The 288,358-nt window shown below is 41.6% G+C and overlaps 1 protein-coding gene across 1 annotated transcript; it reads left to right on the forward strand.

Moving 5' to 3' along the window:
• The first annotated feature begins 70,246 nt into the window (after positions 1–70,246).
• LOC135326554 (gamma-2-syntrophin-like) lies at positions 70,247–189,291 on the forward strand. Its single transcript, XM_064504368.1, has 12 exons — positions 70,247–70,324; positions 76,929–77,066; positions 97,307–97,363; positions 97,463–97,520; positions 115,988–116,031; positions 116,149–116,190; positions 131,845–131,972; positions 145,652–145,781; positions 153,369–153,407; positions 166,911–167,027; positions 182,773–182,844; positions 188,749–189,291. The coding sequence occupies exons 1-12, from the start codon at positions 70,247–70,249 to the stop codon at positions 189,004–189,006; spliced, it is 1,161 nt and encodes a 386-aa protein (XP_064360438.1). The 3' UTR covers positions 189,007–189,291.
• The last annotated feature ends 99,067 nt before the right edge of the window (positions 189,292–288,358 follow it).

A 288,358-nucleotide genomic window follows, 5' to 3' on the forward strand; every position in this document is an offset into this window, starting at 1 on the left:
AAACAAGGGAAGTCACAGGATCACAACTCTGGACTTCAGAACAGACTTCAGCCTGTTCAGGGATTTGCTTTGTAGAAAGGACCTAGATAGCTAGATGATAATCAGGATCTTGTCCTCCATGTTCACAAATGGTCCATCCCAACAAGCAGGAAATCAGGCAAAGGTGACAGGAGGCCTGTGCGGATAAAGAAAGAGATCCTGAAAAATCTCAAACATAAAAAGGAAGCGTGCAAGAAGTGGAAGGAGGCACAGGTGACCCAGAAGGAATATAGAGACATTGTCTGAGTGCACACAGATAGGATTAAGAAAGCCAAAGCCCATTTGGCATTGAATCCAGCAAGGGATGTGAAGGGCAACAAGGGCTGCTATAGGTGTACCAACAGCACTAGGGAAAAACGTGGCCCACTGCTGAACGGAGCAAGGGACCTGGTAAAAAGGACAAATAGAAGGCTGAGGTACAATGCCTTATTCGCCTTATTCTTCATTGGTGGACTTGCCTTCAGGAGTCCCAGACCATGGCATCTGTGGGAGAGCCTGGAGCAAGGAAGACCCTTGGTAGAGAAGGATCAGGTTAGGGAGCATTTAAACAAACAGGATGTACACAAGTCCATGGGACCTGACAGAATGCACCCATGAGTGCTGAGGGAGCTGGTCAATGTCACTGCAAGGGCACTTTCAGTTCTCTTTGAAAGGTCTTAGCTATCAGTAGAGGCTCCTGATGGCTGGAAGAAAACTAATGTCATCCCTATCTTCAAGAAGGGGAAGAAGGCAGACTGCCCCAGGGAATTACAGGCCACTCAGCCTCACCTCAATCCTTGGAAGGTGATAGAGCAAATAATCATTGAAACCACTACCAAACATATGAAGGACAAGAAGGTGATTGGGAGAAAACAACATGAAAATACGAATGAGCAATCATGCTTGACCAATTCAATAGCCTTCTACGATGAAATGATTAGCTCAGTGGGCAAGGGAAGAGCAGTGGTTATTGTTTATCTTGACTTCAGCATGGCTTTTGACACTGTCTCCCATCACATCATGTGAAGTATGGACTAGATAAGTGAGCTGCACTGAAAACTTGTGGAACTGCCGGGCTCAGAGAGCTGCGATCAGCAGCACGAAGTCCAGCTGGAGGCAAGCAACTAGTGGTGTACCCCCAGAGTCAATGATGGGGCCAATAGTGTTTAACATCTTCATTAATGTCCTGGACGATGGGACAGAGTGCACCCTCAGCAAGTTTGCAGATGATACAAAACTGGGAGAAGTGGCTGATACACCAGAGGGCTGCAGGGAGGCAAATGGTGCCTAGGACAAGGGCGGAGAGAGGCTTCATGCTGGAGGAGCTCCCAGCTTCAGCAGCTGGCTCTGTATTGGTGAAAAGCCCCCAGTGCACAGGCCTCCCCACACAGCTGCAACATCGCCTGTTGTTGCTAGCACAGGAGGACTCGAGCTCTGGAGGGGGCAAGCAGCAGGCCCTGTGCACGCTTGAGAACCAGGGCTCAGACGATGCCCCAAATCCCAAGTTTCACGCTTCCTCTGCAGGCAGTCAGCCTAGTGGTCAGCCCCACCTAAGTGACCCCCCTCCACTCCAGGTGTCTAAAGGTGGCATCAACATGTGAAGTGGGAATCTCAGCTACAATCCCAGTCTGAGAATGGATTTCAGTTGCCTAAACACTAGCACCAGCATGTTGGAAACTTGCACGGGAGGAGCCGACGGAGGGAAGACCCAGACGCTCAATATGAGTGATCAGTGTACTTCAACTTTATTAGGTGTGGTCTTTCTTTATATAGTATAGGACTAATCAGGCTCATACATATTGCAAAAGCTGAGCTCCTTATTGGTAACAGCAATTTGGTTTACCCAGCAACTTCTGCATTACATCACCCGCAAGTTCCCAGGACTAATCATTGATAACACCTTGGAGCCAAGGACACATTGTCCTTGGCTCTAGCTGTTTTTACTCTCATACGGGACTTGGCTCACATCAACTGTGTGCGATATGCACTTAGTTCTGCTTCCTTTAGTTGTTCAATCTTCACATGACCTCTGCCCTCAAGCCAGTCCTCCACAATTCCCCCGTTTTTATTTTGTGCGAGAAAGACCTTTTTAGTTAATTGTTCAAGCTTTTGTGTTAAGCAGCCAAAAATCACTCTTACAGCAATTAAAATTAATACAATTATGAATAGAATACGTAGCCCTTCTTTGATCAAGCCCAAAATCCAGGTACTCACATTACCAAACATCTTTCTAAACAGATCATCAAACCAATTATACTGTACGGTGATTCTCTGGGTGTGGTCCTTTAGCCATTTCAATTGCTCATGGATTGACTGTCCATGATCAGAAAGATTAAAACAACACATTCCTTCAAAATCCTCACACCCGCGTCCCTGTGCTAAAAGCAGAAAGTCTATAGCTGCTCTATTTTGCAACACTGCATGTCTCAGGCTATCCATATCCTGTGACATTTCAGAGAGAATTTGTGTAGTAACATTTGATTGCCTAACAGCCCAACAAGCAAGTTTATTTAGATTAGACATGGCATGCGCAACTGCAACGTTAGGAGCTAAAGCTGCGGCGAGAAACCTTTCCGCAGGCCCCCATAATTCTACATCATCAGCACAATCTGAACCTAGTTTTTTCAATTCACGCTTGCCTCGACGATTCTCACTTCTTCTATGTTTGATTGCTGCAGTCAGATTTGACCAACGCTGATCATGTAAGTCAGGGGCGAAGAGTGTCCTAATGAGTTCGGCCAGCGTTGAAATTTTTTCTTGAATAGTTCGTTTTGGTTGTAACGGTGGTGCTATCCATTCTAGTACAATGGGTTCCGCCAACCCTCTTTTTTCCCCCGTTTTTATTTTGTGTTGTGTAATGGCTCCCATTAGGTATTGTGGGCCACATAAAATAGTAAGATCAAGTGGCTGATTTTCCAGGCATCGGTGCGTAGCACGCGTAGTAATTAGTGATGCAATTTCCTGGAGTACCCGTTGCTGTTCCTCTGTGAGCGTGACGGCAGCCGCTGGGTCTGTTCCCTTCAGCAAGGGACGTAGCAGATTTAAAAGTTCATTAGGAATGCCGACAACCGGACGGATCCATTGGAGGTCTCCTAATAGCTTTTGAGCATCATTGAGTGTTCTTATGTCAGTCCTGATTGTCAATTTCTGTGGTCTGATGGTGGCATTCGAAATATGCCAACCTAGATACTGCCAGGGGCTGGATTCCTGTACCTTTTCCGGGGCCACCACAAGTTCCTTTTTCTTTAATTGTGTGATTAGATCAAATTTTTGTTCAGGAGAAAAAGGGGTTTTTTGTGCCAACAATATGTCGTCCATGTAGTGATATATCATGGTCTCTGGCCGCTGTTGACGTAACGGTTGAAGTGCCGCATCGACATAGAGTTGACAGAGGGTTGGTGAGTTTCGCATACCCTGCGGTAGTACTGTCCATTCAAATCTTTGGTCTGGCCCCTCTCTATTGATAGCAGGGAGTGTAAATGCAAATCGCTGTTTATCATCTTCATGAAGGGCTATAGTAAAGAAACAGTCCTTTAAATCTACGATTAGCAGGTGCCAGCCTTCTGGGATCATTGCTGGGTTGGGTAACCCCGGTTGTAAAGCACCCATGTCATGCATCTGTCTGTTTACAGCACGTAGATCGTGTAAAAGTCTGTATTTGCCGGATTTTTTCTTGATCACAAATATTGGGGTATTCCAAGGGCTGGTAGATAGTCTTAGATGACCTTGTTTGTACTGTTCCTTTACTAGTTCATGTGCTTGAATGAGACTTTCCCGTTTAAGCGGCCATTGCTCTACCCACACAGGCTGATCAGTCCTCCAGCTGAGTGGGATTGGGAAAGTCCAGGCAATGGCCGGTGCTATAAAGGGTGTTCCAAGGTAAGCACCATACCCATCTGGGCAAGGATATCGCGCCCTATTAATGCTTGCACTCCTTCAGGTAGGGGTAAAATGGAAACGGAGCAATTAACCACCTTGTTCCCTATAGTCCATTGTAGCGTCGATGATTTCCGGGCGAGGGTGACCCCGCCTACTCCAGCTACCGTAGAGCTGGTCTCTCGGGTTGGCCAATGTTGGGGCCAAATCTTAGTGCTAATTATTGATACATCCGCTCCAGTGTCCAATAAGGCATTAGTGCGTATAGATTCTTCTTTATACTTTACAGTCACGGTTTGTCGGGGCCTTTGATGCATTCCGACAGTCAGTAATACTACACTTCCAGTGGAACCAAAAGCACCATAGCCTTGTGGTTGCTCTTTCGCTGGTGCCACCCCTACGGTCAGGTGGGGAAGCGGAATAAGTTGGGCTATTCTCGATCCTTGTGGTATGTGCATAGGTGGAAACATTGCTGAAACCACAATTTGTATTTCCCCGAAATAGTCCTTGTCGATCAATCCTGTCAAAACTTGTAATCCTTTCATTGTAGCGGACGATCTTCCAATCAGTAAGGCACCTACTGGCTCATGATTAATAATTACTGGTCCGTAGACATTCGTCCGGATTCTTGTTGGCTTTGTATCCAATAAAGTGGCGTCTACTGCTGTTGCCAAGTCCAGTCCGAGACTCCCTCTGGTGGCTGGTCGAAGACAAAGGGGTTCATGGCGTTCGGAGTGGAGCTGGGCGCCGGCTGAGGTGGTTGTGTTAACTGCGGGGGTTGCTGAGTTGTTGTGGTGAAGGTCGCCTTTTGTGTCGTCGCGGGGCGGCTCGTCCCGCTTCTCCGGGCGTTTCCCGAGCCAGCCTTCCAACAAGCCGCTCCATCATGTTTGTTGGTTTTGCAGTTGGGACACCATACTCTACTAGCTTGGCATTCTCATGCCGATCGTCGATCGGGGGGGTATTTCCGCCGGGATTTTGCAAAGGAGCAAGGGCAGCGAATACCTGTCTTTGATTCTGTTGCATATTATCCCGCAACGCCTGTGCTTGCTCTCTCATGCTCTCTCCTAATTGTTTCACCGCCTCTACTAGCATAGCTTGCGGTCCTACAGGTACCTGCGCCATTCTTTCTAGCCCCTCCTCAATAGTCCATGTTCCCAGGAGCGTGGCTAAAATACTACGCGTTGAAGGGCTACTATTCTGTATTGCACATTTTTTCAAGATAGTCCCTTTCAGGTAATCTGGTACCCCTGCTGCTTGTATAGCATTGGCTACTCTGTCAATAAACAAGCCGAAAGGCTCTTCCCGGCCCTGCTTTATTCCCATATAAGATGGGACACCCCCTGGCTCCTTTAATTGATCAAGCGCCCGCCTTGCTAGTTTCATTGATTCTTTAGCTTTATCTGGTCCCAGCAGGGCCTGCGCTTCTAAGCGGAAATACGCGCCTATCCCCATCAACTCATCTAACGTTACTCCATACAACGGGTCCCCTGGAGCCCTTATAACAGCTACCGCTTCCTGGCATACTGCGTGCCAATGCGCGTTAAACAGCAGCTGCTGATGCTGTGTTAGTATTAACTTCATTATGCTGCGTATGTTCCCCGGCAACAATATATTTGTCCCCCAAATATAATCCAACATCTGTCGGGTTGGTTCCCCCTTTATTCCCGATTTTTTTTTTTTCAAACTGCTTTTATTAGTGGTTTCTGACCATTAATATCATAGAGAAAAACTTATTTCACATTGATAGCCTGAGATGGGTGTCCTCAGATAACTGTGGCCAAAGGAAGAGGAGAAGGAGGAGAGGAGAAAAAGGGGGGGGGGAAGAGAGAGGGGGGGAGAGAGAGAGAGGGGGGGAGAGAGGGGGGGGGAGAGAGGGGGGGAGAGGGGGGGGAGGGGGGGGAGAGGGGGGGGAGGGAGGGGGGGAGAGGGGGGGGAGGGAGGGGGGGAGGGAGAGAGGGGGGAGAGAGAGAGGGGGGGGGGGAGGGAGAGAGGGGGGAGGCGCTGAGGGAGGAGGGGGGATCTGCCGCATGGTCAATGTTGCTCCTTTTGGCAGGCCTGTGTTCCCAGACCCTCCCTGGGCAATAGTAAAGGTTCGAGGGGGGTGATGGGTATGGGGACACAGGGGACACCTCTGCATGCGGGGGTTCCTTGAACCCATCGGGGCTTCCCAAACGCTCCGCGGCGGCGGCAGCTACCTTTTTTTTTTTTTTTTTTTTTTTTTGAGGTGCGAGAGCATTAGTAACTGCCCTCCACGGCTTCATCAGCTTTTCTGCTGTCTTGTTGTCACTTATTACTTCATCAAACAACTTGTCCCCAAATTTTTTCCATTCAGTTTGTTCGAACATGGTATCTGGGTTAACAAAACACCCCTTAGCCACTCCGTAAGCTAATAGCCCTGGGAGTTCCTTATGACATTCTATTCCTTGAGTACCTCGCTTTTCTAAAAAGCATCTTAATAAATAATAAGCCGCTTGTCGCTCCATGGTTACTCACTTACCGTTGCAACCTTTGCAAGACCTGCGGCGAGACTTTCTGGCAGGACCCCGTCTCGTCCTGGGCACGGACCCCCTTTGTTTGTGTCCTCTCCACCTCCTCTGTAACTCTGGCACGTAGACCCCCTTTTGTGTCTCGTCGCCTTTAGCACAGCAGGACCAGCTGTCTCTAGCACTCTGTCGACTCCTGAGTTTTTAATCACCGAGTCCCTGACTGGCAGGGTCCCTGTTCGGGCGCCATTCATTTGTTGGAAACTTGCACGGGAGGAGCCGACGGAGGGAAGACCCAGACGCTCAATATGAGTGATCAGTGTACTTCAACTTTATTAGGTGTGGTCTTTCTTTATATAGTATAGGACTAATCAGGCTCATACATATTGCAAAAGCTGAGCTCCTTATTGGTAACAGCAATTTGGTTTACCCAGCAACTTCTGCATTACATCACCCGCAAGTTCCCAGGACTAATCATTGATAACACCTTGGAGCCAAGGACACATTGTCCTTGGCTCTAGCTGTTTTTACTCTCATACGGGACTTGGCTCACATCAACTGTGTGCGATATGCACTTAGTTCTGCTTCCTTTAGTTGTTCAATCTTCACATGACCTCTGCCCTCAAGCCAGTCCTCCACACCAGCATCCACTTGTGATGCCTTCGAAAATTCCTTGCGGTGCCCTGGGATACCCTAATGCCTGTAGACACCCACTTCCAGGCAGCTGAATCCCAGCTTGACTCAGGTCCATCCCAGGAGTCTGCAGAAAGACTCAAAAGACTATGCAGAAGGATTAGGTAGGCTCATGAAAATGCTTGCACACAGGTACTGAAATGTAAGTTCCTACATGTGCAGTCTGCATCTGAGTGCCAGTCCAAACGTTTGTGAAACCTGCCGGGATGGTCTTTCTCAGCCTGCACTGATGCTTGGCTCTTGAGTGGATGCCAAAGTGCTTTGGCTGCAAGTTGCTCTCCTAAATCAAGTGGCTGAGATGTGTGTGGCAGAACAAGAGCTCGCACCTGGCTGGTGCATGAGGCTGTGTTGCTCTATGAGGAAACGTGCCATGGCATAGGGCCCGAGAAGGGGAGAGGGATGCAAGAAAGCTGGTTGATATTCAAGGATCCCCTCTACCAAGCTCCAGGACCGTCCATCCCAGTGAGCAGGATTTTACTGGTAAGATCATCCCTCAGCAGTCCCAGGCCCCAGAGACCAGAGGGAAAGTTTGCAGAAAGTAAGACTTTCCCTTGGTGCAGGAGGAACGGCTTAGGGATTACTGAAGCAAACGGCACATCCACAAGTCCACGGGCCCTGCTTGCATGCACCCACGAGTGCTGAGGAAGCTGACCAATGTCATTGCAAGGTCAGTCTCAAGCCTCTTGGAAAGGTCATGGTGATCAGGAGAGGTGCCTGAGGCCTGAAAGAAAGCCAGTATCAGTCCAATCTTCCAAAAGATGTTTACAGATGTTTACTTCCAAAATGTTTACAGCTTTGCAATTTTTGACATATACTGAATGTACCTTGCATAAGTGCTTAGAATTTGGTTGTCATTTAAACTACATAGTAGTAGTAATTGATAATTAAAATGTGAATGTGTAATTCACAAGTTTAAGAGCGTCTATATTGCTTTCTATATCTAGAGATCAAACCTTAACTAACTTGCTCTGTTGGTCTGAGCCATTTACTCAAGCTATACTATCACAGCTTTGGACAGCTAGGGATATGCAATAGACAAACACCGGAAAGTGACAGCCACACATAATTAGAGGATCATCAATAGGTGGAGATGCTGGCTTTCTAGCTGTTGGCTGTCTTCTCTGTAGCTGAACTACTCCCCTGTTTTTCCATCCTTCATTCTTGATTCATTACAGGAAGATGATGAACAAGAAACAGCAGATATCATCACAGTACCTCACAGTACCAGAAAACACAATGCAGACATCAAGTTCTGGGACCAAAAGAGATCAAGCCATGAAGGTTGCCTTGCAGTACTACAGCTATGTTGCAACCTAAAAGCTGTGAAGTATGTGCCAGGCACAATGCAATCACTCATTGAAGAAATTTAAAGATACTCAATTTCCATACCATCCTGTGTCATGACACAAGATGGCACTTCTGAGATGAAAAGCAATCAATGCAGCAGTTCTCAGAGAAGAAAACTTCAGAGGAAATCAAACATTTACAGTGAACAGTGAAGAGCAGGACCTAACACGGTCAAGGCTGCTCTTTGCCTTCAGCTAAATTTGGCCTCTTCCAATCTGGACAAGGACCCCAAGAGAAGTAGAAAATGGTTGTTTTGCCAGAACACAGCAGGGCTTTGACAGAATGCTGAAGAGATATCTGGTGGGTTTAGTGGAATAATTTAATAGGCAGGCATGTTGGTAGGTAGGGAACAAAAAGACATTTGCATTTGAGAGTGTCTGTAAGGTCTGGGAATAGTGAAGGCCTGTAGAGGCCTGAAGCTCTTTTGCATTGAGGAAAATGCCCTGACAGAAACTGGATGAAAGAGAGGAATTTAATCACAAACCTGAGTTAAGGAAATAAGATTCTGGAAAAAAAAAAAAACCCATACATTCATTTCATTTTCAGACTAATGCAATATTGTTTCACACAACTAAGAAGCTGATCTTCCTCTATTGTGAAATCATGGAATCAAAATAATTCAGGTTGGAAGTGATGTAAGGAGTTATTTCTAACCTCCTGCTCAAAGCAACATCAGTTGTGAGGGCAGACCAGGTTGCTCTAGGCTTTATCCAACTGAGTCTTGAAAACCTCCAAGGATGGAAGCTGCACAACCTCTCTGGGCAACCTGTTCTACTGCCTGAGTGTCCTCATGGTGAACAAGCTTTTCCTTTTATCCAGCCTGAACCTCTCATTCAATTTATGCCCATTACCTCTCATCCTCCAACCATGCACCACTGTGAAGAGCCTGGCTTCATCTCCTTGGTAACCTCCATGTAGGCATTGGGGGTCTCCTGTTAGTTCCCTCTGAAGCCATTTATTCTCTAGGCTGAACAAGCCCAGCTCCCTCAGCCTTTCCCCATAGGGCAAGTGTTTCAACTCTTAAACACATTGGTGGCCCTCTGCTGAACATGTTCTAGGTTATTATTATCTTCCTTGTATTGGAGGCACCCGAAGCTGGATGCACTATTCCAGATGTGGTCTCATGATTTCTGAATAAAGGTGAAAAATCACCCCCCCTAACCTGCTGGGTATTCTGTTAATACAGTTCAGGAGACTGCTGGCATTCTTCGCTGTCAGGGCACATTGATCGTTATGTTGACCAGGCCCCCCGGGGCTGTCCACAAGTGCTGCTCTGCAGCCAGTCAGTCCCAGTCTGGATCACTGCAAAATTAGAATTATAGAATAATGTAGGTCAGACTGACAGCAACCTGAGACCAAAGCAAGGTGATGAGTTGTCATCCTGGGAAGTCCAGTCAATGACTCAGGACCAGCAGGGGACCATGCTGGGCATAGGCCCACCTATAATATGGTTGGGACCAGGACTGGGGGCCAAGTCTAGAGATTAGGTGGAGCTTCCAGGCCCATGGGCATAGGGTGTGTGGGTAGAGGTCCCAGATAAGGCTAGTCTGGACAAGAACGGCCTATGGTACTCTCGGGGCCATACCATATATGGATGACACTTTGGTACAAGGACAAACTGAAGTCGAAGTACAACAGTACACTGGAGAAGTAATCAGCGTTATGCAAAACACAGGTTTTAAATTAATCATGATAAAGCCCCATTAGTAAAATCTGATGCTTAAAAAGGGTCAAGATGAATGGCGCTCAGCTCATCAATGGGTAGAGCTAATTATAAGACTCCCCATTCCCACAGAAGAAGCTGAGTTGCATTCAATTTCGGAATGAACTTTTTGCAAGACTTTATCCGTCTACTTTCAAAAATTGGAAAACCACTAATCAAACTGTTAACTACTTTCTACGCATGTATAGCAGACTACTCGGAGGAAGAGCAGGCCTTGGAGCAGTTGCAGAGAGGAGCAGCCCTTTTCTCCAGAGCAGAACTCTGGAGCAGGCTCCCTGCAAAGCAGGGGATACCAAGAAGTTGGGTATATGTGTCCCTCCTGCCATACATGCTCATCTCCCATCTCTGCCTTGACTGAGACTCTGGTGGAGGGATGCCCCTCTTGCTAGCTTGCTGTCTTTTGACAGCTTTCTTCCTCCCTAAGGAAGAAACAGAAGATCACTATTAATCCTTCCTTTCCCCCCGCCACCCATGCTACCTGCCACATGCACCTGGAGAGTCTCAGTTCTACTCACATGCTTAGCATGGCAGAGAGCAGGGTCCAGTGCATTGCCAGACACCTGGACATGTTCATGATTATATCAAGAGACCGCAGAAGAGAAAGGAGATTGGAGGCACAAAAGGAGGTGAAAGTGACTTGGAGAAATCAAGGGGGAAATCACAAGGCCTAAAATCTAAGGATCAGTGCCACTGCTGAGGGGTTGACCCTCCAGGAACACGTAAAGGGCGCACCACTGAGTATGTCTTTCTCAGACACACTCTAACAATTAACCTTGTCCAGGGATGGTTTAAATTAGTGGTAGCTGGCTTGGCCCAAACTGCAGAGGCCACAGCTGATAGGGTCTCAGTGGGGGCACTCTGGCCTTGGAGCAGCAATGCAGCCTGCCCTCTCCTTGGGAAAAGCATGGAGAGCCCCTGGGAGAAAAGGCAACAGTGGGTCTAAGTCTCCCATTCCTCCCTGCTATCCCGCTCACCATCCCTTTGGTACCCCAGTTCCTTCTCAGCGTGAGAAACAAGATTATCTTCACTGGGGTCTGTCTGCTCCATGCTGGAGCCCCTGCCTTATGCTGCTGAAGAAGACTCAGCTCATGCCCTCAGAACCAACCCCTCCCCAAGCATTCCACAACTGCTGTAGGGAGAAGCCACAGGAAGCAGCAGTTCACCTGCCCTGCCTGGTAAAGGAGGCCACCTACTACTTCAAACAGAAGCATCTCAAGAGCAAGAAAAGGGCACCCAACCCTGTCACTAAGTGCAACTAAGCCAGAAGCACCACCTGCACAAGATCTTGACTACATCTGTCAAGATCCAGCTAATGAGATTAATCTGGTCTGAGGTAGATAATAATAATAATGACAAAAAAGGAAGACAAACTTTGCTACCCAACTCCTACTAACATTTTTTATAACTGTAATGTACTTTGCTTTTTTGTCAAGGTTATTGTTGTTGATGAACTTCTGCACTGGGTGGCTTCACCTGGTCCTAATTCACCAAAGACTGCTTTGTCTGGCAAGGCTGGGGTCACACTTTCTGAGTGAGTCAGTCAGAATGCAATAAGCCAAACAAAAATGGGCCAAGGCACGTTGATATGGTGCAATCAGCCACTCAGTACTCTTGAAAACAACATGTTTAAGAAATCATGGTTCCATGTTCAAAGGTTGTTGGAAATGCCTGGGGACCAACTTCAGGGTTTCTTTCAAAGAATGAAGTAACAACTTGAATCTCACCAACTCCAAGCAGACCCTCAAAGACGCTAAGCCATAAATCAATGTGCATGTTAAGGACAAGAATAGCAGAATAACCGCAAGCTGTGACCTGACTTTCTTGATGTGTGAACAACTCATGATCAGAGGACGTGCCTGTTGTTGGACTGATCTTGTCACATTAGGGAAGTCATGAGCTATTTCTATTTTGTATTCCGTGTATTTTTCATTGATGTTTAAGAACAAGAAAGTTCCTAATAACATTTCCCCAAGAAATTGCCTTTTTAAACTGAGACTATTATAAATTCTGTTTCGCCCAGCTTGGAAAGCTTGGATAGCTCACACCACCACCATCACTCCTAAACAAACTCCAGTTCATAATGGAACATACCCTGCAGAGACAGAACAATATCAAAGGCAAAGAAGAAAAGAGTGTAGGACATGGCTGGCTTGGTACAAGGACAACAGATATTGGTATGATATTTCATTTTTCAAAGATATTCTAAGTGCAGCTCTTGAGCAGCAACAGGTGAGCTTGGAGAAGGAAGCACTGGGAGAACAGCCTGCCATCTTGCCTATGCAATTATCCGATGGTGCTCCACTCCAAACATCCTCCAGACGCTCCCTGCAGAGCTCCTGTCCTGCTTTCCATGTCTCCTCCATAAGCCCCCTGGGATCTGCTGCCATTCCCTCTTCCTGCTTCTGTGCTTGTAGTGCTTGTAGTCTGAACAACTGGACAGGCTGAGGTGAAAGACTCAGGAGCTTCTGACTTGTTTGTATGAGCCAAGATGACATAAAACCTGCAAGGAAACATTCTGGATTCTTGTTTTAAACAGCTAAACCTGCCCCCCATTTGGGCAAAACAGGGGGAAAAAAAGGAAAGAAAAAGGGGAGGAAAAGAGGAAAGAAAAGAGGAACAATCAAGGAAGGAAAAAGAAACAAGGAAAGAAAAAGGAAAGAAGAGGGGAAGAAAAAGGGAAGAAAAAGCAAACAGGGAAGGAAAATGGAAGAAAAAACAGGGAAGGAAAAGGGGAAGGAAAAAACAGGGAAGGAGAAGGGGAAGGAAGAGAGGAAAAATCAAGGAAGGGGAAGGAAAAGGGGAAAGGAAAAAGTAAAACTAGGGTGTGGACTCGAAAGACAGACACACCCAAATAAATGGTATATGTATCTTCCCACCTTCCCCCTCAAAGATGGGCTCATCTCACGACATGCACTGCCAAATGGTAGGTCACAGAGCAAAAGATAATAAGGTAGATTGTATTTATGGGATGCAGATTGTATTCTGGAAAGACATGATTCTGAGAAGGTTTTAGGATTGATAGTAGATAATCCACAATGCACGACCTTCCAAAAAATTGATGAGAAAAAGAAACTGTCCTTTAATAACTGATAACAAGGAGGACAGGAAACAGTACCTTTCCTGCCTGTGACATGAGTTAGACCACTCCTCAATGTTTGAATACTAAATTCAATTTCAGTGTCTACATTATAGAAAAGTTAGATAAAGGACATAGCAACATGGGTAAAAAAAAATATTACCTTCTTTTAAGAAACAAATGTTTTCAGCATTAGAAAACTATTCCTCTAATATCTTCCCAATATTCTTATTAAATGTTGACAATGATCACAAAAATGTCAAAATTCTTACATGATATCTACTATGTACTTAGTGGTATCGTAAAGGCAATTTTTTATCTCTTATATGAATGTATTTCTCCTGACTTCAGTGGAATTGCAGAATTAAGAAAATTTGGCTCACTAACATCACAAGATATCTCTGAGAAAAAGTAAAAAGATATGAAAATCCCCATGCCCAGGAGCCGATGCCAAAACCAAGCCCGAGATCATTCTAACAGACTGACAGAGCAGACGGCTGAATTCACTGACCAGAAATATTGCCTAGGCTGGTTTACTTCACTACAACAGATGTAGTCAATGAGGCAAAAAAAATTACATGCTGTGAGAATCTGCACAGTATTTAAGCAGTTTGGTTGACAGTTATTTGTGTTTATTGTTGCCATTATTTTTCTTTACTACAGTGTTATTTTACTTTCTGTTTGTCAATCCATATGCCTTTATAACATATAATCCCATGTGCAACTCCTGATGGAGGGGATTTTCAAAATAAACCAAGTTTGGTTTGTACATGTCCTACTAAAATTGTACATTGATCTTACTACAATAATAAAGATAAGGGTTGATGAGTATTTTTTCCCTCTCTGCAAAAATTCTTCACAAAGTAAAATTTATGATAAAATTCTCTTAGATAAAAAAGCTAGGAAATTTGGATTTTTAGCCTTTCCCCAACACAGAATATTTTTTCTGCTTTTCTCTTTTTTGTTCTGCTCTTTTAAAAAAAACTTTAAAACCTTTAAAAACTCTTTAAAACCATAACGTTTTAATAACCATAGAGATTTTAATTTCATTTACAGTGTTTTTTTCCCCTTAAAAAGCATATCAGATATCAAACTATAAGAAGTTACTGGAATTTAAATATTTGCTTACATTTACGAAATACATCTTCCTAAAGGCCCTCAATAAACGCTTTATAAAAATACAGACTCCTTGTAAAGGCAGATTCAATAAACTTCAAAGCATTAAAACTGAAGAGAAGAGGGCAAATTAATAAAGACATGAATTTTCTAATGCATATATTTATGTTCCCACTTGAATTCAGCAAGTGCAATCACAAAAATATACTGGTATGTAGTTAAAAAAGGGACATGTGAACAGACAGGTCAATAATCATGCATTCTTATACGAAATCACATGATACAGAAAACATCAGCTGAGAATTTATAAATCAAATTTGGAAAAAAGCCAGGCCTGTCTAATACTGTTCTTCCTTTCATCTTCTCCTGTCCTCTTCACCTTTTACTTCATCTGGAAGCAAAAAAAAAAAAAAAAAAAAAAAAAAAAAAAAAATTGATACCAGTCTATCTTTTGAACTCTTAGTGCAAGATCTTTTTTCCCCTTGCATGTCCACCTATCATTAGCAAAACATCGCTCCTCTTAGAAAATGAGTTTATTCAAAACTAAAAAGCAAATATACTTCTATTTTTCCTTGTTTGGTTCTTTTTTTTTCTTTTTTTTTTTTTTTTACTTGGAAATATTAAGAGGCATTTTTTCTCTCCACAGTTACAATCTAACTGAAATAGACTTTGGCATCACACGCTTGCTGGGAAAAGATCAAAGCAAATACTGAGTCTAGGGCTATGCCTTAATTAAACAGAAATTCTCCCAGACTTTCACTTTCCCCATTACATGCAAAAACCTCTCCCCTTGCCAACAGAAGTCCCAAGTGTTATTCCAAGCCAGCAGCCTACAAGCAAGTGCCATTCCCTGCAAAAACATCGCATAGAAAATCACCTCATTCATTACTGGTGTTTGACTTCAGTGAAAGAAATGAAACAAACCTAGTCACACAGATTCAATCTTTTCACACTGCTTAGTTGCTTTTCCAGTTCTCCCACAGGATTGCTCCTACTAAACCCAAGCACAGGAACAGGTTGCCCAGAGAGGTGGTAGAGTCTCTATTTTTGGAGATCCTCAAAACCTGACTTGACACAGTTTTGAGCAACCTGCTCTAGTTGACTCTGCTTTGAGCAGGGGGCTGGACTAGGCAATTTTCAGATGTCCCTTCCAAACTCACTACTTTGTGAAAAATTTCTTAAATTTGGTATCCATCTAGAGGAAAGCTGTTTAGAAAACATGCAGTGTGTCAGAAAAGTTTACCTCTATTTCCAAGATAGTTTAAGTTGTTTTCTTCTTTTCATAAAAGAATGTGTATGAGTACCAAAACATTACGATAAACATTGAAATCTTTAAAAAAAATGACTGCCAGAAATTTGTCTCCTCAGAGAAATGATCTAGGGTTTTCTAAAGCAGATTACAACATCTGCTTTTGCAGAAGCACGCATTTTGAAAGTATGTTTGAGTTATGTGAAGATTTTATGAAGGCATACAGATATGTTCATCTGACTTTGGAATGAGCATGGTCATTGCCTCAGCTTCTTCAGAGTTCTTAAAACACAAATCAGGTGATGCCAGGTATCAGCATACACTGGATAAGCTACTTTTGACAGTATTGGGAAGTGCAAAAAATTGAGATAATCCATATAATCCACTACCTACTAAAAATGCTCCCACAGAGATCAATTTTTGGATAGAGCTTTATAACCTTTACAAGAATTCTTTAGAATTAATTTTTGAATTCTATATATTTTCATTATCTTTTAAAACTCAACTAAATTCTAAGATATAAGGCCCAAACTGATTTGGTCAGGGGCAATGGAGGAAAGAATTTGCTGTGCAGAATTACAAGCAATGATATTAACTTGAAAGAACAGAGTCTGACATGCAAACCCTAAGTCCACAGAGCTTGTAGTAAGAAAGAATCATTTTACCAGTAACCCAACATTAATGTGGTACAACCTGACAGTAAGCAAGAAACTACAGTGTCATTTTTATTTATATTCTTTGCTTACAAAGTGTAACTCTAACAAGAGTTAAAAAAATACTTAGTTCCATATAACAGGAGTTTAGAAATACTTACTTCCATATTATAAAACCTATTAGATCATGTTCATTACTTGAGATACTTTTGATAAAGTGGCAGTAATGAGTTTTTGGGGCACTTTCTTTGAAAGGAACAAATATAGATTAACATTACTTTCATGCATGTTCCTCAATTTATTGTCTGTCAAATCTCAAAGAACAAGTGAAGCCCTAGATGGTTGGCTTCATAATTTTACTAAAGAGACATCCAACAGAATATGTTTCTATCATTCTGTATGCCCCTAACTAGCTCTGGTTTTAAGGGATACACTCCTAGTTACTGATAGAACTACCTCTTGACAAGCTAGTTTGATGCTTTCCATTGTAAGTCTGTCTTATTTTCTTAAAATTTGCAAATTATAATGATTTGAACTGAAATTTCCATGCTGGTCAGGTTTATTTACCCTGGTCTGACATATAATTTTTAAATGACCAATCATTTCTCAAGTATCTTTAAGGAAATGGCATTTGCTTTTCATTATTTTTAAACAATAAAAATGTAGCAACCAATTCATTAACAAAAATCTTAGTTTTCTGTGTTTTGAAGGATGGGCTTGAAATTTGAAAGGGGTACTTGTTCTGTGTTCAGAACTGGAAGTATGCTTTTTGTATTGCTGTGAAAATGTACCCACCTACACCAGATCTTAAGTCTGAAAATCCATGTACACGTTTGTTTAAATTATCGATTTCATACAAATAAAGTTCCATCTCTAAGGAAATATTCATATTTCAAAGTATTTTGTTTCCTAAAAATGCATTAAAATTAAAATACCTAATAATAGTATATTTCTGTAGTTAATAAATGCCCACTTTTATCTTGACCCATTTGGACTAAACATCTTAGAAAGCTGATATTCAGGAGCAGGGCCACTGTGACTATTTTAGTATAATTCATGTACAAAAAATCTGGTCTCTCAAAACAAACCCCTAAACTTTGAAAATGAGAAGGCTGCTTTCTAGTGAAAAAAGTGAACTAGCTTCAATACTAATTAGTTCTTAGCTTCAATACTAATACTGATCAGTTAGCACCAATGTGAATTTAGCTTTTAGTATGGCCCAAGTCCTGGGACTTTTGAATCTTGCTGGAAAGTAAATTCTACTCTTACCAATTAAAAATGAAAAATTAGAAAAAAGATCTTATTGCAGGCCATTGTTGTCTTGTGATTTAAACTCTATTTTAAAACTAAGCAGAATTCAATGTTTGGAGCACATTTAATTTGCTTTTCATTTATGTAGTGGTACTGTTGTAGCCTTTCCAATGTTTTTTTGGTGCCTCTTGAGGAAATACGCATTTCTATACGTGCCTTCTCTGGCAAGGAGGAAAGAACATATAAAAGTGTACTGCCTTCTCTGGTTATGCCTGATGCATCCTGGAGAGTAAAAAAAGTACTTTCAGTGTTTTAGTTATCATTTTGTGATTGGATACTGAGACTTGTTACCAGCATTAGAAACACAGATATGCAGAGGCCATTTAATAGAGTTGGTTGAAGGTCATGTAAGAGATGCACCAAGGCTACAGGCATTCAATGAAATACATTACATTTTATGCTCAAGGAAAGAACTTAATCCTTCGCAAATTGTGTGGTTTTAACAGATAACAAATTACTTAAACACTTTATTCTCATTTTGAAAACTTGCTGTATTAAGAGCAGCCTTTAAAAATGATTTTCTTGAACAGTATTTTCACATGGGAATATGATCCATTTAGCAGCTGCGCATGCGTGATTACCGACTTAGTAATTGATCACTCATGCATGTTTATAAACTTGCAGTTTATGTTTACTTTCATAAATGTGTTAGCTGACTTTTTTGAATAGTTTTTAAAAAGTATGTGGAGTTAGATATGTTCATGACTTTGTTTTGTACTTTTCTTTGAAGATCAAAAAAAAATGTAGCTGCTTTAAAAATGGAAAGAGTGTGGGTATTTAAATGATCCAGAACTGTAATCTCTTTTGAGGCAGATGACTTTCCATTCCTTGCATTCCAACTTCTCAGTGAATTAATAAGATTTTTGGACATTTGCTATGTGTAGAACCAGGATTCTGTTGAATCTTGTCTCTAGTTAAAATGAAAACTCATTAAAAAAATCATTGGTCCTTTAACTGAATGATTAAAAACAAAACAAAACTGCACAGCAAACAGTACTGGTATTCAGCAGAGACAGTGTGGGGGATTTTTTTTCAGTTCTAGGTACTTTGGGATTTAGAGGAATGCGTAGGTGTCCATCTTGACTTGAGATTTGTCATTCGTCTTGTCTACCATTGGCTGTGAATTATATATTTCTTAACTTTCCCCACGTAAGTGGTTGAAGGCAAAAAAGCTGTTCTTCCATTACTTTATCATTTTCTTTCTGAGAAATAATGGAGATGTGCATGTCCTGTAACTGATTTTTTTTCCCCCCCAGAGGTCTCTTCTATTGTCAGTCTTCTCCAGTAAAAATATGGAATGAATTAGTACCATTAATTAGGAAAGGTGATGTCTCTGCTTGTTTGACGCTTGTTTTATCTCCATCTTTTCACATTTGATGTGGTTAGTTTGTTCATAGTCCAATAGATATATGCAAAAAGTGAATGAATCCAGAAGGCAGAGGTGGCACAAATAACGTAAGAAAGGACCTTTGATTGTGGAAGTATTCTTTTTTTAAACATAAACACAAAGAGTGTTTCTGATCTGTAATTCCTAACTCAAGCTGCTATTGGAGATTCAATTTGGAGATAGTTGCTAAGAGTGCTTTAGTTTTTATGTATTGTCTTGGGCTTGCCTGGAGGTCTGTTACACCTTTTTTAACTGTGATAGCAACTGTATAATGACCAAGTAATTATTACCCAATCTGTGTAAGCTTTAGCTTACTTTCGTAGGATTGTGTAGTAAGAAGCCAATTTTTATCAAATTTTGTTATGTTTCTGTGATTAATAGCACCGTAAGAACAAGTTGTTATTCTGTGTAAAATGAACTATGACCCTGGAAGAAAGAAGTAGCACGGAGGAGCACAGGCGAGGAATGACAATAGGGGAATTAAAAGGGTGAGCACACAGGATGATACCGCAGACCCCAGGGCTATAAACAATTCACCAGTGTTCAATTATTGATCATTAAAGGAATGCACCCTTTGGAAGAAAGTAAAATCAGTTTTAGGATCACAAAGGGAAAAAAGAACAAGCATTCAACATATATAAACCTTAGTAAAACCTACTGTGTAGAACAGATTTAAATGGTGTGTGGAACTGCAGATCAAAGGAAAAAAGTTTTAAAGCATTATTAGAAAATGGATAAAAATAACGCTAAGTGCATCCTAAAGTGAGGAGGAAAAAAGTTCCGCTATCAGCATCATGCAGGAACTCAAGAGTCTGAAAACTTGCTGTAACTCTCCACCACCACCCAGGCTAAAGTCATTGGCTTTGAACTCAGAGAAGCAGTGCAAGGACAGGTCTAACACTGCAGCAAGAAAGGATAGGCTACTAGGAAGTGTGTGAATAAGGATTTTAACTTTTTTATTATGAAGCTTCTTCTGTAATGATATTGTTTATTTTCTGTCTTTTTCTGTAATAATTTCATCTTAGCTAAGATATTAATTTGGATAACAAATTCTTGGCTTTGCATACATAATATGTTTCTTTGGTCCATATAAACTGCTCAGATTTCAGTGCAACAAACTGGTGTAGAATGGAGGCAATTTAGGCTGTAATTTGGAAGTGACATAATTTACCACATTGCTCTGCATGTCCCACAGAATTCACCTAATCTAATGAATTTGGTGATGCTCGAATCAGCTGCTCTTGAGAACTGATTACATGGAATCTGAGGATTCTGGTTTCTCACCTGCATATCATATACTATATCATATACTATTTCATTTATTAGAATTGGTTGTTCTGAAGGGGAAGAGGGAAGGTTTTCTTTGCCTGTGGAGAAAGAGAAAGTAGGAAACATGGTTATACGATGAGATACTTGAGTGGAGTGGGCTCAGTCTGGGCTTGCTTTCTGCTGGACTGCGTAGGTACAGGCCCAGCCATAAAACCTGGAGAAACTGAGCATGAGAGCATAGCCTTTCATTCTGTTTTCTTTGACAACAAGGCCAAAGTTAGGCGTTCTTGCTGACCAGGTCTTTTCATGAATCAAATTTATAGCCTGGCCCCATAAAGATTTGTATTGATATAACTGAAGAGAATGCAAATCAGGGAATGGGAGAATTGGTTTGGATTATTAAATTTCCTTTGCCACCAAACAAATTACAGCTAAATCTTGAAGTCCTGTTTGCCTAGGAATATCTGAAAGAAAATTGCTTAGAAAAGATGAGCTTTTAAAAGGAAGTATGTTCTTAGTTTTTCACCATCTTGCAGTTGCATAGAGATGACAATACCATGTTTTTCCAAGTTTTTTGTTGTTGTTGTTAATAATTTACCTGTTTTGCCTTCATCTGCATCCATGTGGTAACCTTAAGAATATTTAATGAATTTATGAATGGCATAATCATAATTTCAGTAAGTTAGTCCTAAAATGTAATTATGTTTTGCCTATTAGCTAAAGCTTATTGCAAGCTTTGTTAACAAATCTCCTATAATAGTGTCTCCAGTGTCCCCTTTTTTATAGCTTCCTTTGAGCATCTTAGTCAAAGACTGAGGAATGAAATCCGCTCAACAAATGAGGAGGCACTTATGAAGAAAGAAATTTGTTGGGAAAATGTTTTAGTTGTTTTGGAGAAATGATTTACCTAGTTTTTCCTTGTAAAAGTGCAATATAATAGCAAATTCTAAATCATTTATGTAGCAGTTTATATATAGTTACCATTGCCACTGAGATGGGGATTGCAAGCAGTGGCATGGCAGGAACCAATGTGACTTTTCAGCCAACCTTCCCAGGCCAGCAGCAACATCCCTGCCAGGGAGGGAAGTCGAGGACTAGTGAACGCAGCCTTGGGGTGGGGGAGCAAACGTGGGGGTGTGAAATAGTCACATAGGGTAAAAGCTCTAATCTCACTGTTTGTTAAGAAACCCCACTATACAGATCCACCGCGGGTTTTCATTTAATCTGTCTTGCCTGTGAAAAAAATCTAAAGTGAGAATGTGTGGGTGAACAAGGATGTATTAAGGCTGTTTTAAACTACACTTCCAAAAGCATCAGTAAGATACCATGTCTTAAAAGACTGTATCTGTGTTTGAAGAAGAATATAACCTGGAGGATAGTCCACAGGTGAGCAGATTCTGTGATAAAATACATGGTTCTCAAGATGAAAAAGTTATCTGAAGAAAAAAAAAAACTTGGATATAATGGATATATTATCACTTGTTTTTTTAAAAAAGGAAAATTATTTTGGAAAGGCAATTAACCTTGTTCAGGGATCATGTAATTTAACAATGTGAAGAATCATCAAAGTTTTCCATGACTAATAGCATAGGTGCGGTTGCCTCTAGATTCATTTATATAAGGCTGCAGCAAACCACGCCGAGTGGCACAGGTGCCCCTTTTCTTCAAAATCAAGTATGCAGAATTGATCCCTCTGATATTATGTTCTGTACTGTACTGCTATTTATGTAGGACAGTAAGTTTTTAAGACACTGTCTTGTTTGCTACTTCAGGAAATTGTAGCTTGATATTTGGTCTATTCTTTTGTGGATTGTGAGTGATTGGACTAGTTACCTGCCCCTGAAGATTAGCTGTTAAATGTAGATGGCACAGCAGCCATACGTCAAGGTCTCTCAAGATTTGGGAGAGAAGGGAGAGAAGAATGTTTGCAAAAGCTAGATTGCTTTTCAGTTTAGGTAATCAGAATGGGGAAAGCAGGAGGAAAATATGCAAGTTCAACTTCTATTAATAATTCTTCATGTCAAGAAAACTGTACTGGATATATGTAACAATTCCATTTCCTGATTTCTATTTCTATTCATTGTAAATCTGAATGGGGATTCTTTTTGTTTGTTTGTTTTGTTTGGAGTGTCTTGTTTTTACTGTAGTTTTGTGGCTGGTGTATGCTCTGCAAAGCTTTGGGCTCTATACAGTTAATTAATGAAAATAACATAGAATGAATAGACACATAAATGTGGAAAATCTTGATGCGAAAGCTTTACCTGCTTCAGAGTCTTTGCCTTTTGCACACACATGGATGTGGTCTTAATTTGCCTGTATTTTCTATCTTGCTACCTAAAGATAGTATAAATAATGATAATTTGTGATAATTCCACTGAAAAACAGACACTGGAGCAGAACATAGTACTGGGTTGTTCAAACTCTGATCTTTTCTGTGACTTCTGCCCTCGTGGCAGGGCGGTCGGTCTGCAGGGGTGAAACAAGCTGTTTCAGTTCTGGAGCAAGCTGCCTCAGAGCTAACCAAGGGCTCTGCAGGTGAGCCTGAACAAAGGAAGTGACTGTAGTATTAAAACAACTAGTAGATAGAGGGGTGAATCCGTACTGGATTGTCCAGGAGGACTCTGCAGGGGGACGACATGTAACTGGTAGTCGAAGATGTAAGAAAGCATGCAGTGGAGTGGACAAGAACTTGGCAGGACGTGGAAGTGGAAATGGAAGATATAGTAAGGAGGGAGGGAATTTGAACAAGAAAAGAGGGAAGATGCTAATCAGATTTTTTTTTAAAAAAAGAGGGGGAGGAGATAGAGAATGAGTGGGAGAGTTCACCTAAAGCCGCTGGTTTAACAAAGAGGTCATACTCACAAAATTGTAACCCGAAGTGGTTTCCTTGTTTTGTCATATCTCTTAGTAGGATCACAGCTTTCTATTCAATAAAGGCGATAAATGCCTGCATTGAAGAGTAGATATCCCAACTATTGTTGAGATGTTAGTGACTGTGGATATTTGACACCATAAATAAGACATAGGGTTTTTGTAATCTGTTAGTAATTTTCCTCATTTCTTTGGCTGATTATAAGTGGCAACATAAGGACTAGAAAGGAGAGACGATCACATACATTCAAGTGAAGATAGATCATGTGGCAATGGTTTGCTTGCTAATAGTTCACTTGCAAGGAGAGATGGAAATCCTTGCAGGTAATTTCTGCGTGGCACGATTAGTGTCTCTTTAATGAAGTCAAGTGTAGTGAAAATGCTTATTATACACTGTAATCTTCCTTATGGGCATCCCAGTGTGCTCTTCTGTATGCTCATAACGAAATTCTCATATTGGGCCAGGATGGGTGCTGCTACTGGATACTGAGAAGCTTCTTTATTACCCTTACAGCTTTGCATTAATAACAACAGAGTGGAGCTTGGCAATCACTTCTGTGCTAACCTTTCTCTGATTCATCTTTAGGTTTAGTCTGTGCCTAATTCTTACTGGCCTTTACTACAGTAGTTAGCTCAGTGGGGGAAGACAATATCACTCCTTGCTAATACAGGTTGAATGCTAGTGTGAGTAAAAACTGCTTGTACCATATGTATTTTATAGCTACTTTTATACATGTTGTACATAGTGTGCTTTTCAGTAATCAGAAAAGAAGTATTATGTGTGTTATTCTGAGTTAATGATATCATAAATATTTTTTAGGAGGGTAACATACATAATATGCAGCACACATAGTATGCAACTTGTCAGTTGAAACTTCAGGGAGAATATAATGACTGCCTAACATCTTTATCTTTTGAATGGAATAACTGGGGATGTTAACAATATCTTCCAGGGCTGGAACATTCACTGGAGGAGGAGAGTAATTTGTGCTTTGAACATTTAAAAAAAATCTAAATTGCTCTTTGATTTTAGAAAAGGAAGAATATTTTGATCGCATACTAATTACTAATCACATAATTACCACAACCTGCAGTTCCTGTAGAGACATTCTGAACTGGACTACAAATAGGAATAAAAATCTAAGTAATCATATTACCTCAAGCTGAAAAATGATTGATAGTTTGTCATTACAATGTGTCTCCTAAGCACAAACCCAAACAGTAAAAATGAATTTTAAGGAAGGAATGGACCACAGATAGATAGCAATTTTTTATTCATTGTCTCTGTCGTGCAGTGGTGCTGAAATAATAATGCATTAGCATAAACTGTCTTTAATGAGCGTCTTCACTGCTGAATCTGTTCATTCCTAACGGTATCATGCAAAAAGTTCAGCAATCTTTTTCCTGTTTAAAGTCATCTTCAGTCTAGAGAGATATTTATTTCTCAAAGTGACTACTGCAGAAAACTATATACCTTACACATTTTATCTCACATAGTAATGATGACTTGAAAAATGATATTCTTCACCACTGATGATAATATTGGTCTTGCATTGTTGCTTATTTTCAACGGCATCTGTGGATTGTTTTTAGGTTAGTCAGCTCTCATAGATTTTTACTTGGCTTTTCCAGAAAAACCGTCAATATGAAGTCTCATGTTTTTAATGGAGCTATTTCCCTTACCAAACACTTTGGAGCACAGGAAGAACTTTTTCATTTCTTCCAAATATTTTGCTTTCTTTGCCTTTTATGTGTTATATTGATCCCATCAACTTTGAATTTTTCTCAACCCACAGCAAAGAAACTGCCACCTTTGCTATTTTCCACTGTCAGGAAGCTTTTGAATGTCGTAAAATTAGATTTTGAAGCAATTCAAGATGTAGTGACTACATAAGCTTTCTCAAGCCTTCCTCTTTGCAGAGATTGGACAAGAAGCAGACTCTCCTTGTGTCTCCTGTTTCAGTAATGCCCTAGGATAAAGCCCTAGACAGAATATTTCCCTGAGACTAAAAGGTAATCAGATAGGATAGTATGGAGAATATACTGAGATCAGGATGCCATATGTAGATTTCTGTGTGAGGTGGCCTAGCTATCCCATAGATAATGGGATTGCACATACAGAGTGTTTCCTACTTCTTCTTACTTTACCCATAAGTGTACAAAGTTGGTTGAATGACCCTTGTGAAAATCCTTTGGGGGGGAAGAAGGTTTTGTATTCACTGCCTTCATGATCTTGTAAACCTTGCTCATATTCTCCCAAGCTTTCCGCTTTTCAAGAGTTCCAAATTCTTCAATATGTTTTGAAAGGCAGCTGCTCTATTCCCTAGGCTGTTTTAGCTCTATACCTTCTTTAACGCCACTGTGCCTTCCCTGAGATTCGGAGGCTAGAATTACACATGTGACTGAAGATGTGGATGCACTGGTTTTTTTATATATGTGTATGTGTGTGTGTATACACATTATATATGTGTATACATATATACATACATATATGTATGTCTATATTTGTGCACACACACGCGCACACACACACATATATATAATCAGAAGTTCAAGAAAGCTTCCAAAATGAGGCTGGTGTGGTTTATCTTATATGGCTTATGGTATAGAAGATGCTCAGAAAATAGGGGCCAGAGAGTGATCTGAAGTTTTGCGTCCAGTGGTATTGTTAAGAGAAAGTGATATAACGCTTCAGATAATGCAGTCAAAAACATTTCACATACATTAATTTCAATATAAGCATAAAATTGGAGGATATGGCACATCAGTTCTTTTCCAGCTTAATATATATATATAACCTCAAGAAAGAGCAAATATAGAAACTAATACCAGCCACTTTTTGGCAAAACTGCTTTTATTCATTTCTGTTCAAAATGGATCCAGGGGCTTTTTATAAGGCAATCATTTGTTTAATTGTTGTGTCTTTATCACTTCCATATTTTTGGCAGAGAAAATCAACATAAAGTTGAATTTGCACCATCTCCAACACCTTTTCAGTATAATGTTGGGAGATTATTGTACTGTAAAGTAAATGATCGTTTCAATTATGAATTAGCTGGTAAAGATTTTGAGCTGGTGTCTATGTCAGGTTTAATTAAAGTATTTTGGAGTGAAGTGTAATTAAATAAGTTTTCTAAAAAAATTATGTTTGAGAAAGAGGACCATACGCAAGTCATATAAGCACTTTATGGATTGTCTAACTAATTGAATTAATTGAATTTACCTGAATAATTAATTTTTTTCCAATTGTTTTATGTTTAGTTTCATAGCCAGGCAAAAACATTTATATTATAAATACTGTATTTTATATATATTATACATCTTTAATTATTGTAATTTGTTTATATTTACTATATTTTAGTTTTTACTATCTTTTATTCTTTGAGTTCTTTTATCTTTTTAGGGTTTTTTTTTCTGTACCTTACAAGAAATTAAGTTGAGTTTATGTAGGCCACGATTTTAAGTTTCTGGCTATTTCCCCCTTTTCTCCTCAAAGGAACTTATCAAGGGAAGGCTTTAATGGTTCAGCGTGCATCTGTGTTTATTAACTTCAGGACCTGAAGCTTTTTTCCTCTTGTAGAAATAAATACTATAGGCTCAGTAGACAGCATTTGCTAATGGAAGCATAGCACTTTCAGTATATTTATACCTCTATATACGATCTCCTTCCATAATCTTTCAGCCTCCTATTTCTTTACACATTTCTCTACCTGCATCCCTGTCATTTGAATATGAATATTCATATGTCATAAACAGAGAGTATTTAAAATGTCTTTATGTGAGCACAAATATATATACCTATGGCTAAACAGGGAAAGAAAATTTTATCCTTCTTTTCACATATTGAAGTGATAGTCTGTTAAGTAGCTGTAGTAATTGTAGAAGTTATTACACATTTATTTATAACCTAATTTGATAATCAATCTGACCAAAGTACTTGTCAAATTACTCTCATCTTTCATCTTGTTAAATAATAATATGAGTTATCTTTCAAGTTGGCCAAGATTTTTACACCTGAAATGTCTTTTAATATTATATTGGATATTTTATCAGACAGAAGTGATACAGAAATTTCTTATGTTCAAGTTATGCAACATGTCTTTTTATTTCATAGTTCTTTTCTGTAGCTTTTCAATAGAGAGAAAGTTTGTTAATGGAGATTTTGACTTGTAAATTAACAATTATCAGTAATATAATAATATGATAACATGATAGTATCATAATATATTCATATCAGTGAATGAATATGGACTTTACCAGAAAAAAAAGATGGGAGTTCACATTTGAAATATTTGAATTACTGCGAAATGAAATTTCAAATGAGAATTAAATTCAAAAAGGCAAAATAAGTCTGTTACCATCTCTGAACAAGGTAAAACTCTGATGCTATAGGAAATTTCTCCTCTCTAAGAAATTTTCTTAGATGATTTTTGTTCTTTGATTTCTCTGGACAACTCTTTGCCACAGTTTCTCAGAAGTTTCTACTCCAAATCTTTTTGCATAAAAATTATTGTGGCAATCTGTAAATATCAGTCATGATACCACTCTGAGAACAGTAGATATCCAGAAAATTAAAGATCTTTTTCTTTGCATAGATGATGGCTTTGACTTTGTTGACACAGAAAAGGAGTAACTCCAATACACAAGCAAATAGGTCCCATTTGCCCTGTTTTCTGGAGGCAGAGGAGGTAGTTTGTGTCAGCTCTTCTGCTGACATTCATTTAGCATATGATTATAGGCATTGCTTCCAATATTGCCCCAAATCCTTAAATGATAAAGGAGAAAATAAGCATAGTTTACAAGTAAGGAAGCCAGATTTGTGGTGATGCTGTCTCTCCTACTCCTTACTCCTACTCCTTACTCCGCTCCACCTGCTCTTCCACTGTCTGCCACTTCTTCCTGCTCTGCCCAAAGGCTTCTGGAAATCAGTGTCCAGTTAAACACAAATTTGAAGAAGGTAGAGGTCTGAAAGAGGGTAAAGTTCTCATCGGGTAAGTGAAGATTGGTGACTGCCAAAGGAGGGAGAATCAAGTTAATTGCTGCTAGAAAGGCAGGAAGAGCTTGAGAATTTTTTTCATGTTGCTTGAGAACACCTGGCAGAACAACCCACACGCATTTTTCCAAACCATCTCTTATTCTGAGTGAAATGGCAGAAGATGATGAAGTTAAGGAGAGAAATAATGAGGTATTGAAGAAGGATCTGGGATTACAATAAGAAGGTAATGAACATGTAAGGTAATGAAGAAGGAGCAGACTTTCGCCTCTTTAGGCGTGTGCTTGAAAGAATCCCATGCATTATGGCTCTGGAGAGAAGAGGGGTCCAGGAGAAATGGTTGATTTTCAAGAATCACCTCCTCCAAGCTCAAGAAGTGTCCACTCTCACATTCAGGGGGTCAAGCAAAGGCAGCAGGATGCCTGCATGGACAAACAAAGAGCTCCTGACAAAATTTAAACAAAAAAAGGAAGCATACCGGAGCATTTTAGCATTTTAGCTTTTTAGCATTCTCAGTGGTTTCAGGCTCTCAGTCCTGTTATCTCCACTGTGAGAACCACAATAAGAATAAAATAAAATTGATCAAAAATAACTTTATTTTTTGTTTTTTATAGTTTCATATCAATTCAGTAGTATGTCCCCAAGCAAAAGAGAAATGTAAAACAATTTTTGTAGAACAAAGAGCTTTAGTCTTTCTATTTGCTAGTAGTGAATCTGTCAGTTGCCCAGATCTAATTTAATGGGATTACTTTTATACACTTTTTATATATATTTTTTTATTATAGAAAAAATCAATTAAGAAATTTTAATGATGTTGCTCTATAGGCCTTGCTAAAGTTTGAACAAAATCCTTGTTCTCTTGAGGTCAAGTGGGGTTTTGTTTTTCATGTCTTTGACTTTACTGTAATTTTCTAAATTTTTTAGGTTGAGTGTGGACGTGAAATATTTTGCTGTTTGTAGTATGCATGAATAAGAATCAGTGATAAGATGCCTCTGTCCTATATAAGATCATACATACAAGTCAATTAGCAAGCAAGAGAGGCATGGTACACTGTAGAAGGTCTATGTTATCTCCAAGACTAGCCTTTGAAAAGTATGTATATAAGATCAGATGTTTTAAAGTGCTACAATATATAAAAAAGAAATAATTGAAGTAATACTTAAAGTAATTTGTGATATTTTATTAATTAGAAATTTAAATATTGATGATTGGGAAATACCTTAAATATCCATGAATGAAGCATGGAGTATATTTGCTTTATTTCAGTTCTAGCTTCTATAAATATGAATTCAAACTTTTTCTCTATTTTTCTTATTTTAAGTTCATAATAAAGGCTAATAAATTATACTTGTTTATAAATCTCTAGTAAATAGTTCTCAACTATTCCATAAAATCTTTAATTCTTTTTAAAATTAGTGTTGCTTACTGTTATGCCTAATCTTTGCCTCTATATAATATTCCATTAACATTTCATTATCAAAAAATTGTGTCAAAAATGAAACTTCTGTCTATTAACAGATGTTCTTTCTTTATGTTAAATAGTGATTTCTTAAGAATGTTGTATTGTGATTGCATTTCCATCAGAAAAGCTGATGAAAGTAGGAATATATATTCCTATATTTTCCCTCTGAAATCAATTCTCACTACTCATATGAGAAAATAATGCTGAAACTGAAGAACTCAGCAAACAAGTTTTGGTAGGATAAATACTTAAGCTAATCCACTGAAGTCCATAGTCTTATGCTGTTCTGCCCAGCTGACTCCTGTCCTCTCAGGCAGATAGTGGAATTGGTGAGATATTTCTGCGCACTAGAGGCAGAACAATTCTCTACTGGGGCTTATAAAGCCTTTTTTTAATGGAAGTTGACAATAATTACAAAAACATTTACATTCTAATAGGTAGGAACATAGAACAGAAAAAAACTTCCTGATTACTGAGTCCTCTTCTATTGCTGCTACTTATGTTATATAAACTTCTAAATAAACATATCAAACACTATTTTAAAAGCATTTTTTTTATTTCCCCCAGTGATTCCCCCCCAAAAAAACCCTGCTATTAAATTTCACTTCTCTGATTATCATATTTTATAATACAGTTATGCTATTTTGTATAATCTGTTTGTTCCGCTGAGATTGCTGCCTTCAACTTGACTAGCTTTCCAACTTCTTGGATGTTCCCTCAACCTGAGAAGTGTTTGACAGCAATCATATTCTCTTCCTCTCCCTTGTCGTGCTGTGCTGAACAAATTGGTTTTTTTAGCCTCTAAAAATATTCTCTTTCCTTATAACTTCATATCTTTAATTTACTCTTCTAGAACACAAATGACTGGAACTGTATGTAGTATTTCAGTTTGAAATTCCCTTGGTGTGCTCCATATCACTGATGCAACTCTACCTCTATGGAAAATAACTAACTTGTCATTTGCCTATCCTCTGGTTGTGTTATGCTGATGGCTCAGAGCAACTCTGTGCAGCATTCCTTCTTTTCCGGCTAAGAAAACCTGATTCATAATGTTTCTAGTCTTGGCATTTGTAGTCTTGAATATATTAACAATTTTTAACTATTTTCTTAAGGAAATGTAGTCATTGCTGTTTGTATTTGAAGCCTTTCTTGTACTGGCAGTACCTCCCACCTTTGTGCTGTATCAGTTCTTACTTAAAGATATTATTATATCTTTATATGAATACTCCCACATTTATAAATGATAAATTCAGTGTTAGATAGGTTTGGCCAAAAAACTCTCCTCTGGGGAATTCTACAAGTAACCTTCCTCTAGTTTGATACCTTCTCTATGCAGTGCAGTATGTCATTATATTCTCTGTTTGCTTGTCTCCTACTTTATATATATATATATACATATATATATATGTATATATAGTTTTACTGATGTCTAGGCAGACTGGATATGCCAAATACTTCTCACCTAGAATGATATGGTAGATATCAAGTTAGCTTGGTATAAGGTACTTTTGCTATAATGTATTTTATCATATTTTCTGTTTACCCTGGCCTTTAATTAGTGCCTTTAAAAATTGTCCTGAACCTATGCATTGTCAGTGGGGCCAGAATAAGGTGCCATCCTTGCCTAGATCATTTCCTCTGTACTTCCCAGTTGTAATATAGTCACTTTGTTTATTATGAAATTTTTCTTTCCAAATCTTTATAAAGGAAATAAACTTATTTGGTCACCTGCAAAATCTAAGCTCTAGCTGGACAAGGAAAAAGAGTGCAAAAGATTATTGATAGGATTACATCATTGTAACCTATGTGTTAGTCATAATTGCATTTATCATAACTAAAAAAATCCCATAATAATGCAAGCTAGCACATCCAAAATAGTGTTCATTAGGAGTTTTCTAGCCTTGGATAAGTATAGATGAAGACAGCTATAAGAGTCAGATATTCTAGATAGATTTCTTGACACGGTATTTAGATTACATTACATTATCCTGACTCAGAAAATGTAGTTGAAAAACTCATCCCTTTTGCTTATTGACACTGCCGTATACATGTATGTTGTATCTATGCTTGGGTTAGAAATGATCTGAAATTAATTCCCTCCTTTCCCCCACCGAGGGTGGTATCTCCACCACCCTGGAGAAGAGGATTCTCAAGAATTATTCCCTCAGTAAATTAAAGGGATACATAAAGGTTCATGATACAATTTACAAAGCAAGACTCTGCTCCCCTAAACAGAAATAGAAACCCTGTACATCAGAATTGCCCTACTATTCTATCAGCTACCCAGTTCTTCATCTTTAGAGCTCATAGGCTCATTGGAATAAATGACAGAAAGGTGAAGCACGTGAATGCAGAGAACTCCATCAACTTTATAGGAAATAAGCTTTTCCTTACAGGAGTACACAAAAGGAAGCATTGGAATAAAAGCAATCAAATTTATCCATAAAGTGTATTTTACTTGTTGTTCTTATTGGCTCTGGGTGTCTTAACAGATGAATCGGTACTGTGAGAGTAAGTGGACAGAACTGAAAAAGCTGTTGCAGTGATTTTTTTTGTTGTTGTTGCGTATGTCTTGCTAGCTCAGCAGGTTGCAGTATAGAACGTAGATGTGTTTTGTTTACCTTCTGATCAATAGCTGATTCTTTTTTTCTCCTTCCTTCATAATATTGTTATCAAACACAAAGTCTAGGAGAAAACTTGCATATTGGTCTCCATGAGGGAATGCAGTGTTAAGAAGAAAAATAAATAAAATTGAAAGGTGACACATAAGTTAAAATCCAAGCTCTCCAAGCCACTTGCTTTGTGAACACAGGGCAATGATTTTCTTTGTTAGGAAGCTACATTTAGCAGATGGGTATAGATGTATGCTCCTATTATCTGCAGTCTGTGCCAGCAAGAGACAGACTATCTTCAGTATGGAAGCAGTCACTTCATTAGCAAAGAATAGTTTCCAGTTTGCTGAAAGGTTGTGTGAGTACAGCACTTTAGTAAAGCAGGCAAATGTCACCTGAACTGGAGTTGGCTGCTGTCTAGCCAGCTTGGAAAATGAGCAGAAAAATTAACACTTGCACTTGTAAAAATATCCTAATTGTCTTATGTGTAATTAGAGGAAACACTATGCCTGGAACAGAAAACACCTCATAAATTATGACGATGTTCTGCTAATAAAGACCATTTCTTTTATCACTAGCAATAGAATAGTCATTTATGTTGCTTCAGAAAGAAGCACAAGCAATGACTACTTAATACGAAATACCAACTTCCTTTAACAGAAGTTTGATTTCCATTCGCAAGTATAAAAATATACCTGATACTCTGCCTAACTGCTAGCCATTAAAGTTCTTGTGCTATGGATGTGTTATTAGTAGTGTGTCATGTATTGATTTACCCTCCAAATTCTGCCTAGTAACATAATGGATGATGCATAATGGAAATTTTTAGTGGTGAAATGATGGCAGATGCACATTCTTGTACTCAAAGATTATGCTGTAGATTTTTATGATAATGTGAGTGAAAACTGAGTTTGATAACTTGCATAAGACACTCCTTCAGATGGAGTAGAAATGTTAAGTGAGGAAAGTGGAAATAGGTAAGAGTATTTAGAAATAGAATAACTCAGGATATTTTGTATTCAAAGTACTGTAAATTAAAAAGCAAAGGTCATAAACAGATTCAGGAGGTAGGTTGTAGTCATACATTTCTATTTCTTACTGGTCATTTGTAATTCAGCTTCACTGAGAAGTATTGAATAAAATCATTTTGAGCATTGAAATACCTAAGGCCTCTTAAGCGAAGAATTTAGTGAAGAATTATTCTTCCTTCAATGTATATTTGTGTACAGGTCTATCCATATGGTGTTTTAAGAGTACATAGGCTTTGATTCTGTACTGATTTTGGGATTGTAAAAGTGGGTTCTCCTCTTTTTAAGTATAATTTGCATATTCAGAGGTATGTGTGTTTTGATATAGATTTGTATTGAGTTATATCCACAGGTGTTTGTATATAGCACAAATTTATATGTATAATTGCTAGACAAGAGTTAAATGCTAAATCAGTGTGTATACTATGTTGTACCTTTTGTCTACTTACATTACTGTGTTGGTATACTTAGGCTGAAAGCTTTTAGGGTAGAGTGCATGTACTTTTAAAATAAATTATTTACAGTACACCATTCCTGCTTCAAGTGTGTATCTAGTGAGGAAATGTTTCATGTCTGATAGTATGTAATCATGAGGATTGCTTCCAATCCTTCATTATGCTGAAAAACTATTTCCATGAGTTTTATAAAACTCGTGGATTTTTTTGTTTGTATCAATTATATACTTACGCAGCACATCAGAGATAAATAATCAACATTAGAAATGTTTCTGACACTGAGTAATTTAATTTTAAAAATAGGGAAAGACAACTGTTGCCTTTTTGTCCTTCTCCCACATAAAAAAAGAACAAAATCTTCATTTTTAAGTCTCAAAAGGTTTAAAGATGAATTCAAGATAAAATTCATTTAAACAACTGATCACGAACAACACAGGAAAATAATCTATTGAAAAACAGTTCTCAGTGTTGTGAGAACTTCTTCTGTTTCATTTGAAGATGATGGTACCTCTGGCACTGAAAATCCCTCAGATCTGTGTGTTTTATTTGCCTCGCTACTGGTTGAACCTGCAAACGGGAGAGCCCTGCTGCACCCATCGGTCTGGGACGGAGAGACCCCCGCCCCAGGTCCCGGGCACACCAGGCTGGGCTCCAGCGCCTGGGCAGGAGGGATTCCCCAGTCCCAGAGCCCACTGGAGGTGGCGACTGCTGTGACTCCCTTATTGATTTCAACTTCTAAAGCAAGTGACCAGGGCAGAGGAAAGGCAGGGCATGGTCTGCTGCCTGAACTGCGGGCTTCTGCTGGTGGAAGGAAACTAGCTTCTTAGCCGATTGTCGACTGGGATGTTCTTGCCTGTGCTGTGCCTGATATTGGTAAAGTGAAGAACCTAATTTATAAAACTTGTTTAGCATACCTCACAGTGAAGATTTTCATGCGTTCATTGGCACTTTGTTTCTTGTGTCTGCCTCAAAAGCTGTAGAAAACTGCCTGAGTCTTTAGTATTAATGGAAACTACAGGAAAACATATATTGTGTGAAGTTACATGATTTTATGATTTATATATTTGGAAGTAAAAGTATAAGCTGCATACAATTTGAGTATTTAAAATTCATGCTCTTACCTGTTTTGCTGTAGTTGAGCAGTTGTCATGGTTCCTATTGTACTGTCTGCATTAGAGGCAAACTTCATAAACAGAGACATTAAATGGAACTGGGCTTCTTAAATGTCCTGCTAAATTCATAGTACACTCAACTGTGTTTTGAAGTGATCTGTATTTTCCAGAGATTGGATTACCTTGCTTTACATTGGTCTTGCTCATTTTCTTTCAAAAGGGATATGAATGGGGATATAGAGTCAACATAGTTCCGCTTTGCAAGGATGGGTAAACTGTGGCAATATGTAACACATCAGCTTCAGGGAGAGGGTCAAACCTTGGAAAAGGAACAGTTTATATGCCCTGTTGTTGTATTTACATCTTGTGCAGATATAAATATGTGGAGGTATCTACATCCAACCAGCTTCACATGGAGAAAGGCATGCCTTTATTCCCAGAAACTCCTAAACCAGTGCATACCTCAGGACTAGGCTGTGACTTGAGTTAAAATTAGCCCTTTAGTGAAACGGACACATTCAGTTTGTGATCAGAGAGCAGAATCTTTCAGTATAGTTTCTCAGTGTTGTAGAGGACCGGTCCTCTACATGCGGTTTTGTCTCGACATTGCTGCTGCTGCTGCTGCAAAGCTGCTGCTGCCAAGGCACGTCGGGCAATGCCGCGCTGGCGCCCCCGGGAGCCGTCTGCAAAGTAAACAACCTCGTGCACCTGCACGGGGTAAAAAGGGTGCGAAAAGGGCAGAAGGGCGTCTCTAGGGCACGAACCGCACGTACTCATTTGCCATCTGCGCATGAGCAGGAGACCCCCAGATACCCCAGCCCATTTCTGGAAGGTTCCGAGAGGGCGGACTGCGCATGACGGTTAATCTGCATGGGAAGCGAGGAAGCACCTCCCAGAGGCCGGGCAAGAACCTATAAAAACTGCAGACTGTGGGGGGGGGAAGAATAATTGTTTGTGATGACTGAGGAACTCGAGCGGAGTCAGCGGAACCCGATGGGTGTTTCCTGCCGCTGCCGCCCCCCCCCCCCCCCCCCCCCCCGCCACCGAGACTCCCAGGAGAAGAGGACCAACGGGGGACGCCGCTGGATCCACGGGTGGCGATATCTATGTTTCTCTCTCTCTTCCCCCTTTCCTCTCTTTTTCCTAAACGTGTGATGTGGGATGTGTCTAGTTAGTTGATTCCATTTTGCCTTAATAAATCTTAAACTGGTTGGCTGGTGTCGTTTTCACCTTAATTGAGTGCAAGGGCATCACGAACTTGGTCGTTTGGCCCCAAGGGGAGGGAGGTCGTCCTGATCGACACTCTTCGGGCTGCGACAAGTGTCTAGTGTAACAATTAAGTTTTTAGTGATTTGCTCTGTGTTGCCCAGAGAGGTGGTGGAGTTTTCTTCTGTGGAGATATTCAAAACCCAGCTGGATGCGATCCTTTGCAACGTGCTCTAGGTGACCCTGCTCGAGCGGGGGGGTTGGACCAGATGATCTCCAGAGGTCCCTTGCAACCTCAACCCTTATGTGATACTGTGATTTTATGTGTTAATTACAGTGGTTTTTCTTTTCTGTTCCACTGCTATTCTCTCTTAATAAGTGGAAACTATTGACTCCAAACAAGTTAATCAGCTGTAAGTTTCTGAAAATGTTACAGAAAATATTATTATATATAAAATAACTGTTTAAATAATGACACCTGTTAGTGAAATACAGTTGATTTTCTCCTCTGTTAGGCACTGGGATTAGAAAAGAATAATAAGCATTTTGTTCCATGAATTTTAGTTCTCACTGGCCCATTAATTTTTGTGTTGGAACAAAGCTTTCCAAGCAGGTATAACTAAAAAAATGTTCAGAATGGGAGAAAACCTCTAAAATCATTTGTCTTCACTTGGATGAACAAAATGAAATACTAGAAACTGGACAGCAAAATCCTGATAATTTATGGCTTTTGACCTGGTGATGATAAGTGTTCATAAGTTAATGTGGTTAGGTACATTTTAGTCCATAATTAGCAAATAAACTTCTGATCTGGCAAGTTCTGTGCATTTGGGTAGTTCTACTGAATCAGCATTATAGACACCTTATAAAAGTCTCAGATACATCAGTAAGTTACTTCGTCAGATTCAACCATGTTAGCTGATTAACATGCTTTATTTAACTGTTTTGGCTAATGCACAGTGGTAAATTGTATGGATATCTGAGCTCAAAGCAAAAAACATTCTAACTTATTTGAGACAATGAGAAAATACATGTCGCTATACAATTACTGACTTTTTATCAGTCAGTGCCAATATATGTAGGATTATTGGGAAAAATAAAAAAAAGCTACAGCAGTATTAGGAATGCTGAACATATTAATCTTTTTATCATAAGACACTCCAGTATCAACAAACTGAGTATCTTATTGTTTGCTAATGTAATGGACCTTGCAAAGAATAATTGACTGTCTTCATCTTTTTTTTTTTTTTTTAAGTTCTTCATGTTTCATCATAGTAAGTCTGAAAGATTTGTTCTTATTTTACCATAGTTTATATCAATGGACTAAGAAGATTAGACTTAAGTGAGACATAGCACACATTTAAGGGAGTGACAGATTGTCATTACAAAATTGTCAGTGGCTTCATATATGTATATACTTAGATATATAAAAATGAAATCCACCCCCTCATAATCCATCACAGGCCCTTTTATAGTATGTGCTTTTATCACCCTTTCCACAAGGGTTATTTCCAAGGAACTTTTGAGTAGTTAGATTCTGAGTCTTATAGTCTGACTGAGATATCCCTCACAACATTGTAACAACATTATATCCCTTCTTCTGTATAAATGTACAATTTGTGGATTGTTCTAGTCTAAAAGCTTTGTTTGGTATGTTACCTGCCTGACAAAGACAGTGCACTCAGTCAGAGCAGGCTGAGAAGAAGTCTGGTTATAAATGGATTCCCAGTCAGTGGAATACAAAGAGATTCACCAAAGAATTTCTTTGGCTTTTGTTTCAGTGGCTGTATAAATTGTGAGGCCAAGACCCCAAAGCTGGAATGGTTAATTAGAGGCAAGTGATGAATTTAAAACTGATAGTTTCAAATGGTTGAAAATTCAGCTTGAGGCAGTTCAGAGATGTATGTAGGAAAGAAAACAATCTAAATGGCAAAGATGAGTTAAGAGGTTAAAAGGAGAAGTTACAAAATTTTGATGGGCTTGGATTCTGTTTTGCTTCAGTACACTTGCTCTGAATAAGCATTTACATTAAAGCCACCCATTTTGTTTGCTAAATGTAGCAAGTTAAAGTTATTTTCCAGCTTAAGAGTGTTTTCAGCTTGCTATAAATTTAATTTTCAGACTTTAATTCTGTATTTTTGTACTTGTCAGTATTTTTCTGACCTACCCAGAAAACAATAGTTCAGAGGGATTTTTAAAAAACAGAAATGTAAATTTATTATAAAATTTATAATATTTTATATTATAAAATTCATTATAAAATGTCAAATCCCATTTAAAATATATATGTATGTACATCTATGTACATATATACACACACACATATATATACTGCCAAATGCCTTGCCAAAGAAGTAGGCTTTAGGCACTGTGGCTCACCAGTCTGGTATCTGCTCAAATGGGAGATCAGTTCAATTGCTTCTGTACATTTTAGTCAGGTATAGGAATTAATATAGGCGTAGGAATAACTATATTAACTGCTCTTGTTTAGAAGCATACACAATAGAATAAGCCTGTTTGCATATACATGCTACAGATTTATGTATAAGAGGTTTGGATTATGTAGGTTAATGTATTGGTACCCACTTTCTGTCAAAGCACTTGTATTGATAGACTTATGGAGCTTGTGTGTTGGCCCTCAAAGAGTACTTTTGGTAATATGCCATATGGAAAAATGAAAAAATGTGGAAAAGTTTGTAACTGGATTTGCAATTTAAAAGAATTGTAAGAATGCTAAGACACTAGATGTGCAGAAGACATGAGTGGGCTGAAAGGTTAAGTACTCTGCTGATGCAGTGTATTTTTAATATTGATCTTAAAACTACTGCATTCCTTAATGAATTAGGGAGGAGAACTTTGGAATCTGCCAATGAAATCAACAAAGTTACTGATGATTGACAGTTAAATGGTAATAAATCTATACCCGCAAGGATAAGAATATCATAAACAGCCTTGATAAGTCATGGAATGTAATAGGATGAAATTTAATAGTTCAGTCATTCATGATTTTAAATGCGCACGCACACACGCGCACGCACACACGCGCACACACACACTTCTGCTATAAGATTGGAACTCAGACATTGCAAAGGCAGGGGTGGAGAAAGATTTAGTTACATTAACAGTTGTAAGATGATTGAGAGACAGTAGTAGAATTTGTCCAGGAAAAGGCAAATACAGCTTTTGACTGTATCAGATGAATTATGTGCAGTAGAGATTGGAGAGCATAAATGCCATTGTACAAACTACATACCAGGAATACTGTGCTATTTTAACCATATATTTTGGAAAGAAGAATTCAAAATAAAATAGGTACAGGATAAGCCACTGTAATTCTTATGGTAAAGAAGAGCTTGTCTCATGAGAGACAGCTAAGTACTATGTGGCTTTTTTGCTCAGCAGAAGGTTTGATGTGGGAAGTAATAGTTCTCTATAATTAGATGTTGGGCTTGGATAAAAAATGAGGACATAATGGCTCTTCAGAAACTAAAAGCTGTTGTAGTAGCTGGGGTGAGCTGATAATATCACTATATTAGAGTGAGCACATCCAGTGGTGAATCTGTGTAGTTTGGTTTTAAGCAGAGTGGGTTGTAGATGGGTAATTACTGCTGAATAGAGCCTTGTGCTTGCTTCCTACAGGAATTACAGAAAACTGCATGCTAGAACTTAGTGAAATATGTCTTTCAAAAGGGGAAAAATAATTGTAAAAGTGTGTGTACTGATTCAGTATTTGTAAAGGCCCTGAAAAATGATGTAGACCAGCTTTTTGTCTGCGAAGTGAACCGTGCTTCTCTGTAGTGCTGTAGTACAAAGGAAAACAGTTATTAGCAGATGCAGTCCTTAGGCAGCTGCCTGTTTCTGTTGCCTGCCATAGATCCAGTAAGGCCATTGTCACTTGAGTTAAAGAAGAAAATGAAACCTGTGGTTTGAACCTCACTCTTTAGAGGCAACAGGAAGGGGAAGACTTACCAGTGATGCTCACAGCAGGATTAAGGGCTGCTTACACACAGTGTGACAGAGGACAGTGAAGCAGTGCTTTTGCTTTACTAGTGCTTTCAGCTCTGGGAATTCTGCATGTTCACAAATCTGGAATAGTGCTTTCTTAAAATTTTCATAGGTTAATAGGATAATTCAGGTTGGAAGAGACCTCAGCAGGTCTCTAGTCTAACCTCCTGCTCAAAGCAGGGTCAGCTAATAGATCAGACCAGGCGGCTCAGGACTTTACCCATTGGTTCTTGAAAACCTCCAAGCATGGAGACTGCACAAGCTCCCTGGGCAACCTACTCCACTGCTTGGTTGTCCTCATGCAGAAAGAATTTTGCTTTATGTCCAGTCTTGTTCCAATTTCTACCTGTTTTTTCTCGTTCTCCTGCCATGCAACACTGCGAAGAGCCTAAGTCCATTTTCTTGATACCACCCCTGTAGGCACTGGGTGGGGGTGGGAGGGCTGCCCAAAACCACCTCTCCTCCAGGGTGCACAAGCCCAACTCTTCCAACCTCGGCATCCTGGTGGCCTCTGCTGAACCTGTGTGTGAACCTGATCTCCTCCAATACAATTAAGTGCAAAGTCATTTCCACAAAGGAAAAGACGGTCTGTTCTTTAAATGGTATTTTAAAATACAAACCAGTTACAGAAAGTATTTGGGGAAAAAATATGTTCTGTATATTTAAAAAAAGATGAAATTCCTTGCAGATCTTTGGAACACGACTTGAATCACTGCTTAGTGCCACTCTCTCCTGTGTAAATTAGTCAGACATTACAGAAAAACCCTGTCAAAACAGCTCTTTCCTCTCTTCTAAATGAGAATTTTCTGACAGCTTTTGTGTGTGTGTGTGTGAATGTGCAATTTTGTAGAAAGTACTAGCTATATATATTATTGTTAAGAGCCGCATTTCCTTCAGGAAACAATAATCTACTGAGTTCACTGGGATACCCAACACCTACCTCTAAATTAAAAACCAAATAGTGTCCTACCTAATTACCTCCTTATCCTTGCTCCTTTAAGAAGCAGCACTGCTTTTTTAGAGTTCCTATGTTCTCTACTGAGAGTATCTGAATATAGAAATATAATCCTTCATATTTCGTATTGTTTGCCAAGTCTTTAGATAAACACTTTGTGAACACTTAGCAGTGCCTGTAATTGTACAAATGAAATCATTAGCTGTTTACTCTCCAGCTACTACCTAAATCTCAGTTAGCTTCACTAAGTTAAACGTCCCAAGACAGAAATAGAGATCTGGGCCTAATAATCTTTTTATACAGAGAAATTATTATGGACTAAAGTAGGACAGAATTTTCTTTGTAACAGATTACTGGCCATGTGACTGTGTGTATACTGTGCTGAACTGGGAAAGGATGCTGCTATTTCAAAAAGCGGCTATTTTCTATGTTTTAAGTTCTACTTTTTAATTTTTATTTGCTGAATTCTTTTTTAATGGTTTCACTTTAGATAGCCTCATATTATCCTATTCACTTGGTAATTTCTTTTTGTTTGTTTTATATGGTTGGTTTTCCCCGGTTGGACAGAATGTGATGATTGACAAATGACATCATTGTAAAAAAAAAAAAAAAAAAAAGATGTTACTGTCTAGAAGGAGCAGCTATACTGTATATAAATGAGGCCGGTCATGAACAGCTTTTCCAAAAGAACTCCAGGTACAGATGACTCTTAATACTCTTAATACAGTCCCTTGAAGGTGTCATCTGTACTGCAGTTCCAGTATTTCTCCCTTGAATTTTGTTTGTTTCTTCCTCTCAAACACACCAGAATTTTTTCTTTAGTAAAGAAATACAATTAGATGAAAAATATTTTAAGTTATCTGGGAAAGAGATTAATAACTCTTCCTCTTGCCTGATCAAGAATGGTATAAGATCATAAATACAATGACAGGTGTGCTAGAATACAGACTTGGAGATATACTGACACCAAAGCAGTTTTCTTTTATTCAGTTGTCAGTGCAGAAATAAATAGTGCACTGGAAACGAAGTCATGTTCAGCTAAGAAAATGAGGAAGGGTTGTGGCATGGACTTTTTCAAAGATATTCTTCAGATTTGATCTTTTACTATGACTCTCCTCAAAAATCCCTTCCAACGGTCCCCCCCCCCCCCCGATTTCTGTTCCACACTTCTTAACAAAAAGGAAAAGTCAGGATTTTATTGACTGCAGTTTGCAGATAAGGCTAATGACTAATAATTTTAACGGAATGTGTTATTTTGTGTGAAATAGCGAAAGCAAACAAGAAAAAAGATCAAGTCAAAAGATAGCAGAAATGACATATTGGACCAAAAAAGGTTGTGAATCTGAGAGAGATTCTGAGAGAAAGTAGGGGTCATACAATATAAGAGTATGAAAACTGAGAAATAGTAGAAATACAGAAAACTAGGAGTGAAAGACAAGAAAAACAAAAAGATTGCATGAAATAGAATGGATGATATTCATCTCTAGAAGTATGTCAGTCATATTGTGTCTGACAGGGACAAAACCAGCAAGCAAACAAAAGTGTAAAATGAGAACAGAATAGGACTATGTAAAGTTGAAAGAGGGCAATTATGAAGGAAGACAGGAAAACAGAGAAGGAAATAGAAGATAATAGGAGAAAGAGAAATAGCTTCTTGATTCAATGCTTTTGGCATACCAACTATTCACAACTTTCACAAGATTTCTTTTTGTATATACATTCCACCACAACTCCTATTTAACTTCTCTGTTGCATCTTTATTCAAAATTGAAGAAGTTCTGAACTTCAAAAGGCTGACATCTGCTACAGATAGACAGGTAGAAAGATCACCCTCCAGTGGAAAGTTTTTCACTAATTCACTTCAATGTCTTCAGAAAAGGTATTCTATTGAGGAAGTATATGCATACACACATAAATATGTACATAAATAATACATAAATAAAAAGATCGATATGTGTATTAACTCTGGGTAGTCTTGTAAAATATCCGGCCCTTACTAGTTCTTTTAGAAATGCCAAAACAGACACCCATCATGTCTAAGGATTCCACCTATAAGTAAAATACAAAAATATTTTTTAAATTAGGTATTACCCAGGCATATGCAAGCCTTTATAAGTTTACTTTTCCAGTATCTTTAATTTTGATTCTTACTGTATGTTAAGAATGGTTTGGGACTTTCCTAACACTATAACCTCATTGTAATAGGAAAAAAGAAAACCTGTTAAGTGCACACAGATTGTCAGAATCCTTATAAAAACAGGCAGCAACACAATCTATATCACGTAAGAACAGTAATAATGAAAAAGCCAACAAAGTAAGCACTAAATGCAAAATTCCTAGCTTAATGAGAGTTTTGCCATTGACAATAGCAGTGCTAGGATTTCACACTGAAAGTGGAAGGTAACAGAGTTAAAAAAAAAAAATAGTAATTTCTTAACAGCCAAATGACTTGCTGCATACAGAGCCCTTAGCGCACTCTGTGCAGGCAAAAAAATTCTACACATTATTTGCTTTGAGGATTGGTAAGAAGTATTTAGTGAAATGCAAAGAAATTTTAAGATAAAGTTATAAAGTGAAATTTTGTTTTTATATTGTATTTTTTTTAATGAAGGTTTGCAATAGGCAGTTACCAAAAGAAAAGTCAAAGCTATTTTTTGGGCAGCTTTCTTATGGATAGGGAGCATAGGGTTATTTATCATGCGTATTCAGAAAAACCTCACATTCTGTATTGTTGGATTGTACAACTAGAAGTAATTCTTATAAAAGCTTTACAGTTATATAAATGTTTTTATATAAATTGGTGGTGCAGAACCTCTACCTGTTTTCACCTCCAGTCTGACGTGTGCTGATTTCCTGCCTGTTAGGGAGCTCCCTGGCTGCTCTCAGTCTCGTCCGTCAGGCAGATCATTGCTGCTTCTCTCTTGGTGCTAATTAGGGGGATAGAGCCCTGCATTATTAGGTCCAAACCAGGGAATTTGCTGGCAGATCCAGCCAGTGTGGAATAACACACTCCTGCCTTGGCTAGGTACCCTTTTGGAGGCCATATGAACATACACTTCAGGAGAGGGGCTTTAGAGTGCGTACACCTGCATTCACACCTGTATGACAAAAGTAGGTCTTTCAATTATCATTTGCAGAGATGTACATTCTAAGCAAAAAGCTGTCTTGTTCATCGGTTATCTTTAAATTTTGCTGTAGGTACTTCAACAGAGTAGTTACAGCTGGGATCATAAGAGCTTGAAATAAAATTAAGTGAAATCAGCATCTGTGATTCTCATACTAAATAACTGTTAACTGAGAAATGCTGTCGGTTTTCAATATTATTTCCTACTGAAGTAATAACTGTTATTCAACCAGGTGTTTACAATGGAATATGCCTTTTTTTTATCTTGAAGGTGCAAACCCTATTTGTTCTTAGAAGGGATGAATTATTCAACAGTAACTCGTCCTCTTCATCCTTTTACATCATGATGAATGGACAGATGAATGGGCCTCTTTTCATAACATATTGTATTTATACGTATAAATATATTATATTTACTTGGGGATAATAGTATATCAGTGAGCAAACTACTATGGAGGAGCTGCTAAACTGTAGAGTCTTATCTAGCCTTTTTGTGTGTTTTCACATTCTGAGAATAGCAGCTCTCAGATCATGACTGGAAAGGAAGAATTGTAAAGTAATAAAAAGAAATTCTTTTTTTTTCTGTTCAGGTATGAAGCAGTTGAGATAGACGGGTTATCTAATGTCGTAGTGGTAGAGTGAGACTTTACAATTTATAATTTGCAAGTTATAATTTTTAATACTTCAGTCCAGAAGTCTTGTTTCTCAGAAGATTCTGACTGGTTTTCATTTGGCTATATGGATGAATAAATTAAAGACTTCTCATGTCCTTGTTCCAGTGTGAGATTGGAGATGTGGTTGGAAGAGGTAGCATAATTTAAGAGATGTACTTGAAGCTTTTGACAGAAAATTAATAATTTGTTAATTAGTCCTGGTTTGTGTTTTTTCTTTCAGCTTTACTGCTGTTGCAGCAGCATGTTTTCCAGGGCAGAAATAATTATCTATGCATTTATGTGGACTCTGTCACAGTAACATTTGGAACTGTAATTTCAGGCATTACTGTAAAACACACAATCACAGAGGATAAAAATAATCTTTTTTTCAGTAGAGTATACAGTGATCACATTAGATCAACTTTTCTGTATGTGCAGCCTTATATTACTGCATTTGTGTATTATTAGTGCTAATGATAGCTTGTTTTAAGTTTAGGTGATACTACATTTTGCAAATGCAAACCTTGCGGTACAATCTAATATAATTAAAGATTCTCACCTTATTCTGAAGCTTGCAGCATTACCTACACTTAAAAAAATATATTGGACCTTAGAACTCATTAGTCTCATCAGTTCCTGAAAAATTTATAATATAAAGAGTCTGCTGGTACCAGGTTTGCAGTCTTTTTGTTCCTAGCATCATAAAAACACACAGATCTATATTGCAAATTGAAGAGGTTTTTTCATTATTGGCTTATATCAAATATTTAATATGGTCTTTTAGATCCTTTGCAATATATTTGAGTAAGGGTGTTTTGGCCAGATTTAGTGCGCTTTACAGAGAAGTACATTATTCTCCTTTCAGTGTTTATCTAAGTTTTTATTATATTTCCTATTTATATTATTAATAAAATACCTTATTTCTATGAAAATTATTTTCTTAATGCTTTTGAATCTATTTGATAGTTTAGTAATGGAGGTATACTCAAGATCAGTGTACAAGAGTAATAGAGGCAAGCTTTTCCATATGTATACTTTTGTGACTTAAAAGGATAATTCATTTTCAATCTAGAAGTCTGTTTTTAAACAATCATACAGATAATACCATCTATTCATGCACTTGAGTATCGTGTGAGCTCAGTCTTATCACACATCATACTGAGTCACGTCTATCCAGTACTATGAAAAGGCAGTATGCTGAATTTTTTGTACACTGGTACAGTGGATAATTACTTTTAAAAATGTTATGAAGGCCTGTGTTTCAGCACTGCCAGGATGCCCTTGTGAAGAATTGAGTCCCACTGTAATGCAGTACTAAAGAAGAGGAAGCTTCGAGCCTAATTCTTACAGTAGTAGTTTCCAAACTTTGGTCTGGCCAGATGAAGGATTATGGGAGCATCCAGACTAAATTTCTTCAGTGCCGCAAACTCTTAATGTTGCTTTTGGTAACAGGTAACTCTGTCTGACCTGTCTCTTCTGAAGTTGTTCATAATATCGTAGTCGGTTGAACCAGCATACACCATGTGAAAGCAACTACTAGTTACGTAGCTGTAATAACAGAATAGACTGAATAAAGTACAACATCCAAACTACATAGCTCTTTTTTTCTGAGCAGTGATAGATCTGAGATTATGCTTAACTACACATGAAGTTGGTCAGTGAAGAAAGCCTTTTTTTTTAACTAAAAATTTCCAGAGTTTGAGGTGCCATGAAGCCAATGGATGCGATCTAGGAACATCTGAAAATGAACTGTGCTTGACATTAGCTTTCCAAGGGTGTAACTCATATTTTTGTCTTTTGTTGTCCTGCCCAGATGCAAGTTTCCTTAGTCCCTATTCACTGTAATGCATCCGTCAGGATAAACGTAACTTCTATAAATACATTGGAGTATTTAATGTGATCTGGGGGGACTTGTGGCATATTTTGGTCGTGCTGTAGAAGCATAGTATTCTGAATATATATTTTTGCATATCCTCTTTATACTTTATAAAAGTGTATATATAAAAATCATAGTAATGCTCAATTCAGTGACAAATTGGGAAGTGTGTGTCGGTCTGTCACTTGCTACTTTTCTTCATTCTCTGAATATGCATTTTTGGCCACAGTACTGCACTTTAGCTATCATTTAAAAATTCAAACTTTATTTCCGTTTTAGTTTCTAAAAATGCAGCTTGCGTTTTCAATACCTGGTACAAGTAATATACATTTTAAATACCCCTTATTGAAAATGACAGTTGTCAACCTCGTCGAAGTTTGACATATATTATAACTGACATTCACTGGTGAGGACTTTCCTTCAAATTCTAGATGTATTCAGTTTGAAAACTTGCGCACAAGTTTATTCTTCATTACAGAGCTGGACAGAAAGGAATAAATAAAAGTTAGTAGATAGTTTGAAAAATATTATCTTATTTTCTCATTACTATTATAGAAACAATATAGGTATATTGAAGAAAAAGGAACAGATAGAAAATAAGGAAAAGTGGAATTTATGCTGAAAACGATATATCTGATGTTTGCGTAAGCAATTCACAAAATGTAAAATGTAGCAATGGTAAAGCACTCCGTAGGGTTATTTATTGAAATATTGCTGGAATATTGACAGTCTAAGACAACACTTTTTCAGTCATAAATGCATAAATATCCTATTCCTGAGCTTTCAATTTTTTTTAACTCTGCGTTCTTTTTCATATAGCATTAGACAGCGTAGTATCCCAGATCTGTATCATTGCATATCTAGAGTCATCTAAAGAAAGTGCAAGCATAAAGTCTTCATTAAAAAAACAATTAGACCACCTGTGTTACAGGAAGAGAGTTCAAATTTCCCAAGGGAGACCACTGTTTCCTCATCTCACTTGAGGTGGTTTCTTCTATTCCTTTCTAGTGTTCACTGTTGTTTAGATCTTAAAAGACGGCAGTCACTTTCCCAGTGCTTATCAGATAGGACATGCCTACATTATAGAAGAGTATCTATTTTAAGTCTCTAATCCAGTTAAAGTAGCAGGTGTTTCTGAAAGTTCAGAGCCTGTGTTTGCAGTCGCCAAAATGCAAGCCCAAAGTGAGAGCAGACAAATCTTTTGAAATAAGACTGGGTTTGACTCCCAAGAGCAAAATAATGGTTCTGCTTTATCAGTATTATGTGTAGGTAGAGCTGAGCACATGGAATCAAACTGAGTTAATCCTTGCTAGATATCTTTGTACAGTTTTAAATAGTGCTAAGCAAGGAAGTGAAGCTGTATACTTCTTAACTGACTCGATTTATGATGTTCTCAGACTTTATATCAGAGTGAATCTTAAAACATGATGAAAATATTTGGTCCAATTAAGAAACAATTTGTCTTTTCTAGCCTTTCCTCTTACCGTATTATTTTGGAAAGAGATAATTTGAGGCAATATGAAAAAAATCCTCTCTGATTCTAGCTGGTGGATTAATTAAGCTTGGGGAAGTTAGACATACCATCAAAATGTTTGTTTGGACAATCCATAAAGTCTATTCATTACTCATTTCAAAGCATGCATTTTTTTTCTACTACTTAGACTATATTTTTAATATGAGCCATGCTGTATCAACCAGAATCTTCATGCAATGGATACTGCGGACCTCATAGAGCATTCAGTCTTTCCTAGTATTTTTAATCTTGTGCACAAGATTTTTATAATATGCTCGCTGATGCAATGTTACAATCCATAGGCTTATTGTCTATCATAATTAAGTTTCCTCTTTTTAACATTCTTTTGTTGCTGTTTATTGTTCCTGTTTATGCCTGGTGCTTTCACTTTTACTCAGTGATCACTTTATAAATGTGGTGTTTTTTGCATTCATGGTGAAATCACCTTTATCATGCACAGATTTCTGAAATTTTGTATTTTTTCTTTCTTGATGAAACCATCTTTTTTAGCTGCACCTTTCATTCCTTGAGTCAGTTTTGAATAGCTAGATAAAGAGAGCAAATCTGCAGAGCTTTGCAAAGTAAAAGGTAAAAACAGTAACAAAATCAAATTAGCAGGTTTCTGGAAAATTTCTGGGCATCAAATCAGAAGTTTGTAATTTTTGAAGTGAGCATTGGGAGTGGAGGAAGGACCAACAGAAATACAGAAAAAATAAGGGACATCTATTTTAGAAGTCCTGGCTATTTATCACATCCTCTTAATATGAATATGTTATACTGGGACTTTGAACTGGAATTCCAGGAACTTTGATCTCCCAGGAATTTTACAAGAGATAAAAGCCTTTACATATTAGGTCAGAGAAAAAGTAGAACTATATGCTGAATCTTTGCCTGAACACCATCTCTCAAGTATATTAAATCAAAGCTTTTAGTGGTAACGAATTATTGAGTGTTGAATGGTGTTGGAGTATTTATTTAAGATACGTATTAGGGTAGCTCATGAGCTTCTGTTTTACATATTTCATATAACCAGTGTGAGGTTACAAAGAATTAATAATGTTCCTGGAGCAACACAACTTTGCTGATGTTTTCGCTCTATAAAGAAATCAGCAAGATGCTTTAGAACGAAGTACAACTGAAAGATGATGAGTTACACTTGAGAGAGTATGGCTTTTAAATAAAGTCACTGTAGTGACTTAAGCAGAAATAGCATGTTATTTAAGCATATTATTAGAATACCATAATGGTATCAAGGTGAAATAGTCTGCATTAAATTCTGCCTATGAGGAGCCATCATAAATCTGGATTGCAGTACATTATAGTGATCTAGTTCATGTACTCCCATGAATGATCTATATAACCAATATATCTATCATCTTGTCTGTCTGAACCACAGCCTTGCTGGTGTATTAAAATAGTATTTTATAAATAACTTAAATGAACTGAAACAAACTCACTTGGTGTTTGCATGTTTGAGCTCTTATGTTGTTGTTAAATGTTCTTTATCTTCCTTGCCTTTGACTTCCAGCCATTTTTTTTGCTATTCCTCTCACCCCTGAAGATACTTAGGCAAAATAGTCAAGAGATCGCTAAACTTATTTTGATTAATCAATTAAACTCCAGAAATCTCTCATAAAATGTTTCTCCCATTCTTAAGTTCTTGAAGGAATGCCATTTGTATGACTTTTTCCTGCTTTTTCTAGTTTTTTTAATATCCTTTTTTCATACCACAAATTAATGGAGTATTTTAGGCTTTGCAAGTGCTGCTCATGGATATTATATACTTTACTGCTGTTGCTCATTATATCAAAGATTACTTTTAGGAGTGTTGCATTGGATATTGCATATGCATTGTAATTTGCTTCTTCCAAAGTACTTTCTCCATTATACAATACGTTTTCTTGGATATATAACTGTATCTCCTCAAAACTCTTTAAAAATCACACCATTCAATTATAATTCCCCAATAATGACTTTTACTTATTAATCATTTAACTAATTATGTTCTCCATTTCTTACAAGCTCTTTTGGCAGTGTTTACTTTTAATCTAAATATGAGGTGTATGTAAACTTGCCAGTTTTCAGTACAGTCTGCCCATTCATCTTCCTTTCCTCTCCCCTTTGGTTTTCCTTTATGATTTTTTAATCTAATAGTTAATTTTGAACAACTACAGCCAAAAGAAGAGAGCTCTACAAAGTAATAAATTCTAAGAAAGTATGTGAAGATTTAACTTGTTAGAGGAGAGAAACCAAATTAGTGCCTTACTAGGGGAAGTAAAGTGCCTTTATGTTCAGCCTGACGGTCCGACTGGTTGGTACTTATTTTGGCAGATGCACTGTTGCATTGACTGGTGGGTTCAGCCACTTCTTCAGCCCAAATTTAGTAGTGTGAGTGGGACGTAAGGAGGGCCGGGAGTTACTGCGAAGGGAGAAAACTGTGAGCTGAGAATGTGAGAAAAGGACTATTTAGGAGGTTGTTGGATGCAAGTCTCTATAAAACCAGCAGCGGCAGCTTTGCTGTGCTTTGAATCACTGATTTTATCAGGCCACTACAGAGTTTAAGTGAACTGTCATATGCAGTGTAAGTAAATGCCATTGACTACTATTTTTTCAAGCTAATATGTAATTCCTCTAAGAATGACAGGGTTCTTTCGAGAAGTCTATTTTCCTTTAACCTTGGCAACTGTCATTTTTTCTTTTCCAATGTGTTAGTATCAGATTACAATAATTATTTTAACTGTATATAACATTTTGCTAATCAGTTTAGAGTTACCTAGGGTATCCCCCTTGCCTCTCTAAGGGTGGCAATGATGTGCTTTGTTTAAAGTCTTTTGGAATTTTCCTGCTATTGCACGATTTGTTAAAAGTTGACATCAGTGGCCTTGAGGTGTCTTACCTTATGTTATAATGCTATCTGACTGGGTGTTGTCGTAATTTTTAAAGCCTGTCTTCATTATAGTTTCTTATTTTTAAACAAATTTTGGTACTTAATAAAGTCTGTTTTCTGATAATTCCTGTATAGCTTTTTCTATTTGTTAGAAATCTTTTTTTTGTTATATATTCAATACTTAGTCAGACAAGATGGCCTTTAATCTTATGTTCTTCCTTATGTTAGTCATCTTTTTCATTTTTTTGTGCTCTCAACCTCTCTTGCCTGTGCCCTCATTCATTTCTGATCTTATTATAAAGTTTTGTAAAGGCAGTTCTTTAGGCTTGCTTCGGACATTAGTGATACTGCCATAGCCCCTGAGTATGCCTAATTCACCAGTGAAACAGTGCTATTGCCCCTCCTCTCATTTTCATAAATACTCTCCTCTTTGGGGTTAAAGAAAATCTTGGCTGAGTAGCAATTAAATGTAAAAGAAAGCATTTTCTAACAACTAAGAAAAAATTTATAGTAGTCAACAGAAATCCTTTTCTTTTTTTTACATGATCATCTACCTAGAGAATATTGCTGTTGTAAGAATTTTCCTTTGTATAATTGAATTTCCGTTAAACCATATAAACTCAGTTACAGTAATGTCTAAATGTAAAATATGCATTATAAGAAGCAGCTAGAATGATAAATTGATGTATTTCTGTAAAAACAAATAACTAATGTTAGGAAGTGAAACATTATTGTGGTAACGATCTGCTATTTTTTCCACATTTTCTCATTGGTCATCCTTTCACAGTCTTTCCCCTCTCCTATTCAATTATTTTTTTTTCTCTGTTAGATTGCAGCTTTATGGACAACCCCTGGAGTTACATGCAGATTTATGGAACATTTGCTCTAAACACCCTTACATAGTTTGCTGTCAATTAACTTGTTCATGTGCTTTTACAGGGTTTGTTGTGTAGTATAAATCCTGTTCATTCCTAGGCATAGTTTGCTTCTGCGTGTTTGAGCAAAGAGACAAGGGGAACTCATTTTTGGCCAATTTACCCTTTCAGTATCAGCATGTCTGTGCTGGAAGAGACTGAGCTTTATTTCTTCCACTCCTAGGAGAGTTGTTGCAGAGAAAAACTGCTTGCACACATCATTAAAATCAAACCAGGATTGAAACTGTTTTTTATTTTTAGCAATATGTAATTAACTTGCAATGAGTAAACTGTCTGTTCAGGATCAATATCAGCAATATGACAGATAAACCACGCTGGTAGACACGTACCAAAACGTTAGTAGATACCTACGGATTTCCAAACACCCGCGATGTGCTGCCACACGCATGTGCCTGCGGTGGGAGCAGTGGGCGCCCGGCTCTGCGGTGCCCATGGCTCCTGTGCACTGCTTGGCCGACCGGCCCCTATGGTGCGGGTCCTGCCGCGGCCTCTGTGGGTGCTCCCCAGTGGGCACCGCACGGAGGCTGCCGTGCCACGGGGCAGCCCACAGCGGCATCAGCCCGCATTGCGCCTCGCGCGCTGCTCCTGCCGCGTCTTGCCTGGAAAGTTGCAGTGCCTACATGGATGAGTAGTCCAATGATGTCTGTCGGGCTATGCTTCGGATGAGTAGTCCAATGATGTCTGTCAGGCTATGCTTCGGCGGTACTCTTGTTAAATCCCGGTGTGCACTGAAGTACTTTCTGAATCCAGTCTTGATCCATGCTTGAGTAGCTGACAAGTCACTTTTTTCTCTTTTAATTTTTCTGTAAAAATAAGGCCTTATTTTCCCACCCACTGTAAACACATTTGAATTGTATTTTTCAGGATAGTGGCAGCTCTGCATTTTGTTCATTATGTATCTGCAGAGTCTCATTAGGTCCAAAATAATTACTGTGATTAGAATTTGACAAATTTGCCTATGTGTGGTGAATCTGGAAGGATTTGTATTTGATCGTGAAACCCGACCTTATTGAGGTTAGTGTAACATGAAGTTTGCAACATTGACTTTGTTTTTAAATTAAAACCCTAAAATGATTAAAAGAGCATCTGTCAACACATTCTCAATCTGACTTCCAGTCTCACCCACTCCACTGACTCACTCTTATGTTATAGTTAACACTACTGAAATAAATCCATGACACTGCTGTGAAATAGTCAGGTGTCCAGGCAGCACGTACACTGAGTCTTTACTATCTTTTTGCACATCAGAGCTGGGCTTTGGTTCAGTCCCTCATGAAAACCTATAAAGTTTTGTCAGAGGAATGAAGCATATGTATGGGACAGCAACTACACTGATACGCTGCTGAGAAGTGGTTATATAGGGGCAGAGACAGAGGATGAAATAGCTCTTGAGCGATACATCATGTTGGTGATTTGAGGTGGCTTTCTGCTTCCATTCTGCAACCATTCATTTCTGTTTGTGAATTTATGTGCAGAGTCTATCTTGTCTTCCCTGCTTTGCCACAAAGAGTTGCAGTGTGTGAACAACTCATTTTTAGGTTGTTGCTACTAGCTATCTTCTTGGCTACTTGAGTGCTGTGTAAAAGTAGTTACAGTGGTGTTGACAGACAGTGGGACTAAATATAGAAATGCCTTCATACATGGAGGAATTGCATATTGGAGTATAATTTAAATGCCCTGTATGTCACTCAAAGTTGACACCAAAACGAAGGATATACTGAAAGGTTAGAAGCTACCCTTAGTTTGAGCTGTATTTTCTGTATTTCTATCCATGTGGTCTATTCTCTGGGTCATACAGAAGGAATTGCGTATAGGATAATCTCTCTGTTCTTTAATTGTTGTTATATGCCTCCATGAAACCTGTGCTATCAGTACTTTGTGCTTCTGAAGACAAAGAGGAAGTACTTGAAAGGTACCTCACTTTTATCTAGGTGGGTAGGATTTGCCTATGCAGGGGAGTTTTGACCACATTTACATTATTCTGATAATGATTTTTTTAAGTACTGTAGTTTTGGAACATTGAGAAGAGAAATTCAGTAAACTAATATCTAATTGGTATTTTGTACAAGAACAAGTCATAACTTCTCTTTTTTTTCCATAAATAGTTTAGCATCCCACATTGGATTCTGATGTTTTCAGAAAGGAACAAAATATAATTGCAGAGCCTGTAATATTAAATTATTCATTAATAATTAATTTTTACAATAATTTTGAATTAATAAAGTGACTTTTTAGTTGGTAACCAGACACATTTTAGAAAAATCAGGCAGTTTGCTGACCTAAATTTTTGTTTTGTTTACAGACTTTCAACTATAGCAAAGGTACAAAAGTGTTCATTATATGTGTAATGATAAACTTCTTATAAGTTACACAGATGAATGTTAAATAATGAATATTTACATTTTATTATACGAACAAGAGCCAGTTGTTTGTTACAGAATAACAGTTCATAGTTGGTTCTTTACTGCTATGGGTTTCTGTCATAAACACACATAAAACTAGCGTAACTAGCCAAGTGGATCCAGACAGAACAGATAAAATAGAAGATTAATGAAATTAGCAGAGATTTGTTAATTTCACTGTCATAAATTTTGACTGTACTGCTTGCAGATATTAGTGTTACGTGTGTCTCAGCTGTTGTTGGCCTTTCTACCAGATAGCAGGGAGGTGTCATGCATAATAATACATCAGACAAGTAATGAAGCTAACCTGTCCAGTAATGAACCTGTCCATTTGTTTCATCAAATATACTGTTACTCATGTCTCATTTTGGAAAGCAGTAATAATGTTATCCTAAAACAGAAAATGTGAAGAAAATACAAATGCAAAGGCCTAATCCTACTGCTGGTCTTTCACAACCTCTTTAAAAATCTGCAAGCAGAGTATAGAACACCAAGGAATATATTTTTTCAGTTTTCTAAATTTGTAGTCTTTCAAATGTCAGATTTAAGAAGTGTTTTGGCACTAATGAAATGCAGATTCCAAATCATGTCGTTCAAGAGGATACAATTCATGTCTATGTATATGTTACTCATTACAATCATTTATTTTTTTCTCATGCAAGTGTCTTTGAAATAATCAGCTTAAAATGACTGATTCCAAGCAGATAGGCTCGATACTTCTCTGTGCTGTGAGGGTGGATTTGGCAACTTGCATGAGTTACTCTTTCTCGGAGTGGGCACCCCATCGCTGTACCATTAATACTTTCCGAACAGGTTGTCAGTTCTGGAGCGAGGGCAGCTGCATGCCCTAATCCAGCAGAGCTCCGACACACAAGCATAGGGTAAGAATAAGTACAGTTAACTCCACTGGGAATACGTGTGTACACACAGTTCACTTTATGCAGTGTTTGAATAAAAATGTGTTAGCTAATACCCAAATGGTGTTTAATGCACATCAGTATGAATCAGTATTTTTAGCCCATTACTTTCTTTCTACCCACCTTGTACTGAACTACAGTTAGACAAATGCAAATGTTAGCTGTAAGTACTAAGAAAATGTCTCCCATGTTACTTTTAAGGACTTTTCTTATGATAGACTTGCACATTTTCTATCTTTACATAGAACAGAAATAAAAATTAATAAATTGGGGTGTTAGTCCCATACAGACTGTTTCTTCCAACCTCTTTGACTGTCAGGAAATGAGTATGCACTGGTTGTAGGCTGTGGTGTTGTTTTAATAGGGACTTAGGTGTCTTTTTCTTTTTTTTTCCCCCCCTCTCTCTCACAGGTTACTTTATTCCTTGCCAGATTACTCCCCATCTCAAAATTTATGAGAACAAGACTATAGAAAGGGTCTAAGGAAAAGGAAGAATCCAGATATCAAAAAATAACCCAAAAGAATATTCTCTCCCCCAGAAAAAACAAAGAAAAAAAAAAGCAGTAAGAAAGTATCCAACTTTAGGCGGTATGAGTACTGCAGGGGAAATGGTGCTAGAAAATCAGCATTACAGTGAATATATATTTTTTAAATTAGGAGTGTGTCTGCTTATACTCTACTTTGGCACTCTAATTTTGGAATTCAGTGCCAATTATATGAATAACTGAAGCAATTTAAACTATAATCAGAATGCTTTTATTTTGGAATTATTCATGCACAGATGTAAATATTCAGAAGAATGTCAAACTTTTATTTCTTTCCATTTATTTTTACATGTTTTTCAGGTGTAGACAAGACACAATTTCCAAAACTAATGTCCTAATAAAAAAACTTTACTTTTTGCACTTCTGAAATATGAGTTATCTCTAGTTTAACGTGAAGTAGACTAAGTTATAGATATGGAAATGTTGAAAGGCCAATAACTATATCCTTTCTTAGACAACATGCTGTATAGACACTGTGCAAAGAAGATTGTCTAAAAAGCAAAGTCCCTCGACATAATATCACAGTGATATTTTGTGATTAAAAAAAAGAAACTGAGGTAACTTAGGTTGGAGAATATGCAAGTAGCTGTGCAGAAGCCTCTTTTCAAAGGAAAGAAAGGCTTTGGTAAAGAGATGTTAGTGAAAGCAGGAAAGGATGAATTATGGGAGTTTGTCAAGCCAGAAACTTGCTGCTTTTCTGAGTATCGAATCAAAGCAAATTCCATCTAAGAAAAAATTTCTCTCTCAGTGAATATCCATTTTTATTTCGAACAGCTTATAGCATTTACCCGTATCATTTCTCCATCTTTGGATGTTATTAAGTTTGTTGGAAGTCACATAAGTAAATTCAATACCAAAATTAGTATTGTGTAGTGTTTTATAAAGATCTTGTTTCTTTCAAACAATAGAAACAGGTGCTAACAGTAGAGCTGAGAGCATCAAGAGGTATGTAAAGCTATAGTTCATAAATTAACATCTGATTGTCAGGCTTTTAGATAAACTAATTCTTTTCTAAGCGTATTTGATTATTCTGATTGTTTCTCTCTAATGTTAATCAGATTAAGAAAAAAAAAACTCTATAAACAAGTGTGGTGAAGGGCCAACAAAAATTTCCATGAGCGAGAATTTCTGAATTAAGTTTATCCACCAAAGACAGAGTATCACAGAACTAAACACCCAGTTTACTAACCTAATCTAGCTCTCAAAGGAGCATTCTGATATACAAGTTTATAAGTAGTAGTATTTTTTTAAGTAAGTATTGAAACTACATTCTGAGTTACGTGAACAAGAGTGGCTTGAAGAGAGTATGTGTTGTATATATTTCTACAGAAGTGTAAAGGTGCTACACTAGACAACCTCTGATACCTGCCCTCACTAATTCATAGCTAGGTTTTGAGAAGCTCTACAGATGTCCACATTTCAAGTGTAGATAAACCTTTATTGCTAAAAATTTAAGCAACATATGTGGTAGCCAGTAGATAGTGGTATGTATATGAAACTTACTGAATGTTTATAATCTCATCATTAACTTTTATAATTAAAAATTTGGATGCTGTATGAGGTAAGAATGTAGGTTTGTCATTCTAGTGATAGCATGGATGTCACAGCTGGGACAGGGTTGTATCTTCAAGTCTTCACTTGCATTTCACCTATTCCAGCTTCCAGCTAAAGTTCTTCAGGGATATTTTCCTGAATGAGAGGGTTATCACTGAATAAATATGATTGAATAAAATGTGCTGCTGGCAGAACTAGCATAGTTATATTGGTTTAACTGAAGTTTTGATAGGGCCAGCAACTCCTGATTTAACCCATAAAGATTTGGCTACATAGTGTATATCACATTGTTAAGTGTCCTCTTCTCGATGCCCTCATTATTCCTTCTCATAAGAGATCTTAAACAAAATTAAGGTGTGATTTAAAAATATCAGAAGGAAGTGAAAAGCATTTGTTGCTTTATTTACCTGATCTTGACTATTAGAAATATTCGACCTTGACAGAGCCAAGTTAGATGGATGAGAGTGAAAAGGACAAAATGATATTATTGGATGAGCTAAGGGGGCTTGTGATTGATGAACAGGCTGCAAGATTTTGTTGCTGTCTTCTTTCTTTTTGCCATCTTTGCTGTTTCTTCCTTTTTGTATTATGTCAAACACAGACCACTTTTCTCTCTGTTCAGTGCCTGTTCTGTCTTGCCAGTTTCCTCTTGCTTCATAATGAGGTTGGCTCTTGCCTTTCATCAGATCATATCAGCTTCTGTTTACCTCAAATAGTATATTTTCAAGCTATATTTTTCAAGTTTTTATATTTGAACAGGCGTGTTAAAAGAAAATAAAGTCACCTTAATAGAAATACGAACTTTCCTGAAATTCAACCCCTTTATATTTGGAATGTATTTCACCAAAATTTCCATTAAAACATTTTGCTGTTGGATTACTGGCTTGGGCTCTGTCTTTAGCTGAATGAGAGTCACCTTCTGAGGGTAATTAATCTCTAAGACCCCTTTGGAACTGAAATCTCAGGGAGTTTACTATAACTATGTCCTTAACTGAGGTGTTTCAGCAAAGTGTCTAAAATTTGATGGGATGAATTTGGTCTATGTTGTCTTTGTGCCTTGTGTACAGAAAGAATATAAAGAGCTTTTGGTCTATAATTAAGGTTACAGTTATTACGGTGCAACATACAATAACTAAATCCACTTGGCAGGATGATTATTAATCCCTTTTTTACTTGCTGGACTTTGAAAGATTCTGTTCGTATTACTTTTGACTGTAAGGGCACTGAAGCTGTTCAGAAACCATTAATCATTCCAGTTCTAAGATATGTGGAACGCATTTAATGGAAAATGAAAAACTAATCTTGTAATTACAATTTCAATAATGTTTTGTTTAACTAAGGGCTGTATTTTATAGGACATATACTAATGAAAATGTGCTCTGATTTTTTAAAATAATTTCTAGCTCTTTCTTATCATTGTTCCCACCTTCAGTCAAATGTACTCATAGGTGCTGAAAGACCTTCTTAAAAAATGTAAATAAATTTCTGTTAGATGGGCAGATAGTTCACCAGGTAAATGCCACTGACATTATGAATGCTATTTTGGTGCAGCTTGGGTTCTCTTTGTAGTCTTGGAACCTACAATTTTATTAGTCAGCTGTTTTGAAGCTGCTGCCTAACTGTAAATAAGCTGTTCTAGGTTCTCCCTCAAGCCAGTTTCTAAAACCTGAATTTTAGCGAGTGAGAGAATACTCTCCACAGGGAGACCCAGCACCAAAAATCAAAATGTCTATTCTTAGTTTGTCAGTCATGTGGGTCAGAGCAACTGCTTGGGAATCTGAGTCCCCTTCATCTTCCACATAGGCTGTTTTTCTTTGCACCCCTCAGAATTTTATTCAATTTTAACTTGAACAGATTTCTATTACATACCTGTCTCCTTAAATTGTTTTTCAATCAGTTAATTGCATACACTCTATGAAAAATCTGGAGGTAGTCTAGAGCATTCTTTTCCTGCTGATGGGGTAGGGGAATGGAGTTAGGCTGCTCAGAACAGACCCAGAGTCCTCAGGATCTTCAGGGATGGACTACTGGGTTCAATCTACTCTGAAGTTCAGTAATACCTGGTTGTCAACTGCTGTTTCCATTATCTTACCTGACAATCTTAACTATTACTTACTGTAAAAGACTCTTTAGGCAGCTGTTTTGCAGGTTGGTTAATTCTTCAGCTCCGAGGAGAATAGATGGAGCCAATCAGAGCATGCCGATTATCCATCATATCCATTATCTTCTGTCTGATGGAAGCCAATTTTATGACTCTTGGAAGAAAGCAAGATTTCTGTGCAGTTGTTTAGTAGTATAACATGGAGGAAAAATGCCTTTCACTTACAGACTGGCAGTCAATTTATGAATTTAGAAGTAACTTTTAGAAATAAAATAAGAACAAAAACATCTTTACAGCTGTATTATTTCTGGTGGGTTTTGCAGTAATTTCAAAAGAATTAAAAACATTTCTCTAAAGCGTGTATTGTCTTCAAATTAAGAATGTGGAAACTGAAATTTAAAGCATAGCAGGACTGTTTTCAAACATGGGAATTCTTGTCTTGCATAATACAATTGGACAGCTGTCCATACACAAAGGACTAAAGTGACTGATATAGTGTAATGGTAGCAGCATGGTGCTTTTGGTAAAAAAGAAAAAAAATCAGCAGGGTAAACTAGCCTGTGTAGCTTACCATCTTGCAATAGCTAATCTTTAAGTTATACATTAAATAAAGGATCAGACCTCACAACGTTATACTCTATTCCCCACTTTGTTGCCCGTATATTTACATGATATCTATACCAATGTTATTTTGTAGATTATTGTTTAAACTAGAGCAGAAAACATCTAAGAGAATAAATACATTTTTCACAGCCTTTCATGTGGCTGTTCCAATTTAATACATCACGTTCTGGATTTATTAATTCGACTGCGTCATTTTACTTGATTTACCTTTCAGCCATAGCAGTGAATAACTCAACAGTTCTGTGATTCTGTGTGAGAGGTTTCCTGTAAGTGTTTTCCATTAAGTTAACAGTCTCAGAAAAATAGGTGCTTGTGATAGCAGGAAGGTGAACATGATTATCAATTCCATGTTTCCTGTAATCAGATCTCAAAAAAGTGCATTGCATTCATTTTATTAATTGGTCATTCCCCCAAAATAACAGAACTAGAAAAATAGATAATGAAGAGGGTTGCCGACATTGTCTGCATATTTTAAAGTAGATTATTCAGTATGTTTAAAGTCTTTTCTTTCTTGTTTCTCTGTCAAAACTTTGCTTTGAACATCTCAATTGAATCTCAATTGAAATTGAAGTTGAAATTTATTCCATTTATCATGTTATTTTTAAAAATATTTCTGTACTGTCTGATACAGTCTTATGTTTACAGTTCACCTTTTTTACACAGTTACAGCAGGTGCTTTTTTTGCTTGTTTCTTTGTTCTTTTTTCAACAATTGTTTTAATACTTCTAACCTGAAGTACTTAATATTTATTTTTAGGTCCTTGATATTCTGAGATTGACTTGAAAATAGTCAAATTTAAAATAATACAACTTGGATTCTTTATATTATTATTTTCAATTCTAAATGATGAGATCGCACTTGCATTTTTTCATTCATAGGTTTCATGTAGGTTAAAATTTTGCTATTTACTGTATATAATGTCTCTTCAACTAGCCAGAAATTAGTATCTATCTTTTTCTTTCTTTGGATTCAGGAATTGATACTAGATGTTCTGAGCCACTTGATGAAATCATCTTTATAGTTTGGTAATATACCCATTACTTGTTCAGGAACATGAAAGAATTGTTAATGAAGTATGAAAACCAGCATAAGTTAGAGTCTTAATATCAGTTGAGTAAGTGGTTCAGATTGATTTCAGTTAAGAAAATTGATATAATCCTGAAAGATGTCCTTCTGCATGAATTTTTATAGTTATTGCAATAACTGTGCTATAAATATGACAATTTGAAAGCTGGCATTTGTGATACAATTTAAATTATTTTTACAATGAAAGCCTGACTTGACTGAGAATTTTTCGTTGACTTCATTGGGAATAAAATTACATCCCTAGGATTTTGTGGAACATGCATTCATTTGTGCCAGAATGCTATTTCTTTTTTGTAAGAGGAAAATGATAGATTGGTTTTAGGTATAAGTAAAGGAGAGAGTTTATTTAAGATTATTCCTGGGATTTTTAATGGCCCATTAAAATCAGTAAGAATTGTCTGAATTAGGGAAAAAAAAAAAAAAAAAAAGTGTCCCTAGAGCATGAAAAGCAAAAGAAGATAATGAAGCCAAAAGTAGGCCTTTGACATTTATGAAATGCAGAAAATCTAAGCAGGAGCATGGGAGGTGCCCTGCACTGACCTCCCTAATCAGAAAATCTTCAGTGCCTTATGTGCTAAGGCAAAAATCAGCAAAAAGAAAAGCACAGAAATTTTTCAGGTGTAATAGTACTTAGATCTGCAACTAACAAGTCAAAACAGAAATAAATGTTTACGGAAAGGCTGAGGGAGTAATATTCTCACTGTGTCAATTCTTAATATGTGTATAGAAAAGTATTACTTTTCTATGGTATAGAATAGTGGTAATTGAAAGTACGGCTTAGTGTGTAAAAGGGGTGTAAAAAGCACATACTTAATAATGTAATCATGTCAGAGATAAATGGGGTTAAATAATCAATGATAAACTATAGCAGTGATCCTTAGGATAGCTTTTGTGCATGTGTGTCTCGGCACATGTTGAAAAGGAAGTTGTAGAAAGTGGTGGCACGATTTACATTAATGGTCATCCAAATGAACTTTCTGACACTGGAAGAAGCAATGATATACCTTGGGCAGGATCCGGTGTGCTTAATAGGTGTGTTTTGTGGCCTTATTTTTTATCTATCCTTACAATTGTTTTGGATAGTATTATCACTAAGTGCAACTTTTGTAAATTCTCAGTTTCCATTTTTTCACATAGATTTTTATATCAACTCTGTGCATAGTTGTTACATCAAGTTCTCATGGTTAGTATCTCTGTGCTGCAAGAGAAGGACATGTTTGTTGATGGGCAACTACTCTTTCTTTAAGCATATGTTTTTTAAATTTATCTTTTTTTTTCATTTTTCTCTCCCTATTCCTTTTCTTTGCTTTTTTCTTTTTCACTGCTGTTACTGTTAATTCCTCTTGTTATTTCTTCTGTTCTTATTTTAAAGTCTATATTCTCCTCTTTTTGCTCTTCTCAAAATGCTATGTTATGCCAAGAAAATAGCCCTCTCTCCGCATCCATACCTCTACTCTCCCGGTTTCCTTCACGAAGAACACACTCTTGTCTTTTGCCCTGCAAATCTGACTCTTATACTTGCATAAATATATGAAACTGTCAATATTTTAATCAAGAGTATATAGCTTTTTCCAGCAAAGGCCTTTCATAAATGTGCTTCAAATATATATGCACAACAGAGGCTTTTGTATTCAGGCCCCCATCATCAAAATATTTGTACATACATAGACATTATCACCTTTGACATCTCCACTGTGAAATGTCATTAGGAGAATCTGGCAGTAGTTCTGCTACAGTACTCATATGATTTTATTGTACTGCTGATGCTGTTATCAAAACCCTGTAAAACACTTTAATTAAGGTAACTGGGAAAACTTTCAGTAACTTAAGTGTGACTGTGATATGACTGTGTTCAGGAAACAGCTGAAATAACTGTTACTTCCAACTGCATAGTGCTTTAAAAGAGTGATAACTTAAAGCAAACTGCTGACTAAATGAATGTTCAATTCCAAGTTTTTTCATGTTTTGGGAGGCAGTGGAAAGTAGAACATATAGGCAGCATTGGTTGTCTGTAGTGGTCTGCCAAGGTTGTTAGGAGGAAAAAAGGCCCAAAGGCCAACAACAAACCCTCAGTTTATTCTGTGGGCCCTTTTCTTGCCTGTGCACCATTGGCAAGAGTCGTACATGATAAGCTTGATTCAGGGAATGCTTAAGGAAAGTGCATTTTGGAAATTAATTCTCAGAGGTTTTTATAGCACATGCACACTACTCTTCAATGAAATATGTCATCTACATAGGTGGACTGTCTTCATGCTGAATAATGCTGAGTATTTTTGCAGTGACATGCTGTAATATCTTATCCATCATGTTTTTGCTTTGCCAGCTTTCTTAGGACTGACTGGAAGCCTGACTTTTCTATAATCTTCCAAAAGTATTCTTGTAAACATGACACTTTCTGGTGACTTTGTTTAAAAAAAAAAAAAAAAAAAAAAAAGAGAGAAAAAAGAAAAAAAAGGTGTTGATGCATTTAGTTACCCTAGGATTTTTAAGGCACCTAAAGATTGAAAACACTTCCTGCAGTTGATACGATTCAACTCTTAAAAATATGACAAAATAACAAAGATAGTTTGACTTGCTCAAGAGTAACAAAAATTTTAAAAAAATCATATTCTCAGAGCTTTAATATTTTCCTTTCTTGTGTCTTTTTTTCCCTCCCAAAACTGAATCCCAGAATTCCTGTCCACAAGGTATACAGCTTAGGCTAGATCTGCCATTTGAAGAGAAGTCTGTTTATAAATACAATTCTAAACACAATTCTGAATCAACTTATGTGAGTTTTTGCAGTTGTTTTTACAAAATTGTGTTTGAACGTGGGTTGTTATTTGTTCTCTTCCCTGATACATGTGTTGAACTGCAGTATGTGATGTAGCTATACTCCCTTACTCACAGAATCCTGGAGTGAAGGTTTTCCATGAAGTATCAATGGAAAATTGTGCTAGTCCAGTGTCCTATGGCTAATAATTGTAAGTATAAGATGATATCGGAGGGACATTTATGAATAAAAAGCAACTTCCACTGTAAATTTATTATACTCTGAAGCATATCTGTTAGGAAGGGCTTTGTCAAAACCCTTGAAAGGTCAAAATCTTTTGTCAATCAGTTTACCTTCAAATACTTTTGTATCTAATACTGCTTGCAGATTTATTTGATCGGTTCCTAACAGTTTTATTTTTGTCAGTTGGTACATGTGTATATATGTATAAATGTGTCTGAATAAGCATAAGCCAAATGGTTACACTAGCTGTGTATCAGAATCAGTTGACTGGACTGGCTATAGATCAGCCAGTTCTTGAAGTTGAGAAAGAGATGTGAAATAATTTTTATATTCAACTGCCAGAATCAGACTTAGCACCATTCCTGGAATATTTTTTTAGGATTAGTCTTCTTGCTCAGTCATCTTGATACTAATGAGACAGTGTACGCTTTAAAAATATAAGAAGTCCCTTCGAGTTCTGTACAAATACTTATTCACCCCAGATTATTTATTGCTTTTAAAAGTACATATACTTGCCACCTCTGACTACGTTTTTGTTGCCCATATAAAGTCACTTAGAACAGATTTTCTTCATCTTTTCTGAAGAAATATGATTCAAATAAATAACTTAGTTTTCAAAACTCACATTATCTGCATTTTTTATCTATTCCCGGGTGTTCCAGAAAACCTTTAGTTTCCCTTAGATTTCCAACTTGTTTTGTTTGATTTTATTTGGGTAAGCTTCCAGTTCCTGAAGGATGCTTGTTTAGCTTGAACATGGTAATTTATTCATTTTTCTGTTTATTTATAGTTTCTGTCCCCAAAGGTAAGCTCCAGTACTCTTTTTTTCTAGTCTGCGCTGAGAATTTTTGTTTTCCCATCTCTGATATTTTCAAATATTTTACCAGCTTCTTCATTTTATGAACACACTTTTTTTTACAAAGCTTATTCTCAATGCTATTTTTTGGTTCAAGCTTAATTGCTAAAGAATATGGAAATGACTTACATTAAACCACTGTTAAATCAGTTACAATAGTTGCTTGTTTAAAGACTTCTTTGTTGCAAAAGACTCAGTTGGGACTAGTCCATCTTTATCTGTGCTTACCATTAACTCATACAATGATTTAATACTTAAATACTGTGTAGCAGTCCCAGCAAGTTCAGAAACTCATCGGTTCAAACTACACATTTCTGAAAAAGGCCATTCTTTGTGAAGCTTACAACATAGTAATCAACTATTTACAAATTCTATATGCAAATACACATTTTGGAATTTTTTATATTTACATTATTCCTAAGAAAACTCTTAAGAACAGAATGAAACTATGAAACTCTTGTTACAGGAAATTTTGTTTTTCTATATATTTTAGGCATAAACAAACTGCTTCTCTTATCTTTTTCCTAGCATGACCTAGCATGATCAGTTTTTAAATTACTCTTCTCCACTATTTAATATTGGCTGTCTAGGCACTGCTGTCATCTCTGCTCTTGAATATGAGATTGCTAAGAGGTATAACTTCTTAGAAACTTCTCAGCTTTTTCCTGGCTCCTATCCTACTTAGCCATTTACTGCCAATTCCACTGTGTTTCCTAGAGAGGCCCATAATTTCAAAATAGAGTTTTTTTTTCTTTCTTTTTAAGTAGTTTATGCCTTTATCCTCTTTAATGACTCTAATCCTGTTTTTTCTTAATTTCAGGACTTAAAATGTTTGCTTTCATACTGATAAGTCTTCATACATCCCCTCCCAGATTTATCTGGAGTACTCTCAGTATTTCAACCCATTTGACACATTTAATTAGTATTCTGTCTGTCAGATATAGAAAGTATTAAAAAGTTACTGATCATCACACTTATATTTGAAATTTGCAACCAAGTCTAAAAGAAGAAGAAAGTGTAACAGAGGATCAGCTTAAATATGCCATTAAGCTTTGGATGAAACATGTAGCTGCACTGTCTCCTTACTTTCCAGGCTAGTAGCCAAATGCATGGCTTAAAAGGATTTTAATTTCTGACATCTGGATTTATCTGAGGAAGTGGCCTGTAAAAACAATAACTACAGATGAAAATAGAAGTTTTTTTCCTGGACTTGGTTTAATGCTCAGGAGCTGTTTTTTAACTCCCATTGTATTTGTGTTATTGATCTTTACCTAAATCTTACTGTGAAAGTCCAATAGTAGTAGAAGACAACATAGTATGGGAAATTCTTACTGTAGTAATGATATGAATATCTTTGCCATAGCAGTATTCACAGGAGGATGATGAAACTATAGAATGTAATTTTGTCATTTTAAACTTAGAAAGAAGCCAGAAATATTTGCATGCACCTTATTTAGAAATTAAGCAGTTAAATATAGCTTTGCTTCGCTGGTTCTGGCAGAACAACTCAACACAGTTTAGAAGAATGGAGAAAAACTTGATGGGAAGGCTAGAAAAAGAATGAATGTGGTACAGTTGTATCAGAGTAAAGGGGAAGGATAGCAGGAGTGGGAAGATTTGACAAATGAAACAAGGCCAGCTATTTCATTACAAAAACATGATACCTTTATGTATAGTCATACTTGGTTATTCCAAATTAAGAAAATACAGCGAGTCTCTCTGGATGAATTGTACTCCCAGTTGTACATATTAAGGGAATATGTTCTTTGTTTACATGTTGATATATCAAAAGGAACAGCCTACCTATCAGGGTAGGCTGAACGGTACCAATAGTAGAAATGATCAAATCAATTTTCAAGCAATCTCTTAGCTGTTTCTTAAATAATCTCCAAAGAGAAAGTTCTTGAGGACCTTTTGGTCTATTGCTAAGTATTTCAAGTTCCGAGTGTGAAATTTTTTCCTTCTTGTTTAACTGGTAACTGCCTGCTGTAAGCGTAGGAGTGTCTTTATATTCTTAGGCTAGTTAGTTCTGTCCTACTGATCAGTTCCCTGAAAAAATGAGGTATAGCAATAAACAGTCAATTTACTTAAAGATATCTTTTAAATCAAAATAAAAGTAGGCATGTTTTTTCTAAAAGTTTATGCCTTGACTATTTTCTGGAATAGGGACTGTGTTCTAATATATTCAACTGTGTGGCATTATTATTTAGCACTGATTAGAATTTGTATTTTTAACAGGCAATTTTTATCCAAATTGATGTTCTGAAAGTTCACTTTCTAAACACGCATTACAGGATTCAGATATTTCTGATCTTTTGAGAGGTGCATGAGGATGACAGTAATCAATCATATCTAATTAGCTGCTGACACACTGTGCTTGCAATAATTAAACAAGACATTACTGCTTACTTTGTAATGTTTAAGATCACACAGATTGAAAGCCAGCTGTTAATCACTTCTCTTGCAGGACTAATGTCATTAACAGAAAATCCCAACTTCCACCCCTAAGGCTATTTTGAGGAGAGCTTTTGGTGGACAGGCTGTGATGTAAGCAGTAAAATAGATTTTAAAATTACGGTTTTTGAGCATCTTTTCAAACAGCTGTTGGCTTGAGCTTTTAGTCTTTTTTGTAGATTTCTCTGTGCTAGTTAAATATTTAGAAAAAATCTTGTGTCCTGAAGTGCTGGAAAATAATATCACAATGCTGCAATTAAAATATTCTAAAAACTTTTAACATTAATATGCGTTTTAACTGGATGTAGTGAAATGTTAATCCACAATAAGCACTGATAAATGCAGATATGCAAAAATAAGAAAAATCTTTATGAAAAATAGTAATTTTTAAGATGCATATTTCATATATTATAATTCATATATTCATATATTATAATCTGTACTTGGGGGAAAAACAGAATGAATTTTTTATTAAATATCTGTTCTTGAACATTTTTGTTTCTAATTCTGATTCTTATAATAATCATATATCTACCTATTAAATATCTTGCATTGAAAATTTACAATATATTGTGACTGAGTACCTTTAGTCTTAATTGACTTACCCTGGAATCATTAATGCCCATCAGACAAATTCCACTGGCTTTAGCATGAATATGAATCACCCGTTTAAAAACAGGCTGTCAGGAATTTCTGTTCTTCGCCACTGACTGACAGTGGTGATTGTGAACTCTATGAAACGGCGTAACAGTCTATAATCAAAATACATAATCTAGTCTCATACTTTAACTGCTCAAGAGGATTAAAAAAAGGAAATAAGTGAAGAATAAATACTCTTATTAGCTACTTACTGATTAGGCTACCAAGCGTTTTTCTCCTTTTGATTAATTTTTGGTGGGTTTGGCTTGAGGTTTTGTTTGTTTTAAATAGAGGCTGAAAGAAGATACATTCCAAATACATCTTAGATAGAAGTAAGGCAGCTGTTAAGTCAGTTTGGTTGTATATTATTCTAGATTAAAACTTACTGTTGACTTTGTGATAATAAAAATAATCTGCTATCAAAGATTAACATTGGCAGTTGCTTTCAGACTGGAATAAAATTCACAGTTTATTTTATGTTGGTTAGTTTTTCAGAAGTGAAAATAATACTACCCTTCAGTCTACTTCATGATAATGACAAAGTAGACTCTTGCTTCACTGTAGTTTGGGGGAAGGAGGGAATTAGTAGAATTAGGTAATACAAATATGATTTCAGATTTTTGCTTTTGCTGACAGGATGCATTCTAAAGTCCTCTCCAGTTCAAGTTTAAGGCTAGTTCAAAATATTTAATTTTCTTTCTAGGTTGTATAGATCTATTCTTCCAGTAATTTTATTAGGAAATTGTAAAGCAAAATAAAAACAAGCAATGTGTTTAAAACATCATCTACACTATTTTTTCTGTCATTCTATTTGCTTGCACTTAGAGCTGCTACGTTTGATATGTTCTGCTAAGTTTAAGTAAAGTTTCTAATTGAAGAAAGCAAGAATACTTATATTGCAAATATTATTTATAGTGTTTGTTCTGCTTGCGTTTACAGTGCAAGTAATGTTTAACCAGTCAAACCTTCTCATTACCCATTTTAATAATTAAATTCAGTTTCACAACTGCGTGTGTGTGTGAAGAACACTGTACTTAAAAGGTAAAATTAAAATCAATGATTAAGTGAAGCAAAGCCTCTCCTGAATTCCTGTGCAGCATTGCCTAGTTTAGTGATTAAAGCTTATCAGTGACAATATTTGCCAGATTAATGTATTAATAAACGCTGTATGCTCTGTGGCTGGCCACATGTGTCATATGAATGACATACGAATGATGCATTTGTTACTTATTTTCCTAGATGATTATCAGGGACTCAACATTTTCTGTGGCTCAGGCAAGTAGGTGCTTAGTGCTCACATCACCCTTGTTCTAACAAAACATTTCAACATATGCAGAACTCAGTTATGCTGAAGTTTACATAAATGTGGTGCTCTTGTAAAAGTCACTGACAGAATTAGCATTTTAAATTCCTCATCTTTTTATGCTATTAAATGCTTTTATCTGTGCAAAACAGTTATAATTCTGAGTTTTGCATCATCACATAGAGGAAAATACATTTTCTATTACAAATGTGTTGTTCTTTCAAACACCATATTGCTGTATTTTTCTCTCAGGATTTATTCCAGTAGAATGTCATTCTACTTTTCAGAATATTTATTATCCTAATGGGTGCAGTTTCTAAGCTATAGCTCACAGTGCACACCCACACACTGTATCATTGAGCTACATGGGAGTTTGCATTTCTATATAGGTTGCAGTTTTGGGGCAAGGCTGTGCTGTGGGCAGTTCCACCTTATTCAGTCAAAGAAGTTCTTACATCACGGCTGCCTGTTACAACTCACTTTCGGTGTACCCTCTTCTGGAAGTTGCATTGACGGTGCTCTTCCTCTGTCTATGCAGCAGGCTGTAAACCCATGGGCTTTCAGTGCTACCTTGCTGTTCTTCATGGATGTAAAGGCAAAGTAAAGGGGGCTGGCTGGGAAAAGGGGCAGCTTCTGCATGGAGGGTGGAAGGGGTACATAGATTCAAACTGAGAGCAGCTCTAGGGGAAGGGAGTAGTCTTGCCTCAGCCACAGGCGAAGGCCAAAGGACTGAACTGCTGGGGCAGGCAGCCACCTCTTGTGCAAGGGGTAGCGCAAGACGCTGGTGCTGCGGTCACCACTGCAGTTGCTGTGCTCACTTAGAGCGGAAGCAGAAGCAGCTGGCAGTGAGCTATGTGTGTGTGCGGGGAGAGGCCCTGGGCATGGTCCTCAGACCAAAGCACAAGGTAGAGTGTGTAAGAGTGTCCAGCACAGCCCTGGCCTTTGGACTCTGCGGTTGGGTAAGCAGTAAGGGCCCCTGGTGATATCCTTGGGCCTAGCATGTAAAGGCACTGCTGTGCTCCTCTGTACATGGAAACTGGACAGTTGTGGCACTGGTGATGGTGAGCAATAGGAATTTAGAGCAGAACGGTGTCTGGAAATTTGAGCTCCCTCCTGTTTTCCCTGTCTTCAGTATTTCCTGTTAAAAGCACAGCCTGATTAAGTCGTTGACTGGGAGGGGATAGGAGCTCAGAAAAAAACCTCGATCAGAACCCACTGGTACTCTCTGACAGAGCACCTGTGTTTTGGAACAACTTTGAATTTTAATCTCATGTCTGGTTCAGACTGTAGAAGAGATGGCTTCAAGGCAGCTAATAGCAGCCCCCCCCGTACCTATGAGAGAGTATCAAGAAGACAGAGCCAGGCTCTTCACAGTTGTGCATGATGGGAGTATGAGAGACAACACGCAAAAATTGAAAAGAGAGGTTCAGACCTGATACAAGGGGAAGCTTTTTCCCCAGGAGGACAGCCAAGCAGTGGAGTGGGTTGCCCAGAGAGGTTGTGTAGTTTCCATCCTTAGAGAAGTTTTCAGCCTGGTCTGATCTCAGAGCTGACTCTGATCTGAACAGGAGATTGAGCTTCAAACCTCCCAAGTTCCCTTTCAACCTGAATGATTCTGTGATTGTAAAACAGCATTTTACCTCCTGATCTACAGCAGTTTTGAGTTACTCTTTGAGATATGGGAAAAGTCCATACCGTTTGGGCATCCAATGGTTAGCATTTTTACAGATGGTTTTGTAACTTGTTCTCAGAAACCCCTAGTATTAGGGAACCATAATCTATCCAAACAATCTGTTTAAGGACTTCATTATCATTATAATCCCTACATATCTGCTGTCCTTATCCTTTTATTCCATGTTGGTCCATCAAAAAGCCTGTATTTATGTTCTCACTCAAAGCCTCTTAAACCTGGAATTATCTTCTAGTCATGAAAGAAAAAGTTACAGTTCTCTTTAGGGTACAGTCTTCCTTCAGATTAATTGGTGTGAAAATTATTAATATTAACCTATTCTATTTTGAATGCCACAAATCCATTTTTAGGTCCTTAAATGAAAAACTTCTTTAGGTCTTCTAGTTATTTTTCATGTCTCTCCTGTAACAGCAACAAGTTTTTCAATGTAGATACCCTTTTAAAGCCAGAGTTCTTCAAGAATGCACGATTCCAGTCATATGCAAGAAGTCATAACTCTAAACATTAGTTTCATAGACAAACAGATCTGAAAGAAATCATTCTGTCCAGGGTTTTTGCCATGTAAGAGGATTAGTACCTCTACAATTCAGACAGATGTTCAATTTTTTCTCAGAATCCCTCAGAGATGAAAATCCATAATCTGTCCCAGCAATCTGAGGACTTCAGTTTATTTGCAGTAGGAGTATGCTAAAGAGAGGAGGTTTTTTTTTTCCTTATTGGATTGTTCCGTTTGTCTTTGTAATATGACTTTAAAACTGTCATCATCTCCCCTGTTGTTCTGTCTTTAAGGTAAACAACCCTAATTCATGCAGAATTACAGATCTCTGGTAATTTTTAATTTTTTGTTCTTGACTCTTTTCAGTTCATTATCTCTTTTCTCTAGTGCGGCCATGAATCAGCACTGTCATAATGTATAAAAAGAAAATTTACTGGGATGCATTAAGTGCAACCTGTGGTAATGGATTACTTCACGGACATGAAATAATCTTCCCTTGTATTCAGCACTGTGAGGGAACATTTTGTACTACAAAGCCAGAGTGCTATGTTCACTTTTGGGCACTGTTTTTTGTTGCGGGGAGGGAAGCAAATCAGTTGGAGAGAACCAAAAGTAGAGCCACAGAAATGATCTGTGTTTGCCTTTATTGCAACAAGATAGTACACTAATATTGCCTGTTTCCTTTCTTGAAGGAGTGGTACAAGTTTTCCCAATTACATGCAATTGATTATTATTCCTAGAGTGTAGTACCTTCCACTTTCTTCTGTGGTGCTTCATCCCATTTTTTTAAATCTCTTTTGTATTAGTCAAGGTCAATTCAAATTTGAATTCTCTCCTGTTCCAAGAAAATGCCTTCCTTTGTCTTTTGATCGCAATAGTGGAAGTTGTGTATAAAATATATCAGAACAGTTATGAGAGAGTAAATTTAAGTCTTCCTTAACTTAGTGGTGAGAGCACTGTGGGGCAGACAGCGAACCTAAAGTTCTATCTCTGCTTAATTTAAAGTGACATAGGATAAAAATTAGTGACCTCACTTCTCACATGTCCTCCCAAACATCAGTAAACCCCAGATATGAAATTTCAACAGAGTTAAGTTTTCAGGAAAACCTTCATAATTGGATTAAAGAATTTAATCACTGTTTCTGAGATATAAGGATTATTGATAAAATATTTTTATTTATTTCATTTTAAAAAGTTAAATTTAAGTTCAAATGTGATGCTAAAAGAATTTTTTTTACAAATGAGGAAAGCTTATTTAGAAATGTATTTTTAGCAGTTGAAAATCAAACTGCTGTGCTATTGAAGCTATAAATATATTTATTAAGCCTAAGAACTAGCAAATGGTAATTTCTGCTGGAGGATCAGTGTGACTCAGTGGACTAGAGCAGAGTATTTTTTAGATACAGCAAGGGAAACTCCTTAGAATAAATTTTCATGCAGGTCTAAAGACACTGACGCCTCTATTCAGTTGGCCAAAATAGTGACGACAAATGATAAAAGCCATTTAGGCGGAGGGAAGGAAGAGAGAGAAGTTTTGAGTTACTGAGAACTTCTGCAATCTAAATCTCTGTAAAAGAGTTTTAAACTTTTTTTTTATGTCAAATATTCACTAGCATAAAAAGCCTGAAAACTATTGCTCTAATTCAGTATTACATTTGAAAAACAACTATATGTAAACAAGTAAACAGTTTCTGTAAAAGAAGACGGAATACACCTCAATAACACTTTTACATTTATGTCTGCCTTATTTTTTGCAAGCTTTTTCAACATTAAAGTAATGAAGACAAATGCTTATGCCATTAAGACCAAAGTTTGGCCCATGGATGTCTACTCTGAAACAGAATTCAAAGCTGTGACGTTTAGGCTGCAGATACAGTGCACTGAAAGAATTATGATAGTTTGAGTAGGGTCCCAAAATACTACACTGAACAGGGAGCACTCTAAAGCAGGTACACTGACAGAAAGGACCTGCCCTGAGTAGTGAACAATAGAAGTTTGATAAAAGGATGTATCTACAATTCTAGCTCCATCTAGAAAGTGCTGTTTTCTTCTGTGTGGTATTGACAGTTTTTGAGCTTGCTCAAGAAAGTAAGCCTCAGTGTTTCTTCTTTCAAAGACAGAATAGTGACTAAGCTTTCTTAAATGTCACGACTAATGTGATGTGTATGCTACTGTGCTCTGTTTTCTTTTCCTCTCTCTGCACACACATACATACACGTACCCCTTTTCTTTTCCTGAGGCCAATGTCTAGAAAACTTATCAGTACGGTATGTATTGGTATGGCAACCAACATTTAATTTCCTTATCTGCCCAAATGAATTTAAACACATATTCCTTTACTTCTCACTATAAGCACCTAAGTCCTATTGAGATGCAACTCTCTAGACACTTTGTGCATTCTTTTATTACAAAGCACATACAAATTTGGTGTATGGTCTCTAACATTATTATGTCATTTTTAGGAGATACTTCTACTCTTCAAATCTCACTTTCTGATACCAGTTACTGGAACAGTTACTTTATAAAGAAACTTTTTAAAAAAGAAATCAAGACAAATCCAGCATAGATTAAATGTTGTATATACAAGTACATGCAAAAACTAAATTGCCATTAAAATAGTCTTGTTTGAAGAAGCACTTTGTCCATACTGGAATTTGCCTAATGAATGTGGAGTTACTTGTAACACCTCTTTAATACAAAGAAGGAACAGGTGAATGTTCTGAATTCTAATTCACAGCCATTTATAATGATCTAAAAAGGCATAATTGAAAGGCTGAGAGAAATCTAGATTTATTTTATTGATTCTGAAAGCAAATATGGTATTGCTGTTTGTCATCTTAGATCACACTGAAAGTTAGATGGTGTGAAGTAGGTATTCATTTTAATAGGAATAGATGAATTTCAGTGAGACTTAGTTTAAATAGCATGATAGAAAGCACTACAATATTTAATCACTCTACATGTTTCATTCATTATTTGATGGGCTGTTACAGGTAAAAGTTCTGTTGTTGTTTTTTTTTTTTTATTGTGTTACTTCTAAACATGTGCAACAATTGCTGGCCGGTAGAATGTTCTGATTTTAGATTATATAAAGTGTTCTGTTCTCTCAAGATGTTTCTGTAAAGCATAATCTGGCATATCAGCAAAAGTAACAATGATTGCCGGGCTGGGTGAAGTAGTGATGCAGAACCTTTGAATGGGAGCAAAATTTGGGTAAGCTGATTTTGCAAGGGAATTCTACTGTTTGAAAATATTTGCTCTTCTGTACCGTAGCTGTTAAGGAGATGGTGTTGACACAGTTTTCATATCCTGTCATTTATAAAATTGTATTGATAAATCATCCGATCATACTAGAAATTTTAAAATGTTGAAAGTTTGTGAATATAAAGTAATGTCAGTTTACAAACAAACGAGAATAATTAAAGTTTACACATGACACTGAACATTTTTTTTCCTTTAGGCATTCCTAGCAGACACTAGGGACAAGATTCATCTGTCCAGAATTAGACACCTGTGTCTGGGTTGTCATTTATATTTATTTTCTAAGTTGAAATAGAGAGCTGTGATGCAATTTGTTTCATTCTAGATGGGTCTGTAGAAGAGATCAGATAAATCATGCTCCGGAAGTGTTTATTTCTCACCACTGGCTTTACAGAATCCAAATGGCTGGCCTAGATGGGAAATTCTACATTGTAAACCTTTGTGGCGAGATTAATTTCAAGCTTAAAATATCTACAGGTAGATATCTACTAGTATGATAGGTGTCTGCATGTCATTATAATCATGGAGATCTGGCCAAGCCTCCAGCTAGAAGCACCTGGGTTTCCCATAGGGCCACATACATGTTTAGATTGTCTTGGATATCCTAAGTGTGTTAAATGGCAGCAGTGGCCTACGTGGGGCACTAATGAGAACCTTATGAGCAATTCAACTGAGCAACTGCTATGTAAGGGTATATTGAATTGCTGTCTAGGCGGTTTTCCATTTCCGTGGACTATAATGGATGCTTTGGCACTTTCTTTCTGCATAGAGCTACATGACATCAAAATATAAGTGCCCTAAGCTTGAACTGATCCCGCCTTTAAAGACCAAAAGGTTTTACTAACAATCACCAAAGAGCTCTCTGCTTAATCTTTATAGTAATGAAAATATTGTTTTAAGGTTATGTGCCATTTTTTTTATTTTACTTTTAAATCAGTTGAGGAGCATCCATCCAGTGCACAGGGCATGTTTCTTCTTTAATTCCATTACTCTGTTCTTTACTCAGTCTGCTATTTAACAAAATAAAAACAAAATATGAAGGTGAATGACTTGATTTAAAACAGTCTTAAGAAAAAAACAACACTGTAGCTATAAACCTTAAGTTGTGCTTGATTTCTTCACTTGCACAGAGAAAGTGCACAGTGGTCTGATGTTACAGATACAAATTAATAAACAAATATTACTCTCAAATATGATCATCTGTTTTCAGAACAGGTGCTATAATCTTTCTCTTCTGTGCAACAGTTGTAAAGTTCTGAAATTATACTAGCCTGCTTATTTTAACAACTAACTATAGCATTCTGAATTCCAGTTTAGTAGGAAATCTGTGCATATGTAAGAAAACCAAAAGTCAAAACAGATTTTCTTTTCTATTAGTCATGTAGAGAACTTTGAGGATAATCATTTCTTCTGGCTACAAGCTATCTTTTAGATTTTACCTTTTTTTAATACAAACATACTTGACTACCGATAGACTTTAGTATGTAATATTCTGGTGATGATGTAACTTCAGAAATACATGTCCATTTGACTTAAACAAATTGAAACCTTTAACACCTATATGTTTGCAGTGTGTATATGTGTGGTTTACTGTATGAAAACAGTTTTGTACCACAATAGAACTCTATCTTAAAGGTGGCATTTATGAAGGATACAGATTTTTTTCCTGAGACAGTGGAAGGAACATCTTTGAGTCAGTAACAATATTACACTTCTCCACCTCTTGTTGAAACTGAAAAGTGCATACATACATGTATATATATGTATGTACATACATTTTGCTTCTAATACAAATTAATAGTAAGTTGTATGACTAAAAATAAACAGAATTTTCTACAGCAAAAAAATCCTTTGTTGAACAGTACAATGGGGAATATTTTTTTATATATTAATACCTACTTCAAAGACCATTTAGCTGTCTTTTTACAGTACAGAAGAGGCTTTTTATGTTTAATCCATTTGAAGCCTAAAAAGCAAACCAGTTTTCCACTTTTTATAAAGAATGCTTATTTATATGCATTTTGTGTATTGAATCGGATAGAGGTTATTTTTTATCATTATGAAGTGTTCACATAATTAAAATCTTTGTTTCTATTTCTGTGCCTTGTTTTCACAGACTAAAACTGGTATTGCATTGTTGTATGATGAAGTATCTGAAAATGCCTATGACATCCGACTGAAGCTTACAAAAGAGGTATTAACAATTCAAAAACAAGATGTCGTCTGTGTTAGTGGAAGTGATCACAGTGCAAATGTAAGTGCTTCTAGATTTCTATGTTTTTGACTGTATATTTTAATGTCTTCTACAGAGATCAGAATATGCTATTGGAGTGCGAGATATGTTATTCGGTAATAGAAAATATGTAATGATCAATATTTCTTTTGTGCATATTTGGATTCTTGTAGGTAAGAACTTATTTTTTTATCTACAAGATGGTATGTGTCCTTTATTCTGACATGACATTACAAGAAATTAAAAATCTATAAATATTGAGAGTACAGTATTCTTCCACCAAATACCGTTAGCTTATTAAATGAAAAAAAATAAAAGCAAGAAAAAGCTGTATTTCCAACTGAAAGCATTTTAAGAGTAAACTAATACAAGGACTTTTCTTCATTGATGCATCAAGTATCAACAATTGTCTGTTCAAGGGCATAGAGCTGGCTGGGAGAACACTTGACAGATACTTACTTGCTTCATTTTAATTCTTCTTCAGGCACAGATGGAGCTTACTCAGTGCCAGCATATATATGGTGTTTTTTTTTTTTTTTTTTTTTTTTTTTTTTTTAACCCAAATTCAGTTACAAAGTTTTTCTAAAGCATGTGGTGTCCTTAAGCTATAGAAAAGTCTTCTGTATCACCATTTAATATTGTTGCTAGAAAATCTAGAGACATTTTGTATAATTAGTACAACAATGGCATCTGTGTTTTGGACATCTTCAAATAGCATCTTTTATTTCCTCATATGAAAGTGTTCCTCTTAAATCTAAGTGTAGATATCCCAAATTTACTGAGTAAAATAAATTTCATGAACCATGCTGGTATTCGCTAGAACAATGCATGGCAGCCTCCTCAGAGGGAGGGCAAAAAGGGAGTCTTTTGTCTATTTGTTATATGGCACATTTCATCTGAACATAAAATCTAGCACTAGGAGTTATCATGTAAGTTTATGATATCCTGTTGAGGATTAAGAGCCTAAAAGTATATAGGGGTATCTGTATATGCATACACACACGCACGCACGCATGCACGTATACATGTGTGTGCATATGAGAGCGAGAGTGAGAGCCTGCTTATGTAACACATACATACATAAATTTCTGCTACAGTAAATATCTGTATTTTTTGTTTAATATCACACAAAAACAAACAGCTTTTAGAAGTTAGAAACTATATACTGGTTTCAAACCTTGTCTGTGTAATTCAATGGAACATGACTTGCTTTTAAAAATGTGCAAAAAGACTGCATCAGTGGGCAGCTAGTGGAAGAACACTTAGTGAAGTGAAAGGCATGTCACATTCCGGTTGGTTTGCTGAAATAAATATAAGCCTGAGCCAAAAATTGTCAGCTTGTGTATACTTTCCACTTCACTGAGAAACATGAAAAGGTGCAGACTTTAACTACAGACATTATTGGTAGCACTGAGAAGTTGTATGCAAACTGTGGTTACAAAAGTCATAGTAAAATGTTTTATGGCTGCAATTCATGGTGTCTGTACATATAAGCATACATGATGGCTCTGGTCTTGGTGGCATCTAGATGCCTTTTGTATAAATTTTCTTTCATTGAAAAAGAATAGAAATTCATCCTATTCTGAGATAGTTCTTGACTGAATTAGCACAGGCTAGTTGCATCTGAGAAAAAAAAGAAGTATCAAATCTGTATCTGTATTGATCATCTTTCATTGAGCAAAAAAGCAAGCCTGATGCACTTTACTGCTACATTTTATGTGTCCCCTAAGTAGCATTTCCTGGAAGAAGACAGGACAGGAAAACAGGCTCTGATAATACTTGGAGTTTTAAGATAAGAAGTAGGATTTTGAAAAAAGTTCTGGAAAGTAAGAGTCAATGTAGTGTACCAGAGCTCTGACATGTAGCCACTGTGTACGAAATGAGCTGAAGATCCTAGGTTGTATTTCATGACGAGTAACAATTAGGTAGGTAAGTTAGTAGGTAAGCCTAGAGATAAGGGCATAGCCTGGGACTACGTCAGAAAGTAAACAGCTTTTCCAGTATATAGAAGTAGCATTAATGTGTAGAAGTGAGGGAGTTTCATATACAGTTCAGATGGCAATCTAGGTTTGAGTTGCAAAGTACTATGTGGCTCTAGATATGAAGTTCATTAAGAAGGAATTCTTCCTCATTGCACTGTTTGTAGGCAACATGGTAATTCTGCCAAGCTGACCTTTCCAGGAAAACACTGAAACATCAGGTGATCATACACAAACAACTGGGTCTTCCTCAACCTGTCCAGTTGCCTATACTGTGGTAGAGCCTATAGCTTTGTACTTTTCTAAATTCATTTAATTCTCATCTTCACATGTTATTTTGATGTTACGGCTGAACTTTTTCCTTGTTTTCTTTAATGGACAGGATAATATTTTTCTCACTATTTTTCTCCATATTGCTATAATTGGTGGGGGGTTTTTTTAAACAAATGCATTGAATTTATATAATAGAAATTATAAATTGAAAAACTGAATTGTTTTGAAAATCTTAATCTTTATCATTTGTTTATGATAATATTACAATATTATTACTATTACAATATTTATTGATTGTTTACATTAATCCTAAGTTATCCTTAAGTTTTCCTCAAGTTTTTTGTAGGTTTTGTTGCTGAAGACTCTAAAATGTAAATTACAAAGCTCTTACCTGTTGCTTTTCTATGGGCCTTTCAAGATCTTCTCAAGTTGTCCCTTCTTGAAAGTGTTATCTTCAATCTGCATGAGTTTCTGTTGTCAAACTCAAATGAGAAAAATGGATTAAATCAAGGCTTCGTGGCAATATTTGCTTTGGTTTACTTTGGACCAAATAGAAACTTTTGGAGCATTAGTTTTTAAAATAAATGCCAATGGAGTGTAATGTAAAGATGAGCATTTTAGTTTTTACAGAATATAAATTTCCAGTATATAGGAACTCAAAGGCAGAATTTGAAATCAGGGTGAAATAGCTGGAAGTCCTCTAGCACTCTCTTTGCTAACTCTCAAATTTTGAAGAAAAATTCAGAAGAGCTAAATGTTTGAAGTGTTTCAAGAAAATAATTTTGCTTGTCCTCTATATGACTATGTATAATTCAATATATTAATAGAAAATTGTAACCTGAAAGGCATTTCTATAGCAGTTACAGACAATCACATTGTCTTACTGATTTATTCTCCTCCTTTCTATACTTTGCCTTTATTATTTATTATTCATAGTTAATCTGTATTTTGCACACAGCCATTCATCACACTATTTCCTTTATAACAAAAACAGAAATAACTCATTTGCTTTCTTTATGTAATCATCTCAGATATGTAGAAGGAAAAAAACTTCTGCTTTTAGAGTTGCTTTTCGTAGGTGGAATATGTGAATGGGAAAATATTGAAAGTTCTGTATCTACTTGTGACAGTACTTAATTCTCTAGCCAGTTTTGTGGAAAGCATTCCATGTTACCTGTTCTGCTCCGCTATCAGTTCTTTCTCATATACTTCCAGCCTCCATGGGGCCGACCAGTTCATTGAGCTTGTGCAATACAGAGGACTGCACAAGCCACTGGGGTGGGTTGGACTTTCAGCAACACAGATTGCTCCATAAGCATCTCACATTGATTGTACAGATAAAAGGCAGGTCCTCTCACTGTAAAATACTACCAAGAGTAAATTACTTCTACTAGCATCATCTTGACCTTTACTTGTTTCGTATTTTGTCTCTGCCATACATTTTTAAACACTGAGAAAGCTGTTCACCTGTTCATGAGAAAATGTAGAGCTGGTATTCTGTAATTTGATGGCAGTTCATCCCATTTCACTAGCCCATTTCACTAGACATTTGACTTGGATGTAAAATAATAAGGGAGAGGAATGTGGTTTGTGGAATTCAAGGTATGTATAGAAGAAATAGGTAAAGAAAGAGTTGTCTTTGCATTTCGATACCAGATTCTACACAATAGAAAAGATGGCTTTTAAATATGTAAAAAAATCCTTCCAGAAGTGGAACCACTGTGGGAAATAATATGTTCTCAGTGTTTGATTATATATTATTTGATTATCTCTCTATATATGTTATTAAATATGTGTTCCTTCCAACAAAATGTTTCAGTCATTCAGACTTGGAAAGTCCAAGCACTCCAAACAAGTCTTTGTGACTTACTTCACAGGGTTCTCATTGGTAGGAAAAAGGAGAATGTATGGGAGAATCATTCATAGAAGCAAAATTTGAAAATACTGACAGAAAAACAGGTAATTTTTTTTCAGGATGAATAGTTTAACAATACCCACAGAAGCAAATTGGTTGTATGGTAGCTAGGGAAAGAATCCATTATCAGTTAAAGGAGAAACAGGACGGCATTTGTTTCTATGCTTTCATAATATGATGTGCTTTACTAAGATGTGATATTTCTGTAATTTTTTGCTTGTCCACTTGTTAAAATTAGTTTCCCATATATTGCTAGTGCCTCACTATCTTACTATCTAGTAAGTGCTATCTTACTTCTCCTGCTGTCAGCCCAGTTTTATGCCTCTCCACTTTTCATAAACATTTTTTCTTTTCCTTTCTATTACCTTTCTGTGTCTATTCCCTGCGAAGTCCACTTGCAAAGTAAGAAAAAAAAAGGCATTTAGCTTTTTATCACTATTAATCAGTCCCTCCCACAGAGCTGAATTGTCTCTGACTTGATCAGTGGTAGAACAAATAGGTTTCTGATGCAGGCTCTTGGCTTGTTAATTGGAAGAAGACTCTTCAGAGGCTTTTGGGAGACTAATATAATTAGAATAACAAAAGCTTCACATTCTGGGCACACAATCCAGTTTCACAGGTCTTGTCTTAGCTGGAGTTTGCCACATCGAGATAAGGTAGGTGAATAGGGACAAAAAATAGCAAGACTGGTTGTTTTGTTGATCCAAAAAAAAAAAAAAAAAAAAAAAAGAAAGAAACAAGCATCTGAATGTACTGTTTAAATCTCTGATGAGACTGCTATGACTTTTTTTCTTTATAACTCAGATGCTAATAAGGACAGAAAAGAACGTTCTTTTAGCACACCTCTAGAGAATAGGTCTGCATTAAAAGTTTCTTTATACCCCAAGTACATTTCTGTCTAGGTAACTACTAATATTACTGTTTGCCCAGTGCCCATTCTGCCATAAGAGCTAATAACTAACATTTCTGTTTATCTGGAAATATCAAGCTGGTGATTAAAGAAAGACTTTTCTTTTTGAAAATTAGATTTTTTTGTATGGAGGAAATACATTATTTAGCCTTTTGTTATTTATTTTCCATACTCTGGGAAGCTGGCCTAGATATTTAGAAGACAGATATCAAATAATGCTTTAGGATATATTATTAAAGATCATAAGCTCCTGTTGCTGTCGCTTTGAGAACAGTTAGAAGTTTATATCACAAAATAAATAATAAATATGAGTATTCATCAGCATGACAAACAGAAAATAACTTTGGTTTATTATTAAAGGCAAAAAAGTAACTAGCATTGACAAAAATAGTAATAAATGTACAGAGGAGAATAATAAAAGGGACACTGTAGATATCCCTGAAATAAAAAATCTCCCTGAGATATGGTCAGAATCTAGCTGAGGTTAAGTGCCCTTACCAACAAGGTAGAAAAGAGAGCAATACAGTGTCAGTATTTCTGTGTTGCTAACCAGGCAAACAGGCAGACAGATATATGCATCCTTTATTAAAATTTAAATTAATCTGTTGTTGTACATGGGGCCATGACAAACTGTCAGGATTGGTAAATTGCTACTGTATATATTGCAAAAGATTGTGCAACAGTTAAAAATCTTCGATAGCTAGATGCAGAATATCTGACTGTGTGGAAACATAAGCATCTTTAGTGATAGAACAGGACACCGGTGGATACAGCCTCTATTGTTCATCTTTGCCTTCACACCTGCCAACATGTAACAGCGAATGCCATTGAAATTATTCAGCTAAAGAACAGCTGTGTTCTGGAAGGATTTAGCTGTAACTCTTGTTATAGCATGTCTTTTTACTTGAAAGAAATCAGCTTATTCTTAATGGAAAAAGAAAGAAATATAACTGTATATTGCCACTGGGGCCATATATGTAATAACAATTAGCAACTCTGAAAATCCAGATTTGTAGATGATCTGCACAGCCTTTATCTATATTGTTGCTCTCACAGTCTGGGATCAGTCCAAGTCTCAAATCTTCTCTTATCACCAAAGATAGCTCCTGTCCCAAATTAATCTTACAACTCAGTGAGGGAGTTCCTGGAGATTCTTGTGAACTTTTACCAATATTTATACCAATATTGTCACTGAGAAATCTGTAATATGATCACCACACCCTGGAGAATGAACTACACTGTGGTTTCTCAGACTCATCCTTATTAGAATAGATCACAAGATAATTCAGATTGAAAGGGATCTGTGGAGTCATCCAGTTCAACCTCCCACTGAGATAGGGGTGGAGTCATCTAGTGCAACCTCCCACTGGAAGCAAGGATAGCTTCCAAGTTTGTTCAGGTTGCTTGGGGCCTTGTCCACTCAAGTTTATAATATCTCCAAGGATGGAGATTCCACCATCTCTCACCAGGGCAGCCTGTTCTAGTACTTAACCACTTTCACTGTGAAATTATTTCCCATTATACTCAACTGGAATTTCCTTTGCTGCCAGTGGTGACTGTTGCCTCTCCTCTTTTTATTGTGCACCTCTGAGAACAGTCTGGTTCAGTTTTCTTTATAATCTTCCTTTAGGTTGGCAGGCTTTAAAAATAGAATGAGTGACTTCGTTTTACTCTATCAAAAATGAACTAAGACTTTGATCTGCAGTAATGGAAATAGTTATAACAACATAAACTGATAAAAACACCTTATTACACTTAGCAAGGATCATCTACAGCTGTCCCAGATCTCAGCTTGCATGTGAAAAGATCTGCTTTGCCTCTGTACAAACCTCTACTGGTCCTGGCATGCCTCAGTCAATTTTTATAGCTGCATTTTTTTTCCTGTTGCTTTGGGGTAAAGATGACATCCTGTACAAAAAAACAAACAAACAAACAAAAAACCTGTGTTAAAAGTTCCAACTATCTCTTATATTCACAGTACTCTCTTGCTTTCTGTTTACCTGTCTTTTATTACAGCTTACCTCCTTTTCATGGCACTGGAGAATGAAGCATCACATGTTGCCATAGAGGATTACTGCATGCTTTTCTCTCTATTGAGGTTTCTTGACCTGTATTTCCATTTTCTGCTTAATTTATTCCACTTCCTGACAAGTTACAGTGTCTTTTTAAGACTATAAAACTATTTCTAAGACTATAAAACAGTATTTTAAAAATCACATGGATTTAGGGCTAAAATTTATACAGACAGCCTTTGAGCAAAAAGCTTCTGCTGAAGGCTAAACATGTTACAACCAACAGTATAACACATTCTGTTGTAAAACCGGTCTTTGATTTCCACCCTCCTCCAATACATGGAAGAGCCTTTACATTATTTTTCATTGCATTATATAACAGTTTACCTAGTTAAGGGTAAGGTGCTGGTGGTTACAGTTCCCGAGAGAGCCGTATTAACAACCCTTAGAAATACATGAATATGGCAGATTCAGTCTTAAGTGGCTGTGAAATTTAGGTGAAACCTTCACTGTTTTCTTAAAATTTGTGATACTCATGGTCTTTCATAAAGGCTGTGGGACATATGTAAGTAGTAACAGGAGTCAGTAAGGAAGCAATCAAAATTCAGTGTTTTTTGGCATTTAATTAATTAATTAAATTTAATAATTTGTTTTTTGATCCCAGACTACAAAGTACTGCAACAAGGAACCTCTCTAATCCAGTCCTAGATACTGGCATTGCAATTCTTCTGAAATGCTGAATGATATGTGAAGTCTACTAGCCTTATCATGGGTGCCTATACTAGTCAGTGATAAATCATAATCCCGTACCATCTCTAGTTACAGCTGTCATGTACACTCTTTCTCCCAGGCATAGTTTTTCTTCTGACTTCCACCTTGATAGAATTTTGGCAAATGCAGTCCCTTCTGTAGTTTAAAATCCTTATTTCTAGCAAGAGTGTTGGGCAAAGGGCAGACTGCATCCAGTAGGAAGTGGAAGTGTGCTGCTCATCAGCGAGCAGTGAGGGTTATGTGAGTGTAGGTGGAAATCTCAATACATGGCAGAATATTAAATATATGCAGAGCAATATGCTGAGGAAGCTCTGGGATTGAACAGGTGGAGGGGTGTAGCTGAGAAAATCCTTGTCTGCAGTGATCTCCCCACCAAAGGATTTTACATATTCTTGTTCTGCCCTGGATGTCTGCATTTGGTGATACATTTTACGTTTACATTTTACATTCTCACAGCATCTGTCTCTTCAATCATTTTTTATCTTATAACTTCCTGTGGCAGCTTCAGCAATAAGAAAAGATAAGATTTGGCTGATATCTTAAGTATCTTCATCTTCTTATCCCTTTTTGTATCATGCTATTTCTTTCCTTGCACCCATGTGGGACAGGTTACAGACTTGTTTTAGCTCTTCTTATTGTACCTTTTTGTTCCACTTCTTCCTGTCCCCTGAATATTTCCCAAGGGATTGGCTGGTAAATTCTGCATTATAGTTCAAGGCTGGCTTTTGTTTTGTATCGTCACCCTGCCATGTCACTTGGAGAAAATTTGGTGCCTTCTTTCCAACATCTAAGATGGCCTTTTGAGGTTATTCTTTCCAGTAGAGGAGATTACAACCACAGAACTGGGAATAAAGTTTCTTTATCTAATAAAAACAACAAAGACTTTGAACTACTATGAACAATGCAGCAGTGAATGATTTCCTTGCTTGCATTTTCCTGGCTTGCTGTTTAGCCACTTACCTTGCTTAAGTTAATAGTGTGTTATGGTTTGAGATGGAGCTGGCAATGTGGAGGCTAGATGGTCTCAGGTACCAAAGCACGTTTAATCACAGATCTGTGGACAAGTGACACAGCAGCCTTACAATGGAGGAGGTGGCAGGAAGAGTTTGGGCGGGCCAAACGTTGACATTTCTCCTATGACCTGCCTGTGCCCTGGCGGTGCAGACCAGGTGGCCCTGGAGGACACGGGGGGCGGGGGGGCCAGTGCCCTTGGGCACTCCGGCAACCTCCATGGGCGCTTTGCTGGGTCCACGCAGCAACCTCAGCACTCTCAGCTATGGGTGAAAATGCCTGGTTCTGATTGGCTCAAATTCCCATGGCACCTGGCGATTGGCTGTTGCTGGGGAAGGGGGCACACACAGCCTGCCCCTCTGGAAGGTTCTGCATGCTGTGGCAATGGCATGTTCACAGCTTTCAGTGTGATTACCAGGTTGTTTACCCTAAAATTACTCCCTTATTCTTGTCTGCTTCTTTCTAACTATAGTACAACCAGTGCCAACTGCCAAATAGTCATGACTGCCGGCTAGCATCTCCTAGCCTTGTTATGATTTATCTTGGATACAAAATAGATAGTAAAATGCCTATTATTTTTTCCACAATGCATGACGAACAATTGTTTAAATAATTATTTCTCCTTTTCTAGAAGGCCTTTCTTTGCTGTATGAGCGTACTTTTTTAGAAAGAACTCAAATTTCCAAGTGTTTATGTTTGTGTATATTACTTTTATAGCCACCTAGGATCGTTACATATATATATGCTGAATATATATATATACACACACATGTATATATATACACTATATATATATATATATACACAGTATATATATATATATATATATACACATACTGAATCTTCTCCCAGATATATCCCTTTATATCAAATTGTGTGGAAAGCTTAAAGTACCTCCTCATGAAATCTCTCCCCTTGTTCATTAACACACAAATAGAATACTCTTCATAATGAAGGATCCCCTTCCTCGACTGCCAGTGCTGGATGTTGACAATCTGGTAATGATGACAAAATGGGTAGACATTGATGGGTGGATGTAAAATCCTGCTACAAAACACTAAACTGAATTCTGTGATTGTTCAGTGACAGACAGCAAGCAGCACCAAAAATTAGAACTATAATTGGCTTCTGACATTGGCCCTTAAGCTCCATTCACATCACTAGAAAAGTCTTTTATATGTTTGTATCCATCCACATGCAGAGATAAACTTTTCTATCAAACCATTGTATTTTAAAAGAACATAATAGGTCACCTATGTCAAGAGCTATCTCATAACTAAAAGACAGGTGTTTGACCACATAGTTCTCCAAATTACATTTAAAAAGTATCATAAGGCAAGTCTCGATGTTCTTTGAGAAACTTTATTAAAGCTGTTGGTTGTTTTCAGCTATATCATTCTCAGGAGTTAGGTCTGTGAGCCAGAGTTTATGATTTATTTGTAGGGAAATACACTTAAAATGAGGAGGGTAATTCATGTTTTTCCTGACATAGAAAGATTTCAGAAGTGGATTAAAAACTTTTTGAAAAATATATAGTATTAAAGGATAGTTTCAGTAGCAATGGAAATTGTTACAACCTCCACTTTATGCCTCCAGTTACCAACTAGTCTCTTCTCTAGTTACTGATCTCTTGCTCTTCTATTTGGTGTCTATGTTTTCAAGTTTGCATTGCATTTGTTTTTCAACATATTCTCGCAGCATTCTTGGAGTTCTTTAAAGTTTTTGCCTTGCTGCTGTCTGTTTCAATATTGATGACTGAGATCTTTTAAGCTCCCCAATCTGTTTAGTTATATGTGCTATTTCAATCTAGAGCTCTCCTGAAATTCTCTCTCCCTGAAATTCTCTCTCCCAGGGCTTCTAAAACCTTTTGGGACTACATCTAAGCAAAAAAATGCAGGCTTAATTAACAAATATATTTTTGGTACTGCTTTCATGCTTAAAGCTTTGGAGAGCTACAGGTTGTTGAAAGCGACATAAGTACTGAACTGCATCCTGCCCAAGTCTGATTTCATCTGTGGTCTGTGCCTGTCAGCATCTTAGGTTAGGGCAAAATCCTTTCTGCTTATTCACATCGTGAACAGCTTTTTTATGCATTGCAGTTGTTTGCCCTTGTGCACAGAACAAGATCTTGTTCTGAAATAAAGCCCTTGTCTCTGAGCTACGTACTGTGACAAGATATAAACCCACTGGTTGTGCTCTGGCCTCCCTTCAGAACAAATGTTGTTCCATGAGCATGATAGTGACTGAGGAACAAACAAGTTGATCACTTCTAAATATTACTTCTAACCACAAAATGTAGTTTAACTCCACCCTTCCACTTTTGCAGCTACAATGTTTTTTTTTGCCTAGAAATTGCTTTTGCTTCTGTCGTGATGACTGCTGATGTTAGTCTTTCATGAAAAGCAAAGTGCTTCCTTAAATGCAGTTGCATTGTCTTTGAACATATCTAAGCCTGTTCATGGTCAACAACCATGAACTCCAGTGTTTCCATGCTTTGGAACAAGACAAAGGTTTTATTCAGGCATGTACAACTGGATTTCTGGATTACTCCTTCCCCCTCCCTCCCCCCCCCCCCCCCCCATAAGCTACATTTTCATTTAAAGGCATTTAAAGGACTTTTTTTTTTTTAATTAAATACTGGCTTTACCAATAAGATGCTTTTTTTATTTACCCTTTTGGTTGTGTTCTGTGCTCTGACTGTCTGCCCTAACAGGTGGCTGGACTCATTTTCACAGAGGGTCCTGTCCATCCTATAGTTCTCTCTACCATGCACCTATAAAATTCCAGGAAATAGCTTTTTAACACTGGATATCTAATTGGCAGCAAGAACAAAAGCGCAAAAATTGAAATGAACTCACAGACAACATTCATATCTGCACACAATCCCTATATGCTAATTCTTGTGAGTCGACTTTGGTTTCTTGGACCAAAGAGACAGTGTTTAGGAATTTTATTTCTATTCAAACCTTAAATAGAATTCACAGGAAGAATTCATCTTATGCACCTACATTTTCTAACTTTTCATTTTATGACCTTTCAATGATTTCAGTTTTTCCAGAAACAGATAGCAGATTTAGTAGAGATATCAAGATTGGAACCCATCATTTTGCAGTGGGATTTACGCCCAGAGTTAGGCTTTGTTTCAACTTCTCCATTTGTTTGTCTTACCCATCTGTTACAGGCTTTTGCCTGTCATCTTAAATTTCCAGTTCTGTGTAGCAGTACTTTTTTATGAAATGATAGATATGTTGGTCCTTGAAACCTCTTGTTATTATTATAGGGCTATGTAAAAAGTGTTAGAAGTAATCTTAATCTTGCAAATTCCATTATTCTGTAATATTAAGAAAATTATAGTCCTATTTGGGCTTTGGCAGTGAGTGTGTATTTCTGCGCTTCCCTCTAAAAGATTCCTTGATTGTAAATTTAGGGGAAAAACTGAACATCTAATTTTATAAAATTTTGTGACGAAGTATTGACCATACAATGCTAAAACTTTATAACAATGAGAATGTTACTGGCCTACTCTTTTTTAAAATTAACTTTTCAAAGAAAAAGCCTGTTTCCAAAATATACATTTCTCCACAGTAAACTAAGTCAAAATGAAACAGCTAGGCTATACAGTCACAGAACTGCTTCTGCCTACCATGCACTTAGGTAAATCTGTTTTCTCTTTTTATGTTGGTACTTTTGATACTGGTCAATTTAATCTGTTTCTTAAAGCTTAGAAGCTAGCTAATATCATTCCCAAAATGTTAACCCAATTCTTAATGATAGGTATTACACAGCCAGTATCACTTGGAAAAATGGACAATTGAATCCTTGTCTACTTGCAACAATAAAAGGTCCCACAAAGGTAGGAATGTTTCATATTGGTATCCTGAACAATTACAGTTTTAATAATTACATTCTGTCTACTCAAATGCACCTTGAAGTTCCATGCAGTCCACTTATTCTTCCTCTAATCTCCTAGAAACAAGAGACCCAAAAGCCTGTTATGCTATCTGCTGTAAGAGGTACAGAATTACTTCTGCTTTGTAGCACAATTTGAGTAAGTGATCTTTATAGTGTACACATCGAGTACTTTGGAAACCTTCAGAATGAATGGCTTTAATGAATAAAAAATTATTAAAGGATATAATTAGTAAAACAAAACACTAGTTAAAAACAAAATAGTATTAATTTCAGATTTTCTGTTCAGATTCAGATTGATAATTTGTAACACTTTCTAAAGAGTTTTCCTTGCCTATACAGAAATAATATTACACAGTTATCATACAGTCAACTGTAGCGCTATATTTTTGTGGTTGTTTCTTAAGACAGCTACAGATGTCTGCCTCACTTTAGCCTCAAACCATAAATAAATTAATCTGAATAGAAAAATTATACATAACATACAGGCAACTAAGAGGTAAAATAAGCTGTCTCTATATTTGAATTATACAAAAACATTAGGTTTTCATCATGCATAAAGTTATCATTTATGTCTTCAGAAGATTTGGTTTTTTACAAATATTAGAGTTTGGTTTTGGCATGAAGTTCTTGTATTAGAATTTTGTTTCATAACTGCATACAAAACTAGTATAATTTTCTGTCCAAGTTTCATTGCTGTGAAATTTTGTCTGCATAAGTACTGATTCAGACCTAAGATCTACTGAGTCTAGTATCCTTTTTTCAAAAGGAGCCATTAATGTATCCCTAGGAAAGGATAAGGATAGGGCAGGAATATATGATGCTTTTCTTAACACTTTCCCTGCCTGAAGTTATTCAGGGTTTTCCGAAGCAAAATGTAGTTTGTATTAGCTCTTAACAGAATTATTTTCCATGTCCAGTCTAGATTTTCAGCATCCAAAATTTTTTTCTCATCAGACGCTATAGATCTGCTACTCATTGCACAAAGAATCACCCGTTTTTGTTCAATCTGAGCCTAGCTCCTAACAGTATCATTTGATGCCTCCTAATTCATGTATTGCAGAAGATGATAAAGACTGGTTCCTATTCACTGTCTTCCATGCCACTTGTGTTTTTTTAAGACTCTCCTGATCCCCAGTCCATCTCTCTTCCTGGCTGAGGAGTTACAGGCTATTCTGTTATTCTTTGTACAGAAGCTCTTTCGTCCTTCCATCATCCTTATTGGCCTTCTCTAAACCTTTTCCAGAAGTTTTACATATGAGGGGACCAAATTGGTATACATAATTCAAGGATAGGTGAACTTTGGAATTTTACAGTGGTATAATTTACATATATGTATACCTGTATATATACATACCTGTATACACACACACACTCACACATACATTTATTTATATATTTTATCTCTATTCTTTTGCTTAGACTTCCTAAAATTTGATCTGTGTTTTTGACCACTGCTGAAGACTGAACTGATGTTGTTGTGGAACTATCTATTTTAACCCCGAGGTTTGACTCCATTATAGAAATAACTGATTTAGAAATAATCCTAACTTTATATAAAAGTAATATATGTGGGGGAAAAAAAGTCTCTCTCGTTAACACTTATCTACTATTGTCTTTTATCTGCTATTTTATAATTACTATTTCATGAGATCCTTCTGCAGATATTCCAAGTTCACTCATCCTTCTTGTCTCAGGTATAAGCAGTGAAGATAATCTCACTATCTGACCCTGGTGATTTGCTATGTTATTTAGTCAATTTGCTCCTAAAGTTATTTCAGAATCATACAGATCCATATATCATTTGTGCTACAAGGAGTATTGGAGGAACATTTCTATTTTCTTTCACAGTAAGCCCTAATGAAAAGTGTTCATTTATCTTCCCTCTAACAGCTTTATTTTCTCTTAGTACTCCTTTATATCTTCATCATAAATTGGCCCTGCAGTTTCTTTGGCAGACCTCCTGCTCCTGATATATTTGAATATTTATTATTATTTTTGATTGTTTTTGATTCTTTGATTCTTTGATTCTTTGTTTCTTTTTGTCAGTTGTTTTTTGAACTCTCTTTACTTCCAATGTCTAATTCTGTTTTTATATTTCATTTGCTTATGTTCCTTTCTCTTGTCTTCATTTCAATATGATGTCCACTCCTTACATCTGATAACCTCTCTTATCCTGCTATTTAGCCATGCTGCTTTCATTTTGTCTTTGTTAAGCTTTGTTAAGCCACATTCAGTGGCTCTGCATTTCCAGCGTGGTAACCTTAAGTAGTCTTCACACCGCCTATGAAGATTTAATATTCAACTTTATATTCCTTTTTACCAAACTTCCTTACTTTTGCATAATTCCTCTTTTGGGATCAAAATTGCAGTGGAATTTTTGAACTTGCTGCTCTTGCAGATGTTGAATCTGAAGTACACAGTGGTTGCTGCTACAGAGTAGATCCTTTGTGGTATTCAAGACAGGAGCAAGTGTTGCATCTAATCTTTGAGCTCCATAAGCAGCTGCTCCATGAAGCAGTCACTGATAGACACCTACATTTTATTGACTGTGTTATATTCTGGTGTGATATTTGTCTGATCTACATGAGGTTAATTTAAATCTGTCATCAGTGTTATATTTCTCATTTTCATCACCTCTTTGCATATCTCGGTTACTGTTGTCAACCTAGTTGACTCGTATCGTTGTAATATACAGTCTTGCTTGTATTTAGCTTGGAATCCACAGAGATTCTGTTTTATTTGATGAGGTAGTTGGTTTATTAGTTTTCTTTGAGTCTAAGCTCTTTTTTCTCACAGACCCTCTACTCTGCTGTTCATGCAGACTATTTTACCTTTACTATATGTATGTATATTCATGTATAGTTTTCATCCTGGCATTACAGTCGTCTTCTACCTCTCCAAAAACCCTTCACTTGAGCATACAGCATTTCTCTGCTTATATCCATAATACAAGCATAGTCCACAATAATGTTCATCTGTACTTCTTTCCCAGCCCTACAGTTTAAAATTTCACTTACAGCCTTCCTGAATTTTAAGTACCAGCAGCTTTGGCTTATTTACAGGCCAGATGAAGTGTGTGCCTCCTGAACAGGCTCCCTTTATTTCAAAAATTCCTTCAGTTTCTGATGAATCTGAATCCATATTTCTTGAGTTCTCTTTTCAGGCAGACATTAGAGCTTTGTCTGTCTCCTCAGTCCTGTGGGGAGTATTGGAAGCATTTTGGGGAATCTTACTATAGAAGTGCAGGTCTCCAACTTACTTCCTTGCAATCTAGTTTTTATCTCTAGAGCTTATTTCCTGAATTTCCTTATGTTGTTGGTACTCATGTATATCAAACCTGCAGACTCCTTCCTGTTTTTTTCTGGGCTGAGCAAGATTCCTGTGAGATGTATCACCTTGCACTTGACTGACTAGACTTTCTGGAGTCTTCTCCCTGGTGTCAAAAACCTGTCTATTTGCCTGATGGTCATTTACCACTGTTTCAACTATCTAGGATCTCAGTTTTAAGAAAGATTCTCACAGCAAGAAAATACATGACCATCCTCCACTGGGAGAACTACCAGTGGAGTTACATCCTGCATCACTAACCTGTGCATCCTGTCATGAGACTAGACTTGGGGATCCTGCTATATGATGTTCCTGAAAGTCTCTGTAATGAACCATGTATATATGCTGTCTTTCCCGTGCGGAAGGAACTCAGACATATGATACTAACATGGTAAATTGCATAACTCTCATCATCTTGCATGAATTCTGCCTTCATATCTTCTTTAAACAGATAAAGTTCATACAAATATTAAATACTTAGAAAAAAATATATTTAGGCATTTTGCATTAGTAATACAGAATAAATTGTACTTTAATCTTTAGGTGCCTCCCTTCTTACTCTGTAGGATGAGGCTACTTGTGATAGATTTAACTGATTTTATTTCTATGGGTGAACCCAGATATTGTAGCGGATAGTACCATAAAAAGCCCATGAGGATTGTAATAATTCTGCATTTAGAACTGAATTAAATCTGTGTTCATGAAATAACATGATAGATCATGGTTTAAAGAAAGATAAAAAAAGAAATATCATTTCATTTTAAGGTCTAAAGGCCATATTATTGTTAAAAAATGTTCACTCTTTTAAATTCCAATTATGGTTTACCCTGGTAGCAAGGTTTAAAATGTTGTGTCTGTAGTCTGAATGTGTCTATTTTCAACTTCATGTCACTGAAATTTGCACTATATTTGTCTGTAAGATTCATTCTGCCAAGGAAGTTGCTTAAAACTGTGCTTGATCATCCCTGAAATATGCTTAAAAAAGCTAAATAGGTTCAAGTCCTGGTATCTATTTCACTACAAGACAAACCTCTCAAGCTGTTTGGCATTCTTGTGGCTCTTCTTTGCTGCCTCTCCAGTTTGTGTGTTATCATTTTCAAAATGAGCTTATCAGAACTTGCTGTATTTGTTCAAGTGTTTGCACCACTGCCAGATACAGAAATAATTTAAGTGTCCATATTCCTGCTTAATAGTCACCTAATGATGTAGGATTACACTAGTGCTTTTGGCTGTGGTTTTATTTAGGAACACAGATTTTTCTCATACTCAGTAGAACTCACTTTTTTTGGAAAATCACCTTTTTCCAGATAGAGTGCTCTGCTCTATTTATTTATGGAATTTGTTTTCCTTGTTACAAGAAGAATTTATCTTTTATTTGCTTGTATTAAAATATGTATTGTAACTTACTTCCAATTTAACAAATCATCAAAATAACTATGTACTCAGAATCTGTCCTGGTGATCATTACTTCTCACTTTGTGTCACCTACAAACATTATTGCAATTAATTTAGATTTTCTTTCAGATCACTAATTTTTTGAACTTTTTTAATAATCCAGGGACTGTCACTACCCTACCAGAAGCATACCCACTTAATGATGACTTTATCTTAATTAAATTTTGATTTGGAATCTTTTAGTTAGCCAGTTTAAATGCATTTAAAATATGCCATATTATTTTGTGTAGTTTTATTTTTTTCATTAAATATTTTTGTGGTGTCAGATTGGTGCCTTATGTGGGTTATTACAGCACTGGTACCTGTCACTAAGACTGGAAACTGCATAACAAATATTAATTTAATTTGAAAAGCTCTGTTTTCCATAAAATTATTCTCCTTTAAATTTTTATGAGCTGGGTTGATTGCTATTCTATAATGGAACAGGTGGTTGGTTGACAGATTATGATCATCTGACCTTTAAGCCCCTGTGATATAATGAATTTATAAATGTTTTAAATATTGACCCAATTTTAGCTTTCTTCTATTCTTCTGCAATTATACACTCTTCAGTTTTTGGAAAATTGAAAATCACTAACAAAAATCTATCTTTCAGTGAAAATCAGAGGTAGGATTTGGTCTTGTATGACCATTAGTCATGAGCATAGCGAACGATATATGATTACGTAATAGCAGTACTGTTTCATAAGACAGATTTATGCATACAGTTGAGATGAGTTTGTTTAAATGATCTTGATAATGACACTGTCCAGCTTTTGGTATTTGACTTGGCAATTTGAACATCTTTACATGTAGAGGGTTCCTTTGCATTTTTTAAATGTAGCTCTAATTTAAAAGGCTGTTACTAGGAAAAAAAAAAAAAAGATACATGTGTAATAACTTATGTCAAAGTATGTTTTAATAGGAGTATTTGGAGCTACATAATGAGCTATGCTATAAGCTCTGAAAATATAAATATCAAAATTATAACAAACTATTATGCGAGTAGAGTGCTTTGTAGGGCTCTGAACTGAATAATCTAATCGGTATTATCAGTTGAAATTTATCTGTCAACTGTATAAAATATGTGTATTAGTTATAGTTGAATGGAGAAAATGCCAATAGACAATATCTTGCTTGTTTTTTTATTATAAAAAGGCAAAAGCTGTCCTTGCAGCATATGTACATTTCTTGCCAAATAATGCTCAAGTAATCTAAACTCTGAAATAATTTATTTCATCATTTCTGTACAATGAGTTATATTGGGATAATTTTTTTAGAGGGGATAAGTATAGGTGCAGGGAAAGAAAAAAAATTAAATAAGCGAGTAGGATTTATGTCATAGAAAAATGGCTCTTGGGAATGAGTCAGTGATTTAAAACGTAGATATCCATGTATTCTCAATCAGATTGGATCCAAGCTTTCTCAGTACACATGATTATTTTGATTAAAAGTTTTGATTCAATTCAAAATGAAGAATCAATGAAATAATCTGAAACAGCACATACTTCACTAAAGCTGAATTATATAGTCTGAGATTGAATCATACACACCTTTGATTAAATCAGTTATCATATGTCATGATAGAATACTTTTCCATTTTACCACTGACTGGAGTAGTATAATATTCATGGGAACAGAAAAGATAAACTTTAAAAATGCAAGGAAGTATTCTTAAGTTTTAACTATATGCTTTAGTTTTTACCCTCTTAAAGTCAAACTGAAATGTATGACTTACTGTTGCCCTTTCCCCCAAGTCAATATTGTCACAAGTCTGCTAAGTTGAGTGTTAGAAAAAATAAATAACGTGTTGGGTATGGGCTTAACTGTTGAACATCAAAATTCACATTTATCTGAATTAGTGAAATCATAAAATGCCCAATCAGAAATTTACATGTAAGAGTAATCTCATATGAGATTCTGATATACAGAATAAAAAGAAAAATATTTTACCTTAAATGTTCAGTAGTTACTGTTGTAGGTGCTGAGAATCGACATTATATGCAGTATTGTTCAGCATGTTGCTAAAAAAGTCCTGCTCAACTATTAATTACTGTCAACAGATGAAGTAAAGATACATGTTCCATTATTATGGTGTCAGGCACTGAGAGGTACACATGAATGAAATGTCAAATTCAATATAGTATTAAACATATGATAGGTTACTATAGAAAAATACTGGTAAATGTTTATCTTCTTTATGCACTTCAACAGAAAATGCAAGAAAATAATCATGAGAAGCATATCCTGCAAGAAAATTCACATAGGCCTGAAGATATGGATTAGAAAACATTGGTATTTGCAATTGAAAAGTGATCAGCTAGAGAAAATAATTCAGCTGTAAAAATTTGCATCTCAAATTTCTTCATATAGTTTTCTCACAAAAACATTTGTCAAAGCAAAAGGATGTAAAAATTTCCATCTAGGAAGAATAGTGCTTCAGTAATAGAAAAAAAAACCATTAAAAATCTGTGTGCAGAATTCACAATATAAAAGTGTTCTGCTCTCAGTGTTAAAGACCTTTATGGTAAGGGAATTAAATGAGTGCCTATGAAGTCAGTCTTGAATCATACCTCAGAACTGAACTTGATCACCCAGATTCTAGGGTACCTTTGAGAAATAACTTTTAAAAATTAAAAAAAAAACAAAAACATTTTATATGCTTGTTCAGATATCATATTTTCACCTAAATTTATGTTTTCTGCAATTTTTTAAAGCACAGAACTGTTACACTTCGTAGACAACCAGTTGGTGGCTTGGTCTTAAGCAGAAAGGTATGGATAACTTCTTGTTTGTTTTTCTTTTAATTTTCAGTATAAATAGTTCACCACAGTCTTAATTGAGATCTCATGGTTAATACACATCTTTTGCAGGGTGGTGCTGAGCACAAAGTGCCTGTCGTCATATCAAAAATATTTAAAGACCAAGCAGGTAAAATATATGTTTATATTATTTAAATATATAGTACTATAGTATACATTGTTTTTTCTTGAGAAAATTAAAGGTTCTTTGAACACAGAATTAAAATACATTTATGGATCATTCCTTCATTTATGGATCATTCCTTCAGCATCACACTTTCTTTAAGCCTTTCTATAAATGTCCAAGCGCTCCATATGTCTTTGTGCTGAATTTAAAATCTATAATCTTTTCAAGTCTTTAAGACCTGTACTTGAAATTTTACTGGTCAATATTAGCTTTAGAAAATACATTTTTTACAGCAGAAACACAACTGTGTCATAAACATAGCATTTAACATTAATCATAAAAACACAACTATGTTATAGGAAATCTACTGATACACTTAACTTTAATAACCCAGAGGATAAAATAATATGAACCGAGCATATTTTTCCCGACACAGTAATTCATTGCCATATGGTATGACTTATTGTGCCTAGTAGCAAACAGAGAGTGATTTGTAATGTTTATTTTTATTGTGATAACACCAGATATAAATCAGTATAATCCAACCCAGTTAATTATTACATTGACAAGTATTTGCAAAAGAAACCTCCTTTGCAGGGTAGTGTTAGAATTTGGAACGATCTTGAACAATTGTAGAACTGTGAAAAATAAAGGGTCAGTTCAGTGGAACCACTGCACGTAGGTGGGAATAATGAACTACACAAAGATAGGCAGCACCTTGCAAGGTGAAATAAAGGTTTTAGTTGATCAAAAACAAAGTCATATTTTTGTGTCTGGTGGACATGGACATGGTGACTAGTTTGTTCTTTTCTTCACTAAGGCAACCTTTAAATATTTGAAGACTTGCCATGTTTCTATGATAAATCTGTATGTTTCCTGTCTTCTCTAGAATAAGTATGGCCATTTCTTATAACATTTTCTGCAAGAAAAGACAGAACACTATATAATGATACTCATTACATGCTGTGCTCCTTAAAGGACTCAGAGCCATTGGGATCAGGTTTTTGGCATCATCTTTTTAGCTTATCAGACTCTCTTCCTGCTTTGTGTAGTAGAGGCTGAGCATTTTTTTTCTACTTGGCACCATGTTCAGCTTCATGCTTTCCTAGATCTCAGACTGTGCTTTTTTTTTTCTTCTCTGCATTTTCTTTAGTGGGTCCACATTTTGCTAGAAGTGTAATACCCAAACTTGGAAACCTATTTCCAGCTGATATCTAATGAATACCCAGTATATTGGCTATACTGAATATCCTATTGGAAAGAGTGCTTTAAGTTTCTTACACATAGAGTACTTGTGTTTATATATATCAATATAATATTTTTTATGATTGTTTCTGTTGTTTAAGATTCTGTTGTTTAGGATTGTTTCTATGGTGAGGAAGAGAACAGATATTTTCATATCAATTGTAGATGGAACAATAGTAAGCTTCTAATGCATAGCATAATAAATCACATGAAGAAAACAAATATATAGTTAAAAGGAGAAGTATAAGCATCCAGGTCTAAAGAATGTAGTTCAGGCAATTAAATACAAATAAAGGAAAGATATCTACTGCTCTTTTAGGACACAATACTTTAAATCAAAGTTTGTTGTAAGGTTGAATATCAAATAGTTATGTGCACTATTTTGTACATTGTAGGTAATTTTTGGAAATCTGTATCTATTTGTAGAGTAACTAGTGCACCAACAATTTTATGGGATCAACAGTTTACCTCAGAGTTGAGAGTCTCTTCTCAGAAGATACCTGTTGTAAGATCTTGTAATGTTTTGTCCAAGAAAGCTCTAAAATGAGTAGCAGTTACAATAAGAGACAATGCTGATCCTGGCTGAATCAGTGAGTTGCATGAAGACACTGACCCAATTAACAAGGTATAAAGAAGGTAGTATATGCATTAACTGCACCACTGGTGTGGGTGCTGGACAACATGACCTCCTGAGGTGTACCTTCCAACCTAACTGTTTTTGTGATTAGCAAAAAAAAGATGTAGCACTGCAGGAGCATAGACATGTGATCAAAATGGTTATTGTGGCATTTCGTATCATGCACCCCCATTCTGGTTACTGAATGCCCGCACAACAGAAAGCAATTCTTTTTTGTTTTCTTCTGGAAAATGAATATTTCTAAAAAGCATGAAAGGTTTTGAGAAAAACTTGGAAGTCTGGAATGTTCACATACTGCAAATCTTTTTTTGGAGATGATATCGAAATCTCGAAATGTTGCTGGTTTTCTGTTTAGAAAAAAGATAATAACAAAATCTGTTCACAGCATTATTTTGATAGCAGGATATTTAATTGGTAATTAAAGCTAATAAAGAGATTATGTCCAAATGTAACTCATAGATGACCCTGAGGAAAGATTTCAATTTTAAGATTCTAATGTCCTAATGTTACAGGAAACAGTTTAATACTACTATTTAAAGGAAAAGTAGTTCTATACATATGTGCATGCTTTCTTTTTTTTTCAGTTTTATCTCTCCCTATTTATTTATACACATGTATATTATATACATATATATGTGCATATTTATAAAAAATATATAATATATAAAAAATTGTGAAAGAATAATGATATAATGTAATGAAAGAATAATGATATAGCAAAAGGATATGTTAAGCATGAGGAGAGATGAGACGCAGAGTTATCTCTAACTAAACAGCTATGTGTTCAAAATGTGAATAAATTAACAAGAACTTCTGTTATTCTAGAGACTAATGGTGAAACTGGTAGTCTAACTTGAAAGGTGGCAATGAGATAACACCCTTTGTATGGAAACATGGGCAAAATCACTCAACTTTACTTTGGTTGGATACAGTATTATTTTATAGTTCCAAAAGCTGGAAGTGTAATATATTAAAGTAGTTGATTCTCTTGTATGTACCTTTGCAAGCCTTTTGCTGTCCTAAATAATGTAATTAGTCAGCTGTCTTTATGCCCTCTTTAAATTTCCTAATTATAGGTGAAGAAAGGAAGTGATTTTGTTGGTATTGACCTAAGCAACAGCTGAACACTTCAGTTGTTGATATAGGATGAGGATTTCAAATTTACTTGATTTAATTATTCAACACAAACACTTCTATAGCAACAGTGGTAATAAATATGATTCTTAAATTTTTGTCTATCTAGGAGGCCCCTCAAGGAGCTGTGATCTTTCTGTTTATAATTTCTAGATGAAGATACCCTACTTCACTATATTCCAGATCAATATGACTTTCATGAACAAGTTCACTGAAATATATACAGACACTCAATTCAAAAGCATAACCCTAGATTTCTGAAATACAAGCTTAAGTGGCCATTCAGTTCTGGAGGCTGATATCTCATATGTTATGAATCACAGTAAGAATGCCCTGAAATCTGTCTGAATATGTGCTCTTCTCAACAGTATTAAGAAACAGCAGTTATTGAATTATTGAGTTATTGAATTGCACACTTTAAGGAGAAGCAAATATATGTTTCCTCAAGTATAAGTAAGCTTAAACACAGGAACACTTACAAATCATCTGTTAAATATAAGATTGGAAAACCTAAAATGGGTAATAAAAAAACCATTTCTGCTACAGTAACTAGGAAAAAGAGTAGGCATTCAGGAAAACTGGAAAGGATGGAATATAATCTTATAAAACTGTAGGGATTTTAATATAAGAAATTATTTACTTCTCAAACTAGCCATCTAGATATCTTTACAGTGCTTATCTCTGCTATGTCAAAATACTGTCTGGATCACACAGGAATCCTTACTGGTAAGTTTTGTGTAAATATGAGTCACTTGTGGAAGGCTAAAGGCAACACCATGGAAAATGCCAAAGATGGGACATGTTCTTCCAGAGGTAATAACAGCTGTTTGTATTTCTTTAATAAAAAGAGGATAGTTTAAACTGCTAAATATTTAAGAGCAACTGAATGCTTCTTAGATCTTTCTAAAGAAATGCAGTTACAGGAATATGAAGCATGAAACTTAGATATTAATATAGCACTTACAGATGCTTACTTACCTAGTTGCAAAATTTTAGAATAAAATTTAATTAAGAACAAACTATATGGAAACATATGGACAGTAATTAGACAGTCACAGATAGACAGTTACAGATAGACTGGAACTACATGGAAACTAAACTATGTGGAAACAGACTGTAAACTCTGCATCACATATGTGGTGAGTTGAACAGTCATATTCCTAAAAAAAAAAATAATAATCTTGATAATGAAATAGTAAATACATGGGAAATGAGTGGTCCTTTATTTACTGGGCTCCTCAAAGAAAGTGTCCCATAGCTTATTATTTCACTTCCAAAACAAGGATTTGTTGTTCCTGCCCATGTGTCTAATTTTCCAGTTGACTCAGAATGTAAGCAACATTACTAGTAATTTCACAAAATACGTTTTTGAAAATATACTAAATGTGAAAGCTTCTAACTAAACTTTTCCAAGATTGATCAATACTTTCTCTTAGTTTTTTCTTTGAGGAGATTTAATACAATATTGTTTTTCCTTTATTTTCCTTTTTGAAGCTGACTTCAAATTGAGTGAATCATTACATAATATTTTGTGTTTTGCTAATAGCTTCTAGATGTGTACTACTCATATTGTTATCATAATCAGTATTAACAGCTAATTTATGGTAAAGAATGCAGTAGTTTTGCAGTCCAGTATAGATTCCTTTTCTTTCAGATGGGTGATTGAACAATTGAACGTGGCTAGTTGAAAGGAATCAGATCATTTAGGCTTATTTGATGCACAGTGAACCTATGAGAAATGTTGTCAGGTCCATTAAATGTCCCTTAAAATCCTTATACACAGTAAGAATTAAATTGCATGATCTTTTCTATGGTTCTCCCTATTATTTTTCTCCCTATTATCTGTTATTTTCATTTTAAATGACTAGGGAGTCTTTATGAACTTTTGGAGGCTGTAAATCCTCGTGGACTTTAAAATAACTTCATTGTACGTATAACTGACTTTTAATCACATATAGTATTGGGGGCGGGGTTTGTAAAAACAGTTTATTATACCAGTCAAGGATAAAATTTCTCTTTTATGTTGTAGAATTATGAAGCTAGCAATCACATTTTTTTACCTTGATGCAACATTCCATTTTTGTGAGAACTGCTGTAATAATCTGACTACTGCTGTGAGCTTTGCCTGTATCTCTTGTAACATGTTGAGTCAGACAAGCAACAATGATGAAACAGACTCATCTCTTCAGAAACAGAACAGTGAGTTCAGCTCACTAAGGCATGATGAAAATAGTTAAATAAAATTAAATACAACTTGGTGGAAGAGGGATAGTTTGGATTTTGAAAGCGTTTTCCCACCTTCTGTGCTCTATAAGGTGATGTATAACCCACATGCTGCTATATTGAAAAAACTTCTATTTTATGTGGTTAGTCCATTTCTGACTGAAAATGGCATGTACCATGGAAGAAGTGGAACAAACTCAGGACATTCAGCCATTGAAACATTCTTGGCTTGAAACCTTGCACTCTGCAAACACAGAATGTGTCTATGACCAAATGCCACATGCTGGCTGCCTGTATTCAGGGCCTTCTGTTTAGAGGACATAGTGTGGATTTGTCAAGGGCTTATGACAGGTTCATTTACACATAGATGCCAAACAAAGATGGTTTAATATGGAAGCACATGTGCTACTTCCTCCCTAAGTATTTTTTCAGAGTTGACCCCAGTCATTCACAAAGGTAGTACAGCTGAGGTAACCAAGGCTAGTCTGAATGGGTCAGTGGCCAGAAGCCAGGAGCTTGACTCCAGTGGGCCAACAAGGTCAAGTTTAAGGACGAGTTAAGCCCAGATGGAGGTGCTTGTGTGCATAAGGAAGTCAGAGTGGATCAAAAGCTTGTGTTACACCTTGCACTGATGAAGGTGGAGGTTGAACATGAGTCCTTCATTGAACAGAAGAAAGGCCTTACTTGAACATAAGACATTAGAACTTGCACGCTATTTAATATCTGTACACTGTTTCCTAGTGTCACATATTTGACTTAATATTTTTGCAGGATTATTCTTACTCTCTTCTATTTATTTTTAATTATTTTGCCCATGTTATTTTTCTTTATTACTGGAAAGCTAAAGGTATCTGAAGATAACATCTACTCAGTGTTCTCGCTCTTAGATCCACGCCTCCAGCACTACGTTTGGTTTGACAGGACCGAGTAGAACATTCTTAGCATTTAGGATTTTTTTCTTTTTCAGTATTGCATCTTTGAGACTAGTCAGGCACCAACAGGGGCCTCATTACCTGTTGATAGAAAGAACATCTCTGTGAACAGTTTAATAGCAATCAACAAGAAGAGGCAAGTAGTTTGATCTCTGATTGAAGAATATATTTTTATTCAAAATAATAATTAAGCACATACTGAAGTTGCAATGATATGGAGTCACTATATGTTTAGTGAAAAGTGTATGGATAAATGAATTCTACAGTTGAGGCTTTAGAGTAATACATGATAATGGGATTTGTTTTGAGGGTTAAATGCTGAAACAAGGGACTTATTGAGGTAACTAAAGAATTCTTTGAGTAGAAGGATGCACAAGCTTAATTTTTAGTTGTTTGCTTAAGTGAACAGGCATCTACTTAAAATCAGATCTGAGAAATGTTTTTAAGAAGATACTGGAAATATTTGTATGCTTTAAAATTATTTATAAATGATTCCGCAGGAAAAGAAAAATTGGAATGAAATATTTGTATGTTTCACTTGAAAATTGTGTTTTGTTGTGGAATTTGCTTTAATTTTCTTTTTATAGGATTTAAGAGCTTGATGAATTCAAAACACATTTTTAGAGAGAAAACCAAAGTATTCACATTTTAGGCTGATATAAAAAATGTTTTCATTTATTTGATTTGGCTAAAAAAACAGAAAGAGTGAACTAGCTGCCCAATTCCAGACTTGCACAGTCACTTACTTACTTTCCTGAAATGAGGCTTTATATATGTGTATATTTATATACGTGTGTGTGTGTGTGAATGACACCTGAGGGCTGTGCTGCCATTCAGAGGGACCTGGACAGGCTGGAGTGATGGGTAGAGGGAATCTCCTGAAGTTCAATAAAGGGAAGTGCAGGGTCCTGCACCTAGGGAGGAATAACCTCATGCATCAGTACAGGTTGGGGGTTGACCTGCTGGAAAGCAGCTCTGCGGAGAAGGACCTGGGAGTCCTGGTGGAGAAGTTGTTAACCATGAGGCAGCAATGTGCCCTTGTGGCCAAGGCAAATGGTATCCTGGGTTGCATTAGGAAGAGCATTGCCAGCAGGTCAAGGGAAGTGATCTTCCCCCTCTACTCAGCCCTGGGGAGGCCACACCTGGAGTACTGTGTCCAGTGCTAGGCTCCCCAGTACAAGAGAGACATGGAGTTACTGGAGTGAGTCCAGCAAAGGCTTACTAAATCCCCTGATGAGGGGACTGGAGCATCTCTCATATACTGGGACTGTTCAGCCTGGGAAAGAGAAGGCTGAGGGGGGATCTTATCAATGTGTATAAATATCTGAAGGAAGAGTGTCAAGAGGATGGGGCCAGACTGTTTTCAGTGGTGCCCAGTGACAGGATGAAAGACAACTGAAACACAGGCAGTTCCATCTGAATAGGAGGAAACCCTTTTTACTGTGAGGGTGACAGAGCACTGGCACAGGTTGCTCAGAGAGGTTGTGGAGTTTCTATCCTTGGAGACATACAAAAGCCATCTGGACAGGATCCTGGGCAATGTGCTCCAGGTGATCTTGCGTGAGCAGGATGATCTCCAGAGGTCCCTTCCAACCTGAACCATTCTGTGATTCTGTAAAGATGTTTCTGGATACTGTACTTTAGTTCTGTATGTATTTCATGATCAATATTCACTTTGGAAGGTGCATTTTGCAGTTTATGAAACAAAAGATCGATATTAAATCTGAAAACCATAATCTGTAATTTCAGTGAACTTGTAGTATTACAGTTATCATTCACATACTTTAATCTTAATAGAGAAAGATATCAAAATGCAATATACTGTTTTAATTATCATCTCTTCCATGTAACATTTCAGTGAATATACTACTGCCTTAGGATACCACTGATATGAACAGTTCCTATTCTTTCTTCTACCTACCTCTGGTTGAACGTAGTTCCTTCATGAATTTCAGAAATCTAATTAAATAGAAGTTACTATTTGAATTTATTACCATTACAGTCCAGGTAGAAGAAAAAAATTATAATTATTCCATGCAGGCAAATTAGAGACCTAGACCATACGTGTTCACTCAGATCATTTGTTCAGGAGAGAACCACCTGAAATCTTTCTGAAGATGGATGGTGTTTTGGACTTTGGGTTTGGAGCTTGCTTTTACCATGGTGCTTTAGTGTGGAAGCTGAAGAAGCAAGCAGCTGGACAGAAAGCATCCTCTGGTCTGTAATACAGACTCACAGTGCACTGAAAGATACCGATTAAATTCAGAAGAAAATTCATGCAGATATTTTGGGGCAGAAGCACAACCAAGAATCATACAATATATTTGATGGAAAGAGCAAATGTAGTGATCCTTCTGCTGGGAGATAGTGTCATATGGAATAATATGAGAAATTTAATAACATCCTTTGGCAATTTCAGAAGAGTTCTATTTTTGATCTTTTCACTGTTCTTATCTTCTTTGTACTGATTTATGAATTAAAGACTTTTTAGGCTATTTTAGGAAATATATCTCTTCTTTCCTTATAACTCATTTAATGTATATACTTCTGCTATTTCTGGCATCACCTCAGTTTGTCAAGTAAGTTTTCCAATTTTCATATCTACAGCTTTTACAACGTTTTTTGCATTCTATAATGGTATGTAATGGAAACTGAGTTACCTATTTTGGAAGAAAAGATTGAAGATACCAGATTTGCGTTTAATTTATTTCTATATAAAATGTTACATATTCATAACTTGTCTGACTTTATATTATGCTATTCAGCTCAGTAGGCTTTTTACCTGTGATATTAATCATACGTCTATTAGAGCTAACCTTACACCTTAGAATATTGCAATTATGTGAGCAGATTCATCTTCCTTTACATTTTACTGCATTCCTCAATTTATTCACCAAGTGATTAATTAATTTTAAAATGTGTGCAACTATTTTCAACTGAAAAATATTGTACTCATTCTTAAAATATTATCAGGTTTATATTGAGTAACATGTAAAGACTTTCTGATACTATTAACCATATCCTAGAAATGCTGCATTTTTATCAATTTAACTAAGTTTGCACTGACTTTTAATGGGGTCCTAATTATTCTTGCCTGGTAGAACTTTTTTTTATTGTTTAACAATAAACATAGCTTGCTCACAACTGTAACTGTTGCTTTTGCTACTTACTTATTGCTACTTACTTCTGTCCTTATACAATAGATGAGTATTTTTACTTTTATTTTCAAAAGTAATGAACTTAGTGGCTATAGTTAGGAATGTATCTCAAATAATAAATAACAGTAGTAATGTAGCATTTTCAAATTTTCTAAAGATATATTAAAAAAAAAGATGCTGTGTTTCTCATTACACCATCTTAGGTGCCATGTGTTTCCTTGAAAAAGTGAAGTTTTAAGTACTTCCATGACTAAAGTTCCAATTTTATGTGTCTTAACTTCTAGTATTGATATTTTTCTATAAAGACAAAGTCAGATGAGGAAGAACTGATTTACTAAGTGTGCATAAAACTGAAAATGTTTTCCTCTAGTACAAATTTATTCACATAATCACACATTCACAAGTTACACCACTCAACACTATTGGGTGAGGCACATGAATTACAATGAGATGAGAATTTACTGTTCATCAGCTGACCCATGATAACATTCATACGGGCTCTCTTTGCTGGCAACAAATACAAGATAATCTGTGTTACGTTAAACCCCTTCCCTTAACTAAAAAGGTAACTTCATGTGTCTCAGTTTTTCTTAATTGACTTCACACTGAATATTATTTGCTTGGAAATCACTGAAAGAATCACATTTTTAGCAGTTTGGCTTAAGATTATGATAACGAGACATACAAATACCTGGACTTCTGCAGGAAATTCAAGTTATTTGCATTTTTCTCCTAATTTCCTAAAGTAGGTCGAAAGTTAGTCTATTTTATCACAGTGTGTGTTGACACTTCACACAGATCATCTGATAAACTGTCAATGCAGCTGATGTCACAAACCTGCTTGCAATGAGAAAATCATACAAAAGCCTTCAATAATTTTTCTTTTAGTCAGTGCTAAAAGATAGACGGGCAGAAATTTAACTGAACTGTAAAGCTTTTCCTGTTATATCTTTTGATATACAAAGCACATTTAATTAAAAAAAGAGGGGTCATCCCCAGGACTTTTCCACATGTCTTCTATGTTTTGAAATGCATAGAGCTTATTGCCCCCACCAGATCAGAAAAAAAATGGCAAATTCTGGCAGTAATATAGGCTCTCAGAGTTATTAGGCAATTAGTATCAAAATGGTATTTTTTGAAATTGGCAAGAGACACAGAGGACAGTTATAATATCATCTGCCTTCTAAAAGTCACAGCAGGGCAGGAAACGGTTTGGGTTTTTAATTTTTTTAAAAGTTAAGGAAAGAATTTTCTCCTGTTTATGCTTTTCCTTGATGCCAGTTGCTATGCTTTTGCGGTTGCTAATTGCACTTACCCATTTGCCTCCGTTTATTTTTTGGCTTATATAAAATGTAAAACAATATTTGTTTATAAGAAAACAACATTTGTTCCATTGATATAGTCTGCAGTGAAAAATATTATGAATTTGTTGTTGTAGTAGTTTTCCTTTCAAGTTGGACTCAGTGCCAGCCATATAGGGGAAAGCACTTTTATTAGTAGAATGTTCTAATAAACAATTTATTCTGAAAACCTGCTTTTTTGCTTGTAATATCTGAAGGGAAATAGTGAAGAAGCAAAGCCAGTGTCAAAAGCAAAGCCATCTGCAAAACAGATTCATCCCTGTTACATTTGCCTGTGTGACGTTTTCTGATTCTTTTAGAATTAAAACAACTTTTCATTTGAAAAAAGAAATTTCTAGCAATTCACAGCAATAAAGCAGGCTTTGAAATCATGAGCTAACTGTAAAATCTCCCCTTAAGCTGCCTATTTCTGTAAAAGATCTCATAAAATAGTTTAGATGGTCTTAAGTATCAGAACTGACTACAAGCTTGCTGATCATTCCAGGGAATGGAGTGGAGAATGGGATGAGAGAACAGCCTGTGAGGGATTCTCACACTGAAAATGAGTAGAAAAAGAGATGGAAAATCACAGAGATAAACAGAGCTAGAAATGAATAAAGCAGAATAGGGAAGAAAAATGGTAATAATACTGGAACAGAGAAAATCAGTTTTGTTACAGGACCATAGTAAATACGACACTAACAATCTGAAGTATATATGGTTAGAAGTGTCCACCATTTCTTCACACCCCCACCCCCAGTGGAACCTGACTCAGTTACATTTTTCTGGATGAGATATCCATGTTTGATTTGGGAGGATTATTATTCTTAATTGCTGTGTAAGTCTTCTTCAAAAACTGCTATGAAAATCTGTCTGCTCTCAATGTGAGATTCTCTTTGCTTCTCATGAGGTCTTTTTTTTTTTTTTTTGTGAATATAGTTCCCATCTCACTGTAGCTCCCATTGCATTCTAGGAACCGGGAATTAGAAAAACAGTGCTTAGGTTTCTCACAGCAAAAAAGATCCAGAAAATGATATGGGTAGCATAAAGTATGAAGAATAATTCTGAGAAGAATCAACGTCTGGAAATCAAACTATAGTTTATACTAAATCCTGTTTTCATCCAGGATATCTTTATTTACAACAAATACTTCCTTAATATGTTAATGCCATGTTAAATTAGTTGTGTTTGAACAAATATGCTCATTATTAGAATACTACATATATTCCTGTATGCACCTTTGCAAATGTTCCTTTGATAGTAACAGCAGTACTCAAGGACTCAACAGTGTATTTTGTAAGCCAGAAATATGTGTAATTCTTCTGAGGTAAATATCTCTCTTAGAGCAACAGCTGTTTCCTTTTCAGTAAAAAATATCAACTTATTTAGCAGTAGTTTACAAGAAATGGAGAAAATCACAATATTGGTATTCTCAGTGAAATAAAGGCAGAAATTAAGGTCACTAGCTAGCATGGAACTTGGGTAGAATATTGAGACAAATATTTCTATCAGTGTAAAAAGAGATAAATCATCTCAAATTCCACATAATCTATTGGGAGCAAATAAACTCCAGTGTTCAATAGTCTTATATCAAATAGCATAGTTTCTTCTGGAAGTGTACTTTCTCTTACCCTCATGGTAAGGCATTAGTTTAACAATGAATTCATGGCTTGAGCAAAACTTACTGACTCAAAAAGCATCATCTTTTGCAGCAGCAGTTATTTTATGGGATTCTCATCCAAGTATTCAGCCAGCCTAATCCTGCTTAGCTTTTGGAATCTGATGCAATTACGGGCTATTGTGATAAGGCAAAAGGCTTACTACCCAGATTTATTTTATAGTAATGTGAAGTCAGAACTTGCTGTGTTTAGATATAGTATTCTCCCCTTTTTCTTGGCAATATTATGTCAAGTAAGTCTTTCTCATGCTTTTACAGATTCCTATATTTGCCCTCTAGTTGCCTTTGTATGTTTACCTTCTGTTTGTGTAGCTTCTTAGCTCTGCAGTAATCTTGAGAGAGTAAATAAATAAGAGCTATACAACTCTATTTTGAATTATGTGCCAGCGGAGAGGAGGAGGGAAACAGAAAGTAAAATCAAGCAATCCATAGTTAGACTACAAAGCCTACATCTGTGCTCTTGGCTTTCTGATCACCACGGAGTGACACTAAATCACACTTAATTAATTGCATGAATTTCTTCAAATGATTTAACATTTTTGGTATGCTCCCACAGATTCTTCTGTCGTAATAATTGCACATGTTTAATTACTAACAATACCTTTCACTTGCAAACAAAGAAGTGCCAATTTTTTTGGTATAAATCATGGTTTCCTAAAATTTCCCAGATTACTGCTGCTAAAAGCAGCAACATTAGTAGTTGTATTTTGACCCATGCACATATATTTAGTTTCTAGACAACTATGATCCCACTCCCATGACCTGACTTTACCAACTTTCCTAGTGTTACAAGAAAAACACCGCCTTCTATTATGTGCAGACCCTGCCTGCCCAATGAGTAGAACAGAAAAAGACTCACTTTATTAGTATTTCTTTTATTGAAGAAAATCTGAAGTTTACAATTGCTAGCACGTATCTATGACAAAGGTGTTGTAGACAATTCCTGGTGTCAGTTGCATGCACATGACTGTGACCTATGCCAAATTGCAAGGAGGACTCCATCTAAGAGTGATCAGCTCTTGCACAGATACTTGGATGGTGGGTAGGTGTCATTATGTTATCTGCACACTGTTATAGTTCATGCTGTTTTTTACGTAGTCCAAGTTCAAAATACTTCTGGTCTTCCAGGCCAAAACAGTTTTATCTGGAATTAACTTTGTAGAAGCAAGAGCATATGCAGCTATAACAGTACCAGCTAAAATATTGTTTGGCAAGATGGCATTAGCTTTTTAACAGTTCGTTAACCTACTCACATAAAGTAACTAATCACTAATCTGCTGTGAGTCAGCAGGAGATTCATTCTGCCACTAAGGCATTCAGGGATGTTGAGGAGGGTAGTGGCATTTTCTGTATCACTGCTGAATATCCCACTCCTTCATTCACGTAGGACCTATTATCGTCTCTCCAAAGGTGTCTCCAAAGGTCTCCGTGCTACATCCTGACTTGACCTGCTCCTGTGTCCAGTACTTGTCTCACCTCACTTCTCCTGTGCATGTCTCACATTGAGTTGATTTCTACAGTGTGTCAGACCTCAGGCTTGTGTACATGTAGGGTCTACGAGTGAATTCCTAAGTGGGTGTGTAGGCAGACACAGTACTTCAATAACATGAAGCCATCTTTTTCTGCCTGCTCCACAGGCACTGAGAGAAGTGAGGAAACAAGTCCTAAAATTTCCCATGTACTACCAGTAGTTTACTTACTACAGTGTGGGCAACCTCGTGCTTTAGAATAATGACATGGTGTTTTGAAACACATTTTGTTATTGAGTGAGTTAAAAGCTTTTCTTTATATGATAAACTGGACACATATGAAAAGGAGGAAGACTAAGCTGAGGGAACCTCATATTCAAGAATAGAAATTTGGACCTTTTTTTTGCTTTAAACAAAGAAATGGAATTTAACATAGTACTGTAAAGAACGTGTGCACTTAAAAAGCTTTTCCAACAAGGTATTTTTCAATGTCTGAAGTAAGAGAGTTCCACTTTCAAATATTGATTAGAAATGTCAAATTGTTTGTCCTTAAAATATAGTAATAAATCAAATGGCAGCAAGTGTCTCTTTACAGTCATGATGGACACTTTGACTAGTTCATGGGAGAGGAGGGAAAAACACATCTGTACAGCTTTAAGGAGTCTCTTGTACTCTGGTTACCAATTTCTCCAGTCTTTGTTTTATTTCATCTGGTTTCTTAATTAATGATTTTCATTTTCCTCATGCAGTGAATACTTAGGCCTATATTTAAAGTTAAGCCTATGAGTTGAGAGGTCCGTAAAGTCAATGAAGCTAATCATATACTTAAAACTGATCATGTTTTTGTGCAAAACTAATACAGTGTCAGAGAACTTACTGCTTTGTATATTTCCTATGTAATTCAGGAATTTAACAATTTTTGAAAAATTAAATGGAAATATTTATTTTGATAAAAGTAGGAAAATATGCACAATAAACTATTTGAAGAATCGAATCTGTATTAGGAACTATGATTTGTGCATGAATTAACATGTGGTAAGTCAGGATTTCCCTAGCATCTGTTCTGTAAAATTTACAGCTTCACAACCTTACAAAGTTTAGAAAATTTAATACAGCTCTCCTCCAGCCCTAATGAATATGAAACACAAACAAGGTAAAGCTAGAAAAAATTACTTCTACTTCCTTTTTCTTCTCATCAAGTGCAAAATAATTTCACATAGTCCATGACTCTTTCTGAATTTTTAAGTGACTTGAATGATGGGCAACTTGCTTTCAGGAAAGTGTCTCAAGTCTGATACATTCTTAAAAGTAAGAAATTTTTATTTGATTAATTTCATATCATTTCATCTACTTCATTCCCTTTGGACTTCCCAGATGCTTTCTTCCTACTGCAGTATCATTTGTGAATTTTATCAGTGTACTTTTAAAGCTATTTTTTTAAAAAAAAGATAATTAACATGAAGACTAAAAGTGTTTTAACACTAATTGCTGCAGCATACATTTAATGTTCTTTTAAAGCCTGGTACATTTCTGCTTGTAACTACTTTGTGCTTATTTTCTTTTGAAAGTTTTTTTTTTTTTTTTTTTTTTTGGCCATGTTCAGTTCAAGATCACTGAAATTATTGGTATTGGTACCAAAATTACATATTATTTCAAGTGAAACTTGACTCCACATAAATTGGAACATTTTACTTGAAATTAGAAATGTTTTTGTTGTGTAGAGAGCATATAATTCCAGTGAAAACACCAGTGAAGTTTTAAATGATATATCCACTTGTCTTCAATATTTGAAATATGTCCTAGAGAAACAGAACTGTCTTTTTCTCTCTTTTTCTCTCTTATTTTAGTAGCAACTAGGTTAATTCCCTGAACCACAGCTTCTTGTCAATTTTTTTTGTAGATTTATACATTTTTGCGAGAAACTGAGTAATTCCCTTAGAGCTGGCATTCACCTAGGTCGCAAAATTATTTGTTTTAAAGGGGTAGTATCTGTTTAGTCTTTCAGATAACATCAATTTGTAATGCACTTGTAACCTATAATATGACTTCTGCATCTTTTCGCACGTCTTTGCAATTTGATTTGGGCAAAATACTTTTGTTAGGGGCAAAATACTTTTGTTAGAAGCCATCTTTGATTTTAAATTATAGACCATTGGCTGAAATCAAAATAAGAGACTTTCAAAGATGGTTTGCCAGACTACCATCACTGGCCATGATGACAGCTAGTGGCATTACAGCAACCATGGAGGTTTCTACATTATTGTTTTGGTTTGGAGCAATATTGCATTTTTGGAGCAAATCTCCTGATTGTCCTTATTTTCAATGTTTTGTTTCAGATCACAGAACATTTGGTATCAATCCTGTAACCCACCTTCTCTCAGTTACTTTGTCTGGGCACACACAACTGTGCAGAGACTCTGCAAGAATATAAATGCTTTGTGCTCTTAAGCTGTAATATATATTGGCTAATACACACGATACATTGGTATTGCAGTACTCATTACCCCTGGGGGACACCTAGTGAGTCTTTGCTGGCCTGGAAGTCATCAGCCAGGTGGGGAAGGTTCAGCCTCCATTGTTCCCTGGAAGAGATTTGATCTTCAGTGTTGCTGAATTACCATCTTCCAGTTCCCTGCTTTCCTCTCTTGAGATTTTCTACCTTTTCATGTCAGTGTTTTTCCTCTTCCATCTTCAGCTGCAAACTAGCCCCGTCAGAACAATCTTACCTGTGTCTGTAATTTTGACTTTCTTATCTGCATGATGCTTATCTGCATATTTTATTATAGCTCTTTCTCAAAATGTAGCAGTTTTCACAGAAGTCTGAGTCAAGATTATACGGCTGTGCTGCACCAGAATTAGGTAGTGGGTCATGGCTAGGTCAACAACTAGGAGGACGGTTACAACTACCAGCCTCTGGCTCTTCATGATTCACTCTTCCACCAGCAACTCATCTTCCACCCAAACCTCTCCTGGCTCAGTAGGCTTTCCCTTCTTGCTGGCCCTTCTGTTGTTTTCAGAACTTTTTTTCAAACTCCTTGTGCCCCCACCTCTCTTTTATTGTGCTTCTTTTGTCAAGTGTCACCATTTCCAGTTAAAATCTTTCCAATGGTGGCATCAGCTGCTTTGGTCTCCCAGACAAGCCAAGAAGAGAGGCCCTCAAGGAAACAACACTGCCTGCTGCATGACATCCTCATCATATTGGAGGCCTGTAGGTTAGTTGAGTGGCATCCATTGAAGTATGTGTGATTACAGCTGCTTTGCTGCAGTGATTTGGAGCGTGGGTCCTGCCATCACCCCCACACAGACCAAATAATATCCAAGAGGGCCAGGACTGCTTCATTAAGGGTGTCCTCCTGGAGAAGGTTGAAATCTTACTCTGTTGGTATTTCACCTTTGTTCAACTGAAGCTGAAGTTCTGCTTCACTGTAAGGAGGTTCAAATAGCAGGTACCATTGTATCACTTGTAAGTAAGGCCTACTTCTGCCGATGTGGCCCATTATAGCTACTGCTGGCATCAGGAGTATGTCACTGTGTGGCACAAACAACAGGATGCTGGTGCGTCTCTGGATGGGCTGCTTAGGGGCCAACATCCCAGAAAGTGAAGGTTTGTGCAATAGCTTTCCTTAGGCAGCTTTGCCTCACCTGGGCTGTGGGACCATTCAGTCTGGGAGACCAGACTAACTAGTCTGAAACAAAACTTCTGAAACCCATATAGCATAGGTATAAGGAGTGTCAACAACAGCTGCTTGAGCTGCTGACCCATTTCTGTTGTGCTTCATTGTTGCTCATACAAAAACATACAGTATTTCTCTGTTCACTGCTCAATCTCATACAGTGGGCACGGCATGCCTCCTGCACCCTTTGACTTTATCCTCTCATACCTCAGCTAGAATTTCAATCCTATTCACTATCCTATCCTACACAATCGTATATGTGATTGTTCATATACTTAAGTTAACCACATCAATCTTGGTAGGATCAGAGCCTTGCTTTTAATGAAGTACTAAATTCCAAGAGGTAAATGTCCTCAAATTCCACTAAAAATTACGAAATTTAAAAATCAGTGAGTACACCTCCGGAAATGTCATTGTTTGTACCTATACAGAATTATTTTTCCTTACAGTTTCATTACAGTGTTCCCATTAATTCTGCAAGGCAGGACACATGCAAATCACACACAGAAATAATGTATTATGTTAGGAACAAAGCTAACTCAAACTTCATATTAAAGAGTGGTATTATATTCTCGGCACAACCTCTTTAATTATAGCAGTCCCTGTAAATTTGTTTGGGGGGAAAGGAGCTGCTAAGCAGTTTTCAAAATTCCTATTTTCCTTTTGTAGAAGACTAATGAAAAGTGTGAAATACGCTTTCCACATAATTTAATGAAATCCTTCATTAGTGAGAAATTACACTTGTGCTCCATATTAAATAAGTTCTTTGTGCATGGAAAGTAACTCTTAATTTGCTTAAAATTGGAAGGAATCTATTAGCTTTACAGGATGGTAACTGATTGCCACTGGTATTTTTCACAAGCAAAGCCGTTTCAGATGACTGTTATAAACAGTACGCTAAACCAAATGCTGAAAGGCAATATAGCATTATTTTTCACTACCTTTTTCAATTAAAATGTACTCTTTTTGTAATCCCACAGCTGACCAAACAGGAATGTTATTCATAGGAGATGCAATAATACAGGTCAGTAAACATCTGCTTGTTCTGCAGACACGTTTGTTTCATACTTGGCTTTATGTTTATTTCTTTAGCCAGCTTACACATTGCAAATCGTTTTCTCTCTATCATATCTGCTTTTAGGTTAATGGTATTAATGTAGAAAGTGCTACCCATGAAGAAGTGGTAAGTCTTTCTACTTTGATTTTTTGATAACATGGAGAATATTGTGTCCATACTGTTTTTTCTCTAGCTTTGTACCATAGCAGTTTATTTTTTCACTGTAAAGACACAGTGCTTTAGCCAGGTCTGTCAGGCATGTGAACATTAAGAGTTTTATTTTGGCTGTTCACATTATTTATAGTTTCTTTATAGGTACCTTTTTGTGACTGTTCTTCACATTAGGATACATGCACTTGTGGCACAAACGTACTGTTCCAGAGTCCAGTCTCCTTTATCATTTACTATAGTTTTTACATTCCTTAGAAAAAAAAATGTTTTAAAGCAGAAAATAAGGCAAAAATGCCAAATCTTGGTAGGTTATGTCCATTCTCTTCAGTGGAGCCCAACTGCTCTTCCCAGAATACGAACAGTGTTGGAACTCAGTCTCTAATTTGGTAATATATACATCTACATGAAGAGTTCATTTACATTGGAACACTCTCAGTTTGGGTGTGAAGTCCTGCTTTGCCAGTCTCCACACTATTTTTTGATGTGGGCTATGTCCTAAGTGTTCTTTCTGAGAAAGCCCAGGTATAGAGGGTGTAGAGTGCTAGGCTGGTGCACACGTTTTGTTACTGCAGTACAGCTGTTCCACTACGGATTTTCTGAACACCACGGGCTCATCATTCTGGTTCAATTACAGTCCTCACGAGAGGTCATGCATGGGTTTGCAGCCTGTTGTTCTTCCTCACAATCTCATATGTCTTTCTGTATACATATATCACCCTCATCTGAACAACAAAGAAAAAGTTCTTTCTCCTGGACTGTCTTGTTTCTGTTGCTGCACCAATGTTGTGCTGCAAGGAGGACCATCAGGCATTGCATAACAGTATAGGAGGGTGAAGGGAAAAAGGAACAAGAGAGCTGTAGTGCATATGTGTGATGGGTAGTAGGGGGGTTGCTACTCCACTCTCTTTGGCAAATTTTCCTGTCAGTAGCATAGTGCTATTTTAAACACGCTGTCACAGACTATCAAGAAACACAACAGAGAAGCAATGCTTAACTGAAAGAAACTGAGAGAGACATGTTGGATACAAAATGCTAATTTGGGGCGTTTATCGGACCTGCCTCTCTTACAGCAAGCATGAAGAAATCTTTGGCAAGCATTATACTATCCTACCCACTCCAGTGCATGATCCCGTGCCCGGAGTCCTATACTACAGGCTCAACAAAAGGACTCTTTCAATATGATCAGGCAGCTGAGCAACTGAAGAAATGATCCTGCTTTTGAACTAGACATGGACATCAGCACAGAGCTCACCTGCTTGTCTCTGGGATGGTCTGTGCAGCCATCCAGTATAGGCTGAAACCAAACTCAATGAACAAGGTGATCTTTGGACTTGACACAAGTACTCATTTTAGTGGTGATTGGGAAGAAACTAAAGTCTCATGGAAAATAGATTGCTTTAGGGGTACACACTGACCTTATAGAGATGAGCAGAAGTGGGACAAAGCACCCAATGTTGGGAAGAAATTTCAGAAGCCTGTGCACAAAGGGGAATTCCAGTCATGAAGCATCAGTGACACGTATAACAGGCTAATTAACAATTATACTAAGCAATAAAGTACATCCCAACTCACACTGCTTGCAAGATTGAAGTGTATACATGCATAACTGAAGTATCTTGGCCTTTCCTGGCATCCCAGAAGACTCAGGCATATAGTCCCCTACCTCCAAGCATTCAATCAGACTAGCTGCTGCATTGGCAGTTTTAGTACTGTGGTGTTTTCCTTTTGAATGCAATCATATTGTCTCTTCCCATTAACCGGTGTTATTACTGTAATATTTCTTGTAAGTACATCCTCATGAATAACATTTGCCTCCCCTGATTATTTTTCAGAATTCTTCCTTCCCTACACTATCTCATGCAGTGGGCTAGCAAAGGCACAAGATGTCACAACAGGGAAATACCTGCCTACAGTTCTCAACACTTTTGTCTGGTTGCTTCCCCATTTCATGGGTAATGAACAATAATATAGGATTTGGCACGGGCTTAGGCAAGGGTATTGACTAATTGGCACTTAAGAATGAGACAAGGACTGCTTGTTTCTTCATTTGGGGTAGGTCCTACCCAATGGTGATATGCCAGTATTGGTAGAGATCTCTGTCTCTTTCACAGCTGCCTGGAACTTCTGGACCATACTAGAGTGTTCTGATTGTCCATAATAGCATGGTGTCAGCAAATATTCTTTGGCACAGGAATTTGATCAGCAATATTGTTAAAATATCAGAGGATACTTGGCATAGCTTAGCCCAAACCAAATATTTCTTTCTGAAACAACTACCAGGCCTGGATCAGAAGTTAACATGGGCCAGCCACCCTGTTTTGGAGGTTAAGAGAAATACATATGGCCAGACAATGCTAGTTGGTTTCAGTGCCAAAGAACAGGCACTGACACTATTTTCCTTACTAGTTTAGCTGTGCCCGCTGAATTCACTTTATGCATCCACATATAAAGTTGCAAACTTTGTGCTGTAAGTAGCACTGGGTGGTTGGCAGATTGGGTCTGGCTACCAATATATTGTGTACCTCTAAACAGAAGTAGAGATTGATGAATTTGCTGTCTTTGCCTCTACAGAAACAGCTGCCTCACCTTCTCATGGGTTGCCTCAAAACTCTCACCGTGAATCCTCCAACAGCAGACTGCTTATGCTATTGAGATCATGTTCCTCGAGCACAGATAGATGAGGAAAGATCCCTCATCTATCATGCCCCAGCATAATTTTGTAGGACTGGAAGGTGCGAGGGTGCTAACAGTGCTATCTTCAGGGGGAACAGCGGTAGCAGCTGGACCTACTCCAGCAGAAACCATCAGGAAGAGCTAGTCCAGCCTGTGAAATGATTCACAGAAGATAAAGCAGTAGCTGAATCAGTAAGTCTTTGGTCTGAGACCCCAAATGCTCTTCCATATGGCTCCAGCCTTGGGGGAGGAGTGAAGGGAACAGGACTAGGTGCTTCTAGATGCTAGGGCTGATGGTAGCACAATCTACCCCTCCCTGGATCCACAATAGTTGGTTTGTAGGGATGTAGCCATGGCACCTACTAATATAAATTAGGACAAGAAGACCTTGATTCTTGTGGGAAGAGGGTTGGGTTTTTTTCTCCTTAATAAAATTAAGAAGATATGGGAAAGTAGGACAGTTAATTTTCTCTTGTTGACTGGGTGCCCATTTTACAGAAAGTATATCCAGAGAATGGACTGCAGGCTGCTGCTTCTATTTTTCCTTTTTTTTTTTTTTTTTTTTGACTCAGCAAAAGATATCAGTGTCTGCTCCCTGCCGTAGACTTCTCCCACAACTTTGCACTTTTCTGAGCATTGTCTCTCTAAACTAGTCCTTAAGGCTGGTTTTCGTCTGATCGAAATTCTGAGATTCATCTATGCTGTGATACCTGTAACTTAGGGCCCAGGGTCCAAACTGAGTCTAGGTTCAGAAAGTTTGTGGAGGACTGGCTTGAGGGCAGAGATCATGTGAAGATTGAACAACTAAAGGAAGCAGAACTAAGTGCATATCGCACACAGTTGATGTGAGCCAAGTCCCATATGAGAGTAAAAACAGCTAGAGCCAAGGACAATGTGTCCTTGGCTCCAAGGTGTTATCAATGATTAGTCCTGGGAACTTGCGGGTGATGTAATGCAGAAGTTGCTGGGTAAACCAAATTGCTGTTACCAATAAGGAGCTCAGCTTTTGCAATATGTATGAGCCTGATTAGTCCTATACTATATAAAGAAAGACCACGCCTAATAAAGTGGAAGTACACTGATCACTCATATTGAGCGTCTGGGTCTTCCCTCCGTCGGCTCCTCCCGTGCAAGTTTCCAACAAAAGTTTCATGCTTATTTGTTTGCAGTTAATTATTTCCTTTTGGTTGTGTTATTGTCTTACCAAGGAACCCCAGTCAGTCATCAGGGTCCATCACTCTGCAGTGCCTGAAGAATGCCTGTGTACCAGGTGCTCTGCAAGCAATCCATTTTGCAAAGAGCATATGTTATAAGAAGAGGGCTATGGTCAGAGGATTGCATGTGATTGCATTAGCATGTTTTAGTAAATTAATGCCTTTTAAGTACCAACATGAGTGTTCCATAATAACTTACAAAAATTATTATGACTGTACTTTGGGAATTACACATTTTGAATTCTACACATTATAAAAGTATAAATAAGTGGCTGGAGATGCTTAAATTTGTAAAAGATTAATTTAGAGTTGCAGTTTACAAGGTAGCACACAAAAGACTGAGTAAGCTTGAAATACAGGCAGAAAAACAGAAAGCAAAGAAAGGAGAATACTTAGGAACGAATTTGTTTTTATACAGAACTTACTCTCTTTTTCTGAAGTTTGACATAAACTCACATGGGAAGCTATGCCTAAGCACCAGACAGTATGGCCTAGAAGTGAAATAAAGCAGAACAGTCTATATTTTATCTAGCCAACTACTGTGGATACAGGAAGGGGTAGCTTGTGCTACCATCAGCTCTAGCATCTAGAAGCACCTAGTCCTTAGTGTTAAAGGAGGAGCTGGCCTCAAGGCCGGTGATTACAGGTCATGTACCTCCATGATTCTAACTACAAAACAATGGGGAAAATACAATATGGATATTTTTCTTGCTGTCCAGATGCCCTAGATTTCCAGGCCGGCCCACTCAAGAGAAAGAAAAAGTCTGAAATAACTTTTAATAAAGACATATAATGAAGGTACAATAAAAATACCATTGAATTATTATTATTCAGTAGGATAGTTGCCAGGCACATGGGGAGAATGTGGTCATTTTTCATTTGTTTGAAAATCCAGCTTCCTCGAGATAAGGTAAATGGTCTAAAAGTGGTATTCTGATAAGTGAACTGAGACCAAAGTAGACCATGATTTTCTGTGTGTTCATGTAATTTAAGAATGCTAATTAAATTTTTATAAAGTGTATGATGACTTTGGTTGGTTAGATGAAACTAAATAAGCATTTAGGATTTTCTAAATTGCTTTAAAATCTTTTTTCCTTAGTTACTTTGTTTCATCTATTAAATTAAAATGTTTTGCATTAAGAAAGACATTGTCTACTTCATCACCTGCTACAGCTTATAAAAAAAATACAAATGCCCAGCTGATGGGACCTGTAAGATGCTAAATGTTTAATTTGCTATGCAAGATCCTGTTTTCAGAGAGAGATAAAGGTATGGCTCAGTCAAGCCCGTAAAAGGCAAAAAAGGAAAAGGCTCCAAGAAAGGGGATGGACAACCCCATACAGAGAGTAAAAGCTATGCTGACGGATACTTTTAGTAAGTGATCGGGCTATTGAGTTGAGATCCAGTTGCTGCCCTACATCTAAAAGCTTCAATGGTTTTATTTTTTGATTGCTTATATGGCATCTTCCAATTCAGTATAAACACACTATTTATCATTCTGAAGTTTTATTTTATTCTCCATTTTTACCATCCTGTAGCTCACTTTGGAGAAGTTTCAAGATTTCAGATCAATACTTTTTCTATTAGAATGGTTTAGCATGTGATGCCAGTAGACTCAGCCATTCCTTGATCTGAAAGTCCATGATTTTCTCACTGAGAATGAAAGCATTATAGGTATAGATCTTGAAGCTTTAAATTGACTTTCAATTTACACTGCATCATTTAGTAATGTATGTGTATAAAATGTAACAAATACAAAGAATAGTTCCCTTACTTAGAAGGACAGTGCTGGTTCCTGTCATGAAAGTAGTCATCAATATCTGCTGAACAGAAGGGAAAAGTGTTACAATAGATGAGCCTAGCTAGGTACACTTAAATATTTTGGACTGCTGCTGGGCTGTGGACCTATATGAAATGAGATAAATACACTGCAAATAAGTGCACTCCTTTTACTTCATGAATAAATTTGAAATGGCTCTCTTTTCTGCATACAGGGAAAAATAATCTTGAATTTTCTGTTCTGATTACACCTTTCAGGAATAGTAGCAGTAGAAAAATAGGCTGGAAAAAGACAATTAATTAATGCCTTCTTACTCTACTAATATAGAATTGTATATGAAATTATTTTGATATTGAGTAAGAAAATTGTTTAGTTTAGATTTAGTTGTTCAAAAACACTGTTTCTAATTCGGATTAGAGTTGATTGGGACTTTCACTCTGACATTATTGAAATGAGTAAATTGTATCTTTAAAAGTCTTATCTTTTAGTTGCATTGATCCCCATAGTCAATTCTGTTAATTCTTTCACCAGACATATTTCTTCTGGTGTTGAAACTGATGGTTGTTTGTCATTTCTTCTGCACAGAAATTAAACACTTTTTAATTTACCATTGAAGTTTAATTCAAATATGTTTTATGATTTTTTTTTAAACTTAGAGCCTTAGCAACGTCTGGTGAATGGAAATACGGAATTGCAAAGGTCTTATTAGCTGCTAAATAAGTAAACACTGAGCAATATTTATTATTTTATGATATCTAATACTAGTAGAAAAAATTCAGTTAAAACTCTGAAAATTGATCCAATGTTCACATACTGTCCAAGAGGAAGGTTTACATTTTTTAAGTAGGACTGGCCTTCTTCTGTTCCCATTGGAAAAGAAATCAGACCAAGAAAGGTCAGATGAAAGGTTCTGGCTTTGTGTAGTCTTTGTTGAGACTTCTAGCCATAAGCATAACAAAAAAGTGCAGCAGTGAAACTACGGAACTAAAATGCCAAGCGGAAAACAATAACTTGAGTTGCATTTTGTAGCTATTCTGGTTTCATTTATTATTTCTACAAATTTTTCCCATAAACAGCTCTTTCTTGTTGTGAATAAGTTGTTTTCATATTTCTTACAATTTTATTTCATTTTACTTTTCATCAGTAGCACAAAGGAAATGGCTTAGAAGATAAATAAAGCTTAGTTTATTACTTAGGGTTTTTTTTATCCTTTCTCATATCCCTTGGCTTATTTTCTTTATCCTTGTATTGTCTGCAAAATTGTCTGCAATAGCTGAAGTTTGGATATACTCACATTTATAGTATAATTTCATATTAATCTCAACATTTTTTTCTTTACTGTTCTATTCCTTATATACCTACAACATAATGTTTTGATTTCTGAGTGCAGTTATAATTTGAGGAGCGGCACAATTACTTTCTGCTTTTTGTGCTGAAATTAAATATAAATTACTCTGTCTCCCCATGACCGTCCCTATCTCCCCCCTTCCTCCCCCCCCCCCAAAGAATATATCTAGAAAGGCATTCCAGGCAAGGTCATTGAGGTTAGTCAGGAACCAATTAGATACTAGCCTGAGGGAAACAAATTAAAGAAAAAGGTGCAAGATTCTGTCAAATAGTCTATTCTCAAAAAATATCTTAGGCTTTTACTTTACTGAGTCATTAAAAAAAATAATGTAATAGTACCTGGCAGCACAAATATAATGAAATATTCATTAATATTTCCATTGTAAATCACTTCTGGAGAAATTCATATAATTGAAAGGTTTTTAGTTTGTGCCTCACTAGTAGCAGAATTACTAATCCAACTGATTTAAATGCATAGCTACTGCAGTGAACAGGGCAGCGTAAGCCACTAACACATACTGATATACAGACTCTCATGTAAACACTGCATATAGGTGTTCAGTGTCTGCAAGAGCAACCATTAAATTAAAAAAACATTAAAAGTCTGTGAGAGCAGCCATTAAATTTCAAAAGCATACAGGTGAGATAGCCTTAGAATCAAATCAAAATGTTTTTTTCTGTGACAGAAGGAGAGGGGGCAATATCTTGTTTCACATGCTGTTTCACATTCTTCCAATTTAATTAAACAGTGTCTGCCGATTAAAATAATGTAGAATAGAGCTGTGTAATTAAAAGTTGCTGCTTTCACTGAATTTTAAAGACCTCAAATTACTTTTCCAAATTGTTATTTCATCTGGAAGACCTTGTTTCCTGTATAGAAGCCTCTATCTACTAAATGATTTGGTGATGCATGCTTTACCACAGAATTGTGCACTTGCATCTAAGCATTCCATTAAAAATAAATAAACACCAACCCTCTGCTGAATTGATGCTGCATCAAAGGAATGCATAGGTATTTTGATATCATCATTAAATGAATTTTGAGACTAGTCTAACACTCTGATTGACTCCTGTTTACAGCAGCTATCTCAAAAGTGTGTTTCATTAGCTGGGCATCACAAGAGTTTCAAGTCATGTCCCTGCTCCTCGTTGAACATTTGTAATTTTGCTGTTCCATGATTAATGTAAGCTAATGTAAGACTCCGCTACTGCTAGATGGAACAGTCTTAATTTCTTCTCCGACTTGTCCCCAGCCTCTGCTTCCTCTCTCTCCCAAGAATCAGTAATGTTCAGCCATACATTGATCAGATCAGTTCACTGTTCCACTGGAAACTAATCCTACCTATATATATGGGTATACATATATACATATATATGTATATACACGTATTTCAGTCACTGACCTGACTGACAGCTGAAGAGAGAGAGTTCATTCAATTCATTGTGAGTTGTGTGGTTTCTGGTGCTGTTGCAAGAAATGTAACAAGGAAACATGCCTGAGACAAAGACCAGAAGGTTAGAATAACTGCCATCAGCACCAGCATGATTTTATATCAGCTTAAGCTGATCATGACACTGCATGCTAAGGCCATAGCTTTGTGTACGTTTAAGTTTGCATTAGCCAGCAATAGTAGTGAAAGAAATTCTACCTTCCCCTAAACTAGTAATTCTCATCTATGCCTCCTGTGTACCTTTTCATGCTTCTGCAGTGAAGTAGATTGGGGAATTGATCTAGGTTAAAACTAAGCTGGCAAAAACTTCTTCACGTAATTGTACAAATGGTGTTTGTGCAGAGGGTGGAAGTGCTGCATGGTTTTGGCAATGATGCTAGAATATGCAGGCCTTAGAAAGTGAAAATTACATGAAATTATAGCCTCATTTAGAGTGGTGCAGCTTCACAGGGTGTTGGCTGGATCTGAGGCTTTTAGACTATACAGGATGAGCTTTCCAACTTCTCAAGTTCTGCCACTCCACTTCCAATTTTAGTTATCGGTCTACATTGAACAAACCCCTGAACACAGTTTTACTAATCAGAACTAATGTATTTGAGCATATTCAAAGACTTGTACAATCTCATTGGAAATTATAAAATGCTAAAGCCCCTCCTCCAGATTAACTGTAAGACAAATCAGCCTACTTTGAAAAGCTTGTTACATTGAAAGCTTTCTTTTGAGTATGCTGTAATATATCTGGTAATGGAGGTTTGTAGAGATGTAAAGATGCAAGAAAGTTAAATTTACTACACTCAAAGTTTTACTAAATCCATCAGAAGTGATTGTCCAATGTTTTCAGTTATAGCTTTAGAAAATGAAAGTATTGAACATAAGGGCACTTTTCGGCACTTCAGCCTCAGGGTTAAGTTTATAGTTTCAGTATAGTTTCAGTTTATAAATTTCAGATGTTGTATTATCAAATGTTGTATTAATGTCGCTAACATTTTCATATACATATTTTATAGAGAAAGATTTGTTTTTCTGTTCAGAACTTTTCAATAATGCTTACTAAACAGTAAATAGCAAAAAAATGCCTTAGAAGATAAATAATATCATCCTCATAACCTCTTATTTTATCCAGTGTCAACAGCAGGCAGTAATCTGGTATTAGTCATGCTCTTCCATATGCATGTTCTTGATAGAAAAAACACTTTTACAGAACAAGTTCAAGAGTTTAATAATATGCTTTGAAAGATAAATTCTCTAAAACAAAAAATGGATGAATTCTGAATTATCGATAAAGATCTTACAGAAGACAAGAGGAAATCACAAAAATTAGGCTGTAATTTTTCCTAGTGGGTATCCCACTTGATTCTTAATCATTTTCTTGTAGATAGTTTTACCTGTCAGTCTTCACCAAAACAATAACTTCATTGAAAGTTAAGTTTCAATATAAGAATTTAGCTGCCCATATGTATTTGATCCAAGTTTCCTTGAAAGTTGTAAGTGTATATCTTGCCAGTCTTTTGAAACCTGCAAACATGCAAGTTAGCAAGTAATTGCAAAAATCAAGGGATTTTGATAGAAGATTGAAATCTTACAGAACACAAGCCTTTTGTGAAATCATTTCCACCGGTTACATTAATAACTGGCCACATTATGTAAAACAAATCTTCTTACACATGATAAATTTTTAAACCCAACTTATTAAATTTTTAAACCTGTAATTTTATTTTTGAACATTGCTTTCATTGCTAATGTTTTGTTTTGTATTCCGTTCAAATATTTACTGAGTAGTAAATGCTGGGTATATCCAAAAGGCACATTTTGGGAAATCGGTTTATGCCTTTACCATCCTCAGTGGAGAAACATCATTGATAGGAGGAACAAACCAGTACCAGCCAAACACATTAGCAGGTTGAGAAGAAGTGATAAGGAACTCAGAGTACCCCCAAAAGAATCACATCTTCCTAGCTATTTCTTGCCCACATCCTTCCAGTAGGATTCTGCAACAGCAGCAGAAATTGCTTCAAATATCTCCAGTTTGCCAGAGCCTATCAAAACAGGAGGTTGATGGGCATTCAGTTATCAGGAATATCTGGAAATGGAAGCATTCCAGAAAGTGGAAGTGAGGTTCCTAGAACCTTTTTTCAATTAAAATTTGCCACCAGAAGTAAGATTGCATTGCTTGGAATGAGAAAGCCTTGAATCCTTGACTTGTCCTATCATCTTTACTGTCATACACTGCAAGAGACCATTGAAAGCTCAGATATTGGTAAAAAAAAGGTTCTGCCCTCACTTTCTTTCTTAAAGGTGGTGGCAGCAGAGCAAGGCATCATGGTAGTAAAGAAAGAAAGATAGCTTCTTTAAAGGGAACAAGTACTTGATGCTAGTCAGTTTAGTCTTCTAAGAATAAACCCTACCAATAATTGTTGCCTCTGTTTTTTTGCCCAGTTGTGCTATGACAATGCTTGCAATAGATACCTTGCTATTCCAGGTATATTCCTTCATCTTCATCCACTATAAAGACTTTGCAAGACCTGCCTTCCTGCAAAACAGATTATATTTGCAGTATGAAGTGAAGAGCATATTTAAGTGCAAGCTTAAGCACGCTGAGTAGCATGACCCTGAGTATTTTCTGCTCCCAAAACTGGCTTAACTCAGCTTCAACCTGTCTGAAGCCTGTGTTTAAAGAAAGAGCTGTGTCAACCTAGAAAATCACCGTTTCAAGGGGCAGCCGTAAGAGAAATTGCAAATTAAATTACTAGGGAAGATTCAGAAATACTTTCTTCCAATAACATGATATTTCCCCTGTAGAGATTTAGAATCAGTGGCAGTTTAAAAAAAGCAAGGTAAAACAACTGATTGCCCACTCTCTGCAAATCGTATATCACAATAAGATGAAAAGTTGACAGCCACAGCCAGCTGCAATCCTATTTTCTCCCTTCCTATGTTCTGATAGTGGAAGGTTGATTATAGAGACATATCTAATTAAGGCTCCCACTTAACAGAGGATGTTTTATTCTATTTATGGAAAGACTTCTTGGTTGACCCATAATGAGTTGTTATAGAATATGTTTAAAAAAACAACAAAGCTCTCATCTAAATTGTCCTTCATAGGTCAGTGATTGCTAATGGGATACAGATTCGTTCCCTCCTCCAGGTCAGCAGCTCACATCTGTCCCAGGTGGGTAGTGATTATGTGTCATTACAAACTGATTCTTGTTCAGTGTTCTGTCAAAAATGAGATTTTTCTGCTCAATCCATTTCCTAATGGACAGGTGTTACAAACAAATTGGCATTAATTGGCAGCATTGTTGGTGGTCTCAGCAGAAAGTCCAAGGTGTGAAATGGACCAGAGGATAAAAGATGTGATTGCAGAGGTGATCCCTAAACAGCTATTTTTTTTAGTGCTTTGGAAGGGTGATGTGGAGAGTTGCAACATGAGCAGCAGCTGTTTAGTAGACAGAAGGCTTGAAGGGCAGCCAGCTCGGCACACTGGACTTTGTCCTCAAAACATGCTCTTGACAAAATACAAGACCAGAGGAAATATATAGCGTTATTTCTATGGTATATTCTCTACACCTCCAGTAATTTATGGCATAGGGACTTCCTGAGCCGGAGTTTGTATCTTTGCATTTAGCAGTCCTATTTGGATTTTGATTCCATATATTTGTATTTCTTGATCACATATAAACTTTCAGCACCTACAACTTTGTGGATGAAAGTTTCACAGCCTCACTCTATGTTATGTGGAGACATGCATCCTTTTTTTGTTTTTACCCTGTTGCATTTTACCTCTATTTGATATCTCTGCTTCTTATATTAAAAGACTCAGTGAACTATAGTTTCCTAGTCACTTTCTTTGCATTTTTTGTGGCTTTATAAATCTTTGCCATACACCCCCCTCAGCAGTTTCTTTTCTAGTCTAATGAATCTTTGTTTACTTATTTTCATGGAAGCCATTCCATACCTTTCAACATTTGTTTTTCCCACAAGAGCAAGATCTTTTTGCTGAGCAGTAATCACCTGTTCATATCCTACCACAGCATATGGAAAGTTAATATTGTCTTTTCTCAAGTATTTCTTTACAATAATTTTGTCTGTCATTTTATCTCTTGACTGGAGAAATATTAAATATCATGAGATTCTTAATTTTCATTTTGATTTTCTTTTTATTGTTCTTCATTACTTGGTATGCTTAGTAAACTTGGTCAGTCCAGCATTCACCACCTTGTCCAGTTCATTCATCAATATGCATAGGTTGGGCCACAGTTGTCTATGGGAGCCTGAAAATGCCCCTCCACAGTGAAAAATGGTTATTAATTGCTGTGTTTTGTTTGCTATATTTTGCTATATTTTAGGTAATTATTTATCTGTATTTATCTTGCCTTATTTCATAGCAAATTAGCTAAGAATCTTTGTGTGGGACAAATGATTTTTGGAAATCCAAGTGTGCCTTACCAAGTGGTTCTCTCATATTAGTTGACTGCTTTGGACAACTCTGAAAGATTTGTGAGACGTGACCTCTGTTTGCAAAAGTTGTGTTGACTTGATTCTTCCCCAGTTTGTTATGTTTATCCATGTGTTCACTAATTTTGAAGGGATAAAATCAAAGGATGAGTGTCAAATTGAAGTGTAATAGGTTACAGGACAAGCTGAACAAAATGAAGCGTTGGTCCTATGACAGAGTTTACTTTTTGCGTGGTGGCCTATGGCCATGTGTATGCCCTCTTTTTCTCTTAAGAAGGAGGGGTCAGTCTCTACTCTGTGCTCCAACATAAACTGGGTAGTAGAATATGCTTTAGTACGAAGTAGACATTTGAGAATGTCACCAGCTTGACCCCTTTGTATCCTTTCCCTATTCCTTGTCATTACAGACAGGCTTTTAAGTTTAGATTACCTAGATCTGATCCATATCTAGAGAGTGGAGGGGAATGGAAAAATAGGTGAGGATGCTTCAGAAATTGTGGTACTTCTTTACTTTCTGATTCCTGGATATAAATTCAGTGATTGTATTCAAGCATTTATGTTTGACTGTAATAAACTACCTTCAGGTTTATGCTTAGACATTTCAGTTTCCAGATAGGCACTTTAAATTATGTTGATCATTTTCAACTTCGGATTGCATGAGGTTATGTCACAAAATCATTTGTACAGAATTCAAAAATATGCAACAGGTTCTTCACTATGATCTTATAAAATTTATACAAAGCTCTGGAGACACCTTAGCCTTTTGAGGCTAATTGTACGGACTAGAATTAGTCTATGAACTTTATTATTAAATATTCATACTGCAACAACACCAGGAGATCTCAATCAGATGAAAGCTGGATTTTCCTAGGTACTTTGCAAATACTCTAAATGAAATTCTTTTCCCCAAACAGTTTGAAGCCTAAGAGATATTTTAGTATTACCAATTCTGGCAATTTCATTACGAATTTTTCATTTACTAGAATGCGTTCCTCAGTCACTAATTCTCAGTGGTCCTGTTAGAATATGAAACTCACTATTCTGATTTATTTAAAGAAATAAATAGAAAGATCAGCCCTTGCTGACTATAAGAGCTTTAGGAAAAAATGTTAACCCTAAAACCTTATGAGCAAGAAAAAGAACTAGAAATAAAACAATTCTCAGAATATGCTCTATTTTGAGTTAAGTTTTATGGCCTTTGAACACCAGGGCTTAACAGAGCTGAAGCCAGGTCATCCTGTAGTTTGTCTGCTTTTGTACGTACTACTCAGTGCATATTTGTGACCTTTTTTTAAAATAGCCAGCTTTCAACTACATTCTGTACTAGAAAATTCTCTTTACAACCTGGGATAAGTAATTTTGGTTCAGAGTTAGAGAACATAGATGCCTAGTTTTGACCTTAATAGCTGTGTCTGTGAATCTGTCTCAGCTGCTTCTCTGTAAATAGTATTCTTATCTTTATAAAAGAGTGCAATGCTCAGATGTCATGATAGTGAGGAGATAAAAGTACCAGTGAAAACTTTCCAAGTTATCATTTTTATGCACTCTGTAAGAAGCTCCTTGCTGTTCTATTGTTCCCATTTAATAATTCCCATTTTGCAGTACATAATCATGATCATAAATCCTGAGTGGTATTCTGAACAATGAATTCCAGCAGTTACTCAGCTGTTTCTAATTTAATTGATTTTTGCCTGTAAACACAATTTTCAAATCAATTGAATTGCAACCAAAACCAATTGCCACCATTTCCTTCTAAATTTGGGCATATTTCTGTACTTTCACTGGTGTAAACCTCTGTTTTTACAAATGGTGTAAACCTCTGGACATTATGTCATAAAGAACAAACTACATATATATACATATATATACCACTGCATATATATATTAGTGTTAGTGGTTCTGTTACACCTTTAACAATCTAAAAAATACTTTCTTTTAATCATGTTTCATTCTGTGGTGCCTTCAGGAACTAATTAAATAATTAGGTGTGATACATAAGAGGCAATATATATTAGGAGGCTGAACAATCTCCATATAATCTCTACTTTAGGTTTGGCTAGACCCTTTTATCAATGACAGTATGTCCAGTCTAATTCCCCTAACTTCATTTGCAATGGCATTTGCACACATTTAATTTAATGTTATATTATTTTGTTTGTTCTCATAACATGAACTAAGTAGGTCATACAGGTACATATTTATTTTCACTGTTCTGAGATCTGGACATCTTTTACTGCTTAAATAATGCCAGCATTCTTTACTAGAAGAAATACTTGGAGGAAAACTTCAAAGATAAAATTTTTAAATTCATCAGTCCGTATATGGTTAGTGATAATATGAAACTCAGGATTTGCAATCTGTTATTAAATAATGCTATGGATAAAAGTCACAATGCGTAAATAAGAAACCAGTATTCTGCATGATTACTGTAGTCTTTACATATATATACTAAAATTAAAATTACTGAAATACTGAAATCAAATCACAAGTATAGTATCAAGATGTCTAGTGTTCTTTTTTACACAAATACTTTTTAACATTTTTCTGCTAGATCCTGAGTTTCTTGAATAGTTCTATTGCTATATATTATTCACTTCCAACACAAGCACAGCCAGAAATGCATATTCTTGATTTATGCGCTATATTGTCTGATAGACTGTGCTTACTGATTCTCATTTGTTTTGTACAGGCTCCGTCATCACCTTCTTCACCCATAGCTAATGAACCAAAATACGAGAAGCGCTGGCTAGACACCTTATCAGTTCCTCTGTCGATGGCTCACATCTCGAGGTACAAAGCTGGAACAGATAAATTAAGGTTTGTAATCTAAAAAGGGAAGCACTGGGTTAGTTAGCTGGACCTAATATTTTGCTCTGGAGCATTGGCTGTGCAAGAATTCTTTGCGTTATGAAAATCTTTAGTTTTTATCATGAAAGATATATATATGTATGCCGGTCATCTTCCCTTGAGGTTAATGGCATGCTTGGTGATTACCAATGACAAAGTAAAAAGTATAGTAAACATAGCTCCATAAAATATGTTTCCATAATCCATTTTATCTTGGGAGTTCGGTTACCATCAGCAGATAGTTCAGAGGTTAAGCTTGGCTTTACTTGAATCAGTTTTTAAGGTATTACATTTCACTCCATAGCTCTATAAGAGAATACTCCTATATTCCATATTCCCAAGTTTTGATATTGTCAGTTAACACCTTTTTTAAAAAAATAATGAGATATCTCACAATTCTTGTGACTATGCTACATACCATTGTCATATAGAAACTCATATTGACTGTAACAGAGTTTTATAAAGTACAGGGTACAAAAAGTAGTATTTTCAATCATAAAATCTTGCATCTCAGAGACCTAAGCAATGGTTTATAAAGCATCTGTGGAATAGGATAGAAGAGCTGATTTTGCTGGACTAACAAAAAGATGTGAAAGCAAAAGTGTATACTGTCACCTGAATCAGGTGGCAGCTCCTCTCCCAGACTTTGCGTTAAAGCATCACAAATCAAATAATAGTAATCTGTCCAGGAGAGTTTTAGGTTCTTCCCCAGTCTTTGTGTTAGCTCTTAATTCTATTCTTTGCTAAGTCTCTCATCACTTCCTCCACCGCTTTCTTTCTCCCTCCTTCAGCTGTGAAGTTCACATGGTCATTCTTCCAAATCTATAACAGGCCTCTATACATTCCAAAATAAATATATCACAACAAGGCTTAGAAGTTCTCCTGTGGGTTAAATGAACAAATCTCTGCATGCATATTTAGGCATCAACTCTAATGATCAATGTTATTGCACTTAAAGGATAAGTGGAAAGAAATCAAAACATTTAAACGACTGAGTTCAGTTACTACCCTGCTAGTTAGAAGCAGTTTCACTCCTATTCTGTGCACTCTGTCCATTAATTGGAGCAATCCGAATGGATTCCAATTCAGAAAATGTCAGCAATATATGCATTTTGAGATTGCCTTGAAATAAAACACCTTCTAAGTATTTTTCATGTAAGGAATTAGAATTCTAGTGCTTTCAGCCTCAGCCTCGGATAGATACAGTCTCTTGTGATGCATCTGACTCCAATATATACTTTCTGTACACAGCATTCCACTATTACTGTTCTTCTGCCTTTTCTTTTAAACAATACAGGAAGTTGGAATCATTCCTTAGAGCCTATCACTATCACATGATACTTCTACTGATATGCACCCTGCTGCTTTTTATTTTTGGTAATCCTGCAGGAATATCCATGTGAGCATTAAAGGAATACCACCTTGGGAGTAATTGCTGATGAGGCCAGTCCCATGTTCTTACCAATGTTGTATTCTTATATGAGGGGTACCAGACTGCTCTTACCTATTCTCTCCTCCTCTGAAATACATGCTTATATTCTTACTGTTATCCCACATATTACTTTCTTTTACATTTCTCCATGTTTGTGTAAGCATAAATTCCAGCATTTGTCTTCAGTACTTACTTTATATAATCAAATGTCTGCCTTGCATGAAATGAAACCTATAAACAACTATAAGTATAAATGGTAACATCAGTCTGGATAAAATCCCTTCTTTCAACCATATCTGCATATCTTGACTCCCTTTCACATTTCAGCCATCAATCTAAATTCATTTGAATGAGTCTGTGCCAATTTCCTTGAATGTATCATGGGTCTAGCTGACCAATTTGCTTTTTTTGCCATTCTCTGAATATTTATTTAGAGTCTGTCTGCATACATTAGGTAAACAGCATGCCTACTTTTTCAGTATTAAATGAGTTTATGAATCTATATGTCATCCTTGCTACTTTCTGAATCCCTCCTGTTCTCTGTCATGGCTTTGTTTTGCTGTAATGCTTCTTTATATATTTCTTTTTATATACTACTTTATATATTATCCTTGGGATAATATATAGGATTATCTCAGTTGATCTTAAGAAGGTGCACTGGCACTGGAACAGCCACTCTTGTTTTTAAGTCCATATCATTGACAACTATTGGAACTGTTTTCTGTAGTATCACATACGCAGCTGTGTGCTTTCTCTTCTACTGGGTGACCTGTGTGAAGGGCCTTTTTCCCTGCTCTTTACATCAATTAAACTTAGAAAGAGTGATCTGTATCATTCTCTGTATCAGAATGGTCTATGTACTGCTTGCTTTAGGAATTTACTTGCAACTGTGCAAAATGTTATGGTTTGGGAAAGGTTATTAAAGCCTGTATGAGTATCTTGCTGTCTGTCCACTCAGCCATGTAACACACACTGCATTCTTCAGTCCTTCTTTCCCAAATGGAAAACCGTCTTTTTCACCTCTGAGATTCTTGCAGATAGCCACAGCAGACTTAGCATTCTTTTGTTATTAAAATCAATTGCTTAATTGCTGTGGCTTGTTTTAATACGTGGTTTTGTACAGTGCAAGCCCAACTATTCTTGTTGTTCTGATGTGGAAAGCTGCTGCCAGCCAGTTTGGATGACCTCATTCACTTTTCTTTCCTTGGCCATCATAATTTTCAGCTTTCCTTTTCCAGTGTTGTAAATAATCTCCAGCCTTCAGACAACCTTATGAACAAAAAAGAGATTGCTTGTCATAAGGTCAAACAGAGTCTGATATGTTACTGAAGGGTATCTTTTTGTTGCCTTTAAAAAATATTGAGTATGTCAGCGTATAGCATGTAAGCATCTTGCTGAATGTCTTTGACCCTTTTTTGGATTAGAAACATTTTATAAGCTAGAGTTGTCTGTTAGACTATAATATAACTTTAGTGTGATATTAGATCAGTTCTAATCTAAGCTAATCAGATTAGGTTATATCATTTCCTTTGTGGTTAAACTACACATTTTAAATAGCTTGGTACTTCCTCTGAGCTTTCCAGTAACTTTGGCACGAAAATGCATACTTTTAGCTCTTCTGTCATCAGATGGCCAGGAAAACCTGTATGTTTGATTGTTATTCTATTCTTCACTATAAGGAAAAGGACTTACCTTTGACTTTTCATTTCACTTGATTTTTCATTTGATTTTTCTCATGAAGTCTTAAGTCTTTTTACTTAGTGCCAAAGAGTACCTTTTTTCACATATATTAGATTTTGTTAGCACCATAGGTATTAACGGAAACCAGAGAGAATAGGAAGGACTTTTTTCCTTTTTTATACTCAAAGAGGAATAATCAGAAATACTGCAAAGGGCAAGTCCATGAAGTGTGTTTGCCCCATTACAAAACAAAAACAGAAGAAAAACAGTCCCAGGATACCTAAAGAAGAGGTAAGAAATGTAGTAGATCTCTTCTCTTCTCGGTGCAGGATTTTTCCAGCTATGTCTTCAGAGAGTGTGAGTATGGGCAAGAAATAGTAACTACCCAAGTCACCCCTAATTAGTATATTTCAGATTGTTGATATGATTGAAGTTTATCTGAATGCATGTAGATTGGTGTACTCCTTTTGGTAACTTACTAAATCAATAACTTTTTTATTTGCTTGTTTTTATAATAAGGCACCACTGCTTTTATCATCCTAAAGTTCTCATCAACCCACAAGTGTCTTAAATGTCCTGTTTTCTGTGTAAATTTTACAGTAATATATACTGTGAAAATTCTGTTCTTGCGAATACTGTTAATTGCTACTTGTTGATGGAAACATTAGGGATAGAGTTGGTCACTAATTGTAATAGAAGTTTGGCAGTGAAATACTGAGATCAATGTCTTTCTTACCCAAAGTATGCAGAGTCTTAAGAAGTGAATATTGTGTATCTATAACCTCTCAAACATTATGAGTTTAGAGTCTGAAAAAAAAAAAAACAAACTCATTTGGAAGCAGATGGAAGCTAAATTCAAGAAATGTGTGGACTGGAAGTAACGTAGGCACAGTGGCTATGAGTCTGTGTAGCTATGATCCCAATTACAAAAACAGCTTAATTAGGTTTTGGTGTTATTTTCTATTTCTTGATATTCTGGTCATTATAATTATTGCAGTGTATTGTGTTTTTTGTTTTGTTTTGTTTTTATAATTGGCTCACTGGGTTTTTAAGATAGATAATTTTTCTTAAGTCTTCTGTTTCCCATTTTAACACTTCAGTGGGTTAACAAAATGCCTTTAATTAGGTAAATAAATAGGACAGTAAGAAATTAAGCAAACCATTTTGAGATAAGGAAGGTGAAGGAATTGAGCAAAGAGTGAGTATGTAAATGAAAAATACCACAGCCAAACTGGAATCTAATTCAAGAAAAGGGGGCAGTAGGGCAGGAAACTATGGCAGACAGTAACGTCTGGTAAACGGAAAAGATGAGAGTAATTTGTAGTGAAAAAGAAACTATTGATTTGGAGAGATACTATTAATAGAGTGCCTTAAGAACTAACTTGGCTGCTGTTGATGCAGAACATAGAACTACACTAATCAAGCTCACTGGTGACACAGAATCAGCATCATCGGTACAGAAAAGGAGCACTATATTCTTATAAAAAGATGGAACTAATGGAAATGGGATGCAACCTAACAGTACAAAGTGCAGGGAGATGACATCAGGGATTGTAAATGTTGTAACAGGGCAGTTTGATCCTTCAGGAAGATTAAAGTTTGTCACAGTTCTGTTCAAGCAGCAAGATATTTTGGAAGTCAATTGTCAGGAATCAAGTAAATGCAGGCTACAGAATAAAGTCTGCTCAGCAGAATAGAAACAAAGAGATATCCAAGAAGTGGCTAGGCATTCTGCAGATCTCTCCACAGTGAGAGACAGACATACCCTTGACTAAAATGAGCTGCTAACTCAGGGAAAAATCAAGATATAGGCAGGAAAGAAAAGCTAGACAGGAACTGTGCCACACAGAATTAGAGATCAGCGCTGAGTACTGATTCTCAGCATTTTAGTACCTGTTCCTTATGCAGCAAGTGAAGTAGAATGTCTAAGCCAGAAGTTAGACATCCTTTAGGATGCCAGATATTTGTAGTCTAAAAATGTATCAAAAAATCAATGACATGAAAATTAAGGAAATTGCTGTTTCTTTGCAGTGTAGAGCAGTGTATTTACATGCTCTTTACAGCTCATATACATGCCTTTAATTTGTTCGGCAGCATAGCAAGAGAAGTAAACTGGCTTATTTTTTGAATCTTCACCCTCACAATGGTTAGCTGAATTCTAGCTTTAAAATCTATACTGCAATTAAGTGTGCCACAAGCAAAAATGAAGCATCCTCATTCTTTTCAGAATCCATGTATTCAGGAAGAACTTCCCCTCATCCCCAATGGTTACATGTTGCACATCTCTTCATTTGTGCTTCTTCTACTAAATAGCATCCCTTAGAGTACAGAATCCTAGATCACAGAAAGGCAAATTGTTAGGAAGCAGAAGAAAAGGCAAAAGAAATCTTCCTATCCCCACCCCCCAAAATAAAGAGATTAATACTGTCAGAAGATTGTTCATATTAATATTACCACTGAGCTCAAAGAATTATTACTTCTTTTTCTTTCTGGAGGTGGTGAGACTTATTTTGCCTTTTCTTCTGCTTGCTGACAACATACTAAATTCTAATCCACTAGGATTATTTCAGCAAGACTCTGCCCCCAGATGTCTTCAATAAATGCCTCTGGATAAATAGCCTTGGGTTTCAGTGGCAGACCTGCTTGCTTTCCACTAACTTGGGCATCAAAGTAGGAAAGAAATAAGTCAAGTGAGCTGAGTATGTTGAAGTGAGTAGTCGTAGTGCTCATTACTGAGCTTTATTGCTTTTGTTTTTTAAAATACCTATTTGTTCAAGAAATGACTGTTTTCAGAGGTGTGTTATGGAAAAAGTCTGATTTGCACTATGTTAGCTTATTAATAATAATAATAATAATAATAAAAATATAAGAGCAAGCTATATTGGTCTTCCTTCTGAAACCAGACGGTTTGCAGACTTCAAAGAAACATTGCTAAGTGTGTCATGCACATGAACATCTGTTCTTCCCTCCCAAACACATCTGAATTTCATATGCCGTATAAACTATATATTTAAATCATGTGGAGAGCTGAAAATCTTGAAGAAGTAATCATTTGCGTATAATTTAAACAAAATGTACCTGATATTCTCTGTATTCATGACACTGATGAATACAATTCAGTTGTTGTGGGCTGTAGACTGTCCTCTTACTGAAAGGCTTACAGGGCCTGAGAGGAAATTGAACCTGAACATGAACGAGCATTACAATGGCAAGGCAGTCCAATAATTGTTATCTATATGTAGATTTTGTTAGCCATCTTGTGTGTCAGGAAATAACTAGAGACACCTATATGTTATATATAAGAGATTGAAGCTATTGTCCTGTCAAGTCATCTGTAAAGGCATCATTAAGATAAATCTAGTCTTCCTACAAGGAATGCAGTAGGATGGCTTATTATTTAAAATTTTCACATCTCCTACACACTCCCATTGTGCTGAAAGACCAATTAGAAAATAACATGCCTCTGTATCATCCAAGTGACTAAAAGAAAATATAAATACTTGCATTAAGACTTCTTAAAAATACAGCTGAAGGGTTCCTTTTTTTCTTACCTTTGCTTGTATTTACTTTGCCAGTTCATTCAATAAGATGAATGAAATCAATCTTGTCTGCTTTTTTCTTTGTCATTTTCAATTCATATTTAGTAATATTTTCTTGTATTTTTTTAAGTTGAGTTAATGTGATTATGCTCTGCATGTCGATAATGTAAGGCAAACCAACATTCCAACTGTTCTGTGGAACTATTCACATGCTTAAAATCTTTATGGGATTGGGACTTAATAAGTGAGATTGATCTCATCTGACTGCAACATCTAATAGTTGCTCATCTGCAAATGTGCTTAATCCCTGGACTCATGTTGGAGTCAACGGAGAGAAATAAATATCTCCAGAGAGTGATTCACCTCACCTATCTTGTGCATTTACTTATGATAAAACAAAGTTGTTCCTGAGTTTAGCATGCCTTGCTTATCGAATCATAGAATAATTTAGCTTGGAGGGGCCCTGGCGGTCATCTAGTCCAACTCCCTGCTCACTGCAGGTCTAATGGGATCATGTTGCTCAGACATCTTGTGCTGTCAAGTCTTGGACACTTCCCAGGATGAAGAGTCCACAGGCGCACTGTGGCAGTTTTTGATCCTGGCACCTGTGTCAGTATTTGATTGCCCCCATGGCAAAAAAAATAAAAATAAAAAAAATAAAAATTCTAATATCTGATTGTAATTTGCCACATTCTAACTTCTGTTTGTTGCCTCTCATCCATATACTTAGGCGATAGAATTTAACATGGCTAAATTGGGTGAAATGCATCTCACTTGAATTATGCCTTACCATAATTACACTGAAATTATAAAACACTTGCTCACAAGTACACATACACCCTGTTCTCCAGCCTACCACAGTGACCAGCCCTACTAGACATGCTGCACTCAAGAGACGACAGTAGTACAGTGATATTGCATATAGCTTTCAGTAATTCAAGCTGCTCCTGTTTTCCAGCAAAACTCCTCCACCTCTTTCTTTGATCTGTTACTTCCATACAAATAAAGCATGCTGAGTGTGACAGACTGTAATTCCACAGACTTTTCTCCCTGCAGCAAAGCCAATTAAATTATCTCATACCTGCATTCCACTCTCTTGTTTCTCCTTCAGCTGCTTGTTTTACCCTATTCTGTCCTCTTCATAGTGCCAGTGTAACTATTTGTATGACTTCATGAAGAACAGAGTAAGAAAGAGACCGGATCAATACTAAAACCGTCCCACCTCCCCTCTCTCCTTTTTCTCTGCATGCATTATTACAAACCTGATGGATACAGCTGGGAGTTGCTTCTGCTGGCAAATTAGTAAGAAAATTTCTCTAGAAGCATCATTTCTATGTCACTTCAGTTATCTTACTCTACTACTCCAAGTTTAATACAAAATAAAGCAAAGTGACAGCATGGGAAGCAAAATGTTCAGCTAAAACAAACACAAAATGCAATCCAGGTTTATGCTTAATAGCTTCATTTATTTTTAGCTCCACAGTTTCTGCTAATAACCCAATTGTATGAGCAACTTGATCATTATTTGAAAATATGAGGGTATATAAAAGCTACAGTACTAAAGCCCTTCATTTCTTAAATTTCAAAGAGATAAAGATTCAGAGAGTACTTTCTTAGGAATTTTCATTCATATCCACCCATAATCCATAAAACTTAAGCCTAAATAGAAGTAGAAATTCTAGCAAGAGAGCCATAGAGTAATGTAGATAAGCCACTAGAAAATGCTGTAAGAAACACAAGAAACTTTGAAGGCAGTCATCAAAATATGTAGATACAGGGCGGAAGACTGAGTTAGGACCTGGGAAGATATAAAGCTGATCAAGTGTATCTGTCTGTAACAACATGTTAGTAAACTTTGGATAAAACAGCTGCTGTCAGACAACCATCTAGGCTTTTATTAAGGAAATACCGTATAACTTTGAGATAAATCTAAAGGACAGACTGTTTCACATACCACATTCAGATACTGAAAATCTTAAAGTATCTTTTGCTGAAATCCTTAGCTTCTAAAAAAGTAGAAATTTAGCTTTTTGCATTTCAGTTGGCACTGAGAAGGTGTTTTCTCTTATAAAAGTCTTTTTGCTTAACACCTCTCTAATAGCTAGTGGCTCTATATGGCAAAATTCACAGTGGCCATTTTAAGTTTTATTAGTATTAGTTATTATTAATTACCAAGAAGTGTCAAAGTCAGGAATTGAATTTAAGTCTGTCGATGCCTATCTGTTATTCTGACTGCCACTCTCACTAAAACAGTGTTATTTTATTAAAAGAAATTAATGCAGTAAACAAACCCCAAAACAGAGCAGCATGCAGATTCTTCCATCATTTCACCATGAAAGTGGGATATAAATAGACTGAGTATAGAAAACAGTGCCACATGCTCCTGAGTGGTTATGCTTACAAGAAACAAACAAACAAAAATTTACAGATAAAAGGCTGAAAATAATAACAAAGAAATGTAAGGGTAGTGTGGCCCAAATCCCTAAAGTTTAGGAAAAGCAAACATTCTAAAATTCTTATTCACACTCATGCAATGTCCAGTTAAAGACAGTATGGCCAGATTCAGTAGCTGTCCAACTACATAAATGTAGAGTGAGAGAAAGCTGTAGAAACTAACAACATAATATGAAATATTAAAAGAAGACTCTTTTCATCAGAAATTTTTCTGCATCTGAAGTGTTTGTACTTTTCCCCATAGAAGTCACATATCAGCAAAAATGATCTCTTACATTTAATGTGTGAAACACATGCCTAACAATTAATGTTTGTTATCCTTCTTCCACACCTGAGGAAGAGATGAGATATTTTAAATGTTGGAGAAGGATGGCTGCCTCCAGATTGTCACTTCACAGCCACAATGATGCTGTCTTTGAACAGGCTACATTGGAGAAAATCATGCAACTGCAGTCTTTCAAGATGAAAAAAAGGCCTTCAATTTTCTCAGTCTGGGAGTTTAAGTGATACTTTCCTCAGTAAGACTATTTATACATGATACATTCGGTGATTGCTGCTTTGTAGTGAAGAATACTTCCAATCATGGCAAAGTGGGAAAAATTCCATAAAGTTGATGCATCTATTAAAGTGGAGACTTCTGTATTTGGAAGGACTTTATCTTTTACTTGATTCAGAGATGAGTTTCATGAGCTTTGGTAGTCACTTAAAATAGTTATGTAAAATTCTTGATAATGTCATCCCATCTGTATTTGAAATGATACTGAGAGTAAAGCACCAGCACACAATCTTTCTCGGAGAAGTAACTGCTTACATTTCTGTTTCCTGTTTTTTTCTTTTTGGGGGGTGTCTGAACTGAAGTCCATTCATTTCTGGTTCTATTTGCAATAATCGGTACAGTAACAGGAAAAGTAGAAGAGATGGGAATTTCCTCTAGCTCTGTCTTTCAATGATCTTGAAGCCACAGAGGGAAAAAATAGCCAAAAAAGATGTATCTAATCGTATTTTGTGGTGATGAGATGACTACATAGCATCTTGAGATCTCTCAAACCTGTTTTTCCGTATTAAATACAAAACTTAGCTAAAAGGAGTAGGCGCATACTTGTGCCTCTTCCCCCCGCCCATGCTTTGAAGAAATGGAGAAAGGCATGATCTTTAAGCCTCCAGGATTTATTTTCTCCTGAATTTCAATGCTGTCTTTGTGCTTGCGTTATTTATTGATTACTTCACATAAAAAGAAAAGAAAAATTCAGCATTCAGTAGTTTTCTATTTAGCTTTTATTTTTAGCTTCCATATTTGCTTTTACTTTTTTCTGTATATATGTTATATTTTTCAGACTACAGAGTAAAACAGAACAATATGTTACGTGAATTGTAGAGGGAAACTACTGTAATTAAAGGCAAGAAATAATCATAATAAAGTTCAGTATGTTGAGAACAAAACCACTGTTTTACCAGCACAGACTTACTGGTTGGCATCTGTAAACTTTGCTTATTCTTTTTCTGTTTTGTTTCAGTCACTTGCTTCAAAGGGGCCTGCTTTCTGGCAAAACCAGCTTTCTGCTAAAGTCAGCATAGTGGTGGTGGTGGTGGTGGTGGTGGTGCACTGCAGGTCTCCGTCCCCCATACCAGACAGTGTGACTACCTATGGCACATCAGAGGCCTTAAACCAGACAGAGCTCCTGAGGGAGGAGGCAGTTGTCCTGGTCACAGGCTACAGGGACACATTGGCTAGAGACCAGGAATGAGGTCAGTGGAGGAGGTGGTTGAGCTATCAGTTGAAGAGGAGATGAAGGAGATGAGCAGCTGCATAGCATCATGGAGGATGAACAGGAGATTGACAGGTTCCTCACAGAGACTCTGGGGGCTCAGGACTGCGCCTGTCCACCCAGATTGCTTCGTATGATGAAACAACTCTCTCTGTAGATGAGGGGAGAGCAGTGGGTGTTATATTAACTTTTGCAAGACTTTCTGCAGTCTCCTGTAGCATCCCTGTAGCCAAATTGAGGACAATGGACTAGATGAGTGGACTACAAGATGTATGAAATTCTGGCTAGACTCAAAGGGCAGTGGATAATGGTTCAAAGTTTATCCGGTGGCTGTTTACAAGTATTATTCCTCAGCTGTCTGTAGTAGGGCCAGTAATGTTTAACATCTTCATTGGTAATCTGCTCAGTTGGACAGAGCACATCCTCATCAAGTCCATGAATGGCAACAAATTGGGAGCAGTAGACATTCTTGAAGATAAGACTGCCATCAAGAGAGACCTCAAAAAGGTAAAGAATGAGCCAACAGGAATCTCATCAAGTTCAGCAAAGACACATGCTAAGTCCTGCACCTGGGTCAGAATAAGCCCATGCAACAATACTGGCTAGGGAACAGCTCTGCAGAAGGGCTTGGGGATCCTAATGGACAGCACATTGAGCAGCGGTCAGCTGTAAGCACTTTCAGTGATGAAGGCTAAGACAGATGGGGCTGCATTGGTAATAAAATGGTATGCAGGTTGAAGGAAGTGATTATTCTTCTCTGCTTTGCATTTGTGAGGCCACATCTCAAATACATGCATCTATAATACTGTGTCCAGTTTTGGTCCTCTCGTTGAAAAGAGAATTGTAATGTAAACCAGTCAGCCAGAAGGTTGGACTAGAGGACCTTCAGGATCCCTCACACCATGTTCTTTGATTCTGTGCAAATATCCTGTGACTGAAGCGTTCAGAACTCTGTCAACTGGCTTTTATAACTGATTACCATATTTTAATAAGGAAAAGGATGTGACAACTGGAGTTTGTAGTGTCATCCGAAGTATTGCCAGCATCATGCTTTCAAACAGTAAAAGATTAGTTCATTTTTATAATAAAATTTGTTTTGTTTTTATGTTGATTGTCTAGTGCATTAGTTGTTAGCTTAAGAGTTTATTTCTGTGATCTTTCATCAGCCATTTGTATAACTTTGTGCCACTTGAATAGGGCATTCACATTGCATTCATTCATGCATCTGCTCTGGATGAGTTAGAATCCTAGGCCTTCTATGGATTCAGTGGAGAGCATTTACTATTTCCTGCTTCAGTTAAATGTATTTTAATTTTGATATTTAAATTTGATGTCTAAAGTAGGCATTGTGAATGGGTTAACTTCATGGCAGCAGATTCAGTTTTTTTCCATGCTCCACTGTCTACATACATGGTAATGGAACTTTCCTATCTCAGAGGGGTGTGTATATATACATATATATATATGGATACTGTCTTGTGAATATTGTATTTGATGGGAACTTTATAATACCATTTTTAGCAAGTATATAGATTTGAGTCTTCATGTGCACCATCAAACTGCCTATGAATGACAAATGTTAGGTTAATAATTTTTTCAGTAAGTCATGAGTAAACGTGCCTTGTAACCTCCATGTGTCACTTTGAATGCTTATTTTGACATATATCATAAACTAAGCATTATTGGACTTTGCCTTAGATCAGAGAATCACAGGGAAACCCTGCAACCACATAGAGCATTTTTCTTGAGTCAGTATCTTATTTTCTTCTGGGTTAGTTCTGAAAAGAAACCAATATAGCATATAAATAATCTGTACTACAAATATAGCAGATAGCAGCAATATTTTCCAAATGATATACAAAAGAAACATATGCACAATCTTTCAACTATTTATAATTGTCTTTTATAGTAGTATTTGAGCTTTCTGAAGTTCTGTTGCTGAAAACATTGCATGACACATATTTTAAAGTTATCTAAACCAGTGCACTCCCATGCCACTACTTAATTTTCTGTTGTTCCTACCAAAAAATCTAACAGTTCAAAATGCATAATGATATCCCATTTCAGCATCCAGATGTGTGGGATTTCAGCAGTACATGGATGGTGCCTAACTTACTGCAAGCAATGAGGAAAGCACTGGCATTTGCAGAATAAAGTTGTTATATAAAAGATGCATAGAAAGTGAATAAATGCAATTAGCAATTAGCATACGTAGATGCTATTATGAAAAGGGGCCTTACACTGAAAAATGCTTTAAAGGAAATTTTAAGTACATTTTTCAGATTTTCTATGTCATAAAGGGGCTTAAAGGAAGCATTGCTTAGAATTTTATATAGAAAATTATAGGAATCCAAGAAATTAAAACTAGGGAAGTCAATTCTTTGCAACTTATACATCCTTAGTAAATGAAACCAAAATGCAAGAAATGCAGAAAAAAAGTCATTTTGGTTTCAGGATTTGTTATAGTTGTTCAAAAAAAATTAATGCATGTGTCCTCAGTATGCTACACTAAGTTCAGTAATTGTAAACGTATATTTATACCCTAGTAAATAAATGATCAGGGCATATAGATACTGGTACAGAGAAAGTATTTATTGTATGTATTGCTCCTGATACTGTCCATTATTATCTTTCTTTCTGTTACCTTTCCTTTACTTTGTAAAGTCAAAACTCAAAACTTGTCAAAGATTGTAAAGATCACTTGAACCCTGAAAAATATTGGGCAGTTTCAGAAAACTGACATATCTTCCTTTATGGATATGTTTCTTCTTACTGCAGATCTAATGCATTTGAAGTGCTGGCACTCGATGGAGTTAGTACTGGTATACTTCAGTTATATACAGCCCAGGAGAGTGCTGACTGTCTGAGAGCAATATCAACTAACATCAGTGGTTTGACACTTCAAAATGTATGTTACTTTCTGCATATTTTTTGTCTATGCTGTCTTAAAATTATTTCTAATTTTCCAAGGACAGAAAATAATTCACATTTAAGATAGGCGATATAAAACAAATGTGTGTGTATTGGGAGGAAAAGGAGAAAGGAAAGAGAAGAGACAGGGTTTCTGGTAAATCAAAGCTGTCCTGAAGTTTTCAAGACTTGCAGTACTATTGTAAAACAGAGAGAAATAGAAGTTCAGGTTGCCTTTATTATTTTAAAGATTCTTTCAAGGCAAAATACTGACCCTTTCTAATCATATAATGGAGCTTTGGATAGGGCCAATTATATCACTTGTACTTTCTCGAAATTTGTGTGCTTAAACCATGGCTTCAGAAATTAGCATTTGTTGATTTTGAAGTAGGCATGTGGAAATTCTGTAACTAGTGAAGTGTAACTTATAGGGGCTCATTGGGAGGCAGTATTTTTACGTCTGTAATTTGTCTAGGAATTGGTTTATTTAAAGTCATGTGTTCCATCTTTTTGCCTACAGGTATAGAGGTGCTTATGCCAGTGTAAATTATTCCTGTAAATTCAAAAGTAGCATTTGTTACTGAAAACAGAGGTACTAAATAAACTCCAGAGAAACAGAAAATCGTTATTTGGACAACAGGTTATTATTCCAAGAAAGAACAACTGGAAACTATTGAAAATTCTGGAATGGAACATAAAGTCAAATAGGCAACTTGATAATGTACACTATTGAAAATATATACCAGTCTTTATGAACTGGTAGAAATCAATGATGAAAAAAATACAAGCACAGTTTGCTCTGAGAGAATTACCTGGGCAGATTTTTAATCTTGTTCTTTAGATGTGTTAAGACTGAAGCATCTTCTATAAACCAGGATCTGGTAGGATAAATATCTTTAATTTGTACTCCAGGTTAATCGATGCTTAGTTATTCAGATTATATTGGGTAGGATTTGTATCAGGTTTGAGCAATCTTTGATCAAACTACATAATAATTTGACTTTTTTGGTCTTCAAAAGTTACTTGATCATGGTAGATATTTGATCATGGTAGTTCTATTAAATTAATTCTTTTTTTTAATCTGAAATTATTTAAGGAGGTCTTTGACAAAATCAGTAAATTTGCTTATGATATATCCTTTATAAATATTCCCTTCTAGGCACTATTTAGTAAATTACCTAATTTAGAGATTATTGTTTCTATTTGATAATTCTAGGGAAATAATATACATTATTCAAGAATGTTCATAATTGCCTGCTGTGTGAATAGTGGAAAGAAGTTCACTTTAATATTTTTAGAGCAATTCCACTTCCTAGTTCCTAATCACAATTCTTTTGCTTTCTAAAAAAATCCCATGAGTTAAAGTCACTCCAAGTATGTAGCTGAATATGACAGTAAAAGTGGCTGTACAAGTAAAGTATTTATTAATATATTTTATTACTGGTAGGGTTCTGGTCTGTTTCTTTGAAATGCAATGTATGTGGTAGCAGGTGTCTTGACATAGTATCCTCACTGTGTTATGACCTGTCTACAAGAATATTTTGTTATCTGCTGAGTATTTTTACTAATCTTCATTTTTCAGTTATCTATCACAATATAGAATTCTGTAAACAAAATACTGCACCTTGTGTCTTCCTCTTTAGTAGGGGTTTGATCAAGCTTTGTTAACAGCAGTGATAATTTCACGTGTTCTAAGCCAGGCAGAGAGTAATCTCTACACAGATCATATTAGAAGTGGGTAAAAACTTTACTTGGATTTAGTGCTTAACAGGCTGTGACAGAGGTGCAGCCTTTGGAACAAATGAATAGGGTCTGGCCACAGTAGTATTTTAACTAATTACTAATCATCAGAACAACAGATGTAAAAGTCAGTGAGAAACCATTTTATTGCAAAACCTTTTGCAAAAAGATCAGAATGTGAGGCTGGAATGCAATTTCAGTAAAAGTTTGCAGTAAAGGAAGGCTCCTTGACTGGGAGGGCCAAGGGACTATTTCAAATCCACAGTGCCTAGGGCAAGGCCTTTACAGTAGACTTCTTGAAAATCTATTCAGAATACTTTTTATTACATTATTATCATCTCACAAATGGTCAGTATTTTTCTATGATCATCTTATTGAAGTCGAAGTTAGGCTATGTATCTGTAATTCTTCAGACTATTTTTCCTGTATTTGCCCTTCTTTAGTCCTGTAAAATTTCAACCATTCTCCAGGAGTCACTGAAGATAATCAGGATTCAGAGATTAGGGTTAGGGTTTAGAGTTCAGATAATTTCCTAACTTCTCAAGGGTTAATTTCATGAGTACATGCCAACACTGAGTTCATTGGCTTCTCCAAATATTTAACCTATTCATTTCCTGTTCTGTCCTATGCTGTCATGTCTGTAGATAAATGAATTCTGTTAGGTACGTGATCACAATGGGCCTTGTTACTAAGACTATTGGCATCAAGAATTTCAGCCTTTTCACCTGACCATTATTAAGTTTTTCTGCCATATTTTCCATTGCTCACTTTTACTTCTATATATTTTCAGATTTTCTATGTCTATGATGTTTATGCTTCTTGATTTTAGCAACTCTTCCTGCACCTTAGTCATTCTTGCTTTACCTGTGCCTATCTGTGCCTCTTCTGTATACATTCTTTGTTGTACATGTTTGCATACCATTCGAATCATCTATTTTTGACTTTTAGTTCTTAAAGAGATCCTGATGGAGGTGAATTGATCTCTTACAATGCACGCTGTCTTTCCTGCATCGTAATGCTTTGCCACTTTGCCCTTTCAGCAGTTGGCAGCTCTCTGCCAGATCCCCTGCTGATGCCAGAAGACAGTCCTAATGTAGGCAATACAAAAATAATTCTGCCACAATCTGACACTTCTGCTAATGTCAGACTACTCTTTTGAAGTACTGAAACATCTAACTTCTATGCAAAGGCAAGCTCTCAGGGGATCAAGTGAAAGGGAGGAGTTGTCTTTCAGTAGTGAAGATGTGAGGAGTTGTCACTGCCTAAGGATGCTACCACTGAATGTTAGCATAGCTAGAAAGTGTTACTCTGTAGATGAGAAATAATGATTCTGGTATTAGCCTGGAGACAGTTAGTTCTTACAAGACAGAAAAGCACAGCGAATATGGCAACATGGAGAAAGATGTAAGCGTGTCTTTTCAGCCTGCCTTCCTGATATTTCCCTTGTATGCTGAGTTAGGAAAACCTGCCAGTAACTGTCATCTTTACAAGCAATACAGATTTTTTTCTAAAGATCCATGCCCCCCACTATTCACCATTCTGTCCATACCCTTGTTTTTTGCATACTTTTCTACCAAAGGGAAACTTCCCTATCCTCTTCCTTTATGATTCAATCCTTAGTCTCCTCAGTGTGTTCCAAGATCTTCACATTTACCTTTTGGAGGAGGAAGAAAACAGAGATGAGTAAGCATCTCCCATCTATTTCTACTTACAACCCTTTTCTCACAAAAGGAGGTACAGTTAAAGACACTGAGGGAAGAAAAGGAACAGAAGCTGGCAGTGAAGCTGCCATAATGAATCAAAAAGCATAGGCAGCAACTTGATCTGCATGTGCTTCTCGTTGCTACTGTTTGGTTTGTTTAGTTAGAGGGTTCTTTGCAGGGAAGTGACAGCGCTGTGCAGGAGATGTTTTTAGGAGACAATTCTTTGGAGTAATTTAGAATCCCCCCTCTGTTGTGCACCATTCAGATAGCTATCTATTAAACGTTTTTAGCTTTTGTCATGGGCTTTAATTATTTTCTTTCATACATAACACCAAACATTAATATAGACATGATAGGTAGAAACACCTGAAGTTGATGTTGCCGGTTCATTTGCATCATAGAAACTTATTTCTTATATTTATAGATCTCTCAAGGTTTTCTCTTTTTTGCAGTGTGTTCTCAAGGTGTTGTGTTTTTCAAATTTAATAACGAATTTAATAAATGAACAGTTCATAAGCAGATAAGGAATAAAAAGATGCAGTTGTTCCACTTTAACCATTATTTATGATCTTTTTAAATCATTCCAGTAGCTCATTGGAGGATGATAGAAACTTAAAATTTGGCTTCAAAACAAGGATATTAATCTTAAATCATATATATGCTTTTGACAGTGGATTTAATTTCCATGTGTTGCAGGACTTAAACATTTTCTCTTATGCTTACATGTACATGTATATCTACAACAGTGGAGTGAAATTTCAGTTTGATTAGAGAGAGGCTTATGAAATATGAGCTTTGAACATTCATATAAAAAAGAAAGAGGAGTAGGTCTTTCTTTCTTTACAAACCAGTATGTGAGGTGCATGTAGATCAAAACAAAATCCATTATGTGTCCATAACCTGTAGGAAGCAGTATACAAATCTTATTGCTCAGTGATTATACAAACCATTCTATTGCTGTCTAGGGATAGTAGCACAAGAGAATGTATCTTTTCTGCCACTTCTTTTTGTTTTTCAATGCAGGAATTCCTATTTGGAAGTACATCAGATCAAACCACTGAGACTGTAAAGTGTAGTCAGTAAGGGTAGGAATCATGTCAGCTAAATTTAGCCAATCAAATAGGATCCTCTTGCTGTGCGAAAAGAGAAGGAGACAGCTGTCAAGATCCTCATATGTCTCTGCTGATTAGAAAGAGAATATTGATATATTAAATGTATAACTTTTTTTTTTTTTTTGAATTGCCAAAGCTAAGTGAGGTAAATCCCAGCCTGGGAGCTGAGTCATGGCAGCCCCATTCTCTTCCTGCCCCCTGCAGATTCCTATGCATTCATTTAAACACAGTATAATAATTATGATTGTTTAACAGTTCTAGTTGTCTGACTCAGCCACCGCACTCTTTGCAGATCCAGATTTTTGGTTTTAGCTTCCCTGCTCTTCCAAACACCCATTACTGTACTACAGTGTTTAAAACACATACATTCCCAACAAGGTGTAGCAAATTCCATTTGTATTCCTGCCACAATGCACCAACTGTGGAGGGATGTAGGGAACACATGGTGCTGTGCAGTATGGAGAGTGCATACTTCCCTCTCCTCAGTCCAGTGACATAGGGGCACAATGTGATGTAGAAGGAGATCTTTCCCCTTGCCCCGCTTACATCAGGGCTGCAACCATCCCTGCTTTGAATAAAGAATGAGTTAAGCCTATGTGGTGAATAGCTGTGGAATCCAAAGCATCCTTCCATATTGCCCTTAATAACTGGAAGCGATGCTGTTTGTGAGGATGCTCTTCACATTACTCTTCTCTCATTCTCCAGAGAATCTGCATGGCCAGTCTCACACACATTTTCACAGGCGCATCTGAACATAGTAAGGTAGAAAGTCAGATAACAGAATTTCTTCCTTTTATAAAGAGAACTTAAAATAGTTTGATTTAACTGGAAAGCAAGGTGAAAGGAGACAGGATCACTGCTTATTCTGTTTATTTGCACTGTATTATATTATAGTGATCTCATAATTTAGTGTGTCTGTGGTCACCTGCAGGGAAATAGTATTTTCTGTGTGCATGGCTTGGTTTCTGAGTAGTTACTTCTTGTGTATATTTTTCTCTAAAGCACTGGAGAATTGCTGGAGCTGAAGATAGGCAGGGGGTGATGGTATTCCTGGTGATGTTAAAGTATTTAAGATACCTTTTTGTTATGTCTTCTCAAATGCCCAAGATTAAGCCTGCTACCAATCCCCCAGATCAGACTGGTGAGGACTGCTTCCTTCTGTAACACCGGGCTTTTCACTAATTTGTAGCACGCAGGTTACAGATAAGGTTTCTTGGGTTCCCGCCAGTTTGTTACTGTCAAGGCCCTGAGAGTGGCCAACAACCTCTGCCACCCCCCGCCCCATCCCAGGGATTTGGCTGCATGTGCTCAAGGCCAGTGCTGACATGCAGCCGGGGATGAGGCTGCTGTGAGAAGAGCTGTGGGAGAGAGCTGGGAGAAGCCTTGCTGGAGGCTCCCCTTTTGCTTGGAAGCTGCATGTTGGGAATGCTCATCCTTGGTCTTTGCCTGAGCTATGGTGCAGATGTCTGTGGCCTGCCTCTGTTGTGGTGGCCCCACTCCTCCTCTGGGGTAGCATGACCCCTCCAAGGGGCTGGCGGACCCTCCCTGCGCACCATCAGATGCCTTGCAGATGCCTTGCCAGGGTGATAGCCAGGCCTGGCAGCTGCCCCAGGCAGCCGGCAGGTCAGCTTTGGCCACCTCATCACGCAGGGCCTCAGTTGGCACACCTGCACGGTTCAAATACACAATTCAGTTCAAGTGGGTTGCAAAGCTGAGTGGGGGGAACGATCCCTTATGGCCTATGACTGACAAGTTCTTATAGCCCTGGGGCCTTTGTGTCATCCTCCATGTGTACATTCAAGGCCCTTGCTATCATCCTGTATTCCTCTGTGTTGCGTTTTATTCTAGGGTCATTTTGTTTAGGGTGGTTCCATACAGAATAAGCACTTGTTATTGCTATCAATTAGTTACAAATAACTGCATATGTATATATATAACATTACACCCCACAACTGCACTTTTCTCAAAAAAAATGAGTCTCATGCTTTTTAGATAATTGTTATAGCTAAACAAGCTGTAACACAGCTCCAGACATACCAAGACAGATTCAGACCAAGCCCAACAAGAGCTGAGGCTGGTGGTGTTGGAATAATGCAAGGCCTGTTGGCCTCTTACTGTCATGCTCTGCCTTTGAGGTTTATCCACAGATTTCGTCTTGCAAATCTCTTGCTCTTGCTAGGATACTGGTAATAGCCTTGGATTTCTTCTGCTCTTTTCCAGTGACTGTATCTTTTCCTGTGTGCAATTGTAGCTTTTGGTCTGTTATCACAAGCTTTTCATTTTTTTGTAAATTGAGGGGAAATGCTGTGTGATGATAAGATTGTTTGGAAGGACTCATCAGCTGTGTGACTGTTTGCAGGTTCTATCCCTAGATATAGGGGAGTCTTTTCTTGCAGTCATTCAATCTTTTCATGTCTAAATCCCATATCTTTAGTTCACTGTTACTAATATTTTGCATTAAGAAGTGTTTCACTTTAAAGAAGGGTTTGTCAAGGTTTGTTCAGCAGTCACCTATGCCAATTATGACTGTCAAAGAAAAGCCAAAATCAGCACACCTCTTCATTGACTAAACTGTGAGCAAAAAGGAAGATATGTTACTTTATATTGAACAAAAGGAAATCCTAAACAATTCCCTTAATCTGTTTTATATGCTGCGTCCTTCATTTCACAAAGTACTTGAGCACATGCCTAATTTACAGATCTGCTTAAACAATTGTTAACTGAGATCTAAAAGAGATATCTATAGTACAGTATAATATTTTCACAGTGGCAAAGTAAATTCATACAGCCAGTTCTTTATGAAGGATTTCCTGAAAACTGTGATGAAAGGTTTCCTGTCTTTTGAGTCCTTTGTTTTCTAGGCTTAGGATAATTATAATCTAGTATTTCTGCACTGAAAATATAAGAATTTCTAATAATTTTGAAGTACTAATACCAGTGTGCATTAACTATGTCAGTGCTAATTGCCTCACAGTAACTTTTAGCATCAGAATATTAATAACTGAGTATTTTTCAATCTCTGTTCTATAGATGAAAATGACAAATAAATGCTGTTCTCCCTCAGACCAGGTAAGACTTTAATTGTATTAATGAAATGTATTCATCATGCCAGAACAAAAATTATTAATTTTTCTAATTCTTCTCATTGCTTTAAGTTGCAAAATTTGTAGAGCCTACATACAGACATTTAGTCAGTTTGCAAATTCTAAAACCACATTTGCAAAATCTGTTTTAAATTTTGAGATGTCATAGTTTACACAGCAGATTCTCACTAATCAACAGTAACTAGTAGAATCCCCAATTGCGCTTGTTTATTAAAAAATAAAAATAAAGGAAAATTAAAAAAGAAGGCTATATCACTGGATTAGATGGAGCCATGATATAAGTGAAAGAGGGAGACAGTGTAACTTACAAATATGTCTTGGAAAACATACTTTATGCTTGCATGCCTATAGCTTCAGCGAGTCTGACAAATTGATGTGACTTTATATCTACATCACATTATTATGCATAGATAGCTCAGGAATATATTGCAAATAGTATCCTTTGGATGTGTCATGCTGTGCAGAATACATGTTTGCAGTGACCATTTGTCTAGGGCTTTTGGAGCCTAGGGAGCCTGATGCAATATTGCTGCACCTCTAGCTAGTCAAAAAGACCCAATGAATTTACTACACTGGAAAGCCTTCTTACTTACTGTGGGATTGCAAAGTTGTTTTTTTTTTTTTTTTCTATTTACTTTGTAAATTTTCTTTTTCTTTTTCCAGGCTAATTCTATAATTCTGGGAAATAAATTGAATTTTATATCATAAAACTAATGAGCTTCACACTTATTTGCTATCCTTGCATCAATCTGGTGCTGAACTCAGGAAAAAAGAGCCCAATCCTTGTCTGTTTCCAAGAATGCTGTGTTTGCAGATTAAAAAAGTGAAAATTAGCCAGGTTGTCTTTTGCTACTTACTGCTTTACTATAGAAATTTATTGTAGAAATTTACTACAGAATTAAAAGACTGAGTCTAGAAGTGTTTTGTATGGACATCAAATAAATGTTTAAAATATTTGTTATTAATTAGACAGCTTGTATATTCTTTCATGTGTCACCATTTTGTCATCTTATCTAAAAAACGTAGTTGGACATTTGTAGACTGTTCTAGAAGTCATTAAAAATATCTAACCATTTATATTTTCTTACCCAGGAAACTGCTTTATTTTGTTATACTTGTGCCTGCATTTTGGAAAAAAAAAAGTACACCTGAAGAACTACTATAAACTTTAATTCTGTGCGTAGTAGATACCCAAAAGTTATCCCTAAAACAAAATGAATATCTATGTAAGAAGGGAGCATTTAATTATTCCTTCTCATTATTAATCAAACTGATATGAAAAACAGGTGATTATAAATGGTAGGAGGAAAGATATTGAATTTGGATATATGTTGTTGGATGAACTCCCTACTACAAATATTTTAGTAACTATTTTCATAACATCTGAATCCCATTTTAAATTTAATGATACATTTAATTATCTGTAAGTTAAAGAAATGAAGAATAATGATAAATGAGAATTGCTGCCTGTAACCTGCTTACCTACCTGCAGTATGGTATAACTACTAATGTAATTAATGATATGTTCCAAAATTTATTTAATGTTCTTGGGTCTGTCACTTTTTTGGAGCTGCAGGAGTACTGAAATCAAAGAAATGCCAAATCTGCTATACTGTAGCATTCACATGAAAAGCTCAAAAGGGAATTCCAACTTCTATTTTATTAAAGACAGAAGTACTAATTGACATTAAAATGTCTGCTTTTAAGAAGCTCTTTCTTAAACTAAGTACAGGAACATTAGAAGCAGTCTTTGTTGATACAGACAGCTTGTAGAGCTGGATTTAAAGACTTTGGTTCAAGCTGCTGAGAGTTAGAAGGCGAATGAAGATGATACAAGAATGAGCTTTTTGGTATTAATGGATAACTGCAAATGATTGACTCTATTCTTTTAAACTTTATTCATCTCAATTTTTGTGCATGTAATATGATACTTCAAAAAAAGGAAGAAGTATTCTTCCTGAATTTGTAAATAAATATTGAGGACAGTCATACGACCCAACATTAGATGCCTAATTTGATTTCCCAGGTTAACAGGCTAGCGTCTATAAACTATCCATTTAGTCAGGGCAGAAAAATATTCTTTTCCAGAGCATCATTCAAATGTGGAAATTAATATCAATCAGTATTTTCAATAATCCTTTATACGGATTATATATATAGCCTCTCCTTCTGCTTTGACTGTACTGGGGTCCTAAGAAGACCCCAGTAGGCTCTTAATTTACTATCTAAGGTAGGTGTCTAATGTTAAGCAGTACAAATCCATTACCCTTTTTACCTTCAGAATATGAAAGGAAGGAAAGATGCAATTAGAACGTAAATTTCTGGAATGGAAAATTTAAGGCAAGACTGATGTCACTTACATAATGTGTGTACAAACCTGAACTGCTCTTGTTAATATAATTGATTTAAAAGACAGAGAAAAGAGAAGTTTGAGAGACTGGAGGTGGTTTGAAGAGCTTCCTTAAGTAAATTTTGTGATAGTTGCAGATTTATCCTTCCTGTTGAGTATGGACATTCCTGAAGAATTAGATAGAGCCTTTGAGTTTCATTATCGTGTCAGTTGCCATGAGTTTTCTTCATTGCCTTCAGAATCCAAACCAATCTTTCGAAAAGGGGTGAGATCAGATCAGGACAGGTTCCATTCAGATTCTGTTTTTCATAGGTCTGTAACAAACTAGGATTTGGCATCAACAAATGCAAAATTAGTTCACTAAACCTGGGTTTCTCGCTTTTCTTTCATATTGTCCTTGACTGGTTTAACTGGAAATATTATTCTGGAAATCCAGAACAAGATGAATTCCAAGGGCATATAGCTAAGAAAACTGTAGAGGGAAGGGATGCAACTAATGGTTCTCAGATCTAAAACAGCTGTATTTCTGGGTCTCTTTGCCCAAAGAAGACATTAAACAAAGAGTTTGCATTTTGTCCTGCATATAAGATCCAAAGTTAGGAAGAGGTTCCTAGAGGTAGTGGTAGCAACAGTTGTAATTATTATGACTATATTTATAATGTTAAATTAAACAGTACCAGGTCAACAAGCTAATTGGCACAGTCTCGCTACGTTCATACTATTAATGTCTCTTCTCCCTCCAAAGGAGGCATTTAAACTGGGAGGCATTTAAACTATTGGAATTTCATTTTTGCCAGTGCTTAAATCCCAAATTGTTCTTGGGAATTTTTTGAAGAGTACTAGTTATCCCAGACCATGTCATGCTAGTTAGTCTCTGTCAAGGACTAATTATAAAAATTTGACAGGTGTATATAAATAAGTACCACTGCTGAAGCCCTGACACTATACGTAACCTGTGTAGACCGCAGAGGATTGGAAGCATGAGGCACCTAAGCACTGGGTACTTTTAGAGCAGATTGGTGCTCTGCAAGAAGACAGGGAGATTGAGCTAGGTTGTACAATATTTTATTGAGTGTGGAGAGCTGCCATTTTCCAAACACTATAACTTTTGATTCTGCTTGATATAATTTGTTGCAGTGCTCTAGAGACTTGGAAGCACTTAATTCTCTTATCTGTAAGCAGTTAGATTTGTGACTCAATTTTCAAAAAGATATGCACCACTGGATTGCTGCATATTTTTTTATGAAACAGTAAATTAGGTGATTCCCTCTGTACAGAAAAAAAAACTTGCGGAGTTGTTGGCTTTCTAAGACTATATGAGCATTTCCCATCCCCCACTGAAGCAATACCTTTTCTTCTCAGTATGAAGAAAATGTTCATCGGATCTTGATAAACACTATGTATAATTTTACTTTATATGCTATAAAACAGATTTTCAGTGTTTCCTGCAATGTCTCTTTCCTTGTTTGTTTTGATTTTTTGCAGCTGGAGGAAAAGGTGAACTCTCTCCCTGTAATTGTTTGCATATGTATATTCCATTTGCTCTTTTGTAGTGATTGTATGGATTTCAGTATTTATAACAATCAGTGATTTAGAACATGAGAGGAATTTCATGAATTTGGAGCCTTGCTTTAGTTGTGTCCTTTACCAGACTTGTGCATGGTAGTGCACAGGTATTCTCATCTGCAGCCCTGCAACTGTGAACCTTCCACGATGTTATACCAAAGTTTTACATTTGTGTTCCTGCTACAGTATCACCAATTCATAACATGCTTTTGAATTTGCTGACAATACTATTCCAGAACTGTTCACTGACCTTTGCAACCTGAGTCAAGGCCTACAAAGGGCACAGTAACATACTAATTGAATTAACTGGGGTTTGAATCATTCTTTTGTTTTTCTTCTGACATATATCTTCAGTAAACAGAGTCACTTGCTTGCCTAAATCATGAGCTTTTCATTGACTGCTAGAGGAAATCATACAGAAATTAAATTCTAGATACAGTGATTATAAAAGAAGAGCATGTACCTGAAAGGCCAGGACACAGATTAAGATGTAACCAGCAAGAGATATATAGGTAACAAAAAATTATGCTGTGAATTCATTAATAGCAGGGAGATGACAAAGGAAAATATTTGCCATTACTCAGTTTATCAGAGATCAGCCTTCAATAAAAAGGTCAACTGCAGCAGATGGTTATTGCAAGTAATACTAGAAAAATATGGCAAGATCTCAGATTACAAAATGAAGGAAAATTTTGGTGGTACTTATGCTTTCAATGCCTTGTGATGTGAAAAAATGGTCAAAGTAATCTCAGAGCTGTTATCAAGATATCTCAGAGGATTTGTGACTGCCAGCTGACAGGTCAAAAGACTGGGAAAGGGTAAACACAGTGCCTGTTACTGAAAAGAAAGAGAAACTGGAGAATTAGAGACTAGTCAATTAACTTCAAACCCTTGAAAGAAATCTGAAATAAATAAGCAGAACATTTGTATACAGATGAAAGATAACAAGCAGATGAGTGGCAGCCATGAAGGATTTGTCAAGAATAAGTAGTTAATATCTAATCTAATTTCCTTCTGTGGTAGGATAACACATCTTGTGGATGGGTGAGAAGTAGTTGCTGACATATCTTGACTTCAGTAAAGCTTTTGACACTTCTTGACATGAGAGTATTCTAAACAAATTTTGTCCAGATTTCCTGGTACAAACTTTGTTGGATAATCCAAGAATAGGTGTAAATGGTTCACTTTTAAAACTAAATGATATATTGATGGAGTCCTGAAAAGGTATCTCCCAGATCCAATTCACTTGAATATTTTCCCTACGATGCATTAGCAAAAGTATGTGTACTAGTTTTGTAGACATGAAGCTGTAAAAGACAGCATTGGACATAAGAATGATCTTGATGTATTGAAGAATGAGTCTGAAAAACAGGATGGAAGCCAGTTAATGGTACAGCATGTAAGCAAGAATAATCAACAAATATTTGTGAGAGGTTGTAGGAACAACTCATTCTTCCAAAAAGTATTTGGGGACATAAAGTCTGTTGGGCAGTTCAGTCCAGCCTCTGTCCCCTTGCTAGCATTAGGGAGGTCATCGTAGTGCTACTGACCACAGAAGCCAGTTGGACACACATGGTGTCATCAGAAAAACAAGAGGTTTATTATTATATCAGGCTGTGGTAGTCAGGCACAGGGCTGATTAGCAGGGACCTTTCAAAAGTCCCAGTCACATGGTTGACCTTAAATTCCCTTTTCTCTCTTTTTCTCCCTCCAAATAAGCAACCCACAGACTTTTTAATCTTTCATCATCCCTGTTTTTCTCATTTTTATATTCTTTTTTGGTTATTTTGGCCTTAGTCAGTGATCCTCAACATCCTCAAAAAGCCAGCACCTCTCTTTCTTCTGATATTCTTAACCCAAGGGGACTTCCTGATGCTTCCCTGTCATATATTTAGCCTGCCAGTTTATCCCGTTAATGTTTTATTAGTTCAGCAGTGCTAGACTGGAGTTGGCCAACCACTTTTTCCTGTACATTGTGTGCAATGTCCAGCAGTTTCTTACATTGTTACCTTGTTTGTTTAACCTCAGGCCAGAGCTGCATACCATAACTACAATGTCTCCTTTGTGACTTTTGATAAAGAGGCAAGCATTCTGGCCTATATGTTAATGTATAGGTGAGAGTACCTTGCAAAACATAAGTGCAAAGTGTTCCAGCTAATTTTGTGCACTGTGCTGCAGAAAAGATTTTGACGAAAGGCTTTCCATGGTCTCTGTGGAAAGATTGAAAGAAATGGAGTTGTGTAAATTAAAGAAGAGAAGACAGGGAGGTATGAAAGAAGTCTTCAGAAATGGTAACCTGATCTTGCAGAATGGAAGAAAATAAATGTTCTTATGTGGTTGATCAGAGAATGACATGTGGAAAGAAGCAAGGAATGATGCTACACAAACTACATGTTATGATTCATGGAATTTTTGCTCCAGTTATGGATTGAAGGAGTTTCTATTTCCTCTACTCTTGAGGGTGAAGCAATTTGAGACTTTAATGGAGAGGGCAAAAAATGTCTTGAATTGTGATTATAGCACAGATGACTCATGTTAGACATGAGGAATAGACTTCTTCATCTCTGGTAAAGCTGATAAAGTGCTGGAATAGATTGTTGGAAGAAATTATAGAGTCTCCATTACTGGAGGTCCTTAAGAGGTTAAGAAAACGTCTTTTAGAAATAAAATATGTATCATGGGTCCTGCATTTCAGAGCGGGTTTTAAACAATTTCTGAGAAGCCTCTTTTCGTCTCTGTTTTTGATGATTGTATGAACCTAATTGTGAATAAGTTTTCAAATATGAGGGGTTTTCCCACTGTTCTTCATAGTAGAACTGCTGTCTCAGGCATGCCATGAACTCTGGCTTCATGCTGCAGATTCAGACACTGCACATACTCTTACAAGATCAATTTCTCTTTTTTCATTTTCATAAATTAAAGAAAAACATTTTACAATTATATCATATACGTGATAAATTTAGTTTCTCCAAACTTCAAAAGTTAGTCTTCAAAAGTTAGATTCTTGCAGACTATAGTTTTAGGACTCACACACCTGGAAACAGCAAGAGTAAACTCCTTTGAACATAATGCAACCACTTAAAGATAGAATTGAGATATTCCTTTGTAATTGTTCTTACTTTATTTGTATGGAAGGTCAGTTATGCACTTCTTAATGAAATTCTCTTGATCTGTTTCAGAGATTTTTCTGGGACCTCAACACTTTCACTTATAAAATAAAAGTTATTGGAACAAATAAACACCACTTCAAAGCACATAAACAGTTGAACCTCTAGTCAGATAGTTACAATGTAATTCCTCTGTGATGTAATATTACTATTATACCAATTTTGAAGATGGAGAAACTGTAGATAATAAGGTTAAGAAATCTGTCAAAGTTGATGGAACAAATCAATATATTCTGATTATCCTTGTTGCATTTCTGAACGTATTTCAAAAATCTCACTGTGCCCTCTAAAACTAACACATTTCACAGTGTGTCATGGTGTTTGTATGTTCCAGTTTTCTCTCTTTAGAATGGAAAATATTTGTGTTAGTGAAATAGCTTGTATTAGCTTACTCTTTTAAAGTTGGAAGACTTCGAAACATTTGATTCTAGAAACTCTAGAATGGGTCAGACTAAAGAATTCTGTCTCAAAGACTGACCAATAGTTCCTATTGAAGAACTAAGTATATGAAACACAGTATTTAAACAGCATTTCTTACCCTAATATGTTGACCATAGCTTCCAGCTGTCATCTGGGTCTACAGATACTCTGACAGTGACTGGAACAATGTAATTCTGTTTTTTGTGAAAAATCATGTTCTCTGATTAAAGCTGTCTTCCTGATAATTTCATCGAGCTTCCATAAGCTCCTAGAATATAAAAAATTGTTAACAATTGTTCTTTATTCTCTGTTTCCATACCATTCTGACCTCTCCCTACTCTCTTTTCAATTTCTGCTCTCCAGGCTGAGTGCTGACCTACTGTATAGATTTCCTGTCTTTATGTCTGGACATCCGTATTGCCATTTTCTGTAGTTTTCTAGTTCTATTTGATCTCTCAATTTGATTTGTTTATTTCTGCTTTATGATTGTGAGAAAGAATCTAGAAGATATAGTCTTCTGCACAGGGAGCTCCTCTTCACAGCTTTTAGAACTAATTGCTTTTCTATTCAGTTTTATAGAACAGTGATTTCACTGGATTCACACTATACGATCAGTCCTTCTCCTTCAGGATGATTCTCCAATTAAAATTATGTTGACGCATTTTTAAGCAGAATTATCATGTGATTGATTAGGGGATAACATGCAGAAGGGAGCTGGGAGTAAATTTTCAGACTGAATTTTATTTTTGAGGATCTTTTCGCAGCAGCTATAGATTGATTTTTTTTTTAATTTTCCAGAACAGCAGAAGAAATAATTTGAGTCTTTATTAGGTGAGGAGTTGTTTTTTAAGCTCACTTTACGGTGGTTGTAATTTTGATAAAAAACTAAACAGAAATTTAAGAAAAGAGTAACTAAGGACCTGAGTTCTCCACTGTTACTTGGATTGGGTTCCTGCTGCACAAGTAGTCCCACTGATTAAAAAAAAAATACAAGAATATGTAGAAGAACAGGGCATCTACTAATAGGGAAGAACAAGAATCACAATAGTTAAATAAGGCTTGACCATCAGCTGTTGAGATATGAATGCTGCTTTGGGAGAGAGAAAAGGAACAACTGCCCAGCTCACTAATCATTACACCACATATGGTCTCCCAAAAGAAGAACATCTGAATATGTTCAAATATTGGAACTTTTGGTAATTTGGTCAAACACCGGAGCAAATTACCCAGACAGGTTGTGGAATCTTCATCTTTGACAGATATTCAAAAATATATATTATGTTATGTTATATTATTTCTGTTGATACTAAAAACTCATTTGGATAAGTCCCTGAGTAACCTGATCTACATTGGTACTGCTTCAAGCAGGAGGTTGGACAAGATGAGCTCCAGAGGTCTCTGTCAACCTAAATTATTCTATGATTCTGTTTGGATCTTTTTTTCTGAAAGGCTCCCAGATGTCATCAGAGAGAGCAATATGGGCTGTAATAACTGTTTTCACATACCATTTCTGGACAAGAAGCTGAGAGCTGGATAGTCTTGACTTTAGTACAGGTGTGCACCCTTCGTTAGTTTTAGTCACACCTACTCCGGCGAAATGTATCTGACATTTAGCCATGGACACTGACCTACATGTACACTACTCATCAGGCGCTCATATCACATAGCGGGCAACTGTGCCACAGAATTCAAACTTTGGCCAGTAGATTTGGCATTACACTGAGCTATTGTATAAAAGGCAAACACAGGTGTATCACTTCCTGCTGCATTCAGAAAAGGATTTTTTTCAAAGGCAACTTATTGATAGCTGTTCTCAAGAGAAAGCTTTCGGTTTTAGATCCTATCTTGAAAGAGAAGGCTATTATGAAATAACCAGTAGGTTATTATGAGAAAAAGTGGGTGACATCATCCCCAGTTTTACCAGCAGCCCTGTAATGGAAACAGTAGTCACTACCCAAAGGACTCTGAATCCAAATTTGAAATAGGCAGCCAGCTCCTGGGAAAATGAATGAAGTCAGATGCATACCCATCTTCATGGTTTCCTATCTGTTAATGTGGACATGTTGCTTTTTGTGGTGTTCAAGTTGTGCCTAGCTTGGACTTAAAAAATTCCCTCTGGGGTTGAAGCATGTAAAAATAGGGTATCGTCATTTCTAAATTCCTCTGTAGTTTCATCCCTAAAACATGTTATTTTAAATAAATGTTAAATATGTCATTCTGACAGAAATGGATTAAGTTAAATACAATGGAAAACATCAATGTAATGCATCAGATCTTCTGGCAGGCCGATTTTTTTTTTTTTTGAAAATTTATTGTTTTCATGATAATTATGTATGTGAGAGGCCTGCAGGTCACAAAGATACAGAAAAATCTATTAGTCCCTCTCTCTTCTCCCCCCCCCCCCCCCCCCCCAAGTACTAGTTAGAATATAAAGTCTGCCACTTGCTTTGGAAAAGACCAGAAAAAGAACTAAAGCTAAAATTAAAGCAATATATACTTCTCTTAGCTTTCTTATATTTGCATTGTTCCATGATGCTTTATGATACAACATTAGTTTTTGACTTGCAGTCAAAGCTGGTTTCTGTTGTAGATTCTTCTCCTTCTTTAACTAAATGAGCATTCTATCGCATCTGTTCTGACCTTTCATATGTCAGAGATCTACTTGATTTTCTTTAACTATTTTCCCCTTCAGTGTTTTGCTTCATTTACTTTTCATAGCTATTTAACTAACAGCACTACACACAAAATGTACAGATAACTTTATTAAATGTAACACACGTTACGTTTCCAGTCATCTAGATGCTTTATTCCTATAGCAAAACAGTAAGTGCAAATAAGAATGTTCACTCATCTGCTATCATCGGATTACATTTTGTTAGTGACATATTATCACCCCATAATGAGTGCCATTGCTCATTTTGTTCCTACAGGAACTTTTGTAAAGTATATTGGAACACTTTAGGAAATTAATAACACAGCAGTGGTGAATGGGTACTTTTCCATGCAGTTTCAAATAGCAGTCTGAGACTGATCAAGAAAGGAGTGCTAAAAGCAGTGCTGAAAATGGGGTAGTTTGTAGTGTTATGCCAAATCAGCACTCCTTAAAATTTCAAAAGGAAGGTTTTGGTCTAGTCAAAATCTCCCTAGCATACTTATCAACCACAAGCAGCTTATTATTGAGTACCAATATTTGGTTGGGTTTTTTTTCCATACAGACTTCTGTTGAACTGAATAATTATTCTTCTACCCATTCATATGGCCTAAGTGACCATTAAATAAACCAGTCAACAAGAAGGAGAGATGGAGAGAAAGTAAACAAATGTTAGATCTTTTTTTCATATTTTTTATAAAAGATGCTTAATTTTACTTACATATGTTAATTAAACACTGATTCTGATAAAATTCTTCTATTTTCTTTCTTTACTTTTTAGGCATTTTTTGTCTTTATAGTTGATTATAAACTTGTTACGCTCTTTTCTTTATGGCTTTTTTTTCTCTCAGATTTATTTTTCTCCCTGATTTTTCCTTCTTCGCATGCCTGTATAGTGTCTTCTCTTTTGTTCTTTTCATTTTAATTTCATGTTTATTTTGTTTCATTATTTTCCATCTTACAATATTGATGTCTTTCTCCTCCTGAATGTCCTTTCCCTTGTCTCTCTGGTTTGCATTTGCCTTTCCTCTTTCTCTTTTATACTCATTAGCACTTACTTTCTAGTTTCCCCTTTTATTATCCTCAGTTAATTCAAATAACAGTAATGCAGCTCTAAACCCACTGAGCTCACTCCAAATCTTCCAGTAGCAATCATTCTTCAAACACGTAGCTTAACTTTATTTCTTCTTGTAGACAGTATCTCATTTGAGCAATCTGCATTTGAATCAGCTCAAATATTGCTTTCTCATAAATATACGAAAACTCTAAACCAAACAACCACTAAAACTTTTCGTGTCTTCTAGCCATATTATATTTCTTTCCCTAAATATATGTAGGTACTGAGACTTCATACATTCAGTAAATTTTCTACAGGGGTATTCTTCTTTGACTTTTAGATCAATCTACCAATGGCTCCTTGTTGATTTTTTTCAGATTTTCATTAAAAAAAGAATGGACCAAGATGATGTAAGAATAGATACCTTTTAGAAAAGGCAAGAATTGCCAATAGATTTTTTTTTTTTTTTTTTTACTGGCACCTTTAATACTTAGGTAAGAGTCTCATAGTGTAAATATAGAAACCATAACCTTGTGATTTGAAAGGCTTTCAAAGCTTTTGAAGGGGGATTCTTTTCTTTAAATTCACATTGAACTATAACATACTAGCTAGTTTTTCTGGGTGAGTTTTTATTTTCTTTTGTAAGATAGAAATCAGCAAAGCATTTTTTCTTATTTCTACTGCTAGGCACAAAAATTGCTTCCTCATTCAAGAAACTATGTTGACAATCTGAAGCTAAGTAGTGGCTTTAAAAAAAATGGAAACCGAAAAAGCTGTTAATCAGTTTTGACATTTCTTGGCAATTATCATTAAATCAATCATCCAAAAAAACAAAAAAAAATTTCAGGGTTCTAAGACTGTTTGCTTTGATGATGTTATATTATTTGGGTTTTTTGATTTAGATCCTGTGTTTCTGGAATTGGACTTTTTAATTTGGCTACTCATTTCAGTCAAGCAGAGTAATAAGCTGTCCAGTGTATTCAAAGTGTAACTGAAGTATTGCTCTTTTTTTCTGTAGTCTTTGAAGAAATAGAACAAATAAATGACCTCATGATGATCCATATACTTGTTTCTATAAGAAATTAAATGAGCGATATTACAAAGTTGCAATCAGTTAATAGAAAGACCATACTCTCCAAAAAGGTTTCACAGTCCCCCCAAAATCTAGTCCAGTGAATATGTTTTTGTATAATTTTGGGTTTTTTGGTCTGGGGTTGAAAGAGATTCCATCATACCAAGGCAGATTATCACTGAGTTTATAGGTGCTAATAGTTATAAAAATCTGTTTGCAGTGTGGAAAAGGATATACTTGAAACCAAGACTTTTGATTCTGACCTACCACAAGTAGTCTGGTCACAGCATCATGTGGCTACAATAAAAATAGTAATAGTACATTTCCATTTTAGTAAAACACTTAGAGCACAAGCCCAAAATATAAGTCTGCAGCTGATCAGAAAATGTAATCTATAATGTAAAGGGACATATTATAATACTGTTAGAGCAAAGTTATGTGATGAGTGAAACTGACATTTAATTTTACTACAACATAAAGCACATATTCTTCTTATGTGATAAAGTTAATCCAAAAAAGGTATATAAAGAAAGAATCAATGTGACAAAGGCACTTTATTAGCAACAACAAAGGTGAGCGTACAGAAAGTTTTTTTCAGATAAATCTTGTGACTTATTCAGATGTCTCTCTTAAGAGGTATGTGTCACAGAGGTTCTAGGTTGTCCAGCTTTTTACTGTCCTAAAGGTAAAGTAGAATCTAGAGTACTGGCTGTACTATTTTAGTACACCCAGCTTTTCTGCTGGCTAAAATGAGAGTCTGCTGAAACATATGTAGGTGACTTTTTAAAAGGAGATTATCTTTGGAACCTTCTAATATGGTTGAATTAATCATATTAGAACACCTAATTTTACGATAATAACTATGCTTAATTTTTACATATTAAATTTCCCCTTTCCTCCATGGCTGGCACACAGCATACCAGCATGGATACAACTTTGCTGCCTGGAATAGAATCAGGATTCAGAAAACCTGTTCAATATGGATTATGTCTCTTCAAGGACTTTTGACACACTGGAATGGTTAAAAGGTTAAGAGTGTGATAGCAATGGAAGGGCAGTTTAGAAGCAGGGAATGATGCATCCAAATCTAAGACACTCTTCCCTGTGGAAAGATTTGACCTATTCAGGTCTATCTTATGCCTCGCTAGAAAAATGAGCTTTAATTTTCAATGACTTTGTTTTACAGGTCATACATATGGGATGGGTAAATGAGAAACTTGAAGGAACTGATTCATCTCAGCTCTACAAATTCAAGTTTCTGGCACTGAAGGGTTCATCCTTCTACATTTTCAGCACTCCACCGGTAAAAATATATACACATATATATATACTTTGGGGGAGGATTTAACTGTAGATGGAAACCTGTTTGTTATGTCTGGGTTTATTTTTTCCTACCAAGTAGAGTTGTCAGCTGAGATTTCAAAAACAGTTAAAGCCATAGATGCCACTATGTTTCAGTAAGCTTTAGATATCTAACCTTTTTCAAGGTCCTCTGAAAATCCTACCATATCTGGATATCTCAATAAATTCTTAATAGAGAACATTTGTGTTACTTTTTTAAGTTGTTGTGTTCAGATTCTTTTCTGGTTGGTTATAGTCAAAATTTCATATCTTACATTTATTCTGAGGCATTTTTCCAGGTGTAATGACTTGGTAGTTACTCTGTTTTCTTAAAGATAGTCACATCATGAAATACACCACCGATGCTAAAGTTGTGAATTTTACATACAGGCTAGGGATTGAACTATTACAGAGAATCCAATCCTAAATGTACAGTTTGAATAAGTGACAACATCCTGCTTTGATTATTTCCATAGCTAAAAACTAGAATCGTATTTCATAACAGATGACTTACCTAATACCACTGTAAAACACTAAAAATTAATTTAAAAGAAGGGAGCAGAAATGAACTGGAAAATTCTCGGCTCCTAAAAGTGACCCATAAATACCACATGGAAACTTTTTTATGCTTTCTTTCTCCCTTCAGAGAGCCATTGCTTTAAATACATCACAAAGAACAAAATGTAGAATTAAAATACATTTGCAGCTAAATAGCTTTCTTAATTCTTGATCAGAAAGTGGTCAGTCTCCTGATTTCTTCAGCAGAAGCAAAAGCAAATCTGATTTTTTATGTGTACCACCAGCATACCTTTGTGAAGTACTTACTCTTTGAACCTTATTTATGAACAGAAGCAATTAATAACAGTCTCTTTCTCTAGACTGAAATTCTAAACCCAGTGATTCCTATAAACTTCTAACATTTATAAATGGCAAATTAATAGTACTTTTCTTAAAATGAGAGAACACATCTGGAAAAAGTTTTTTTTTTTCTTTCTGCAAAAGAATATTCATGTTTATATGTTGAGGAACTAAAATCTTATTCACTTACTAGAATCCAATTATAGTGAAAAACAAAACAAAACAAAAAAGTAAATAAATAGCACACCAAATATTCATGTGTCTTTAACTTCATGAATTTCAATTTTGATGTTCAGACCTATTTTGGAAGGAAAATTTTTGATATAATTAAAACTATCTTTCTACATGATACTAACTGAGAATAAACTACTTCATTTATCATATTCAGCATACTCATTTATCATATTCTACTAAGAACAGGCAAGTCAGGATAAATGTTTGTTAGCATTTTTACCATCTTATTTGTCACTATCTACTACACTCTACAGTGTTTCTGTGCAACGTATTTGTAGAAACAATGGCTTTTCAAAAAAAAGGAACAAAGGTGACCCCTTTGGTCATGGTGTTACGTCATCCCAGTAATCAGATGCACTTAGGTGTACAATGTCAATGACAGAATGCGTAAATCCCAAAACCCATTGACCAGTTTTCCTGATCTGTAATCACACCACAGATGTTTTATATCAGGGAATAAAAAAAAATAATAAAAAAAGGAAATTGGCAGTTTCCGTTTAGAATTCAAACCTGGATCTCGAGCCACAAGCTGGCTGGGGCTGCCCCAGCTGTCACCAGGACCTTGCTCCCTCAGAGCAGGGGGATGGGCCCCAGCAGCCAGGCCAAGCCCAGCCCTGTCCCACCAGCAGCCCTTGCCAGTACCAGCCCTGGGGAGGCCCTGGCCCATGTTGCATCCTGAAACTGGTTCTGTATTGCATGTCCAAGCACGAGTAACTTTGTAGCTTCAAACATAAATCCCCACAAGAAGCCTTACACTACTTTTAGTGATATTTAATTATGCTGCTCTTATTATCCCCACTGATTTTTTTTTTAGTACATTAAGTGAAATATAAGAAATGGACTGTTCTACTACAAAAATATTAATACTGTTATCTTGCCTGATCTTTAAATGTTTGCCATTATGTTTTATTTCAGACATGTTTCTCTGATGCTATGCTATTGACAATGCCACACTGTAGTGTACATGAAGTAGATGATGTACAAGTCATATAGTTAGTTGTAATGACCTTATCCATAATTTATAACTGCTTATAAAAACATCTAATACAATTTTTACTCTATTTCTTTGTGTATAAGAGATCATAAGGGGGCAAATACAGTTTCTAACTTTCAAAAGAATAAACAAAATACAGCTACCAATGAGCAAAATTCAAGAAAAGTACAGATCAAGTACGGATTTTGTAATTTCAGAGAAGCTACTATAGAGAGTAGTGTTCTATTTATACTCTGCTTAAACAGTTTCTCAGATGGTGCTTTCAAAAATGTAGACGCTTCCCAGTAAGAACAGATATCAAGAACAGAGTTGCTTACCACAGTAACAGAAATGGGCTAGAAAACTCAGCTGTGATGTGTAGACCAGGGAGTTTTCTAGCTCCATGATGAGGAACAAGCCATTTTCTAAAAGGCTGTATGATATCTTCTGTCCTCTCCAAGAAGAAGTGTTATTTAACATCTTCCATGCTGGAAAAAGCTCATAGGCTTATTCTTGTTTGACTGTAATGGGCGCATTTTCAACTTTTTCTGTTTTCAGTTGTGCATATAATTTCATTTGCATGGTTTGTCACTATGAATTGATGAGAGGTTCTACATGTACACAGAGATATGCATGTGCAGATACAAAACCCAGCACCTGTTCATGATGGAGTGAAACATTGTCACATATGTTTGGCATGGTGTGCATAGCTGTAGCTGTATGCAGGAGAGTTTTATATACAGAAATTGGTGATGTGCTGAAACGCTTTTACATTTAGACCTAATGATAGTAATCGAAATGTCTTTTAGGTAAATACGCCTATGACTTATAGGTCATAACTTATGACACTTCCTATCATAGTTTTAATATCCACAAAGGCCTTGGAAAAGAGATAATTAGGTTTCATATCAGATTTAGCAAAGTCATTTTTTTGTGTCATCAGATGCTGTATATTCTCATGTTTTCCTGTTTTAAGTAGAAGTAAAATATACATGACATCTGCACACTTTCTTCCCCAGAATCTTCACTGGCCCTAGAAGTGCATCTTTTCTGTAGTTTATAGAGACAAATAGACTGAGATGATGTTCTCAGAGTTTAAATAGCTTGGGCTGTGAAAGTTCAAAAAGCAGATGCTTGGGAATGGCTGCAGCAGGCACTGACCTCTAATTGAGACTGAACTGAAGAATGTGTAATTTGTGTTTATAAGGCATAAGCATGGATCTACTGCCTGTGTTTACTCCATTCATTTCAAAAATTTCTTCCTGTTGTTTTTATGTCAGTCTGGTTAGTTAATTATACACTCTGTAACAGAATTCTTATCCACCCACTTTACAATATGTGAATCTGGATCAAGATCATTCCTGAATAAAGCCAATGAGTTTATGGTGAAGTTGCAGCTTAATGCTGAGACTAGAATATCTATAATATCTGTACTGAGGTCTGCTCTGCCTAAGAAGTGTTTTATTGGGGTTCCTGTTTTATGCAACAGTATCAGGACAAAACTTGGCAGATTTAGCGAAACTAGATTTTAGATTGCCCTTATGGAAAATGGATAAAGATATGGTAGGTGCCGTAAATATTACAGAATAGATAGCTCAAGGGGAAACAACTCTTCGAGTCATTGCCAGTGTTAGATTTGTCAATTATTCTGTAATCATGGCTGGCTCTAGGGGATAATTAAGGGCTAAAAATGCATGCATTTTTATTGCAGCTGATGGAGTCTGAATTATTGCCCTCTAGATGTTACCATATATAAATAAAACAGCAAACAGATGTGATTACAAAGTGCTTTCTATAAGCTGTTATTATGCTGTTTCCACTTATAATTGTATTTACTGTAAAAATATTTTAGTTCAGTTATATCCAAGGAATTCTGGGAGATTTTCTTTTTTGCAAGATAATACTTTATTTCTGAAGAAGCTAATTTTTTAAAAGAGTGGAAATTTATCCAAGAATATAAACATGACCGACAGTGAAGAGAAGATCTTGTTATCTCATCGTATACATAATTTGACTAAAAAATTAAAAATTCTTAAATAAAGATATGAAAAATCGAGTCTTTATTTTGAAATTATTATGAAGACTCCATCCTCAAAATTTATGTTTCGGTTATATAGATATACAAATGAAAAAAATGTAGTGGTTACAATAGGCATGTATAAATTAAAACAGTTCCTTCTCTGTAGAGTTCATTTTGATCTTAAGGCAATATACTAGACATCTAAGAACTAATGCATAATCAGCAACCTACAGCCTGTTCTCAAATCCGTCTGAAAACCAAATTTGCTGCACGATGTAGATGTTCATTAACTTCAAGACAAGAAATTCTTCAAGGCAAAAAAACAGTCAGTTTGAGTTTGGCAGATGATCACCTCTGCTGAAACAACTAGGAAAGTGGAAAGTGAATATGAATATTACGTGAAATGACAACAGTGATGGCCCTCAGGAGACAAACTGCCAGTTGTTTTAGAAAGAGTTATGTTTGTCTAGAGGAAGCAGATTCTCCATCTCTCATTCAGATAAGTGCATTAATCACTGACTATTATATATAATAGCACATCTAGAACCATATCATGTGTTAGATTACTGATTCTGTGATCATCTTTGTTATCTGCCATTAACCTGTTATTTCAGGCTCTGCTCATCACTGGTCACTGGATTTCCCTTTAATTTGCATGTGATTTTCCTGAATAAGTATCACTGATAGTTGCTGCCTGTGAGAATTTTTTTCTTATTAGAAATATTTAACAACTTTCAGGGCATTAATGACTGATTGGAAAAGCTTGGTAAAATAATGCTAAATTGCAAAACTGAGGCACATATTCAGTTTTGTATGGAAATTTCAGTGACTTGTAACTTGAAATTGGCAAAATAGCTGAAGCAGAATATATTATTGCTTATTTTGTTACTGTAGTTCTTAGTAATTATAGTCCTGGACCAATATTTCAGAGTTTTGTTGCTGTTCAGAGAAGGTTCAACAAAAAGGTCTCTTCTCCAGAAAACCTGAAATGTAACTATGAGAGAACAGATATGGGGTAGATAGAGAAAGACAGGGGGATATAAAAGGACAGTATTGGTAATAACCCACAACCCAAGTTCACAAAAGTATTGGTATAAAATTTGTGAGTAGTCTACAAATAGAAACTACATGAAGTAGTGTAGAGTGTTAGTGGTGAAGAGAAATGGAGTGGATGTATTTGTGAGGTAGTGAGAAAGGAGTTTTCTGAACTTTTTATAAAAGCCAAGAGGAATGCCAAGGAAAGATTTTTCTTTTTTCTTTCTTTTTTTCCTTTTTACAGCCAACAGAGATGTGCCTGAAACAGGACATACACTCTTTTTTGACCTTCCCAAGATCCAAAAAAACTCCTAGATCACATCATTGATCATAATTCACTTAAAGAAGCTGAAACAATAAGGCTGTTTGTCAAAGAATGTTCTTCCTGCATCCCTAAAGTAGCTTATCTGACTGCATTTAACAGATTTACAGATTTAATTCACAGATACCGTATTTACAGTTTAAAATTATGACACACTTTTGAAACTATCAAATATGAAAAACACCGTATCACAAATAAAAAATTATTTTTAGGGCTATGTTACTATGCAAGCTTTATTTTATTACATTCCGAAAGCATCTGATAAATTTCTGTCTATTTTCAAATCTTGAAAAAGTTCTGAATTCATATCCTAGAAGAAATTGGGAAGACATTATTCAGTGAACAAAATTTGCAAAAACATTCATTTAATAACAAAGTAGTTGAGATTTACTTGAAAATTTCCAGAAAAAAATATTTTGTATTCACAGAATAAGTGCTGTAATTGTGGGGAAGTTGTACTGTTTTGTTTTTCCTATCTTCTTCTTCCTCGTAGTTTAATATCATTTTTAGGTTCCAGTTTTAAAGTAATCCTATCTTTGAAGCTGTTGTGGTAGTCTTTAATGTGTTTTTTGAGATGATTAGATAAATAGCACTGAAGTGACTCAAGTGAAGACAGTTGACCGTCTATCCTACTTTTATTTTTAACAAAAGGAATAAATGCAACAGTACTATGAAAGCAATAGAAATAGTTATGAAGCTAATATACTCTATTTTATCAGTCTTTTACCTTGGACAAAAAATTACAGAGAAGAAAAGTACAGGTAATTTAATTGGTACATGAACAGTACTTTGATATGAAAGAGTACCGCTATTTAAGTGGTAAGTTGTTGGAAACTTGCACGGGAGGAGCCGACGGAGGGAAGACCCAGACGCTCAATATGAGTGATCAGTATACTTCATCTTTATTAGGCGTGATCTTCCTTTATATAGCACAGGACTAATCAGGCTCATACATATTGCAAAAGCTGAGCTCCTTATTGGTAATAGCAATTTTGTTTACCCCAACGCCTTCTGCATTACATCACCCGCAAGTTCCCAGGACTAATCATTGGTAACACATTGAAGCCAAGGACAATGTGTCCTTGGCTCTAGCTGTTTTTACTCTCGTACGGGACTTGGCTCACATCAACTGTGTGCGATATGCACTTAGTTCTGCTTCCTTTAGTTGTTCAATCTTCACATGACCTCTGCCCTCAAGCCAGTCCTCCACAATTCCCCTGTTTTTATTTTGTGCGAGAAAGACCTTTTCAGTTAATTGTTCAAGCTTTTGTGTTAAGCAGCCAAAAATCACTCTTACAGCAATTAAAATTAATACAATTATGAATAGAATACGTAGCCCTTCTTTGATCAAGCCCAAAATCCAGGTACTCACATTACCAAACATCTTTCTAAACAGATCATCAAACCAATTATACTGTACGGTGATTCTCTGGGTGTGGTCCTTTAGCCATTTCAATTGCTCATGGATTGACTGTCCATGATCAGAAAGATTAAAACAACACATTCCTTCAAAATCCTCACACCCGCGTCCCTGTGCTAAAAGCAGAAAGTCTATAGCTGCTCTATTTTGCAACACTGCATGTCTCAGGCTATCCATATCCTGTGACATTTCAGAGAGAATGAGAGAATTTGTGTAGTAACATTTGATTGCTTAACAGCCCAACAAGCAAGTTTATTTAGATTAGACATGGCATGCGCAACTGCAACGCTAGGAGCTAAAGCTGCGGCGAAAAACCTTTCCGCAGGTCCCCATAATTCTACATCATCAGCACAATCTGAACCTAGTTTTTTCAATTCACGCTTGCCTCGACGATTCTCACTTCTTCTATGTTTGATTGCTGCAGTCAGATTTGACCAACGCTGATCATGTAAGTCGTTCGGCCAGCGTTGAAATTTTTTCTTGAATAGTTCGTTTTGGTTGTAACGGTGGTGCTGTAACGGTGGTGCTATCCATTCTAGTACAATGGGTTCCGCCAACCCTCTTTTTTCCCCCGTTTTTATTTTGTGTTGTGTAATGGCTCCCATTAGGTATTGTGGGCCACATAAAATAGTAAGATCAAGTGGCTGATTTTCCAGGCGTCGGTGCGTAGCACGCGTAGTAATTAGCGATGCAATTTCCTGGAGTACCCGTTGCTGTTCCTCTGTGAGCGTGACGGCAGCCGCTGGGTCTGTTCCCTTCAGCAAGGGGCGTAGCAGATTTAAAAGCTCATTAGGAATGCCGACAACCGGACGGATCCATTGGAGGTCTCCTAATAGTTTTTGAGCATCATTGAGTGTTCTTATGTCAGTCCTGATTGTCAATTTCTGTGGTCTGATGGTGGCATTCGAAATATGCCAACCTAGATACTGCCAGGGGCTGGATTCCTGTACCTTTTCCGGGGCCACCACAAGTTCCTTTTTCTTTAATTGTGTGATTAGATCAAGTTTTTGTTCAGGAGAAAAGGGGGTTTTTTGTGCCAACAATATGTCGTCCATGTAGTGATATATCATGGTCTCTGGCCACTGTTGACGTAACGGTTGAAGTGCCGCATCGACATAGAGTTGACAGAGGGTTGGTGAGTTTCGCATACCCTGCGGTAGTACTGTCCATTCAAATCTTTGGTCTGGCCCCTCTCTATTGATAGCAGGGAGTGTAAATGCAAATCGCTGTTTATCATCTTCATGGAGGGCTATAGTAAAGAAACAGTCCTTTAAATCTACGATTAGCAGGTGCCAGCCTTCTGGGATCATTGCTGGGTTGGGTAACCCCGGTTGTAAAGCACCCATGTCATGCATCTGTCTGTTTACAGCACGTAGATCGTGTAAAAGTCTGTATTTGCCGGATTTTTTCTTGATCACAAATATTGGGGTATTCCAAGGGCTGGTAGATAGTCTTAGATGACCTTGTTTGTACTGTTCCTTTACTAGTTCATGTGCTTGAATGAGACTTTCCCGTTTAAGCGGCCATTGCTCTACCCACACAGGCTGATCAGTCCTCCAGCTGAGTGGGATTGGGAAAGTCCAGGCAATGGCCGGTGCTATAAAGGGTGTTCCGAGGTAAGCACCATACCCATCTGGGCAAGGATATTGCGCCCTATTAATGCTTGCACTCCTTCAGGTAGGGGTAAAATGGAAACGGAGCAATTAACCACCTTGTTCCCTATAGTCCATTGTAGCGTCGATGATTTCCGGGCGAGGGTGACCCCGCCTACTCCAGCTACCGTAGAGCTGGTCTCTCGGGTTGGCCAATGCTGGGGCCAAATCTTAGTGCTAATTATTGATACATCCGCTCCAGTGTCCAATAAGGCATTAGTGCGTATAGATTCTTCTTTATACCTTACAGTCACGGTTTGTCGGGGCCTTTGATGCATTCCGACAGTCAGTAATACTACACTTCCAGTGGAACCAAAAGCACCATAGCCTCGTGGTTGCTCTTTCGCTGGTGCCACCCCTACAGTCAGGTGGGGAAGCGGAATAAGCTGGGCTATTCTCGATCCTTGTGGTATGTGCATAGGAGGAAACATTGCTGAAACCACAATTTGTACTTCCCCGAAATAGTCCTTGTCGATCAATCCTGTCAAAACTTGTAATCCTTTCATTGTAGCGGACGATCTTCCAATCAGTAAGGCACCTACTGGCTCATGATGATTAATAATTACTGGTCCGTAGACATTCGTCCGGATTCTTGTTGGCTTTGTATCCAATAAGGTGGCGTCTACTGCTGTTGCCAAGTCCAGGCTGAGACTCCCTCTGGTGGCTGGTCGAAGACAAAGGGGTTCATGCCGTTCGGAGTGGAGCTGGGCGCCGGCTGAGGTGGTTGTGTTAACTGCGGGGGTTGCTGAGTTGTTGTGGTGAATGCCGCCTTTTGTGTCGTCGCGGGGCGGCTCGTCCCGCTTCTCCGGGCGTTTCCCGAGCCAGCCTTCCAACAAGCCGCTCCATCATGTTTGTTGCTTTTGCAGTTGGGACACCATACTCTAGTAGCTTGGCATTCTCTGCGAAGATGACCAACAACGCCGCATCGGTAGCAGCGTGCCGCAACGCCGCATCGGTAGCAGCGTGCCGATCGTCGATCAGGGGGGGTATTTCCGCCGGGATTTTGCAAAGGAGCAAGGGCAGCGAATACCTGTCTTTGATTCTGTTGCATATTATCCCGCAACGCCTGTGCTTGCTCTCTCATGCTCTCTCCTAATTGTTTCACCGCCTCTACTAGCATAGCTTGCGGTCCTACAGGTACCTGCGCCATTCTTTCTAGCCCCTCCTAGAGAGGGGGGGGGAGAGAGAGAGGCGGGGGGAGAGGGGGGGGGGGGAGAGAGAGGAGGGGGGAGAGAGGGGGGGGGGAGAGAGGGGGGGGGGAGGCGCTGAGGGAGGAGGGGGGATCTGCCGCATGGTCAATGTTGCTCCTTTTGGCAGGCCTGTGTTCCCAGACCCTCCCTGGGCAATAGTAAAGGTTCGGATCGAGGGGGGCGATGGGTATGGGGACACAGGGGACACCTCTGCATGCGGGGGTTCCTTGAACCCATCGGGGCTTCCCAAACGCTCCGCGGCGGCGGCAGCTACTTTTTTTTTTTTTTTTTTTTTTTTCTGAGGTGCGAGAGCATTAGTAACTGCCCTCCACGGCTTCATCAGCTTTTTTGCTGTCTTGTTGTCACTTATTACTTCATCAAACAACTTGTCCCCAAATTTTTTCCATTCAGTTTGTTCAAACACGGTATCTGGGTTAACAAAACACCCCTTAGCCACTCCGTAAGCTAATAGCCCTGGGAGTTCCTTATGACATTCTATTCCTTGAGTACCCCGCTTTTCTAAAAAGCATCTTAATAAATCATAAGCCGCTTGTCGCTCCATGGTTACTCACTTACCGTTGCAACCTTTGCAAGACCTGCGGCGAGACTTTCTGGCAGGACCCCGTCTCGTCCTGGGCACGGACCCCCTTTGTTTGTGTCCTCTCCACCTCCTCTGTAACTCTGGCACGTAGACCCCCTTTTGTGTCTCGCCGCCTTTAGCACAGCAGGACCAGCTGTCTCTAGTACTCCGTCGACTTCTGAGTTTTTAATCACCGAGTCCCTGACCGGCAGGGTCCCTGTTCGGGCGCCATTTGTTGGAAACTTGCACGGGAGGAGCCGACGGAGGGAAGACCCAGACGCTCAATATGAGTGATCAGTATACTTCATCTTTATTAGGCGTGATCTTCCTTTATATAGCACAGGACTAATCAGGCTCATACATATTGCAAAAGCTGAGCTCCTTATTGGTAATAGCAATTTTGTTTACCCCAACGCCTTCTGCATTACATCACCCGCAAGTTCCCAGGACTAATCATTGGTAACACATTGAAGCCAAGGACAATGTGTCCTTGGCTCTAGCTGTTTTTACTCTCGTACGGGACTTGGCTCACATCAACTGTGTGCGATATGTACTTAGTTCTGCTTCCTTTATTTGTTCAATCTTCACATGACCTCTGCCCTCAAGCCAGTCCTCCACAGTAAGTATTGGCAATTGTAATTGTAATTGTACGTTGTGTATATTGCCAATGTAACATAATAGGAATTGAGCTGCAGTGCGTAGCCATGGATGCTTTCAGTGGACTTTCTAACTCTACATATAAATCCTTATTTCTTTAGTTCACATCTTTGCTTGGATCTGACTACTCTTTATTGTGTGTTTTGTAGCATCTAGTTCAGGTTGTTTTAGACATCTTTAGGTTCCTACTGTTATATCATAGTTCACATCAGGAACATCTCTTGATATATCTTTTTCTTTTTAAAGTTTATATATAATTTTTGAAATTTTTTCTTGGATGATTTTTTCCCCTTTCATGAAGAAGCCAGTGAAGTGAATACTATTGACCTGGAAGTATTTCATCTTTTTGTCTTTACCTTTGTAAATATTTTTAGATTGATTGGATAATTCTGCTTACTTGTCAGATAGTGAAGCTCCTCTGTAGTCCAGGTATTAAAATCTTTTTCATTTTTTCCCTAAGTTTTATTCTTTAAATATATTAAAATTTGTTAATATTATTTAGGTACTGTAAATTTCCAGAATCAGGTTCAGTGTTCACAGAAGCCAAAGAGTATGTTCCTTTTGCCTTCAGTGAGTTTTAGATTAGGTCTAGGTATAGTCATGCTACAATTTTTAATTAAGTGTGATGCTCCCTTATATATGCCCCAAAATTATATTGACTGTATCTCCTTCTTTATGTTCTATATCTGTAGTGTAATCCTTTAGTATGTTTTGTTGGGTATCATTGCAGAATTCTCTTCTAAGGAATAACTGTTGTTCAGTTTGTTGTCTAACACATGGATACATATGTCCTGTATGCATGTGTCAAAATGATTTTAATTTTGTTGTTTTCTCTCTCCTGTTCTAAAATCTTAACAGTGTTTTTAAGAAAAATCAATGAATTATGTGCCCATTTAGAGCTAAGTATATTTTGAATTTGAGCATTCTTCTGAACTGATGTTCAGATTACTTGGTCTAAATACTTAAAACGAGAAGGCTTGAACAGTGTAGTTTAGTTTCTTAAATCCATTAGAATGCCTTTTTTAAAAATGAGGAGCTCACAGAAACTCACACTGAAGGAAAAAGCACCTGTTAAACACTTAGCACTTTTGAAAATCAGGTCTGTTATTCCAGTATCTCTTTATGGATTTAGAATTGTCACTTCAGTTTATATCTTCGTTCATTTGTATTATCCCTGTGTCCTCATGGGTGTTCATGTGGCCTTTCATCTGAGCTCAGCATCATCTGCCAGTTTATGAATGTGTTATTTTACACTCTTTCTGAAGGAATAAATATAACCAAATATCTACAAAAACAGTATTCAATAACTTTTACAATTTTTCACCAGGTAGTGCATTGAGTTAGCTAGGAGTTGGCTATACACCTGAAAAATGCTCAACAATGCAATTCTTTCTAATACTGTATAATTAGACTTTCACCATATTGTTGTGAATAATAGCATTCAGTTTAATTTGGTTATAAATTCATATATTAGACAAGAGTTAGGTGGAAGCTGACTGAATGCTACTAGGTATTCTCATATATTTTCACACTAGTTTTTACTCTTTGTGAGACCTAAATTCACATGAACGAAAGTGTGTCTCAGTCTTAATTGACCCATTCTGAATATAACTTTCTGAGATATTTTGTCAAATGCTTTATTAAAAAGTAAATATGTTGTCATTTTAAAACAATTCCAAAATATTGCAATGTATGGAATATTTAGAGGAACAATTCCAAAAGACAATAATGAGGAAAACTTCTTTATTGCTTAAAGGAATATATTTCAGTGTCTCATTTATCTTAGACCTATTTATTAACTGTGTTATGATGGATATGCTCATGATAAATTGAGACATCTTTTAAAACAAATGACGTGTATTGCACTTTTTGTGAACTCTTCTGATTCTTTGCAGCTTTTCTCATTGACTAGAAGTATATGATCACTTGCGATATTTTTAAAGCAATGCAGACTATAACAATAACATTTTAAACTTAGACATTCTAGGATAGTTCTAAGGAGAAAACTATAAATAATGTCAACTGCCCCTTTGGATTCCAACATCTTTTTGCATTATGTTTATTTCCCTTCCTTAAAATCCCTCCAAATGTCATTTGTGTTCTCCTGATGACCTTGCACACTATGATATTCAGGCTGTTTCACTCTTGGCTGTAAGTATGGTAGTTTTTCCTTGATACACACAGTAAAATAAAGACTTGGCTTATATAGCTGTTTGTGATCTATCATCCCTTGCTATCTCTGCACAAAAGGTCATAAGAGGTTACAGAGAGTCAAAGGATGAAAGAGATCCACAGGATAATGGGGAGAATTCTGAAGTATTCACAGTGAATTTAATGGCACAGCAGTGTTACCAGTGTCCATGGCAGCATCATTAATAGTAGCAAAAAACCCTAGCAGTTTAAATTAATCTTCAGGAATCAAAACAGAAGGTAGGAGCAAATGAAAATTCAGTTGTCTGGACAACTTTTAAGTTATACCCTCTGTCATTAAGTTCACTTTCATAAACAGCAAATTAAGCAGGTGCTTCTGCTTTTATGTCTTGTCTAGCCACTAATAGGGATGGAGGATTCTCATACTTTTAACTGAGAATGAAAAGAAATATTTTCCTTCCAGAAACTCAAGACCAAATAATGAAGTAGCTATCACTCTGCTATAAATCTTATTTTGCAAGAAGCATTGAGATCTTTTGAGAGTCAACAGTAATGGGCCAGAACCTGTTATCTTTAATTAGTTTATTTTCAAAACAACTATCAAAGTAAAAAAGACTTCCCTTTAAATAAGAATCAAGGAAAGACCTGCAGTACTTAGCCCGATGTCAGCATGTTTGAATGTACAGTATTCCCTTATGAATCTGCCATAATTCCTCAGTTCCAGTTGCTTCTAATCTTGTGTTATTGCCAACTCCTAACAATAATTAAAAATCAAAATTCAAATAAAATATTGATTGCACCTCACTAGAAAGAAAATAGTAACAGAATATTTAAAATCAGTAATGTATGACTCCAAAAATTACTGCACTTTATAAAGTAATGGGAGGACAAGTGTAATATTTAAAATTGCTTTAAATTGGTTTTCTAAAGCAGCTGACATTAGATTTAAATTTGACAAAGTTCCTTTAAGGTAGTATTAAGTACTTTTAAAGTTATCATTAAGTAATGTCTTGAGCTTTAATTTATGATGAAACAATGCTTATAATATTACAGAAAGAATTGTATTGCATTGTATTTAGGTGATTTTTTAATTTAATTTTTAAAATATAAAAACTGTCAAATGGACAACCATGGAATATGAGTCCCTTTACATCCTGAAAAGATGTGGTGATACAGCTTTCACTTCCAGGGGTCTTCAGTCTCATTTGTAATATGTGATTCATCTCAACTAAGTTTGGTTTTCTGAAAGCTACATATCTAATCTAAAGTAGTTATCAACTTCTATATCCAGTGACAGAAAAAGAAAAAGCATTTCCACAGTCTGTTCATAAACCCTATGGCAAGGATGTAAGACAACTTGGAGAAACCACTGTCTTGTCTTTTTTTTTTTCTTTCCCAAACATGAGGGAATTAAAATCAGATTTATGAAGAATTAGATTAGATTGTTAATATTACACACTTCTGATATCTAAATTTAAGTGAAATGTTTTGCATGCTGGGAAGAAAGATTTTAGGTAAATTCTGGAACACTGCTTTTAAACCCATAGCTGTGACAGATATGTGGCAATAATGCCCATTAGTTCCTGTTGGAGTGGACACAAGAGCATATAAGATTAGACAGAAATTAACACTGAGTTCACATTACTCTTCAAACAGCATTCAGGTGAAATAACTTTTAGTTACTGACAAAAATCACCACAGTCTGCTCCTGAGTTTTGTGGTGCTTTTCAGAGTTCGGTTTAGTCACATTCTCCATGTATCTGAACAGTCATACCTGTGCATTCACCAAGAAAAAAAACATGACTTTGCTGTAAGTAATATAAAGAAAATAATGTGTATTCGCCTTGTATTTTTTATATTTAGAGGTTCATGGTTTTTTTCTTGAACTGCATAGGCTAGATCCTGTTTTTAAAAAAAAGCAGATGATTATCACATGATACCATGACCTAGACATTAGAGAGAAAAACTTCAAATATCATTCCAACTGTCAAGCTATAGCAGCCATTAATGTCAACAGGATATTGTAACAAAATCAAAAGAAAACAAAAAATTCCATTTCTTTTTAGTATTAAGAAATATAGGCACACAGCTGACATTCTTTCTAATGTCAGATATTGTAAATATATAGTCCTTTTTCATTTTTAATATAAAATTAAGGTCCTCGTGTTCTAGTGTATGTGAATTCAAAGCTGAATTTAGGATCACATCTTGGTTTATTGATTTAAAATTTTTATTAAATTGGGGAGTGCATTTGAATGACTCTGAATTTGAGAAAGTTCTGTCTGTTAGCATTTTGTAAAATAAATATGGTTATGTACCTCACCACAGAGATTACAAAGAGGTTTCCATCATACTGAAGTAATAATAGAAAAAATGTAATCAAATATGTTTTAATTTTAGTAAGAACCCTCTAGGTTCTGTTTCTTTAAAAATGAAATGCTATTTGGCAGTCTTTTTTAAATCCTGGATATTAAGTGTAGTAACGTTTGAATATTTTTATAGTATCCAGTAGAATAATCATTGGTGAAATCTTTTTAATTTTTCATCTTTTCATAATTTTAATAGAAATATGTAAAAAGAAATATGTTTTTTAATATTTTCTTTTGATATTATAGGTAAGCACACTAGACTGGGTACGAGCTGAAAAAATCTATAACCTCTGTGAGGTTCTGTTTAAAATTCACAAGGTAGGTTTCCCAAAAATTACGATTATGCTATTTAGTAAAAAGAGTTTATCTCTTCAGGTTAATGATGATCTCAAGTTAAGATTAACTGGTAGTAGCTAACATTCAAGTAGTTCATCTGTTGTTATAAAGCCTATTCTTTGCAGCAGCTGCATTGTCTATGTAAGTATAAGAGACTACAGCAAATGGATTAGGTTCCAAGCGAGCAACTTACTAAAATACTTCCAAATTGAAGACATTTTTCAGTATTACAGCCAGCCATGTCAATTATGAATGAAACAAACAGCTAATCATAATGAAGCTTGATATTGCATTTCTCTTTAATGAGTCAGATTTTTACATGACTGTGACAAAAAATGCTTTCTTTGTAATTTTGATCTATGTAAGGTACTTTTATTTAATTTGCATAATAAGGAATACAAAATTCTGTCCTTGTTAGATTGTGAGTAACTTACTAACACTATAATTGGTTTTACCTTACAAAGGACAACATGGTGCATTCATGTATTGTAGGGTTTTTTCCTTTTCTTTTTTGCATAGTCTAGAGACGTTGTCGTGTTTTATCTCTTTAGCTTGTCCTGAGGAATGACTTTTTGGCCAGACATTAGCAGTCTGTTTATAGAATTGATTTGTGAAAGATATTTTTATGATAAGTTCCATCAGATAGATTAAGTTAGTTCTTTACCAGCTAATCGGAAACTGCTTTGCAGGTGAGAGAAATAACTTGATCATCATCATTTTGGACAGGGAAACCCAAGCATAGGTATATTAAAAGTATGCTTGTAGAGTCGCAGAAGACTGAAAGTAGAGCCATAAGAAGACTGTAATTCACCTGAGTCCCCAGACTGCACTCTAACTGTGAAATTATACTTTCCTTCACTATATTTGCAAGCTATGAAGTTTACACAGGATGATGTCCAGAAAGACAGTAATGGTACCAGTTTGCAGCCATCCAAATGGGAAGTTAGCTGGAAAAAACTTGTACTTATCTCTCTCACGTTCTGTATGAGTGCTTTAACTACTAGACTACTTGCTGTTAGAATTACATCAAGAAATGCCATCCTAAATAAGAGATATTTCGAAGAAAATAAAAATGAGTGAATTCCCAGAAAAAAAGGTTTTCAATAATTCAGTCTTTTTTCATGAAATGCTATTTCATTGAAAAATTCCAAACCAACTGAAAACAATTCTGACCAGCTGCTGACCCTTTCCTTACTGTTATTCCTTTGACCACGTGCTAGTGTTCTAAAGAAGATGGGTTGGTCTGCTGTCTGTACGTAACTGCAGAAGAACAGTAGCTCGCCGACTGAAGTTCCATTACTGTAAGGGAGTGCTAGTTACGGATGCTTCTCTGATGCAACACAGTTATTATTCAGGACAAGTTACAGGAGAAGATCAAAAAATATATCTTTCAGAGAGCTGACAATAACATTCGATCCCCCTTTTCTGTCTGGCTCAGCATGGAGTTCCCTGTTGCAGTAAATGACCAAATTCTTTAAAGAATGGGGTGACAGGTATGGATAGGTACAACATCTCGACCACTCAAACTATTTGTTCCAAACTAGCTTTCAACAACACGGGCATACTTCCTATGCTTGTTTTGCTGATAATGACTAAAAAAAAAAAAAAAATAGAAAAGAAGAACAAACTTGAAAATATGATCAAGTTATAACCACAGAGCAAAGAATATGTGAGATGACAGAAACTACAAAAATAGTTCTTAAACATGTGCTGACATCTGCATTTTACAGAGGTGTCATTCGCTTTAGCTGACAGCTAAAGGAGCCTCTACTGATTTCAGTGGCCAATTTTGCTGTTGTAAATGAAAAGTTCAGCAGTTCCAGCCCTTCAGCCAGAGTGAGGAGATTCCTTCACTGCCTATCACTGCAGCAAAGGGCAGAGGCTCTGTCCCAGGTTATTGATTCTATTTCCTTAAAATTTTATTAAACCTTATATTTTCCAGATAAATAAATTGGGCAGCGACAAAGTAGATACTCGTCAAGCCTTTTGAGAAGGGTTTGCTGTATAGTAGGCATTGTTTTTGTTTTCTCTCCTATAAATGTTACTACTGATTTCATACTCAGTCCTTCCTTGAATATTCTGGTAAGGTTAATTTCAAGGACATCACAAGAATTTGCTTGAAGTAAATGCTGAAAAAAATGAAAACAATGAAAATTCTTAATTTTCATTAAGAAAAAGTGGGAAATAAACTACCCACAATTCAACTCGTAATGTCCTTGACATTTTAATAGATGAATGCTTAATTCCAAATCTTAGTGATTAAATTAACTAATTTACAAAAGCTTGAACTCAACACTGAAGTTTCTTTTCTGTTGGTTCTTTAGTATACATGACAAATGAAGGAAATTGTGTGAATCAACAAACATGGACAAAATTCTTAAGAGATTAAAGCTTCTGCATGGCAGACTCAAAGGTGGAATTCATGTTGTAAAGACTGCAGTTTTGGGAGAGCGTTTTTAAAGATTTTCCGAAGCTAGTTAGAACTACTGTAAGGGTGTAGTGGAGAATATTGTATCATTTTGGTTCTTAGGAAAGATGGTTCTTAAGGCAAGGTCAGTTGTTACACATCAGATTGCAAGCTTCTCGTGTTGATTATAACATAAGTTAAAAATGGAAAATAAGAATTCAATATGGAAATTAGATTTTAACACAAAACACTTGCTATATTTTAGGTTTGTGTGTGTTTACATATGTACATATATACACACACACATGCAAACATAAACATACATATGCAAATATGTGAATGAATATTCATATTTCACATTCTCACACTTGAATATACATGAACATTCAGTGGTAACAACCAGATGATTGAAAATCTGATCTCATTTATCTCATTTTTCCCCCTACATCTTAACTCATACTCCATATTTACTGGAACTGTTACTGAAAATCTGTATAGTTCAGAGGCAAGAACATTAGATACTTTTTAAAAATCAATCTGCCTTAAAAAATTTCATTTTCTTCTAATACGTAGTGTTTCCACACATCACATTTTCACATTCAGTCAAAGTAAAAAAATATATATGTATTAGTCTAAGAGCCAGGGTAAGCATTACTGAGTCTCAAAGCAGAAGTAGGCTTAATACCTATTAGTCCATGGCTGCTGAAAAAGAGGTGACACTTGGGAACATAGGAGAATCTCTGCTCAGCTTCCATTTCATCAGTCCAAAAAAGCATGGGAAAATCGGTTTGAACTGCCTCAAGACCATTCTCTCCTAGAATAGCTGCAGGGCCATTTTTGACAATGAAGTGCAGTGTACCCTGCTGGTATTACATGCCACGTCCAAGGTGCCCCCTAAAACACCCACAGCACACATCACAGCTTAGGTTTGAGTAAATGGCATAAAGTTAGATATGCCAGCTTTATGTTACTCAGTAGTTCACGAGCACAAGCAAAATTCTCAGTTCCCACATGAGAAGTTTGGTGCTGTTTGTGAATATGGGGCAGTACCTGGAGGAGAATGTGCTAGCAGAGCAGTTTTTTCTTCTGCTTTTTATTACTGAAAAGGGAACCTTCACTGCTCTCCTGTGAAGGTGGTTGTGTGTTCATCTAGAACAGGAAGGACACAGGACCCTAAACTTGTAAGCATTTATTTTATACACATGATTGTAGGTTACATTTAGATGTTCAGATCCCAGTTGTTTGCTTATTTGTTTGTTTTTATGTACATGGGTTGCAGGTCCAGACTTTGGTAGGTTATGATAGACTACTATAGGTCCTGGAAAAATGAATGCAAAATCTTTGAAGTGCTTATTCTGACTACAGGATTCTAGGACTTGGGTACAAAGCTGCATTCTGATCTTTTCAAAGCCACCTATGTCCAGTCCAGCATCTGCTTTTATCCCATATCTGGCTGACTAGAGACCTCTCCTAAACCCAGAAACAAAACGCTCTTTACAGGTGACATTAGAGCGTAACAAATGGGATTCTCTTTGCAAAGTCCCTTTTGTTCTTTCACTGTTCTCTTCCCTGTGCCGTCAAAGAGAAAGGGAGGTGGGAAAGAGCCCTATCTAATATATAGAAACTAAAACATATATAACTTGAAAATTCAACTGGTGAAAATATTTAAATCTATAAGCAGCTGGAAAGACTGGCTTTTTAATTTAGTTTTCTTTTTCTCAGTTTTCGTGCTAATCAATGATAAACTGAAACATAAAGGAAGTTTCTTGTAAGAGTGTGTTTTCATTTACAAAACCTTGTGTTACAGGGATGTATTTTGATTATAAAAGAGTAATGTGGAAGTTCTGGTTTGTCCTGAAGTTGATGGCAGGGTCTCACTTCACTGCCCTTGTAGTTGCAGGGCACACTGGCAGCTACTAAAGGACCTGTGTAAGCTCATGTTGTCATTTCCAGAATAACCATTAGATTGTTAATAAATTACTGCATTAGCAGACTGGAATCCAACTAGCGTGGAGTACTTGTACTCTGCTGTAAGACTGGTGCAGAGCTCTTCAGCTGCATTCAAGCAAGTCAGGAATTTCCCTCCACTTGATTGTAAACAAAATGTCATTTCTTTGAGCTTATAAGAAGTTCTTTTCAGTGTCACCTCTGAGTAATCTATGACTGGACCAAAACTGTAAAATGAAATGGGCTCATTAAAAGTGCTTCAAGAAATAGAAACTCAATCTTTCAATCTTACAAATCTGAGTTTAGTGTTTGGGAAACACTTTAAATAAGATACCATTCATTTAAGTCTGTTTCAAAAGTAATTTCTTTCGTAGAAGCATTTATCACTATATGGGGGAGTCTTTTGTTTTATTTCATCTTTAAAAGGTTTTTTTTTCTTGTTTCACAAAATCACACTAATCAGTTCCTTGATTAACTGTGCAACTTAAACTAGGTATGTGGTCAGCTAAATTTATCTCAGATACAACTCCACTGACTGCGAGGGGCTATTTCCTGCCGATTTTTTCATAAATATGTTAGTTCAAAGGGGTGCTATTATGAAGACATTTGAAAAACCTATGATGAAAAAACATAAAAGAATATATATTATATAATATGTATTTATATATATTTATATATTTACTTTTATAATAGATTATAAATTCAAAAGCTAAAATATTTAAATTAGAGGGAATTGCTTTACTTGGAACTGGTATCTGACATCATAGTCACAATTTTTGCTATTTTAAACGGTCCATTTTTATAAAGTAGGTAAGACACCATTTTGCTTATAGAAGTTTGAATTCAAGTTCACATATAAAACAAAAAATAGCAATTCACTTCCAAATGGTTGATCACAGGATAGCTGGAAAAGGGGAGAAACAGAACTGGAAGGATATAAAATATAGTTCCATATATTATCAACACACCTGCTAATAGGTGTTCCTCTCTCTCTTCAGCATGATAGTGCAGACGTTTTAGTCATCACCTGGAATCATGGATGAATTTTTAAGAAACTTCTCCCACCATCCTCTGGAGAAACAATAGTATGCTATCTGCTCTACAGCCATTGGCTTTCTTAGAAGTTCTGATGCACTCCCATATGCTGTCTCCCAAATTTATCCCCAGTATCTCTCCAAAATCCTTCTTTCCCTCTTTCGTTGGTAGGCTTGTTCTCTAACCTCAGTCAGAGAACTTCCTTCTGGTCACCCTCCTAATCATCCCTTCCTCCTCAACTTCATTACTATAAAATCCTTTTAAATTACAATGTATGTATTGCTTAGATTACTTTGACAGTATTTTGGAAGTACAGAAGTAGCTCAGATTGTATATACAGGTTAAAGTGAATAAAAAGTAAAAGAGAAGTTGTCTTTGCAAATATTCCTTAATTCTCAAAACATTGCTTCAAGATAATTGTTAATATAACAACATAAATAAGTGAGTACCTGTCATTTACAGAAGACAATGTTGCCGTAACTGCTTGTTTTTGCTAGATGAAGAGTCACATACTGAAACATGTCTTTCAGCTCTGGCTTGCTGATGATTGCTGGCTACAAGCAAACTTGTATTTAGGTATTCATCAAGACTATGATCTTGAAGACCAGAGGCCATATTGTTTCAGTGTTATGGTTGGACATGGCAAGAGTCATTATTTCAATGTAGAGCTTGGCATTGAGTTGGCAGTGTGGGAGAAATCTTTTCAAAGAGCAATTTTCTTGGAAGTTCAAAGAACAGGGGTAAGTAATGAATAATTTGAATCCTGGAGCCATTTCATCAGTAAAATATTCTGTAACAAATTTTAGCAAAGTTACTGCATATGTTTAATAATTGTTTCAGATTAATATGCACTGTGAGTAAAGATCTGAGTATACTTTAATACACCAAAGGCTTCTGAAAGCTTCATCATCACATAAATATTTATCTGTCTATGACTGTGTGATAACACTGTATGAGTATATTATGACAGTTTGAAAATTAGAAGTAGTAATGTATAAATTTACTTTGATTACAATAAACTGGAAATTGATACATTCTGCAACTGGAAAAAAATTTCTGTGGAGTTTCTTCAGGACACCTTAAACAGTGTCCTCCATAAAGCTTATTTTCCACTTGCATAATATAAATTTATTGTATTTTGCATAATAGTTCTATTTTCAAAGAACAAAGAAAGAAGTATTTTGCTCTTACGTTGTTAATTGTAATTTAGGAATGACTTTATTAACATTGGAAGAATTTGAAAAATCATTGTAAAATCATTGTGAGAACAAATTTTGTCATATCACTCTATCACTCTTTACTGAATAGTAAAATTCTCTCAAGCTATTCTTTTCACAGACCAGAGAATACATTTCCCATTAGGTGATATGAAATTTAAGATGCAGATTCCTCATACAGTTATCTACAAGTGGGTGCCTATTAGCCTTGTGGTGTCTAAGCTCCCATGAGAGTTAGTGAATGGAACCCAGAGAATGATTGTGCTTATCCTAAAGCAGATATTTTATCCTAAAGGAGGTATTTTGTGGTATGAAGACAAAGCAGTTCTATTGATTTTGAGTTAAGTTGTAACTTACAGCATATTTATACTATATACCATTGCTATACATAAGGAAGTTATTGCTGAACATCTATATCTGTACTCCCAACTGAACTGGATGAGTAGTACGTGAATGTATGGGTTAAGAGTATAAGCCTTCTCTATTTCAAAATCTATTTACACATTTTAGCACAAATGCAAGCTTGAGCTGGTGTGTGCTAGTTTGCAGGGGCCTCCTAAAGATGTTTATGCTAGCCAAAGCACACTGGATCATGGTATTGCATTAGCACAGCTTGCAAGGAGCGGGAGTCCCAGCAAGACTGTTGAACCAGCTTTTCTACGTTTATGTATATTTGGAATTCCCAGGAGATTTCTGCATGTTCACTTAGAAGAGTTTTAATAATCTCTTTGGACTGATAGGGTAACAAAAAAGATTTTGTGATGGCAATGTTGTTGTTCGTGCACTTCTGAGAAGGAATGCAGTCCTTCAGAAAAAATGTGATTCTTCCTGAAAAATTGCTAGGTTTCAGGGAGGGATTAGTAATGCATAAAGGATTTTCTCACGCAAACTCTTCAAGAAATAGTGATGAATCCATTTGACCAACCACGTAATTATCTTATCCATCATCCATATAAAAAAGAGATAATACAGAATTAAAGTGTAAGAAGGGTGGGGATCAAATTATTTGGTAACTGATTTAAAAGACATTATTTTGTCTTATATGACATTGTGAAGTGTTTATTGTTAAATCTCAAAACCTGATGTTCTGTTACATTCTAACAATCTCAAAATTAAGGGACAATTATTCACTTGTGCAATGATCTTTGTCATTTGAATTCAAGAATCTGCTAGCCCAGTATAGCACAAAAGATATTAATATTTCTTCCAGTCATGGTTCAGCCTATCTGAAGACTCCAGCTGAGGCATTAGATTAAAAATCTGGTTGCAATGCATAAATTCCTGTGTGTGTATTCCCATATCTTAGTTTTCTGTCAGTCAGTTTCATACATTCAAGTTTGCTATAAACCACTATGCCAGTAGGGTACAAAGTGTTGTGGTCACTCTCCAGCAGTGAAAAATCTTTCTGATTCCACTGTTTCCTTTCTTACCTCAAAAAATAAATGCTGCTTTTCATGTCCATCTTTTCAGAAGGATATCAGGACTAGCATGAATGAAGTCTGCAATTTAATGTTACGCAGAATATTTCTAGCCACATAAAGGGGACTGACATTTCAGCATCCAGAAAATTAAAGGTTGTCACCTGTAGGTTCATTTGTCCATAAGACTTCTTTCTTTTGAATAAGGACCATAATTGCAGTGGGAAGCTTTCAATTTTCATTTCAGAAATATTATGCTGATAAAACACTATTTTAATATTTAATTTTTTAGAAATTAAATTTCCTAAAAAAGAAACAAGAATAGTTAAAACAAATGCAATTAATCAATTCCTTTTCTGTTTTGTCAGCAGCGATGAATTACTTTTCAATGCTGGTGTGTCCTGCCAATCCCTGTTTTTGCTCTGTGATCATAAGCAATGTTCCACAGTTATGAAAGATCACAGAGCTGAAATTAACTTATCTCAAAGTATCCTGAGTTCGTTATCTTCTTATTCCAGACTTTAGCATTTCCCTCTATCCACTGAATGTTCTTCAGGATGATCAAGTCAAGTAATAATTTTAAAGAAATGTTTTATACAATATCCTTTCCTCAGCTTTGTTTCTCTTTCCTGTTTTGCTTGATGGACTATCTCTGATTGAGTATCTAGTCCTGGGTATTTTTGACATCTTCTCTTCTATTAGTCTTTCTAAATTTCCTCTTTAATATCTTGTCATAGATTTTACGAGTTCATCAGTTTAATTCATTTCTAACCCAAACATAATATTCAGGTCTGAGAAGATGAGATTATTTTCCATGACATATCCATTGCTTAAATTCTTTCAGAATCCATTCTGTGTTTATGTTTTGTTTTTCACTTCTTGTTTTCCTAGTAAATATTTATGGTTTTAAAATTTTCTGTGTAAAACATACCCATATAATACTTTCTTTCCATCTATCCTTTGCAACTCAGACAGTGATCTATACAATCTCCTCATTCCTACAACTGCTCGCTGTTCTGAAGTATTATTTAATTTTGCATGTGTATTCTATTAAAAATGCCCTGAAAGAGGTCACTAGCACTGATCAATAATCATACAGAAGTGAATAGATTAGCTCCAACTGATTTCAGTAGCCTTTGCATGAAACCAGTGTTTTCTAATAATTTCCCTTTAAATGCATTCATTTGACTATATTATATATAATATCAACACAGTAGTGACTATATGCCTATGTACTACTTCCTGACCTTTCATTAGCAATAATTGTTTTATAATATGAAAAGTATTGCTTATATTTTAAATCACATACTTGCTTTTGTGATATTTTATATATTGATATATTGATAGCTGTGAGAGGTCAAATAGAAAACTGCACAAAACTGCACTGACATTTTAAAAACCTGCATTTTCACCAAAATAAACAAACAGGTGAATAGCTCCAAAACTCTAAGATGCTCCAGAAAGAAACAAAATTAACTTGTATATTTTGGATATTGTTCTCAGTCCACTGGAGGTATCAATAAAACTCCCATTGTTTTCAAAATTAGGAGTTAGCTGAAGAGATTCCACTAGATAAAAATTCAAATAGCTTCTAAACTATTTTTGCAATGAATAGCAATGCAGTCTTGTATCCAGTTCTTCTGTGATCGTGATCAATAGTAGCCTACTCGTATATTTTAAACTTTTTTTTCTATTTTAATGTTTCTATTCAAAAATAAAATCTGTAAATATCAAAATCTGGGTGAGACTGCTAAATAATTACAGCATAATATTCCATTATAAATCCATCACAATATTGTTGGACTCAAGTAAAATGTGATTAGAGGGGTATTGGAAAGGCAAGGCAGAGGCAGAGAATAGGTATCTCCCTACTCATGTTTGTATCACAGCTAACCTAGCTCTTGCGAGAACTCAGAAGACTTTGGGTGTCTAAGCAACTCTGCAGTCAAAACAAATACATTGATTGTTTCTAGGCATCTTTAGGAATTAAGTGGTGCTTGAGAAATAGGATTCTGAATCACCCTCTAAGTTTCATCAAGAAATGTTCCCCTACATAAATAAAATTTAGCAGAAATTAGGCAGTCAGAATAAGAAGTAATTGTCATTTCTATCTTATGAATCTATTAATTCTTCATGGCAAACTAAGAAGATGAATAAAACAGGGTTGATGAATGTGATGCTCATGAGTGGCAGGATCATGGCTGCTTGCTGTGCTTGTGAGGTCACAGCAGCCTGAGTGCCTCCTAGGCCAGTGGCAGGCTCATGGCTGCTGTCTGTCTTTGTGAGGTCACAGCAGCCTCAGTGCCTCATAGGTTAGTGTCCAGCGCCCCCTGCTGGCTGTGCTTGTGGTGTCACAGCAGCCTCAGTGCCTCATGGGTTAGTGTATATCGCCCCCTACTGGCTGCACATGTGAGGTCACAGCAGCCTCCGTGCCTCCTAGGCCAGTGGCAGGCTCCTGGCTGCTGGCTGTGCTTGTGACATCACAGCAGCCTCAGTGCCTCTTAGTCCAGTGGCAGGCTCCTGGCTGCTGGCTGTGCTTGTGAGGTAATAGCAGCCTCAGTGCCTCCGAAGCCAGTGGCAGGCTCATGGCTGCTGGCTGTGCTTGTGAGGTCACAGCAGCCTCAGTGCCTCCTAGGCCAGTGGCAGGCTCCTGGCTGCTGGCTGAGCTTGTGAGGTCACAGCAGCCTGAGTGCCTGCGATGCCAGTGGCAGGCTCCTGGCTGCTGGCTGTGCTTGTGAGGTCACAGCAGCCTCAGTGCCTCCTAGGCCAGTGGCAGGCTCCTGGCTGCTGGCTGAGCTTGTGAGGTCACAGCAGCCTGAGTGCCTGCGATGCCAGTGGCAGGCTCCTGGCTGCTGGCTGTGCTTGTGAGGACATAGCAGCCTCAGTGCCTCTGAAGCCAGTGGCAGGCTCCTGGCTGCTGGCTGTGCTTGTGAGGTAATAGCAGCCTCAGTGCCTCCGAAGCCAGTGGCAGGCTCATGGCTGCTGGCTGTGCTGGTGAGGTCACAGCAGCCTCAGTGCCTCCTAGGCCAGTGGCAGGCTCCTGGCTGCTGGCTGAGCTTGTGAGGTCACAGCAGCCTGAGTGCCTGCGATGCCAGTGGCAGGCTCCTGGCTGCTGGCTGTGCTTGTGAGGTCACAGCAGCCTCAGTGCCTCCTAGGCCAGTGGCAGGCTCCTGGCTGCTGGCTGAGCTTGTGAGGTCACAGCAGGCTGAGTGCTTGCGATGCCAGTGGCAGGCTCCTGGCTGCTGGCTGTGCTTGTGAGGTCACAGCAGCCTGAGTGCCTCCTAGGCCAGTGGCAGGCTCATGGCTGCCGGCTGTGCTTGTGAGGTCACAGCAGCCTGAGTGCCTCCTAGGCCAGTGGCAGGCTCCTGGCTGCTGGCTGTGCTTGTGAGGTCACAGCATCCTCAGTGCCTCCGTAGCCAGTGGCAGGCTCATGGCTGCTGGCTGTGCTTGTGACGTCCCAGCAGCATGAGTGCCTCCTAGGCCAGTGACAGTCTCCGGGTGGCTGGCTGTGCTTGTGATGTCACAGCAGCCTCAGTGCCTCCACGGCCAGTGGCAGGCTCCTGGCTGCTGGCTGTGCTTGTGACGTCACAGCAGCCTCAGTGCCTCCGAGGCCAGTGGCAGGCTCATGGCTGCTCGCTGTGCTTGTGAGGTCACAGCAGCCTCAGTGCCTCCGAGGCCAGTGGCAGGCTCCTGGCTGCTGGCTGTGCTTGTGACGTCACAGCAGCCTCAGTGCCTCCTAGGCCAGTGGCAGGCTCCTGGCTGCTGGCTGTGCTTGTGACGTCACAGCAGCCTCAGTGCCTCCTAGGCCAGTTGCAGGCTCCTGGCTGCTGGCTGTACTTGTGAGGTCACAGTAGCCTCCGTGCCTTATAGGTTAGTGGTCAACGCCCCCTGCTGGCTGTGCTTGTGAGGTCACAGCAGCCTGAGGGCCTCCTAGGCCAGTGGCAGGCTCATGTCTGTTGGCTGTGCTTGTGAGGTCACAGCAGCCTCAGTGCCTCCTAGGCCACTGGCAGGCTCATGGCTTCTAGCTGTGCTTGTGAGGTCACAGCAGCCTCATTGCCTGCGATGCCAGTGGCAGGCTCCTGGCTGCTGGCTGTGCTTGTGACGTCACAGCAGCCTCAGTTCCTCCCAAGCAAGTGGCAGGCTCCTGGCTGCTGGGTGTGCTAGTGAGGACGTAGCAGCCTGAGTGCCTCAGGTGTTAGGGGGCAGCAGCCTCTGCTGGCTTTGCTTGTGAGGTCACAGCAGCCTCAATGCCTCCTAGGCCAGTGGCAGGCTCGTGGCTGCTGGCTGTGCTTGTGAGGTCACAGCACCCTCAGTGCCTCACAGGTTAGTGGGCAGCAGCCCCTGCTGGCTGTGCTTGTGAGGTCACAGCAGCCTCAGTGCCTCCTAGGCCACTGGCAGGCTCATGGCTTCTAGCTGTGCTTGTGAGGTCACAGCAGCCTCATTGCCTGCGATGCCAGTGGCAGGCTCCTGGCTGCTGGCTGTGCTTGTGACGTCACAGCAGCCTCAGTTCCTCCCAAGCAAGTGGCAGGCTCCTGGCTGCTGGGTGTGCTAGTGAGGACGTAGCAGCCTGAGTGCCTCAGGTGTTAGGGGGCAGCAGCCTCTGCTGGCTTTGCTTGTGAGGTCACAGCAGCCTCAATGCCTCCTAGGCCAGTGGCAGGCTCGTGGCTGCTGGCTGTGCTTGTGAGGTCACAGCACCCTCAGTGCCTCACAGGTTAGTGGGCAGCAGCCCCTGCTGGCTGTGCTTGTGAGGTCACAGCAGCCTCAGTGCCTCCGAGGCCAGTGGCAGGCTCATGCCTGGTGGCTGTGCTTGTGAGGTCACGGCACCCTCAGTGCCTCCTAGGCCAGTAGCAGGCTCCTGCCTGCTGGCTGAGCTTGTGACGTCATAACAGCCTGAGTGCCTTCGAGGCGACTTGCAGGCTCCTGGCTGCTGGCTGTGCTTGTGAGGTCACAGCAGCCTCAGTGCCTCTGAGGCCAGTGGCAGGCTCATGGCTGCTGGCTGTGCTTGTGAGGTCACAGCAGCCTGAGGGCCTCCTAGGCCAGTGGCAGGCTCCTGCCTGCTGGCTGAGCTTGTGACGTCATAAAAGCCTGAGGGCCTCCTAGGCCAGTGGCAGGCTCATTGCTGCTGGCTGTGCTTGTGAGGTCACAGCAGCCTGAGTGCCTCCCAAGCCAGTGGCAGGCTCATGGCTGCTGGCTGTGCTTGTGAGGTCACAGCAGCCTGAGTGCCTCCTAGGCCAGTGGCAGGCTCATAGCTGCTGGCTGTCCTTGTGAGGACGTAGGAGCCTGAGTGCCTCCTAGGCCAGTGGCAGGCTCCTGGCTGCTGGCTGTGCTTGTCAGGTCACAGCAGCCTCAGTGCCTCCTAGGCCAGTGGCAGGCTCATTGCTTGGAGCTGTGCTTGTGAGGTCACAGCAGCCTCAGTGCCTCCTAGGCCAGTGGCAGGCTCCTGGCTGCTGGCTGTGCTTGTGACGTCACAGCAGCCTCAGTGCCTCCACGGCCAGTGGCAGGCTCTTGGCTACTGGCTGAGCTTGTGAGGTCACAGCAGCCTGAGTGCCTCCTAAGCCAGTGGCAGGCTCCTGGCTTGTAGCTGTGCTTGTGAGGTCACAGAAGCCTCAGTGCTTCAGAGGCCAGTGGCAGGTTCCTGGCTGCCGGCTGTGCTTGTGAGGTCACAGCAGCCTGAGTGCCTCCTAGGCCAGTGGCAGGCTCCTGGCTGCTGGCTGTGCTTGTGAGGTCACAGCATCCTCAGTGCCTCCGTAGCCAGTGGCAGGCTCATGGCTGCTGGCTGTGCTTGTGACGTCCCAGCAGCATGAGTGCCTCCTAGGCCAGTGACAGTCTCCGGGTGGCTGGCTGTGCTTGTGATGTCACAGCAGCCTCAGTGCCTCCACGGCCAGTGGCAGGCTCCTGGCTGCTGGCTGTGCTTGTGACGTCACAGCAGCCTCAGTGCCTCCGAGGCCAGTGGCAGGCTCATGGCTGCTCGCTGTGCTTGTGAGGTCACAGCAGCCTCAGTGCCTCCGAGGCCAGTGGCAGGCTCCTGGCTGCTGGCTGTGCTTGTGACGTCACAGCAGCCTCAGTGCCTCCTAGGCCAGTGGCAGGCTCCTGGCTGCTGGCTGTGCTTGTGACGTCACAGCAGCCTCAGTGCCTCCTAGGCCAGTTGCAGGCTCCTGGCTGCTGGCTGTACTTGTGAGGTCACAGTAGCCTCCGTGCCTTATAGGTTAGTGGTCAGCGCCCCCTGCTGGCTGGGCTTGTGAGGTCACAGCAGCCTGAGGGCCTCCTAGGCCAGTGGCAGGCTCATGTCTGTTGGCTGTGCTTGTGAGGTCACAGCAGCCTCAGTGCCTCCTAGGCCACTGGCAGGCTCATGGCTTCTAGCTGTGCTTGTGAGGTCACAGCAGCCTCATTGCCTGCGATGCCAGTGGCAGGCTCCTGGCTGCTGGCTGTGCTTGTGACGTCACAGCAGCCTCAGTTCCTCCCAAGCAAGTGGCAGGCTCCTGGCTGCTGGGTGTGCTAGTGAGGACGTAGCAGCCTGAGTGCCTCAGGTGTTAGGGGGCAGCAGCCTCTGCTGGCTGTGCTTGTGAGGTCACAGCAGCCTCAATGCCTCCTAGGCCAGTGGCAGGCTCGTGGCTGCTGGCTGTGCTTGTGAGGTCACAGCACCCTCAGTGCCTCACAGGTTAGTGGGCAGCAGCCCCTGCTGGCTGTGCTTGTGAGGTCACAGCAGCCTCAGTGCCTCCGAGGCCAGTGGCAGGCTCATGCCTGGTGGCTGTGCTTGTGAGGTCACGGCACCCTCAGTGCCTCCTAGGCCAGTAGCAGGCTCCTGCCTGCTGGCTGAGCTTGTGACGTCATAACAGCCTGAGTGCCTTCGAGGCGACTTGCAGGCTCCTGGCTGCTGGCTGTGCTTGTGAGGTCACAGCAGCCTCAGTGCCTCTGAGGCCAGTGGCAGGCTCATGGCTGCTGGCTGTGCTTGTGAGGTCACAGCAGCCTGAGGGCCTCCTAGGCCAGTGGCAGGTTCCTGCCTGCTGGCTGTGCTTGTGACGTCACAGCAGCCTTCGTGCCTCATAGGTTAGTGGCCAGCGCCCCCTGCTGGCTGTGCTTGTGAGGTCACAGCAGCCTCATTGCCTGCGATGCCTGTGGCAGGCTCCTGGCTGCTGGCTGTGCTTGTGAAGTCACAGCAGCCTCAGTGCCTCCTAGGCCAGTGGCAGGCTCATGACTGCTGGGTGTGCTTGTGAGCACACAGTAGACCCCATGCCTCATAGATTAGTTGCCAGCACCCTGTGCTGGCTGTGTTTGTGAGGTCACAGCAGCCTCCATGCCTCCGATACCTGTGACAGTCTCCTGGCTGCTGGCTGTGCTTGTGAAGTCACAGCAGCCTCCGTGCCTCTGAGGCCAGTGGCAGGCTTCTGGCTGCTGGCTGTGCTTGTGAGGTCACAGCAGCCTCAGAACCTCCGAGGCCAGTGGCAGGCTCCTGGCTGCTGGCTGTGCTTGTGAGGTCACAGCAGCCTCAGTGCCTCCGTAGCCAGTGGCAGGCTCATGGCTGCTGGCTGTGCTTGTGAGGTACCAGCAGCCTGAGTGCCTCTTAGGCCAGTGGCAGGCTCATGACTGCTGGCTGTGCTTGTGAGGTCACAGCAGCCTCAGAACCTCCTAGGCCAGTGGCAGGCTCCTGGCTGCTCGCTGTGCTTGTGAGGTCACAGCAGCCTGAGTGCCTCCCAGGCCAGTGGCAGGCTCCTGGCTGCTGGCTGTGCTTGTGAGGACACAGCAGCCTCAGTGCCTCCCAAGCAAGTGGCAGACTTCTGGCTGCTGGCTGTGCTTGTGAGGTCACAGCAGCCTCAGTGCCTCCGAGGCCAGTGGCAGGCTCCTGGCTGCTGGCTGTGCTTGTGAGGTCACAGCAGCCTCAGTGCCTCCGAGGCCAGTGGCAGGCTCCTGGCTGCTGGCTGTGCTTTTCTGATAACATCCAGGGTGCAATTTATTCCCTCCTTAGTTTGCACACCCCTTCCAAGGCTTTTATGCAGAGACTGGTGGAGAGTCTGCTGGCTTTTCCGAGCCTGTCAGCATGAGCTTGAGTCTGCAGCTCAGCCTCACTGCCATGCGTACGCATCCTCACGCTCACTGTTGGAAGATACCCCCGCTGCAGTTTCCCCCAGGCCCTCCTTTCTTCTTTGGAGTCCTCATGCTTCATTTGCTCTCTTTCTGCAACCAGCTTCTCACCTCCTCTCTACCTGCCTCTCTTGCTCCACGCAGACTCCTGCCAGACAAACAGCGTACACCTCACTGCTTTTTTCCTTCTTGGTCCCAGTTGTGCTGCAGTCACCTCAGGATGCAGATGCTGCGGCAAGCTTTCTCACCTGCCTCCAAAAGGCAGGGCCTCTTTTTGTTCTTTGCCTAACAGTTGGCCCCGGAGAAAGACCTCCACCCCAGGGAAGCTTCTTGCAGCATTTGGGAGGATCCAGAGCTGCCAGGAGCAGAAGTACAGCTGAGAGCAGAGCACACCTGGTAGGAGCATTTGGGGAAGGAAAGCAGTAGTTCCTGCCCCACTAATGGCTGTGTGAATCCTGCTGGGTGTTTTTCCATGAGTGCTGCAGCAGCCAAAGGCCAAGCAGCAGAGGGGTGTCCTGCTAAGGAGAAGTCATGGTGTTGTCAAATCCCCCTTGCTGGGCTGCCGGGGGTCGGGGAAGCAGCCAGTGGGGCAGTGAGGCCTGAAGCTGTGGGTAAAGCCTGAGTCCAGAAGGGTTGGGATCGCTTGGTGTGCCCTGCCAAACCTAGTGAGGAGCTCATTGGAAGTTCCTGCCCTACAAATGGCAATTCCCTCCTCCCCATTTCCCATGCTCTCAGTGATGTCAGCAGGAAAGCAGAGGGCCAGCTGGGAATTGCAGCGAAGCACAATTGAAGCTTAGGAATGCAAACTGCTTGCAACTCCCTTATCATTCCAGTTTGAACCAGCTCTCAGGCCCCTTTTCTTACTGAACTAGGTAAAAGGTCATTATTTTGTCTAAGTGCGGCCTAAGGCTTCAGCAAATTTAGCTCCTCACGCTAAGCAAGTTTTATAGAAGTTGTGCTAAGCAGCTATCTCTAGACAGTTTCAGCTCAATATTCTTTAACAGTCCCCCCTTTGTTTTCATGAAGCATCCCTGCTAATCCTTTAAAGGGAGTTCTCGAAGCCTTTCGAGGCATACTATCACTTTCCATAATCTTCTGTATAATATGATCGTAAGCAATAGGCATAACACAGTTAAACTTAACACAACTACTACTGGGTGCAACATGCCATTATAAATCCCTGTTGCAGTTGGTGACCATCCGAGGACAGTTTCCCAGCCATGATGTTCTCCGTCCCTTTTTACCCTTTCCAAGATGTGCTGTCTCTCTTCTGCATCATGATGAACAGGGATTAGCGCTTTCTGTCCACTGTTTTGGATGCGTTCTAGCAGTCGACGCAGATCCTCATGTTGTAGGAGTTTCCTTACCAGGGTGAGATTCATTCCAATGGGGGTAGGTAGTAAATTTTGAATTAATGTAGAATTAGATTGTAACAACTGATAAGATGTAATAGGAGCTAAATACTTAAAATCACATCCCATGATTCTGGTAAAGTTACAAATACAAATATTGGAATGGTTACTTGTATCTACAACAATGCCATCTGTGAATATAAGATTACAAAGTGTTCTTACACATACACATCCTTTCTTAACATATACAAGTGCAGTTCAACTTTAACAGCAAAATAAGAACATAATATGAGAGTATATGGCCCACTCCATTTAGGCTTTAACTTGGATTTTTGTGAAAATACTTTAACTAACACTTCATCCCCAGGCTGTATATCAGGCACTTGTATTTCAGGTGGTGTGGATTGATATCATCGAGCATATATTTTTTTTAAAAAAGATTTTCAAACCTTTTTTAATACTTAGAACATACCGGGTTAGTCATTCATCTCCATCTAACAGGCTGGTCTTAGCTGGAATAACAAGTCCCTAGTACAGCTAAATGTCTCCCGAAGAGACTTTCTGCTGGTGTTAGTCCTATGGGTTGCTGTGGGGCATTTCAAACATCCTGTAGAACTAAGTTTAATGCTTCTGGCCATTTTAGGCTAGCATGTGTACATATTCTTGCTATTTTTCCTTTTAAGGTTCTATTCATTCTTTCTACTTGTCCTGAAGATTGTGGGTGATAAGGGGTATGTAGGTTTCTTTTTATGCCTAATGATTTCTATAACTGAGTGATTATGCTTGCTGTACATGTTGGTTTATAGCCCTTAAGTCTTGTACAAACCGATGCTCTGCATCGCCATCAGAATCTTGCCTGTTCTTTTTAACTGGCAGAATTGGAGTGTTGTACGGGGATTCACAGACTCTAAGGATACCCACTTTCAAATAATGATTGATCTGTTTTTGGATGCTCTTCTCTGCTTCCTTTGGGATAGGGTATTGCTTAACTGTGGGAGGCAATCCCCCCTTTGTTTTTATCGAGACTGGACTAGCTGATTTCAGTAGTCCAGCATCCATTCCTGAAGAGCTCCATAACTTTTTAGGAACTGATTCTAAACTCGTTGGAATTTGCAGATTAGTCGACTCTGCTTCTGGTGTCTTAGCCAGAACACATGAGCCCACAATTATGAATTTTATCCCTTCTGGCTGTAAACAGATGTGAGTATCCGAGGCTTGCAGGAAATCTCTCCCTAAGAGGCAAGAGGGCGAGTCTGTGGAAATTATATAACGTCCCCACACTCTTTTACCTCCAAAAGTGAGCAATAAGGGCTTAGATAACATTTGTTCGCCTTTTCCCATTACTCCTCGCATCACTATTTTATCTGATGACTTGCATCCTTTAGGCTCCAAATTTGAAAGGGAAAGGGTGGCTCCAGTATCCACTAGAAAGGGAACTTCTAAACCTTCTCTATTTGCCATTACCTGCCCCTCAAAATTCAAAAATCTATATTCCATAAATTTACCCCAATTTCCACAGTATTTTCTGAGCCTCCTCTCTCCTGTCATTGTGGACTGACTGGGAATTGCCTGGTCTCATTCTTAGTGTTTGATATTCTCAGGCTGGCCCCTCTATTCCCAAGTACACAGGGCCTCGCTGGGCATTCCTGCTGCCAGTGCCCTTGTTCCCCGCAATAATGACAAACATCATTAACTCTTGATTGTACAGCACGTTCACTTTGATTCCATCTATCTCCCCTGGTTCTGCCGTGCCCCCTCCCCTTGCCAGCCTGGCATATGCTCTTTAAAAGACTTTTGTGTATCAGGGGCTGCTTGATCTATAAAAACACTAATTGCGAGAGCATCATTGAAGTTTTGTGGGGTCATTCCTCCATATTTTAGCAGGGCTTACCGCAGAAGTCCCCAAAAGTCGTGGGGGTGTTCATCTAATCACTGTCTGCATTCTCGTACTTTAGTCCAATTTACTCCTAACTCTCTGCATGCTCTAATTGCTTCTACTAAATTTCAAAGTCCTGTTTGACACACAGCTCTATCTCCTGCATTATTACAATCCCAGTTTGGATCATTTGCTGGCCAGAGGTTTCTATTTCCCCCAGCTTGCTGCGCTACTTCTGCATCTTTAATTATCTTATCCCCTTCATTTGGTTGAAAGAATTCCCTCAAAAGAATTTGGGTATCACTCCAGAGCGGGTTGTACCCAGTGCATATATTAGAAAATAACTGGACACATGGTTCTGCATCTTTTCTTAATCTCTGCATTTTACCCCCCCGTCAGGCGAGATCGCCAGGGTCCCGGGGTTGATTAGTAAATACCTGCAGCACAGGAGGAGGGGGACTGGCCCCTCGCTTTCCCCTGGCTGTAAAGCGGCAGGGTTAGTCAGCACGTTGGGGATCACAGGATAGAGTCTGGCAGCCGGTGGAGTAGAGGGAGAAGGAGGAGGAGGAGAAGTAATGACAGAGAGATCATCAGGCATAGCAGGTGGAGCAGAAACTTTTGGAGCACAGTCCGGGGTCCTAGTATCTGCTAACACGAGTGTTACCTTCGGCAGGTTTCTTTCCTCCCTCCCTCCTGGCTCAAATGCTCCCGTGCCCATGCCCAGTTCTCCCAAACATACCAGTAATCCATTCCACTTGGAAACCTGTCTTCCAGACGATTTCACAAGATAGTTAGTTCCTGCTGATCACAAGTCCCTTGCAGTAGCCACCGTTCCGCTGGGTTTCCCTCCTTTGTCAGGAATGGGCAATCCTCCTGACACAGTTGGACCAACTGTATTGTTGGTTCTTTTTTTTTTAATTTTTGGTACAATCAATCTTATTCCAGTTTTCCAACATTTGGGCTAAGGGCGTCCCCTTTTCCATTTAGGTTTTAACTTGGATTTTTGTGAAAATACTTTAACTAACACTTCATCCCCAGGCTGTATATCAGGCACTTGTATTTCAGGTGGTGTGGATTGATATCATCGAGCATGTATTCTTTTAAAAAAGATTTTCAAACCTTTTTTGCATACTTAGAACATACTGGGTTAGTCGTTCATCTCCGTCTAACAGGCTGGTCTAGAGCTAAAGCCAGAGCTAGAGCCAAACACTAACATTTTATTCTGCACACGTTTCAGGTTTGCAACCAAGTGGCTGTCTTCGGGATCCCGATCCCTTGATGCCCCATCAGTCATGGAGAAATCGCAGTGCAGGCATCCCCTTCTCACCACGTGGGGTCTTGGGGTCAGTCCAGCTGTCCAGCGCAGGGTCCACACCAGGTGGGATGGTATTACTCTTTCATAGCTCTCCCCCTTGTTCCCCTTGAAGGTAGCAGCTTAAAGCAATCACCAGCTGAATCATCTTCTTATGCAGCTGGGAGTCATTTATGCCTTACAATTCCCTTGCTTGACTTCTTTATCACTCCTTTTCCCACTGCCCTACCAGAGGGGAGAGTTTCTGCAGGGCCATCTCCTTTCTCAGCACTCCGGTCCCACACAGCCCTGTGGTGGGGTGCCTCAGGCCGTGGACACCCCCGGCGATTGCCGACTGCTGGGACGCACCAGGGCAGCCCGCTGGGATCGGGGCTCTGCTCGCCAGGACGCCCAGTCTTGCCTGCTGGGCTGGGACAGCTGCCACCTCATCAGCTCCCACCCTGTTGCCACCACTCTTGAAGAGAAGAGGAAATCCCGAGTGTGCGGTGCAGACATCCTCAGCAAGTGCTGTGCACATAGGCAAAATGGAAGCCCTGTGAGGAGGTGCTGGAGCAGCGAAGGGGGAAGAGTCCTTTCTGCCTGTGCTGTTGACTGCCGAAGATGGAGATGCAAGGTTTCAGGAGAGACAGGGAGTCAAGTTCCTGTTGTTTGCGCTTCCCCAAGGCTCCTCAGCAGGTTTTGTAGGAAGGCAGAAATGAACCACAGCCTCGTGGCCGCAGGCACTTTGCAAGGGACCTTCCCCTGTTCCTAAATCCTGGCGTTAGAGGCCTCTTTGGTGAAACTCCCTAACCTCACGTCCCTGTGCAGGAGATGCCAGAGTCCAGCTGCTTTTCCGCAGAGGGAAAGAGGGTGGTTTGGGGGGCCCAGTCCTACAAGCAGCTGCGCACAGAAGCACTCTTGCCTCCTCCAGCTGCCCTAAGAATACGGTAACTGAGTCGAGCTGACTGCACACTCAGATTACTGTCACCAGCTCTGAGCTGCCCAGCCTCATACTACACTCTAACATGAACTGTCCTACAGGAAGAAGAACTATGCCCTAAGTCTGACTAAGAAGAACTATAACTAACAACTAGGACTAATGCTCCTAATGGTACCAAATAGCTCTAACCAATAACTATGACTAATGCTACTTAGGATGCCTATAAGATATAGAGAAGGTTTGGAAGTTCCCTTTCTAGTGGATACTGGAGCCACCCTTTCCCTTTCAAATTTGGAGCCTAAAGGATGCAAGTCATCAGATAAAATAGTGATGCGAGGAGTAATGGGAAAAGGCGAACAAATGTTATCTAAGCCCTTATTGCTCACTTTTGGAGGTAAAAGAGTGTGGGGACGTTATATAATTTCCACAGACTTGCCCTCTTGCCTCTTAGGGAGGCTGGTACTCACCGCAGGGGGTGGTATGAAGAATGGCGGCTGTGCAAAAGACAGGGGACCGACATGAGGAAGCCCCTATATGTCCATATACCCCCCACCTGCGCATCCTAACACACAGTGCAATACAGCGCGTGCACAAACATCCTGGCCAGCATGCATGTGTGTGCTCAGATGTGCACACATGTGGTGCTTACATGTCTCGCTCCAAAGGGCCCGAATGCAGTCAGCACTGCAAACCATCATCCTGCTCCCCAGCTCCCCCTTTATGTAGAGCCTTTCTGGGGGTCACCTGTGCAGGGAAGATGCTGCTTTAATATTTTCCCGAGCGACAGTTTTGGTCTTGTGTGTGCTGAATGCTTGCAGTACTTTGAATGGGCAAAGGCATCTGAGTCTTGAACCTTGATACAACAAAGAGCTGCTGCTGAGAACTGAAAATCTTTTTCCCAAAAGACACCTTCAAGTAACACCGCCCAATTTTTGAAACCTCCTTTCTTTTTGGCTTGGTGCAGTTGTCACGCAGGACCTCAGCTGCTGCCTGCTGTGCTTCAGGGTCCTTATCATTCTGCCATCCCCAGAGATGGGCAATGACACAGGAGAGGGCCGAGGTGACTAGACCTAGGACAGGGAGATCCTGCCAACCCCCCTAGCTCCTGGAGCAGGATAGCATCTTTATCCAGAAGGCATTTGCAGCTGGGTGATCACCTGGGTGATCACCTCTGTGCCCCGGGACCAAACTGCTCTGGGTGCAGAGACAGCCAGGATGAAGCAGATCTCAGGTGCAGGCTTGGTGTGGGGCATGGCAGGGGAAGGAGCTCTGACTGTGGGCAGTGTGGGGCAGCAGGAGGGGCTGTAGGAGTCCCTTCTCCTCCAAAGGTGAAATTGCTTTTGGCAGGGTTACTGTGACCTTGTGTGTCCTTTCTGTGAAAGAGGGTATAGTGGAAATTTTCCCTAACGCAGGATCTGCCCTGGGATCCTGCCCTGAGATGTGCCCAGGATCCACCCTGGGATCCTGCCTCGAGATCCTCCCTTTGGACCAGCCCTGGCATCCACCCCACCTGTGCAGGTGTCTGAGCAATGGAGCCATCAGGGAACACAGGTGTCCCAGGAATGGAGGCGTCAGAGAATGCAGTTGTCCCAGCAAAGGAGGCATGAAGGGACCCAAGCCTTGGAGGGACTCAGGCGTCCGATGAGGAAGCCAGGCGTCAGGGGACCAAGACAACGAGGCGGCCAGGTGACGGGCATCGAAGTGTCAGAGGGCCCCGGGGAAGAACCTCCGGTTCAGGAGATGCAAGGTTTCAGGAGAGACAGGGAGTCAAGTTCCTGTTGTTTGCGCTTCCCCAAGGCTCCTCAGCAGGTTTTGTAGGAAGGCAGAAATGAACCACAGCCTCGTGGCCGCAGGCACTTTGCAAGGGACCTTCCCCTGTTCCTAAATCCTGGCGTTAGAGGCCTCTTTGGTGAAACTCCCTAACCTCACGTCCCTGTGCAGGAGATGCCAGAGTCCAGCTGCTTTTCCGCAGAGGGAAAGAGGGTGGTTTGGGGGGCCCAGTCCTACAAGCAGCTGCGCACAGAAGCACTCTTGCCTCCTCCAGCTGCCCTAAGAATACGGTAACTGAGTCGAGCTGACTGCACACTCAGATTACTGTCACCAGCTCTGAGCTGCCCAGCCTCATACTACACTCTAACATGAACTGTCCTACAGGAAGAAGAACTATGCCCTAAGTCTGACTAAGAAGAACTATAACTAACAACTAGGACTAATGCTCCTACTGGTACCAAATAGCTCTAACCAATAACTATGACTAATGCTACTTAGGATGCCTCTAAGAAATAATTGACCCAAGGGGAACTAAAAACAAGAACTCTATCCTACACTTAGACCAATACCTATGAACTAAGACCCCCCCGCAACTGCTCAAAGAATTCTCTAACTGCCTAAGAACCCACTAAGACTACAAGAACTATACCTACACTAACTACCTTCATACTACTTATCTTCCTAATCCTGAAATAATAATATTCCTAAGTATCTACTGGCCTGAAGAGAGCCGTGGCAGGGTGGTGGGAGCCGTTGCTGGGTGCTGTCTGCGTCCTGCAGCGGAGGTGGAGGGGAGTCCTGGCAGGGAGGTGGCCCCGTGGTGGGCCCTGCCTCTGCCGGGCAGATGTTGGTGCCCGGCAGTCAGGGGCGGGCCAGGAGGTGCCGTGCAGCCTGGCGCTCCTCAGCCTCCAAGCCCGGCGCCTTGGGCTCGGCTCCCCCGGGCTGAGTGCCAGCCCCAGCCTGGTCTTGCTGGGGGGCCGTGCCCTGGCTTGTGGGCAGCGGGGGCCTTCTGCCGGGCTAGCGCCTCCTCCTCCTCTTTGGCCCCTGGGGCAGGTCCAGGGGCTGCGGGGCCGGCTGCCCCTCCACAGGCTCCACCTGCATGGGCTCCTCCTCCTCCTCCGCGCGCTCCACCTCCATGGGCTCCGGGGCGGCTGTGGCACTCGGCAGGAGGGCGGCGCGGCGGTCCCAAACGGTCGGGCCCACCTTCCTCCTGTTGCGCAGCGCCGCCTTCCTCCTCATCCACAGCCGCTCCGGCTGGCTCATGGCGGGCAGGAACGGAGAGCACCGTCTTGGCCCTTCTCCCACCAACGGTCTCCCAACGGCTCTGGAACAGTGGTGCTGAGGTCACTGATGATGGCATAGGTGGGCCATGGTGACGGCACGCCTGGTTCCGTCCCCACCTGTGGGGGCCCTGCCGGGCTCTGCCCCACGGGGGGATCCTGGGGGCTGGAGGGGGCCCCATGGGCAGGGCCTTGGTGAATGTGTGTGTGTGTGGGGGGGGGGGGGGTTGTGCGTGAGGCAACTGGGAAACCAGGGATCCAGGGCCAACTACAGGACCGACTGAGTGTCTAAGGGCAGTTCTTGGAGGGAGCCACAGTGCGGGTGTGTGCGCGTGTGCGTGTGTGTGTGTGAGTGGGGGCCGTGCTGGGCACAGATGGCTCGGTTTGGGAGCAGGGCTCTGCAGGGGCCCTGTGTGCGAGGAGACCACGAGCTGCCCTGGGCCAGGCTCAGCCCCTTCCAGCCAACTCTGCCACAGATGACAAGAGCCCATTGCGCAGCAGGACTTCAGGCAGTCAGAGGAGCCCATGGTGCCTCTGCTCCAACGTGCTGAAGAACGGGCAGGAGACGCTGCAGGCAGGAGACACAGGAGGAGGCACATGGGAGGAGACACGGGAGCCACGAGAGGGCCCCCGTGAGGAGAACTGTCATGAGCCATGTTTGGAGAAACAAAAGGCAGGAGCTACGTGGCAGGGGACATTGTCAGGCAAATGGCTGGAGTCGCACTCTTGCAAGGAGGTGCTCCATGCTGGAGCTGCTCCTCCTCTGAGGGCACCGTGGCCCGGGGAGGTACGTCTCCTTGGGAGGGGCAAGCGCGTGCCAGGGTTTGGGGAGACTCTGCCATCGGTTGCGTTTTTCTCCTGACGAGGAATTAGAGCCTGCTCTTGTGCCTCTGTCTCTCTCCCCCTCGCTTTGTGGATTTCAACGCCTGCAGTCGCATCTACCTCCCTCTCCTGCAGGACCACCTGCTGCTGCGCAGGCAGGCGCACAGCTCGGCAGCAGGGCACAGAGACCAAACCCCTCTGGTGCTCACACCAGCTCACCCGGCGTGTGCAGTCCCAGGCAGCTTCCAGCAGCTGCCTTCTGGAGCTCCCCATCAGCGATGCAGGGGACTCCCTGCTTTGACTGCCCACTTCCACTTGGCTTTGGAAGTCTCACAAAAAGCATCCAGGCCGCGCAGCTCTCCCTCCCCAGGCCCTCGGGGATCCTCTCCGGCAGAGACACGGGAAGGTCTCTCCGGGGCAGCTGCTGCCCCCGCGGCAGCACCTCAGCAGCCCCCCCCACGCCTCGCCCAGGCCCCAGGCCGTGCACGCGCAGCTGCTGCTGCCTCCCCAGCGCCTGCGGCCTCCGCGCATGCGCGCAGCCCTGCCCCTCGCCCGCCCTGCCCGGGGCGCTCTGCCGCGGGGCCCCGCACTGCGCACGCGCACGCCCACTGCCTCGCCCCTGCCCTGCCCTGCTCGCCCCTGCCCTCCCCTGCCGCCTGTGCAGCCCCGGCAGGCCACGCGCCGCCGCAGCCAATGGGGAGCGCGCAGCAGGGAGGGGCGGGGGGCGGAGCGTCGGGGCGGGAGGCGTCACTTCCGTTGGGGGCGGGCAGGCGGGGTGTGTGGGGCGTTGGGTGCGGCCGGCTTGAGCTGGGCCAAAGCCTTGCTGAGCGCGGAGGGGATTCGTCAGAGCTGGGGGCGACGGCGCGGAACCGGCCCGTTTCTGCCTTGCTGCGCTTCTGCCGTCGCTGTCTCGGCAGCCTGTGCGTTTCCGGAAGGCAGGTAAGGCCTGGAGCTCCGCGAGCCCGCGAGGTGCCCGTGGGCAGAGGCCTGTGCTCTTGCCGGGCTGGGGACGGAGGGGCAGTTTTTGCCAGGAGAGGGTCCGGCTTTGCGAGGAGGCTGTGAAAGGACAGGAGTGCTGTTGGCAGAAGGCTGAGGTGTCCTGGTGCTGCTGCTGGGCTCTGGAGAGGCTCTTGGAAAGGCCCGTGTTCGAGCGGGATCGTTTGCTTTGCCAGAGCCTGTGATTCCTGCTGCTGAGCTTGGCTTCGTGTTGGGAAGCGCAGTCACGGCCCCTGGTTTCTCGGCCCTGGTTGTGCTGGTGCCTGCAGAGCGGGGAAGAGGCTCTGCCGTCGGAGACGCCTCGGCCTCCTGGCTGGGAGGAAGGCCTTGTGGCAAGCCTTTCTTCTGTCCTTCTTTTGTCTCCAGAGCTCTGGCGAAGCCAGCGGAGGGCTTCTGGTTGGAAGTCAGTTAAGGTGTCAGCTCTGCAGCCGCCCGCAGTGCGGGTGCTCTTGGGGATGGTGGTGGTGGTGGTGGTGGGTGCTGCGTGTGTCTGCTTGGTTTGGAGCGGGTGGGATGGTGGTGAGCTTGTTGACTTCAGGCAGAGCCCCTGTTTTTCTTGCTGCCCAGATATGGCTAAAGTTTGGGAGAGCGTGTGTGAGTGCTACCGCCAAGCACTGCTGCTGAAGGAGGTGGGGCTCCTTTCCTCATTATCCCTCCGAGCTTGATGAGCGCTGGCTCCTGCTTGCATGCTGCCATTGAGCAGCCTTCTTCCTGCCTGCCCCGGAAAGCAGAAGCCAGGCCGCAGCAGGAGGCTGCAGGTGGCAGTTTTGCCCCAGAGCAAGCTCTCCCTCAGCAGAGAGCAGAAGCAAAGCGCAGCTGGAGAAGCCGAGTGTGGGGTTTCTCCTCTGGGGCCTTCTCTAGCTGCTCGTGGCAGGGTGGTCAGCCGTTGCTGCCAGCTTCATATTCTCTTTCACCTTCTTTCTTTGCAGGGAAGGTTTTAATCATCTGTTGCCTCCCATGGGGGCATATTTGCAGCCTGCCAAAGAGGACGAGTTGGGCAAAGAGAAGGCTAAGGAGAAGGAGCAAAAGGGTAAAGTAAGAGCTGAGTGCTGACACAGGCTTGAAGGCTTCCTTAGTGCCAGGGGACAACAGCCAAAGTGACAGTGTGATGCCGGGGATAGGAAATTGCCCTCCTGTGGCCCTATTTACCACCAGCAGTCACCTTTCAGGGGCTGACCATGGAAGAGGAGCTTGGGACAGCCCGGTGCTGCAACTTGCAGTTGATCTGCTGAAGGACACTTGCCCACTGCACTCCCTTCCCTCACGTGTATTGCCAAGGGCTCTTTCCTTCGAGCACTGTCAGAAAGGACCTAAGTCCTGCTAGGAAACGTGACCCCAAGGGAATGGGGAGTGCTGCCACAGACAGTCTCACACCAGGACAGAGCAGCTCTGCAAGTACTTCTTGCCTGCGGTGCCACAAAGACACTCTTCTGAAGGGGTTTCTCATGTCCCGCTTGCAGGGAGTCCTGCTGGGAAGCGCCTCCTTTCTCGAAGAAGACTTTCCCCCCTGAAGTTGCCTGGGGTCAAAAGAGACGGCAGCATGGGAGAGCAAGTCCTGGGACCCGAGCCCTCAGAGAGGTGAGACGTGTGGAGAATCGGACTGGGGCACTGGTGTGCTCTGGTCCTTGTGGCAGGGAGACATGTGCGTTGGACACGTTACCTCTCTCTCTCTCCCCCTGTCCCAAGAAGACAGGGCCTAGCCCTGGGCATCCAGAGCTTTGCCGGGGGCTGTTGTGCCCCATCGGGGTGCCAAAGCTCCGGGTATCTCTTTCTCTGCGGATGCCAACGCAGCTGCTCAAACACACCCAGGTCTGCTGCAGAACCACCTTCTGCTGCAGAGGCAGGTGCCCAGCTGGTGAGCACAGGCTGCAGAGCCAGCTCATGCTGTGCTGACACTGTTATGGAAATGAGGCTTGTCAGCCACCATAACAGGGCTCGACCCTAGGTTCCCGCAAGTAAAGTTCAGAGCCAAATCAAAGCAAATTAAAGAATTAAATTTTAATTACACGCGTGCAGTAATTACAGCTCGAGCTGGGTGCCTCCGAAGAGGGACCCCGAACATAGAAATCCCTGGGCAATTACAGCTTTTTCAAATTAAGTTTCCCACCCCTCACGCGGTAGTTCAGACCAAGAGTAATTTTTAGGTCTGGGGTCTCCTGCTCCTTATTGGGTGTCATCCTTGTTCCTAGGCAGGCTCTTTTTCTCCCTTATCTTTACTGTTGTGGTTTCTGCTGACGGTTGTACCTTCGGTTCTTGTTGGGTCTTACTGTTGTCTCTCAAGGTCCTGAGGAGGAGGAGGAGGTGATTCTAAATCATAGCAATTAACACTGCCCCAGCAGTGAGCTAAGGCTTTGTCCCTCAAGGTCCTAATGCCCTGCACCGGTCTTATTTCACAGCCTTGATGTCCTCCCTTTCAGAGTGTGAGACGCAGGAATGCAGACTGCTTGTAACTTCCTTATCTTCCCAGCTGGAACCAGCTCTGAGGCCCTTTTCTTACTGGACTAAGTAAAAGTTCATTATTTTATCTAAGTGCAGCCTAAGGCTTCAGCAAATTTAGCTCCTCATGCTAAGCAAGTTGTATAGAAGTTGTGCTAAGCGGCTACCTCTAGACAGTTTCAGTTTGCTGTTCCTTAACAGTCCCCCCTTTGTTTTTATGAAGCATCCCTGCTAATCCTTTAAAGGGAGTTCTCGAAGTTTTTCCAGGCATACTACTACTTTCCGTAGTCTTCTGTATAATATGATCGTAAGTAACAGGCATAACACAGACAAACTTAACGCAGCTGCTACTGAGTTGAACACGTGACCACAAATCCCTGTTGCAGTTGGTGACCATCCTGGAAAAGTTTCCCAGCCATGATGTTCTCTGTCCCTCTTTACCCTTTCCAAGACATGGTGTATCTCTTCCACATCATGATGAATGGTGATTAGAGTTTTTTGTCCATTGTTTCAGGTGCGTTCTAGCAGTCAACGCGAACCATCACATTGGAGTAGTTTCTTTACTAGTGTAAGATTCATTCCAATGGGGGTAGGTGGTAAATTTTGGCTCAATGTATAATTAGATTGTAACAATTGATAAGATCTAATAGGAGCTGAATAATTAAAGTCGCATCCCATAATTTGGGGTAAAGTTACAAATACAAATATTTGAGTGATTACTTGTATCTACAATAATGTTATCTATGAATATAAGATTACAAAGTGTTCTTACACGTACACATTCTTTTTCAACATATACAAGTACAGTTCAACTCTAACAGCAAAATAAGACCATACTATGACAGTACATGGCCCGTTCCATTTAGGTTTTAACTTGGATTTTTGTGAAAATACTTTAACTAACACTTCATCCCCAGGCTGTATATCAGGCACTTGTATTTCAGGTGGTGTGGATTGATATCATCGAGCATTTATTTATTTTACTTTTTTAAAGATTTTCAAACCTTTTTTGCATACTTAGAACATACCGGGTTAGTCGTTCACCTCTATCTAACAGGCTGGTCTTAGCTGGAATAACAAGTCCCTAGTATAGCTAAATGTCTCCCAAAGAGAATTTCTGCTGGCCTTAGGCCTATGGGTTGCTGTGGGGCATTTCAAACATCCCATAGAGCTAAGTTTAATGCTTCTGGCCATTTTAGGCTAGCACGTGTACATATTCTTGCTATTTTTCCTGTTAATGTTCTATTCATTCTCTCTACTTGTCCTGAAGATTGTGGGTGATAAGGGGTACATAGGTTTCTTTTTATGCCTAATGATTTCTATAACTGAGTGATTATGCTTGCCGTAAAATGGGCACCCCTGTCTCAATCAGTGGCTTCTGGGACTCTCTACCTAGGTATGGTTTCTTTCCGTAAGGCTTTTACTACCCCTCCTGCATCGGCCTTTCTTGTTGGGAAAGCTTCTACCCAGCCTGATAACTGCTCTGCTATCACTAACAAGTGTTTGTACCCATTGGCAGATGGCATACCCGCATAATCTGTTTGTAGCTTTTGGAAAGGGAAGTGGGCCCATGGTCGTCCCCCTAGCTCTGAGCTTGGTTTGCTACTTGAAAAGTTCTGGCAGGTCAGGCAGCTATTTGTTATTCTTTTTGCAGCCGCATAAATTCCTGGAGCGGCCCATACTTTCTGTACCTGTTTAGCTATTGCCTCAGCTCCCCCATGAGCTTTATCGTGAAACCACCTAGCTATAGTAATTAAATATTTTGGGGGTAGAATGGGTTTTCTTCCAGTTGTCCATATTCCATCATCATCTTGTTTTGCTTCCCACTACTCCCATTGTTTTTTTTTTTTTTTTTCTCTTCCACTGAGCAGTCCTTTTCATACATGGTTATGGGGTCTCTTAAATTTGGCCACTCACTTTGGTTCATCCTTGGAACTGCCACCATACCTTCTCTCAGAGGCTGTTGGGCTGCAGCCTTCGCAGCAGCGTCAGCTAACACATTTCCTCTACTAATTTCTGTAGTGTCTTTAGTATGGGCTGGGCAGTGTATTGCAGCAATTTCTTTGGGGCAGTTGGACTGCTTCCAGCAGATTACGTATTTCTTCTCCATTAGCTATTTTCTTTCCTGATGATGTAAATAAAAATCCTTGTTCTTTCCATAACATCCCTGTTACATCAAGATACTCCAAATGCATATTTAGAATCGGTATGGATATTTACCTGCAGGTTCTTACCGATTTTTGCTGCTTGGGTCAATGCTATTAATTCTGCTCCTTGAGCACTTACAGACGGAGACAAAGGATTAGTCTCAAGTACCTCAAAGATGTTGGTGTCAGGATAACCTGAGTGGTGCCTTCCGTCCAAATAATAGGATGATCCATGTTATGGAGATTAGGCTTGTCGGCCACCATAACAGGGCTCGACCCTAGGTTCCCGCAGAAAATTTCAGAGCCAAATCAAAACAAATTAAACTTTAATCATGTGCGTGCAGTAATTACAGCTCGAGCTGGGTGCCTCCGAAGAGGGACCCTAACATAAACAAATCCTGGGCAATTATACTTTTTTCAACTTACATTTCCAACCCCTCACGTGGTAGTTCAGACCAAGAGTAATTTTTTGGTCTGGGGTCTCCTGCTCATCATTGGGTCTCATCATCATTCTGAAGTAAGCTGTTTTTCTCCTTATTCTTGTTTTTTGCGGTCTCTGATGAAGGTTGTACCTTCGGTTCTTGTTGGATCTTACTGTTGTCTCTCAAGGTCCTGAGGAGGAGGAGGTGATTCTAAATCACAGCAATTAACACTGCCCCAGCAGTGAGCTAAGGCTTTGTCCCTCAAGGTCCTAATGCCCTGCACCGGTCTTATTTCACAGCCTTGACGTCCTCCCTTTCGGAGTGTGAGACGCAGGAATGCAGACTGCTTGTAACTTCCTTATCTTGCCAGCTGGAACCAGCTCTGAGGCCTCTTTTCTTACTGGACTAAGTAAAAGGTCATTATTTTATCTAAGTGCGGCCTAAGGCTTCAGCAAATTTAGCTCCTCATGCTAAGCAAGTTGTATAGAAGTTGTGCTAAGCAGCTATCTCTAGACAGTTTCAGCTCAATATTCTTTAACAGTCCCCCCTTTGTTTTTATGAAGCATCCCTGCTAATCCTTTAAAGGGAGTTCTCGAAGCCTTTCGAGGCATACTATCACTTTCCATAATCTTCTGTATAATATGATCGTAAGTAATAGGCATAACACAGTTAAACTTAACACAACTACTACTGGGTGCAACATGCCATTATAAATCCCTGTTGCAGTTGGTGACCATCCGAGGAGAGTTTCCCAGCCATGATGTTCTCCGTCCCTTTTTACCCTTTCCAAGATGTGCTGTCTCTCTTCTGCATCATGATGAACAGGGATTAGCGCTTTCTGTCCACTGTTTTGGATGCGTTCTAGCAGTCGACGCAGATCCTCATGTTGTAGGAGTTTCCTTACCAGGGTGAGATTCATTCCAATGGGGGTAGGTAGTAAATTTTGAATTAATGTAGAATTAGATTGTAACAACTGATAAGATGTAATAGGAGCTAAATACTTAAAATCACATCCCATGATTCTGATAAAGTTACAAATACAAATATTGGAATGGTTACTTGTATCTACAACAATGCCATCTGTGAATATAAGATTACAAAGTGTTCTTACACATACACATCCTTTCTTAACATATACAAGTGCAGTTCAACTCTAACAGCAAAATAAGAACATACTATGAGAGTATATGGCCCATTCCATTTAGGCTTTAACTTGGATTTTTGTGCAAATACTTTAACTAACACTTCATCCCCAGGCTGTATATCAGGCACTTGTATTTCAGGTGGTGTGGATTGATACCATCGAGCATATATTTTTTTAAAAAAAGATTTTCAAACCTTTTTTGCATACTTAGAACATACCGGGAAGCAAAGTGCAGCTGGAGAAGCAGAGTGTGGGGTTTCTCCTCTGGGGCCTTCTCTATCTGCTCATGGCAGGGTGGAACAATGCACCAGAGATGGTGGCATGCTGTGGGGAGTTTCTGCCATGTGTGGTCCCTGCTTGGAGGTTCTGAGGCTCCGGGGGTTTTCGCTGCTTGTGCGTCAGCTCTCAGCTGGTGGGAGGTGAAGGAGTGGGAGAGGGGGAGACTGGAGAGTGCAAGGCTCTCCTGCAAAGCGCCGCATCTTGCCCCTTTGGAGATCACCCTTAGTGTGCCCTGGCAAGTCTAGTCTTCGTTATTGTGTGTGTGAAAGCCCTGCTTTTGTTCCTTTGTTGCTCTCCTGTTTTCAGACTGTCCAGCTAACAGGCGTGGGTAACATGTCCGTTCTGGAAAACTACTTGCGTCATGTGGATAAGAAGAGTTTCCATGTTTGGAGACGAGTGTTTCGGGTGGCCAAGGTGTTTCTGCTGGAGAAGAATCTCAGCTCTGAGAAGAGCCCGTGGCGTGGTAAGAAGCGCGATTCAAAGCTGGGCTTGCCCCCGTGTCGTAGTGGAGCTCTGCCAGGCAGCTTGTCGTCCACAGGGGTCTAAGTGAGCTGCAGTCAGCAGTGAAGCAGAGTTGGGAGGGGTGGTTTTCCCCAAGGCCATGGGCATCTTGCGGGTGCCCTTGATGGTGTTTGTGTGGCAGGAAGGGGTGTGGGCTGTGTTTGGAGTGGTTCTTGCCTTCCAATGAGACCATGTGCGGTTTGCTAGGAAGAGCAGTGTGTGTGGGGAGGGGGCTGCGGCCTCCCCCGTCAAGAGGTTTGCTGCTGCGTGGAGAGTGGATGGGGTGGGAGGGTGCTGAGAAGGCTGCCGAGGGTCTGTTGTGCTGCGAGGTGATTTGAGTGTGCTGAAGTGCCTGGCACTGTGTTCCAGTGACTTTGTTGCCTGGTGGTTTGTTTGCAGGGCGTTTAGAAGCTGCGGAGGTGAACTCTGCCCAGGTTGGTCTGAGGACGCAGGTTTCCAAGTGGAAGGTGTCGGTTTGTCTGGAAGTGACCCTGAAATTGTTTGTGTGGGGCTTGTCAGAAGGGAAAGATTTTGACTCTGTTTTCAAGAACGTCAGCGTTCTTGTGTGCTGAGAAAGGAGAATGACCATGAGGTTTTTTTGAAGATTTTATCCAGGGAGTGGAGGAGACGGGGAACCTGGCGACATCTTTTCTCAGTGTAAGTGTGGGATGTGTCCAGGGCTCCCTCTGCTTCTGTGGAAATGTGGCCAAAGAATTCTGCCCGGCTGTCTAGTGCCTTGGCCTGGCCTTGATTTCCAAGGCTGCGAGCTCTGCAGAGTTCTTGTCTCGCCTTCAGGAGGGACTTGTCAACCCAGAAGCCCTCCAGCGCAGCTGTCTTTGGTGAGAGGAAGGATGCAGCCCAGTAGCGCATGCCTGTTAGGTGTGGGAAGAAGTCTAAGCACAGGGCAGGTTTTTGCTGGTCTTTCCCCCGCCGCCTGGCCTCCTCCTACCAGAAAGCCATGCCAGCAGAAAGGCCAGCAAGTGCAAAGCCTTGTGCTGTGCTAGCTTGGGCTGAGTTCTTTTTTAGGAAAGAGTCTGCTAATAGAGTCTGCTGATTGTTGGCCTTGCCAAAAGCCTGTCAGTGTTAGTGTCCATTCTCAGGGCTTTGGTGGGCAGCACCTGCGTGCTGGGACAGGGGCTGATGTTGATGCAAGAGCCCTTGGCATGAGAGTTGTGGCGGGGCAGCTTCTCGTGTGGGCGGTGGGCAATTTGCTGCCCTTGAGAGCTGGGGGCTAATTTGCTGGGGATGACCTGCCGTGTCTGTGTCAGTGTTGCAGAAGCCAGAGCGGAGGCCTTTGATCATTGCCTGCCCCGAGCCGGCTGTTTTTCAGCTGCCTGCTGGGGGGTGTCTTTGTGCTCCCACAGTGAGTAGGTTTGCTTGTGTAGGCCTTGACTGCCCGACTGAGCAGCTTCTTATCTCCTGTTTGGTAGGACCAGCTAGAGGTGCCTAGGGCCTGTCTGCCAGGGCTTGTCTCCTCATGGAAGTAGTGGGGAATGCCTCTGTCAAACGGAGGCTTCTCAGCGAAGCCTGTGGTCACTCTTGCTTTGCTGGGAGTCCGTGCATCTTCAGGTGGAGTCAGCTGGAGGAGGGCCTGCTCTCCATTGCCCCCTTGGTGTGGAAGAGGAAGTTGGGCAGCACTTTGCATGCTTCGTCTGCTCCTTGTGTTTCTTTTGGGAGAGCCTGAAAAAGACCCCCCCTTGCTGCAGTCCCAGATGTTTCTCTTTCCTGCGTGTTTGTTTTTCCCTGAAAAGCGTCTCTGCAGAGGTGGCTCACAGCCCGGTCTAGAGAAGGCCTGTGGATGGAGGGTCTCGTGGCCATGCCAGCATGGGAGTTCTGTGCACGCGGGCTCCAAAGCTGTATTGCCAACGTGTGCTCTCTTCTGCTTTGTAAAACTGGAGACTTGGCAGTAGCCCTCCGCTCTCTCTGTGAGCAGCTGCTCAGCGGAGGCTGCACGGGACTGTGTTGCCTCTTCTTGAAGCTGGTTTCACCTCTTTGTTTCCAGGTTTGTACCTAAAGATGCAAGTTCCGAACAAGCCTTGGCTGAGCAGGCTGACAGAAGAGGTAGTGGAAGAGCGCACAGACCAAGCGTAAGGAGTGAAGCGACCCTACGTGTGTTGCCCTCCTAGGAATGAATGTCTGCCAGGCCAAAGAGATTCTGCCCGTGAGCAAGCTGTCCCTCTGGCCCCAGTTTCAGAATGTGGCCCTGAAAGGACTGTCCCAAGGAGAGCCCAGGGAGCCCTGTGGTCCTTTGGAAGGGGAGGGTTGGACCAGAAGAGGAGTGTGAAAGCAGCAAGGAGCTGCCAGGAAGCCGGACTCCAAGGCTGGTGGAGTGCGTGCTCAGTGTGCAGAAGCCCACGCGTGAGCAGGCCAGGCTGTGCTTCTTGTGGGAAGCGTGCCAGAGAGGTGAATGGGAAGAGCTTGCTGGCTGTGTACTTGCAGGGGGTCTTGCTGGTGAGCTGGTAGTGCTCCTGTCTCGAGAGCGTGTTCTGCCAAAGGAGAGGAGTGCTGTGGAGATGGTGGGAGAGGAGAAGGCAGAGGTGTGGTCTGGAGTGCGCTGAGTGAGGTGAGAGTCTTGGAGAAGGGGCTTTTGTGCAGCGTGTGCTCTAGGCGTTGTGGGAGGGAGCTGTTGCTGTTGGCCTCGTTGTCTGTAGTGCTGCTGGGAAGTTCTTGTGGTGTGCTGCATGGGCTTCAGTCTTGCCAGTGGGAGGGAAGTGTGCAGCAGTTTTGTGTGAGCCTTGCCCCGGAGGTTTTGTTTGTGTGCCCTTGTGATTTCCAGGTTTGCAGATGAGGAATCCCTGAGCAAAGCTGCAGAAGAAGCTGCCTGCAAATCTGCAGAGCTTGTGCAGGCCACGAAGGAAAGCGAAGGAGGCTCTGAGGAGGAGGGTGGCAGAAAAGGTGCTGTAAGAGCTGAAGCCACATTTGTGAATGTGGTCGTGTGCAAGGGTGGGAGGAGAAGCCCCCAGGGAGCAGCATGGTGCTCTCGAAAGGGATGGTTGGAGCATGCGGGGAGCCTGAAAGGGCCCCGGAGCTGCTAGGGAGGCTGCCTGTAAGGCTGGAGGAGAGCAGGCTTGGAGCGTAGTAGCCCATGGCTGCGCAGGCCAGCATGTGCCTCCTGTGGGAAGTGTGCCAGAGAGGCAGGTGTGAAGAGCTCGCTTGCGTTCCACTTGCAGGGGTTCTTGGAGGTGAGCACCTCCTCTCCCGAGGGCCTGTGTCAGCAAAGCAGCAGACGCGTGCTGTGGAGGTGACGGGAAAGGAGAAGAGCAAGGTGCAGGCTGGAGCTCGTGGAGTGAGGTGAGCCCCTTGGAGAAGTGGCTTTTGTTACTGCTGTGCTCTTGGCCACGTGTGAGGGAGCTGTTTGCTTTTGCCGTGTTGCCTGTAGTGGTGCTGGGAGGTTATGGTCATGTGCCCCAAGGCCTCTGAGTCTTCTTGGTGGGTGGGAAGCGTGAGGCAGTTGGTGGTGCGACTCCTGTGCGAGGCTTCATTTCTGTGTGCTCCTGGTTTCCAGGTGTGCAGATAAGCAGTGCCTGGGCACAGCTGTGCCCGGGTCTGGCGAGCTTGCCCAGCGAAAGCTGGCAAGAGAAGGCAGCTGTGGGGAGCAGCAGGCTGTAAGAGGTAAAGCAAGAGTTCAGGCGGCTTCTTAGTCTGGACCCAAGGAAGCATTAGGCCAAGAAGCCGCCAGGGAGGAAGGTGGTGCCCTGGAAAGGGAGGGTTGGACAATACGGGGAGTCTGAAAGGGCCAGGAGGAGTCGGGGCTCCGTCCCTCCAACGTAGCCCATGCCTGAGCCTGCTGGCTTGTCCTTCTGGTGGGACCTGTGCCGGAGATGCAGTTGCAAAGAGCTTCCTTGTTCTGTCCTTCCAGGAGGTCTTGCTGGCAAGCTCTCCCAGCCGCGTCTTTCTCCCGTGCACACCAGCGATGTGGAGGTGACGAGCGAATCACTGCGGCAATCAGGGTGGGAAGAGCGTGCAGCGAGGTGAGGCTCTTGGAGAGAGGGAGTGGGGCCCGCTGTGCTCCTGATGGGCTTGGCTGGTGAGCACAGGCTGGAGAACACGCTCGTGCGAGCTCCGTGTGCGGTGTATTTGCAGAGTGCTGCCAGCAGCTGGGGGGAGCTGTGTGCAGAAAGGAGGCAACTGTGACCAGAAGGAATCTGCTGAAGCCAGCCTCCCTGTTGGGGACAGGCAGCTGAGAGCACTGCTAGGTGATTTTTGCCTTTGCAACTGCTCCGGTGCCCTGGGAAATGCCCAATGAAGACCGCCGGTGCTTGCTCCCAGCTGGAGGAGCCAAGCTGGGCCTGGCAGTGCGTCGAGAGCTGCAGAGACCTTGTGGGGCACAGTGTGGCGCCTTCCTGGAGTCAGTGCAACAGCACCGTCTGCTCTGCGCTCCTGCACCGAGCTTGGCAACGCTCCTGCTGCCTCCCCAGGTAGGTCACTGCCTCCCGGCCAGGCCGTACCCACCAGCAGACCTCCACGGGCAAGGAGCAGGCTGGGGCTGGGCTGCCAGCTCCCCGCTCCAAGCCCCGGGCCTCTTGCCCGGAGCCCAGAGCCGGGTGCCAGCAGCTCCCTGCCCTCGCCCAGAGCCAGGAAGCCTTTCTGTCAGGCAGCACTCGGCTGTCTGGGGCGGAGGTGTGTGTGCAGGGAGGGCTTGGAGGAGCTCTGCAGGCGGTCCTGAACGTGGGAGGGAGATGGCGAGGGCCGCGGTGACTGCTGGAGATGCCTTTTGTGTCTGCTCATGCTGCTGTGGCAGAAGCCCCCCAGCACTGGTGTCACCATGCATGGGTGTCTTGCTGCTTGTTGCCCTCACTTGTATTTTGGAAAGGCAAAATGAATGTTGTGTGGGGCCAGTCACTGCGAGTGCCCGAGAATAGCTGACAGAGGCATTTTTTGAGGCAAAGCAACTGCTCTTCTCCCGTTGGGTGCCCATGAGATGGCCTGTTTGCTCAGCAGCATCCCTGGAAACCTTTAGCTGCCCACTGCAGCTCTGCTGCCTCACCCCGATCGCTGAGGTTTTTGTATCCCCATGTGGCACTGGGTGCCTTTGCGAGGTGCCTTCCCCCGGCTTTGCAGGACTCTGCAGGGGACATTTTCCTCAGCATCTGCCCTCCGAGCAGGGCGAGGTTGTGGCCCAGAGTCTCTCCCTCCTCATCACAGGGTCAGAGCATATTCAAAGCAGAGGTGGTCAGGACTGGGCATTGCCACGCTGGGGCAGAGGAGGGTATTCTGGGACTGGTTCCCATCCTGAGAGGGAAGAAGCCCCAAGTGCCTTGTCTTTTCCCGCGCGATGGGGACATCCCACTGTGTTGTGAGTGTGTGTTGTTGTGAGTCGCCCCTCCTTGAAGGCTTTCCTTGCGTTTCTCCCATGAGCTCCTGTTGAGCAAAGCCATGAATGGCCAGGCAACTCTTTCACCTCTCCAAACGAGCTCTCTTCTCTTTCTGTTCCCAGCTCCTGCAAGGCAGGGACTTGTGCTGGCTGTGGTTTTTTCCTTCCTGCCATTGCTGGGGGCACTTCTGGAGCAGCCGTTCCTTCGAGCAAGTGGGATGACCCACAGGAAGGGTGCCAAGGAGAGCAGCGGGCGGCCCCCTGCCCATGGGGGCCCCTCCAGCCCCCAGGATCCCCCCGTGGGGCAGAGCCCGGCAGGGCCCCACAGGTGGGGACGGAACCAGGCATGCCGTCACCACGGCCCACCTATGTCATCATCAGTGACCTCAGCACCGCTGTTCCAGAGCCGTTGGGAGACCGTTGGTGGGAGAAGGGCCAGGAAGGTGCTCTCCGTTCCTGCCCGCCATGAGCCAGCCGGAGCGGCTGTGGATGAGGAGGAAGGCGGCGCTGTGCATCAGGAGGAAGGTGGGCCCAACTGTTTGGGACCGCCGCGCCGCCCTCCTGCCGAGTGCCGCAGCCGCCCCCGAGCCCGTGGAGGTGGAGCGCGCGGAGGAGGAGGAGGAGGAGGAGCCCATGCAGGTGGAGCCTGTGGAGGGGCAGCCGGCCCCGCAGCCCCTGGACCTGCCCCAGGGGCCAAAGAGGAGGAGGAGGCGCTAGCCCGGCAGAAGGCCCCCGCTGCCCACAAGCCAGGGCACGGCCCCCCAGCAAGACCAGGCTGGGGCTGGCACTCAGCCCGGGGCAGCCGAGCCCAAGGCGCCGGGCTTGGAGGCTGAGGAGCGCCGGGCTGCACGGCACCTCCTGGCCCGCCCCTGACTGCCGGGCACCAACATCTGCCCGGCAGAGGCAGGGCCCACCACGGGGCCACCTCCCTGCCAGGACTCCCCTCCACCTCCGCTGCAGGACGCAGACAGCACCCAGCAACGGCTCCCACCACCCTGCCACGGCTCTCTTCAGGCCAGTAGATACTTAGGAATATTATTATTTCAGGATTAGGAAGATAAGTAGTATGAAGGTAGTTAGTGTAGGTATAGTTCTTGTAGTCTTAGTGGGTTCTTAGGCAGTTAGAGAATTCTTTGAGCAGTTGCGGGGGGGTCTTAGTTCATAGGTATTTGTCTAAGTGTAGGATAGAGTTCTTGTTTTTAGTTCCCCTTGGGTCAATTATTTCTTAGAGGCATCCTAAGTAGCATTAGTCATAGTTATTGGTTAGAGCTATTTGGTACCAGTAGGAGCATTAGTCCTAGTTGTTAGTTATAGTTCTTCTTAGTCAGACTTAGGGCATAGTTCTTCTTCCTGTAGGACAGTTCATGTTAGAGTGTAGTATGAGGCTGGGCAGCTCAGAGCTGGTGACAGTAATCTGAGTGTGCAGTTAGCTCGACTCAGTTACCGTATTCTTAGGGCAGTTGGAGGAGTCTTAGTTCCCAGGTGGCTCTGTTCTTCTTGGGACAGAGTTGGTGCCTTTGTATCCCTCACGGGAGAGGGAGGCAGAAGCCTGGAGGGACTAAGCTGGGCCCAACCTTCACAGAGCTGGTGCTTGCAAAAGCTCCTGTAGCAGGGAGGCGGCAGCACTGCCACCAAGGAGCATCTTGCACACACATGCATGGGGTGCCCGGGCACCTGGGCTCAGTCACCTGGGCTACAACTGGAGGCAAGAGTGCATCTGTGTGCAGCTGCTTGTAGGACTGGGCCCCCCAAACCACCCTCTTTCCCTCTGCGGAAAAGCAGCTGGACTCTGGCATCTCCTGCACAGGGACGTGAGGTTAGAGAGTTTCACCAAAGAGGCCTCTAACGCCAGGATTTAGGAACAGGGGAAGGTCCCTTGCAAAGTGCCTGCGGCCACAAGGCTGTGGTTCATTTCTGCCTTCCTACAAAACCTGCTGAGGAGCCTTGGGGAAGCGCAAACAACAGGAACTTGACTCCCTGTCTCTCCTGAAACCTTGCATCTCCATCTTCGGCAGTCAACAGCACAGGCAGAAAGGACTTTTCCCCCTTCGCTGCTCCAGCACCTCCTCACAGGGCTTCCATTTTGCCTATGTGCACAGCACTTGCTGAGGATGTCTGCACCGCACACTCGGGATTTCCTCTTCTCTTCAAGAGTGGTGGCAACAGGGTGGGAGCTGATGAGGCGGCAGCTGTCCCAGCCCAGCAGGCAAGACTGGGCGTCCTGGCGAGCAGAGCCCCGATCCCAGCGGGCTGCCCTGGTGCGTCCCAGCAGTCGGCAATCGCCGGGAGTGTCCACGGCCTGAGGCACCCCACTGCAGGGCTGTGTGGGACCGGAGTGCTGAGAAAGGAGATGGCCCTGCAGAAACTCTCCCCTCTGGTAGGGCAGTGGGAAAAGGAGTGATAAAGAAGTCAAGCAAGGGAATTGTAAGGCATAAATGACTCCCAGCTGCATAAGAAGATGATTCAGCTGGTGATTGCTTTAAGCTGCTACCTTCAAGGGGAACAAGGGGGAGAGCTATGAAAGAGTAATACCATCCCACCTGGTGTGGACCCTGTGCTGGACAGCTGGACTGACCCCAAGACCCCACGCGGTGAGAAGGGGATGCCTGCACTGCGATTTCTCCATGACTGATGGGGCATCAAGGGATCGGGATCCCGAAGACAGCCACTTGGTTGCAAACCTGAAACGTGTGCAGAATAAAATGTTAGTGTTTGGCTCTAGCTCTGGCTTTAGCTCTAGACCAGCCTGTTAGACGGAGATGAACGACTAACCCAGTATGTTCTAAGTATGCAAAAAAGGTTTGAAAATCTTTTTTAAAAGAATACATGCTCGATGATATCAATCCACACCACCTGAAATACAAGTGCCTGATATACAGCCTGGGGATGAAGTGTTAGTTAAAGTATTTTCACAAAAATCCAAGTTAAAACCTAAAAAGGGGACGCCCTTAGCCAAAACTTTGGAAAACTGGAATAAGATTGATTGTACCAAAAATTAGAAAAGAACCCAACAAAACAGTTGGTCCAACTGTGTCAGGAGGATTGCCCATTCCTGACAAAGGAGGGAAACCCAGCAGAACGGTGGCCACCGCAAGGGACTTGTGATCAGCAGGAACTAACTGTCTTGTGAAATCGTCTGGAAGACAGGTTTCCAAGTGGAATGGATTACTGGTATGTTTGGGAGAACTGGGCATGGGCGCGGGAGCATTTGAGCCAGGAGGGAGGGAGGAAAGAAACCTGCCGAAGGTAACACTCGTGTTAGCAGATACTAGGACCCCAGACTGTGCTCCAAAAGTTTCTGCTCCACCTGCTATGCCTGATGATCTCTCTGTCATTACTTCTCCTTCTCCTCCTCCTTCTCCCTCTACTCCACCGGCTGCCGGACTCTGTCCTATGATCCCCAACGTGCTGACTAACCCTGCCGCTTTACAGCCAGGGGAAAGGGAGGGGCCAGTCCCCCTCCTCCTGTGCTGCAGGTATTTACTAATCAACCCCGGGACCCTGGCGATCTCGCCTGATGGGGGGGTAAAATGCAGAGATTAAGAAAAGATGCAGAACCACGTGTCCAGTTCTTTTCTAATATATGCACCGGGCACAACCCGCTCTGGAGTGATACCCAAATTCTTTTGAGGGAATTCTTTCAACCAAATGAAGGGGATAAGATAATTAAAGATGTGGAAGTAGCACAGCAAGCCAGGGGAAATAGAAACCTCTGGCTAGCAAATGATCCAAACTGGGATTGTAATAATGCAGGAGATAGAGCTGTGTGTCAAACAGGACTTTGAAATTTAGCAGAAGCAATTAGAGCATGCAGAGAGTTAGGAGTAAATTGGACTAAAGTACGAGAATGCAGACAGTGATTAGATGAACACCCCCACGACTTTTGGGGACTTCTGTGGTAAGCCCTGCTAAAATATGGAGGGATGACCCCACAAAACTTCAACGATGCTCTCGCAATTAGTGTTTTTATAGATCAAGCAGCCCCTGATACACAGAAGTCTTTTAAAGAGCATATGCCAGGCTGGCAAGGGGAGGGGGCATGGCAGAACCAGGGGAGATAGATGGAATCAAAGTGAACGTGCTGTACAATCAAGAGTTAATGATGTTTGTCATTATTGCGGGGAACGAGGGCGCTGGCAGCAGGAATGCCCAGCGAGGCCCTGTGTACTTGGGAATAGAGGGGCCAGCAGGAGAAAATCAAACACTAAGAATGAGACCAGGCAATTCCCAGTCAGTCCACAATGACAGGAGAGAGGAGGCTCAGAAAATACTGTGGAAATTGGGGTAAATATATGGGATATAAATTTGGATTTGAGGGGCAGGTAATGGCAAATAGAGAAGGTTTAGAAGTTCCCTTTCTAGTGGATACTGGAGCCACCCTTTCCCTTTCAAATTTGGAGCCTAAAGGATGCAAGTCATCAGACAAAATAGTGACGCAAGGAGTAATGGGAAAAGGCGAACGAATGTTATCTAAGCCCTTATTGCTCACTTTTGGAGGTAAAAGAGTGTGGGGACGTTTTATAATTTCCACAGACTTGCCCTCTTGCCTCTTAGGGAGAGATCTCCTGCAAGCCTCGGATACTCACATCTGTTTACAGCCGGCAGGGATAAAATTCATAATTATGGGCTCATGTGTTCTGGCTAAGACACCAGAAGCAGAGTCGACTAATCTGCAAATTCCAACGAGTTTAGAATCAGTTCCTAAAAAGTTATGGAGCTCTTCAGGAATGGATGCTGGACTACTGAAATCAGCTAGTCCAGTCTTGATAAAAACAAAGGGGGGATTGCCTCCCACAGTTAAGCAATACCCTATCCCAAGGGAAGCAGAGAAGAGCATCCAAAAACAGCCTTTTTTAGTATGCCCATAGCTGAGGACAGCCAAGATCTCTTTGCTTTCACTGGCAAGGGACGACAATTAACTTGGATGAGGCTGCCGCAGGGATTTGCTGGGTCTCCAACTATCTTTTTCGCATATACTCAAAAATGATCTCTCAGATAGCGAACTTCCAGGACATTCAGTGTTAATACAATATGTGGATGATTTGCTATTAGCAAGTAAAGATTATGAAGCATGTTTAAAAGACACTATTTCTCTATGTAATGCTCTTGCAGAAAAAGGGCATCCAGCATCTCTGTCTAAACTTCAGCTGTGTCAAGGAGAGGTAAAATAGTTGGGTTTTATTTTAAAGGAAGGACACAGGTTAATTGATCCAGAATGAGTAAAGACAATTCTTAATATGCCTCGTCCTGTAACAAAAAAGCAACTTAGGGGATTTTTAGGAGCTGCAGGATTTTGCTGACCATGGATTCCTGGGTTAGGAGAACTTACTAAGCCTTTAGTGCAGGTAAGAAAAGAAAAAAAAAAAGAGGAGATAGAGCCTTCGGCCTGGGGTCCAGAAAGGGAGAAAGCTTTTACATCTGTAAAAAAGGTGTTGGTTTCAGCCCCTGCTCTAAGGTTACCAGATTATAGCAAACCATTTGAATTATTTGTCCATGAACGACAGGGAGTAACAAGTGGGGTACTCACCCAAAGACTAGGTCCTCACCGTAGACCAGTGGCCTATTTACTCCACACAGCTAGACGTGGTAGCTAAAGGCACTCCAGGATGCATCAGAGCAATAGCAGCTACTGCAGCTCTTATTGAAAAAACCAGGACCTGTAGTTTTGGGTCACTCGTTGACTGTGTATGTGCCACATGAAGTAGAACTGTTAATGAAACAATACGCGACTCAAGCACTATCCCCACAGAGAGCTCACCGCTATGAACTGCTAATATTGCATGCAGATAATGTGACTTTAAAGAGATGCAATATCTTAAATCCAGCAACGCTACTGCCTCTACCTGAGGATGGAGAGCCGCATCATTCCTGTGAACAGGTGGTCGTCAGCGCAAGCAAGCCCCGGGAGGACCTTAAAGACGAACCTTTGGGAATCCCGGACTTAGTTCTGTCTACAGATGGATCATCCTATTATTTGGAGGGAAGGCACCACTCAGGTTATCCTGACACCAACATCTTTGAGGTACTTGAGACTAATCCTTTGTCTCCGTCTGTAAGTGCTCAAGGAGCAGAATTAATAGCATTGACCCAAGCAGCAAAAATCGGTAAGAACCTGCAGGTAAATATCCATACCGATTCTAAATATGCATTTGGAGTATCTGATGTAACAGGGATGTTATGGAAAGAACAAGGATTTTTATTTACATCATCAGGAAAGAAAATAGCTAATGGAGAAGAAATACGTAATCTGCTGGAAGCAGTCCAACTGCCCCAAAGAAATTGCTGCAATACACTGCCCAGCCCATACTAAAGACACTACAGAAATTAGTAGAGGAAATGCGTTAGCTGATGCTGCTGCGAAGGCTGCAGCCCAACAACCTCTGAGAGAAGTATGGTGGCAGTTCCAAGGATGAACCAAAGTCAGTGGCCAAATTTAATAGACCCCCAAAACCATGCATGAAAAGGACTGCTCAGTGGAAGAGAACAAAACAATGGGAGTAGTGGGAAGCAAAACAAGATGATGATGGAATATGGACAATTAGAGGAAAACCAATTCTACCGAAAAAAAAAAATTACTATAGCTAGGTGGTTTCATGATAAAGCTCATGGGGGAGCCGAGGCAATAGCTAAACAGGTACAGAAAGTATGGGCTGCTCCAGGAATTTATGCGGCTGCAAAAACAAATAACGAATAGCTGCCCGACCTGCCAGAACTTTTCAAGTAGCAAACCAAGCTCAGAGCTAGGGGGATGACCATGGGCCCACTTCCCTTTCCAAAAGCTACAAACAGATTATGCGGGTATGCCATCTGCCAATGGGTACAAACACTTGTTAGTGATAGCAGAGCAGTTATCAGGCTGGGTAGAAGCTTTCCCAACAAGAAAGGCCGATGCTGGAGGGGTAGTAAAAGCCTTACGGAAAGAAACCATACCTAGGTAGAGAGTCCCAGAAGCCACTGATTGAGACAGGGGTGCCCATTTTACGGCAAGCATAATCACTCAGTTATAGAAATCATTAGGCATAAAAAGAAACCTATGTACCCCTTATCACCCACAATCTTCAGGACAGGTAGAGAGAATGAATAGAACCTTGAAAGGAAAAATAGCAAGAATATGTACACGTGCTAGCCTAAAATGGCCAGAAGCATTAAACTTAGCTCTATGGGATGTTTGAAATGCCCCACAGCAACCCATAGGACTAACGCCAGCAGAAATTCTCTTCGGGAGACATTTAGCTGTACTAGGGACTTGTTATTCCAGCTAAGACCAGCCTGTTAGACAGAAATGAATGACTAACCCAGTATGTTGTAAGTATGCAAAAAGGATTCAAAATCTTAAAAAAAATATATATATATACATATATATATATGCTCGATGATATCAATCCACACCACCTGAAATACAAGTGCCTGATATACAGCCTGGGGATGAAGTTTTAGTTAAAGTATTTTCACAAAAATCCAAGTTAAAACCTAAATGGGACAGGCCATATACTGTCATAGTATGTTCTTATTTTGCTGTTAGAGTTGAACTGTACTTGTATATGTTGAAAAAGAATGTGTATGTGTAAGAACACTTTGTAATCTTATATTCATAGATGGCATTGTTGTAGATACAAGTAACCATTCAAATATTTGTATTTGTAACTTTACCCCAAATTATGGGATGCAACTTTAATTATTCAGCTCCCACTAGATCTTATCAATTGTTACAATCTAATTATACATTGAGCCAAAATTTACTACCTACCCCCATTGGAATGAATCTTACACTAGTAAAGAAACTACTCCAATGTGATGATCTGTGTTGACTGCTATAACACATCCAAAACAGTGGACAGAAATACTCTAAACACCATTCATCATGATGCGGAAGAGATACACCATGTCTTGGAAAGGGTAAAGAGGGACGGGGAACATCGTGGCTGGGAAACTTTTCCAGGATGGTCACCAACTGCAACAGGGATTTATAATGGCATGTTGCACCCAGTAGTAGTTGTGTTAAGTTTAACTGTGTTATGCCTATTGCTTACAATCATATTATACAGAAGATTATGGAAAGTGATAGTATGCCTCGAAAGGCTTCAAGAACTCCCTTTAAAGGATTAGCAGGGATGCTTCATAAAAAGAAAGGGGGGACTGTTAAAGAATATTGAGCTGAAACTGTCTAGAGATAGCTGCTTAGCACAACTTCTATAAAACTTGCTCAGCATGAGGAGCTAAATCTGCTGAAGCCTTAGGCCGCACTTAGACAAAATAATGACCTTTTACTTAGTCCAGTAAGAAAAGGGGCCTGAGAGCTGGTTCAAACTGGAATGATAAGGGAGTTGCAAGGAGTTTGCATTCCTGTGCTTCACACTCCGAAAGGCAGGATGTCAAGGCTTTGAAATAAGGCCTCATTGGGAGCCAGGACCCTGGGAAACAAAGCCTCCTCTCACTGCTGTAACAGGGTTAATTTGGGGGGTCTGGACTATCTTGGGGTCTGGATTATATCCCCTTCCTCAGGACCTCGGGAGATAACACCTACTGCCACTGCTGGGGCAGTGCTAATTGCTGGAACAACACCTCTCTGTCGGGGCCTTGAGAGACAAGGGCGGGACCCGAAGAATTAAGACACATCTGTCAGCAGAAACCGCAACAGTAAAGATAAACAGCCTGCCTAGGGACAGGGATGAGACCCAATAAGGAGCAGGAGACCCCAGACCTAAATATTACTATTGGTCCAAACTACGGCGTGAGGGGTGGAGAGCCCAGATTGGAAAGTGTAATTGCCCAGGGATTTCTTTGTTTGGGGTCCCTCTTCGGAGGCACCCAGCTCGAGCTGTAATTACTGCACGCGCGTCATTAAAATTTAATTATTTAATTTGCTTTGATTTGGCTCTGAACTTTTCTGCGGGAACCCAGGGTCGGGCCCTGTTATGGTGGCCGACAAGCCTCATTTCCATAACACCAGACACACCAAAGTGGGGAAGGGATGCAGCAAAGCGGGGCCCAGCGGGGACAGAGGGGCCGTGCCACGGCCTCGCGCAGGGGCACAGTGGCAGGCAGGCTGTGCCAGGGCCAGCACCAGGCAGCGCAGCGGGGTGGCACCCTGTGCGGCCCTGGAGCAGGCAGCCCTGCCGGTGCCCACTGGCCCCGGGCGCGGGCCCGGCCAGCCCCGGCCGAGGCGCAGGAGGCGGCGGCGGGGGTGAGGGTGGGGTTGCAGCCACCACATGTTGCGCTGTCGCCCGGGCCCTGGGGGAGCAGGGCCGGCCCGGGCCCATGCAACAATGTGACTGGGCGCGCTGCATGTCGCTCGTGGCGCTGCCCGCCCCTGCCGCGCCCCGATTGGCTCTGTGCCTCCACCTCGCCTGCCGCTCGGCCAGCCAGCGCGGAGATGGGCGGGGCCCGGCAGGCGGCCCGCGGGGCCTGGGCAGCCTGGCGGGGCTGGCGCGGGCCTGGCTGGCTGCTGCCCTCTCGGGGCCAGCCCCGAGCCCGGAGCCTGGCGCCAGCCCGGGACTCCACACGCCAACCGCCCACGCTGCCCGCCAGTGCTGGAGGCAGGCACGCCAGGGCACACCGGGCATCCTCCCCTCCGGAGAGCTGCGCCCACGGAGACGGCAGAGCTGGGGGCCGTGAGGGGCCCTCAGGTGAGGGCGAGGCGGCTGGCACAGCTCTGGTGAGACCCCTTCGGTTCGGCCTCCGCCCTGACTCCAACCACTTCCCTGCAGCCCTACCCCGACCCAAAACCCTTCCCCCGCCCCACCCCCCAGGCCTCTGCTCGGATCTCTAGCCCCACGCCCTCACCGCCCAGCCAAAGCCCAAAGCGGTCAGCCCTTAGCCTCCCTCTCACCCCAACTCTCAGCCTGATCCCTCACTCCAGTTCCCAGCCATGCAGTGCTCGCCCTGAGGCCTCGCCCAAACCCAGGAAGCTAGCCCATGCCCTAGCCGCTTGCCAGCCACCTTGAGCAGAGCTCGGAACCCTCCCTCAAGCCTCCCCTGACCCCTACCCCGAAAAGGCAAGCACCAACCCATAGCCCACAGCCAAAACACTGGGCCCTAACCACAAACCCAAAGGGCAAGCCTAAACGCTAGTCCTCTCCTGGTAACCCCCTGACAGTGAATGGCGATGTTTGAGGGAAGGCGATTTCTTTCAGGTTATGCCTGATAAAGTATGCTTCCCTCTACGGTCACACTAGCCATGCGATTCGTGTTCCAGAAGGCCTTTTCCCCACCCACATCCTACTGACAGCGTTCAGAGACATGGTGCCTTTTTTTCCTCCGTTTCCCAGCCAAACTATGAAATGCAGTCTTCATTAAAGTCTGAGTGGGCAGAAGACATTGTTTAGGGAGGCCAGGACTTGAGGGAGGGAGTTACCTTTCCTACCTGCTAAGCACTTGGAATACATCCCCAGCCGCATGAGGATCTCCATTATCAAGCTCCCAGGAAACACCAGATCCACCCTCCAAGCGTGCCCCACACAGTAACAGCTCGGCCATGCTGGAACTGTGAGCGTTATCATGACCAGTTTGGTCCAAACGGAAGCTACCACCAGGTGCTTAGAGGAAGGGGGGGGCGGGGGTGTGTGGGTGTGTCTCAGAGAGCCGTTCGCTCTGCACAGAGCTCCACCAAATTAAAGCAGTGTCATCCCACCAGTAATGTTACCATCTCTCTCCTGGGGAGATTACAGATTATGCCCCTCACTACTACGAATATGAGGGGGCTAACATGTTCAGCTGGCAGAGTCAGAGCTAGACATCTGTCCCTAGTCTAAGCAGCTCCTAGTAAGACTTCACACAATGCACCTTTGCTTTAAATGACCTCCTTCCTCTTTTCTTCCTCTTCCTCTTCCCCTATTAGGAATGAAATGCTGGCTGGCTTCAAAAGCATCGCTTTGCACTTGCAGATCTGAGCCCTTCCCTCAGAGCAGCTCAGAAAGCCAAGGTCAAAGTGGAGTACCATTTGGATCCTTGGGTCCCCAAGAGGGGAAAAGACAACCCGCACCACCGTGAACATGCCAGCGCAAACTGCACAGCAGGTACGGTGGCAGCAGCATGCCTGTTTTTCTGAGTAGGCTTATTCTGCCTGGGAAGGAGGTGTGAGCCGTGCCGGCGGAAGCACAGCCCCCGCCCTGCCGTAAGCAGGGCTGGGCAGCAGCTGCGGCCCCGGGTCATAAAGGGGGGCAGGGCCACGCCACCCCTGGCACCTGCCTGTCACAGACACGCTGCGATCCGATTGGCTGCGCCACATCAGGACCGGCCCACTCAGCTGCTACGAGCCTTCTCATTGGCCGAGCTGCCCGCCATCACAATGGCCCACAGAGCTGGGGTCACTGCGGCAGAGAGGGCGGCGGCGCAGCAGCTCCTTGCGCGCTCTCTGCCCGGGTGCTCGCCGTTGTGCTGGTGGAAGCAAGCGTGGGCTCAGCGAGCCTTCTGGATAACTGGGCTCGTTCCTTTTCCAATTGGAATTGCGTGTGACAGAAATGAAGTCATGCTCTGCAAGTTGGGGTCGGGCCCCACCTGCAGGAGCTGGCCTAGAAAGGAGCTACTCCTGTGAGTAAAGACTTCAAGAGTAAAGGTGAATTTTGTGACTCCCCAAAGGCGCCAGCAGTGGCTAAGGAAAAAGGCCAGCATAACTGGACTATCAGCTGAGCGCCTGGGGATGGAAGGGACTTGGCAACAGTTCCTGAAGGCCAAGTAGTCATGGTTGCCCATGAGAAAAAGTCAAACAGATGAGTAAACTCTTCTTCCCCAACTGTGCGTTGACCAGCCAACGTGAGTGGCAGCCTTCCTGGGCTGTCTCTACTACGTGCTTGTGTTCTCCAGGGCAGCTGGTTCTTGTGGGGGCTGCTCTCCAGAACGCTGCCTTTGAAACCTCCGTTCCTAAAACAAAGGCCGGCAGTCTCTTTTACAATCTAATTTCCTTGCAGTCATTCCTGATGGAATTGCTCCACCACAAAGGATGCATTTCCCACCCGAGAAGATTTCTGTGGCTTGGCGGCAAAGGCAAAGTGTTGGAGCTGGACTCCGCAACCTGGGCAATACGTGTTTCCTCAACTCTGTTCTACAGTGTTTGACCTACACGCCCCCTCTGGCCAATTACCTGCTTTCTGGGGAACACAGCCAGTCGTGTGAGTACTTGGGATCACGTTCCTTGCAAGCTGCTGGACAGCTCTGCAGGTGAAAGGACAGCAGTGACTCTGTGAAGCAGACTCTGGGTTTTCCTAGTGTCCCTGCAGGGGCTCTCTTTTAAGAGCGCATGCACGGCAGGCTCAGGATAGCTGAGGGAGTGCTTGCTTTCCTTTAATGCCCCGTGCTCCAGCGTCGAAGGAGGGTTCTTTCTTCCCTCCTGTGAATGATCAAGGGCATTGGGAAGTAAGGCGCTTCATGAATATTTGGCCTGTGGCTTTCCGGCTGCTCGAAAGATGATAAAATTTCGGAGGAGGGCATCACAGGTTCTTGGTATTCCTTCCCAGCCGGGTTTCCCTAATGCACGACCGCTGCGAGACCTGATGTGGTCACTGCTGAACCGGGAGAAGAGGAAAACTACTACAGAGCACCGTGAAAGCAATATGAGCTAGTCGGGCTATTCCCGTGCACCTCCCTGCAGAAGAGGGCTTGGCAGTAGTCCTTCAGGTGCTTCATCAGAAAATGCGTGCTAGTGCAGGCTTACTGGTTAATGCTTATGCGCACAGACTGGGCTGTTGGCACCTTTGGAGAAGAGAGCGTGGAACGGAGAGCAGAGACCGCACTTCCAACTTGGAGGTTGCTGGTGCTTAAGGTTTTCCACAGGTACGTAGGTATCTTGCACTAGCCAGAGGTGGTTTCTTCCTTGACTCTTGACAGGTCGTGAGCAAGGCTTCTGCATGCTGTGTACGATGGAAGCTCACGTTAAGCATGTCCTGTTCTGCTCTGACAACGCCGTCGAGCCTACGGCTGTCTTCAGTGACCTTAGACGTAAGTCATTTCAGATGGCGTTCTTTGCAGAAACGTCTGAATTTTCAGAGGGTTATTTCACGGGTGCAAAGGGCTTGGAGAGTTTAATTGTTGTAGGAGAGAGAGCTTTTAGAAAAGTAGGTTTTCTGTCCCTTTTGAAGAGATAAGCATTCTGCCCTTTGTATTTATTAGGAATAGGGGAGCATTTCTGTTTTGGCAGACAGGAAGATGCTCACGAATTCTTATGTTACACCGTGGCTGCTATGCAGACTGCTTGCTTGAATGGAAGCACCAGGTAAGCAGAACCAAGTTAACCTTGAAGTGTTCTCTAGCACTTTTGACGCCTTCGTTTCCTACCCTACGTGAAAACCTTTGTCCAGGGTTTTCATAGAAAACAAAAGCTCTTTGAAGAAAGAGCTACCTCTCCGCCTCGGCTCTTCTGAGCGCTGATGATAATTTGTTTCCAGCTTGGACACGTCGTCGCAAGCCACCACGGTCATTCACCAAATATTTGGAGGATTCCTAAGATCCAGAGGTACTTTTGGAAACTACTACTGTCCTTGGAACTGATCTGTGCCTTTGTGCCCGTTTGTCGCAAAGAGCTTGCGGTGTGCCAAGAAGTAGCGGCTCTCAATAATGTAAACGGGCAAAGTGAGTCTCCTTCCCATTTTGTGAAGTGCTTCTGTTTGGCTTCCAGTAACGTGCTTGAGCTGCCAAGCAGTTTCAGAGTCCTATGAGGCCTTCCTCGATATCCCGTTGGAGATAAAGGTAAGACGTCTTGGAGCGGTGGCTGACGATGCCGTCGAAGGCCCCGAGCTTTCGGGGGCTGTTCTTTCTTTTTGTGGCTTTCTAAACTCGACGGAGTTCACGTAGGCATGTAGGCATGTATGCTGTTCACGGCAAAAACGCTTGGTGGAGGCTGGGAGGTGGATTGGACTTGGTCCTCCTCTGGAAGCCCCGTGAATGGTCTCCATGTGTGTGTGGGGGTTTAAGCCGGAGAGAGAGCAATTAGCGTATCTCCGCACGTGTGCTCGTCCTATGATACTTCCCAGTTTTGGACTACCCCGATACACTTCTGATTGGTACGCGATGGCTTTTTTTGCTCTTGTGATTTACGCAAAGGCATACCACAGATAACTTGATTGTGCGCTACCGCAGACAGGTAGCTCTTGGTACCAAAGTACAGTCCTTTTCAAACAAGGTCAGTGTTCAGCATACTCTGCTTCTGCCTCCTTCTTCGCGGTGTTCGCTGCTTCGCAAGTAGGTCTCCCACTTGTGCACGAGGGAGGCCCTGCGGCAAAAGAGGAGTTGCGGGTTGGCATTTGAGTTTCCAGCAACTCAGTGCCCTCCTTTCTTCCTCCTCCAGGCAGCCTCCTCTGTCCCCGGGGCGCTCGAAGAATTTGTGAGACCTGAGCTGCTGGATGGTGAGAATTGCTACAAATGCAGCAAGTAAGTAGTCTTCCTAATGCCATCGGACTAGGAGATAGTGGCCGAACCCATTGCCCGCCTCAGAGCAGAAGTTACCCTTTGCTTTGCTTCAGAAAGACAAACGAGACGAGGAGACGCAGCTTTGGGTTGTGCAGCTAATGAACCCTGAAGTCACCCAAAGCTTGGAAAAGAGTACCTTTGCTTCTCAGAGCGGAATCTGTGTCATTCTGTTCAGCTAGTTGGAAATCTTTGATAAGAAGCGCAGGCGCTAGCTCGCATTCCGGAACCGCGCTCCAGTGAGAGAGTCACGTTCCTGCTGCCTTGCGTGTTGTCGGCAAGCCTTACTTTTGGGCCCAGGAAAGATACGTGCTCAGGCATTTGCTTGGCTACCGAAAGACAACGTTCCTGATCCGTATCGAGCTGGCCTCCTACATCCTGCCAGGTTCTCTGCAGGAGCAAGGCTGAAATGCAGGGTGTGGCTTTAAGGAAAGAAGCCCCATCTTAGGCAAGGAAGTACCATTCAGCTAGGATGAGCGTGAGAGAGACATGGAAACTTGCTTGACTTTTGGCGTGAGGGGGGAGGGGGGAAGATGCCTTGAAACAATTGCCTGTGCTTGCTTTGAAGGTGTGAGAAGATGGTTGCTGCGTCCAAGAGGTTTACAATACATTGCTCTTCCAACGTTCTCACCATAGCCCTGAAAAGATTTGCCAGCTTCACTGGTGGAAAGATTAGCAAGGTATCTATGCAAGTGTAATGCCTTCTTGGGAAGGGAGATTTCCCAAGGCGGAACACTCTCTTCAACGTTGTTAATGTCGGCCAACTGTAACCGTAGCGATGGGAGATGTCTAGGCAAAATCAGCGCAAGAAGTAGGTCTCACTCTTTCTCTTCCAGTAACAGCAAAGCTCCCTTGTGACGATAAGCGTATGCTCCGCTCTGAAAGAGCTGGTTTTGCATTGAGCAGTTCTCTGCAATGGAAGCGATTAAACGTTGTCTCTGGGAAGACTGATTTCTGAGGAGGCAAAACATGTCTGTCTAAGCTTCCAGCAGTGTTCTTCCCCGGCTCTTTCACGAAGTGTTCCCAGATGAGTTTTGAATCCTCTTGCTCTGTCTTCAGGATGTGGAATACCCAGAGTATTTGGACCTGCGAGCATACATGTCTCAGCCAGTTGGAGAACCAGTCCTCTACGCCTTATATGCAGTCCTGGTGCACAGAGGTGCCAGCGGTCGTGCAGGACACTATTTCTGCTTCACCAAGGTAAGCATCAACTTCATTTCTTGCAGGGCAGAATCTGTGCTGGTGAAGAGAAACTTGTCCCAGCATGTTACTGACAACCATTGTTTTGAAGGGGAAAGAGCTCGTTACATGTCTCCTTTGACTAGTCTTGGTGTCTCCTTTGTCTGCTAGTGTTCTGTCTGGGTTTTCCTGTAGAGAGCACGCTCTAGAGTTGCTCTAAAGGCATCGTTGCCTTTCATTGCAGGCCAGTAATGGACTGTGGTATGAGATGAATGATGCCTCGGTAGTCCTTTGCGACCTCCAAACCGTTCTCAGTCAGCAGGCGTATTTACTTTTTTATATCAGGTAAGAGCGAGCATTCAGATGGGTTTGGGGTACCTTTCCTTTTCGCGCTGCTGAAACCTTTCTTCTGCTCCTCTGACGTGTTTTTCCTTCTGTCCTGGGTGGAAAGGACTATTGGTAGAATTGCGTTCTGTCCAGTCTGGAATTCCCCATATCACGCAGTGTCTTTCATTGCTTGGCCTTCACCTGCTGCACTTGCGTAACTTGCTACGTATGTGCTCTGTGGAGCTGGCGAATGCCATAAAGGAGGAGAAATTCAGGCCAGAGGTGGTGTAAGGATGAGTTCTTGCTCTGCAAGGGACGGCCGTGGTAGGAAGAGCAGCATCTAATTTTCAGCTTGTAGTCTTGGTTACGTTCTCAGTATGACGTATCAGCTGCTCCTAGATGATGGCAGGATGGGATTCAGCCCAAGAGGAGGCTGACAGGGCATGTCTCAACTGAGATCACTGTTGTTTCCCAAGGTGCGATGGTGAGACACTTGGAGAATGCACTTCTGACGCGCCCGTGCCATCTGATCCCCCTTCGTGCCTTGGTCAGCCGGGGGCTAATAAGAAGGGGGCTGGATTTCTGAGACCGCAGCTTGCTCCTCATATGCTGAAGGTAACTGGGAGGGGGGAGGGGGGAAGAGAGGGAAGGAGAGAGGCACCAAATGGGTAGTGGGAATTGTCTTTTTCTTCCTTTTTTTTTTTTTTTCTTTTTTGGTAGCGTCTGCATTGTATTTTCCCTCCCACCCTGCAGCTTTCTTCACAGCTCTTCTGCTGCAGCCGGAATCACTCAAACAGTGGCTGCTGCTGAATTGCGTGCAGCCCTGCTGCTTCTTTACTTGCAGCTCCGCTTCCTGAAGCACAGTGAGACATTGGAAGTAGAGCCTAGTCATGCTCAAATCCTGGGAAAAAAAAGGGAAAGACTGCTTGGTTTATTGTTAGTGCTGTCACTTGAGCTGAGACAGCAAAACCAGAATGGCTTATTCCTGAGCACTGGAACAAGTATGCTGGGGGTTTCAGGGAAAGTTGAAAGGGGAAAAATGGACGCAGGTACATAGCTAGAGACAGAGAGAGCGAGCGAGCGCGAGAGCGAGCGCGAGTGATTTGGGGCCATCTTTAATCCGTGCTCAGCTGTTTGGATGGGCTTTCAAAAATGATGCTCATTTGCTTCCAGTCGGCCAAAAACCAAAAGTAGGAATGAACAACACTTGCTGGCCTTGCACTTCGAATTAAAGCAGAGTGGGGCATTTTTTGTTGTTGTTTTTTTTTCTCTTCATCTCCTGAGGCAATTTGTGGGACTCCCTGGTAGGAGGGGTTTGTGTTTGGGGCTTCTCCAAGCTGTGTGTTTGCACATAGCCATCTCACGATCTCTTCTTTTGAAATACAGAGCTCAAGTCATTTAAAGAGAAATGGAGCCCTGAAAGAGGATCCCAGTATCATTGGCGTCACAGAAATGGGCGGTGATTCCCACAAGAGGAGGTGCTCTCGCAAGCTGGAAAGAAACAAGCAAAACTGCCACCTGCAGCAGGATTGCCCTGGAAGCAGGCGCACATATTCCCGTAGTGACAGAAACTGCCTGGATAAGGGCAGAAGCTCCGGAAAATGTCCTCCTTACCGATCCCGAAGCAGAGGACAAACAGAGCAAGAGAGGTCACACGAGCATTCTTGCAAAAGCAGGTGGCTCCACCTGTCATCACACGCCAGAGGGGAAGGCGGGCATCACTTCAGCAGCCACCGAGCAGATGCACACTGCTGTCCAGTCCCGGAGCAGCAGTCTGAAAACTATTCTCCTCAACGACGAGCACCTTCAGCTGTGTCAGTTCCTTCCGGTTTTGAGGGCTCTTCCCGGAAGACTGAAAAGCAAAGAAACAGAAAAAGAGGACATCCTCACGCCGGAGGGAGCAACAACAAAATAGAAGGGAAACGGAGAAAGACCGAGAAAAGCGATTTCCCCAGTTTGCTCCTCATTCTTCTCTGGCTGTTCCTCCTGTTCGCCCAGTTGGCTTTAAAGAGCTCTCAGTAGTGCGGCGTCTGTCTGGAGATCACGTGGGTGGGTCGATCAAGTGAAGGCAGGAAAGATAGTGCTGAGCACTTCAGAAGGGGACTGCTAACGGTGCTGACTGCTGCTTGGAATACGCAGGGGTAGAAGACACCGCTCTGGAATAAAGTTATTAGATGTTTATTACCTTGAAATCCCCAAACCACAAGGGGAACCCCAGGAACCTTGCAGGCAGACGACTGGGCTGCCCCAGGCACCATAGAGCATCAGCCCCGGCGAGGTTCGGGGGGGTGGGGGTTTGAGGCAAAAGAACAGGCTACAATGTGGCGTAGTGTGCATACACTGGAGATAACAAGGAGAGCGGTAATTCTTTAGATGTACAGATAACAAGGGAAGCAATAATTCTTTAGGAATACGTGAGTCCAGGTTGATGCCTGTGTGGTGCACCTAAGGGTCGCGACCTGCTGTTCCCCTTGGAGTCTGAACACCAAGTGTTTTGGCAGCTGGAATAGTTGGCTGGCCAGCATGCTCCTGTCTCCTCGCCAATATTCCGCTTTTATTTACCCACTAACGGGACCAATTTACCCACTAACAGGACCATACAGTTAGAGGCACATGTGCACACGCTTCTGGATCAGGCTACGAGAATGATTGTTTTCTTTGGCACCTCTTCCAGAACTAGCCTCAATTAAGGATGTGTGTACAAGCCAGGACCTAATGTCCGCTCGACCTCTGAGGGTGTGCGTTTCTTAGTAAGGCAGACGTTCAGAAATTACCACAGAGCAGCTGCAAATCATCCCCTGCAGTAGACTTGATAAAATACAGTCCCATGTAGGCATCGAGTGCCACATCTGTTTTTTCTGTTCTTAACTTGCCCCTTTCCTTCCGACAGTATGATTTGGATTTCTCTGCACTCCACATGGACAGTCGCAAGCATAAGAGCAAGAAGAAAAAGAGCAGACCCATCAAGAAGCTGGAAAGCTGCTTGGAATGCTCAGATCCTCCTTTCCAGAAGTACCCACGGGAGGAGAAGGAAGAAGCCCATCCTCCAGACAGCTCTCTACGGGAGCAATACAGCAACCGTGGCAGTGAACAACTCCACGGGGACGGGCAGCCTTCCCGTGCAGCTGGAAGCCAGCAATAGAGCTCCATCACATCCCACGGGGAGCTGGAAGGTAAGGGGCCGGAGGAAGTTTGCAGGATTCCTTTTGATTCAAGCGGAGAGTAGTCTTTCAAATACTTTTCAAGGGGTTGCGTCAGGAAGGCTGTGCAGTATGCCCTGGCTTCCAAATATTCTGCCTCAATTCGGAAAAGACACAAGTTTTCCTCATGTGTGTGTTTGTTTCCAGTTTTGAATGGCCGCTAGGAAAGAAGGCAAAACTGCCACCAAATGTCACGTCCCTAAGGTCTACCGTCGGCCAGGAGAGCAGGTAGCCGTGTCCTGCTCTTCTGCACAGTACGCCCATCCTAGCACGCAACCGACAGGCAATGGCTTTTCCTGGGAGGCTTTTGGAAGCCTCCTTCTCGAGGTCGCTCCAGTCCCAGAGTCACAGCGCACGTCAAGCTGCGGGCAGGCTCAGGTCTTTGCTGTTTAGAAAGCAAACCGCTGAGCAGATGGGTTTGTGCTGAATGTCATGACAGGGAGTGAGCCTGCTTCCTTTTATTGTTCAGATGCAGAGCTTGAGGATGGGATCCATCAAGACTCTGACTAACCTTCCCATCTACACCACCACTTACCATCCAACCCAGCAGAGAGCCGTTCTCCAAACAATGCTAACCAATCCGAGCTTGAAGAGTGTTCTCAGAGCAATAAAGTTGCCGTGAAAACAAAACCCAGTCCTTGGCAGTGCTTCAGATTTCTGTGCGGAATTTCACCATGAAAAGCAGAAACGCTTTTTTCCCAGTCCTTTTCCCTTAGGCGTCCTTTTCTAACAGGTGCCAGTAATGCCGACGGGCGGCAGAGATCGCGCTGGCACACGGGGCCTGGCAGTAGCCAAGGCGCGAATGGGGCGCCGCAGGAGCGCCCGGCAGCAGTGCGGCAAGCAAGTCACTCTGTTGCTCGGGCAGGTGAAGTGTCAGCACGGCTGCTCAGAAGCTGCTAGCGCTTCCCTGGGCCTGGGTGGCGGGAGCGAGGCTGAAGGGAACTAGTGATGTCTAGCAACTGCCTAAGGTAAAGGGAAATCAGCGGAGGCCCAGCTGGAGAATGACGGGGCGTGTTGGGGTGCAGGGCCACTCACACGCAGCTGGTGTTGACAACACAGCCCCATGCGGCCATCGCAGCCAAGGCAGAGGTGCCAGACACACCAAAGTGGGGGAGGGATGCAGCAAAGCGGGGCCCAGCAGGGACAGAGGGGCCGTGCCACAGCCAGAGTGAATGGCAATGTTCGAGGGAAGGCGATTTCTGTCAGCTTATGCCTGATAGAGCACACTTGCCTTGTTAAAGAATAGCGAACTGAAACTGTCTAGAGGTAGCCGCTTAGCACAACTTCTATACAACTTGCTTAGCATGAGGAGCTAAATTTGCTGAAGCCTTAGGCTGCACTTAGACAAAATAATGAACTTTTACTTAGTCCAGTAAGAAAAAGGCCTCAGAGCTGGTTCCAGCTGGCAAGATAAGGAAGTTACAAGCAGTCTGCATTCCTGCGTCTCACACTCCAAAAGGGAGGACGTCAAGGCTCTGAAATAAGACCAGTGCAGGGCATTAGGACCTTGAGGGACAAAGCCTTAGCTCACTGCTGGGGCAGTGTTAATTGCTATGATTTAGAATCACCTCCTTCTCCTCAGGACCTTGAGAGACAACAGTAAGACCCAACAAGAACCGAAGGTACAACCGTCAGCAGAAACCACAACAGTAAAGATAAGGGAGAAAAAGAGCCTGCCTAGGAACAAGGATGACACCCAATAAGGAGCAGGAGACCCCAGACCTAAAAATTACTCTTGGTCTGAACTACCGCATGAGGGGTGGGAAACTTAATTTGAAAAAGCTGTAATTGCCCAGGGATTTCTTTGTTCGGGGTCCCTCTTCGGAGGCACCCAGCTCAAGCTGTAATTACTGCTTGCGCGTCATTAAAATTTAATTCTTTAATTTGCTTTGATTTGGCTCTGAACTTTTCTGCGGGAACCTAGGGTCAGGCCCTGTTATGGTGGCTGGCGAGCCTAATTTCCATAGCATTAGTAGCGCAATGGCCTTGGCTGTGTTTGTTCTTCCAGAGGCACACCCAGTCTTTGGGCTGAAGGCATACCATGAATCTTTGGAAGGGCCTCATGCAATTTCGTGCTTGGCTTCTCTGTTCCTTTTCTAATAGCATTTGCTTTGCTTCTTTTGACTTCTTCAGAGCAAGGAGCATGTGCTTTCATGGCCATGTCTGTCTGGGTGGTTGGGTCTCCTTGACCAATAACCATGAGGTGTCACAGTGCATGTAAAGGTAAGATTTGGGGTTTTTCTGCCCCAGATGCTTTACTTGCCCTGCAGTGAATGTCCTGTGACACTTTATTGCCCAGCCAGGCAGTGTCCTCTGATTTTTTCTGTTGGCCTGAGATAGGGAGATGAGTGAGTCGGGGAGGGGGGGGGGGGTTGTTTGTTTTTGTTTTTGTTTTAAGCAGCCACTCGCTGCCAGAAGAAAGGAAGGCGCAAGGGCATCTGGGGCTGTCTTCTTCAGAGGGGGTTCTTCCCAGCCTGGAGTCACATGCATGTAAGCACTACTTGGCTTGGGAAAGGAACGCCTGGAAAGCCTCCTCCTAAGGCCTGAACCCATGCTAATGAGGCTAAGCCATTAGAGAAAGCCCAAAGGCATCTCGTCTTGTTCTTGATGTACCAGCTGAGAGGGCAAGAGGGCCAGGAAACCAAGAGAGAGGAAAATTCTCCCTCTGTTTTCCACTCCTTAGGAAATTCCACCACAGCAGAATGGAAGTGACTGGGTTTTTTTCTGTGCAAGCAGGCATCTTGTGTGTCCAGAGACAAGCGAGGTGAAGGAGAGCAGAGACTCGCTGAGGTGAGTGAAGCTGCTCCACAGCTGCAGATGTCTTAGCCCAGTGCAAGGAGTGGGGAAGTGGTGTAGCTGTGAAGTGTGTGGGGCAGGGGCTGGGGTTTTGTAGCTCTGTCCGTGTGTGGTGTGTAGGAGGAGGGCTGGGAGCTCCCGAGGCCTCTGCAGGTCAGAGCTGTGCTGTCTGTCTGGATTTCTGAACCTTCTTGCCAGCAGAAGCTGGCAACGCGCACAAAGTGAAACATAGGGAGTTCCAACTGAGCATGAGGGAAAGCTCCTTTAGTGTGAGGGTAAGAGAGCACTGGAACAGGTTGCGCAGAGAGGTTTGTGGAGTCTCCTTCCTTGGAGATATTCTAAAGCCATCTGGACGTGGTCCTGGGCAACGTGCTGTCGGTGCCCCTGCTTGAGCAGGGGGGTTGGACTAGGTGATCTGCAGAGGTTCCTTCCAACGTCAACCGTTCTGTGATTCTGTAATCCAGTGACGGGGGTGAGGCTTCCCTAGGTTTGCTGCTGTCTGTAAGGGAAGGATGCTTTGTGTTTTGCTGCTGGGGGCTGAGGATGATGCTAATCAGTGAAGCCGCCTGTGCTCTCTCTGCTGCGTATAGGCAACCTGCAACATGCTTGGTCGGTCACTGCAGAGTCGCACGTGGATGTTTGGGAGCCTGGCGTGTCGGCATCTCTGAAGTACGGATGTGCTTCTTGGCAAGAGCCGGATCTTCGTGGTAGCAGAATGTCAGCAGGTACTGTGTAACCTTTCCGGGGGCTTTCCCCTCAAGTTATGTCAAGGAAGGCTTGTCAGACCTCGGGAATGACAGTGCCATTACAAGATCGCAGAGGAGACGAGGGGCAAAATGTTACTCTGGTCCTTCTCTTGCTGGTGCTCTCCAGAGCACACTGGGCACTTTCTCGTGCTGTGGACCGAGTTGCTGGAGAGGGGCAGATCTGCTGCCAGTACAGGCAAACTGAAGAGTAGGCCTGGCATTTCAGGTAAAGGCATGGTGTAATGGACTGTACAGCTTGTTGATGTTTGCCAGGAGCTTGATGCAACTTGTCCATTGGGTGTGAAAATATTTTTTCCCAGATGAAGCAGGCCAGTTGATTTCTTGTCTTTCAGAGCACCTTGTTCCTGAAAGTCCAGCTCGTTGTGATAGAGGCCATGGGCACTTTCTTTTTGCATTCTCTCAGCCTGCCTCAGGAAAGGTGCTGCAGAAGTGACAGAAGCTTACCACAGTGCAGATCTCAGGGTAAGTCCAAGGATAACTTCTGTTTTGCTCTGCTGGGTGTCTAGGTCTGACTGTCATAATGCCTCTAACATCCCTTGCACATTGCACTGAGTAATGCCAGTAGATGAGACAGCCTGAGAATAATTTCATGTGTGGACACATTTTAAATTCCTGATTCTTCTTTTTTCCTCCTTCTCTTCCCTTGTCTTGTTGCTTCGCACCTTTTGAGTTGCTTGTCTGCTGACACGTGGCTGTGGTTTGATGGACTCAGAATTCATGGAGCGGTGCAAGTGGCTTAGTCGCCAAGACACCTGCTGCAGTTGGTTTGGAGCAAGAGAATTGAGTGTTAAATGGGTGTGTTGCAGAAGCAGGCAGGATGCTGTGGCTAAGGATGCCCCTTAAGAGCTGTGAGTGGGAATGGGGAGGAGAAACCTATCATCTGCACCATGGATGCTGCACACAGCCCTGCTGCGCACACATGCCCCAAGAGAGCAGCGCATGCACTCCCCCATTGCCCAGAGAGCACAGTGCCGAGCCCAGAGCTGCGCCTGCTGTGCCCACAGCCCTGGGGCAGCAGGGCTGTGTGTGGGGGTGGTGTGGGGGCTGGTGCACAAAGCCTGCCCTCCTCCTGTGAGGTTTGAGTGGGAAGGGGAAGGGCAGGGGTGTGTGGGGTGGAGGAAGGGAGGGGCTGCCTGGGAGCCCGAACCCTGGGTTCTCTCCCAGCTCCAGCACACTGCTGGCAGGCAGGTCTGGGGAATGTCGTTTGTCCCCTGTGGGCCTCAGCCAGTCCCTGGGCTGTGGAGTGTTGGCCCTGGGGCAGTGCTTACCTTGGGGGAGGGTGCCTGGGGGAGGGCCCCTACAGCACCCAGAGACCCTCGATTCCCCAGTCCAGGGTCTGGCTTGCAATTCCTGCTCTTGAGCTTCCTAGGTGAAAGGGGAGGTGATGCAGAGAGAGCTATGCATGCTGCAGTGGCCATAGAAATGCCTGTGGGATAGCCCATGGGGTTGACCAGCTCTTGCCTTTTCCTGCAGGGAAATCCAATGCAAGGAAAAGGCTGGTTGCTGCAGGTGGGAAGAGGCAGGAAACCATCTTTCTTTTGCATTTGTAGGTGGAGTTGAGCAGCTGGGAAGGTACCTCCCCCAGACGCGCTTTTGAACAAGGCCGATGCTACAGAGGGGCCAGCAGTGACAGCAGCGGTGGGAGCTCCCATGGGAGATGGGAGATGCCAACTCCAATAGCCCAACAGAAGCAAGGCTGCCGCAGCTTCATGTCCCCAGCTCCAGGAGGCAGTGAGGCCAAGCATGCTTTCCCAACAGGCAAAGAAGCACCCCTACCCACACCACAGGGACTGAAGGCGCAGGGCTGATGGTCAATGAAGCCTTGGGCTGCTGGGAAGAGGGTGTGGGTGGTCAGGGCCCTTCAGGGCTGTCCATGCCCTCAGGGCCCTGACCCTCACGTGCAAAGACATACCCAGGCTACAGGGTCTCCCCCCTAGCTGGTGCAGGCCAATGGCCTTTCCAGTAGCTGACCCCCAGGCTCCAGCATGTCTCCAGTTGCTGTCTTGGACCCCCCCCTAGTCCCTGCAGTGGCCAACTTTCAGACCCTCTGCTCTGTCCAGTATGCAGCCCAGATGTAAGGCCACTCCAAAACTTGGCTCCAAAACCTCGTCTCCTGCTCTCCACCTTGTCTGGCTTGATGCTTGCTAGTGATTGCACACACTGGCATACACACCCGCACAGCATGGACACAATATGCACGCACGCTGGTCTCTCCATTTGCTGGCAGCCCAGCCCCTGTGACTAGTGTCGCCTTCTCCAGTGGCTGGCACTTTGACCTCCACTCACACACACACACACAGGGTAGAGAGTCCCCTCCGCCTGGAGAATAGTTTGCAAGGGAGTTAAGAAGAAGTCAAGGCGGGCTGCAGTTATGAGGCACAGGGCATGGCCACAGAGGCTTCCTGTCCAGACACCTGTCCACAAGCAACCTTGTGGCTTGGTTGAAGAGCCCGGTGTGGGTGTTCTTTTGATTCTGATAAGGTTATAGGGGTTCCTTGGCCTGTCCTTGTTCCTCTGCTCCTTTGTGTCTGTGGAGATTAACCTTTTGTCCTGTAGCCTAACACAAAGCAGGAAGGAGAAGAGCTGACTGTTTCAGCAAGACATGCTTGGAACAGCTGGAACTTGGTGCATTGCACTGCAGACTGAACAGTCCGGTGATAAACCTAATTGCAACTAAATACACTTGGGAAACCAAACCAAGGTGAAGAGGTTTCTGGCACTTAAGTACCAGTCTCCCTAGCCTCCCTTTGGTCACTTGTGCCACTGTGCTGGTGTGTTCATGCTCCTGCCCTGATCTTGATCCTCTTGTAATCCAAGTACCTCTAGCTCTTCCGGTTCCCAAGGAAGTGTCAAGAAGTAGAAGAATCTTGCCTATTTTCTGCCTTTTTCTGAGGGAGTTTTAGTCTGACATGCTCTTGCTGAAACTCCACTTTGTACACTGGGCAAGACTCTGTTCTCCAGGTCACTGTGGCTTTCCTCACTGTAAAAGTGATAGCCCTCCTCCGTCTTGTGGAAATAGCAATGTGAGCAAGATCAACAGGAACAGTCCCAGGTGCTCTAAGCCTCTGATGTAGTGAGTCTTCTGATCCATTTCTTTGGAGGTGGCGAGAGCTAATTCCTAGGTGTGTACAGCAAGGTATGTGAGCCTTGGCAACCATGTTTCTGCACATTAGGAGAAGGAAAGGTTACTGCTGCTACAAGCTGGTGTCTGAAGTTCCCTTTTGGCTTCCTGTGGAGAAATGCCATCCTTCTGGAGGGAATCTTTCAGCTACTTCTAAGTGCCAGCATGACGGGGAGAGAGCAAGGAAAAAAATTCTTCTATGGAGAATGTAATTGTGGGCCATAGGAGGTCAGGCTTGACTGTCCTTCTGCAGCAGTTATTTTGAAGGGGAAGGTGGCTTTTTTCCAGGAAACCCTAAGTTATGTGACAGATGCTGCTGCAATACCTTTTGGAACAAATACAATGATTAAGTTGTCCACAAGAAAAGCAGGGTTGGGATCCTTATCTTTGGACAGTGTTTCTTTCTGCTTTTTTCCTGAAGGCTGCCTCTCAGCTGAGGAGTGGATCAAGGCTTTCTTGCTGACCGTTGTCCCACTGCCAAGCCCAAAGAGTTCTAGAATAAAAATGGATAGCTAAGGCAGAATTTCCTTCTTAGCAGAGCATGCATGGTTCAGAGACCTGAGTTCTTATTTCCTTCTTTTCTTCAGAGTTTTCTCCTGGCAAAATTGAGTATTTCACTGGACGTTGTGTAAGACCAATGAGAAAAGCCACCATCTCCAATCTGAGCTTCCAAATGGATAGGCATGGCCATAGTAGAGGTATTGTCTGGGCAGAGAGGACATACCTTCTTCCTCAGAAAGGGTGAAGTAAGAGGGGCAGGTTGGCATGTACACCTTATGCTGCATTCTCTGCATTCCCCTTTTGTGATTTTTTTGGAATGGACGCTCTGTTTCCAAACAGCTGTTTCAGGACCTGCTTTTCTATTCTAAAACTTCTCAAAGTGATGCCTGAGGTTGAAATGTGCCAGAAGATGGCCTGATGCCTTCCGTGGCATGGGCACAAGCAGCTGTCCATCTGTCATGGCTTTCCTCCTCAGTTCCTGGCTCTTACTGTTCATCACGCGCTGAGGACTGATGTGTGCTTGGGAAGTGTGGTTAGCCTCCAGGCTGGAAAGGCAGTGTATCGTTTCCCGTGCTTCTCACTGAACCTCAGGTTGGGATTCCCATTTGCCTGTTTTCCCTTGACATCTCCTCACCTCCCAAAGAATCTCCTGTGTGCAGGAGTTTAGTCACCTGTTACAGGCAATTGTATCCTGGAAGTGTTTTCATAAATGGCCTTGAGCTCCCCTGTGAAAGATTCCCTTGACTGAGAGCTCCTTCCAGCATTTTCTTGTCAGGGCTTTGAGCCCTTCTCAAATCCAGATGACATTTATTGGTGGCAACTTGATGGATGTTTGTTCTGGTGCCAGCCTTTCCTGTGATGGCCAGCATTTCAACTGGTTCTCTGTCCCTAGAGCACCTTCTGTTCCACGTAACAACCATGTTTCCTCTGTCTTCATTTTGCTCCGTTACATTACGTTCTTTTTCCCGTGTCCTTTTGACTGACAGGCACTTCATTTTTGGAGCATCTTCACAGCCTGCCTTTGTTGCTTTTTGTTTGAATATCAATTCCTTTTTTTTTCCCCCTCCAAAGAGACCAGGATTATTCCCAGTGTTCCATATGATATCCGTCAAGTCCCAGTATGAATAGTCCTGTCTCTGCTGGTTAAATATGGCTTTTTTCATGATTCTACTGGTGGATGATTAGTGTGTGATTAGCTGATGCTCTCAGTTTTGTGTCTGCATAAGAAATTCATGGTAACGTCCCCATTTACTGAGCCCCGGGTTAGAGGAGAAATCCCTGTGGTTAATCCTGGATACCAGAATGATGTTCCTGTTCTCTCCTCCTGGAGGCTCCCTGTGGGGATCGCTGCCCTATTCTTTGAGAACTCTAGGACAGAAAGGCAAGAGAGAGTCCTATATTCCAGGAATCTCTGTGGATGTCCTGCTTTTTGTTTTGCTAATCACTTCTTATATTAAAGTACGCTTCCGCTTTCTCATTGCTGTTCTATGGAAGGGTACAAGCCTACAACGGAATTTGCCTATTGTGAAAATAAGTAAAACTAGAGGGTTGTTTTCCAGTGCTTCTTACTTGCTTTCTGCAGAGTAGAACTGTATGCCTATCTTTTGTGTAGATGCAGAGCCTTGATAAAGTTACTCTGTAGGCCCCAGGTGTGCACGTCAGATTTTCTGCATGGTTGTGTCTGATCCTTCTTGTTTCTTGTAATTAGGAATGCCTTGGTATGGACTCGCGAGGAGGAAAGAAGAAGAAAGAAACTTAGAGAACAGATGATGAAATCAGTGACCCTGAAGATGACAGTGTAGGTTTGTTCTGGCTTTCAATTTTCTTTCCTGTGTTCTGGCCAGACCCTCGTCTTGAAGAAATGAGCTGAACTCCTGGATAGTTTTCATCTCTTCATACTGCTGTATAGCCAAAGAGCTTCAAAGCCATAGTCATGGACTCCAAGGCCCTGCTAGTAAGCTCAGGACAGAGAGTCAGCAAAAAACCCCCACCCAGTCGCTTTCCAAACTGCTAAGACAAGAGAAAAGGCAGCAAATGGCTGAGGGCAGGTGGGAATCCAAAGAAATGGACAGTCCTACTCTGACCGATCAGCACTACTCTCACTACAGCAGCAGCCTGACAGTTTTTGTGGGTTTTGAGCAGCCCAGCAAGAATTTTCAGGAGGTAAAGCAGACTGCCAGATGCGTGTGAAAAGCTCCTCTGAAGCGTGAAGATGTCAGGGGAGAAGAGAACATGCTTCTGCATGTGTGTGTTGAGCAGGCAGTCAGTGGGAGGTGCTGTCAGGGCCAGTTTGGGATTCAGAGCTGTTCTGTGGGTACTCTGTGGGAAATAATGTAGGAATGAGGAGAAATCATGAAAAGCCTTAGCAAATGTATGTTTGCTGTGAGAGGAAAAACTGGAAGGGTTTGGGGAGAATGCTGTTTGTGATTGAGGCACTAAGCTCAGAATATGATCTTCGTGGCAACTTTCTGAATGGCTCTGAGTATGGCAAGGCTGTATTTCAGGACAGAAAATCATGTTGCAGTAGTTGAGCTGATGAGGCCTTGAGGGAGAGATGTAATTATGCAATACCTTGTGAAGGCAGTTCCTCGCACATGTGCTGCAGGCTGTGCAAAACTTGAACGAGGGGAATGAAAACCTACAAAACTGTTCAAGGCAAATGTCCAGGTATGAGGTCTTCCTTAGCCGTGGGGTAATCTGTTCTTAGTCATTGAGAGGCCAGGGAACAGTCCCCGGACATATTTTATGCATTACTTTAGACATAGCCTGGGACACCCAAAGAAGCACCTTAGCATCAGGACTCCTTGTAGAACAGTGCAAGATCATTTAGAGGCAAGGAGGAAACTAGGGAAGGTAGCCAAAAGGAATCGAGGTAGGGCAAGAGCTGAATAAAAAGAAACATGGTGAAATGTGCCAAAGGCAGTAGACTAGTAAGGAAGAAGGAGAGGTGACTAATGGTCTGGAAGTCTATTTCAGAAAAGTGACCATACAATTTTAAGGAGAGTGGCTTCAGTGCAAGGCATGGGCAACCTAGAGAGTGGAGCATTTTTTTTTCGTAAAGTGAGAAATAATATGAAATTATTCTTAGTTGGCAGGTAAGTAAACAGAGCATGTGTGTTCCTTTCCTGGCATCTGGCTCTTTATTTGAGAAGGTGTTATTAAAAGCTGGCTAGACAAGTACACTCAGTGTTTTGCATTCTTGCTGTCATCCCTGAAAGAATTTCAGGTTCCTTTACAGAAGCTAATGGTAAAAGCCTTTCCTGTGTGCATCATAATTAATGGAAGCTCTCTGAGGAGCTCCCTTCTTTGCTTTTCCTGCTGTTTTTGGTAACCACTTTGAACATTAAGTTCAGTGGAAATCAGGAGGACTGGATTCACAGAGACAATACAGTGACTTTGCCCGGCTCTGGCCTACTATATGCAAAAGTCAACTTGAATAGAAGGGCAGTGTTCTTTTCTAATCCTTCCAATGCCAATACTAGTTTCTTCTTGGACTGTTTCTCTGTGGAAGCATTCTTAAACAAGAAGAAATCCCAAAAGAAGCAGTCATGCTGCGTGTGGTGGCAGAGGTTGTTTTGGATTCTGTAAGCACTTGGAGCCTGGCAAGTGCTATCTGTTGTGTGATAGGAGCGCTTTGTTTAGCCTGCTTTAGAGCAGTCCGCTTAGGAAAGGAGAGGGGGCATCAGTTTTGGAAGACAGGTTATGATGTTAAAGTGGCTTATGTTTCAGAGGGTGGATACTTAATGCTCAGTGAAAGTGGATGCTTTTTGTGTCAGTTTTGTTGGAGAAAGTAAGCAATTGGTAGCTGAATTTTGGTTGTCAATTTGACCTTCCCAACAAAGGCCGAATTTTGCTCTCACAAGGAAAAACATGTCCTGCTTTTTGAAATCCCATGCGTGAGGAATATAATGAGTGGGACAATTCATAGATCTCCCAGTGCATTCCAAGGTAGGCTTCGCTTGATTTTTGACATAGTGTGTTCTTAATCTTGTGTTGTTGCTCTTGAAATGCTTGCAGATGGAAACACGCAGTCTACAGCAGCAATTCCCCATCCTGCTCCTCTGAGGATGAGGAACATTTTGCAAGGCGCAGGAAGCGCAGCCCTAGCAGAGCTTGCAGAAGGTGAGTGTGATTCAAGGACAGGGGAGGAAGGAATCTGCCTGACTGTGAAGGGCTCTCCTCCCTGCTCTTGTACAGATTCTAAATGGTGTCACTCTGGAATCTGTTGGCATAATATCTGCTCTCTTGGGACTGGTAACTCTAACTGGGCTGTCCGCACCTGGCCTGTTAGAATTGATTCTTTAAGAGCAATTGGACATTGCTGGAGGGGCTGGGAGTAAGCTCTCAACGCTTTAATGTAAAATTCTCCTGCCCCTCTGCTTTCCAGTAGTTTCTTCAGAAAGAAAACTCCCGTAACAAAAATTTATAAATAGAGGCATTGATGGAGTTTCTTTACCTTTCTTTAACCTGTGATATGTGTCCTGTTGAATTTATCTTTAGGTACGGATGATGTCTCTGGCCAAAGTTGAGATTTAAAAAGAGAGGTGGTCATTTTTCCATTGCTTTATCCAGAAGTCCTATGACAGATTCAAAGTGTGACATCCAAGGTAACAGAGACTCTATTACTACTATGCATGCAATCTCAGCTGTTTGTAGGAAAATATTAACTTGAGGAATCAGTACATTTGTGTGCTTGGAAAACTTCTGTCAGTACTGAGCTTTTCTAGTAGTAGTAAAAAGTAATTTCTTAAGGATGGATAAAAACTTGGAATATATGTAGAATCAAACTGTATGCGATGCCTTCTCATAGTTAAAGGCTTAGTGTCCTGTGTGCTAAAAGGAGACTCTACTCCAGAAGTGTCCTGGTTTCAAAAGGTGGGTTTGGCAATTTTGGGAGGGGCTTTTTGGAGCGTTTTATGTACACTTGATTAGCTTCTAAGCAGGAGAGGCTTATGTGTTGGAAGTCAATTGTAATTTGTTGCTTGAAAGACCAGGTGTTTGCTTTTATGGGCCCAGTATCTGTAGATGTAAGGCTTACCTGTGCATCTTCTCTGTCAGCAAAATTCAGCTCACAGTATGATGAAACGTGACTTTAAATTCTTTGCTTTCAGTAACTTTGAAAGGATTGCAAGGCACAAACCCAGAAGCTTGGGATGATTTTTCTTCTTTCTTCATTGTAATTCTTTTCTAAACACCAGCAGGCTAGCTTTTCTTATTGCTATTAACGTATTCTCGGAATTTAACTGTGTTATGCCTATTACTTACGATCATATTATACAGAAGATTATGGAAAGTGATAGTATGCCTCGAAAGGCTTCAAGAACTCCCTTTAAAGGATTAGCAGGGATGCTTCATAAAAACAAAGGGGGGACTGTTAAAGAATATTGAGCTGAAACTGTCTAGAGGCAGCCGCTTAGCACAACTTCTATAAAACTTGCTCAGCATGAGGAGCTAAATCTGCTGAAGCCTTAGGCTGCACTTAGATAAAATAATGACCTTTTACTTAGTCCAGTAAGAAAAGGGCCTCAGAGCTGGTTCCAGCTGGGAAGATAAGGAAGTTACAAGCAGTCTGCATTCCTGCGTCTCACACTCCGAAAGGGAGGATGTCAAGACTTTGAAATAAGACCGGTGCAGGGCATTAGGACCTTGAGGGACAAAGCCTTAGCTCACTGCTGGGGCAGTGTTAATTGCTATGATTTAGAATCACCTCCTCCTCCTCCTCAGGACCTTGAGAGACAACAGTAAGACCCAACAAGAACCGAAGGTACAACCGTCAGCAGAAACCGCAACAGTAAAGATAAGGGAGAAAAAGAGCCTGCCTAGGAACAAGGATGACACCCAATAAGGCGCAGGAGACCCCAGACCTAAAAATTACTCTTGGTCTGAACTACCGCGTGAGGGGTGGGAAACTTTATTTGAAAAAGCTATAATTGCCCAGGGATTTCTATGTTCGGGGTCCCTCTTCGGAGGCACCCAGCTCGAGCTGTAATTACTGCACGTGCATCATTAAAATTTAATTCTTTAATTTGCTTTGATTTGGCTCTGAACTTTACTTGCGGGAACCTAGGATTTTTTTCTTCTTTCTTCATTGTAATTCTTTTCTAAACCCCAGCAGGCTAGCTTTTCTTAGTGCTATTAACATCTTCTCTGGAGATGCAGAATAGCTTTTTCTTCCCCCCAGCTTTAGGCTTTCTGCTCACCTATTGCTGACAAATTCTGGGAGAGAAAATGCAAGTACTTGCATCTTTTTCAAGAAGAACCAAAGGTTTTACTCTCAAGTCGTGCCTGTGTGTCTCAAGATCGATGAGCTAGCTGGCTGAGGGTTGACTAGTGAAGGAGTTTCCTGAACCGTTAAAGGTAGGAAATGGGAATGGGAGGAGGCAGATGGACCAGGGGAAAAGAGCAATAATTTGGGGAGAAGCTGCCAAGTGGTAGGCAGCAGGAGAGCATTAGTCATGCTATTTCCTGCTCTCCTTTGCAGGACCTGCACGAGTGGCTTGTGGTGGCTTCTGGTAGAGGCTCCAAGATGTCAATGTTTGAGGCAGTGCTACTTGGGCTGGAGTGCTTTGAACTCTTTGAGGAGGCCAAGATTAACTCTTCTCTCCTAACACCATTTGTATTCCTCCTCTTTGGAAAAAGAAGGTAGAAGCTTAGCAGCGTGGCAGCTGGCCTATTCCATCAGAGAATGACCTGGCTTCTGCAGTGCTGAGGCAGCGGAGGACTGTTTCCAGGGACGGCACTGACCCCTGCCCTGGGGGCTTAGCCCTGACCTGCTGGAGCCTTCTGTGAGATAAGGGACCTGCCTTGATGCCAGGAACTGTTGACATTGCTGGAATTGCAGTATCCATTGTAGAAGGAATTTAATAGCAGTGGGACAACTTGGTGGGCATTCCACGTTCCGCACTTCCAAAGCATTTGATGGCAAGCACACCCAGTTAAGATTTTTGTTTCTGTATTCAGGAGAAAATCATCAGCATGAGCATAACCTGTTTGATGTTTTTATCGCCTGCCTTTAATGCGAACTCGCAGAAGTCTCGAAAGTGAAGGATGCATTCCTGCGGAAGTGTGCTGATGGGAATTGGTGTCGTTGTCTTCCTGAAGTCACTGAAACACAAGATGGAATTGAGCTTCCCAATTTTTCAAGCTTTGGGCTTAATGAAGAAAGAAGTGACATTTTAGTTAAGTCATTGAAACGCTAAGTGGATTTCTCTTATGACCCATGTAAGAACTCTACTTTGCAATGACAGCCTGTCAGAAGGTAGGCTTTTGGTGACCATACCTCATTTGCCTTTTACATTGCACATATTGCATACACTGGCCTCAGGATAGAAGCAACTATCTCAAAGTCCCTGAAATTTTTCTCCTAGGCAAACTTATACACCTGCCTAGTAAGCCTGTGGGGGGGGGGGAGGGGGGAAGGCGGGGTCAAAGTGACTCTCTTGAGTCAGAAAAGAGTTTAGCTCAATGTTTTCACTATTGTTTTCTGCCTAAGCAACTTCTGAGAGAGTCAGGTAGAGTGATCCTAGTGCTATCAGTATCCATTTGCTTAGGAAAGCGCAGCATTCAGGTGCTTACAAGATACCTAAATGAATCTGAAACTGCAAAGGGAAAACTACCAATGAAAGAGCTCTTTGGGGAGATTTGCATGACATACATCTGATATTGCAAGCAACAGAACTGGTGCATCCGCTGGATGTATGTTGTGTAAAAATGTAGTAAATGTAGCTTGCAGTGAGACTCCAAGAGCCTCCCACTCTGCATGGACCTGTGGAGGATAAATGGCAGTTGGTGCTGTCCTCTGGGCTTCCTGCATGCTGTGAAAAGGAAGTTTCTATGCCAGTTTTGATGCATGTGGACTAGGCTGCTATGTAACTAATACCTATGTATCTCTGCAAACTAACACACAGAAAGAGGATGGAAACTGAAAACTGTGTCTCAAGCATACAGTAGGTACAGACAAAGTGTCAGAACACGCCTACCAAGGCCAGACAGTTACTTAATAATAGAGTATACTTTCTGCTTTGATTAAATTATAGACCTAGCTACACAGGCAGAAGTAGACCTTAAGCTCTGCCTGACTTCAGAGCTCCTGAGAGGTCAGGTTGTTGTCCGAAAAGCGGATTCGTTGCCCGGTGTGCAATGAGCCAATAATTACACACTCAGGAGAGACATTTATTTATTTATTTCAGAGTTGCGCAAGCCTGGGTGCTCGGTCTCCCACAAATCGAGCACACCCCCCCCAACTTTTCAGGTAGCATTTATACAAACAAATTGCCAGATTTGCGACTTTCCCTTGTACACTGATTGGTTAGTGATTTCTTCATTCCCTGGGTCCCACCCCTGCTTCTCAAGGTCCTGATCAATTAACACTGCCCCAGCTAGGTCAGTAGACGTTATCTCCCAAGGTCCTGACGAAGAGGACATAATCCAGACCCCTTAATTAACACTGTTTCAACAGTGAGAGGAGGCTTTGCTTCCCAAGGTCCTGGCACCCAAACAGGCCTTATTTCTCAGCCTTGGCACCCTCCCTTCTGGAGAGTGGGGCACAGGAATGCAGACTGCTTGTAACTCCCTTATCTTTCCAGCCTGCACCAGCTCTGAGGCCTTTTCTTAACGAACTAGGAGCGCGGCCTAAGGCTTCAGCAAATTTAGCTACTTATGCTAAGCAAGTGTGCGGCTACTCATGCTAAGCAAATTCTATCTAAGATAGAAATTATCCAAATCTACCTACTTCAAACATTCTTTCTGAGCTTCTCAGGGTTGCCTTGTAACAATTCCCCCCTTTGAGACTTATATGATCATTTTCATATTAGTCTCACTCTTTTAAAATCTTTCCCATATTAGTTTCATATAACACTTAGAAATACATTGAATCACTACATAAACGCATACAAAAATTACTAGCATCAATCCTAGAATTGTTAAACATTTTTTAACCCATGAGCTCACATCAGGGAACCAGGAAGTCAACCATTTCCATATTTCTTCAAATCCGAAAGAAGTATCATCTTTCTGAACCTCATGTAAGATTTCAGTCTGCTTCCAGATTTCATTTAGATCGGTAGAAATTCTCCCGCTTTGATCCACATATACACAGCAACTAGTATTTATTACTGTACATACTCCTCCCTGAGATGCCAATAACATATCTAGAGCCATTCGGTTTTGGGTACTTATTTTAGCAATTTCTGAAACCTCCTCTTGTAAAGCTGCAATGGCATCAGAGGTTTTATTCCCTATTTTTTTCAATAACTGCTGAAATATTTACTATTGCTTTTTCAAGTTCGCTCACTCCCAATTGTGGAAACAGCCACCTTACGAATGACTGAAACCGAGTAGGTCGATCCATTAAAGGATTATTGACCCTCTTTTGTCTCCTCATGAATGTTCTTAGCCAGGATTTTTGATATTTATTACTTAGTTCTTTTCTTATAGTAACATTAGGGATTATTGCCCCTAAAGTACACGTCCCTGACCAATTAGGAGGTAGCACTTTTCGTGCCTTGTTCCCACACAACCAATACCATCCACTACCTTTCGGAACATGCCACCCATTTAGTTCCTTACTTGGCCATTTATAACCTATTTCAGGTATATGAGAGCAATTTTTATAACCTCCCACCTTAATGGCTCCAGTACAGTTGATCGGTTGCTTTCCATAGGGTACAGTTTTTTCCCACCATCTATTACTATTATTACATCTTCGGACACATTGATAATAATCTCCTGTCACACTCTGGACTTCCCATTCCTGTTCGGTTGTTTCATTATATTTCGTTTGATCGCTATCATTTCTTATCTGTTTCATAAATTCCATAAAGGAAAAATTAAGAGGCACTCCAATTAGGGGGAAGCCCTTGTTGGAATGTTCAGGGAAGTGGGTACACACCCAGCAATCCTTCTGGTTAATTATCTTCATAGATTTCGTAATTACTTCCAAATGGAGATTATGGCTCCAAAATCCTTCCTGGTTCCCTTTAATTGTTTGGCTCAGGTAACTTAGAAAAACTAACCACCACATTTCTCTCCTGGTTATTTGGGAGAACATCATTTTTACACAGATACCATAGATACCATAACAACAATATTAACCCTATTCCTAACAAACAGATTAAAGCAATTCTTTCCTGAATACAATCTAAATTTAAAACCGATTCGCTTTCAATACAACTCAAATATCTTTATATATTTTTAACTTTAAAGGTTGAACTTGTTCAGCTTTCCACGTCTCTCGAGGTACTGCTTTCACTCGGGTGTAGTGGATCCAGGAATCAATTCCCTGCAGTTTCACAGCAGTATTTGTTGTTAGCAGTACAAGATACGGTCCCCTCCACTTTTCTACCAACGGCTCGTCCTTCCAGGTCCGAAGGTACACTTGATCTCCTGGCTGGAATGAATGTACAGGTGAATCTAAAAGTACAGGAGATCTTAACTGGATGTACCTACGGAGAGAAGTAAGAACCTTTGCCATAGACAAGAGATAATCACTTAAAATTTGATCGCCCTTAACGTGCATTTGAATTTCATTTCCAGTTAAATTTACAGTGTAAGGTTTACCATACAGAATCTCAAATGGACTAACTTTCTCCCTAACCCTTGGGGTTATTCTGATTCTTAATAATGCCAGAGGTAAAACATCAGTCCATTTCATCTGAGTCTCCTGACACAATTTTCCTACCTGTCTCTTAATGGTTTGATTCATTCTTTCCACTTTTCCACTGGATTGTGGCCTCCAGGGGGTATGTAAGTCCCATTTAATTTGTAGTATTTTTGAGATTTGCTGTACTATTTCTGCTATAAAATGAGGTCCTCTATCTGAAGAAAACCCTTCTGGTACCCCAAATCTTGGTATAATTTCTTTTAATAACATTTTTACTACCTCCCTGGCCTTATTGGTACGGCACGGGAAAGCTTCAGGCCATCCTGAAAAGGTGTCAACAATTACCAACAAATATTTATATCCATTACATTTTGGTAATTCAGAAAAATCAATTTGCCAGTAATCCCCGGGCATAAAGCCCCTTTTTACTTCCCCTGGGGGGGGCTTCTTCTGAATCTTGGGATTATTTCTAAGACAGATTTCACATTTTTGTGTAATACCTTTTGCAATTATTAGCATACTGACTCCCACAGCAAATCTTTTAACTGTTTCAACAAGTGACTCGGCTCCCATGTGGGTGCTATCATGTATTTGCTTCATCAGCTTCTTCATTATCGGCAAAGTTACCACACATTGTCCAGTAGATGTCACCCACCATCCCTCGGGAGTTTTTATGCATTTCAGTATTTCTGCTAATTTATTTTCTTTTTCAGTGTATACTGGAATTTCCATTTTTAACATTCTTTCTGGAACTAAGGCTGCCACCGACACGGATAATGCTGCCCTTTTTGCAGCCTCATCGGCCCTTTTGTTCCCTTTAACTATGTCAGTCTGTCCGGACTGGTGCGCTTTGCAATGCATTACTGCTATTTCTTTGGGTTTATTAACTGCTTTGAGTAGTCCCATAATCTCCTTACTGTATCCTAGATAGATTACGCTTTCCTTCATGATCTGTACTTTTTTCCGAGATACCCTGTATCCCGCTGTTCCCAGAAAATTTAATAAACTGATGGTTGTTTCTCTACATTCTTCAATAGTGTCTGCCCCCAGTAAGATATCGTCCACATACTGTAATAAGGTAGTGGTCTCTTTCTTACCTTGCCATAATTCTAATTCTTTTGCAAGTACATTACCAAAAATTGTAGGACTGTTCTTGAATCCTTGAGGGAGTACTGTCCAGCACAACTGCATTTTGCGTTTCGTTGTAGGACTTTCCCACTCAAAGGCGAATAATTGCTGACTTTGTTCCTCCAAAGGGATACAGAAGAAAGCATCTTTTAAGTCCAATACTGTAAAATAGACGTTGGAATCATTTATCGTTGTTAACAAAGTGTATGGATTGGGTACCACCGGGTGCACATCAGTCACTATCTGGTTAATAGCTCGCAAATCCTGTACTAGACGATATTCTTGTGAATGTGGTTTTCTTACAGGCAGGATTGGAGTATTGTACTCGGATTGACATTCTCTCAACAGTCCATACTTTAAGAAATTATTAATCATAGGCTCCAGTCCAACACGGGCCTCTAACTTCATGGGATACTGTTTTCGCCTTACCGGTTTAGCTCCTTGTTTTAATTCCACCTTTACCGGTTCTGCACATCTGGCTCTTCCAGGTTTCTCCGTTGCCCACACAAAAGGGATTACTGCGTCCATTACTTCAGAGGGAATTTCACTTGGTCCATCCTCCACCTGTTCGGAATCCAGTGCTTTCTGCAACATATATGCTTGTGCCTTCCAGGCGTTACTTTGTGGAATGTGCACCTTAACTTTGTTTTGATCAAAGGTTATCTGTGCCCCCAGTTTATTCAGTAAATCCCTCCCCATTAGGGGTAATGGGCATTCTGGCATGTACAAGAATTCATGTGTTAACACTTTATTTCCTATTTCACATTTAATTGGTTGACAGAAAGGTTTAACCTCTCGCTTTCCTGTGGCCCCAATTACTGGCATAGAGAATTTACTCATTGGTCCCTTACAGCTATTTAGTACTGAGTATGCTGCTCCAGTGTCTACTAAAAATTTAACTGTTTCGTTCCCCAGCTTTACTGAAACCAGGGGTTCGGCTGGGGAATCCAATTCCTCAACCCCCGGTCCCCGTCAGTCTGAATCCTCTGTACCAATCATGAGCAAATCTGCCTCTGGAACAGATGCAGACTCAGGTTTCCAATGATCTGTTTGTCTCTTCGGGCACTCATTTTTCCAGTGCCCCTTCCCCCTGCAAATTGCACACTGATCTCTCCTTAGTGGAATTCCATCTCCCAAATTCCCTCTTACTCTATACCCTCTTCTACGTCCTTGTCCTTTCGGAAAACTCCCTCCCTGAGAGGGAGTTTGTGCTTGGGCAAATGCAGCTGCCAAGATTGCAGCATTTTGCCTCTTATCTTTCAGTTTCTCTTTTTGTTTTTCCTTTCTCTCCACTTCTTCCCTATTATTGTACACCTTATATGCAATTTCTATTAATTGCGATATCGACATCCCCGACATACCATCTACTTTCTGAAGCTTTCTCCTTATAGCTGGTGCTGATTGTCCTACAAATAATGTAGTAAAAGTTATTTTATTTGCTTCGTCCTCGGGATCCAAGTCTGTCCATTTTCGGGCAGTTTCACATAACCGCTCGTAAAATGCAGAGGGATCCTCAGTCTTACCCTGTGCGACTTGATATAGTTTTGCAATATTTTTGGGCCTAGGCACTCCATGCTTTACCCCATATAGTATTAACTGTTGGTACTGTTTAGTCATTAACCTGCCTGCCCCTGTGTTTTGATCCCAACCCGGTTCCCGGGTCGGCATAAAACGGTCTGGTCCGTCTTTGGCACTTTGCCTTTCATTTTCCTCTTGAGCTTTATCTAATACCATTCTTTTCTCCTCAGGTGAAAGCAAAGTATTTAAAAGCACCTGTAAATCCTGCCAATCTGGATTATGATTTTCAATTATCATTTTAAAGGATTGATACATCTTTTCTGGATTTTCTCGGTACGACCCGGCAGACTCCTTCCAATCCATTAAATCTGTAGTTGAAAAAGGGACCTTCACATACACAGGCATCCCGTCTGGTCCGACTGCTTGACGCAGCGGGGCCTGAATCACGAGATTTTGTTGAGCCCGAGTAGCCCGAGTTCTGCCTGCAATCGGGCTACATGCCTCACTTCCCTTATTTCTGCTATTAACACTATCTTGATCTCTTTCAGGAGAGACCAATAATTGTACATCCTCTTCCTCATCACCCGCTTTTAAACATCTTTTCCCAATGCTACAAGCAGAGCAACACCGAGACATTTTCTCTTTGTTTCCCATCATCATTAACACATTTGAATCAGAGATCAACAGCTTACATTTTTTTTCTAGTTTCATGATCATTTCTCAGAGAGAAGAACAAATCTACATATGGGACCTCATCCCATTTGTTCTGTCTTCTGCAAAACAACATAAGTTGCAAGATTGTATTATAGTTTAGCGTTCCCATTTCTGGCCATTTTTCCTCATCCTCCAGTTTATACATTGGCCACCACTGAGTACAGTATTCCTTTAATTTTCTCCTTGTTAAAGGATTCCCACCAAACTTTCTCCAATGTTTCAGGATGCATCCTAAAGGAGAACAGGAGGATACCCCCACAGATTGTCCTGTTCCCATATTACCACCCTTAAAAGAACGTTCTTACCAATTACGCTTTCGTACACTCCAGTCGTCACTGTCCAAACGTGTACAAAGCTTACCTTTGGTTACCACAACCAATTACCCTTGTATCATACCCTTTATGCAATGTCTCTTAATAATTACTGCGTTGCACCTTTGAGTCGCTTACCTGTTCCGACCAGGGAGGGTGCTCACGGAGTCCCCGAACAAAACGGTCGGTGCGCGCTGGAGTCTGATGAGCAGCGTCTCCCTGCCGGAACTGGCAAGACGATCCGGGCAAGGCTTTACAGCGAGGGTCCCACCTGGGTCGCCAGAAAACTGTTGTCCGAAAAGCGGATTCGTTGCCCGGTGTGCAATGAGCCAATAATTACACACTCAGGAGAGACATTTATTTATTTATTTCAGAGTTGCGCAAGCCTGGGTGCTCGGTCTCCCACAAATCGAGCACACCCCCCCCAACTTTTCAGGTAGCATTTATACAAACAAATTGCCAGATTTGCGACTTTCCCTTGTACACTGATTGGTTAGTGATTTCTTCATTCCCTGGGTCCCACCCCTGCTTCTCAAGGTCCTGATCAATTAACACTGCCCCAGCTAGGTCAGTAGACGTTATCTCCCAAGGTCCTGACGAAGAGGACATAATCCAGACCCCTTAATTAACACTGTTTCAACAGTGAGAGGAGGCTTTGCTTCCCAAGGTCCTGGCACCCAAACAGGCCTTATTTCTCAGCCTTGGCACCCTCCCTTCTGGAGAGTGGGGCACAGGAATGCAGACTGCTTGTAACTCCCTTATCTTTCCAGCCTGCACCAGCTCTGAGGCCTTTTCTTAACGAACTAGGAGCGCGGCCTAAGGCTTCAGCAAATTTAGCTACTTATGCTAAGCAAGTGTGCGGCTACTCATGCTAAGCAAATTCTATCTAAGATAGAAATTATCCAAATCTACCTACTTCAAACATTCTTTCTGAGCTTCTCAGGGTTGCCTTGTAACAAGGTGACTCCCAAGGAGCCTCCCAGCTGGATTTGTGCGGGGGTGTGCTTGAGGAAAGAAGATGAGCCCTTCGGCAAGGTGTAGGACCTTGGGTCACTGCTGCACCTCTGGGACTGCTGCGTTTTCAGTTGAGGGTGGGCTTGTGTCCACGTCAGTCTGGAGCACCAGCAGCACAACATAGGCAGGAAGGGTGAGGGCAGGCACTGTCAAAGCAGCCTGGTTCTGAATGGAGATTTCAAAGCTCACTTTTGAGGAGCTGACCAACCTTCAGCCTGTGTGAAGCTCCCCCCAGCTCACCGCCTGCTGTCTCGTTTCCAGAGGCTCCTTTGGACCAGGCTACTTGCTCGGGAAGGCCACGAGCCATTGCCTGCAGGTGGTACCTCAAGCACGGAAGCAGAGAAGCCACTGCTTCATGGACAAAGGGGCAAGCATGCCTTCACAGGATGCATTTCTCTGTGCATCTGGTCAGGTGACCAACCCTCACGTGGTTCTGGTACCCAGGGGGAAAGTGCTAGTAACATATGTGGGCACTCACTGGACATTATTGGTAGATGACCAGAGGCAACCGTGGCATAACCCAAATGGAGGGCATCCTTCTGTGTGACAGATGGGCATCCAAGCACGTAGCATATCTGCCCATCCTTTCACGGCTCTCAAGTGCTTCTACTAAAGGTGCCGATGCTGTAATGCAGGGAGGCCGAAGAGCAGAATGGATTTGCTGCCTAAAAGTAAAAAGGAACAAAACAGCACTAGGTCTATGTGTGCTTTATCTTTCTCATTAAGAAAAGGACACAGAGGCAGAAACAGAAATGTTCTGAGTCAAAATGGTTTTAGTGCCTACAAGGCAGCATTAGAGGCTGCAGGGTCGTTTACTTTAGGTAAATGTACCCAGCTAAAGGAAATGTTGATATGAATGGAGAAATGTGTTATAACTCTTCCTCTTAAGTTAAAGGAAAGAAAAGAAACATTTCTTTCCACAAAAAAGCCTTGGTTGCATTCTGCTATTATATATATCAAAAAAAGAAAGTAGGCTAGAAAAAGTGCATGAGCTGCAGTCAGGCTGATGCAGAGCCATGTAGTGGGAGCTACAGCGTTGTATGAGGCGCTGGAAACCACGGTCTGAATCCCCCTGAGCTCAGCAGGAGTTCTTGCCGTGGAGAGAGGTTTCTGAGCAGCGTCTTCCAGTTCCCTGAGCTGCCAAGAACATCCTGACTTTTAGTTTGGAGTGGGAGAGAGAGTGTGTGTGTTTGCACATATATATGCCTATATAGAGATATCTACACTTCATGGCAGAGCGCTTGTGTAGAAGAAGAGAGTCACCTGACAACCACATGACCTGTGTTTGTTGTAGCTCTGTGCTGTGCACGGTTCATTTGAATAGGCTGATAAACCTTGGTTTTGAAATGCCACAGCAGTCTCTTTCTTTTAGAGTGCAAATAGTCCCAAACGAACCAACCAAATCCCTGCTTGTGTGAACTCGGGGATGAGTCTCTTCAGCGGACTCCACGCAGCCTGTGGGATGCACGGCAGCGGGAGCCTGGCACAAGCCCCCCAGCACAAACCCCCTTCCCAGTGCAGCCCGGGGGCGGCTCAGGCCTCCCTGCAGAGCCCCAGCTGATGAGGGAAGAGCCCTGCAAGGCCAGCGCGCTTCTGGCCTCTGGTCTTCAGACGCAGAAGTGCCCTCCCAAGCAATTTCACAGCCATGTTCCTGCTGCTCAGCTGCTCAGACTGAAGTGACCTCGGAGCCGCTTTGCTGACGCTGCTTCTGCTGCTGGCCTATCCCAACATCACACAGTGAACATCCAAGCATGTTCCTGCTACTTGCTGTGAGGTGCTCAGGCAGAAGTGACGGCCCAATAAATTTCACGGCCATGTTCCTGCCGTTGGTCTATAAGCTGCTGCTACTGAAATGACAGCGCAGCCCCTTTGCTGCCCCTGTGCCTGCTGCATCGTTCCCTCAGGCAGCAGCGACCTCGCAAACAACAGAGAGGCCATTAACCTGGTTCTGGCCTCGCAGCAGCACAGACAGCGGTGCCTTGGCAAGAGCCTGCCGATGGCCTAACAGGTACGGAGGCAGCAGTGACCTCCGAATCAGCGTTGAAGCCCTGTGCCTGGTTTGTGTCTGTCAGGTACTGAGGCAGCAGTGACCATACAGCCCCGTCTGTGAGCCACGTGCCTGCTGCAGGCCTCTGCTCTCCTCAGGCAGCAGTGCCCTCCCAAGCGCCAGCTCCAGCCCTGTCCTGCTGCTGGCCTGTCATGTTCTCACACACAAGTGACCCTGCCATTGACTGCCATGAATGTGGGGAATGCTTGTCCCCCTCCACGGGGATTTGCTTTCTCCTGCAGTGGCTTCGCAGGAGCTGAGGGAGGGCCCAGGAGGTAGCAGGGCCTCGGCCTCAGGCACACGTCAGCACGTTCACCTTGCAAGCCATGGGACCTGTCCCTCCTGCCTCCAGTCCTCTGAGCAGCCGGCTGCTCTCCAACAGGGTGGCAAGAGCCTGAGGTCTGCTAGCCCACCTGGAGCGCATGGTCCTGACGGACTCCCACAAGCAGTGCCGGCTGCCTGCCCCCAAGCGCCGGGCGCTGGAAGCGTTTGCAGGAGGGAGCTGGTCAGTTCTCCCAGTGATGGGCATTGCAGTGCCATGGGGATCCCTCCAGGCCTGTCCTTCCAGCACGTCCTCCAACGACGTGCTTGGGAGGTCTCATGTGTCCCCATCCAGCTGGTGGCAGGGTGGAGGTGGCCACTGCTCCCGTAGCTCTGCCACTGCGTGTGTCCAGGCTGGCTGCAGCCAGCGAGCCCCTCTGTCCCCAGAGCTGCAACAGAAAAGGAGGCATTTGCATGTCCCTGGTTTTGCTTGCTTTGGACCCTCGTTTGGTGGTCCGCTTTCCACAAGGGCTAGCCTTCCTCCAAATCTGCTGGAGCGACAGGGAATGCTCTCTGTAAACACAAGAAGGAGCTGGCTAAAGGGACAGGCTGCTGCAAGAGGGAGCAAGCTTTCAAGTGCCTGGAGTGCAGCGCAGCAGCTGGGTCTGGGAAAGAGCAAGGAGGAAGAGGAGGAGTGACAAGGTTGCCATGTCCAACTAGTGTGCTGTCAAGGTGCTGTTTGAAATTGTCAATGCAATCAGGGCCTGCGGAGAGACAAGAGAGAGCCACAGAGCTCTGGAGGGTGGCAGGCCATGCCACTGTGTGGGGCACAGCCGTGTGCCAGACTAGCCTGCACGAGGCCTTCAGCTCCACAGGGTGTCACAGCTTCAAGTGAGCTCTCTAAAGCCACACTTGTGTAATCTGAAGCCGTGGCCCTGGTGCCTAGAGGAGACTTTGGGTAGACCTGCAGGAGCCCGGGGAGAGAAAGGCCAGAGAGCCCCGGGGGCAGAGCTGTGGCTCCCAGCATCAGAGAGAGGGGGCCACGGGCTGACCAAGCAAGCCAACCAAGTAAGCGAGTCCTGCTTTTTGCAGTGCCTTGCAAAGTCCCATCTCAGCACATATTGAAGGGGGACAGAGTCTGCCTTCTGCAAGAGTGGCCAAGGACTGTGCTGAGACAAGGAACAGCAGGACGGTTGGCTGTAGGGCCATTCTCCCACTGCGGCTGCAGCTGCAGAGCTGGGAGCTGGTCGTCTCACAAACATGTGCCTGAGCCGCAGTGCAGGTCCTGAGGCATCGCACTGCCTTGCCGGCTTGGGCTCCCCATCCTCCCGCCCAGCCCAGGAGAAAGGAGCACAGGCAGAGGTGGAAAAGGCCTGAAAAGCCTCCCGCAGTGGAGGAGAAGAAAGCAGCAGCCAAGCTGCAGACAATCCAGCCCCAGTAAATGTGTGCTGAGCCCAGACCCAGGGGCAGCCTGGGGCAGATGAGCAGCCATGGCCCCTGCAGGGTGTTATGGCTCCAAATCCCGGAGGCCTGGGGTTGCGTACAACACCCTAGGCGTTCTGGTGAAACGGGAATGGCCTGGGTTACACCTCCCTACTCCCAAGGTCTTTCTGCAGCCCACAGCTAAGCCCGAACACTCCCCCCAGGTTGAAAGGGGCTGTGGGTGCGCAGGGGCCTGGGTGGGTGCAGGGGCTGGAGCAGGGCAGAGGCAGGCAGGGGCCCAGCCAGCCACTGAGACAGTTTTGCCCTGTTGTTGCAGCCACCTTTCCCCTCGAGCAGCCCAGACTCTCCAAAGACTGGAGCCCTATCAAGCCCGGCGGGAAACATTCAGGTGCGTTGCCCAGAGGAAGAGACAGCAGCAAGAGGAGCAGCAGCAGTTGCCCTGGTAAATAGCTGCAAAGAGGGAGGGGGCTTCCCCCCGCTGCAATGCCCCTGCTGCCCCTGGCAGCAGCAGCCGGGCAAAGGGGCTCTTTCTCTGGCAGCCCTCTGGGGACAGGAGCAGGTTGCTGGCTCTGGCCTTGACCTGGATGTCCCTGAGCTCCAAGGGGCAGTTGTCGGGCACCACCAGAGGTGTTCAAGATGGGCCATGCAAGTGCTGCCTGAGGATGAAAGGATCCCTCTGCTGTTTGGGCACAAGGGGCCTCTGTCTCATCACAGAGACAGTTTTGTCATTTAAAGTTCAGTAGTTTTGCAGCCAATTATTGAATAAAAAGCTGTTTATTATTTTTGATATATTACTTTATTATGGCTTATTGCTTTAAAATACTTAGTTTAATCCTTTGCAGGGATAGCTCTGCTTGGGCACTGCGTTTCTGAGCAAACAGTCCGAGGTGTTTGGGGTGGGGAGCGTGGCTGACTCTGCCCAAACAGTATTGTCATCAAGTTCACTTCAATTGTGTAAAGTTAATGACTAATGCTACTTATGATACCTATAACAAATAATTGACCCAAGGGCAGATGTTGGTGCCCGGCAGTCAGGGGTGGGCCAGGAGGTGTCGCGCTCCTCAGCCTCCAAGCCCGGCGCCTTGGGCTCGGCTGCCCCGGGCTGAGTGCCAGCCCCAGCCTGGTCTTGCTGGGGGACCGTGCCCTGGCTTGTGGGCAGCGGGGGCCTTCTGCCGGGCTAGCGCCTCCTCCTCCTCTTTGGCCCCTGGGGCAGGTCCAGGGGCTGCGGGGCCGGCTGCCCCTCCACAGGCTCCACCTGCATGGGCTCCTCCTCCTCCTCCGCGCGCTCCACCTCCATGGGCTCCGGGGTGGCTGCGGCACTCGGCAGGAGGGTGGCGCGGCGGTCCCAAACGGTCGGGCCCACCTTCCTCCTGATGCGCAGCGCCGCCTTCCTCCTCATCCACAGCCGCTCCGGCTGGCTCATGGCGGGCAGGAACGGAGAGCACCTTCCTGGCCCTTCTCCCACCAACGGTCTCCCAACGGCTCTGGAACAGCGGTGCTGAGGTCACTGATGATGACATAGGTGGGCCGTGGTGACGGCACGCCTGGTTCCGTCCCCATCTGTGGGGGCCCTGCCGGGCTCTGCCCCACGGGGGGATCCTGGGGGCTGGAGGGGCCCCCATGGGCAGGGCCGCCTGCTGCTCTCCTTGGCACCCTTCCTGTGGGTCGTCTCACTTGCTCGAAGGAATGGCTGCTCCAGAAGTGCCCCCAGCAATGGCAGGAAGGAAAAAACCACAGCCAGCACAAGTCCCTGCCTTGCAGGAGCTGGGAACAGAAAGAGAAGAGAGCTCGTTTGGAGAGGTGAAAGAGTTGCCTGGCCATTCATGGCTTTGCTCAACAGGAGCTCATGGGAGAAACGCAAGGAAAGCCTTCAAGGAGGGGCGACTTTGGTAACACAGTGGGATGTCCCCATCGCGCGGGAAAAGACAAGGCACTTGGGGCTTCTTCCCTCTCAGGATGGGAACCAGTCCCAGAATACCCTCCTCTGCCCCAGCGTGGCAATGCCCAGTCCTGACCACCTCTGCTTTGAATATGCTCTGACCCTGTGATGAGGAGGGAGAGACTCTGGGCCACAACCTCGCCCTGCTCGGAGGGCAGATGCTGAGGAAAATGTCCCCTGCAGAGTCCTGCAAAGCCGGGGGAAGGCACCTCGCAAAGGCACCCAGTGCCACATGGGGATACAAAAACCTCAGCGATCGGGGTGAGGCAGCAGAGCTGCAGTGGGCAGCTAAAGGTTTCCAGGGATGCTGCTGAGCAAACAGGCCATCTCATGGGCACCCAACGGGAGAAGAGCAGTTGCTTTGCCTCAAAAAATGCCTCTGTCAGCTATTCTCGGGCACTCGCAGTGACTGGCCCCACACAACATTCATTTTGCCTTTCCAAAATACAAGTGAGGGCAACAAGCAGCAAGACACCCATGCATGGTGACACCAGTGCTGGGGGGCTTCTGCCACAGCAGCATGAGCAGACACAAAAGGCATCTCCAGCAGTCACCGCGGCCCTCGCCATCTCCCTCCCACGTTCAGGACCGCCTGCAGAGCTCCTCCAAGCCCTCCCTGCACACACACCTCCGCCCCAGACAGCCGAGTGCTGCCTGGCAGAAAGGCTTCCTGGCTCTGGGCGAGGGCAGGGAGCTGCTGGCACCCGGCTCTGGGCTCCGGGCAAGAGGCCCGGGGCTTGGAGCGGGGAGCTGGCAGCCCAGCCCCAGCCTGCTCCTTGCCCGTGGAGGTCTGCTGGTGGGTACGGCCTGGCCGGGAGGCAGTGACCTACCTGGGGAGGCAGCAGGAGCATTGCCAAGCTCGGTGCAGGAGCGCAGAGCAGACGGTGCTGTTGCACTGACTCCAGGAAGGCGCCACACTGTGCCCCACAAGGTCTCTGCAGCTCTCGACGCACTGCCAGGCCCAGCTTGGCTCCTCCAGCTGGGAGCAAGCACCGGCGGTCTTCATTGGGCATTTCCCAGGGCACCGGAGCAGTTGCAAAGGCAAAAATCACCTAGCAGTGCTCTCAGCTGCCTGTCCCCAACAGGGAGGCTGGCTTCAGCAGATTCCTTCTGGTCACAGTTGCCTCCTTTCTGCACACAGCTCCCCCCAGCTGCTGGCAGCACTCTGCAAATACACCGCACACGGAGCTCGCACGAGCGTGTTCTCCAGCCTGTGCTCACCAGCCAAGCCCATCAGGAGCACAGCGGGCCCCACTCCCTCTCTCCAAGAGCCTCACCTCGCTGCACGCTCTTCCCACCCTGATTGCCGCAGTGATTCGCTCGTCACCTCCACATCGCTGGTGTGCACGGGAGAAAGACGCGGCTGGGAGAGCTTGCCAGCAAGACCTCCTGGAAGGACAGAACAAGGAAGCTCTTTGCAACTGCATCTCCGGCACAGGTCCCACCAGAAGGACAAGCCAGCAGGCTCAGGCATGGGCTACGTTGGAGGGACGGAGCCCCGACTCCTCCTGGCCCTTTCAGACTCCCCGTATTGTCCAACCCTCCCTTTCCAGGGCACCACCTTCCTCCCTGGCGGCTTCTTGGCCTAATGCTTCCTTGGGTCCAGACTAAGAAGCCGCCTGAACTCTTGCTTTACCTCTTACAGCCTGCTGCTCCCCACAGCTGCCTTCTCTTGCCAGCTTTCGCTGGGCAAGCTCGCCAGACCCGGGCACAGCTGTGCCCAGGCACTGCTTATCTGCACACCTGGAAACCAGGAGCACACAGAAATGAAGCCTCGCACAGGAGTCGCACCACCAACTGCCTCGCGCTTCCCACCCACCAAGAAGACTCAGAGGCCTTGGGGCACATGACCATAACCTCCCAGCACCACTACAGGCAACACGGCAAAAGCAAACAGCTCCCTCACACGTGGCCAAGAGCACAGCAGTAACAAAAGCCACTTCTCCAAGGGGCTCACCTCACTCCACGAGCTCCAGCCTGCACCTTGCTCTTCTCCTTTCCCGTCACCTCCACAGCACGCGTCTGCTGCTTTGCTGACACAGGCCCTCGGGAGAGGAGGTGCTCACCTCCAAGAACCCCTGCAAGTGGAACGCAAGCGAGCTCTTCACACCTGCCTCTCTGGCACACTTCCCACAGGAGGCACATGCTGGCCTGCGCAGCCATGGGCTACTACGCTCCAAGCCTGCTCTCCTCCAGCCTTACAGGCAGCCTCCCTAGCAGCTCCGGGGCCCTTTCAGGCTCCCCGCATGCTCCAACCATCCCTTTCGAGAGCACCATGCTGCTCCCTGGGGGCTTCTCCTCCCACCCTTGCACACGACCACATTCACAAATGTGGCTTCAGCTCTTACAGCACCTTTTCTGCCACCCTCCTCCTCAGAGCCTCCTTCGCTTTCCTTCGTGGCCTGCACAAGCTCTGCAGATTTGCAGGCAGCTTCTTCTGCAGCTTTGCTCAGGGATTCCTCATCTGCAAACCTGGAAATCACAAGGGCACACAAACAAAACCTCCGGGGCAAGGCTCACACAAAACTGCTGCACACTTCCCTCCCGCTGGCAAGACTGAAGCCCATGCAGCACACCACAAGAACTTCCCAGCAGCACTACAGACAACGAGGCCAACAGCAACAGCTCCCTCCCACAACGCCTAGAGCACACGCTGCACAAAAGCCCCTTCTCCAAGACTCTCACCTCACTCAGCGCACTCCAGACCACACCTCTGCCTTCTCCTCTCCCACCATCTCCACAGCACTCCTCTCCTTTGGCAGAACACGCTCTCGAGACAGGAGCACTACCAGCTCACCAGCAAGACCCCCTGCAAGTACACAGCCAGCAAGCTCTTCCCATTCACCTCTCTGGCACGCTTCCCACAAGAAGCACAGCCTGGCCTGCTCACGCGTGGGCTTCTGCACACTGAGCACGCACTCCACCAGCCTTGGAGTCCGGCTTCCTGGCAGCTCCTTGCTGCTTTCACACTCCTCTTCTGGTCCAACCCTCCCCTTCCAAAGGACCACAGGGCTCCCTGGGCTCTCCTTGGGACAGTCCTTTCAGGGCCACATTCTGAAACTGGGGCCAGAGGGACAGCTTGCTCACGGGCAGAATCTCTTTGGCCTGGCAGACATTCATTCCTAGGAGGGCAACACACGTAGGGTCGCTTCACTCCTTACGCTTGGTCTGTGCGCTCTTCCACTACCTCTTCTGTCAGCCTGCTCAGCCAAGGCTTGTTCGGAACTTGCATCTTTAGGTACAAACCTGGAAACAAAGAGGTGAAACCAGCTTCAAGAAGAGGCAACACAGTCCCGTGCAGCCTCCGCTGAGCAGCTGCTCACAGAGAGAGCGGAGGGCTACTGCCAAGTCTCCAGTTTTACAAAGCAGAAGAGAGCACACGTTGGCAATACAGCTTTGGAGCCCGCGTGCACAGAACTCCCATGCTGGCATGGCCACGAGACCCTCCATCCACAGGCCTTCTCTAGACCGGGCTGTGAGCCACCTCTGCAGAGACGCTTTTCAGGGAAAAACAAACACGCAGGAAAGAGAAACATCTGGGACTGCAGCAAGGGGGGGTCTTTTTCAGGCTCTCCCAAAAGAAACACAAGGAGCAGACGAAGCATGCAAAGTGCTGCCCAACTTCCTCTTCCACACCAAGGGGGCAATGGAGAGCAGGCCCTCCTCCAGCTGACTCCACCTGAAGATGCACGGACTCCCAGCAAAGCAAGAGTGACCACAGGCTTCGCTGAGAAGCCTCCGTTTGACAGAGGCATTCCCCACTACTTCCATGAGGAGACAAGCCCTGGCAGACAGGCCCTAGGCACCTCTAGCTGGTCCTACCAAACAGGAGATAAGAAGCTGCTCAGTCGGACAGTCAAGGCCTACACAAGCAAACCTACTCACTGTGGGAGCACAAAGACACCCCCCAGCAGGCAGCTGAAAAACAGCCGGCTCGGGGCAGGCAATGATCAAAGGCCTCCGCTCTGGCTTCTGCAACACTGACACAGACACGGCAGGTCATCCCCAGCAAATTAGCCCCCAGCTCTCAAGGGCAGCAAATTGCCCACCGCCCACACGAGAAGCTGCCCCGCCACAACTCTCATGCCAAGGGCTCTTGCATCAACATCAGCCCCTGTCCCAGCACGCAGGTGCTGCCCACCAAAGCCCTGAGAATGGACACTAACACTGACAGGCTTTTGGCAAGGCCAACAATCAGCAGACTCTATTAGCAGACTCTTTCCTAAAAAAGAACTCAGCCCAAGCTAGCACAGCACAAGGCTTTGCACTTGCTGGCCTTTCTGCTGGCATGGCTTTCTGGTAGGAGGAGGCCAGGCGGCGGGGGAAAGACCAGCAAAAACCTGCCCTGTGCTTAGACTTCTTCCCACACCTAACAGGCATGCGCTACTGGGCTGCATCCTTCCTCTCACCAAAGACAGCTGCGCTGGAGGGCTTCTGGGTTGACAAGTCCCTCCTGAAGGCGAGACAAGAACTCTGCAGAGCTCGCAGCCTTGGAAATCAAGGCCAGGCCAAGGCACTAGACAGCCGGGCAGAATTCTTTGGCCACATTTCCACAGAAGCAGAGGGAGCCCTGGACACATCCCACACTTACACTGAGAAAAGATGTCGCCAGGTTCCCCGTCTCCTCCACTCCCTGGATAAAATCTTCAAAAAAACCTCATGGTCATTCTCCTTTCTCAGCACACAAGAACGCTGACGTTCTTGAAAACAGAGTCAAAATCTTTCCCTTCTGACAAGCCCCACACAAACAATTTCAGGGTCACTTCCAGACAAACCGACACCTTCCACTTGGAAACCTGCGTCCTCAGACCAACCTGGGCAGAGTTCACCTCCGCAGCTTCTAAACGCCCTGCAAACAAACCACCAGGCAACAAAGTCACTGGAACACAGTGCCAGGCACTTCAGCACACTCAAATCACCTCGCAGCACAACAGACCCTCGGCAGCCTTCTCAGCACCCTCCCACCCCATCCACTCTCCACGCAGCAGCAAACCTCTTGACGGGGGAGGCCGCAGCCCCCTCCCCACACACACTGCTCTTCCTAGCAAACCGCACATGGTCTCATTGGAAGGCAAGAACCACTCCAAACACAGCCCACACCCCTTCCTGCCACACAAACACCATCAAGGGCACCCGCAAGATGCCCATGGCCTTGGGGAAAACCACCCCTCCCAACTCTGCTTCACTGCTGACTGCAGCTCACTTAGACCCCTGTGGACGACAAGCTGCCTGGCAGAGCTCCACTACGACACGGGGGCAAGCCCAGCTTTGAATCGCGCTTCTTACCACGCCACGGGCTCTTCTCAGAGCTGAGATTCTTCTCCAGCAGAAACACCTTGGCCACCCGAAACACTCGTCTCCAAACATGGAAACTCTTCTTATCCACATGACGCAAGTAGTTTTCCAGAACGGACATGTTACCCACGCCTGTTAGCTGGACAGTCTGAAAACAGGAGAGCAACAAAGGAACAAAAGCAGGGCTTTCACACACACAATAACGAAGACTAGACTTGCCAGGGCACACTAAGGGTGATCTCCAAAGGGGCAAGATGGGGCGCTTTGCAGGAGAGCCTTGCACTCTCCAGTCTCCCCCTCTCCCACTCCTTCACCTCCCACCAGCTGAGAGCTGACGCACAAGCAGCGAAAACCCCCGGAGCCTCAGAACCTCCAAGCAGGGACCACACATGGCAGAAACTCCCCACAGCATGCCACCATCTCTGGTGCATTGTTCCACCCTGCCATGAGCAGATAGAGAAGGCCCCAGAGGAGAAACCCCACACTCTGCTTCTCCAGCTGCACTTTGCTTCCCGGTATGTTCTAAGTATGCAAAAAAGGTTTGAAAATCTTTTTTAAAAAAAATATATGCTCGATGGTATCAATCCACACCACCTGAAATACAAGTGCCTGATATACAGCCTGGGGATGAAGTGTTAGTTAAAGTATTTGCACAAAAATCCAAGTTAAAGCCTAAATGGAATGGGCCATATACTCTCATAGTATGTTCTTATTTTGCTGTTAAAGTTGAACTGCACTTGTATATGTTAAGAAAGGATGTGTATGTGTAAGAACACTTTGTAATCTTATATTCACAGATGGCATTGTTGTAGATACAAGTAACCATTCCAATATTTGTATTTGTAACTTTACCAGAATCATGGGATGTGATTTTAAGTATTTAGCTCCTATTACATCTTATCAGTTGTTACAATCTAATTCTACATTAATTCAAAATTTACTACCTACCCCCATTGGAATGAATCTCACCCTGGTAAGGAAACTCCTACAACATGAGGATCTGCGTCGACTGCTAGAACGCATCCAAAACAGTGGACAGAAAGCGCTAATCCCTGTTCATCATGATGCAGAAGAGAGACAGCACATCTTGGAAAGGGTAAAAAGGGACGGAGAACATCATGGCTGGGAAACTCTCCACGGATGGTCACCAACTGCAACAGGGATTTATAATGGCATGTTGCACCCAGTAGTAGTTGTGTTAAGTTTAACTGTGTTATGCCTATTACTTACGATCATATTATACAGAAGATTATGGAAAGTGATAGTATGCCTCGAAAGGCTTCGAGAACTCCCTTTAAAGGATTAGCAGGGATGCTTCATAAAAACAAAGGGGGGACTGTTAAAGAATATTGAGCTGAAACTGTCTAGAGATAGCTGCTTAGCACAACTTCTATACAACTTGCTTAGCATGAGGAGCTAAATTTGCTGAAGCCTTAGGCCGCACTTAGATAAAATAATGACCTTTTACTTAGTCCAGTAAGAAAAGAGGCCTCAGAGCTGGTTCCAGCTGGCAAGATAAGGAAGTTACAAGCAGTCTGCATTCCTGCGTCTCACACTCCGAAAGGGAGGACGTCAAGGCTGTGAAATAAGACCGGTGCAGGGCATTAGGACCTTGAGGGACAAAGCCTTAGCTCACTGCTGGGGCAGTGTTAATTGCTGTGATTTAGAATCACCTCCTCCTCCTCAGGACCTTGAGAGACAACAGTAAGATCCAACAAGAAACGAAGGTACAACCTTCATCAGAGACCGCAAAAAACAAGAATAAGGAGAAAAACAGCTTACTTCAGAATGATGATGAGACCCAATGATGAGCAGGAGACCCCAGACCAAAAAATTACTCTTGGTCTGAACTACCACGTGAGGGGTTGGAAATGTAAGTTGAAAAAAGTATAATTGCCCAGGATTTGTTTATGTTAGGGTCCCTCTTCGGAGGCACCCAGCTCGAGCTGTAATTACTGCACGCACATGATTAAAGTTTAATTTGTTTTGATTTGGCTCTGAAATTTTCTGCGGGAACCTAGGGTCGAGCCCTGTTATGGTGGCCGACAAGCCTAATCTCCATAACATGGATCATCCTATTATTTGGACGGAAGGCACCACTCAGGTTATCCTGACACCAACATCTTTGAGGTACTTGAGACTAATCCTTTGTCTCCGTCTGTAAGTGCTCAAGGAGCAGAATTAATAGCATTGACCCAAGCAGCAAAAATCGGTAAGAACCTGCAGGTAAATATCCATACCGATTCTAAATATGCATTTGGAGTATCTTGATGTAACAGGGATGTTATGGAAAGAACAAGGATTTTTATTTACGTCATCAGGAAAGAAAATAGCTAATGGAGAAGAAATACGTAACTTGCTGGAAGCAGTCCAACTGCCCCAAAGAAATTGCTGCAATACACTGCCCAGCCCATACTAAAGACACTACAGAAATTAGTAGAGGAAATGTGTTAGCTGACGCTGCTGCGAAGGCTGCAGCCCAACAGCCTCTGAGAGAAGGTATGGTGGCAGTTCCAAGGATGAACCAAAGTGAGTGGCCAAATTTAAGAGACCCCATAACCATGTATGAAAAGGACTGCTCAGTGGAAGAGAAAAAAAAAAAAAAACAATGGGAGTAGTGGGAAGCAAAACAAGATGATGATGGAATATGGACAACTGGAAGAAAACCCATTCTACCCCCAAAATATTTAATTACTATAGCTAGGTGGTTTCACGATAAAGCTCATGGGGGAGCTGAGGCAATAGCTAAACAGGTACAGAAAGTATGGGCCGCTCCAGGAATTTATGCGGCTGCAAAAAGAATAACAAATAGCTGCCCGACCTGCCAGAACTTTTCAAGTAGCAAACCAAGCTCAGAGCTAGGGGGACGACCATGGGCCCACTTCCCTTTCCAAAAGCTACAAACAGATTATGCGGGTATGCCATCTGCCAATGGGTACAAACACTTGTTAGTGATAGCAGAGCAGTTATCAGGCTGGGTAGAAGCTTTCCCAACAAGAAAGGCCGATGCAGGAGGGGTAGTAAAAGCCTTACGGAAAGAAACCATACCTAGGTAGAGAGTCCCAGAAGCCACTGATTGAGACAGGGGTGCCCATTTTACGGCAAGCATAATCACTCAGTTATAGAAATCATTAGGCATAAAAAGAAACCTATGTACCCCTTATCACCCACAATCTTCAGGACAAGTAGAGAGAATGAATAGAACATTAACAGGAAAAATAGCAAGAATATGTACACGTGCTAGCCTAAAATGGCCAGAAGCATTAAACTTAGCTCTATGGGATGTTTGAAATGCCCCACAGCAACCCATAGGCCTAAGGCCAGCAGAAATTCTCTTTGGGAGACATTTAGCTATACTAGGGACTTATTCCAGCTAAGACCAGCCTGTTAGATAGAGGTGAACGACTAACCCGGTATGTTCTAAGTATGCAAAAAAGGTTTGAAAATCTTTAAAAAAGTAAAATAAATAAATGCTCGATGATATCAATCCACACCACCTGAAATACAAGTGCCTGATATACAGCCTGGGGATGAAGTGTTAGTTAAAGTATTTTCACAAAAATCCAAGTTAAAACCTAAATGGAACGGGCCATGTACTGTCATAGTATGGTCTTATTTTGCTGTTAGAGTTGAACTGTACTTGTATATGTTGAAAAAGAATGTGTACGTGTAAGAACACTTTGTAATCTTATATTCATAGATAACATTATTGTAGATACAAGTAATCACTCAAATATTTGTATTTGTAACTTTACCCCAAATTATGGGATGCGACTTTAATTATTCAGCTCCTATTAGATCTTATCAATTGTTACAATCTAATTATACATTGAGCCAAAATTTACCACCTACCCCCATTGGAATGAATCTTACACTAGTAAAGAAACTACTCCAATGTGATGGTTCGCGTTGACTGCTAGAACGCACCTGAAACAATGGACAAAAAACTCTAATCACCATTCATCATGATGTGGAAGAGATACACCATGTCTTGGAAAGGGTAAAGAGGGACAGAGAACATCATGGCTGGGAAACTTTTCCAGGATGGTCACCAACTGCAACAGGGATTTGTGGTCACGTGTTCAACTCAGTAGCAGCTGCGTTAAGTTTGTCTGTGTTATGCCTGTTACTTACGATCATATTATACAGAAGACTACGGAAAGTAGTAGTATGCCTGGAAAAACTTCGAGAACTCCCTTTAAAGGATTAGCAGGGATGCTTCATAAAAACAAAGGGGGGACGGTTAAGGAACAGCAAACTGAAACTGTCTAGAGGTAGCCGCTTAGCACAACTTCTATACAACTTGCTTAGCATGAGGAGCTAAATTTGCTGAAGCCTTAGGCTGCACTTAGATAAAATAATGAACTTTTACTTAGTCCAGTAAGAAAAGGGCCTCAGAGCTGGTTCCAGCTGGGAAGATAAGGAAGTTACAAGCAGTCTGCATTCCTGCGTCTCACACTCTGAAAGGGAGGACATCAAGGCTGTGAAATAAGACCGGTGCAGGGCATTAGGACCTTGAGGGACAAAGCCTTAGCTCACTGCTGGGGCAGTGTTAATTGCTATGATTTAGAATCACCTCCTCCTCCTCCTCAGGACCTTGAGAGACAACAGTAAGACCCAACAAGAACCGAAGGTACAACCGTCAGCAGAAACCACAACAGTAAAGATAAGGGAGAAAAAGAGCCTGCCTAGGAACAAGGATGACACCCAATAAGGAGCAGGAGACCCCAGACCTAAAAATTACTCTTGGTCTGAACTACCGCGTGAGGGGTGGGAAACTTAATTTGAAAAAGCTGTAATTGCCCAGGGATTTCTATGTTTGGGGTCCCTCTTCGGAGGCACCCAGCTCGAGCTGTAATTACTGCACGCGTGTAATTAAAATTTAATTCTTTAATTTGCTTTGATTTGGCTCTGAACTTTACTTGCGGGAACCTAGGGTCGAGCCCTGTTATGGTGGCTGACAAGCCTCATTTCCATAACAGTGTCAGCACAGCATGAGCTGGCTCTGCAGCCTGTGCTCACCAGCTGGGCACCTGCCTCTGCAGCAGAAGGTGGTTCTGCAGCAGACCTGGGTGTGTTTGAGCAGCTGCGTTGGCATCCGCAGAGAAAGAGATACCCGGAGCTTTGGCATCCCGATGGGGCACAACAGCCCCCGGCAAAGCTCTGGATGCCCAGGGCTAGGCCCTGTCTTCTTGGGACAGGGGGAGAGAGAGAGAGGTAACGTGTCCAACGCACATGTCTCCCTGCCACAAGGACCAGAGCACACCAGTGCCCCAGTCCGATTCTCCACACGTCTCACCTCTCTGAGGGCTCGGGTCCCAGGACTTGCTCTCCCATGCTGCCGTCTCTTTTGACCCCAGGCAACTTCAGGGGGGAAAGTCTTCTTCGAGAAAGGAGGCGCTTCCCAGCAGGACTCCCTGCAAGCGGGACATGAGAAACCCCTTCAGAAGAGTGTCTTTGTGGCACCGCAGGCAAGAAGTACTTGCAGAGCTGCTCTGTCCTGGTGTGAGACTGTCTGTGGCAGCACTCCCCATTCCCTTGGGGTCACGTTTCCTAGCAGGACTTAGGTCCTTTCTGACAGTGCTCGAAGGAAAGAGCCCTTGGCAATACACGTGAGGGAAGGGAGTGCAGTGGGCAAGTGTCCTTCAGCAGATCAACTGCAAGTTGCAGCACCGGGCTGTCCCAAGCTCCTCTTCCATGGTCAGCCCCTGAAAGGTGACTGCTGGTGGTAAATAGGGCCACAGGAGGGCAATTTCCTATCCCCGGCATCACACTGTCACTTTGGCTGTTGTCCCCTGGCACTAAGGAAGCCTTCAAGCCTGTGTCAGCACTCAGCTCTTACTTTACCCTTTTGCTCCTTCTCCTTAGCCTTCTCTTTGCCCAACTCGTCCTCTTTGGCAGGCTGCAAATATGCCCCCATGGGAGGCAACAGATGATTAAAACCTTCCCTGCAAAGAAAGAAGGTGAAAGAGAATATGAAGCTGGCAGCAACGGCTGACCACCCTGCCACGAGCAGCTAGAGAAGGCCCCAGAGGAGAAACCCCACACTCGGCTTCTCCAGCTGCGCTTTGCTTCTGCTCTCTGCTGAGGGAGAGCTTGCTCTGGGGCAAAACTGCCACCTGCAGCCTCCTGCTGCGGCCTGGCTTCTGCTTTCCGGGGCAGGCAGGAAGAAGGCTGCTCAATGGCAGCATGCAAGCAGGAGCCAGCGCTCATCAAGCTCGGAGGGATAATGAGGAAAGGAGCCCCACCTCCTTCAGCAGCAGTGCTTGGCGGTAGCACTCACACACGCTCTCCCAAACTTTAGCCATATCTGGGCAGCAAGAAAAACAGGGGCTCTGCCTGAAGTCAACAAGCTCACCACCATCCCACCCGCTCCAAACCAAGCAGACACACGCAGCACCCACCACCACCACCACCACCATCCCCAAGAGCACCCGCACTGCGGGCGGCTGCAGAGCTGACACCTTAACTGACTTCCAACCAGAAGCCCTCCGCTGGCTTCGCCAGAGCTCTGGAGACAAAAGAAGGACAGAAGAAAGGCTTGCCACAAGGCCTTCCTCCCAGCCAGGAGGCCGAGGCGTCTCCGACGGCAGAGCCTCTTCCCCGCTCTGCGGGCACCAGCACAACCAGGGCCGAGAAACCAGGGGCCGTGACTGCGCTTCCCAACACGAAGCCAAGCTCAGCAGCAGGAATCACAGGCTCTGGCAAAGCAAACGATCCCGCTCGAACACGGGCCTTTCCAAGAGCCTCTCCAGAGCCCAGCAGCAGCACCAGGACACCTCAGCCTTCTGCCAACAGCACTCCTGTCCTTTCACAGCCTCCTCGCAAAGCCGGACCCTCTCCTGGCAAAAACTGCCCCTCCGTCCCCAGCCCGGCAAGAGCACAGGCCTCTGCCCACGGGCACCTCGCGGGCTCGCGGAGCTCCAGGCCTTACCTGCCTTCCGGAAACGCACAGGCTGCCGAGACAGCGACGGCAGAAGCGCAGCAAGGCAGAAACGGGCCGGTTCCGCGCCGTCGCCCCCAGCTCTGACGAATCCCCTCCGCGCTCAGCAAGGCTTTGGCCCAGCTCAAGCCGGCCGCACCCAACGCCCCACACACCCCGCCTGCCCGCCCCCAACGGAAGTGACGCCTCCCGCCCCGACGCTCCGCCCCCCGCCCCTCCCTGCTGCGCGCTCCCCATTGGCTGCGGCGGCGCGTGGCCTGCCGGGGCTGCACAGGCGGCAGGGGAGGGCAGGGGCGAGCAGGGCAGGGCAGGGGCGAGGCAGTGGGCGTGCGCGTGCGCAGTGCGGGGCCCCGCGGCAGAGCGCCCCGGGCAGGGCGGGCGAGGGGCAGGGCTGCGCGCATGCGCGGAGGCCGCAGGCGCTGGGGAGGCAGCAGCAGCTGCGCGTGCACGGCCTGGGGCCTGGGCGAGGCGTGGGGGGGGCTGCTGAGGTGCTGCCGCGGGGGCAGCAGCTGCCCCGGAGAGACCTTCCCGTGTCTCTGCCGGAGAGGATCCCCGAGGGCCTGGGGAGGGAGAGCTGCGCGGCCTGGATGCTTTTTGTGAGACTTCCAAAGCCAAGTGGAAGTGGGCAGTCAAAGCAGGGAGTCCCCTGCATCGCTGATGGGGAGCTCCAGAAGGCAGCTGCTGGAAGCTGCCTGGGACTGCACACGCCGGGTGAGCTGGTGTGAGCACCAGAGGGGTTTGGTCTCTGTGCCCTGCTGCCGAGCTGTGCGCCTGCCTGCGCAGCAGCAGGTGGTCCTGCAGGAGAGGGAGGTAGATGCGACTGCAGGCGTTGAAATCCACAAAGCGAGGGGGAGAGAGACAGAGGCACAAGAGCAGGCTCTAATTCCTCGTCAGGAGAAAAACGCAACCGATGGCAGAGTCTCCCCAAACCCTGGCACGCGCTTGCCCCTCCCAAGGAGACGTACCTCCCCGGGCCACGGTGCCCTCAGAGGAGGAGCAGCTCCAGCATGGAGCACCTCCTTGCAAGAGTGCGACTCCAGCCATTTGCCTGACAATGTCCCCTGCCACGTAGCTCCTGCCTTTTGTTTCTCCAAACATGGCTCATGACAGTTCTCCTCACGGGGGCCCTCTCGTGGCTCCCGTGTCTCCTCCCATGTGCCTCCTCCTGTGTCTCCTGCCTGCAGCGTCTCCTGCCCGTTCTTCAGCACGTTGGAGCAGAGGCACCATGGGCTCCTCTGACTGCCTGAAGTCCTGCTGCGCAATGGGCTCTTGTCATCTGTGGCAGAGTTGGCTGGAAGGGGCTGAGCCTGGCCCAGGGCAGCTCGTGGTCTCCTCGCACACAGGGCCCCTGCAGAGCCCTGCTCCCAAACCGAGCCATCTGTGCCCAGCACGGCCCCCACTCACACACACACACACACGCACACGCGCACACACCCGCACTGTGGCTCCCTCCAAGAACTGCCCTTAGACACTCAGTCGGTCCTGTAGCTGGCCCTGGATCCCTGGTTTCCCAGTTGCCTCACGCACAACCCCCCCTCCCCACACACACACACACATTCAGCAAGGCCCTGCCCATGGGGCCCCCTCCAGCCCCCAGGATCCCCCCGCGGGGCAGAGCCCGGCAGGGCCCCCACAGGTGGGGACGGAACCAGGCATGCCGTCACCACGGCCCACATATGCCATCATCAGTGACCTCAGCACCGCTGTTCCAGAGCCGTTGGGAGACCGTTGGTGGGAGAAGGGCCAGGAAGGTGCTCTCCGTTCCTGCCCGCCATGAGCCAGCCGGAGCGGCTGTGGATGAGGAGGAAGGCGGCGCTGCGCATCAGGAGGAAGGTGGGCCCGACCGTTTGGGACCGCCGCGCCGCCCTCCTGCCGAGTGCCACAGCCGCCCCGGAGCCCATGGAGGTGGAGTGCGCGGAGGAGGAGGAGGAGCCCATGCAGGTGGAGCCTGTGGAGGGGCAGCCGGCCCCGCAGCCCCTGGACCTGCCCCAGGGGCCAAAGAGGAGGAGGAGGCGCTAGCCCGGCAGAAGGCCCCCGCTGCCCACAAGCCAGGGCACGGCCCCCCAGCAAGACCAGGCTGGGGCTGGCACTCAGCCCGGGGCAGCCGAGCCCAAGGCGCCGGGCTTGGAGGCTGAGGAGCGCCGGGCTGCACGGCACCTCCTGGCCCGCCCCTGACTGCCGGGCACCAACATCTGCCCGGCAGAGGCAGGGCCCACCACGGGGCCACCTCCCTGCCAGGACTCCCCTCCACCTCCGCTGCAGGACGCAGACAGCACCCAGCAACGGCTCCCACCACCCTGCCACGGCTCTCTTCAGGCCAGTAGATACTTAGGAATATTATTATTTCAGGATTAGGAAGATAAGTAGTATGAAGCTAGTTAGTGTAGGTATAGTTCTTGTAGTCTTAGTGGGTTCTTAGGCAGTTACTTAGAGAATTCTTTGAGCAGTTGTGGGGGGGTCTTAGTTCATAGGTATTGGTCTAAGTGTAGGATAGAGTTCTTGTTTTTAGTTCCCCTTGGGTCAATTATTTCTTAGAGGCATCCTAAGTAGCATTAGTCATAGTTATTGGTTAGAGCTATTTGGTACCATTAGGAGCATTAGTCCTAGTTGTTAGTTATAGTTCTTCTTAGTCAGACTTAGGGCATAGTTCTTCTTCCTGTAGGACAGTTCATGTTAGAGTGTAGTATGAGGCTGGGCAGCTCAGAGCTGGTGACAGTAATCTGAGTGTGCAGTCAGCTCGACTCAGTTACCGTATTCTTAGGGCAGCTGGAGGAGGCAAGAGTGCTTCTGTGCGCAGCTGCTTGTAGGACTGGGCCCCCCAAACCACCCTCTTTCCCTCTGCGGAAAAGCAGCTGGACTCTGGCATCTCCTGCACAGGGACGTGAGGTTAGGGAGTTTCACCAAAGAGGCCTCTAACGCCAGGATTTAGGAACAGGGGAAGGTCCCTTGCAAAGTGCCTGCGGCCACGAGGCTGTGGTTCATTTCTGCCTTCCTACAAAACCTGCTGAGGAGCCTTGGGGAAGCGCAAACAACAGGAACTTGACTCCCTGTCTCTCCTGAAACCTTGCATCTCCTGAACCGGAGGTTCTTCCCCGGGGCCCTCTGACACTTCGATGCCCGTCACCTGGCCGCCTCGTTGTCTTGGTCCCCTGACGCCTGGCTTCCTCATCGGACGCCTGAGTCCCTCCAAGGCTTGGGTCCCTTCATGCCTCCTTTGCTGGGACAACTGCATTCTCTGACGCCTCCATTCCTGGGACACCTGTGTTCCCTGATGGCTCCATTGCTCAGACACCTGCACAGGTGGGGTGGATGCCAGGGCTGGTCCAAAGGGAGGATCTCGAGGCAGGATCCCAGGGTGGATCCTGGGCACATCTCAGGGCAGGATCCCAGGGCAGATCCTGCGTTAGGGAAAATTTCCACTATACCCTCTTTCACAGAAAGGACACACAAGGTCACAGTAACCCTGCCAAAAGCAATTTCACCTTTGGAGGAGAAGGGACTCCTACAGCCCCTCCTGCTGCCCCACACTGCCCACAGTCAGAGCTCCTTCCCCTGCCATGCCCCACACCAAGCCTGCACCTGAGATCTGCTTCATCCTGGCTGTCTCTGCACCCAGAGCAGTTTGGTCCCGGGGCACAGAGGTGATCACCCAGGTGATCACCCAGCTGCAAATGCCTTCTGGATAAAGATGCTATCCTGCTCCAGGAGCTAGGGGGGTTGGCAGGATCTCCCTGTCCTAGGTCTAGTCACCTCGGCCCTCTCCTGTGTCATTGCCCATCTCTGGGGATGGCAGAATGATAAGGACCCTGAAGCACAGCAGGCAGCAGCTGAGGTCCTGCGTGACAACTGCACCAAGCCAAAAAGAAAGGAGGTTTCAAAAATTGGGCGGTGTTACTTGAAGGTGTCTTTTGGGAAAAAGATTTTCAGTTCTCAGCAGCAGCTCTTTGTTGTATCAAGGTTCAAGACTCAGATGCCTTTGCCCATTCAAACTACCGCAAGCATTCAGCACACACAAGACCAAAACTGTCGCTCGGGAAAATATTAAAGCAGCATCTTCCCTGCACAGGTGACCCCCAGAAAGGCTCTACATAAAGGGGGAGCTGGGGAGCAGGATGATGGTTTGCAGTGCTGACTGCATTCGGGCCCTTTGGAGCGAGACATGTAAGCACCACATGTGTGCACCTCTGAGCACACACATGCATGCTGGCCAGGATGTTTGTGCACGCGCTGTATTGCACTGTGTGTTAGGATGCGCAGGTGGGGGGTATATGGACATATAGGGGCTTCCTCATGTCGGTCCCCTGTCTTTTGCACAGCCGCCATTCTTCATACCACCCCCTGCAGTGAGTACCAGCCTCTTCTCCGAGTGCTGGAGAGTTAAACCAAAAGAGGGACAGCTGCATGAGCAGGGAGAAGGCAGAGAAATAGTGCAGGCCTAACGTGGGCCAAATAGTGGGGCATCTGCTTCTGGGGGAGTTGCAAGGTCTCTGCGATGAGACAGAGGCCCCTTGTGTCCAAGCCCATGACAGGGTCCCATATGCAGCTAATCAGCTGGGGCTGAGTCAGGTGGGGCTGAGACCTTGGCCTGAACAGGGAACCACCCTCATGGCAAGGCATCTTGGTGTCCCTGCTCTGCAAAGGAAGGACAGCGTATGCGGATTGGAAAAGGTTGAGCCACCTCTGGTGGGGCCCAACAACTGCCCCTCGGAGTTCAGAGACATCCAGGTCAAGGCCAGAGCCAACAACCTGCTCCTGTCCCCAGAGGGCTGCCAGAGAAAGAGCCCCTTTGCCCGGCTGCTGCTGCCAGGGGCAGCAGGGGCACTGTAGTGGGGGGAAGCCCCCTCCCTCCTTGCAGCTATTTACCAGGGCAACTGCTGCTGCTCCTCTTGCTGTCGTCCCTTCCTCTGGGCAATGCACTTACATGTTTCCCACCGGACTTGATAGGGCTCCAAGCTTTTGAGAGTCTGGGCTGCTTGAGGGGAAAGGTGGCTGCAACAACAGGGCAAAACTGTCTCAGTGGCTGGCTGGGCCCCTGCCTGCCTCTGCCCTGCTCCAGCCCCTGCACCCACCCAGGCCCCTGAGCACCCACAGCCCCTTTCAGCCTGGGGGGAGTGTTTGGGCTTAGCTGTGGGATGCAGAAAGGCCCCTGGGAGGAGGGAGGTGTAACCCAGGTCATTCCCGTGTCACCAGAATGCCGAGGGTGTTGTATGCAGCAGGGGAGATGGGGCTGCTTCCCATGGCAGGGTGCCAGGTGGCCGCTCTGCGGACCCTGAAGCTTTGAAGAGCCTTTGCTGTGCCATGTCACCTAGACGGACAGGAGAAGCAACAGAGAGGACTGCACGAAACCCCCTGAAGATGATGCTGATGCCCCCTCCCTGCCCTCCCTGCTCCCCTCTGATGAGAGCAGCAAATGCTCCACCAGTGGCTCCAGACCTCAGTGCAGCCTTTGCTGGGATGTGTGTCAGGAAGCTTTCCCAGTCCCTGCCCTCAGCTGGCGTGGCCAAAGGGACGTCTCTCCCGCAGGCTTACAAGGGTTCCCCTTAGGCCTTTGCCCAAGGGTCTCACCTGGCAGGAGTCTCCTTCTCCACGTCTTGCTGCCTGCTGCCTGCCCGCGACCTTGGCAGCATGGGCAGGGGAAGCTGCTGCCGGCTCTGCAGGAGCTGGCCAGGATGGCCCTCTGGAAGGAGGAAAGGAGGGTGCTCTTCAGAGCAATCTCTTGGGCAGTGCCTTTGTGGCTGGCTGAAGTCCCCAGGCATGAAGGACGGCCAGTGGGGGCACAGCCTGCTCAGGAGGGAGCTGTTCCCTCACCACTGATGCTCGTGGTGCTCCGGAGCTCTCCCAGGGCCTTTACTTCCCAGCAGCACCATCGGGGGGGCTGCCTTGCCCTTTGCTTTGCCTTCCAGGGTGAGCTGAAACCTGGGAAACAAATGACCACACCAAGCAGAGGAAAGGCCACCATCTACCCTTGCAGCTTGCCAGCACTAATCCTCCTCGCTGTCATCTGAGACCTTGCATGCCTTCCCCTTTCTGTGCAGGCATGGGTGGTTTTGGCACTCTCCCCCAAAAGACACAAAACATAGCCTCAACTGCTCTCTGCGTGCCGTCAGTTCTCTCTCTCTGATGGCAGTGACGGCAGGCTGGGCATGAGAAATGCAGTCACCGTTCCCCAGCGCTCCAGCTGACACACACACACACGTAGCCCCAACTCAGCATTAGTTAAGCAGGACCCAGTCCCTGCGGGAGGGAGTTTCTCCCACCTCCAGGCTGAGCGTCCAGCCCCAGCAGTGTGCACTCCCCTGCAGGAGAGGAGCCGGGAAACCTCCCGCTGGGTGAGCCGAGGGCTGCAGAGGAACCCTGCTGACCTTGGGAAGACGTGGGCAGGGCTAGCCTGCAAGCGTGGACTGCTGGTTTCTCCTCCAGAGCTGTCCGCCTCCATCGGCCATGGTCTCTGCAATGCAACACACACCCGTTGGGAGGCTTACAAGGCAGTTTTCTCCTTGCAACCCAACAGCAGCACACTTGATCCTGCTCCAAGGGGAACCTGCCTCTCCAAAGCCCTCAGCTCTAAAGCCTCTGCCATGAGGAGCAGCCCCTAGTTCTGGTGCACAGCAGGGAAGGAAGAGGGGGCACTAATGTTGCCAGGCTTCTTCTTAGGAGCAAGAATCAAGCAACTCAGCAGAGGCTCTCTTTGCTAGTGCAGGAGTCAGTGGGGCAAGGCCTGGGGAAAGCATTGCATTAGCCCGCCACATTGCGGGGAGCCAACAGAGAGCAGATTGCTGGTCCTCTGACAGCATTCCCAAAGAAAGCCAAGGAGCCCAGGAAAGCTGGGCAACTTGCACTGTGCAGGGCTGCAAGAAGGCCTGCCTTGCTCTCCAGCCTGTGAATGAGGTAGGGACAGAACTGCATGCCCACTTGGTCTCCTTTGCAGGCCAGAACTCCCATGTCCTTGAAGACAAAGGTGACGTGCTCCTTGTTCAGCAGGTGGGATGAGAACAGGAGAACGGTCTCCTGCACGCAGCCCTCCACCACGCGCAGGGGGAAGCCTGTGTCCCATGACAAGCGCCAGTAGTTCAGCAGTTTGATCCTGACATTGCCTGCAAGGCAGGGCAACAACGTCACTGCCACAGCAGGCTACACTGCCAGTGCTGGGCCAGGTGGAGCCAGCTGTTTGGGTGACTCCGAGAGAGCCCAACTTCATGCACTCTTTTTAAAAGCCTATTCCCAAAGCAGTTGCTTAGGGAAAGGGCTCTTTGGGCAGAGGTTTGTTCTGGGGGAGCTGAAGCTGTCCACCATCCTTTGGAAGGACCTTCTCACCAGGGAGA

Source organism: Dromaius novaehollandiae, unplaced genomic scaffold (assembly GCF_036370855.1).
Source record: "Dromaius novaehollandiae isolate bDroNov1 unplaced genomic scaffold, bDroNov1.hap1 HAP1_SCAFFOLD_36, whole genome shotgun sequence".
NCBI lineage: Eukaryota > Metazoa > Chordata > Aves > Casuariiformes > Dromaiidae > Dromaius > Dromaius novaehollandiae.

Coding starts and splice junctions, on each gene's coding strand:
- LOC135326554 (XM_064504368.1), top strand. CDS start 70,247: ATGGTCCTCAGACCAAAGCACAAGGTAGAGTGTGTAAGAGTGTCCAGC. Junction 70,325..76,928: donor CCTTTGGACTCTGCGGTTGG/GTAAGCAGTAAG, acceptor TTGTTTTCACAG/ACTAAAACTGGTATTGCATT. Junction 116,191..131,844: donor GTGCTACCCATGAAGAAGTG/GTAAGTCTTTCT, acceptor TGTTTTGTACAG/GCTCCGTCATCACCTTCTTC.